This window comes from Phyllobates terribilis, unplaced genomic scaffold, assembly GCF_046119375.1.
Source record: "Phyllobates terribilis strain yellow unplaced genomic scaffold, ASM4611937v1 Scaffold_8__6_contigs__length_399053987, whole genome shotgun sequence".
NCBI classification, from domain to species: domain Eukaryota; kingdom Metazoa; phylum Chordata; class Amphibia; order Anura; family Dendrobatidae; genus Phyllobates; species Phyllobates terribilis.
Window position 1 is genome coordinate 189431808 of NW_027362768.1, and position 288358 is coordinate 189720165.

Below are 288358 nucleotides of genomic sequence, written 5' to 3' on the forward strand. Positions count from 1 at the left end.
CAGTGTTCTGGGCGTGCTCTGTCACCTCCAGTGTCCTGAGAGTGCTCTGTCACCTCCAGTGTCCTGGGAGTGCTCTGTCACCTGCAGTGTCCTGGGCGTGCTCTGTCACCTCCAGTGTCCCGGGCATGCTCTGTCACCTCCAGTGTCCCGGGCGTGCTCTGTCACCTCCAGTGTCCGGGGAGTGCTCTGTCACCTCCAGTCTCCGGGGCGTGCTCTGTCACCTCCAGTGTCCCGGGAGTGCTCTGTCACCTCCAGTGTCCCAGGCGTGCTCTGTCACCTCCAGTGTCCGGGGCGTGCTCTATCACCTCCAGTGTCCTGAGAGTGCTCTCTCACCTCCAGTGTCCGGGGCGTGCTCACTTACCTCCATTGTCCCGGACATGCTCTGTCACCTCCAGTGTCCCTGGTGTGCTCTGTCACCTCCAGGGTCCCGTGCGTGCTCTTTCACCTCCAGCGACCCGGGCGTGTTCTGTCACCTCCAGTGTCCCGGGCGTGCTCTGTCACCTCCAGCGTCCCGGGCGTGCTCTGTCACCTCCAGTGTCCCAGACGTGCTCTCTCACCTCCAGTGTCCAGAGTGTGCTCTGTCACCTCCAGTGTCCGGGGCGTGCTCTCTCACCTCCAGTGTCCGGGGCTTGCTCAGTCATCTCCAGTGTCCGGGGCGTGCTCTGTCACCTCCAGTGTCCTGAGAATGCTCTCTCACCTCCAGTGTCCGGGGCGTGCTCTCTTACCTCCAGTGTCCCGGACATGCTCTGTCCCCTCCAGTGTCCCGGTCGTGCTCTGTCACCTCCAGCGTACCGGGCGTGTTCTGTCACATCCAGTGTCCCGGGCATGCTCTGTCACCTCCAGCGTCCCAGGCGTGTTCTGTCACCTCCAGTGTCCGGGGCGTGCTCTGTCACCTCCAGTGTCCTGAGAGTGCTCTCTCACCTCCAGTGTTCGGGGCGTGCTCTCTTACCTCCAGTGTCCCGGACATGCTCTGTCACCTCCAGTGTCCCGGACGTGCTCTGTCACATCCAGTGTCCCGGTCGTGCTCTTTCACCTCCAGTGACCCGGGCCTGTTCTGTCACCTCCAGTGTCCCGGGCGTGCTCTGTCACCTCCAGCGTCCCGGGCGTGTTCTGTCACCTCCAGTGTCCCGGGAGTGCTCTGTCACCTCCACTGTCCCGGCGTGCTCTATCACCTCCAGTGTCCGGGGCGTGCTCTGTCACCTCCAGTGTCCTGAAAGTGCTCTCTCACCTCCAGTGTCCGGGGCGTGCTCTCTCACCTCCAGTGTCCAGGGCGTGCTCTGTCTCCTCCAGTGTCCAGGGTGTGCTTTGTCACCTCCAGTGTCCTGAGAGTGCTCTGTCACCTCCAGTGTCCTGGGAGTGCTCTGTCACCTGCAGTGTCCTGGGAGTGCTCTGTCACCTCCAGTGTCCCGGGCATGCTCTGTCACCTCCAGTGTCTCGGGCGTGCTCTGTCACCTCCAGTGTCCGGGGAGTGCTCTGTCACCTCCAGTGTCCGGGGAGTGCTCTGTCACCTCCAGTCTTCGGGGCGTGCTCTGTCACCTCCAGTGTCCCGGGCGTGCTCTGTCACCTCCGGTGTCCCGGGAGTGCTCTGTCACCTCCAGTGTCCCGGGCGTGCTCTGTCACCTCCAGTGTCCGGGGCATGCTCTGTCACCTCCAGTGTCCGGGGCGTGCTCCATCACCTCCATTGTCCTGAGAGTGCTCTCTCACCTCCAGTGTCCGGGGCGTGCTCTCTTACCTCCATTGTCCCGGACATGCTCTGTCACCTCCAGCGTCCCTGGTGTGCTCTGTCACCTCCAGGGTCCCGTGCGAGCTCTTTCACCTCCAGCGACCCGGGCGTGTTCTGTCACCTCCAGTGTCCCGGGCGTGCTCTGTCACCTCCAGCGTCCCGGGCGTGTTCTGTCACCTCCAGTGTCCCGGGAGTGCTCTGTCACCTCCAGTGTCCCGGGCGTGCTCTGTCACCTCCAGTGTCCGGGGCGTGCTCTGTCACCTCCAGTGTCCTGAGAGTGCTCTCTCACCTCCAGTGTCCGGGGCGTGCTCTCTCACCTCCAGTGTCCAGGGCGTGCTCTGTCACCTCCAGTGTCCAGGGTGTCACCTCCAGTGTCCCGGACATGCTCTGTCACCTCCAGTGTCCTGGGCGTGCTCTGTCACCTCCAGTGTCCTGAGAGTGCTCTGTCACCTCCAGTGTCCTGGGAGTGCTCTGTCACCTGCAGTGTCCTGGGCGTGCTCTGTCACCTCCAGTGTCCTGGGCATGCTCTGTCACCTCCAGTGTCCGGGGCGTGCTCTGTCACCTCCAGTGTCCGGGGCGTGCTCTGTCACCTCCAGTGTCCGGGGCGTGCTGTGTCACCTCCAGTGTCCGGGGCGTGCTCTGTCACTTCCAGTGTCCGGGGCATGCTCTGTCACCTCCAGTGTCCGGGGCGCGCTCTGTCTCCTCCAGTGTCCCGGACGTGCTCTCTCACCTCCAGTGTCCGGGACATGCTCTCTCACCTCCAGTGTCCCGGACTTTCTCTGTCACCACCAGTGTCCTGGGCGTGCTCTGTCACCTCCAGTGTCCCAGATGTGCTCTCTCACCTCCAGTGTCCAGGGTGTGCTCTGTCACCTCCAGTGTCCGGGGCGTGCTCTCTCACCTCCTGTGTCCAGGGCGTGCTCTGTCACCTCCAGTGTCCGGGGCGTGCTCTGTCACCTCCAGTGTCCTGAGAGTGCTCTCTCACCTCCAGTGTCCGGGGCGTGCTCTCTTACCTCCAGTGTCCCGGACATGCTCTGTCCCCTCCAGTGTCCCGGACATGCTCAGTCACATCCAGTGTCCCCGTCGTGCTCTGTCACCTCCAGCGTCCCGGGCGTATTCTGTCACCTCCAGTGTCCCGGGCGTGTTCTGTCACCTCCAGCGTCCCGGGCGTGTTCTGTCACCTCCAGTGTCCGGGGCGTGCTCTGTCACCTCCAGTATCCTGAGAGTGCTCTCTCACCTCCTGTGTCCGGGGCGTGCTCTGTCACCTGCAGTGTCCTGAGAGTGCTCTCTCACCTCCAGTGTCCGGGACGTGCTCTCTCACCTCCAGTGTCCAGGACGTGCTCTGTCACCTCCAGTGTCCAGGGCGTGCTTTGTCACCTCCAGTGTCCTGAGAGTCCTCTGTCACCTCACGTGTCCCAGGCGTGCTCTGTCACCTCCAGTGTCCCAGGCGTGCTCTGTCACCTCCAGTGTCTGGGGCGTGCTCTGTCACCTCCAGCGTCCCTGGCGTGTTCTGTCACCTCCAGCATCCCTGGCGTGCTCTGTCACCTCCAGTGTCCCAGGCGTGCTCTGTCACCTCCAGTGTCTGGGGCGTGCTCTGTCACCTCCAGCGTCCCGGGCGTGCTCTGTCACCTCCAGTGTCCGGGGCGTGCTCTGTCACCTCCAGTGTCTGGGGCGTGCTCTGTCACCTCCAGTGTCCCGGGCGTGCTCTGTCACCTCCAGTGTCCAGGGCGTGCTCTGTCACCTCCAGTGTCCTGAGAGTGCTCTCTCACCTCCAGTGTCCGGGGCGTGCTCTCTCACCTCCAGTGTCCAGGGCGTGCTCTGTCACCTCCAGTGTCCAGGGTGTCACCTCCAGTGTCCCGGACATGCTCTGTCACCTCCAGTGTCCTGGGCGTGCTCTGTCACCTCCAGTGTCCTGAGAGTGCTCTGTCACCTCCAGTGTCCTGGGAGTGCTCTGTCACCTGCAGTGTCCTGGGCGTGCTCTGTCACCTCCAGTGTCCTGGGCATGCTCTGTCACCTCCAGTGTCCGGGGCGTGCTCTGTCACCTCCAGTGTCCGGGGCGTGCTCTGTCACCTCCAGTGTCCGGGGCGTGCTGTGTCACCTCCAGTGTCCGGGGCGTGCTCTGTCACTTCCAGTGTCCGGGGCATGCTCTGTCACCTCCAGTGTCCGGGGCGCGCTCTGTCTCCTCCAGTGTCCCGGACGTGCTCTCTCACCTCCAGTGTCCGGGACATGCTCTCTCACCTCCAGTGTCCCGGACTTGCTCTGTCACCTCCAGTGTCCTGGGCGTGCTCTGTCACCTCCAGTGTCCCAGATGTGCTCTCTCACCTCCAGTGTCCAGGGTGTGCTCTGTCACCTCCAGTGTCCGGGGCGTGCTCTCTCACCTCCTGTGTCCAGGGCGTGCTCTGTCACCTCCAGTGTCCGGGGCGTGCTCTGTCACCTCCAGTGTCCTGAGAGTGCTCTCTCACCTCCAGTGTCCGGGGCGTGCTCTCTTACCTCCAGTGTCCCGGACATGCTCTGTCCCCTCCAGTGTCCCGGACATGCTCAGTCACATCCAGTGTCCCCGTCGTGCTCTGTCACCTCCAGCGTCCCGGGCGTATTCTGTCACCTCCAGTGTCCTGGGCGTGTTCTGTCACCTCCAGCGTCCCGGGCGTGTTCTGTCACCTCCAGCGTCCCGGGCGTGTTCTGTCACCTCCAGTGTCCGGGGCGTGCTCTGTCACCTCCAGTGTCCTGAGAGTGCTCTCTCACCTCCTGTGTCCGGGGCGTGCTCTGTCACCTGCAGTGTCCTGAGAGTGCTCTCTCACCTCCAGTGTCCGGGACGTGCTCTCTCACCTCCAGTGTCCAGGACGTGCTCTGTCACCTCCAGTGTCCAGGGCGTGCTTTGTCACCTCCAGTGCCCTGAGAGTGCTCTGTCACCTCACGTGTCCCAGGCGTGCTCTGTCACCTCCAGTGTCCCAGGCGTGCTCTGTCACCTCCAGTGTCTGGGGCGTGCTCTGTCACCTCCAGCGTCCCTGGCGTGTTCTGTCACCTCCAGCGTCCCTGGCGTGCTCTGTCACCTCCAGTGTCCCAGGCGTGCTCTGTCACCTCCAGTGTCTGGGGCGTGCTCTGTCACCTCCAGCGTCCCGGGCGTGCTCTGTCACCTCCAGCGTCCCGGGCGTGTTCTGTCACCTCCAGCATCCCGGGCATGCTCTGTCACCTCCAGTGTCCCGGCGTGCTCTGTCACCTCCAGTATCCCAGGCGTGATCTGTCACCTCCAGTGTCCGGGGCGTGCTCTGTCACCTCACGTGTCCCAGGCGTGCTCTGTAACCTCCAGTGTCCCAGGCTTGCTCTGTCACCTCCAGTGTCCTGAGAGTGCTCTGTCACCTCCAGTGTCTCGGGCGTGCTCTGTCACCTCCAGTATCCCAGGCGTGCTCTGTCACCTCCAGTGTCCCGGGCGTATTCTGTCACCTCCAGTGTCCCGGGCGTGCGCAGTCGTAAAATCCGGATCTGCTAATGACGACTAGAGATGAGCTAATAAATCTGGGTGGAAATTATTTCTACTTGAATTTTACAAAAATCTGCATTTGACAAAATTTTTTTGTAATTTGCTTCCGTGCAGATTCAGCAAAGTGGTGGCAGCTGGCTGACATTTTTCTACACCGTAAAAGGCAACACAAGCAGTCAACATGTTAATAGATAAAAAAATTTCCTCGTTCTCACCTCTCCGGCCCCTCTGTCACCAGTCCGGTCATCGCTGCATCTTCAGATTGCCACCTGCACTGAAATACTCATCAAAACTGGAAGTCCGTGCACAGCGTGAGGCCCGGGAAGATGCTGCGCTAGCCTGCGAAAGGCACAGCAACGACATAATTTGCAGAACCTTCTGCTGGGCTGGGACTTCTGGCCATTAAGAGGTCCGGGGATTTTAGTGCGAGCAGCAGCAATCTGAAGATGTGGTGAGGACTGGACGGGTGATGATCAGGAGCGGAGGGGCCGGTGAGGTGAGTATAAGTTTTTTTTTTACACCTTACGATTATTATGCTCTGAGATCTTGAGAGATCCAAGACATAAAACTTGCAGAGAATAACTTTTCCACAAATCAATTTTTTGGGGAAAATCCTGCACGAAAAGGAGAATTAGAATTTTGCCTGATCCGCTCCTCTCTAAGGATAAGCGTCCGTAATTGTTTATTTCACATAAACTTCAAGGCAAAAATAATAAAATAGATCCAGTTACTCTCTGGGTTTTTTTTTGTTTGGACAAAACTATTGTGCAGACTGTGAGTTTTTTTTCCATCTAAAAAATGGATAACAGATGGATCGGAGGCAAACGGACGGCATTTTATGACACTTCAGGTCCCATTTAGAAGAACGGATCCTGTATCAGATTATTTCCATTTTTTTGGATCTCAAAATGGATCCATAAATGGGAAGAAGTACTGAATATATAGACAGAGCTTTGGATTTCTTGGCACAGACAGGACGCATAGGTTTTAGAACAGCTGCTGAAAGCCGCGCACCTGTAAAAAGGGAGAACGTACGTTACAGGTCCCTGTGGGATAAGGGAATGGTGGGACATGAAGCTTCCCTCCTTCCAATATTTAAGTCTGAGGAGTCATGCAACCAAATGAACGGTGGAAAATGTTTGAATGATTGTGCAGAATCTTGGGAAAGCTGGATGACCCCCATCAGGTAAACCATATTGGGGTGATGGTGCACTCCCGGAAAGTGCTGCCTGTTTGCCATATGAGGGCAATGTGAGCGGTTATGTGTAGCAGTAATATTATATAGGGGCGCCATGCTCTGTGTACATCTGGGGAAGGTAGAAGGAAACCTGTGTACGCCGAGCCACAGTAGCTTAGATTGAACAATGGCGTCCTCTAGTGGTGGAATGATAAATTGTCTGTTCCCAGGGTTACATTTTCTTCTGGACATTGCGACTGATGATTGAGGAGCCATAGCGCTAAATTCGATTCAAGTTATGATTAATGTTATTACTGCAAATATGACAATGAAAATAAATATTAAAGAGAAAAGTAACCGACCCGGATTTATGTAGAAGTTTGCGCTGGGTTTTCTTGTGAACCGCACTGGTAAAATGCTGCAAACAATAGAAACAATAAATTATGGCGTTTTTTATTATTTTTATCTATAAAACTCTCAAAAATGTTGCAGGTCATAATTGTGCAAGAAACAGCTCTGGGGAGAAGAGTTTTATGTAAAGATTTTCCAAATTCATCAAACTTCATTTAATAAAGTGACTGCAAATAACGGCAATGTGCAGCGTCCAGGAAAATCGACTTCACAGGTTCACCCGTGACGTTCGCCTCTTTGGCCTCATGGGATGTTGTTCCCGGACTTGACAACTGGATCAGTATTTTCCTTAGGATTTGGCTGTAGGTGACGGTGACGTTCTAGTCAGAGGCTCGTGCTGCTTATAGAATACAATGTAGAATACAATGCATAATGTTAATTTCACACGAGCGTAGTAAAAAAAAGTACAATTTATATCCAGAAAAAATGGACACGTTTTCATCCGGGTTGTCATCTGCATACATCAGCAGCGAATAAAATTTACAAGACCAAATGCTGTTCTCCAGCTCAATAACTGCAATATATCCATAAAAATCAGATGCAAAACAGAGGATCCGATTTTTCTACGCACCCGTAGGCTTGAATAGGCGAGTCTCATCCAAAATACGGAAGAGTATAATGCACTCTGAGATTATTTTCATGCAGACACTTGGACCATGCAAAAATTTGTACAGCCCTATTGAATAACCTTGGACTGAGTGAGGTCAGTTTGTAAGAAGCCCCAATGCTGCATTATAAGAGATCCACCTGAAAACAATAGGAAAGAAGCCCCAATGCTGCACTTTAAGGGATACACCTGGAAACAATAGGAAAGAAGCCCCAATGCTGCACTATAAGGGATACACCTGGAAATAATAGGAAAGAAGCCCCTGTGCTGCACTATAAGGGATCCACCTGGAAACAATAGGAAAGAAGCCCCAATGCTGCACTATAAGGGATCCACCTGGAAATAATAGGAGAGAAGCCACAATGCTGCACTATAAGGGATCCACCTGGAAACATTAGGAGAGAAGCCCCAATGCTGCACTATAAGGGATCCACCTGGAAACAATAGGAAAGAAGCCCCAATGCTGCACTATAAGGGATCCACCTGGAAACAATAGGAAAGAAGCCCCAATGCTGCACTATAAGGGATCCACCTGGAAACAATAGGAAGGAAGCCCCTGTGCTGCACTATAAGGGTTACACCTGGAAACAATAGGAAAGAAGCCCCAATGTTGCACTATAAAGGATAAACCTGGAAACAATAGGAAAGAAGACCCAATGCTGCACTATAAGGGATACACCTGGAAACTGAAAACAATAGGAAAGAATCCCCAATGCTGCACTATAAGGGATACACCTGGAAACAATAGGAAAGAAGCCCCAATGCTGCACTATAAGGGATACACCTGGAAACAATAGGAAAGAAGCCCCAATGCTGCACTATAAGGGATCCACCTGGAATCAATAGGAAAGAAGCCCCTGTGCTGCACTATAAGGGTTACACCTGGAAACAATAGAAAAGAAGCCCCAATGTTGCACTATAAAGGATAAACCTGGAAACAATAGGAAAGAAGACCCAATGCTGCACTATAAGGGATCCACCTGGAAACAATAGGAAAGAAGCCCCAATGCTGCACTATAAGGGATACACCTGGAAAGTGGAAACAATAGGAAAGAAGACCCAATGCTGCACTATAAGGGATACACCTGGAAACAATAGGAAAGAAGCCCCAATGCTGCACTATAAGGGATACACCTGGAAAGTGGAAACAATAGGAAAGAAACCCCAATGCTGCACTAGAAGGGATCCACCTGGAAACAATAGGAAAGAAGACCCAATGCTGCACTATAAGGGATACACCTGGAAAGTGGAAACAATAGGAAAGAATCCCCAATGCTGCACTATAAGGGATCCAATTGGAAACAATAGGAAAGAAGCCCCAATGCTGCACTATAAGGGATACACCTGGAAAGTGGAAACAATAGGAAAGAAGCCCCAATGCTGCACTAAAAGGGATCCACCTGGAAACAATAGGAAAGAAGCCCCAATGCTGCACTATAAGGGATACACCTGGAAAGTGGAAACAATAGGAAAGAAGCCACAATGCTGCAAAATAAGGGATCCACCTGGAAACAATAGGAAAGAAGCACCAATGCTGCACTATAAGGGATCCACCTGGAAACAATAGGAAAGAAGCCCCAATGCTGCACTAAAAGGGATCCACTTGGAAACAATAGGAAAGAAGCCCCAATGCTGCACTATAAGGTATACACCTGGAAAGTGGAAACAATAGGAAAGAAGCCCCAATGCTGCACTATAAGGGATCCACCTGGAAACAATAGGAAAGAAGCCCCAATGCTGCACTATAAGGGATACACCTGGAAAGTGGAAACAATAGGAAAGAAGCCCCAATGCTGCACTAAAAGGGATCCACCTGGAAACAATAGGAAAGAAGCCCCATTGCTGCACTATAAGGGATCCACATGGAAACAATAGGAAAGAAGCCCCAATGCTGCACTATAAGGGATACACCTGGAAACAATAGGAAAGTAGCCCCAATGTTGCACGATAAGGGATCCACCTGGAAACAATAGGAAAGAAGTCCCAATTCTGCACTATAAGGGATCCACCTGGAAACAATAGGAAAGAAGCCCCAATGCGGAACCATAAGGGATCCACCTGGAAACAATAGGAAACGAGTCCCAATGGTGCACTATAAGAGATCCACCTGGAAACAATAGGAAAGAAGCCCCAATGCTGCACTATAAGGGATCCACCTGGAAACAATAGGAAAGAAGCCCCTGTGCTGCACTATAAGGGATCCACCTGGAAACAATAGGAAAGCAGCCCAAATGCTGCACTATAAGGGATCCACCTGGAAACAATAGGAAAGAAGCCCCAATGCTGCACTATAAGGGATACACCTGGAAAGTGGAAACAATAGGAAAGAAGCCCCAATGCTGCACTAAAAGGGATCCACCTGGAAACAATAGGAAAGAAGCCCCATTGCTGCACTATAAGGGATCCACCTGGAAACAATAGGAAAGTAGCCCCAATGTTGCACGATAAGGGATCCACCTGGAAACAATAGGAAAGAAACCCCAATGCTGCACTATAAGGGATCCACCTGGAAACAATAGGAAAGAAGCCCCAATGATGAACCATAAGGGATCCACCTGGAAACAATAGGAAACGAGTCCCAATGGTGCACTATAAGAGATCCAACTGTAAACAATAGGAAAGAAGCCCCAATGCTGCACTATAAGGGATCCACCTGGAAACAATAGGAAAGAAGCCCCTGTGCTGCACTATAAGGGATCCACCTGGAAGCAATAGGAAAGCAGCCCAAATGCTGCACTATAAGGGATCCACCTGGGAAAAATAGGAACGAATCCCAAATGCTGCACTATAAGGAATACACCTGGAAACAATAGGAAAGAAGCCACATTGCTGCACTATAAGGGATCCACCTGGAAACAATAGGAAAGAAGCCCCAATGCTGCACTATAAGGAATACACCTGGAAATAATAGGAAAGAACCCCAATGCTGCACTATAAGGAATACACCTGGAAATAATAGGAAAGAAGCCCCAATGATGCACTATAAGGGATCCACCTGGAAACAATAGGAAAGAAGCCCCAATGATGCACTATAAGGGATCCACCTGGAAACAATAGGAAAGAAGCCCCAATGCTGCACTATAAGGGATCCACCTGGAAACAATAGGAAAGAAGCCCCTGTGCTGCACTATAAGGGATCCACCTGGGAAAAATAGGAGAGAATCCCACATGCTGCACTATAAGGAATACACCTGGAAACAATAGGAAAGAAGCCGCATTGCTGCACTATAAGGGATCCACCTGGAAACAATAGGAAAGAGGCCCCAATGCTGCACTATAAGGAATACACCTGGAAATAATAGGAAAGAAGCCCCAATGCTGCACTATAAGGAATACACCTGGAAATAATAGGAAAGAAGCCCCAATGATGCACTATAAGGGATCCACCTGGAAACAATAGGAAAGAAGCCCCAATGATGCACTATAAGGGATAAACCTGGAAACAATAGGAAAGAAGCCCCAATGCTGCACTATAAGGGATCCACCTGGAAACAATAGGAGAGTAGCCCCAATGCTGCACTATAAGGGATCCACCTGGAAACAATAGGAGAGAAGCCCCAATGCTGCACTATAAGGGATCCACCTGGAAACAATAGGAGAGAAGCCCCAATGCTGCACTATAAGGGATCCACCTGGAAACAATAGGAGAGAAGCCCCAATGCTGCACTATAAGGGATCCACCTGGAAACAATAGGAAAGAAGCCCCTGTGCTGCACTATGAGGGATACACCTGGAAACAATAGGAAAGAAGCCCCTGTGCTGCACTATATGGGATTCACCTGGAAACAATAGAAAAGTAGCCCAAATGCTGCAATATAAGGGATCCACCTGGAAACAGTAGGAGAGAAGCCCCCATGCTGCACTATAAGGGATCCACCTGGAAACAATAGGAAAGAAGCCCCAATGCTGCACTACAAGGGATTCAACTGGAAACAATAGGAAAGAAGCCCCAATGCTGCACTATAAGGGATCCACCTGGAATCAATAGGAGAGAAGCCCCAATGCTGCACTATAAGGGATCCACCTGGAAACAATTGGAAAGAAGCTCCAATACTGCACTATAAGGGATCCACCTGGAAACAATAGGAGAGAAGCCCCAATGCTGCACTATAAGGGATCCACCTGGAAATAATAGGAAAGAAGCCCCTGTGCTGCACTATAAGGGATCCACTTGGAAACAATAGGAAATAAGCCCCAATGCTGCACTATAAGGGATCCACCTGGAAACAATAGGAGAGAAGCCCCAATGCTGCACTATAATGGATCCACCTGGAAACAGTAGGGAAGAAGCCCCAATGCTGCACTATAAGGGATCCACCTGGAAACAATAGGAAAGAAGCTCCTGTGTTGCACTATAAGAGATCCACCAGGAAACAATAGGAAAGAAGCCGCTGTGCTGCACTATAAGAGATACACCTGGAAATAGTAGGAAAGAAGCCCCAATGCTGCACTATAAGGGATCCACCTGGAAACAATAGGAAAGAAGCCCCTGTGCTGCACTATAAGGGATCCACCTGGAAACAATAGGAAAACAGCCCAAATGCTGCACTATAAGGGATCCACCTGGGAAAAATAGGAGCGAATCCCACATGCTGCACTATAAGGAATACACCTGGAAACAATAGGAAAGAAGCCGCATTGCTGCACTATAAGGGATCCACCTGGAAACAATAGGAAAGAAGCCCCAATGCTGCACTATAAGGAATACACCTGGAAATAATAGGAAAGAAGCCCCAATGCTGCACTATAAGGGATCCACCTGGAAACAATAGGAAAGAAGCCCCAATGATGCACTATAAGGGATAAACCTGGAAACAATAGGAAAGAAGCCCCAATGCTGCACTATAAGGGATCCACCTGGAAACAATAGGAGAGAAGCCCCAATGCTGCACTATAAGGGATCCACCTGGAAACAATAGGAGAGAAGCCCCAATGCTGCACTATAAGGGATCCACCTGGAAACAATAGGAGAGAAGCCCCAATGCTGCACTATAAGGGATCCACCTGGAAACAATAGGAGAGAAGCCCCAATGCTGCACTATAAGGGATCCACCTGGAAACAATAGGAAAGAAGCCCCTGTGCTGCACTATAAGGGATCCACCTGGAAACAATAGGAAAGAAGCCCCTGTGCTGCACTATAAGGGATCCACCTGGAAACAATAGGAAAGAAGCCCCTGTGCTGCACTATAAGGGATCCACCTGGAAACAATAGGAAAGAAGCCCTTGTGCTGCACTATAAAGTATACACCTGGAAACAATAGGAAAGAAGTCCCTGTGCTGCACTATAAGGGATCCACCTGGAAACAGTAGGGAAGAAGCCCCAATGCTGCACTATAAGGGATCCACCTAGAAACAATAGGAAAAAAGCCCCAATGCTGCAGTATAACGGATCCACCTGGAAACAATAGGAAAGAAGCCCCTGCGTTGCACTATAAGAGATACACCTGGAAATAGTAGGAAAGAAGCCCCAATGCTGCACTATAAGGGATCCACCTGGAAACAATAGGAAAGAAGCCCCTGTGCTGCACTATAAGAGATACACCTGGAAATAGTAGGAAAGAAGCCCCAATGCTGCACTATAAGGGATCCACCTGGAAACAATAGGAAAGAAGCCCCAAAGCTGCACTATAAGGGATCCACCTGGAAACAATAGGAAAGAAGCCCCAATGCTGCACTATAAGGGATCCACCTGGAAAAAATAGGAAAGAAGCCCCAATGCTGCACTATAGGGGATCCACCTGGAAACAATAGGAAAGAAGCCCCTGTGCTGCACTATATGGGATTCACCTGGAAACAGTAGGAAAAAAGCCCCAATGCTGCACTATAAGGGATCCACCTGGAAACAATAGGAAAGAAGCCCCTGTGCTGCACTATGAGAGATACACCTGGAAACAATAGGAAAGAAGCCCCTGTGCTGCACTATATGGGATTCACCTGGAAACAATAGAAAAGTAGTCCAAATGCTGCACTATAAGGGATCCACCTGGAAACAGTAGGAGAGAAGCCCCCATGCTGCACTATAAGGGATCCACCTGGAACCAATAGGAAAGAAGCCCCAATGCTGCACTATAAGGAATACACCTGGAAACAATAGGAAAGAAGCCCCAATGATGCACTACAAGGGATTCAACTGGAAACAATAGGAGAGAAGCCCCAATGCTGCACTATAAGGGATTCAACTGGAAACAATAGGAAAGAAGCCCCAATGCTGCACTATAAGGGATCCACCTGGAAACAATAGGAAAGAAGCCCCAATGCTGCACTATAAGGAATCCACCTGGAAACAATAGGAAAGAAGCCCCAATGCTGCACTATAAGGGATCCACCCGGAAACAGTAGGAAAGAAGCTCCAAATGCTGCACTATAAGGGATCCACCTAGAAACAATAGGAAAGAAGCCCCAATGCTGCACTATAAGGGATCCACCTGGAGAGAACAGGAAAGAAGTCCCAGTGCTGCATTATAAGGGATCCACCTGGAAGCAATAGGAAAGAAGCCCCAATGCTGCACTATAAGGGATCCACCTGGAAACAATAGGAAAGAAGTCCCAGTGCTGCACTATAAGTGAAACACCTGGAAACAGTAGGAAAGAAGCCCCAATGCTGCACTATAAGATATCCACCTGGAAACAATAGGAAAGAAGCCCCAATGCTGCACTATAACGGATACACCTGGAAACAGTAGGAAGGAAGTCAAAATGCTGCACTATAAGATATCCACCTGGAAACAATAGGAAAGAAGCCCCAATGCTGCACTATAAGGGATACACCTGGAAACAGTAGGAAAGAAGCCCCTGTGCTGCACTATAAGGGATCCACCTGGAAACAATAGGAAAGAAGCCCCTGTGCTGCACTATAAGGAATCCACCTGGAAACAACAGGAAAGAAGCCCCAATGCTGCACTATAACGGATACACCTGGAAACAATAGGAAAGAAGCCCCAATGCTGCACTATAAGGGATCCACCTGGAAACAATAGGAAAGTATCCCCAATGCTGAACTATAAGGGATCCACCTGGAAATAGTAGGAAATAAGCCCCATTGCTGCACTATAAGGGATCCACCAGGAAACAATAAGAAATTAGCCCCTGTGCTGCACTATAAGAGATCCACCTGGAAACAATAGGAAATAAGCCCCAATGCTGCACTATAAGGGATACACCTGGAAACAGTAGGAAAGAAGCCCCAAAGCTGCACTATAAGGGAGCCACCTGGAGAGAACAGGAAAGAAGTCCCAGTGCTGCATTATAAGGGATCCACCTGGAAGCAATAGGAAAGAAGCCCCAATGCTGCACTATAAGGGATCCACCTGGAAACAATAGGAGAGAAGCCCCAATGCTGCACTATAAGGGATCCACCTGGAAACAATAGGAAAGAAGTCCCAGTGCTGCACTATAAGTGAAACACCTGGAAACAATAGGAAAGAAGCCCCAATGCTGCACTATAAGATATCCACCTGGAAACAATAGGAAAGAAGTCCCAGTGCTGCACTATAAGGGATCCACCCGGAAACAATAGGAAAGAAGCCCCTGTGCCGCACTATAAGGGATCCACCTGGAAACAATAGGAAAGAAGCCCCAATGCTGCACTATAAGGGATCCACCTGGAAACAATAGGAAAGAAGCCCCTGTGCCGCACTATAAGGGATCCACCTGGAAACAATAGGAAAGAAGCCCCAATGCTGCACTATAAGGGATACACCTGGAAACAATAGGAAAGAACCCCCAATGCTGCATTATAAGGGATCCACCTGGAAACAATAGGAAAGAAGCCCCTGTGCTGCACTATAAGGGATCCACCTGGAAACAATAGGAAAGAAGCCCCAATGCTGCACTATAAGGGATACACCTGGAAACAATAGGAAAGAACCCCCAATGCTGCACTATAAGGGATCCACCTGGAAACAATAGGAAAGAAGCCCCTGTGCTGCACTATAAGGGATCCACCTGGAAACAATAGGAAAGAAGCCCCAATGCTGCACTATAAGGGATACACCTGGAAACAATAGGTAAGAACCCCCAATGCTGCACTATAAGGGATCCACCTGGAAACAATAGGAAAGAAGCCCCTGTGCTGCACTATAAGGGATCCACCTGGAAACAATAGGAAATAAGCCCCAGTGCTGCACTATAAGTGAAACACCTGGAAACAATAGGAAAGAAGCCCCTGTGCCGCACTATAAGGGATCCACCTGGAAACAATAGGAAAGAAGCCCCAATGCTGCACTATAAGGGATACACCTGGAAACAATAGGAAAGAACCCCCAATGCTGCACTATAAGGGATCCACCTGGAAACAATGGGAAAGAAGCCCCTGTGCTGCACTATAAGGGATCCACCTGGAAACAATAGGAAAGAAGCCCCAATGCTGCACTATAAGGGATCCACTTGGAAACAGTAGGAAAGAAGCCCCAATGCTGCACTATAAGGGATACACCTGGAAACATTAGGAAAGAAGCCCCAATGCTGCACTTTAAGGGATCCACCTGGAAACAATAGGAAAGAAGCCCCAATGTTGCACTATAAAGGGATACATCTGGAAACAGTAGGAAAGAAGCCCCAATGCTGCACTATATGGGATTCACCTCGAAACAATAGCAAAGAAGCCCCAATGCTGCATTAAAGAGATCCACCTGGAAACAGTAGGAAAGAAGCCCCAATGCTGCACTATAACGGATACACCTGGAAACAGTAGGAAAGAAGCCCCAATGCTGCACTATAAGATATCCACCTGGAAACAATAGGAAAGAAGCCCCAATGCTGCACTATAAGGGATACACCTGGAAACAGTAGGAAAGAAGCCCCTGTGCTGAACTATAAGGGATCCACCTGGAAACAATAGGAAAGAAGCCCCTGTGCTGCACTATAAGGAATCCACCTGGAAACAATAGGAAAGAAGCCCCAATGCTGCACTATAACGGATACACCTGGAAACAATAGGAAAGAAGCCCCAATGCTGCACTATAAGGGATCCACCTGGAAACAATAGGAAAGTATCCCCAATGCTGAACTATAAGGGATCCACCTGGAAATAGTAGGAAATAAGCCCCATTGCTGCACTATAAGGGATCCACCAGGAAACAATAAGAAATTAGCCCCTGTGCTGCACTATAAGAGATCCACCTGGAAACAATAGGAAATAAGCCCCAATGCTGCACTATAAGGGATACACCTGGAAACAGTAGGAAAGAAGCCCCAAAGCTGCACTATAAGGGAGCCACCTGGAGAGAACAGGAAAGAAGTCCCAGTGCTGCATTATAAGGGATCCACCTGGAAGCAATAGGAAAGAAGCCCCAATGCTGCACTATAAGGGATCCACCTGGAAACAATAGGAGAGAAGCCCCAATGCTGCACTATAAGGGATCCACCTGGAAACAATAGGAAAGAAGTCCCAGTGCTGCACTATAAGTGAAACACCTGGAAACAATAGGAAAGAAGCCCCAATGCTGCACTATAAGATATCCACCTGGAAACAATAGGAAAGAAGTCCCAGTGCTGCACTATAAGGGATCCACCCGGAAACAATAGGAAAGAAGCCCCTGTGCCGCACTATAAGGGATCCACCTGGAAACAATAGGAAAGAAGCCCCAATGCTGCACTATAAGGGATCCACCTGGAAACAATAGGAAAGAAGCCCCTGTGCCGCACTATAAGGGATCCACCTGGAAACAATAGGAAAGAAGCCCCAATGCTGCACTATAAGGGATACACCTGGAAACAATAGGAAAGAACCCCCAATGCTGCACTATAAGGGATCCACCTGGAAACAATAGGAAAGAAGCCCCTGTGCTGCACTATAAGGGATCCACCTGGAAACAATAGGAAAGAAGCCCCAATGCTGCACTATAAGGGATACACCTGGAAACAATAGGTAAGAACCCCCAATGCTGCACTATAAGGGATCCACCTGGAAACAATAGGAAAGAAGCCCCTGTGCTGCACTATAAGGGATCCACCTGGAAACAATAGGAAAGAAGCCCCAATGCTGCACTATAAGTGAAACACCTGGAAACAATAGGAAAGAAGCCCCTGTGCCGCACTATAAGGGATCCACCTGGAAACAATAGGAAAGAAGCCCCAATGCTGCACTATAAGGGATACACCTGGAAACAATAGGAAAGAACCCCCAATGCTGCACTATAAGGGATCCACCTGGAAACAATAGGAAAGAAGCCCCTGTGCTGCACTATAAGGGATCCACCTGGAAACAATAGGAAAGAAGCCCCTGTGCTGCACTATAAGGGATCCACTTGGAAACAGTAGGAAAGAAGCCCCAATGCTGCACTATAAGGGATACACCTGGAAACATTAGGAAAGAAGCCCCAATGCTGCACTTTATGGGATCCACCTGGAAACAATAGGAAAGAAGCCCCAATGTTGCACTATAAAGGGATACATCTGGAAACACTCGGAAAGAAGCCCCAATGCTGCACTATATGGGATTCACCTCGAAACAATAGGAAAGAAGCCCCAATGCTGCACTATAAGGGATCCACCAGGAAACAAGAGGAAAGAAGCCCCAATGCTGCACTAAAAGAGATCCACCTGGAAACAGTAGGAAAGAAGCCCCAATGCTGCACTATAACGGATACACCTGGAAACAGTAGGAAGGAAGTCAAAATGCTGCACTATAAGATATCCACCTGGAAACAATAGGAAAGAAGCCCCAATGCTGCACTATAAGGGATACACCTGGAAACAGTAGGAAAGAAGCCCCTGTGCTGCACTATAAGGGATCCACCTGGAAACAATAGGAAAGAAGCCCCTGTGCTGCACTATAAGGAATCCACCTGGAAACAATAGGAAAGAAGCCCCAATGCTGCACTATAACGGATACACCTGGAAACAATTGGAAAGAAGCCCCAATGCTGCACTATAAGGGATCCACCTGGAAACAATAGGAAAGTATCCCCAATGCTGAACTATAGGGGATCCACCTGGAAATAGTAGGAAATAAGCCCCATTGCTGCACTATAAGGGATCCACCAGGAAACAATAAGAAATTAGCCCCTGTGCTGCACTATAAGAGATCCACCTGGAAACAATATGAAATAAGCCCCAATGCTGCACTATAAGGGATACACCTGGAAACAGTAGGAAAGAAGCCCCAAAGCTGCACTATAAGGGAGCCACCTGGAGAGAACAGGAAAGAAGTCCCAGTGCTGCATTATAAGGGATCCACCTGGAAGCAATAGGAAAGAAGCCCCAATGCTGCACTATAAGGGATCCACCTGGAAACAATAGGAGAGAAGCCCCAATGCTGCACTATAAGGGATCCACCTGGAAACAATAGGAAAGAAGTCCCAGTGCTGCACTATAAGTGAAACACCTGGAAACAATAGGAAAGAAGCCCCAATGCTGCACTATAAGATATCCACCTGGAAACAATAGGAAAGAAGTCCCAGTGCTGCACTATAAGGGATCCACCCGGAAACAATAGGAAAGAAGCCCCTGTGCCGCACTATAAGGGATCCACCTGGAAACAATAGGAAAGAAGCCCCAATGCTGCACTATAAGGGATCCACCTCGAAACAATAGGAAAGAAGCCCCTGTGCCGCACTATAAGGGATCCACCTGGAAACAATAGGAAAGAAGCCCCAATGCTGCACTATAAGGGATACACCTTGAAACAATAGGAAAGAAGCCCCTGTGCTGCACTATAAGGGATCCACCTGGAAACAATAGGAAAGAAGCCCCAATGCTGCACTATAAGGGATACATCTGGAAACAATAGGAAAGAACCCCCAATGCTGCACTATAAGGGATCCACCTGGAAACAATAGGAAAGAAGCCCCTGTGCTGCACTATAAGGGATCCACCTGGAAACAATAGGAAAGAAGCCCCAATGCTGCACTATAAGTGAAACACCTGGAAACAATAGGAAAGAAGCCCCTGTGCCGCACTATAAGGGATCCACCTGGAAACAATAGGAAAGAAGCCCCAATGCTGCACTATAAGGGATACACCTGGAAACAATAGGAAAGAACCCCCAATGCTGCACTATAAGGGATCCACCTGGAAACAATAGGAAAGAAGCCCCTGTGCTGCACTATAAGGGATCCACCTGGAAACAATAGGAAAGAAGCCCCTGTGCTGCACTATAAGGGATCCACTTGGAAACAGTAGGAAAGAAGCCCCAATGCTGCACTATAAGGGATACACCTGGAAACATTAGGAAAGAAGCCCCAATGCTGCACTTTAAGGGATCCACCTGGAAACAATAGGAAAGAAGCCCCAATGTTGCACTATAAAGGGATACATCTGGAAACAGTAGGAAAGAAGCCCCAATGCTGCACTATATGGGATTCACCTCGAAACAATAGGAAAGAAGCCCCAATGCTGCACTATAAGGGATCCACCAGGAAACAAGAGGAAAGAAGCCCCAATGCTGCACTAAAAGAGATCCACCTGGAAACAGTAGGAAAGAAGCCCCAATGCTGCACTATAAGGGATACACCTGGAAACAATAGGAAAGAAACCCCTGTGCTGCACTATAAGGGATCCACCTGGAAACAATAGGAAAGAAGCCCCAATGCTGCACTATAAGGGATACACCTGGAAACAATAGGAAAGAAGCCCCAATGCTGCACTATAGGGATACACCTGGAAACAATAGGAAAGAAGCCCCAATGCTGCACTATAAGGGATCCACCTAGAAAAAGTAGGAAAGAAGCCCCAATGCTGCACTATAAGAGATCCACCTGGAAATAGTAGGAGAGAAGCCCTAATGCTGCACTATAAGGGATCCACCTGGAAGCAATATGAAAGAAGCCCCAATGCTGCACTATAAGAGATACACCTGGAAACAATAGGAAAGAAGCCCCAATGCTGCACAATAAGGGATCCACCTGGAAACAGTAGTAAAGAAGCCCCAATGCTGCACTAAAAGAGATCCACCTGGAAACAGTAGTAAAGAAGCCCCAATGCTGCACTATAAGGGATACACCGGGAAACAATAGGAAAGAAGCCCCTGTGCTGCTCTATAAGGGATACACCTGGAAACAATAGGAAAGAAGCCCCAATGCTGCACTATAAGGGATCCACCTGGAAACAATAGGAAAGAAGCCCCAATGCTGCACTATTAGGGATCCAACTGGAAACAGTAGGAAAGAAGCCCCAATGCTGCACTATAAGAGATCCACCTGGAAATAGTAGGAGAGAAGCCCTAATGCTGCACTATAAGGGATCCACCTGGAAACAATAGGAAAGAAGCCCCTGTGCTGCACTATAAGGGATCCACCTGGAAACAATAGGAAAGAAGCCCCAATGCTGCACTATAAGAGATCCACCTGGAAACAATAGGAAAGAAGCCCCAATGCTGCACTATAAGGGATCCACCTGGAAAGAACTGGAAAGAAGTCCCAATGCTGCACTATAAGGGATACACCTGGAAACAGTTGGTTAAGAAGCCCCAATGCTGCACTATAAGGGATCCACCTGGAAACAGTAGGAAAGAAGCCCCAATGCTGCACTATAAGGTATACACCTGGAAACAACAGGAAAGAAGCCGCAATGCTGCACTATAATGGACCCACCTGGAAACAATAGGAAAGAAGCCCCAATGCTGCACTATAAGGGATCCACCTGGAAACAATAGGAAAGAAGCCCCAATGCTGCACTATAAGGAATCCACCTGGAAACAGTAGGAAAGAAGCCCCAATGCTGCACTATAAGGTATACACCTGGAAACAACAGGAAAGAAGCCGCAATGCTGCACTATAATGGACCCACCTGGAAACAATAGGAAAGAAGCCCCTGTGCTGCACTATAAGGGATCCACCTGGAAACAATAGGAAAGAAGTCCCAATGCTGCACTATAATGGACCCACCTGGAAACAATAGGAAAGAAGCCCCAATGCTGCACTATAAGGGATACACCTGGAAACAATAGGAAAGAAGCCCCTGTGCTGCACTATAAGGGATACACCTGGAAACAATAGGAAACAAGCCCCAATGCTGCACTATAAGGGATCCACCTGGAAACAATAGGAAAGAAGCCCCAATGCTGCACTATAAGGAATCCACCTGGAAACAATAGGAAAGAAGCCCCAATGCTGCACTATAAGGGATCAACCCGGAAACAGTAGGAAAGAAGCCCCAATGCTGCACTATAAGGGATCCACCTAGAAACAATAGGAAAGAAGCCCCAATGCTGCACTATAAGGGAGCCACCTGGAGAGAATAGGAAAGAAGTCCCAGTGCTGCACTATAAGGGATCCACCTGGAAAAAATAGGAAAGAAGCCCCAATGCTGCACTATAAGGGATCCACCTGGAAACAATAGGAGAGAAGCCCCAATGCTGCACTATAAGGGATCCACCTGGAAACAATAGGAAAGAAGTCCCAGTGCTGCACTATAAGTGGAACACCTGGAAACAATAGGAAAGAAGCCCCTGTGCCGCACTATAAGGGATCCACCTGGAAACAATAGGAAAGAAGCCCCAATGCTGCACTATAAGGGATACACCTGGAAACAATAGGAAAGAACCCCCAATGTTGCACTATAAGGGATCCACCTGGAAACAACAGGAAAGAAGCCCTTGTGCTGCACTATAAGGGATCCACCTGGAAACAATAGGAAAGAAGCCCCAATGCTGCACTATAAGTGAAACACCTGGAAACAATAGGAAAGAAGCCCCTGTGCCGCACTATAAGGGATCCACCTGGAAACAATAGGAAAGAAGCCCCAATGCTGCACTATAAGGGATACACCTGGAAACAATAGGAAAGAACCCCCAATGCTGCACTATAAGGGATCCACCTGGAAACAATAGGAAAGAAGCCCGTGTGCTGCACTATAAGGGATCCACTTGGAAACAGTAGGTAAGAAGCCCCAATGCTGCACTATAAGGGATACACCTGGAAACATTAGGAAAGTAGCCCCAATGCTGCACTATATGGGATTCACCTCGAAACAATAGGAAAGGATCCCCAATGCTGCACTATAAGGGATCCACCTGGAAACAATAGGAAAGAAGCCCCAATGCTGCACTATAAGTGAAACACCTGGAAACAATAGGAAAGAAGCCCCTGTGCCGCACTATAAGGGATCCACCTGGAAACAATAGGAAAGAAGCCCCAATGCTGCACTATAAGGGATACACCTGGAAACAATAGGAAAGAACCCCCAATGCTGCACTATAAGGGATCCACCTGGAAACAATAGGAAAGAAGCCCCTGTGCTGCACTATAAGGGATCCACCTGGAAACAATAGGAAAGAAGCCCCTGTGCTGCACTATAAGGGATCCACTTGGAAACAGTAGGAAAGAAGCCCCAATGCTGCACTATAAGGGATACACTTGGAAACATAAGGAAAGAAGCCCCAATGCTGCACTATATGGGATTCACCTCGAAACAATAGGAAAGGATCCCCAATGCTGCACTATAAGGGATCCACCTGGAAGCAATAGGAAAGAAGCCCTTATCCTGCACTTTAAGGGATCCACCTGGAAACAATAGGAAAGAAGCCCCAATGTTGCACTATAAAGGGATACATCTGGAAACAGTAGGAAAGAAGCCCCAATGCTGCACTATATGGGATTCACCTCGAAACAATAGGAAAGAAGCCCCAATGCTGCACTATAAGGGATCCACCAGGAAACAAGAGGAAAGAAGCCCCAATGCTGCACTAAAAGAGATCCACCTGGAAACAGTAGGAAAGAAGCCCCAATGCTGCACTATAAGGGATACACCTGGAAACAATAGGAAAGAAACCCCTGTGCTGCACTATAAGGGATACACCTGGAAACAATAGGAAAGAAGCCCCTGTGCTGCACTATAAGGGATACACCTGGAAACAATAGGAAAGAAGCCCCAATGCTGCACTATAAGGGATCCACCTGGAAACAGTAGGAAAGAAGCCCCAATGCTGCACTATAAGAGATCCACCTGGAAATAGTAGGAGAGAAGCCCTAATGCTGCACTATAAGGGATCCACCTGGAAGCAATATGAAAGAAGCCCCAATGCTGCACTATAAGGGATACACCTGGAAACAATAGGAAAGAAGCCCCAATGCTGCACTATAAGGGATCCACTTGGAAACAGTAGTAAAGAAGCCCCAATGCTGCACTAAAAGAGATCCACCTGGAAACAGTAGTAAAGAAGCCCCAATGCTGCACTATAAGGGATACACCGGGAAACAATAGGAAAGAAGCCCCTGTGCTGCTCTATAAGGGATACACCTGGAAACAATAGGAAAGAAGCCCCAATGCTGCACTATAAGGGATCCACCTGGAAACAATAGGAAAGAAGCCCCAATGCTGCACTATTAGGGATCCAACTGGAAACAGTAGGAAAGAAGCCCCAATGCTGCACTATAAGAGATCCACCTGGAAATAGTAGGAGAGAAGCCCTAATGCTGCACTATAAGGGATCCACCTGGAAACAATAGGAAAGAAGCCCCTGTGCTGCACTATAAGGGATCCACCTGGAAACAATAGGAAAGAAGCCCCAATTCTGCACTATAAGAGATCCACCTGGAAACAATAAGAAAGAAGCCCCAATGCTGCACTATAAGGGATCCACCTGGAAAGAACTGGAAAGAAGTCCCAATGCTGCACTATAAGGGATACACCTGGAAACAGTTGGTTAAGAAGCCCCAATGCTGCACTATAAGGGATCCACCTGGAAACAGTAGGAAAGAAGCCCCAATGCTGCACTATAAGGTATACACCTGGAAACAACAGGAAAGAAGCCGCAATGCTGCACTATAAGGGATCCACCTGGAAACAGTAGGAAAGAAGCCCCAATGCTGCACTATAAGGTATACACCTGGAAACAGTAGGAAAGAAGCCCCAATGCTGCACTATAAGGTATACACCTGGAAACAACAGGAAAGAAGCCGCAATGCTGCACTATAATGGACCCACCTGGAAACAATAGGAAAGAAGCCCCAATGCTGCACTATAAGGGATCCACCTGGAAACAATAGGAAAGAAGCCCCAATGCTGCACTATAAGGAATCCACCTGGAAACAGTAGGAAAGAAGCCCCAATGCTGCACTATAAGGTATACACCTGGAAACAACAGGAAAGAAGCCGCAATGCTGCACTATAATGGACCCACCTGGAAACAATAGGAAAGAAGCCCCAATGCTGCACTATAAGGGATCCACCTGGAAACAATAGGAAAGAAGCCCCAATGCTGCACTATAAGGAATCCACCTGGAAACAGTAGGAAAGAAGCCCCAATGCTGCACTATAAGGTATACACCTGGAAACAACAGGAAAGAAGCCGCAATGCTGCACTATAATGGACCCACCTGGAAACAATAGGAAAGAAGCCCCTGTGCTGCACTATAAGGGATCCACCTGGAAACAATAGGAAAGAAGTCCCAATGCTGCACTATAATGGACCCACCTGGAAACAGTAGAAAAGAAGCCCCAATGCTGCACTATAAGGGATACACCTGGAAACAATAGGAAAGAAGCCCCTGTGCTGCACTATAAGGGATACACCTGGAAACAATAGGAAAGAAGCCCCAATGCTGCACTATAAGGGATCCACCTGGAAACAATAGGAAAGAAGCCCCAATGCTGCACTATAAGGGATCCACCTGGAAACAATAGGAAAGAAGCCCCAATGCTGCACTATAAGGAATCCACCTGGAAACAATAGGAAAGAAGCCCCAATGCTGCACTATAAGGGATCAACCCGGAAACAGTAGGAAAGAAGCCCCAATGCTGCACTATAAGGGATCCACCTAGAAACAATAGGAAAGAAGCCCCAATGCTGCACTATAAGGGAGCCACCTGGAGAGAATAGGAAAGAAGTCCCAGTGCTGCACTATAAGGGATCCACCTGGAAAAAATAGGAAAGAAGCCCCAATGCTGCACTATAAGGGATCCACCTGGAAACAATAGGAGAGAAGCCCCAATGCTGCACTATAAGGGATCCACCTGGAAACAATAGGAAAGAAGTCCCAGTGCTGCACTATAAGTGAAACACCTGGAAACAATAGGAAAGAAGCCCCTGTGCCGCACTATAAGGGATCCACCTGGAAACAATAGGAAAGAAGCCCCAATGCTGCACTATAAGGGATACACCTGGAAACAATAGGAAAGAACCCCCAATGCTGCACTATAAGGGATCCACCTGGAAACAATAGGAAAGAAGTCCCAGTGCTGCACTATAAGTGAAACACCTGGAAACAATAGGAAAGAAGCCCCTGTGCCGCACTATAAGGGATCCACCTGGAAACAATAGGAAAGAAGCCCCAATGCTGCACTATAACGGATACACCTGGAAACAATAGGAAAGAACCCCCAATGCTGCACTATAAGGGATCCACCTGGAAACAATAGGAAAGAAGCCCCAATGCTGCACTATAAGTGAAACACCTGGAAACAATAGGAAAGAAGCCCCTGTGCCGCACTATAAGGGATCCACCTGGAAACAATAGGAAAGAAGCCCCAATGCTGCACTATAAGGGATACACCTGGAAACAATAGGAAAGAACCCCCAATGCTGCACTATAAGGGATCCACCTGGAAACAATAGGAAAGAAGCCCCTGTGCTGCACTATAAGGGATCCACTTGGAAACAGTAGGTAAGAAGCCCCAATGCTGCACTATAAGGGATACACCTGGAAACATTAGGAAAGAAGCCCCAATGCTGCACTATATGGGATTCACCTCGAAACAATAGGAAAGGATCCCCAATGCTGCACTATAAGGGATCCACCTGGAAACAATAGGAAAGAAGCCCTTATGCTGCACTTTAAGGGATCCACCTGGAAACAATAGGAAAGAAGCCCCAATGCTGCACTATAAAGGGATACATCTGGAAACAGTAGGAAAGAAGCCCCAATGCTGCACTATATGGGATTCACCTCGAAACAATAGGAAAGAAGCCCCAATGCAGCACTATAAGGGATCCACCTGGAAATAATAGGAAAGAAGCCCCAATGCTGCACTATAAGGGATCCACCTGGAAACAATAGGAAAGAAGCCCCAATGCAGCACTATAAGGGATCCACCTGGAAACAATAGGAAAGAAGCCCCAATGCCGCACTATAAGGGATCCACCTGGAAACAATAGGAAAGAAGCCCTTATGCTGCACTTTAAGGGCTCATACCCATGTGTGAAAAATAACGTTCCAATATCTGGACCAAAAAATCAGACTAGTGTCATGTAATTTTCATGAGAGGACAATGCGTTTTTTTGCCTAGCATCTATATGACATTCGTGTGCAATGCGTTTTTTTTCTCTGCAACTATAATTCTGCAATCATTTACAGTGTTATATGTTACAAAATGGTAATGTATCCGTAAAAATCGGATGGCATATGGATGGTCCATGCGCCGTCCGTTTTTTTTTCTCTTACCCTTTGACTTGCATTGGTGAGGCTCTTCCGAGATACGCGGCAATAAGCAGCTTCCTGCGATTTTTTTCTCAGTCCAATTTCAGCTGAGCAAAAAATTGCAGATGAGCTGTAACTCATTTTTTATCGGATTGCACTTGTCCTTTTTTCTTGCAAATGAGTATGAGCCCTAAGGGATTCACCTGGAAACAATAAGCAAGAAGACCCAATGCTGCACTATAATGAATCCACCTGGAAACAGTAGGCAAGAAGCCCTAGTGCTGCACCAAAATGGTTCCATCTGGTAAGGAGCCTCTGTGCTGCACTAGAGACGTGGTCACACATGCTCACTACTGCTCCATTCACACAAGGAACTTTGGCACCCTGGATGTCAGATTGGTGCCTCTCCCAGTGGTCGGACCACCAGGGATCATACATATAGCACCTATACTGTGAAAATCTGATACATATTTATTTATTTACTGCTTCCCTGAAGGAGCGGTGTCCTGTCACTCAGTGAGCCTAAGCTCAGTGCAGGGCCCCACTCGCTGGAGCAGCTCATTCTCCCCGGCTCCTCTGCATCAGCGGTCAGAGGATTACAGCGGGGGACATCTCCGGACAGGTGAGTTTAAGGATTTTATTATTTTATTCTTATTTTTACACATGGACACAGTGGAAGTAGAATACTACTCCCAACATTGTCCCTTGCTCGTGCTGATCACTGCGCGAGCAAGGGACAATGATGAGGGCAGCATTCAGCATCCGGCGCTTGGAAACAGCGCTAACTGTACACTGATTCCCTGGCGCCGGTACATGTGCCACACACAGACATCTGCGGTATGGGTTTTCCGGTATCGGAAAAACAGGGACGTGTGAAACTGGCCTTAGGATCATTGGGAGTCCGACCGGTCAAATTCCCCAGTAGATAGTTGTTGTCTACTTGTCTACCTTTGGGGACACTTTTACTTAAATGCATGCATTTGGGGCTAAAAAGGATTATTGCAGTTGTGTTTTTACTAAACATTTTGCACCATTCGGCTTTTAAAGACTCTTCAACTTTGATGTGGTCATCAATCAACTAAGAGACGCTTCGAAAAAGACAGATAAAAGATCTACAAATGCTTAACAAGATCACTGACAGTTTCTTAGTTAGCTCATTCTGCAGCTAGCAATAGACTGAGCAACACAGAAGCTATAAAAGTGAAACGGTGCAAAATTTTAAATGCAACCAAATTATAAAAAAATTTTTTAGCCCCAAAATGTGGACAATCCCTTGAAGGAATCGGAGCAGCAGGATAGCATGACAGGTGATCAGCTCCTAGAGGGACAGTGAATTTGGAAAATGGACAGAAGGAAAAAGTGAGACTTTCCCATCCCCAACTGGCACTTTGGCTCGACGTTTCCTTCCATCCTATAATGGATAAACTGTGAAAACTACAAATTCTTCCATTTCCCTCCAGTATTTCGTCTTGTTCTGAAACTGAAGGAACAATAATGGCGCCGTCCCATACGTTATCCCCCCGCCGCTGTGTATTGTGACTTGTTTTGGAGGCGTTGGTGAGTGAAATGATGAAAGCGACTCGGCGACATGATGGCCGGATGAATATAATGTTACCGCGCTGACAAAATAGCAAAACTGCTTGACCTTTCTATAATGTATTCCGAGCTGGATATGGAGAGATCGGCATGAAATCCATTCACTGGGCGGCATTACACCCACTGTGCTGCTTTTCTGCTTTCTACTGATTATGTGCAAATAAATGGCCCCTGAGCTTTAAAAAGAAAAAAAAAAGTGAATATTTAGAAAATTAGAAAATTAGCCCGGCTATAGTTTGGCTTTCAGAAATGTTCCCTTTATAGAAATGGCAGCAGAAGAATATTTCCAATACACAAGAATGAAGGAAACGGACAAAATTGATTATACGCCTGTCACCATAAAGGGCAATAACATCTAATACACCGACGTCAGCAAATGACAGATTACCGGAGCCCTGATGGAGCGAGTGTGGGTGCAGGATGCAAGAGCAATCCTGGGGCCGGAGAGGTGTATGGTGTATACAGCGCCAATCCAGAGCAATCCTGGGGTCGGAGAGGTGTACGGTGTATACAGCGCCAATCCAGAGCAATCCTGGGGCCGGAGAGGTGTACAGTGTATACAGCACCAATCCAGAACATTCCTGGGGTCGGAGAGGTGTACGGTGTATACAGCACCAATCCAGAGCAATCATGGTGTCGGAGAGGTGTACAGTGTATACAGCACCAATCCAGAGCAATCCTGAAGCCGGAGAGGTGTACGGCGTATACAGCGCCAAGCCAGAGCAAACATGGGGCCGGGGAGGTGTACGGTGTAAACAGCGCGAATCCAGAGCAATCCTGGGGCCGGAGAGGTGTACGGTGTATACAGCGCTAATCCAGAGCAATCCTGGGGCCGGAGAGGTGTACGGTGTACACAGCGCCAAACCAGAGCAATCCTGGGGTCGGAGAGGTGTACGGTGTATACAGCGCCAAACCAGAGCAATCCTGGGGCCAGAGAGGTGTACGGTGTATACAGCGCCAATCCAGAGCAATCCTGGGGCCGGAGAGGTGTACGGTGTATACAGTGCCAAACCAGAGCAATCCTGGGGTCGGAGAGGTGTACGGTGTATACAGCGCCAATCCAGAGCAATCCTGGGGTCGGAGAGGTGTACGGTGTATACAGCGCCAATCCAGAGCAATCCTGGGGCCGGAGAGGTGTACGGTGTATACAGCGCCAATCCAGAGCAATCCTGGGGTCGGAGAGGTGTACGGTGTATACAGCGCCAATCCAGAACAATCCTGGGGCCGGAGAGGTGTACGGTGTATACAGCGCCAATCCAGAGCAATCCTGGGGCCAGAGAGGTGTACAGTGTATACAGAGCCAATCCAGAGCAATCCTGGGGCCGGAGAGGTGTACGGTGTATACAGCGCCAATCCAGAGTAATCTTGGGGCCAGAGAGGTGTACAGTGTATACAGCGCCAATCCAGAGCAATCCTGGGGCTGGAGAGGTGTACGGTGTATACAGCACCAATCCAGAGCAATCATGGGGTCGGAGAGGTGTACAGTGTATGGAGCATCAATCCTGAACATTCCTGGGGTCGGGGAGGTGTACGGTGTATACAGCACCAATCCAGAGCAATCATGGGCTCGGAGAGGTATAGAGTGTATACAGCACCAATCCAGAACATTCCTGGGGTCGGAGAGGCGTACGGTGTATACAGCACCAATCCAGAGCAATCATGGGGTCGGAGAGGTGTACAGTGTATACAGCACCAATCCAGAGCAATCCTGAAGCCGGAGAGGTGTACGGCGTATACAGCGCCAAGCCAGAGCAATCATGGGGCCGGGGAGGTGTACGGTGTATACAGCGCCAATCCAGAGCAATCATGGGGCTGGAGAGGTGTACGGCATATTTAGCGCCAATCCAGAGCAATCCAGGGGCTGGAGAGGTGTATGGTGTATACAGCGCCAATCCAGAGCAATCATGGGGCCGGAGAGGAGTACAGTGTATCAAGCACCAATCCAGAGCAATCCTGGGGCCGGAGAGGTGTATGGCATAAATAGCGCCAATCCCGGGTAATCCTGGGGTTGGAGAGGTGTACAGTGTATCCTGCGCCAATCCAGAGCAATTCTGGGGCCGGAGGGGCGTACAGTGTATTCAGCACCAATCCAGAGCAATCCTGAAGCCAGAGAGATGTACGGCATATACAGCGCCAATCCAGAGCAATCTTGATTCCTGAAGCCGGAGAGGTGTACGGCGTATACAGCGCCAAGCCAGAGCAATCACGGGGTCGGGGAGGTGTACGGTGTGTACAGCGCCTATCCAGAGCATTCATGGGGCTGGAGGGGCGTACAGTGTATTCAGCACCAATCCAGAGCAATCCTGAAGCCGGAGAGGTGTACGGCGTATACAGCGCCAAGCCAGAGCAATCATGGGGCCGGGGAGGTGTACGGTGTATACAGCGCCAATCCAGAGCATTCATGGGGCTGGAGGGGCGTACAGTGTATTCAGCACCAATCCAGAGCAATCCTGAAGCCGGAGAGGTGTATGGCGTATACAGCGCCAATCCAGAGCAATCTTGAAGCCGGAGAGGTGTACAGCGTATACAGCGCCAAGCCAGAGCAATCACGGGGCTGGGGAGGTGTACGGTGTATACAGCACCAATCCAGAGCATTCATGGGGCTGGAGAGGTGTACGGCATATTTAGCGCCAATCCAGAGCAATCCTGGGGCCGGAGAGGTGTACAGTGTATACAGCGCCAATCCAGAGCAATCCTGGGGCTGGAGAGGTGTACAGTGTATATTATGCGCCTCCTGGGCCGTGGGGTACTCGGCAGCCAGGCCTCTGTGGATGCCGGTGGGTGATATCACGGTGGCTGGCCCGGTCCATGACCCAGGGCGGTCAGTAAAAAGGGGGATATTTTTAGGGGATTTGGAAAGTTTGTGATGCCACCTGAGGAATGCGGCTAAAGGGAGCCGCCGCTGTGGAGCGGTCCTCTGGAGCTGGTGTTATGACAGCAGGGATGGGGTGGCTCTCCACAGGTAGAGCTAGCTCCAGGGCAGTGTAGGGGTAGATGGTGGATGCTGGGGAGAGACGGCAGGACGGTCCAGGAGGAAAGACGGACACTCACATGGGGTAAGCTTCAGTACCTTTACTGGTGATGCTACAGGCACGGTCCAGGGTACTCCGGACGAAGGGCGCACTTTTGGACTCTCCCCAGTGAGCGGGTATAGGGCCTCCTGATCCGTGGCTTTACTCGTTAAGCTTCTGGCCTGCCTGGAACTAGGCCTAGCTTGGTTACGGTCTCTCTCTCCCTTGCACCTGCTGACCTGGTTGTAGGGCCTTTTCTTGGAGATCACTCTCCCTGGACGCTGGGGCCTCTGTGACTCCTAGCCCTGGTACTGTAGACAGTGTTTGGTAAACCTGGGACCTATAGTCCTCCAGGGGTTCCGGTGGTCCCTACTGGGTGTAAATGACCCTGTAGGCGCGGACCCGGTGTCCGGTATATATCTCGGGGTGAGCCTGGTATGCTCCTCTGCCCCCTCGCTACTTCTTCCTTCTCCTCTCGCCTTGGGCCACACTCAGGGCCCTCACACGTGCTGTAGGTCTTGGCTCGCCTAAGCACAGCAGCCAGCGTGTCCGGTGTCCGGTATATATCTCGGGGTGAGCCTGGTATGCTCCTCTGCCCCCTCGCTACTTCTTCCTTCTCCTCTCGCCTTGGGCCACACTCAGGGCCCTCACACGTGCTGTAGGTCTTGGCTCGCCTAAGCACAGCAGCCAGCGTGCTGCCTCTTCGCTGCTCTCTGAGTGTCAGCACGCTCTTAGACTCTCTCTGTCTGACTCTCAACTCTAACTTCTGACTCACAACTGAACTAACTCTAAACTCTAACTGAGCTGCCTGGTTCCACCCTCCCTAAATATATCCCTAACAGGCTCCCTCTGCTGGTCTGAGGTGGTAGGGTGGAGGTGTGTGAATGTGTGAGGGCCTCTTGTGGAGAAGTCCATCCATGCACCCTTTTGGGTTCTGTGGCACCAATGTGCAGCAGGACGCCAAATATACAGCACCAATCCAGAGCAATCCTGGGGCTGGAGAGGTGTACGGTGTATACAGCGCCAATCCAGAGCAATCCTGGGGCCGGAGAGGTGTACGGTGTATACAGCTCCAATCGACATCCCCCCCACATTGTAGATTTGGTTTATTAATGACATTTCCAAACTTTCTGCTGATTGCAATAAACCAATGAAAAGAGAACAAAGTAAATAAATGAAAACAACTAATATAACCAGCAGCTTCTGCAAATTCAGCATAAAATGCCACTTTTACTGATCATTAACCCCTTCCTGACCATCCTTTTTAGTACTTAGTAGAGTCAATCTGGCTGTTATAACCTGTTGCAGCTGTCACTGGCAGCCACCAGATACGTAAAGAAGCAGGTGGTCCAAAAGGGGCTCTATTAAATGCTAAAGACGCTGGTCGTGAATGGATGAAAATTCAGTAAAAGTGGCGTTTTGTGCAGAGTTGAGTTGTGTTGGGGAGGATCAGCACAGTATGAGGGCGTTACTGATGTTACATGGGGCTGCGTTCCCTCCTGGACATTTTTAGTTACTGACGGCCTGTATGATATGCAAAGGACCTATGTAGTCAGCAAAGAGCCAAATTACTGAGTAGCCGAGCTGCGGACACATCTGGAAGTGTTTGCTGCACCAGGTTACAGAGGGGACATTGCCTCTGCGACTGACCTGGGTGTAAGGGACCAGCTGCCTGTAAATGGAGGTGACAGAGAGGCTCCCTGCGAGAGGAACTGGGAGCCAGGGAAGGAGCAGAGCTGACAGTAAGTGCATGATAGCTGACATTGTCCTAGCCACAGCCAGGTGAGCACTATCCAGTAACACGAGAGAGCACTGAGACCACTGCACCAGAGCAAGTAACGTCCAGTTTAAGAGGGAACACCCCACAACATCTGCCGTATACTGTGAACACCCCACAAGACTTGTCATATACCGGGAACACCCCACAAGACCTGTCATATACCGGGAACACCCCACAAGACCTGCCATATACCGGGAACACCCCACAAGACCTGCCGTATACCTGGAGCACCCTACAAGACCTGCTGTATACAGGGAACACCCGACAAGACCTGCTGTTTACCGGGAACACCCCACAAGACCTGCCTTATACCTCCACAAGTCCTGCCGTATGCCGTTTACCGGGAACACCCCACAAGACCTGCCGTTTACCGGGAACACTCCACAAGACCTGCCACATACTGAGAACACCCCACAAGACCTGTCGTATACAGGGAACACCCCACAAGACCCGCCGTATACTGGGAACACCCCACAAGACTTGGCATGTACCAGGAACACCCCACAAGACCAACCGTATACCTGGAACACGCCACAAGATCAGCCGTATACCTGGAACACGCCACAAGACCTGGCGTATACCAGGAACACCCCACAAGACTTGGCTTATGCCAGGAACACCCCACAAGACCTGCTGTATACCGAGAACACCCAACAAGATCCACCGTATACCTAGAACACCCAACAAGACCCGCCGTATACCGAGAACACCCCACAAGACCTGCCGTATACCGAGAACACCCCACAAGACCTGCCGTATACCGGGAACACCCCACAAGACCTGCCGTATACAGAAGATACCCAAAACCCGATGTTCTGTAGAAGTTCTGTCCTACTCATCTAGGCATCACTATTCGTCCCCTATCAGAGGCTTTGATTCTTTCATTTGCCCTTTTTTTTTTGCTTCCAGCACTTTAACTTCCATATTGTTTACTTGCTGCCTGATATTTCCCCCTGAGCGGCGCCAATGTCACCGGATAATCAGTGTTATTCACTTTATCAGTTTGTCATATACAGAGAACAAAAGCACAAGGAATGGACTCCACTCACATGTGAATTTCAGCTCTGCAGTAAAGTGACTACCAAAGACCTAAACTGGAAAAAGAAATAGAATGGGGCCGATGTATCAATGTGCGCACAATGTGGGAATGATCCAACACGTCCACGATTCTCCCATTTGATACATGATCAATCTTCCCTCTTGGACACGGATCCTTGCTCTTATTGTCACCGATACATTGTATCCAAGAATTTTTATTTTAAATTTGAAAATTGCATTCCACAACTAAAAAAAACCCCGACAATCTGTGAAGCCGCTTAATTATTTATCTGCCCTCTGGTACAAGAAAAACAAATATATACCGAAGCTCCGCACATTCTCCTATGCGGGAAAGTAAAAAGAAAAGAAATACACTTGATATCTCGTCAGCGAGGGGTAGAAATTGTCAAAACTGTGATCCGCATACAAAGAAAAAAAAATAACACATAATGCATATGGAGGCTCCAAGCTCTGCTAAGCCGGAGGACCCCTCCCCTCCCCCCCGTCCATGTAATGCATTTGTAATTCTGCATATTCTTGAGATATGACAGCGGTATAATCCGTGCCCCCCGCTGAGGAGAAGCAGCCGGGCTGCAATGTTCTGCCTCCGAGATATACAGACACATTACGCTTGTCACTGCTATGAGAATCATTTGCAAACTGCCAGTTGTAAGAATTGAACTGTAACCAAACTGTGAGCCCGCTGTGAGCTACAGATGTGTGAAAATAAAAGAAGTCTTGCATCGGAGGCGTTCTCCCGCTAACGCTAATGTTCCGTAACAAACTTGCTGTACCGGGTGACAGCGGGCGATGGATCGCGGCGCTCAAACTTGTAACATATTACATCATTTGAATTTTCCTCCTCTTGCAATGAGAGGCCGGTATTATGTTAAGTAATCACAGAGGCGCTACAAGATTTCAATTACCGACCTTCTGTCGGCTTACCTGATGTTTATTGTCCCTGTGATACAGAGAAATGCAGACACTGGCACAGACCTGATTTTTCCATCAATTGACTGGACTGGAATAGTTTTGAATGCAGCAGAGGTGAGTTTGCATCAGTGTAGAGGCGCAATTGTATGCCATTGGACTCATGTCTTTGTAATATCGTGATGGATGCCATCTGGCACATGAAACCCAGCTGAAGCCAAAAATGAAACAATGCTATGAACTGAGCGTTATTTCAAAGGGGCAAAAGTACAGTGTGCTACCCGTATCTAAATACCCACTGCTGCAATCTAGCAAGTGTTTTATCTCTGCACACTGAGATGGACTCACAGCTACACTGCTCAGTAGGCTGTCTAATGTCCTCAAAGCCGCATGTTCTAGTAGGTGTTTAATCTCACACCAGTTCTAAATTCACAGCTACAATGCTTGGTGGTGTTGTGCAATATCATTAATGTTGCTACATTCTAGTAAGTGTTTTATCTTACCCCACGGATGGATTATTATTATTATTATTATTATTTATTATTATAGCGCCATTTATTCCATGGCGCTTTACATGTGATAGTGATATACATAACAAAAGCATTTACATAATCTTAACAAAACGAGTCAGCGACTGGTACAGGAGGAGCGAGGACCCTGCCCGCGAGGGCTCACAGTCTACGAGGGATGGGTGAGGATACAGTAGGTGAGGGTAGAGCTGGTCGTGCAGTGGTGTTTACTGCAGGTTGTAGGCTTGTCGGAAGAGGTGGGTCTTCAGGTTCCTTTTGAAGGTTTCCACGGTCGGCGAGAGTCTGATATGTTGGGGTAGAGAGTTCCAGAGTAGGGGGGAAGCACGGGAGAAATCTTGTATACGAGTGTGGGAGGAGGAGATAAGAGGGGAGTAGAGCAGGAGATCTTGTGAGGATCGAAGGTTGCGTGCAGGTAAGTACCGGGAGACTAGGTCACAGATGTATGGGGGAGACAGGTTGTGGATGGCTTTGTATGCCATGGTTAGAGTTTTGAACTGAATTCTCTGGGCAATAGGGAGCCAGTGAAGGGATTGACAGAGAGGAGAGGCCGGGGAATAGCGGGGGGACAGGTGGATTAGTCGAGCAGCAGAGTTTAGGATAGATTGGAGAGGTGCAAGAGTGTTGGAAGGGAGGCCACAGAGCAGGAGGTTGCAGTAGTCGAGGCGGGAGATGATGAGGGCGTGCACTAGTGTTTTTGCAGAGTCTTTGCTGAGGAATGCACGGATCCGGGAGATGTTTTTGAGTTGGAGTCGGCAGGAGGTGGAAAGGGCTTGAATATGTGGCTTGAAGGAGAGATCAGAGTCCAGGGTTACCCCAAGGCAGCGAGCTTGTGGGACTGGGGAGAGTGAACAGCCATTGACGTTGATGGATAGGTCGGATGGGGGATGTGAATGAGAGGGTGGAAAGATGATGAACTCTGTTTTATCCATGTTGAGTTTTAGAAACCTGTCGGAGAAGAAGGATGAGATGGCGGACAGACATTGTGGGATTCTGGTTAGTAGGGAGGAGATATCGGATTCACAGCTATACTGCTTTATATTGCTGTATAATGTCCTCAAAGTGGCAGCGTTCCAGTAAGTATTTTATCTCACACAAGTGCTGAATTCACAGCTACAATGCTCAGTACTGCTGTGCAATATCCTTAATGTTGCTACATTCTAGTAAGTGTTTTATCTTACCCCAGATATAGATTCAAAGCTATACTGCTTAGTATTGCTGTATAATGTCCTCAGTATAGCAGCATTTTAGTAAGTGTTTAATCTCAAACCAGTGGATTTAGGCTGCGTGCCCACTATGCGTTTTTCAAGCGTTTTTGATGCGGAATTTCCGTAGCGGAAACGCTTTAAAAACGCTTGGTAATACGTGCCCCATTGACCCCAATGAAAATCCACATGTTCTGTGCACATGCTGCAGAATTTTCCGCAGCGGATTTTCTGTGCGGAAAAATCCACGGCATGTCCATTATTTCTGCGTTTCCGCATGCGGATTTGACTACTCAATGCATTTGAAAAACGCAAGTCAAATCCGCATGTAAAAACTATGCAAAAAAATAAAAAAACGCGTGTAAAATCCGCAAGCGTTTTTACTGCCAAGGACATGTGGAAATTTTCTGCTTCAATTCTGCATCGTGGGCACATAGCCTGACAGCTACAATTCTCAGTATTGCTGTGCAATATCCTAAATGTTGCTACATTCTAGTAAGTGTTTTATCTCACTCCAGGGATAGATTCACAGCTGAACTTTCTTAGTATTGCTGTATAATATCCTTCATGCTGCTGTGGTTATCTAGTAAGTGTTATAAGTATTGACAGCCACACTAATAATTTTTGCTGTATGCTGTCATTGATACTGCTGGTGTTTTTTTGTATTTTATCTCACCCCAAAGCTGGTTTGACATCCACACTCTCCAGTACTGCTATGTTTTATCTCACCCCAGAACTGAATTTATAGCAGCATTGCTCAGTACTGTTGTATAATGTCCTTCATACTTTTTCTGGTTTCTAGTAAATGTGTTATCTCTCTCCAGAGCAGGATTAACAGTTACATTACTTAGTACTGCTGTATAATGTCCTCCATACTGCTATTGCAATGTAATAAGTCTTTTATCTTACCCTAGAGCTGGAATCACCCTAGAACTGGATCTAAATTGCTTAATACTGTTGTATAATGCATTTCATGCTTTTGCTAGCAAGTGTAGTATCTCACCTCATAGCTGAATTCACAGCTACACTGCTCAGTAATTATTTATAAAGTCCTCCATGCTGCAGCTGTTTCTCAACATGTGTTATGTAAGGTCAAGAGTAGAGGAATCCCTTATGTCTGTGTGTGCTGTATATGGCAGTCATTATAACAGCTCATCCTCACCCACCAGCTCAGAGACAACTGAAAATCACAAATAAGTCTGCAGAGGTGAAACTGCAGGATACGAGTTATATAATGGCCAGAAATAGTGTTATTCCTCCTCTAAACACACATAGCATGTTATCCTGAACATGACAGGTATGCTGTAATTAATCACAGAGGCAGTGCCAGGTTTCAATTTCCAACCTTTTTATCAGGTTACTTGATGTTTATTGTTCTCCTATGTGATACAGAGAAATCTACAAACCTGGCGGCAGAGACTAGCAAACACCTGATTTTCCATGAATCAATTGGCTTATATTATTTATCTTCTGATAAGTATTTCCGGGGATAAATGACGAACTCGGCTCTGCTTCATCTGTGCAAGTTATATTGCAGCACAGTTTTCGGTGCATGCACAGCTGGTATGAGCCTCCACCTCTTTAACGAGGTCCTCAGATGACACTTTGGGGTTCGCTCGCCAGTCCTCCAGGCCCACCGCTGATTCTGCAAAAGAAAATACGGGTCACAATGTATCAGAAAAGTCGACTGTATCGAAATCACTTACTGTAAATTATATACAGAAATGGCCGTGCAGGTTATTACAGACGCTCAGGTGATGTCAGATCCGGGATAATGTTATAATCTACAAGTTCTGGAAAACTATATAGGCACCAAAGTAGAAACTCAAACCCCTCTAAAGGGCCATGGAGAAGGGACCACATCTTAGTTTGATGGATCCATCCATTCCTCCTTGGTGTGACCCAGTGGATGGGTGATATAAATGTCAGGAAGACCCACCATCTCAGTGATGGGCTAAGGGACTGGAGACCTATGAGAGGAGGGTACTGTGATGTCTTGACACAGATTTGTTTCCTCCTCTTTTCAGACTAAAGAAACTTCCAAAAGAATTCAGAATTTTGAATGAAAGTAAAGTTCAATTTTTCATTAGTTTATGGCCAATTTGTATCCCCCAAACAACCCCTTTAAAAAAGATCTGTCCCCTCCCCGGACATGTCTGCTTAAGTAAATAGTTGTATTAACATTTCTGGAGCATCTTTTTCTGAAAGTGCTGCTGTTCCTCTGTTATCCCTCCTGGAAATAATATAAAAAAAAGAAGCAGACATCTGGGTGTCTAAGCAGCCGGGGATGTGTCCGCACACCGTCACATTGTCCAGTCAGTGCTGACAGTGTTAGGGCTCATTCAGACCTCTGTGCAAATCAGTCCAAGATCGGACCACAATGCAAGGACTGGCGGTGGGTCCCTCGACCTGAGCGTGACAGTCTCATAGAAATATCTGAAGCCGGTGGAGATAGCAGCAGCCAGTCCGTGCATTGCTGTCTGATCTCAGACTGATTTGCACCAAGGTCTGAATGAGCTCTTAGACCTCCTGGGTACACACCCATTTCCAGGAGGAATAACAGAGGTACTACACTAAATAGATTTCTTAGAAAAATTGCTGCAGAATTATAATGTCATGGAGCACAGAAGTTTCCAGTGCAATAGAAATGACAGGACAGGGGAGGGATCCTCTCTATGTTGGGACTTTCCCTATCCAGTTTTATGAGTCCTTTGGTGACTTGTTCTTGGGGATCATATGTGCAGTTCTTCCAGTGCAATAGATATGACAGGACAGGGGAGGGATCCTCTCTATGTTGGGACTTTCCCTATCCAGTTTTATGAGTCCTTTGGTGACTTGTTCTTGGGGATCATATGTGCAGCTCTTCCAGTGCAATAGAAATGACAGGACAGGGGAGGGATCCTCTCTATGTTGGGACTTTCCCTATCCAGTTTTATGAGTCCCTTGGTGACTTGTTCTTGGGGATCATATGTGCAGCTCTTCCAGTGCAATAGAAATGACAGGACAGGGGAGGGATCCTCTCTATGTTGGGACTTTCCCTATCCAGTTTTATGAGTCCTTTGGTGACTTGTTCTTGGGGATCATATGTGCAGTTCTTCCAGTGCAATAGAAATGACAGGACAGGGGAGGGATCCTCTCTATGTTGGGACTTTCCCTATCCAGTTTTATGAGTCCCTTGGTGACTTGTTCTTGGGGATCATATGTGCAGCTCTTCCAGTGCAATAGAAATGACAGGACAGGGGAGGGATCCTCTCTATGTTGGGACTTTCCCTATGCAGTCCTTTGGTGACTTGTTCTTGGGGATCATATGTGCAGCTCGCAGCTGACAAGTCCTAGACACCAATTTAGGATTTTGTATTATACAATATTTTTGTGTTAGGAAAACCCCATTCTGTGATACAGAATAGCGTTTTTGAGATGTTTGTGATATAGATGATTACTTCTTGCCTTGTAGTTGTATCTTGTGCCATATAATAATATAATAATTTTTTGTGTCATTTTATTGTTTTTACTTATTTTTTCATCTTTATTTTTACAGCAGGCTCCACCTAATTCCCAGGGGGTTTACAGGCTGATATCGTCACAGAGACGCCCCCCTTCTACATGTCCGTGCACAAACTTTTCATCACAACCGTTCTATAGGGGGATTACATACAGGAGCGAGCGCATAAATCAGTCATGGCCAAAATAGCAGAAATATTAATAATCTACAGCCGGTGTGGAGCGACAGCAGGAGCTATCAGAGGGATCAATAATCCCCGGTGACAGATGACCTTATTCTCTTGGCTCACAAGAGGCTTAGAGAATATATTTAGTATATGAGGGTTAGTGAGACAAATCGCTGCTGGCACAGAGCACATTACCGGCTCCATTTCATCAGTAGTGCGAGCAGATCGGCTGCCGACTCCCATCACGGAGAATGTACGGGCAGCCATTACTAACTGGCGTTATTGCAATTTATTTGGAAATGCACTCAATTTTTTTATATATATTTTTTATTAATAAGCTTTTTATGCAACTTCCCTTCAAGATATGTAAATTTATACTCGCACCCCAGCACCGGGCTGCGGCCATGAATCACTGCAGACTCCGCGTTCAGTACTCGCGTCCCAGTTTTTACACTTGAACACCCCCGAACATACATTAAACTCCTCCGTCTCTGTTCCCTCGTATGGGAAAATAATAAAACCATTGACATATAGAGCCAGATCCCCACCGGTGGAGCGCCCCCCCAGGGGTACACACTAACAACAGGGGGCGCCGTGTATGTGTGTTATGGAGGAGTCGTGTATCTGTGTTATGGAGGAGCCGTGTATGTGTGTTATGGGGGAGTCGTGTATCTGTGTTATGGAGGAGTCGTGTATCTGTGTTATGGAGGAGCCGTGTATCTGTGTTATGGAGGAGTCGTGTATCTGTGTTATGGAGGAGTCGTGTATCTGTGTGTTATGGGGGAGTCGTGTATCTGTGTTATGGAGGAGCCGTGTATCTGTGTTATGGAGGAGTCGTGTATCTGTGTGTTATGGGGGAGTCGTGTATCTGTGTTATGGAGGAGCCGTGTATCTGTGTTATGGAGGAGTCGTGTATCTGTGTTATGGAGGAGTCGTGTATCTGTGTTATGGGGGAGCCGTGTATCTGTGTTATGGGGGAGTCGTGTATCTGTGTGTTATGGGGGAGTCGTGTATCTGTGTTATGGAGGAGTCGTGTATCTGTGTTATGGAGGAGTCGTGTATCTGTGTGTTATGGGGGAGTCGTGTATCTGTGTGTTATGGGGGAGTCGTGTATCTGTGTTATGGGGGAGTCGTGTATCTGTGTTATGGGGGAGTCGTGTATCTGTGTTATGGAGGAGTCGTGTATCTGTGTTATGGAGGAGTCGTGTATCTGTGTTATGGAGGAGTCGTGTATCTGTGTTATGGAGGAGTCGTGTATCTGTGTTATGGGGGAGTCGTGTATCTGTGTGTTATGGAGGAGTCGTGTATCTGTGTGTTATGGGGGAGTCGTGTATCTGTGTTATGGAGGAGTCGTGTATCTGTGTTATGGAGGAGTCGTGTATCTGTGTTATGGGGGAGTCGTGTATCTGTGTTATGGAGGAGTCGTGTATCTGTGTTATGGAGGAGTCGTGTATCTGTGTTATGGGGGAGTCGTGTATCTGTGTTATGGAGGAGTCGTGTATCTGTGTTATGGAGGAGTCGTGTATCTGTGTTATGGAGGAGTCGTGTATGTGTGTTATGGGGGAGTCGTGTATGTGTGTTATGGGGGAGTCGTGTATCTGTGTTATGGGGGAGTCGTGTATCTGTGTTATGGAGGAGTCGTGTATCTGTGTTATGGAGGAGTCGTGTATCTGTGTTATGGGGGAGTCGTGTATCTGTGTTATGGAGGAGTCGTGTATCTGTGTTATGGGGGAGTCGTGTATCTGTGTTATGGGGGAGTCGTGTATCTGTGTTATGGGGGAGTCGTGTATCTGTGTTATGGAGGAGTCGTGTATCTGTGTTATGGGGGAGTCGTGTATCTGTGTGTTATGGAGGAGTCGTGTATCTGTGTGTTATGGGGGAGTCGTGTATCTGTGTTATGGAGGAGTCGTGTATCTGTGTTATGGAGGAGTCGTGTATCTGTGTTATGGAGGAGTCGTGTATCTGTGTTATGGAGGAGTCGTGTATCTGTGTTATGGGGGAGTCGTGTATCTGTGTTATGGAGGAGTCGTGTATCTGTGTTATGGGGGAGTCGTGTATCTGTGTTATGGAGGAGTCGTGTATCTGTGTTATGGGGGAGTCGTGTATCTGTGTTATGGAGGAGTCGTGTATCTGTGTTATGGAGGAGTCGTGTATCTGTGTTATGGGGGAGTCGTGTATCTGTGTTATGGGGGAGTCGTGTATCTGTGTTATGGAGGAGCCGTGTATCTGTGTTATGGAGGAGTCGTGTATGTGTGTTATGGAGGAGTCGTGTATCTGTGTTATGGAGGAGTCGTGTATCTGTGTTATGGAGGAGTCGTGTATCTGTGTTATGGAGGAGTCGTGTATCTGTGTTATGGAGGAGTCGTGTATGTGTGTTATGGAGGAGTCGTGTATCTGTGTTATGGAGGAGTCGTGTATCTGTGTTATGGAGGAGCCGTGTATCTGTGTTATGGAGGAGTCGTGTATCTGTGTTATGGAGGAGCCGTGTATCTGTGTTATGGAGGAGTCGTGTATGTGTGTTATGGGGGAGTCGTGTATCTGTGTTATGGAGGAGCCGTGTATCTGTGTTATGGAGGAGCCGTGTATCTGTGTTATGGAGGAGTCGTGTATCTGTGTTATGGAGGAGTCGTGTATGTGTGTTATGGAGGAGTCGTGTATGTGTGTTATGGAGGAGTCGTGTATGTGTGTTATGGAGGAGTCGTGTATCTGTGTTATGGAGGAGCCGTGTATCTGTGTTATGGAGGAGCCGTGTATCTGTGTTATGGGGGAGTCGTGTATCTGTGTTATGGGGGAGTCGTGTATCTGTGTTATGGAGGAGTCGTGTATCTGTGTTATGGAGGAGCCGTGTATCTGTGTTATGGGGGAGTCGTGTATCTGTGTTATGGAGGAGTCGTGTATCTGTGTTATGGGGGAGTCGTGTATCTGTGTTATGGAGGAGTCGTGTATCTGTGTTATGGGGGAGTCGTGTATGTGTGTTATGGAGGAGTCGTGTATGTGTGTTATGGAGGAGTCGTGTATGTGTGTTATGGAGGAGTCGTGTATCTGTGTTATGGAGGAGCCGTGTATCTGTGTTATGGAGGAGTCGTGTATCTGTGTTATGGGGGAGTCGTGTATCTGTGTTATGGAGGAGTCGTGTATCTGTGTTATGGAGGAGCCGTGTATCTGTGTTATGGGGGAGTCGTGTATCTGTGTTATGGAGGAGTCGTGTATCTGTGTTATGGGGGAGTCGTGTATCTGTGTTATGGAGGAGTCGTGTATCTGTGTTATGGGGGAGTCGTGTATCTGTGTTATGGAGGAGTCGTGTATCTGTGTGTTATGGAGGAGCCGTGTATCTGTGTTATGGAGGAGTCGTGTATCTGTGTGTTATGGAGGAGTCGTGTATCTGTGTTATGGAGGAGTCGTGTATCTGTGTTATGGAGGAGTCGTGTATCTGTGTTATGGAGGAGTCGTGTATCTGTGTTATGGAGGAGTCGTGTATCTGTGTTATGGAGGAGTCGTGTATGTGTGTTATAGGGGAGCCGTGTATCTGTGTTATGGAGGAACCGTGTATCTGTGTTATGGAGGAGTCGTGTATCTGTGTTATGGAGGAGTCGTGTATCTGTGTTATGGGGGAGTCGTGTATCTGTGTTATGGAGGAGTCGTGTATCTGTGTTATGGGGGAGTCGTGTATCTGTGTTATGGAGGAGTCGTGTATCTGTGTTATGGAGGAGTCGTGTATCTGTGTTATGGAGGAACCGTGTATCTGTGTTATGGAGGAGTCGTGTATCTGTGTTATGGGGGAGTCGTGTATCTGTGTTATGGAGGAGTCGTGTATCTGTGTTATGGAGGAGCCGTGTATCTGTGTTATGGAGGAGTCGTGTATCTGTGTTATGGAGGAGTCGTGTATCTGTGTGTTATGGAGGAGTCGTGTATCTGTGTTATGGAGGAGTCGTGTATCTGTGTTATGGAGGAGTCGTGTATCTGTGTTATGGGGGAGTCGTGTATCTGTGTTATGGAGGAGTCGTGTATCTGTGTTATGGAGGAGCCGTGTATCTGTGTGTTATGGAGGAGTCGTGTATCTGTGTTATGGAGGAGTCGTGTATCTGTGTGTTATGGGGGAGTCGTGTATCTGTGTTATGGAGGAGTCGTGTATCTGTGTTATGGAGGAGTCGTGTATCTGTGTTATGGAGGAGTCGTGTATCTGTGTTATGGAGGAGCCGTGTATCTGTGTTATGGAGGAGTCGTGTATCTGTGTGTTATGGAGGAGTCGTGTATCTGTGTTATGGAGGAGTCGTGTATCTGTGTTATGGAGGAGCCGTGTATCTGTGTTATGGAGGAGTCGTGTATCTGTGTTATGGAGGAGTCGTGTATCTGTGTTATGGAGGAGTCGTGTATCTGTGTTATGGAGGAGTCGTGTATCTGTGTTATGGAGGAGTCGTGTATCTGTGTTATGGAGGAGTCGTGTATCTGTGTTATGGAGGAGTCGTGTATCTGTGTTATGGAGGAGTCGTGTATCTGTGTTATGGAGGAGTCGTGTATCTGTGTTATGGGGGAGTCGTGTATCTGTGTTATGGAGGAGTCGTGTATCTGTGTTATGGAGGAGTCGTGTATCTGTGTTATGGAGGAGTCGTGTATCTGTGTTATGGAGGAGTCGTGTATCTGTGTTATGGAGGAGTCGTGTATCTGTGTTATGGAGGAGCCGTGTATCTGTGTTATGGAGGAGTCGTGTATCTGTGTTATGGGGGAGTCGTGTATCTGTGTTATGGAGGAGTCGTGTATCTGTGTTATGGAGGAGTCGTGTATCTGTGTTATGGAGGAGTCGTGTATCTGTGTTATGGAGGAGTCGTGTATCTGTGTTATGGAGGAGCCGTGTATCTGTGTTATGGAGGAGTCGTGTATCTGTGTTATGGGGGAGTCGTGTATCTGTGTTATGGAGGAGTCGTGTATCTGTGTTATGGGGGAGTCGTGTATCTGTGTTATGGAGGAGTCGTGTATCTGTGTTATGGAGGAGTCGTGTATCTGTGTTATGGAGGAGTCGTGTATCTGTGTTATGGAGGAGTCGTGTATCTGTGTTATGGAGGAGTCGTGTATCTGTGTTATGGAGGAGCCGTGTATCTGTGTTATGGAGGAGCCGTGTATCTGTGTTATGGAGGAGTCGTGTATCTGTGTTATGGAGGAGCCGTGTATCTGTGTTATGGAGGAGCCGTGTATCTGTGTTATGGGGGAGTCGTGTATCTGTGTTATGGAGGAGTCGTGTATCTGTGTTATGGAGGAGTCGTGTATCTGTGTTATGGAGGAGTCGTGTATCTGTGTTATGGGGGAGTCGTGTATCTGTGTTATGGAGGAGTCGTGTATCTGTGTTATGGAGGAGTCGTGTATCTGTGTTATGGAGGAGTCGTGTATCTGTGTTATGGGGGAGTCGTGTATCTGTGTTATGGAGGAGTCGTGTATCTGTGTTATGGAGGAGTCGTGTATCTGTGTTATGGAGGAGTCGTGTATCTGTGTTATGGGGGAGTCGTGTATCTGTGTTATGGGGGAGTCGTGTATCTGTGTTATGGGGGAGTCGTGTATCTGTGTTATGGGGGAGTCGTGTATCTGTGTTATGGAGGAGTCGTGTATCTGTGCTATGGGGGAGTCGTGTATCTGTGTTATGGAGGAGTCGTGTATCTGTGTTATGGAGGAGTCGTGTATCTGTGTTATGGAGGAGTCGTGTATCTGTGTTATGGGGGAGTCGTGTATCTGTGTTATGGAGGAGTCGTGTATCTGTGTTATGGGGGAGTCGTGTGTCTGTGTTATGGAGGAGTCGTGTATCTGTGTTATGGAGGAGTCGTGTATCTGTGTTATGGAGGAGTCGTGTATCTGTGTTATGGGGGAGTCGTGTATCTGTGTTATGGAGGAGTCGTGTATCTGTGTTATGGAGGAGTCGTGTGTCTGTGTTATGGAGGAGTCGTGTATCTGTGTTAAGGGGGAGTCGTGTATCTGTGTTATGGGGGAGTCGTGTATCTGTGTTATGGAGGAGTCGTGTATCTGTGTTATGGGGGAGTCGTGTATCTGTGTTATGGAGGAGTCGTGTATGTGTGTTATGGAGGCACTGTGTATGTGTGTTATGGGGGAGTCGTGTATCTGTGTTATGGGGGAGTCGTGTATCTGTGTGTTATGGGGGAGTCGTGTATCTGTGTTATGGAGGAGCCGTGTATGTGTGTTATGGAGGAGTCGTGTATCTGTGTTATGGAGGAGTCGTGTATCTGTGTTATGGAGGAGTCGTGTATCTGTGTTATGGAGGAGTCGTGTATGTGTGTTATGGAGGCACTGTGTATGTGTGTTATGGGGGAGTCGTGTATCTGTGTTATGGGGGAGTCGTGTATCTGTGTGTTATGGGGGAGTCGTGTATCTGTGTTATGGAGGAGTCGTGTATCTGTGTTATGGAGGAGTCGTGTATCTGTGTTATGGAGGAGTCGTGTATCTGTGTTATGGAGGAGTCGTGTATCTGTGTTATGGAGGAGTCGTGTATCTGTGTTATGGAGGAGTCGTGTATCTGTGTTATGGAGGAGTCGTGTATCTGTGTTATGGAGGAGTCGTGTATCTGTGTTATGGAGGAGTCGTGTGTCTGTGTTATGGAGGAGTCGTGTATCTGTGTTATGGAGGAGTCGTGTATCTGTGTTATGGAGGAGTCGTGTATCTGTGTTATGGAGGAGTCGTGTATGTGTGTTATGGAGGAGTCGTGTATCTGTGTTATGGGGGAGTCGTGTATCTGTGTGTTATGGAGGAGTCGTGTGTCTGTGTTATGGAGGAGTCGTGTATCTGTGTTATGGAGGAATCGTGTATCTGTGTTATGGAGGAGTCGTGTGTCTGTGTTATGGAGGAGTCGTGTATCTGTGTTATGGAGGAGTCGTGTATCTGTGTTATGGAGGAATCGTGTATCTGTGTTATGGGGGAGTCGTGTATCTGTGTTATGGAGGAGTCGTGTATCTGTGTTATGGAGGAGTCGTGTGTCTGTGTTATGGAGGAGTCGTGTATCTGTGTTATGGAGGAGTCGTGTATCTGTGTTATGGAGGAGTCGTGTATCTGTGTTATGGGGGAGCCGTGTATCTGTGTTATGGAGGAATCGTGTATCTGTGTTATGGGGGAGTCGTGTATCTGTGTTATGGAGGAGTCGTGTGTCTGTGTTATGGAGGAGTCGTGTATGTGTGTTATGGGGGAGTCGTGTATCTGTGTTATGGAGGAGTCGTGTATCTGTGTTATGGGGGAGTCGTGTATCTGTGTTATGGAGGAGTCGTGTATCTGTGTTAAGGGGGAGTCGTGTATCTGTGTTATGGGGGAGTCGTGTATCTGTGTTATGGAGGAGTCGTGTATCTGTGTTATGGAGGAGTCGTGTATCTGTGTTATGGAGGAGTCGTGTATCTGTGTTATGGAGGAGCCGTGTATCTGTGTGTTATGGGGGAGTCGTGTATCTGTGTTATGGAGGAGTCGTGTATCTGTGTTATGGGGGAGTCGTGTATCTGTGTTATGGAGGAGTCGTGTATCTGTGTTAAGGGGGAGTCGTGTATCTGTGTTATGGGGGAGTCGTGTATCTGTGTTATGGAGGAGTCGTGTATCTGTGTTATGGAGGAGTCGTGTATCTGTGTTAAGGGGGAGTCGTGTATCTGTGTTATGGGGGAGTCGTGTATCTGTGTTATGGAGGAGTCGTGTATCTGTGTTATGGAGGAGTCGTGTATCTGTGTTATGGAGGAGTCGTGTATCTGTGTTATGGAGGAGTCGTGTATCTGTGTTATGGAGGAGCCGTGTATCTGTGTGTTATGGAGGAGTCGTGTATGTGTGTTATGGAGGAGTCGTGTATCTGTGTTATGGAGGAGTCGTGTATCTGTGTTAAGGGGGAGTCGTGTATCTGTGTTATGGGGGAGTCGTGTATCTGTGTTAAGGGGGAGTCGTGTATCTGTGTTATGGGGGAGTCGTGTATCTGTGTTATGGAGGAGTCGTGTATCTGTGTTATGGAGGAGTCGTGTATCTGTGTTATGGAGGAGTCGTGTATCTGTGTTATGGAGGAGCCGTGTATCTGTGTTATGGAGGAGTCGTGTATCTGTGTTATGGAGGAGTCGTGTATCTGTGTTATGGGGGAGTCGTGTATCTGTGTTATGGAGGAGTCGTGTGTCTGTGTTATGGAGGAGTCGTGTATCTGTGTTATGGAGGAGTCGTGTATCTGTGTTATGGAGGAGTCGTGTATCTGTGTTATGGAGGAGTCGTGTATCTGTGTTATGGAGGAGTCGTGTGTCTGTGTTATGGAGGAGTCGTGTATCTGTGTTAAGGGGGAGTCGTGTATCTGTGTTATGGGGGAGTCGTGTATCTGTGTTATGGAGGAGTCGTGTATCTGTGTTATGGAGGAGTCGTGTATCTGTGTTATGGGGGAGTCGTGTATCTGTGTTATGGGGGAGTCGTGTATCTGTGTTATGGAGAAGTCGTGTATCTGTGTTATGGAGGAGTCGTGTATCTGTGTTATGGAGGAGTCGTGTATCTGTGTTATGGGGGAGTCGTGTATCTGTGTTATGGGGGAGTCGTGTATCTGTGTTATGGGGGAGTCGTGTATCTGTGTTATGGGGGAGTCGTGTATCTGTGTTATGGAGAAGTCGTGTATCTGTGTTATGGAGGAGTCGTGTATCTGTGTTATGGAGGAGTCGTGTATCTGTGTTATGGAGGAGTCGTGTATCTGTGTTATGGAGGAGTCGTGTATCTGTGTTATGGAGGAGTCGTGTATCTGTGTTATGGAGGAGTCGTGTATCTGTGTTATGGAGGAGTCGTGTATCTGTGTTATGGAGGAGTCGTGTATCTGTGTTATGGGGGAGTCGTGTATCTGTGTTATGGAGGAGTCGTGTGTCTGTGTTATGGAGGAGTCGTGTATCTGTGTTATGGAGGAGTCGTGTATCTGTGTTATGGAGGAGTCGTGTATCTGTGTTATGTGGGAGCCGTGTATCTGTGTTATGGAGGAATCGTGTATCTGTGTTATGGGGGAGTCGTGTATCTGTGTTATGGTGGAGTCGTGTATCTGTGTTATGGGGGAGTCGTGTATCTGTGTTATGGGGGAGTCGTGTATCTGTGTTATGGGGGAGTCGTGTATCTGTGTTATGGGGGAGTCGTGTATCTGTGTTATGGAGAAGTCGTGTATCTGTGTTATGGAGGAGTCGTGTATCTGTGTTATGGAGGAGTCGTGTATCTGTGTTATGGAGGAGTCGTGTATCTGTGTTATGGAGGAGTCGTGTATCTGTGTTATGGAGGAGTCGTGTATCTGTGTTATGGAGGAGTCGTGTATCTGTGTTATGGAGGAGTCGTGTATCTGTGTTATGGAGGAGTCGTGTATCTGTGTTATGGGGGAGTCGTGTATCTGTGTTATGGAGGAGTCGTGTGTCTGTGTTATGGAGGAGTCGTGTATCTGTGTTATGGAGGAGTCGTGTATCTGTGTTATGGAGGAGTCGTGTGTCTGTGTTATGGAGGAGTCGTGTATCTGAGTTATGGAGGAGTCGTGTATCTGTGTTATGGAGGAGTCGTGTATCTGAGTTATGGAGGAGTCGTGTATCTGTGTTATGGAGGAGTCGTGTATCTGTGTTATGGAGGAGTCGTGTATCTGTGTTATGGAGGAGTCGTGTGTCTGTGTTATGGAGGAGTCGTGTGTCTGTGTTATGGGGGAGTCGTGTATCTGTGTTATGGGGGAGTCGTGTATCTGTGTTATGGTGGAGTCGTGTATCTGTGTTATGGAGGAGTCGTGTATCTGTGTTATGGAGGAGTCGTGTGTCTGTGTTATGGAGGAGTCGTGTATCTGTGTTATGGAGGAGTCGTGTATCTGTGTTATGGAGGAGTCGTGTATCTGTGTTATGGAGGAGTCGTGTATCTGTGTTATGGAGGAGTCGTGTATCTGTGTTATGGAGGAGTCGTGTATCTGTGTTATGGAGGAGTCGTGTATCTGTGTTATGGAGGAGTCGTGTATCTGTGTTATGGAGGAGTCGTGTATCTGTGTTATGGAGGAGTCGTGTATCTGTGTTATGGAGGAGTCGTGTATCTGTGTTATGGAGGAGTCGTGTATCTGTGTTATGGAGGAGTCGTGTATCTGTGTTATGGAGGAGTCGTGTATCTGTGTTATGGAGGAGTCGTGTATCTGTGTTATGGAGGAGTCGTGTATCTGTGTTATGGAGGAGCCGTGTATCTGTGTTATGGAGGAGTCGTGTATCTGTGTTATGGAGGAGCCGTGTATCTGTGTTATGGAGGAGCCGTGTATCTGTGTTATGGAGGAGTCGTGTATCTGTGTTATGGAGGAGCCGTGTATCTGTGTTATGGAGGAGCCGTGTATCTGTGTTATGGGGGAGTCGTGTATCTGTGTTATGGAGGAGCCGTGTATCTGTGTTATGGGGGAGTCGTGTATCTGTGTTATGGAGGAGCCGTGTATCTGTGTTATGGAGGAGTCGTGTATCTGTGTTATGGGGGAGTCGTGTATCTGTGTTATGGAGGAGCCGTGTATCTGTGTTATGGGGGAGTCGTGTATCTGTGTTATGGAGGAGCCGTGTATCTGTGTTATGGAGGAGTCGTGTATCTGTGTTATGGGGGAGTCGTGTATCTGTGTTATGGAGGAGTCGTGTATCTGTGTTATGGGGGAGTCGTGTATCTGTGTTATGGAGGAGCCGTGTATCTGTGTTATGGAGGAGTCGTGTATCTGTGTTATGGGGGAGTCGTGTATCTGTGTTATGGAGGAGTCGTGTGTCTGTGTTATGGGGGAGTCGTGTATCTGTGTTATGGGGGAGTCGTGTATCTGTGTTATGGAGGAGTCGTGTATCTGTGTTATGGAGGAGCCGTGTATCTGTGTTATGGGGGAGTCGTGTATCTGTGTTATGGAGGAGTCGTGTATCTGTGCTTTGGAGGAGTCGTGTATCTGTGTTATGGAGGCACTGTGTATGTGTGTTATGGAGGCACTGTGTATGTGTGTTATGGGGGAGTCGTGTATCTGTGTTATGGAGGAGTCGTGTATCTGTGTTATGGAGGCACTGTGTATGTGTGTTATGGAGGAGTCGTGTATCTGTGTTATGGAGGAGCCGTGTATCTGTGTTATGGAGGCACTGTGTATGTGTGTTATGGGGGAGTCGTGTATCTGTGTTATGGAGGAGTCGTGTATCTGTGTTATGGAGGAGCCGTGTATCTGTGTTATGGAGGAGTCGTGTATCTGTGTTATGGAGGAGTCGTGTATCTGTGTTATGGAGGAGTCGTGTATCTGTGTTATGGAGGAGTCGTGTATCTGTGTTATGGGGGAGTCGTGTATCTGTTTTATGGAGGAGCCGTGTATCTGTGTTATGGAGGAGTCGTGTATCTGTGTTATGGAGGAGTCGTGTATCTGTGTTATGGAGGAGTCGTGTATCTGTGTTATGGAGGAGTCGTGTATCTGTGTTATGGGGGAGTCGTGTATCTGTTTTATGGAGGAGCCGTGTATCTGTGTTATGGAGGCACTGTGTATGTGTGTTATGGGGGAGTCGTGTATCTGTGATATGGAGGAGCCGTGTATCTGTGTTATGGAGAAGCCGTGTATCTGTGTTATGGAGGCACTGTGTATCTGTGTTATGGAGGAGTCGTGTATCTGTGTTATGGAGGAGCCGTGTATCTGTGTTATGGAGGCACTGTGTATGTGTGTTATGGGGGAGTCGTGTATCTGTGATATGGAGGAGCCGTGTATCTGTGTTATGGAGGAGCCGTGTATCTGTGTTATGGAGGCACTGTGTATGTGTGTTATGGGGGAGTCGTGTATCTGTGATATGGAGGAGCCGTGTATCTGTGTTATGGAGAAGCCGTGTATCTGTGTTATGGAGGCACTGTGTATCTGTGTTATGGAGGAGTCGTGTATCTGTGTTATGGAGGAGCCGTGTATCTGTGTTATGGAGGCACTGTGTATGTGTGTTATGGAGGAGTCGTGTATCTGTGTTATGGGGGAGTCGTGTATCTGTGTTATGGAGGAGTCGTGTATCTGTGTTATGGAGGAGTCGTGTATCTGTGTTATGGAGGAGTCGTGTATCTGTGTTATGGAGGAGCCGTGTATCTGTGTTATGGGGGAGTCGTGTATGTGTGTTATGGAGGAGTCGTGTATCTGTGTGTTATGGGGGAGTCGTGTATCTGTGTTATGGAGGAGTCGTGTATCTGTGTTATGGGGGAGTCGTGTATGTGTGTTATGGAGGAGTCGTGTATCTGTGTTATGGAGGAGTCGTGTATCTGTGTGTTATGGAGGAGTCGTGTATCTGTGTTATGGAGGAGTCGTGTATCTGTGTTATGGAGGAGCCGTGTATCTGTGTTATGGAGGAGTCGTGTATCTGTGTTATGGAGGAGTCGTGTATGTGTGTTATGGAGGAGTCGTGTATCTGTGTTATGGGGGAGTCGTGTATCTGTGTTATGGAGGAGTCGTGTATCTGTGTTATGGAGGAGTCGTGTATCTGTGTTATGGAGGTGTCGTGTATCTGTGTTATGGAGGAGTCGTGTATCTGTGTTATGGGGGAGTCGTGTATCTGTGTGTTATGGAGGAGTCGTGTATCTGTGTTATGGAGGAGTCGTGTATCTGTGTTATGGAGGAGTCGTGTATCTGTGTTATGGAGGAGTCGTGTATCTGTGTTATGGGGGAGTCGTGTATCTGTGTGTTATGGAGGAGTCGTGTATCTGTGTTATGGAGGAGTCGTGTATCTGTGTTATGGAGGAGTCGTGTATCTGTGTTATGGAGGAGTCGTGTATCTGTGTTATGGAGGAGTCGTGTATCTGTGTTATGGAGGAGCCGTGTATCTGTGTTATGGAGGAGTCGTGTATCTGTGTTATGGAGGAGTCGTGTATCTGTGTTATGGAGGAGTCGTGTATCTGTGTTATGGAGGAGTCGTGTATCTGTGTTATGGAGGAGCCGTGTATCTGTGTTATGGGGGAGCCGTGTATCTGTGTTATGGAGGAGTCGTGTATCTGTGTTATGGAGGAGTCGTGTATCTGTGTTATGGAGGAGTCGTGTATCTGTGTTATGGAGGAGTCGTGTATCTGTGTTATGGAGGAGTCGTGTATCTGTGTGTTATGGGGGAGTCGTGTATGTGTGTGTTATGGGGGAGTCGTGTATCTGTGTTATGGGGGAGTCGTGTATCTGTGTTATGGAGGAGTCGTGTATGTGTGTTATGGAGGAGCCGTGTATCTGTGTTATGGAGGAGTCGTGTATCTGTGTTATGGAGGAGCCGTGTATCTGTGTTATGGAGGAGTCGTGTATCTGTGTTATGGAGGAGCCGTATATCTGTGTTATGGAGGAGCCGTGTATCTGTGTTATGGAGGAGTCGTGTATCTGTGTTATGGAGGAGCCGTGTATCTGTGTTATGGAGGAGCCGTGTATCTGTGTTATGGAGGAGTCGTGTATCTGTGTTATGGGGGAGTCGTGTATCTGTGTTATGGGGGAGTCGTGTATCTGTGTTATGGAGGAGTCGTGTATCTGTGTTATGGAGGAGCCGTGTATCTGTGTTATGGAGGAGCCGTGTATCTGTGTTATGGAGGAGCCGTGTATCTGTGTTATGGGGGAGTCGTGTATCTGTGTTATGGGGGAGTCGTGTATCTGTGTTATGGGGGAGTCGTGTATCTGTGTTATGGAGGAGTCGTGTATCTGTGTTATGGAGGAGTCGTGTATCTGTGTTATGGAGGAGTCGTGTATCTGTGTTATGGGGGAGTCGTGTATCTGTGTGTTATGGAGGAGCCGTGTATCTGTGTTATGGGGGAGTCGTGTATCTGTGTTATGGGGGAGCCGTGTATCTGTGTTATGGAGGAGCCGTGTATCTGTGTTATGAAGGAGTCGTGTATCTGTGTTATGGAGGAGTCGTGTATCTGTGTTATGGGGGAGTCGTGTATCTGTGTGTTATGGAGGAGCCGTGTATCTGTGTTATGGAGGAGTCGTGTATCTGTGTTATGGAGGAGTCGTGTATGTGTGTTATGGAGGAGTCGTGTATCTGTGTTATGGGGGAGTCGTGTATCTGTGTGTTATGGGGGAGTCGTGTATCTGTGTTATGGGGGAGCCGTGTATCTGTGTTATGGAGGAGCCGTGTATCTGTGTTATGAAGGAGTCGTGTATCTGTGTTATGGAGGAGTCGTGTATCTGTGTTATGGGGGAGTCGTGTATCTGTGTGTTATGGAGGAGCCGTGTATCTGTGTTATGGAGGAGTCGTGTATCTGTGTTATGGGGGAGTCGTGTATCTGTGTGTTATGGAGGAGCCGTGTATCTGTGTTATGGAGGAGTCGTGTATCTGTGTTATGGAGGAGTCGTGTATCTGTGTTATGGGGGAGTCGTGTATCTGTGTTATGGGGGAGTCGTGTATCTGTGTTATGGAGGAGTCGTGTATCTGTGTTATGGGGGAGTCGTGTATCTGTGTTATGGGGGAGTCGTGTATCTGTGTTATGGGGGAGTCGTGTATCTGTGTTATGGAGGAGCCGTGTATCTGTGTTATGGAGGAGTCGTGTATCTGTGTTATGGGGGAGTCGTGTATCTGTGTGTTATGGAGGAGCCGTGTATCTGTGTTATGGGGGAGTCGTGTATCTGTGTTATGGGGGAGCCGTGTATCTGTGTTATGGAGGAGCCGTGTATCTGTGTTATGAAGGAGTCGTGTATCTGTGTTATGGAGGAGTCGTGTATCTGTGTTATGGGGGAGTCGTGTATCTGTGTGTTATGGAGGAGCCGTGTATCTGTGTTATGGAGGAGTCGTGTATCTGTGTTATGGAGGAGTCGTGTATGTGTGTTATGGAGGAGTCGTGTATCTGTGTTATGGGGGAGTCGTGTATCTGTGTGTTATGGGGGAGTCGTGTATCTGTGTTATGGGGGAGCCGTGTATCTGTGTTATGGAGGAGCCGTGTATCTGTGTTATGAAGGAGTCGTGTATCTGTGTTATGGAGGAGTCGTGTATCTGTGTTATGGGGGAGTCGTGTATCTGTGTGTTATGGAGGAGCCGTGTATCTGTGTTATGGAGGAGTCGTGTATCTGTGTTATGGAGGAGTCGTGTATCTGTGTTATGGGGGAGTCGTGTATCTGTGATATGGAGGAGCCGTGTATCTGTGTTATGGAGGAGTCGTGTATCTGTGTTATGGAGGAGTCGTGTATGTGTGTTATGGAGGAGTCGTGTATCTGTGTTATGGAGGAGTCGTGTATCTGTGTTATGGAGGAGTCGTGTATCTGTGTGTTATGGAGGAGTCGTGTATCTGTGTTATGGGGGAGTCGTGTATGTGTGTTATGGAGGAGCCGTGTATCTGTGTTATGGAGGAGTCGTGTATCTGTGTTATGGGGGAGTCGTGTATCTGTGTTATGGGGGAGTCGTGTATCTGTGTTATGGAGGAGTCGTGTATCTGTGTTATGGAGAAGTCGTGTATCTGTGTTATGGAGGAGTCGTGTATCTGTGTGTTATGGGGGAGTCGTGTATCTGTGTTATGGAGGAGTCGTGTATCTGTGTTATGGAGGAGTCGTGTATCTGTGTTATGGGGGAGTCGTGTATCTGTGTTATGGAGGAGTCGTGTATCTGTGTTATGGAGGAGTCGTGTATCTGTGTTATGGAGGAGCCGTGTATCTGTGTTATGGAGGAGCCGTGTATCTGTGTTATGGAGGAGTCGTGTATCTGTGTTATGGGGGAGTCGTGTATCTGTGTTATGGAGGAGTCGTGTATCTGTGTTATGGGGGAGTCGTGTATCTGTGTTATGGAGGAGTCGTGTATCTGTGTTATGGAGGAGTCGTGTATCTGTGTTATGGAGGAGTCGTGTATGTGTGTTATGGAGGAGTCGTGTATCTGTGTTATGGAGGAGCCGTGTATCTGTGTTATGGAGGAGCCGTGTATCTGTGTTATGGAGGAGTCGTGTATCTGTGTTATGGGGGAGTCGTGTATCTGTGTTATGGGGGAGTCGTGTATCTGTGTTATGGGGGAGTCGTGTATCTGTGTTATGGGGGAGTCGTGTATCTGTGTTATGGGGGAGTCGTGTATCTGTGTTATGGGGGAGCCGTGTATCTGTGTTATGGAGGAGCCGTGTATCTGTGTTATGGAGGAGTCGTGTATCTGTGTTATGGAGGAGTCGTGTATCTGTGTTATGGAGGAGTCGTGTATCTGTGTTATGGAGGAGTCGTGTATCTGTGTTATGGAGGAGTCGTGCATCTGTGTTATGGGGGAGTCGTGTATCTGTGTGTTATGGAGGAGCCGTGTATCTGTGTTATGGAGGAGCCGTGTATCTGTGTTATGGAGGAGTCGTGTATCTGTGTTATGGAGGAGTCGTGTATGTGTGTTATGGAGGAGTCGTGTATGTGTGTTATGGAGGAGTCGTGTATCTGTGTTATGGAGGAGTCGTGTATCTGTGTTATGGAGGAGTCGTGTATCTGTGTTATGGGGGAGCCGTGTATCTGTGTTATGGAGGAGTCGTGTATCTGTGTTATGGGGGAGTCGTGTATCTGTGTGTTATGGAGGAGCCGTGTATCTGTGTTATGGAGGAGCCGTGTATCTGTGTTATGGAGGAGTCGTGTATCTGTGTTATGGAGGAGTCGTGTATCTGTGTTATGGAGGAGTCGTGTATGTGTGTTATGGAGGAGTCGTGTATCTGTGTTATGGGGGAGTCGTGTATCTGTGTTATGGAGGAGTCGTGTATGTGTGTTATGGAGGAGTCGTGTATCTGTGTTATGGAGGAGCCGTGTATCTGTGTTATGGAGGAGTCGTGTATCTGTGTTATGGAGGAGCCGTGTATCTGTGTTATGGAGGAGTCGTGTATCTGTGTTATGGAGGAGTCGTGTATCTGTGTGTTATGGAGGAGTCGTGTATCTGTGTTATGGAGGAGTCGTGTATGTGTGTTATGGAGGAGTCGTGTATCTGTGTTATGGGGGAGTCGTGTATCTGTGTTATGGAGGAGTCGTGTATCTGTGTTATGGAGGAGTCGTGTATCTGTGTTATGGAGGAGTCGTGTATCTGTGTTATGGAGGAGCCGTGTATCTGTGTTATGGAGGAGTCGTGTATCTGTGTTATGGAGGAGTCGTGTATATGTGTTATGGAGGAGTCGTGTATCTGTGTTATGGAGGAGTCGTGTATCTGTGTTATGGGGGAGTCGTGTATCTGTGTTATGGAGGAGTCGTGTATCTGTGTTATGGAGGAGCCGTGTATCTGTGTTATGGAGGAGTCGTGTATCTGTGTTATGGAGGAGTCGTGTATCTGTGTTATGGAGGAGCCGTGTATCTGTGTTATGGAGGAGTCGTGTATCTGTGTTATGGAGGAGTCGTGTATCTGTGTTATGGAGGAGTCGTGTATCTGTGTTATGGAGGAGTCGTGTATCTGTGTTATGGGGGAGTCGTGTATCTGTGTTATGGAGGAGCCGTGTATCTGTGTTATGGAGGAGCCGTGTATCTGTGTTATGGAGGAGCCGTGTATCTGTGTTATGGAGGAGCCGTGTATCTGTGTTATGGAGGAGTCGTGTATCTGTGTTATGGAGGAGTCGTGTATCTGTGTTATGGAGGAGTCGTGTATGTGTGTGTTATGGAGGAGCCGTGTATCTGTGTTATGGAGGAGTCGTGTATCTGTGTGTTATGGAGGAGTCGTGTATGTGTGTTATGGAGGAGTCGTGTATCTGTGTTATGGGGGAGTCGTGTATCTGTGTTATGGAGGAGTCGTGTATCTGTGTTATGGAGGAGCCGTGTATCTGTGTTATGGAGGAGCCGTGTATCTGTGTTATGGAGGAGCCGTGTATCTGTGTTATGGAGGAGTCGTGTATCTGTGTTATGGAGGAGTCGTGTATCTGTGTTATGGAGGAGTCGTGTATGTGTGTGTTATGGAGGAGCCGTGTATCTGTGTTATGGAGGAGTCGTGTATGTGTGTTATGGAGGAGTCGTGTATCTGTGTTATGGAGGAGTCGTGTATCTGTGTTATGGAGGAGTCGTGTATCTGTGTTATGGGGGAGTCGTGTATCTGTGTGTTATGGAGGAGTCGTGTATCTGTGTTATGGGGGAGTCGTGTATCTGTGTGTTATGGAGGAGTCGTGTATCTGTGTTATGGAGGAGTCGTGTATCTGTGTTATGGGGGAGTCGTGTATCTGTGTTATGGGGGAGTCGTGTATCTGTGTTATGGAGGAGTCGTGTATCTGTGTTATGGAGGAGTCGTGTATCTGTGTTATGGAGGAGTCGTGTATCTGTGTTATGGGGGAGTCGTGTATCTGTGTTATGGAGGAGTCGTGTATCTGTGTTATGGGGGAGTCGTGTATCTGTGTTATGGAGGAGTCGTGTATGTGTGTTATGGAGGAGTCGTGTATCTGTGTGTTATGGAGGAGTCGTGTATCTGTGTGTTATGGAGGAGTCGTGTATCTGTGTTATGGGGGAGTCGTGTATCTGTGTGTTATGGAGGAGTCGTGTATCTGTGTTATGGGGGAGTCGTGTATCTGTGTTATGGGGGAGTCGTGTATCTGTGTTATGGGGGAGTCGTGTATCTGTGTGTTATGGAGGAGTCGTGTATCTGTGTGTTATGGAGGAGTCGTGTATCTGTGTTATGGAGGAGTCGTGTATCTGTGTTATGGAGGAGTCGTGTATCTGTGTTATGGGGGAGTCGTGTATCTGTGTTATGGAGGAGTCGTGTATCTGTGTTATGGAGGAGCCGTGTATGTGTGTTATGGAGGAGTCGTGTATCTGTGTTATGGAGGAGTCGTGTATGTGTGTTATGGGGGAGTCGTGTATCTGTGTTATGGAGGAGTCGTGTATCTGTGTTATGGAGGAGTCGTGTATCTGTGTTATGGAGGAGCCGTGTATCTGTGTTATGGAGGAGTCGTGTATCTGTGTTATGGAGGAGCCGTGTATCTGTGTTATGGAGGAGTCGTGTATCTGTGTTATGGAGGAGTCGTGTATCTGTGTGTTATGGAGGAGTCGTGTATCTGTGTTATGGAGGAGTCGTGTATCTGTGTGTTATGGAGGAGTCGTGTATCTGTGTTATGGGGGAGTCGTGTATCTGTGTTATGGAGGAGTCGTGTATGTGTGTTATGGGGGAGTCGTGTATCTGTGTGTTATGGAGGAGTCGTGTATCTGTGTTATGGAGGAGTCGTGTATCTGTGTTATGGAGGAGTCGTGTATGTGTGTTATGGGGGAGTCGTGTATCTGTGTGTTATGGAGGAGTCGTGTATCTGTGTTATGGAGGAGTCGTGTATCTGTGTTATGGAGGAGTCGTGTATGTGTGTTATGGGGGAGTCGTGTATCTGTGTTATGGAGGAGTCGTGTATCTGTGTTATGGAGGAGCCGTGTATCTGTGTTATGGAGGAGTCGTGTATCTGTGTTATGGAGGAGTCGTGTATCTGTGTGTTATGGAGGAGTCGTGTATCTGTGTTATGGAGGAGTCGTGTATCTGTGTTATGGAGGAGTCGTGTATCTGTGTTATGGAGGAGTCGTGTATCTGTGTTATGGAGGAGTCGTGTATCTGTGTTATGGAGGAGTCGTGTATCTGTGTTATGGAGGAGTCGTGTATCTGTGTGTTATGGAGGAGTCGTGTATCTGTGTTATGGGGGAGCCGTGTATGTGTGTTATGGAGGAGTCGTGTATCTGTGTGTTATGGAGGAGTCGTGTATCTGTGTTATGGGGGAGTCGTGTATCTGTGTTATGGAGGAGTCGTGTATCTGTGTGTTATGGAGGAGTCGTGTATCTGTGTTATGGGGGAGTCGTGTATCTGTGTTATGGAGGAGTCGTGTATCTGTGTTATGGAGGAGTCGTGTATCTGTGTTATGGAGGAGTCGTGTATCTGTGTTATGGAGGAGTCGTGTATCTGTGTTATGGGGGAGTCCTGTATCTGTGTTATGGAGGAGTCGTGTATCTGTGTTATGGAGGAGTCGTGTATCTGTGTTATGGGGGAGTCGTGTATCTGTGTTATGGGGGAGCCGTGTATCTGTGTTATGGAGGAGCCGTGTATCTGTGTTATGGAGGAGTCGTGTATCTGTGTTATGGGGGAGTCGTGTATCTGTGTTATGGGGGAGCCGTGTATCTGTGTTATGGAGGAGCCGTGTATCTGTGTTATGGAGGAGCCGTGTATCTGTGTTATGGAGGAGTCGTGTATCTGTGTTATGGGGGAGTCGTGTATCTGTGTTATGGGGGAGCCGTGTATCTGTGTTATGGAGGAGCCGTGTATCTGTGTTATGGAGGAGTCGTGTATCTGTGTTATGGGGGAGTCGTGTATCTGTGTTATGGAGGAGCCGTGTATCTGTGTGTTATGGAGGAGTCGTGTATCTGTGTTATGGAGGAGTCGTGTATCTGTGTTATGGGGGAGTCGTGTATCTGTGTTATGGAGGAGCCGTGTATCTGTGTTATGGAGGAGCCGTGTATCTGTGTTATGGAGGAGTCGTGTATCTGTGTTATGGGGGAGTCGTGTATCTGTGTTATGGGGGAGTCGTGTATCTGTGTTATGGAGGAGTCGTGTATCTGTGTTATGGAGGAGTCGTGTATCTGTGTTATGGAGGAGTCGTGTATCTGTGTTATGGAGGAGTCGTGTATCTGTGTTATGGAGGAGTCGTGTATCTGTGTTATGGGGGAGTCGTGTATCTGTGTTATGGGGGAGTCGTGTATCTGTGTTATGGGGGAGTCGTGTATCTGTGTTATGGAGGAGTCGTGTATCTGTGTTATGGAGGAGTCGTGTATCTGTGTGTTATGGAGGAGCCGTGTATGTGTGTTATGGGGGAGTCGTGTATCTGTGTTATGGGGGAGTCGTGTATCTGTGTTATGGGGGAGTCGTGTATCTGTGTGTTATGGAGGAGTCGTGTATCTGTGTTATGGAGGAGTCGTGTATCTGTGTGTTATGGAGGAGCCGTGTATGTGTGTTATGGGGGAGTCGTGTATCTGTGTTATGGAGGAGTCGTGTATCTGTGTGTTATGGAGGAGCCGTGTATGTGTGTTATGGGGGAGTCGTGTATCTGTGTTATGGAGGAGTCGTGTATCTGTGTGTTATGGAGGAGCCGTGTATGTGTGTTATGGGGGAGTCGTGTATCTGTGTTATGGGGGAGTCGTGTATCTGTGTTATGGGGGAGTCGTGTATCTGTGTTATGGGGGAGTCGTGTATCTGTGTTATGGGGGAGTCGTGTATCTGTGTGTTATGGAGGAGTCGTGTATCTGTGTTATGGAGGAGTCGTGTATCTGTGTGTTATGGAGGAGCCGTGTATCTGTGTTATGGAGGAGTCGTGTATCTGTGTGTTATGGAGGAGCCGTGTATGTGTGTTATGGAGGAGTCGTGTATCTGTGTGTTATGGAGGAGTCGTGTATCTGTGTTATGGGGGAGTCGTGTATCTGTGTTATGGAGGAGTCGTGTATCTGTGTTATGGAGGAGTCGTGTATCTGTGTTATGGAGGCACTGTGTATGTGTGTTATGGAGGCACTGTGTATCTGTGTTATGGAGGCACTGTGTATGTGTGTTATGGGGGAGTCGTGTATCTGTGTTATGGAGGAGTCGTGTATCTGTGTTATGGAGGAGCCGTGTATCTGTGTTATGGAGGCACTGTGTATGTGTGTTATGGAGGCACTGTGTATCTGTGTTATGGAGGCACTGTGTATGTGTGTTATGGGGGAGTCGTGTATCTGTGTGTTATGGAGGAGTCGTGTATCTGTGTTATGGGGGAGTCGTGTATCTGTGTTATGGAGGCACTGTGTATCTGTGTTATGGAGGCACTGTGTATGTGTGTTATGGGGGAGCCGTGTATCTGTGTTATGGAGGCACTGTGTATGTGTGTTATGGAGGCACTGTGTATGTGTGTTATGGAGGCACTGTGTATCTGTGTTATGGAGGAGTCGTGTATCTGTGTTATGGAGGCACTGTGTATGTGTGTTATGGAGGCACTGTGGCTCTCAGTGACTCGGTGCAGTGCTTGGCTCTACCATGGGTTCATGGATGGCGCTGTTGTGAAGCTACTGGGACAATCTCTTTATGGGGCGCTGTGTTAGCTATAATGGGAGCAGCTCATTGAGATTCATACCCATCAGGATTGCTAAGAGATGTCAGCTCTGAAGCTAGCGGAGCTGTGAATGCAGCTACTACAGCCGTGCCATGTTATACAGTAATGGTGACATCGCGCGCTCTGTACCTCTGGGAAGGCAGTGAAACGCGACAGTAATTGGCATTGTTGTTTCTGGATGACATCCCTCCACACATTTTAATACCGGCTCCACCGAATAACAAGTTGACTGACGTTCCTCGATGCGCTCATTTTCCAACATGATGTATTGCCGGCCGAGTGCACAACCTACAAGACAAAAAAATATGAGCGCGGGGGATAAATATGAAATGTTATCCATGTTTTATGGATGGGATCAGGTTTGACATTTTTGTTATTTCCCCTCTTCACATAATTATTATTTCTCATGGATTTTACCTACTCGAGTCATTTATAAGGAGGTTTCGTGTACGTGGTCAGAGCAGGGGAATATTCTCACACGTGGGCTGCAGCGCTAGAAAATATTCCTAAATGAGAAATTGTAGTAACGGCTATGACAGGCGGCTCTATGATGCCAGAGCCCCAGAGCAGTAATCACACTGCGGCATTATGGCTGCAGGCGCTGGTGCCTAGGACAGAAGAGCCCGGTGTTAGTTTTTCGTTCCATGCCCATACCTGACCCTCGGGCCAACATTTCACTGCAGTTTTCTGGGAGTTGTTGCCGCCCCGCAACTTGGGAGCCACGTCTGTCATCTATCAGATTTCCATCAATGAGGCTCTATCAAAATATCTCCCTTTGCCACGTCTCAGCGATATGGTGTAGGTGATGTTATTCACCTGTCTTGGCTCCAGCACTGGGCTCTGTCAGGCTCAGGCTTCAGTGACAGAACCTCCTGACAAACCCAGCTTTACTACATCGCTGGGTATCTCTGCCACACCACTGCCCATCTTTGTCTTGGACTCTGTAACAAACCCAGCTCTCCTATTTCACTGAATATCTCTGCTACACTGACAGCTCGGTCTGCTTGGTCTCAGTGACAAAGCCAGCTCTGCTACATCGCTGGGGAACTTTGCCACAACATTGACCTGTTCTGCCTGGATTCTGCAACAAACCCAGCTCTGCTGTATCACTGAGTAACTCTGCCTAACCAATGTGGAAGCTCTGCCTTGGACTCTGTGACAAACCCAGCTCTGCTATATCACTGGATAACTCTGCTACACCGCCACTTGCTTCTGTCTGGTCTCAGCTACAAAGCCAGTTCTGTTACATTGCTGGGAAACTCTGCTACATCGCTGGCGAGTGCTGCCTGAATTCTGCAACATAGCCAGCTCTGCCATATCATTGAGTAACCGTGCCTATCCACTGCGCCAGCTCAGCTTTGGGTTCTGTAAAAAAACAACTAACTTCTGCTGCTTCATTGAGTTAACTCTTCTATACTGCTGGAACTGTTTTGTCTAAGAACCTCCTGTGTCATTCAGCTCTTCTTCCTCTCTGGTTCCTCTCTGCTGAGTCGACTCTGTTACAGCACCGTCCAACGTTGTTTCACTACATGCTATGATTTCTCCTCTGCTTCATTGGCTCCTATGGTTCCAGTTTTGCTTCTCCAGTTGTCGCTCTGCAGCATCTGCCTCTGCTGTTCCAATTGAATCATCCTGCTGCACCAACACAATGTATCCGTGCTGCATAATAATTAACCTCCGGACAAAGTGCTTCGAGGATCCACTGCACCACATGCGACATAACAAGAAGCCTCTGTGTAGTGCTCAAGGGGTTTGGGCTCTAAATAGTGCTTTAATTCTGGAAATCACTGGTGTCTTCTTAACTTTATCTGTGATGTGATGGGTTAATAATTTGCTTGGATTAAACTTTCACAATGGAAGAAAAAAAAAAATTGGGGCTATGCGCCTCTTTGGCATTAGAGAAATATGGAAGCAGTTGCTGCAGCGCTTCACATCTGACTGGTCTTACAGCCTGTGCACAAACCTTCACACGGCCCCCAAGCACCGCTTAGGATTTTGGTGACTTGCGTTACCGAGGGTCCTTTGGCACCAAACCCGAGTGTGAGTATTACTTCTGTATCCCATGTAACCACTTTCTGACTTTGCAGGTCTATAATATTGTTCTGAGCCTACCAAGAAACATTGACCCCACAGCAACTTTTAAAAGTTCAAGCCTCCTGGTTTAGGGTCCCAGTGCTCTGACATTGGCTAACACCCGCCTAATAGAGAACTGGGAAGTAAGTGTGATTTGCTCCATGAATCTGGATTTTTGTCTCATTGGAACAATCGCTTTTAACACTGCAGCCGATCAGCGATCGCTCTCACTACGCCGGACTTTGCAGGGCGACGCCGAGGCCAGTCTGGCATTTCCCTGCAGTGGTTGTAGCGTCACATGGCAGCCATTCAGGAGAATGCAGAGGTCCGCCAGAATAGGAGTCCGCAGATTGACAGGGGTTTGCTTTATGAGACACCCCTTATTACACGGTATTGCTCTATGTTATCAGCCATATTCCAGGCATAGACTATAGTGATATATCATGGGGTCCTATGTACAATATGTCTGTCCGATGGTCAGTCCTTACTTGATCCACATGTATTCCCTGGCACCGTCCATGAATGGACCAGACCGTTACAGCTCCGGGCCGTTTCACGGTTCGGCTTTTGGAAATCATTCATTTTACAGCGGTCGGCATTCCCACAAAGGCCACAAGTCCTGCCGTGCATCAGAGGCGAAATCTGCACCTAGAACAGGGTGGGAATACAAGGGACACGATCAGAGACATCCGGCGTCATTGTGGCGGATCTGTAATATTTTTCACTTTTGAGCCGAGTATAAGATTCTCTCCATTGCTGCAGAGAAACGGCCAACAAGCTGCTGTTGACTGATCTCATGCCCTTCACCTGCATCTCTGCTGATATTATAGAAGATCGGTTAGTAAAAAAGTAAAGTAACAAAGTAATAAAGAAAAGATAACGACCCGATACAACGATGCAAAGGCTGCAGTCTCTGGCTACAGAAGTCCAGGACACAAACACTTGGATTATTATTATTATTTATTATTATAGCGCCATTTATTCCATGGCGCTTCATGTGTCACAGTCCTAAACCTCACAGGCGGTATAATCTTTGGGATTTCGGTATTACTTACTTTGGCCGTTTGTCCATTGAATGACACCAGCTCCACACCATTCTTCGGCGCTTTTACTGTCACGGTTGTTGCGTTCTTGTGAATTCTGATACAATCTGAAACATGTACAATCTCTGTTATACTGAGGTTATTTCCAGTAGAAGCTAATGATTCCTAACCCTTTAGTTTCCACGGATCGGGGCGGAGACCACAGAAGAGATCACTCCGGTCACCAAATAACGTGTTGTGACCGTGACAGCGACGCGAAATAAGGAAATGGCCTTAGATTTATTGATTATACGATGTATTCACAGTTTCATTACGTGTGTCCCCCAATGATCCCAGGAACAGGGCTCTGAGACCCCCCGGTGATCGCTCAATATATTGTGAGAAAGGCAGAAGTGCTCAGCTCCTACATGAACGCGAGGACAGAGCGGAGGACAGAGCGGAGGGCACAGCGGAGGGCACAGTGGAGGACACAGCGGAGGACACAGCGGAGGGCACAGCGGAGGAAAGAGCGGAGGGCACAGCGGAGGAAAGAGCGGAGGGCACAGCGGAGGACAGAGCGGAGGACAGAGCGGAGGACAGAGCGGAGGACAGAGCGGAGGACAGAGAGGAGGACAGAGCGGAGGGCACAGCGGAGGGCACAGCGGAGGGCACAGCGGAGGAAAGAGCGGAGGGCACAGCGGAGGAAAGAGCGGAGGGCACAGCGGAGGACAGAGCGGAGGACAGAGCGGAGGACAGAGCGGAGGACAGAGCGGAGGACAGAGCGGAGGACAGAGCGGAGGGCACAGCGGAGGAAGGAGCGGAGGACAGAGAGGAGGACAGAGAGGAGGACAGAGAGGAGGACACAGCGGAGGACACAGCGGAGGACACAGCGGAGGGCACAGCGGAGGACACAGCGGAGGGCACAGCGGAGGGCACAGCGGAGGAAAGAGCGGAGGAAAGAGCGGAGGAAAGAGCGGAGGGCACAGCGGAGGGCACAGTGGAGGGCACAGCAGAGGAAAGAGCGGAGGAAAGAGCGGAGGACAGAGCGGAGGACAGAGCGGAGGACAGAGCAGAGGGCACAGCGGAGGAAAGAGCGGAGGACAGAGCGGAGGACAGAGCGGAGGACAGAGAGGAGGACAGAGAGGAGGACAGAGAGGAGGACAGAGAGGAGGACAGAGAGGAGGACACAGCGGAGGACACAGCGGAGGACACAGCGCAGCGCGGTGCCCAGAGCGGAGGGCACAGCGGAGGACAGAGCAGAGGGCACAGCGGAGGACAGAGCGGAGGGCAGAGTGGAGGACAGAGCGGAGGGCACAGTGGAGGACAGAGCGGAGGACAGTGCGGAGGACAGAGCGGAGGACAGAGCGGAGGACAGAGCGGAGGACAGAGCGGAGGACAGAGCGGAGGGCAGAGTGGAGGGCAGAGCGGAGGGCACAGTGGAGGACAGAGCGGAGGACAGTGCGGAGGACAGAGCGGAGGGCACAGTGGAGGACAGAGCGGAGGGCACAGTGGAGGACAGAGCGGAGGACAGAGCGCAGGGCACAGCGGAGCACAGAGCGCAGGGCACAGCGGAGCACAGAACGGAGGGCACAGCGGAGCACAGAACGGAGGGCACAGCGGAGCACAGAACGGAGGACACAGCGGAGCACAGAACGGAGGACACAGCGGAGCACACAGCAGTGCCCAGAGCGGAGGACAGAGTGGAGCACAGAGCGGAGCACAGATCAATGCACAGAGCGGAGCACCGGCTCATAGATTTTCACTTTTGTAAACCTCTGTGCACACTGATAGAACAACATTTCAAAAAGCATCACAGAAAAAAAGATGCAGTCTTACCAACACCAGGTCAGATTACCAATGCACTAGCAGCAGACCCCCATGATAAAGGCGGGGGCTGCACAGGTGCAAAATACTGATGCAGACAGCCACTCACTAATCCATGGAGGGGGCGGCTGTGTAGTATTATACATGCACACAGATGGAGCTGGCATAGAACGCCATTCACACAGATACGTGTGATGCACAGTGTCTGGCTTACAGACTATTAATGACGCCCATAGTTTTAGATCAGGCGGGCTGCCCAGCACTACATACGTGCACCCCACAAGACAGACGCCCCAATTCACCCAACCAACACTAAAGAGCCCGGCTGCATCCTACATAAAAATGGAAAAAAGTGAAATAAAAATGTCCTCATGTCTGCGAGTCCTAACACTAAAATTATTATTTTTTTTTTAAATGTTGTCCCATGTTAGCCATTTTTAATTTTAGTGTTAGGACTGGCAAACATGAGGACCCTTGATACGGGTTGCGAGCTTACCTATTTTGTCCAAAATAGCGAACCAATACCTCATTTAATGTTTTTATCTTATACATTTTTATTACACTTTTTTCCATTTTTCTGTGACTGGCGTCCTATGCAAGCTCTATCTGTGTGTATGTATAATACTACACAGCCGCCCCCTCCATGGATTGGGAGGTTAGTGAGTGGCTGTAGCATCAGCATTTTGCACCTGTGCTGCCCCCGCCTTTATCATGGGGGTCTGCTGCTAGTGCATTGGTAATCTAACCTGGTGTTGGTAAGGCTGCATCTTTTTTTCTGTGATATTTTTTTTTCTCGCTGTGCACACTCCTATGCAGGACTCGGAGCTCAGCATTTCTGCCTCCTGAGCCTTAGGACCTGTATCTGACTGGTCTGCAGGGTGATTCAGCCCCAACAACATATAGAAAAAGTAAATAAAAAGTTGGTCGGAACTGTGCATCATCAGGAGCGCAGCACCCCCGACAAGCAGGATGCCAGGAGGCAGGGGAGCGATACGCTCCTGAAGGAAGAAGATTAGACAACTCCTTTAAGTATTTAGAAAATTAGATGGAAACTTCATTTTCATATCAAAACCTAGAAATAATTTTAACATAAAGAGAAATAAAGAGGCTAAAAGCAACCAAGATGTCTTCTATCTGGCACAAAGGAATAACACATCTTGCCAATAGTGGCGGCAAAGTAACATTATAAGTTGTGCTATTCAGATTTAATGTCTGATTCCATAAAAAGCTTTTATCACTAGAGATGAGCAAATTGCTTTGGAGAACCCTGGTCCAATGGTCAAGTCAGAAGTTCATGGCTGCCGGACAGGAGCCCCGCGAACCACCTGCTAGAATCCCCGATGTTTTTTCTGATTTGTAAACCCTACGGGATGTCACTATTGCGGTGTGAGGCATGTATGATGTCACGCCAGGTGCCATAATCAGCAGAGGTGGTGGGGATGCCGATAGGTAAGAGGCGGTTGGCAGGACTTACATCCAGTGGCGGCTGGACCAGGCTACTATGAATTAACTGGTTCATCTCCATTCTCACCTATCCATTGGTTGTTGTGATCCACACCGATCCCGAGAAGAGCGGGCTCGAAGCCCCTGTGTGAGTGGAGAGGTAGTGAGCATGTGCGACCACTGCTCCATTCCCTATCTATAGTAGTACTGGTTGTACATGCTCACTGGCGCTCCACTCCATCGGGGGCTTAGGGTGGTCCACCCATGTCCCAAAGAGACAACTGGGGTTGGAGACATTTACAGCACACTCGATACAATTGTGCGACAGCCCTGTCCGGTGTCCATACTCTCAGAAGCTGGCAGAATGACGGGTAATGTAAGTCCGCGTCCTCAGGATTCAGCCACTATTCCATTTCGAAGAACTCACAGAAAGTTAACACTGAGAGATACAATGAATGTTTCATGAGATAAAATAGTCATGTCAATGTGATGGTCCTCCATTCGTCTCACTTTTATCCCAATGTTACTGCTCAGTGATTCAATCTGCCGCCTTTTATGTGCAGCGCCGTCGGAGCTAAGCTTGGAGTTCTGTTATCGTGACCCCGACATTAATGTACCTTTTTCATTTGTATACGTGTCATTCTTTAATAGCAGCCACATTCCGTTCAGCAAAACGCGGAATTCTTCTGGAGGGTCGGAATAGATTATAATATCACTAAGAAAAGATACAAAACCAGAGCATTAGCTGCAGAGAAAAGCAGGTTCATCCACTGATATAAAGGGAACTACTCTTTATTCTCGGGGGTCTATGGGAAAAGAACAAACCCTCAGCAACGAAGAACCCGACGAGGAGCGATAGATTCTCTGCAGTAATTGGAGTGAGTGAAGCTTTTGAAGTTTAACCACGTTAGCCTTGATGATTTTTCCCAAGAAATTAGATTCGCAGATAATAAAAAATGCTCCAAAGCCTCCATTTGCTCTGAAAAAACATGTACGACACTATTCTCTATTCCTTACCCACTGATCTTCTTCCCAGCTGTGCTGTCACACACTATCTGTACAGTTTTTCAGTGTTTTATGACTTTCTCTGTCTCTAATAGCCATGAGCTGTGACGTCCTCACACTATCCAGATTCACCATACATTGGCTGCTGCATTCCCTATCTCAGCTTTTATAGTGGCTATTTTATTCCTTTCTGATTAGCTGTTGGCCACAACATGTGATGTGATAGCTGCAAGGATTAATGGGGAAACCCGTTCGGACATGTCAGAGGATACGAGAACCTTCCCTGGCTGATACAAAATGGTGGCAGCCAATTTAGGTGATTCGTGTAAAGAAAGTCGCAAATTGTTCAAATTTGTTAGGACTAGTGAATTTCTAAAAATTAAGCACAAATTAGCATCAAATGGATTTGATTTTCTCTAACAATAATGGAAGTGAATCTTCAAGGTATGTGGGCTTGTAGTCTTCAGTCGGCCATAGACAGGAGAATATGGGCCAACGGTCGAGACATTGGACATTAGAGGACCATACAGTCTAAAATATCTCGGAAAGGTGGGCTCTGAATATTTCCTGTTGTACGTTCTCCTCAAGCCCAATATATTTTACAACCCGTGGATCACCGTGGTCTCCTATGGTCAGCACTTACTTCTGTAGGCGTCTGTTTCTCATTGGGTGTTTCCAAGGTAAAGTACGATAAAACATGTTTTCCCAACGTCTAATTGAAAGTATAAGTGCTACTTGATAACACTTCTAATGAAATATCCATTTGTGTAAACAACGGCCTCATATGGTCCGGTCTGAAGGAGTTCCTATCACCTGTGTATGACTATGGCTGCCCCTTATATTTAGTGTTTGGCTTTATTTTATGAACTCCTATAGAAGTGTATGGAGAGCAGGACATGCTCAGAGGGGCACAAGGGACCCTCATCCTAATATCAGGTGCAGAATCTAATGGTGAGACCTGTGACTATCAGACATTTATGTAATTTTTTTTTAAAGTGAATCTGTCAACAGGATTTCACACTCCAACATAGTTATATGTACATATAGCCTCTTAAAAGACAAGTCCAGCAATATCTTTACATGGCCAGTCCGATCCTCGATTACTGAGAAATCAGTGTTTTAATTGATATGCAAATGATGCTGAAGAGCTATGGTAGATCTGAAGCCCCTGTCACTCCAGCTCTATTCCCCGCCCAGTGCTCTGTCCTCCTGTTTGATTGACAGCCTCAGTGCTGTGTGATGTTATGGAAAGGAGCAGGAGGAGACGGCTCTGAGTACAGAATAGAGCTGGGCTGACAGAGGTTTCAGATCTACCATAGCTCTTCAGCATCATTTGCATATCAATTCAAATGCTGATTTCTCAGTACCAGAGGAAAGGACTGGTTATGTAAATGTATTGCTGGACTTGTCTGTGAAAGAGCTACATGTACATGAACATAGTTTGGGGGGGTGAAATCCTGCTGTTAACTCCTTTTAATTCACATTCATGCTTCTATATTTTATTTTTCTCTGTCAATGTAGTTGTGTCAGAGCTTATTTTGAAGGAACACTTGTATTTTTGAATGTCACCATTTTGATGTACATGTACTTTACCATTGAACTTTTTATACTTGAAGACATGAAAAAAATAGCAGTTCCAGTTTTGTTTTAGAATATTTTGTTTTGTGTTTTTTTCTTTACTGTTTTTTTTTTTATAGTTTGCGTTGTACTTTTATTAGCATTATTTAGAAGTACATATAATTTAATGGTTATTTTTTTTTTTTACATCTTTTTAGCATGGAGAAAAGTGTAAAAAAAACAAAAAACAGACAGCAAATCTCCCTTTGTGCTTTTAATTTATTTATTTGTATACCATAAATAATTTAAGATTAATCCAAGGGTTAACGTTTACATGACCAGTCCTTTCCTCTGGTACTGGGAATGACTGTGGTGGGGAACAATTGTTTATGGTGAACCAAAATAGTTTTTTTTTTTATGTAAAGGGAAATTTTTTGCTACCTCAACTGAGAGCAGCATGATAGAGGGGCAGAGACCGCGATTCCAGCGATGTGTCACCTAGTTTACTGGGTACAGCAGTTGTGACATAAGCAGAGTTTTTAGATGTAGCATGTAGCAGAGCTGAGAAAGCCGACCCCACCCACATCACAGGTGACCACACCCACCAGGCTTTGTGTTTACATTGTCTATTGACAGTGAGCTGCTTATTACAGGAGGGACCGTGATCGGACTAGGGCTCACGTGCCCTATAGTCCTGGCAGTGATAATCTACTGCTGCTAAAACCTTCATTGTAAGTAAACAACAGCACACAGCCTAATAAGCGACACATCCCTGAAATCTGTGTCTCAGTTCTTACCTCTTGGTGTCCTCAGATAAAATTGAAAAACCCACTGACCGATTTCCTTTATAATGTGTATTATATAGCTCAGCTTCTATGGAGGCGAATGTGATCTGAGCTGCAGTACCAAGAGCAACCACTAGACGGTGGATGGAGTTGTGCGGTTATGCTCAAAGGGTTAGAACAGCTTTGAAGCGTCTGCTAATATCTACACAATGTATCTATGACAATGACAGACCCCTGATAATGAAGGGGGCAGCGCATGTTACAAAGTGTCGTTCTGCAGCGCGGATGGTCAGAATAACCTTTTCCGGCCGCCCTGGTCATCAGGAGAACTTACTAGGAGCCCAGCTTGATATTCATTTCAAAGTTGGAAAATCCTTGACCCGTTTTTTTCATGGCGATCAGGAATCTTAATTGATCGGTGCAGTCCTGCGCGATCACCGTGTAGCAATGTGACGGGGACACCGAGCAGCCCAGGGTTCTCCCATCAAAGGTTACAATTTCCTTCAGATCCACTTCACATTCAGCTGCAAAAATGGCATAAAGAGGAACATAAAATGCTGAAAACAGACAAGATGGCGAAAGTATAAGGACGCAAAACATGGCCGCGTCTGAACAAGGCTATACTTCTCTTATGGAGTGAAATGCCTTCACTTTATGATCGATGGTGGGTGGTCTAACGTCTGCAACCTTCACCCATCCTGAGAATGAAGCGGCGGCGGCAGCACCGGGGAACAGCGGAGGGTTTATTTTTCCACATCCTGCTTGCCCTCTCACCGATCAATAGTGAGGTTTGAATTCACTTTGGCTCAGTTCAGACCAGTCAAGTTCTTGTCCAACAAAGTCAGCAAGTAATTCATTAATCTGTCAGCCCCAGGTTACTGTCACAAAGATGGACGCACAAAAAGATTTCACCGAGTGAAGAACCTCAACGCAAGAGAACATACAGGAATGGCATCTGCAGACGGGGGAGATATCTGCAGACGGGGCGATATCTACAGACGGGGCAATATCTACAGACGGGGCGATATCTGCAGACTGGGGCGATATCTACAGACGGGGCGATATCTGCAAGCGGGGGTGGGCAGCGATATCTGCAGATGGGGGGTGGGAGATATCCGCAGGGGGTGGCGATATACGCAGACGGGAAAGATATCCACAGACACGGGGCGATATCTACAGACGGGGCGATATCTACAGACTGGGGCGATATCTGCAGACGGGGTAATATCTACAGACGGGGCGATATCTACAGACGGGGGCGATATCTACAGACGGGGCAATATCTACAGATGGGGGCGATATCTACAGACGGGAGCGATATCTACAGACGGGAGCGATATCTACAGGCAGGGCGATATCTACAGATGGGAGCGATATCTGCAGACAGGGCAATATCTGCAAGCGAGGGTGGGGAGCGATATCCGCAGATGGGGGGGGAGATATCCGCAGACGGGGGCGATATGCGCAGACGGGAGAGATATCCACAGACAGGGGGCGATATCTACAGACGGGGGTCATATCTACAGACGGGAGCGATATCTACAGACGGGGCGATATCTACAGACGGGGCTATATCTACAGACGGGGCTATATCTACAGACGGGAGCGATATCTACAGACGGGGCGATATCTACAGACGGGAGCGATATCTACAGACGGGAGCGATATCTACAGACGGGGCGATATCTACAGATGGGAGCGATATCTACAGACGGGAGCGATATCTACAGACAGGGCGATACCTACAGACGGGAGCGATATCTACAGACCGGGCGATATCTACAGACCGGGCGATATCTACAGACGGGGCGATATCTGCAGACGGGGCGATATCTGCAGACTGGGGCGATATCTACAGACGGGGCGATATCTGCAAGCGGGGGTGGGCAGCGATATCTGCAGATGGGGGGGTGGGAGATATCCGCAGGGGGTGGCGATATACGCAGACGGGAGAGATATCCACAGACAGGGGGCGATATCTACAGGCGGGGGTCATATCTACAGACGTGGCGATATCTACAGACGGGGCGATATCTACAGACGGGGCGATATCTGCAGATGGGGCGATATCTGCAGACTGGGGCGATATCTACAGACGGGGTAATATCTACAGACGGGGCGATATCTACAGACGGGGGCGATATCTACAGACGGGGCAATATCTACAGATGGGGGCGATATCTACAGACGGGAGCGATATCTACAGGCAGGGCGATATCTACAGATGGGAGCGATATCTGCAGACAGGGCAATATCTGCAAGCGAGGGTGGGGAGCGATATCCGCAGATGGGGGGGGAGATATCCGCAGACGGGGGCGATATGCGCAGACGGGAGAGATATCCACAGACAGGGGGCGATATCTACAGACGGGGGTCATATCTACAGACCGGGTGATATCTACAGACGGGAGCGATATCTACAGACGGGAGCGATATCTACAGACGGGAGCGATATCTACAGACGGGGCGATATCTACAGACGGGAGCGATATCTACAGACGGGGCGATATCTACAGACGGGAGCGATATCTACAGACAGGGCGATATCTACAGATGGGAGCGATATCTGCAGACAGGGCAATATCTGCAAGCGAGGGTGGGGAGCGATATCCGCAGATGGGGGGGAGATATCCGCAGACGGGGGCGATATGCGCAGACGGGAGAGATATCCACAGACAGGGGGCGATATCTACAGACGGGGGTCATATCTACAGACCGGGCGATATCTACAGACGGGGCGATATCTACAGACGGGAGCGATATCTACAGACGGGGCGATATCTACAGACGGGAGCGATATCTACAGACAGGGCGATATCTACAGACGGGAGCGATATCTACAGACCGGGCGATATCTACAGACCGGGCGATATCTACAGACGGGGCGATATCTGCAGACGGGGCGATATCTGCAGACTGGGGCGATATCTACAGACGGGGCGATATCTGCAAGCGGGGGTGGGCAGCGATATCTGCAGATGGGGGGGTGGGAGATATCCGCAGGGGGTGGCGATATACGCAGACGGGAGAGATATCCACAGACAGGGGGCGATATCTACAGGCGGGGGTCATATCTACAGACGTGGCGATATCTACAGACGGGGCGATATCTACAGACGGGGCGATATCTGCAGATGGGGCGATATCTGCAGACTGGGGCGATATCTACAGACGGGGTAATATCTACAGACGGGGCGATATCTACAGACGGGGGCGATATCTACAGACGGGGCAATATCTACAGATGGGGGCGATATCTACAGACGGGAGCGATATCTACAGGCAGGGCGATATCTACAGGCAGGGTGATATCTACAGATGGGAGCGATATCTGCAGACAGGGCAATATCTGCAAGCGAGGGTGGGGAGCGATATCCGCAGATGGGGGGGGAGATATCCGCAGACGGGGGCGATATGCGCAGACGGGAGAGATATCCACAGACAGGGGGCGATATCTACAGACGGGGGTCATATCTACAGACCGGGTGATATCTACAGACGGGAGCGATATCTACAGACGGGAGCGATATCTACAGACGGGAGCGATATCTACAGACGGGGCGATATCTACAGACGGGAGCGATATCTACAGACGGGGCGATATCTACAGACGGGAGCGATATCTACAGACAGGGCGATATCTACAGATGGGAGCGATATCTGCAGACAGGGCAATATCTGCAAGCGAGGGTGGGGAGCGATATCCGCAGATGGGGGGGAGATATCCGCAGACGGGGGCGATATGCGCAGACGGGAGAGATATCCACAGACAGGGGGCGATATCTACAGACCGGGCGATATCTACAGACGGGGCGATATCTACAGACGGGAGCGATATCTACAGACGGGGCGATATCTACAGACGGGAGCGATATCTACAGACAGGGCGATATCTACAGACGGGAGCGATATCTACAGACCGGGCGATATCTACAGACCGGGCGATATCTACAGACGGGGCGATATCTGCAGACGGGGCGATATCTGCAGACTGGGGCGATATCTACAGACTGGGGCGATATCTACAGGCGGGGTAATATCTACAGACGGGAGCGATATCTACAGACGGGGGCGATATCTACAGACGGGGCAATATCTACAGACGGGAGCGATATCTACAGACCGGGCGATATCTACAGACCGGGCGATATCTACAGACCCGGCGATATCTACAGACCCGGCGATATCTACAGACCCGGCGATATCTACAGACGGGAGCGATATCTACAGACGGGAGCGATATCTACAGACGTGGCGATATCTACAGATGGGGCGATATCTACAGACGGGGCGATATCTACAGACGGGGCGATATCTGCAGATGGGGCGATATCTGCAGATGGGGCGATATCTGCAGACTGGGGCGATATCTACAGACGGGGTAATATCTACAGACGGGGCGATATCTACAGACGGGGGCGATATCTACAGACGGGGCGATATCTACAGATGGGGGCGATATCTACAGACGGGAGCGATATCTACAGACGGGAGCGATATCTACAGGCAGGGCGATATCTACAGATGGGAGCGATATCTGCAGACAGGGCAATATCTGCAAGCGAGGGTGGGGAGCGATATCCGCAGATGGGGGGGGGGATATCCGCAGACGGGGGCGATATGCGCAGACGGGAGAGATATCCACAGACAGGGGGCGATATCTACAGACGGGGGTCATATCTACAGACTGGGTGATATCTACAGACGGGAGCGATATCTACAGACGGGGCGATATCTACAGACGGGGCTATATCTACAGACGGGGCTATATCTACAGACGGGAGCGATATCTACAGACGGGAGCGATATCTACAGACGGGAGCGATATCTACAGACGGGGCGATATCTACAGACGGGAGCGATATCTACAGACGGGAGCGATATCTACAGACAGGGCGATATCTACAGACGGGAGCGATATCTACAGACCGAGCGATATCTACAGACCGGGCGATATCTACAGACGGGGCGATATCTACAGACTGGGGCGATATCTACAGGCGGGGTAATATCTACAGACGGGGCGATATCTACAGACGGGGGCGATATCTACAGACGGGGGCGATATCTACAGACGGGGGCGATATCTACAGACGGGAGCGATATCTACAGACCGGGCGATATCTACAGACGGGGCGATATCTGCAGACGGGGCGATATCTGCAGACTGGGGCGATATCTACAGACGGGGTAATTAGAGATGAGCGTTGTTCTACTCGAACTGTTCGCCAATCTCAAATTCGAGCTGTTTTGGGCGGTGTTCGAGCCGTTCGGCGAACACGAACAATTTGAGAAAAATTCGGCTGTTCGAGGTTATGTTCGATAACTGTTCGTGCACCAAAATCATAACTGGATTTTTTCTCAGTAATGATGAAAATTAATGTTAATACGCAGTTTGAGTGTACAGCGGGGTGGGGGGAGGGGCAGGGGATGGATCTCTGCAGGAATAATGAAGATCTCCATTTTTTTTTCTCTTTCCCACATTTACAGTGGGGAGGTGCAATCTGTCAGCCTATCAGCAGTGCACACACGGAGCGAAGTGCTTTTTTTCACACAAGCAAGGGCATGTGTCATTGGCAGTGTATGTCACATGTCCTTGCCCTATAAGACCCAGCCATTTTCCCCGTCGCCACCATTTTCTCACTGCTGCAGCTGCGTGTTAGACGGCACCGCTGTTGCTGTGTGCGCTATTGTGACACCCCAGGGGTCTGGTTGCCACAGTGACAGAGATGTTATGTCTGAGAGCAGGTGGGAGGTCCTTTGGTCAGGGATCCTGTGCATGCCACACCTCCTGCCCAGTCTTGGGAGGGGAAGAACTTCCCCTATATAAACCCGGGGCTGAAGCAGGGTTAGGAGTCCAGGAGAGTAGAGACAAGAGACAGTCATAGGAAGAAACAGCTGGAGCTCAGTGGGAGCAATACTACTACGAGTCAGGGGCTGGCAGCTGCAGAGCTCGCCCTGACTGAGAAGCTTTCTTACCGGACCCGGCGTCCGAGGCTGTGGGGACTAACTCTTACCCAGCAGCAGAAGCCGACCGGCAGGGGATTTCAGGTCCTCAGGCCCAGAAACCCGAAGGCACGGTCACACGTGTGGGACCAGCACCGCCATCGTGGAGCGGAAGCCAATAGAAGGCCCCGAGTCACCGGCCATACGGGTGAGCACCACACGGCACACTCAGGGACGTGGGCTACTTATATCCGCTTCTAGCAAGGTAGCCAGAAGAGTACAGTCAGTTTAGGAGGCCTACAACTCCGCCTGGCCAGGGGAGATCCCATCTGCTCAAGGACTGACCAGGCCCCGTTCGCTAGCAAGTACTCCGGGAGGGTCTATCGTTGTTACCAGTAAAGACCCTGAATTACACCGCACCGTCTCTGAGTGGTTCCTGCTACCCCCATCTTCCACGTCGGCTGCCCTGAGGCCATACCCCTCCCGTTGGGAGTTATACTATCACGCTGCACAATTCTACACCGGCCTCAGCGGTCTGCCCTGCAGCGGCAGCTCCATAGCTGCAAATCAACGGGTGGCGTAGTCGACACTCAAATAACATCTATCAAGACTGCCACACACTGAGTCTGACCCCCTGGGCATGGACCGGGTCCCCGCCACTCGGAGACTACAACCCTCATCTGATCCGGTTCCGGGTAAGCCCCCGTGCGCGAGACGCTGCGCGACACAGCAGGCCCAGGGGCGCGTCAACTTTGGCGTAGTCGGCAGGATTTCGTGCCCGCAACCACCGGGTACTGCGTGCCTGAAAAGCAAAGACTGTTCAAACTTACCAGTGGTGAGGTTTCCCGCCATCCGGCGCCATCTTCTGCCTTCTTCCCGCCATCCGCGAAGTTTTCCCGCCATCCGGCGCCATCTTCGGCCTTCTTCCCGCCATCCGTGGAGTTTTCCCGCCATTGGACGCCATCTTGAGGACGCCGCGCGGGAAGAAGAGGGGCGTGGACTTCGAAAGCGCGCGAGAACTGAAGCCCCGCCTCACGTCCGGACGTTGCGTAAGGTCCTGGAAGGAGCCCAGCAGACGCCGACGTCACCGGAGCGCGACGGAAGGTCCTCAACCCTGACGATCTACTGCGGAGCCGCGGCCTACGGAACAGGATCATCGCAAGGTAGGCCACGGTCCACTAGGGGGGAGGAAGATGTCGGATACGGAGGAGAGCTTCACTGCCTCAACCCCCGCCAGCGCCACCGCTGCTGCAGTTATGCCCTTCACCATGCCCTATATCCCGGGAGCAGCTTGGCTACCCCAGTACTCAGGGGAGTCGTATACCCTGCATGACTTTAGAGAAAAGCTGGATAGCCTCTTCCAGGTGTACCCCCTCACAGAAGAGCAAAAAGTGAGCATCCTGGTGGCCCAACTAACCGGGGCAGCTAAAAGGGAAGTAAAATCCTGGCCACCTGGGAGGAAGACTGTCGCAGGGATACTAACCCTGCTGAAGGATACCTTTGATACCCGCACCTCAGCCGAGATTAAGCTTAGATTCTACGGGTGCAAGCAGCGAGCGCATGAGAGTATAAGGGACTATGCACTAAACCTACAAGAGGCCCTGAGGGCCATTAAGCAGACCGACCCTGATGGAGTGGGAAACGAGGACAGGCTGTTGACTGAACAATTTATAGAGGGACTGTATTGTAATGCCCACCGAACCCAGTTGCAGGCGATGGCCTTACAGGATCCCCATCTGGGCTTTGCACAGTTCAAGGACAGAGCCATCCGGGTGCTCCGAGAACCGGCACCGGGTGGCGTTATGACCCACAGGCGCCCAGCTATTACTTACCACCAGGAGGCGGCGCCCTTGTCGGCAGGGCCTGTGGGAGCTGATGCGCAGGCTTTGGACAATGACCTGGCTCCAGACCTACACCATCAGGTCCAAGAGCTAGCTAAGAGCGTTGCTGCGCTAACCCGAACTGTGCAGTCTTTACAGGTTTCCACCTCAGGGAAGATCCAGCTGGCATCCGGACCGGAGGACATCCCGTGGCGTCGACCAAGGAGGACCCCACCGGCCAGAGGAAGACCCAGTGACCGATACAGCGAGGACGGACGACCCATCTGCCGCCGCTGCAATCAACCCGGACATATGGCAAGGTACTGTTCTTTAAACGGGCACAACCTGGGGTAGAGGGCCAACCCCCAGGAAAAAGATCACCAGGCCCATCGAACTGGCGCGACAGATATGTGGGAGGACGTCCAGTCTTGCCTGTGGTACTGGATGGCATTCCCATGAGTGCCCTACTGGACACCGGGTCACAGGTCACCACCATCCCGTACGTGCTCTTTAAGCAGTACTGGAATGACTCGGATATTACCCGCTACCCTGACAACGACTTGAGTATCATCGCCAGCAATGGCCAGCCCGTGCCACAGATCGGATTTAAAGAGGTGACCATCAAAATCGATAGAGTCGAACTGGCAGCACAGGGACTGATCATTGTAGATATTGACAAACATGAGAGTCACCCAAAAATAACTCTAGGAACTAATGTAATTGAAAATTGTCTTGCAGAGGTGATTTTCCTTTTACAGCAGGTTGCCAAGAACGCCAGCTCCGGCGAGCAGCGGGTGCTCCAGAAAGAGATCCGGGCACTGATGCGACGGCAACAGGTGGAACTCTCCGGCGGTGAGATTGGTAGCGTAAGAATGTGTGACCCTTTTCCTATTGCCATGCCCCCAAAAAGTGAAATGATGATTTGGTGCCGGGCAGCTATTGGTCTGAGAGGTAGGGATTACCAGGCAATGGTAGAACCAGTTTACTCGGACAGTAGGCCCACCATTTTGACAGCACGGGGGGTGGTTGATGTACGCCATGGGAGGGTGCCCGTTCGCATAATAAATATCGGGGAGAGGGAAGTGTACCTGCCCCGGTATGCCACGCTAGCCAAATTATATACCATTAACCAAAATTCTATACAATCTGTGGAACCCTTGCCTCCATCTCACCCGGAGGAAGGTAACGGCTCTAAGAAAAACATGGAGGACTGGTGTCAGCAACTACATCTGGGTACTGACTCCACTCCCTCACACCAGAAACAAGGAGTCTATCGGGTGGTTCAGGAGTACGAGAGAGTGTTCAGTAAACACCCGTTAGACTTCGGGCGAGTCAAGGGGGTAGAACACCACATCCCCACGGGAGACCATCCTCCTATAAAAGAGAGGTATCGACCCGTACCCCCTGCCCACTACCAACACGCCAAGGGGATGCTTAGAGACATGAAGGAGGCTGGGGTGATCAGGGATAGCTGTAGCCCCTGGGCAGCTCCACTAGTCTTAGTCAGAAAAAAAGACAACACCATGAGGATGTGTGTAGATTACCGGAAAATCAACCGTATCACACACAAGGATGCGTACCCCTTACCAAGGATAGAGGAGTCATTGGCTGCTTTAAGATCTGCTAACTTCTTCTCTACCTTGGATCTCACTAGCGGGTACTGGCAGGTTCCTGTAGCAGAGGCGGACCGGGAGAAGACCGCATTCACCACCCCGATGGGACTTAGCGAGTTCACCTGCATGCCGTTCGGACTCTGCAACGCACCAGGAACCTTCCAACGACTAATGGAGTGTTGTCTGGGCCACAGAAACTTCGAGACGGTCTTGTTGTACCTGGACGATGTCATCGTATATTCCAAGACGTATGAGGACCACCTGAAACACCTGGCGGAAGTGTTCGAAGCTCTGGCGAGTTACGGCCTAAAGGTGAAACCCTCCAAGTGTCACCTCCTGAAACCAAAGGTGCAGTACCTGGGACACGTGGTGAGCGCTGACGGAGTGGCTCCCGACCCTGATAAGATCACCGCAATTAAGGAATGGCCAAGCCCCTCCAGCGTAAAAGAAGTGCGGCAGTTCCTCGGGTTGGTAGGCTACTACCGAAGGTTTATTCCCGGTTTCACCAAAAAGGCAGCACCTATGCAGGACCTCCTGATAGGCCAGTCCCGGAAGGCCAAGAACCAGAAGCCGCCCTTCAAATGGGAGGAGCTGGAAGAAGAGTCCTTCCGCCAGCTGAAGATGGCCCTCACGGGGGACGAAATCCTGGCGTACCCGGATTATAGCCAGCCCTTTATCCTCTACACCGACGCCAGTAACATCGGGCTAGGAGCCGTACTGTCCCAGATCCAGCAGGGGAAGGAACGAGTAATCGCCTACGCCAGCCGAAAACTGCGACCCACCGAAAGGAACCCCGAGAATTACAGCTCATTTAAGCTAGAGTTCCTGGCCGTAGTATGGGCAGTCACCGAGCGCTTTAAGCATTACCTCGCTTCTTCCCGGTTCACCGTGTACACGGATAACAACCCGTTGACACACCTGGACACGGCAAGACTCGGTGCCCTGGAGCAGAGGTGGATGGCCCGTCTGTCCAACTACGAGTTCACAATCAAATACCGGGCCGGACGCTCCAATACCAATGCGGATGCCCTGTCCAGGATGCCCAACCTGCCGGACGAAGGAGAAGATCCGGAGGGACTGGAAGAAGTTGAACTCCCTGCGTTCCACCGTCATGGGACTATCCAGTATTCCCACCGGGTAAGGAGTAAGCAGGCTGCTACGTTGAACCCCTTACCTCACTACAACTGGGCGGAAACGCAAGACAGCGACCCTGCCGTCCGACTGGTGAAGGAGATGCTGACTCGCCCGGAGGCTTGCCTTGAACCAGACGCTCCGGAGGAAGCCAAACAACTATGGGCAGAGAAGAGTCGACTGTTCCTTTACAAGGGGAAGTTGTGCCGCAGAATGGTTAACTCCCGGACGCATGAACTACTCTGGCAAGTAGTGGTGCCACGAAGAGACGCAGCCATGGTGATGGAGGCATACCACGACGGAGCTGGACACTTCGGGTGGAAGAAGCTGGAGTTCCTGCTGCGCGAGCGATTCCACTGGGTAGGCATGAGGGGAACCATTGAGAAGTGGTGCAGAGACTGTGGCCCGTGCAACCTGAGAAGGAAGGACCGTGCCAGCCAGAAGACTCCCCTGCAGTCCATCGTCACCCGGCAACCGTTGGAACTGGTAGCCTTGGATCATGTAAAACTGACCCCAAGCAGAAGTGGCTACGTCTACGCGTTAACCATCGTGGATCATTACTCCCGGTTCTTGGTTGTCGTCCCCGTCAAGGACTTAACGGCTCAAACAGCAGCTAGAGCCTTCCAGCAGCACTTTTGCCGTCCACACGGGTACCCGGACCAAGTGCTGACGGACCAGGGACCTGCCTTTGAAGCGGAGGTCTTCCAGGAATTCTGCAATCTGTATGGCTGCCGGAAGATAAGGACGACACCCTACCATCCGCAAACTAATGGACTTTGTGAGAAAATGAACCAGGTGGTAATGGATCTTTTAAAAACGTTGCCCCTGGAAGAACGCAGTCTGTGGCCTGAGAAGTTGCCCGATCTGGTGGACCTATACAACCACATCCCGGTAGGTTCCACCAACTGTACCCCGGCTTACCTAATGAGGGCAAGACCTGGTAAGTTACCTGTTGACCTGGAAATGGGAGTCCTGACACCCGAGGACACTTCACCAGAAACAGACTGGGACACAGAGAGGCAGCAGCAGTACCGGAGAGTACAGGAGAGTGTGGAGCGAAGTCTCTGTCAGGCTAGGGAAAGACAAGAGAAAACTTACAACCAGTATGCTCCCGCTGTTCCCCTGGTACCCGGAGAGCAGGTCTTGAAGAGGAAGAGACGGCTCCACAAGTTGGACGACCAGTGGGAAAAGGACCCGTACACCGTACTGCCCTCAAGCCACGAGAACCCGAAGGTTTGTACCATCAGTAAAGACGGAGGGGAAACCACAGCCATAGTATCCCGGGACCACCTGAAGAAGTGTCCCGAACAACTGAGGAACCCTGAAGAGGAACAAGAAGACCATCGACCCGTAGAGGAAAGGGAAGATATGGTTAGTACTGTGCTCGGGGACTTCCCTCGGTCTTGGACTCAAGTCAGTGGTGCAGTTGTGGTACCCGTACTCACCTTCCTCCAACCAGCATCCCAAGCACCTACGGAGCAACAGGTAGAGCTGGAAGAACAGCCTGTCCAGGAGGCAGAAGACCCCACACCCGCAGACCAGGAGGATCAACCCTCTGCTTGCAGTGAGCCTGCCATATCCCTAGTGAGCCAAAGAGCCGGTAGACAGCTGCCCAGTTTACCCTTGACAGCTCCTACACCCTGTAGTTCAGGGCTAGGCAGTCAGCTCCGTAGGTCCACTAGGGCCACTAGAGGCCAGTTACCCGCACGGTGGAGGATTTGAAGTGTATAAATGGTTTTATTTATGTTTACCTGTGTATTGTTGCTTGTGTATAATTTTGTGTTTCTAGTTATTTGTAGGAGTCCTTGGTGGATTTACCGGGAATCCTTGTACATAGTTGGAGCGTAACCCAGGACGGACTAAAGACTGTTAAGGACTCGGGGTAGGACAAACCCCTACCTGGTTACGTCTCCCTGTTTTGGTGAAATGGACACCTTGCTTTTCTTCAAAGACTGCACCTGGTTACGGACATGCCGTAACCATTTTTATATGTTTTTCTTATTGTATTATTATTGTTTTTATCTTGTTATGTTTTTCTAAAATATGTTTAGTCCCGGAGTACTAAATTTCACTAGGGGGGAATGTGACACCCCAGGGGTCTGGTTGCCACAGTGACAGAGATGTTATGTCTGAGAGCAGGTGGGAGGTCCTTTGGTCAGGGATCCTGTGCATGCCACACCTCCTGCCCAGTCTTGGGAGGGGAAGAACTTCCCCTATATAAACCCGGGGCTGAAGCAGGGTTAGGAGTCCAGGAGAGTAGAGACAAGAGACAGTCATAGGAAGAAACAGCTGGAGCTCAGTGGGAGCAATACTACTACGAGTCAGGGGCTGGCAGCTGCAGAGCTCGCCCTGACTGAGAAGCTTTCTTACCGGACCCGGCGTCCGAGGCTGTGGGGACTAACTCTTACCCAGCAGCAGAAGCCGACCGGCAGGGGATTTCAGGTCCTCAGGCCCAGAAACCCGAAGGCACGGTCACACGTGTGGGACCAGCACCGCCATCGTGGAGCGGAAGCCAATAGAAGGCCCCGAGTCACCGGCCATACGGGTGAGCACCACACGGCACACTCAGGGACGTGGGCTACTTATATCCGCTTCTAGCAAGGTAGCCAGAAGAGTACAGTCAGTTTAGGAGGCCTACAACTCCGCCTGGCCAGGGGAGATCCCATCTGCTCAAGGACTGACCAGGCCCCGTTCGCTAGCAAGTACTCCGGGAGGGTCTATCGTTGTTACCAGTAAAGACCCTGAATTACACCGCACCGTCTCTGAGTGGTTCCTGCTACCCCCATCTTCCACGTCGGCTGCCCTGAGGCCATACCCCTCCCGTTGGGGGTTATACTATCACGCTGCACAATTCTACACCGGCCTCAGCGGTCTGCCCTGCAGCGGCAGCTCCATAGCTGCAAATCAACGGGTGGCGTAGTCGACACTCAAATAACATCTATCAAGACTGCCACACACTGAGTCTGACCCCCTGGGCACGGACCGGGTCCCCGCCACTCGGAGACTACAACCCTCATCTGATCCGGTTCCGGGTAAGCCCCCGTGCGCGAGACGCTGCGCGACACAGCAGGCCCAGGGGCGCGTCACTATACCTTGTTAATTTCAAGCCAATTTTCGCACAAATATACAGATAGCTTGGGAGTAGGGAATAGTTGTGATTGCAGTCCTTTTAAGGACTAGGTTACAGCATTTCCTACGACTTTTATCAGGGAGGTCTGTGCTCTTAAATAGATCGGTTGTGGGAGTAAAGACTAATTGTAATTGCAGTCCTTTTCAGGACTAGGTTACATGAGTTCCTATCAGTTTTTGCCAGGCAGGTCTGTGCCAGTGCTGTGCAAGTTTTTTTCATAGCATTTGGCTGAATCTAGCAAAGCTAATCCTTTTTGGCCTATTGCAGAGTGTGTTAGTCAGTGGAGTAGCCTATCTGTGTTGCAAGATATACCACCTGTGTATAGAATACCAATTTTTTTACTGCACCTAGTGAAGTAAAATCTTTTGGGCATAGCATCATTCTATTAGTCCATCTATACTGACCTCCATCAGGTTGCAAATTAAAACTAATTTTTATCTGCATCTACAGTACCTCTGAAAAAATATTTGGGCTTCTAGCTGTGTGTGGGACTTGTTCTATTAGTCCATCTATACTGACCTCCATCAGGTTGCAAACTGAATATAATTTTTTCTGCATCTACCTCTGAAAAAATATTGGGCTTCTAGCTGTGTGTGGGTCTTGTTCTATTAATCCATCTATACTGACCTCCATCAGGTTGCAAACTGAATATATTTTTTTCTGCATCTACCTCTGAAAAAATATTTGGCCTTCTAGTAGTGTGTCGGACTTTCTCTATTAGTCAATCTATACTGACCTCCATCAGGTTGCAAATTAAAACTAATTTTTATCTGCATCTACAGTACCTCTGAAAAAATATTTGGGCTTCTAGCAGTGTGTGGGACTTGTTCTATTAGTCCATCTATACTGACCTCCATCAGGTTGCAAACTGAATATAGTTTTTTCTGCATCTACCTCTGAAAAAATATTGGGCTTCTAGCTGTGTGTGGGTCTTGTTCTATTAATCCATCTATACTGACCTCCATCAGGTTGCAAACTGAATATATTTTTTTCTGCATCTACCTCTGAAAAAATATTTGGCCTTCTAGTAGTGTGTCGGACTTTCTCTATTAGTCCATCTATACTGACCTCCATCAGGTTGCAAATTAAAACTAATTTTTATCTGCATCTACAGTACCTCTGAAAAAATATTTGGGCTTCTAGCAGTGTGTGGGACTTGTTCTATTAGTCCATCTATACTGACCTCCATCAGGTTGCAAACTGAATATATTTTTTTCTGCATCTACCTCTGAAAAAATATTGGGCTTCTAGCTGTGTGTGGGTCTTGTTCTATTAATCCATCTATACTGACCTCCATCAGGTTGCAAACTGAATATATTTTTTTCTGCATCTACCTCTGAAAAAATATTTGGCCTTCTAGTAGTGTGTCGGACTTTCTCTATTAGTCCATCTATACTGACCTCCATCAGGTTGCAAACTGAATATAATTTTTTTCTGCATCTAGCTCTGAAAAAATATTTGGCCTTCTAGTAGTGTGTCGGACTTTCTCTATTAGTCCATCTATACTGACCTCCATCAGGTTGCAAATTAAAACTAATTTTTATCTGCATCTACAGTACCTCTGAAAAAATATTTGAGCTTCTAGCAGTGTGTGGGACTTGTTCTATTAGTCCATCTATACTGACCTCCATCAGGTTGCAAACTGAATATATTTTTTTCTGCATCTACCTCTGAAAAAATATTTGGCCTTCTAGTAGTGTGTCGGACTTTCTCTATTAGTCCATCTATACTGACCTCCATCAGGTTGCAAATTCAAAATAATTTTTTTCTGCATCTAACCCAGCCAATAGTTTTGGCCTAATACCACAGTTTGGCCACTCAGCTCTGCTCGGTTACCATCCATTGTTTTTTTGTGCAAACAACTCCAGAGTTGTGAATTAGTTAACCACCAAAATGAGTGGAAAAAGGCCTGCTGCTGGTGGAAAGGGGAATAGGCGTGTTGGGAAGGGGAAAAAATGTTGTGTCCGTGGGGTAGGTGTTAAAGCAACAATAACATCTGCAGAAGAAAGACCATCTTCCAGCCAAACTAAAATGTCTACTTCTTTTAGCGGACAATGTGATAAGATCCCTTTCTTACGGCCACGCCAATCGCTACAAATTCCAGATGAGGCACAAAAACAGCAGGTGCTTCAACGGATATCAAGTGCTCCTTTAAGTGGGCTCTCCTCCACATCAACTTCAACATCACAAATACTCCAGTCCTCAAAGGTGTCACCCAAATCGCACTTGCTTCCTCACAGCTCCCAAATCTCCAGCTGCCCGTCTGAGTATGAGGTAGAACAGATGGTTGAGTCTGCAGAGCTGTTTACTCATACTATAGCCTGGGAATCAGAGGTCGACTCCAGCGCTTCTGTGAATCCAGACGAGGAAATGATCTGCACTGATGCCCAGAATCTTTATGAGTCGGATCCAGGACCAGACGCAGAAGGTTCTGACCATAATGTAGACCCTCATTCCCAAACTGTAACTCCTGTTGGTGGAGACAATGAGGAAGACGATGATAAGACTCAAATACCTGATTGGAGCGACAACTTTAGTTTTTTGTCAGGGCAGGAACAGGTTGGCTCTGAGGACGACGGGTGTGATAACGCACAGGGTGATGATGAGGAGGTCGGAGATCCCACTTACTGTCAACCCACAGTCAGCCAAGAGATGAGGTCAGCAGAGGAGGTGGAGGAAGATGCTAGTGACGACGAGGTCAGGTTGCGCCTTCCTGGACAGAGACGTAGTACTGGAAGCACGTCAACAACTGCATCCTCAAACACAACTCTGCCTCTCACCACAAGTCGTGGTGGCTCTTCAGGTCGCATGGGTGCTAAGCCTTGCATAGCCTGGGCATTTTTTCAGATCGATAAAGATGACCCAACTCGTGTTATCTGTAACATTTGTCAGCAAAAGCTAAGTAGAGGCCAAAAAATACATAGTTTGAGTACTTCATGCATGAACCGGCACATGGACATGAAGCATAAGTTGCAGTGGGAAGCTCAGTGTGCTACAATGCGGCCTAGCCGGCCGGGCCAACCACCGTCTGCCATATCTTGTGCATCCGCGGCCTCTTCATCCTCTGTGACTGGGGGGACAGCAGTCACACCTGTTTTGGGGCGCAGACCTGCCACCTCTTTACCCGCAACAGCCAGCGTGATTGGCAGGTCATCATTTTCTTTGGAGGTGGTAACAGCAGCTGGTGTTGAGCGCTGTCCGACATCGATAGCACCACCTTTGGATCAAGGCAACCTAACATGTCCGCCTGCATCTTCCTCACAGACCGGCAGTTTGCCGGGGACACCCTTATCAACCCCGTCTAAGCACAATAGCCAGCCCTCGGTCCCTCAGATGTGGACAAGTAAAAGACCATTTCCTCCTAGCCATGAGAAAGCTAAGAGGTTGAATTTCACCATCTGCAAGCTCTTGGCTACAGAAATGCTGCCTTTCCGCCTGGTGGACACAGAGGATTTTCGAGACCTTATGTCCGTCGCAGTGCCCCAGTACCAGATGCCCAGTCGGCACTACTTCTCAAAGAAAGGTGTGCCTGCGCTCCACCAGCATGTCGCACACAACATCACCGCTTCTTTGAGAAACTCTGTGTGTGACAGGGTGCATTTCACAACAGACACTTGGACGAGTAGGCATGGACAGGGGCGTTACATGTCGCTGACTGGGCACTGGGTAACTATGGTGACAGCAGGACAAGGGGCTGCTGTCCAAGTCTTGCCGTCCCCACGAGTTGTGCGTCAATCCTCTTTATGTCAAAGTTCCTCCACTGCTTCTGCCTCCTCAACCTCCTCTCGGTCTTCCACCTGCCTGTCTGGTCATGCCACAAGCTTTCTAACTGCGCAGAAGGGATCCTGCACACCTCCTTACTATGCTGGCAGTAGGGCTCAACGTCATCAGGCGGTTTTTACATTGAAATGTCTGGGAAATGTGAGTCACACAGCTGAGGAGTTGTGGTCAGCTCTGGAGAACCAATTTCATGAATGGTTGTCTCCACTGGACCTGAAACCAGGGAAGGCCGTGTGCGACAATGCTGCAAACCTGGGTGCGGCCCTTCGCCGGGGCAATGTCACACACGTGCCTTGTATGGCTCACGTGTTGAACCTGGTTGTCCAGCAATTTTTAGCCCACTATCCCAGACTAGATGGCCTTCTGCAGAGGGCACGGTCGCTGTGTGCTCACTTCCGCCGTTCGCATCCCGCAGCTCAGCGACTTACATCTCTACAGAAGTCGTTGGGCCTGCCACTTCACCGGCTAAAATGCGATGTGCCTACCCGGTGGAATTCAACTCTGCACATGTTGCAGCGACTGTGGCAGCACCGACAAGCCCTGGTGCAATACGTTCTGACGTATAGCCTGGGCCAACGAGATTCAGAGGTGGGGCAAATCACGCTGGAGGAGTGGTCTCAGATCAGGGACCTATGCACCCTTCTGCACAGTTTTGAAATGGCGACGAAGATGTTTAGTGCTGACGATGCCATTATCAGCATGACTATTCCGGTGATTTACATGCTGGAGCACATGTTAAACAGAATTCGGAGTCAGGTGGTGGCACAAGAGGAGGTGGAGGAAGTAGAGGAGGAGGAGTTGTATGCGGAAGGGCTAACATCTGCAAGGTCCAGAAGGTCGGCAGCACCAAGGCGGCAGGCATGTGAGGGTGGGGGAGATGGTTTTACCAGGGCGCATGGTAGCAGCCAAACTAGTGAGGAAGGTGCAGGAGCCCAGGAAGAAGTGGAGGACGAACTGATGGAAGACTCATCAGATGAGGGAGACCTTGATCACATTTCTGTTGTGCAAGGTTGGGGGGAGAGGACAGAGGAAGGAAGTATGATTGTTACCTCGCCACCAACACAACAGGGACTTGGTGCTCCTGGATGCGCAACACACATGAGTGCCTTCTTGCTGCACTACCTGCAACATGACCCTCGAATTGTGAGAATTAGAAATAATCCTGACTACTGGGTTGCCACACTGTTAGATCCCCGGTACAAAAGTAAATTTGCAGAAATTATTCCTGCCATAGAAAGGGATGCACGCATGCAGGAGTATCAGCAGAGACTGTTGCAGAATCTTACATGTGCTTTTCCACAAAATACCAGTGGTGCACGTAGTGAATCTCACAGTTCCAACTTGCCAACCGTGGGACCGTCAAGTGTTCAGCACTCAAACCGTAACAGAACCACAGTATCTGCTGGTAACATCAATTTTGCGGAATCATTTCACCACTTTTTTAGCCCATCCTTTGCAAGGCGACAGGAGACAAGAAGTCTGACAAATAGTCAACGCCTAGAGACGATGGTACAGGAGTATCTCCAAGTAAACATTGAAGCCACGACTGTGTCACTGGACCCTTGCTCTTTTTGGGCTTCCAATCTGGATAAATGGCCGGAGCTAGCCACTTACGCCTTGGAGATCTTGTCATGCCCCGCAGCCAGCGTTCTCTCTGAACGTGTGTTCAGCGCTGCTGGTGGTGTGCTGACAGATAAGCGCACGCGGCTCTCCACTGATAATGTAGACAGACTCACGTTCATAAAGATGAACAAATCATGGATCCGAAACGACTTTTCTACCCCTGTGTCATCCTGGGGAGAGTAAAAGCTTGATGATTGGTTAAAATCACCCTACCAACCGTTTTAAGCTTTCAAATTACTAATCATGTTTATCTGTATCTTGACTGGAAAATAATTTGGGCTTTGTAGCAGTGTGCAGCACTGATCCTATTAGGCCATCTATACTAAAGCTTCACCAGATTTAAAATTAAAAATAATTTTTAGCTGCATCTAGCCCGGAAAATAATTTTGGGGCTCCGAGATGCGCAAGACACATAAGTGCCTTCTTGCTGCACTACCTGCAGCATGACCCTCATATTGTCAGAATTCGAAGTAATCATGACTACTGGGTTGCCACACTCTTAGATCCCCCAAACTTTTCGATCAACCTTTTCATTTTAATAAAGACCAAAAAAATGGTCATTTTTGAAATTATAAGCATTAGCAGGTTGTTAGAAACTGAAATCAAACAGTTTTCAACTCAAAACTTTATTCTAGGTGATGTTACATTTTCACATAGGACCCCTTGTTCGAAAGGAGCTTCTGAACTCTCTCGTCCATTGAATTTGTCAGGTTTTGGATGGTTTCTGCTTCAATTGTTTTGCATGAGGACAGAATACCCTCCCAGAGCTGTTGCTTAGATGTGAACTGCCTCCCGCCATCATAGACACTCCTTTTGATGATGCTCCAGAGGTTCTGAATGGGGTAGAGGTCAGGGGAGCATGGGGGTCACACCATAAGTTTGTCCCCTTTTATGCCCATATCAGCCAGAGATGCAGATGTTTTATGTGCAGCATGAGATGGTGCATTATCATGCAGAAAAATGATCTTGCTGTGAAATACACGGTTCTTCTTCTTGAACCATGGCAGGAAGTGCTGTTTGAGAAAATCCACATACATTATGGAGTTCATCTTTAGCGCCTTCAGGGATCCTAAAGGGGCCGACAATCTCTCTCCCCATGATTCCAGCCCAAAACATTACTCCACCTCCTCCTTGTTGGCGCTGTAGCCGTGTTTGCGTGGGGTGTCCATCAACCAGCCATCCTCCACTCCATCCATCTGGACCATCGAGCGCTGCACGGCACTCATTCGTGAACAAAACAGTTTTGAAATCAGTCTTCATGTAATGTTTGGCCCACTGGAGCCGTTTCTGCTTGTGTGAAGTGGATAGAGGAGGTCGACAGGATGGCGTATGCACAGCTGCAAACCTCTGAAGGACCCTGCATCTTGTTGTTCGGGGGACGTTGGAGGCACAAGCAGCTTCAAAAACTTGTCTGCTGCTATGACAAGGCATTTTTGCCGCTGCTCTTTCAACCTGACGTAATTGCCTGTAGGAAAGAGTCCTCAATTTGCCCTTATCAGCACGCACACGTGTGTACTGTGAATCAGCTACATACTTCTTGATTGCCAAGACACTTCATCCTGATCATCGCACAATGTTGATTGTAGTCATGCCTTGACCTAAACACTCCACAATTTGTTGCTTCTCAGCAGCCGACACATCCTTTTTCTTTCCCATTTTGGCAGAAAATGTAGGCTGCTTAATAATGTGAGAGAGCCTTCTTAAGTAGTCTTGCCTTTCATTGGACACACCTGCCAAACTAATTAGCACAGGTGTCTGCAATTGCTTACAGTGATATAAAGAGCCCTGACACACATCACCATCAATGAGTTTAACTGACAAACAAACAAATTCTTCCCTTATCACTCCTAAACACTTTTTGTATAATAATTTGGAACGCAGTGTACATGTGCTTTTCCACAAAACACCAGTGGTTCACGTAGTGAATCTTACAGTTCTAACTTGCCAACCGTGGTCTGTATGGAGTTGTTCAATAAAGGGCCCAAAATTAAGATAACATAGATGGGAGAGGTCTCTATGAATAGGAATTCCTAAGTATTTGATACCCTGTGAGGGCCAGGCAAAGGGAAAGTTGGACTGGATGGAATCCTATATGGATTTGGGGAGGGAGACATCAAGGGCCTCAGACTTCGCTGCATTGATTTTAAAATTTTACCATGTAACAAAGTGATCTATTTCAGCCATAACAGCAGGGATGGATATATGTGATTGAGTGATATATACTAGGACATCATCAGCAAATAGAGAGCACTTGTACTCGGTGCCTCCCACCTCAATCCACCTAATATTGGGGTTATGGCGAATTGATGAGAGCAGGTGCTCCGTCACTAGGATGTATAAGAGAGGGGACAGAGGACATCCCTGCCTTGTCCCATTGGTGATTGTGAAAGGTGATGAAAATGTTCTGACGCACCCCCTGGGCCTTGGGACACCCGGAGCCGGACCCTTTTTGGTGGATGCTGGTGGTTGTAGTCTTCGTGGCGGCGACCCGGTTCCGTGGCTCAGGGCGGTCAAACCAGTGGCGGAACTATTTATGTGGTTTTGATGTTTAAATGTCCGACTACGCCACCCGTGGATTGCGGTCAGAGTGAACCGCCGCTCCAGGGCAGACCGCTGAGGCTGGTGTTGTGGGTGCAGCAGAGCGTAGCATAACTCCCCACGGGAGGAGTATAGCCTCAGGGCAGTGTATGCGGAGGATGGGGGTGATGGTGCAGGGCAGCAGCAGTAACGACACGGAGTTAGTGATGCAGTCCAGGGCCTTTACTCACAGTTCTTATTATCCAGACCACGTCTGCAGGTAACGGCTGCCCACGTCGTACTGTGCTCACCAGGTGAGGGGCTCAGACAACTCCCAGATAACTTTGGAGCACTTCACAGGACCCCCTTTGTGTGTCCTTTGTCTGGCCTTTCTTACCAACACTTCTGTCCAGCTGCCTCGGGCCTCCTCTTGGTAAACTTGGCGCCAGTTTCCCTGACCCTATGTGGTGCCTTCCTAGCGGGTGTAGCGAGGGGCTGCGCCACATAAAATGTCAGAGCCTCCGGTTTCTAGCTGAGGGTCGTTTCCTGCCTCCACTAGTTCGGGGACCGGTCTCCCCCTTTGGCCTGACCCCTCCACGCAGGTGGATTCGGGCGTGCGGTGGCGACTCGCCCGTCCGCACCCCTGGGATCCCTTCATTCCTCGTTCCTGGAGCCTTCTCCGCTCCTCTTCCTTCCTTCTCCCTCTTCCAGGCTTGGGCCTCTGTTACTAGGCCCGCCTCCGGAGCAGAGCTCATGCAGAGCCCCTGCTCCCTGCCACTTCTGCTCAGACTTCTCTGCACTGAACTAAGATGGTGCCCACCTTTTATACTCCCTTCTCAATGCACCCTGGAACTGCTTCCTCCCTGCTCCTGCACTACAGGGTTCCCCTTCCTCAGTGTTCCCTCCCCCCACTCCAGCCAGGGACAGGGACTGTCGTGCCCATCTCAGGGGCATATTGGTCGCCCTGCCCCACGGCAATGTGGTGTAATGCATGCAGGTGTCGGGTCCTGATCCACACTCCATCCTTACCTGAGAGTGAGATATCACACCTCTGGGTGAGGTGCAATACGTCTGTAGCAACCGAGCCCTCAGGGTGCTACAGTTCCATTTATCTTCAGCCTAGGTGACGTATTGCGATACAGGGCCGTGATTTTGGCTATAAAAGGGTCCCCTAGACCCCTACCCCAAGCTTTTTAAGAGAATCATATATGGCGTGCCAGGAGACTCTATTGAATGCTTTCTCAGCATCCAACGAGAGTATCTAATTACAAATTTTTAACTGCATCTAGCCCAGGAAATACTTTGTGCCTAGTAGCAGTGTCTGCTAGTCAGCGGATTATCCCGGCTGTTAAGCAAGCTACACCACCTGTAGTTTAGACACTTAATTTTTTCAAAGGAAATGCTTCGGGACCATGGGATACTCAGTGAAGAGCATCAGGAGGCACCCCAAGGCATAGGGGCTGGGACTGGCAGTAGGATGCCTTGCGGTGGACAGCCAAGCTCGATCCTTATAAAAGCTTTTTAACTGCAGCAGCTTTAGTGGACGCTACTGGAGCTGGAATTACGCGGCTGCTGGCATGAGACTTGCCCTCCAATAGATCCTTGTAAATGGATTTAAAGTGTATTCATTCAAATTAGAGAGACAATTTAAATTAAAAAGCTTAGAGCTGCCTCCACCACAGGGGGGCTCGCTCGACCCACCAGCGGACAGGCACCAGTATTGGGAGAGGGGGGCTGGCCGTCAGGGTTCACCGCGGCTCTGGCACAAACCCGGCGACACGGAGGTGGCACGGGCAGGAGCGGACTGGCCGTGTCGGCTTCTCACTTTTTGGATTTTAGAAGGGCATGACATGCCTATATCTGTGTCTCCCCCTCCTTTTACTCCTCCACCTCTTTTCTTTTCGCATGACTATATGTACTTGTCACTTTTCCATGTGTTAGTTGTGTCTTCTGAGCAGTTTGTCAGCTTTTGGACACCTTTGAAGGTGTTTTCTATGTGTTTCTATGTGTTTTTGTTTGCCTGCCATTGGTTTTAACGGTGTTCGAAGGTGTTCGACGAACAGTTCGACGAACAGTTCGGCGAACACACGGGTGTTCGACGAACCGAACCGAACTCGAACACTACGGGGGTGGCTCAACACTAGGGGTAATATCTACAGACGGGGCGATATCTACAGACGGGGGCGATATCTACAGACGGGGCAATATCTACAGACGGGGGCGATATCTACAGACGGGAGCGATATCTACAGACGGGAGCGATATCTGCAGACAGGGCAATATCTGCAAGCGAGGGTGGGGAGGGAGATATCCGCAGACGGGGGCGATATGCGCAGATGGGAGAGATATCCACAGACAGGGGGCGATATCTACAGACAGGGGTCATATCTACAGACAGGGGTCATATCTACAGACCGGGCGATATCTACAGATGGGAGCGATATCTACAGACGGGAGCGATATCTACAGACGGGAGCGATATCTACAGACGGGGCGATATCTACAGACGGGAGCGATATCTACAGACGGGAGCGATATCTACAGACCCGGCGATATCTACAGACCCGGCGATATCTACAGACGGGAGCGATATCTACAGACGGGAGCGATATCTACAGACAGGGGTCATATCTACAGACAGGGGTCATATCTACAGACCGGGCGATATCTACAGATGGGAGCGATATCTACAGACGGGAGCGATATCTACAGACGGGGCGATATCTACAGACGGGAGCGATATCTACAGACGGGAGCGATATCTACAGACGGGAGCGATATCTACAGACGGGAGCGATATCTACAGACCCGGCGATATCTACAGACGGGAGCGATATCTACAGACGGGAGCGATATCTACAGACCGGGGCGATATCTACAGACGGGGGCGATATCTACAGACGGGGGCGATATCTACAGACGGGAGCGATATCTACAGACGGGGGCAGTATCCGCAGATGGGGGCGATATCCACAGACGGGGGCGATATCTAAAGATGGGGTTGATATCTACAGACCGGGGCGATATCTGCAGATGGAGGCGATATCTACAGACGGGGCGATATCTACAGATGGGGGTGATATCTGCAGACGGGGGCGATATCTACAGATGGGAGTGATATCTGCAGACGGGGGCGATATATGCAGACGGGAGCGATATCCGCAGACAGGGGGCAATATCTACAGATGGGGGCGATATCTTCAGACGGTGATGATATCCGCAGATGGGGACAATATCCGAAGGCGGGGAGGGCGATATAAGCAAACGGGGGTGGGGGGGGCGATATCCGCAGATGGGGTGGAGATATCTACAGACTGGGGCCATATCTACAGACGGGAACCATATCTACAGATGGGGGCGATATCTACAAACGGGGGTCGATATCTACAGATGGGGGCGATATCTACAGACGGGGGCAATATCTGCAGATGGAGGCGATATCTACAGACGGGAGCGATATCCACAGACGGAGGCAGTATCCGCAGATGGGGGTGATATTCGCAGATGGGGGCGATATCTAAAGATGGGGGTGATATCTGTAGATGGGGGCGATATCCGCAGACGGGAGCGATATCCGCAGACAGGGGACAATATCTACAGACGGGGGTGGTATCTACAGATGGTTACGATATCTACAGATGGGGGCAGTATCTACAGATGGGGGAGATATCTGCAGACGATGGCGGTATCTGCAGACAGGGGCGGTATCAGCAATCAGAGACGTAGCTGCAGACGGGGGCAATATCCGCAGACGGGAACGTTATCTACAGAAGGAGGCGATATCTACAGACGGGGCCAATATCTACAGATGGGGCGATATCCACAGATGGGGGCTGTATCCGCAGATGGGGGCGATATCTAAAAAATGGAGGTGATATCTGCAGACGGGGGCGATATGCGCAGACGGGAGCGATATCCGCAGACAGGGGCGATATCTACAGACAGGGGCGATATCTACAGACAGGGGCGATATCTACAGACAGGGGCGATATTCGCAGACGGGAGCGATATCTACCGACAGGGGCGACTCCAATGAAGGAGTAGAACCATCTCAAGGAGGATCACAAGGAAATGGACAGCATGCGACTTAAATATGAGTGTCTGAGCAAAGGGTCTGAATACTTATGACCATGTGATATTTCAGTTTTTCTTTTTTAATAAATTTGCAAAAAATTTCTACATTTCTGTTTTTTTCAGTCCAGATGGGGTGCAGAGTGTACTTTAATGAGAAAAAAAATGAACTTTTTAAAATTTACCAAATGGCTGCAATGAAACAAAGAGTGAAAAATGTAAAGGAGTCTGAATACTTTCTGTACCCACTGTATATCTTACATGTATCTCATATATATCTTACATGTATCTCGCATATATCTTACATGTATCTCGTATATGTCTTACATGTATCTCATATATATCTTACATTTATCTCATATATGTCTTACATGTATCTCGTATATATCTCATATATATCTTACATGTATCTCATATATGTCTTACATGTATCTCATATATATCTTACATGTATCTCATATATTTATCTTACATGTATCTCATATATTTATCTTACATGTATCTCATATATATCTTACATGTATCTCATATATGTCTTACATGTATCTCATATATGTCTTACATGTATCTCATATATGTCTTACATGTATCTCATATATATCTTACATGTATCTCGTATATATCTTACATGTATCTCATATATGTCTTACATGTATCTCATATATATCTTACATGTATCTCATATATATCTTACGTGTATCTCGTATATGTCTTACATGTATCTCATATATGTCTTACATGTATCACGTATATATCTTACATGTATCTCGTATATATCTTACATGTATCTCGTATATATCTTACATGTATCTCATATATGTCTTACATGTATCTCATATATATCTTACATGTATCTCGTATATGTCTTACATGTATCTCATATATCTTACATGTATCTCGTATATATCTTACATGTATCTCATATATGTCTTACATGTATCTCATATATCTTACATGTATGTCGTATATATCTTACATGTATCTCGTATATATCTTACATGTATCTCATATATGTCTTACATGTATCTCATATATCTTACATGTATGTCGTATATATCTTACATGTATCTCGTATATATCTTACATGTATCTCGTATATGTCTCACATGTATCTCATATATCTTACATGTATCTCATATATCTTACATGTATCTCATATATATCTTACATGTATCTCGTATATATCTTACATGTATCTCATATATGTCTCACATGTATCTCATATATGTCTTACATGTATCTCATATATCTTACATGTATGTCGTATATATCTTACATGTATCTCATATATATCTTACATGTATCTCATATATGTCTCACATGTATCTCATATATCTTACATGTATCTCATATATCTTACATGTATCTCATATATATCTTACATGTATCTCATATATATCTTACATGTATCTCATATATGTCTCACATGTATCTCATATATGTCTCACATGTATCTCGTATATATCTTACATGTATCTCATATATGTCTTACATGTATCTCGTATATGTCTTACATGTATCTCATATGTATCTTACATGTATCTCATATATATCTTACATGTATCTCATATATGTCTTACATGTATCTCATAGATCTTACATGTATCTCGTATATATCTTACATGTATCTCGTATATATCTTACATGTATCTCATATATGTCTTACATGTATCTCATATATATCTTACATGTATCTCATATATATCTGACGTGTATCTCGTATATGTCTTACATGTATCTCATATATGTCTTACATGTATCTCATATATCTTACATGTATCTCATATATCTTACATGTATCTCGTATATATCTTACATGTATCTCGTATATATCTTACATGTATCTCGTATATATCTTACATGTATCTCGTATATGTCTTACATGTATCTCGTATATGTCTTACATGTATCTCATATATATCTTACATGTATCTCGTATATGTCTTACATATATCTCATATATATCTTACATGTATCTCGTATATATCTTACATGTATCTCATATATATCTTACATGTATCTCATATATGTCTCACATGTATCTCATATATCTTACATGTATCTCATATATCTTACATGTATCTCATATATATCTTACATGTATCTCATATATGTCTCACATGTATCTCATATACAGTGCCTACAAGTAGCATTCAACCCCCTGCAGATTTAGCTGGTTTGATAAGATGCAAATAAGTTAGAGCCTTCAAACTGCAAACGAGAGTAGGTTTTATGAACAGAAGCATAAATCTTACAAACCAAAAAGTTATGTTGCTCAGTTGAATTTTATTAAATTTTAAACATAAAAGTGTGGGTCAATTATTATTCAACCCCTATGTTTAATATTTTGTGGAATAACCCTTGTTTGCAATTACAGCTAATAATCGTCTTTTATAAGACCTGATCAGGCCGGCACAGGTCTGTGGAGTTATCTTGGCCCACTCCTCCATGCAGATCTTCTCCAAGTTATCTAGGTTCTTTGGGTGTCTCATGTGGACTTTATTCTTGAGCTCCTTCCACAAGTTTTCAATTGGGTTAAGGTCAGGATACTGATTAGGCCACTCCAACACCTTGACTTTTTCCCTCTTGAACCAGGCCTTGGTTTTCTTGGCTGTGTGCTTTGGGTCGTTGTCTTGTTGGAAGATGAAATTACGACCCATCTTAAGATCCTTGATGGAGGAGCGGATGTTCTTGGCCAAAATCTCCAGGTAGGCCGTGCTATCCATCTTCCCATGGATGCGGACCAGATGGCCAGGCCCCTTGGCTGAGAAACAGCCCCACAGCATGATGCTGCCACCACCATGCTTGACTGTAGGGATGGTATTCTTGGGGTCGTATGCAGTGCCATCCAGTCTCCAAACGTCACGTGTGTGGTTGGCACCAAAGATCTCGATCTTGGTCTCATCAGACCATAGAACCTTGAACCAGTCTGTCTCAGAGTCCTCCAAGTGATCATGAGCAAACTGTAGACGAGCCTTGACATGACGCTTTGAAAGTAAAGGTACCTTACGGGCTCGTCTGGAGCGGAGAACATTGCAGTGGAGTACGTTACTTATGGTATTGTCTGAAACCAATGTCCCCACTGCCATGAGATCTTCCCGGAGCTCCTTCCTTGTTGTCCTTGGGTTAGCCTTGACTCTTCGGACAAGCCTGGCCTCGGCACACGAGGACACTTTCAAAGGCTGTCCTGGCCGTGGAAGGCTAACAGTAGTTCCATAAGCCTTCCACTTACAGATGATGCTCCCAACAGTGGAGACAGGTAGGCCCAACTCCTTGGAAAGGGTTTTGTACCCCTTGCCAGCCTTGTGACCCTCCACGATCTTGTCTCTGATGGCCTTGGAATGCTCCTTTGTCTTTCCCATGTTGACCATGTCTGAGTGCTGTTCACAAGTTTGGGGAGGGTCTTAAATAGTCAGAAAAGGTTGGCAAAAGAGATCTTTAATCCACACATGTGAAGCTCATTATTCTTGGTGCCTGAACTACTTCTTAATACTTTAGGGGGACCAAACAGAATTCTTGTGGTTTGAGGGGTTGAATAATAAATGACACTCTGAATTAACTTTTAACGCTTTAAAAAAAACAAACAAAAAAAAACAAAAACAATATTTGCTGCAGTGCATTTCCCACTTCCAGGCTGATCTACAGTACAAATGTCACAATGCCAAGTTAATTCCGCATGTGTCAACCAGCTAAATCTGCAGGGGGTTGAATACTACTTGTAGGCACTGTATGTCTTACATGTATCTCATAGATCTTACATGTATCTCATATATATCTTACATGTATCTCATATATGTCTTACATGTATCTCGTATATGTCTTACATGTATCTCATATATATCTTACATGTATCTCATATATGTCTCACATGTATCTCATATATGTCTTACATGTATCTCATATATGTCTTACATGTATCTCATATATATCTTACATGTATCTCATATATATCTTACATGTATCTCATATATGTCTTACATGTATCTCATATATCTTACATGTATCTCATATATCTTACATGTATCTCGTATATATCTTACATGTATCTCGTATATGTCTTACATGTATCTCGTATATGTCTTACATGTATCTCGTATATATCTTACATGTATCTCGTATATATCTTACATGTATCTCATATATGTCTTACATGTATCTCATATATCTTACATGTATGTCGTATATATCTTACATGTATCTCATATATATCTTACATGTATCTCATATATGTCTCACATGTATCTCATATATCTTACATGTATCTCATATATATCTTACATGTATCTCATATATGTCTCACATGTATCTCATATATGTCTTACATGTATCTCGTATATATCTTACATGTATCTCATATATGTCTTACATGTATCTCGTATATGTCTTACATGTATCTCATATGTATCTTACATGTATCTCATATATATCTGACGTGTATCTCGTATATGTCTTACATGTATCTCATATATCTTACATGTATCTCATATATGTCTTACATGTATCTCATATATCTTACATGTATCTCGTATATATCTTACATGTATCTCGTATATATCTTACATGTATCTCGTATATATCTTACATGTATCTCGTATATGTCTTACATGTATCTCGTATATGTCTTACATGTATCTCATATATATCTTACATGTATCTCGTATATGTCTTACATATATCTCATATATATCTTACATGTATCTCGTATATATCTTACATGTATCTCATATATATCTTACATGTATCTCATATATGTCTCACATGTATCTCATATATCTTACATGTATCTCATATATCTTACATGTATCTCATATATGTCTCACATGTATCTCATATATGTCTCACATGTATCTCATAGATCTTACATGTATCTCATATATATCTTACATGTATCTCATATATGTCTTACATGTATCTCGTATATGTCTCACATGTATCTCATATATATCTTACATGTATCTCATATATCTTACATGTATCTCATATATATCTTACATGTATCTCATATATGTCTTACATGTATCTCATATATATCTTACATGTATCTCATGTATGTCTCACATGTATCTCATATATATCTTACATGTATCTCATATATCTTACATGTATCTCATATATCTTACATGTATCTCATATATGTCTTATATGTATCTCGTATATGTCTTACATGTATCTCGTATATGTCTTACATGTATCTCATATATATCTTACATGTATCTCATATATGTCTCACATGTATCTCATATATGTCTCACATGTATCTCATATATGTCTGTCTCACATGTATCTCATATATGTCTTACATGTATCTCATATATCTTACATGTATCTCGTATATATCTTACATGTATCTCGTATATATCTTACATGTATCTCATATATGTCTTACATGTATCTCATATATATCTTACATGTATCTCATATATATCTTACATGTATCTCATATATGTCTTACATGTATCTCATATATCTTACATGTATCTCGTATATATCTTACATGTATCTCGTATATGTCTTACATGTATCTCGTATATGTCTTACATGTATCTCGTATATGTCCTACATGTATCTCGTATATATCTTACATGTATCTCGTATATATCTTACATGTATCTCGTATATATCTTACATGTATCTCATATATGTCTTACATGTATCTCATATATGTCTTACATGTATCTCATATATATCTTACATGTATCTCATATATGTCTTACATGTATCTCATATATCTTACATGTATCTCATATATCTTACATGTATCTCGTATATATCTTACATGTATCTCGTATATGTCTTACATGTATCTCGTATATGTCTTACATGTATCTCGTATATATCTTACATGTATCTCGTATATATCTTACATGTATCTCGTATATATCTTACATGTATCTCATATATGTCTTACATGTATCTCGTATATGTCTTACATGTATCTCATATGTATCTTACATGCATCTCATATATATCTTACATGTATCTCATATATATCTTACATGTATCTCGTATATATCTTACATGTATCTCATATATGTCTTACATGTATCTCATATATATCTTACATGTATCTCATATATGTCTTACATGTATCTCATATATCTTACATGTATCTCATATATCTTACATGTATCTCGTATATATCTTACATGTATCTCGTATATGTCTTACATGTATCTCGTATATGTCTTACATGTATCTCGTATATATCTTACATGTATCTCGTATATATCTTACATGTATCTCGTATATATCTTACATGTATCTCATATATGTCTTACATGTATCTCGTATATGTCTTACATGTATCTCATATGTATCTTACATGCATCTCATATATATCTTACATGTATCTCATATATATCTTACATGTATCTCGTATATATCTTACATGTATCTCATATATGTCTTACATGTATCTCATATATATCTTACATGTATCTCATATATATCTGACGTGTATCTCGTATATGTCTTACATGTATCTCATATATCTTACATGTATCTCATATATGTCTTACATGTATCTCATATATCTTACATGTATCTCGTATATATCTTACATGTATCTCGTATATATCTTACATGTATCTCGTATATATCTTACATGTATCTCATATATGTCTTACATGTATCTCGTATATGTCTCACATGTATCTCATATATATCTTACATGTATCTCATATATCTTACATGTATCTCATATATATCTTACATGTATCTCATATATGTCTTACATGTATCTCATATATATCTTACATGTATCTCATGTATGTCTCACATGTATCTCATATATATCTTACATGTATCTCATATATCTTACATGTATCTCATATATCTTACATGTATCTCATATATGTCTTATATGTATCTCGTATATGTCTTACATGTATCTCGTATATGTCTTACATGTATCTCATATATATCTTACATGTATCTCATATATGTCTCACATGTATCTCATATATGTCTCACATGTATCTCATATATGTCTGTCTCACATGTATCTCATATATGTCTTACATGTATCTCATATATCTTACATGTATCTCGTATATATCTTACATGTATCTCGTATATATCTTACATGTATCTCATATATGTCTTACATGTATCTCATATATATCTTACATGTATCTCATATATATCTTACATGTATCTCATATATGTCTTACATGTATCTCATATATCTTACATGTATCTCGTATATATCTTACATGTATCTCGTATATGTCTTACATGTATCTCGTATATGTCTTACATGTATCTCGTATATGTCCTACATGTATCTCGTATATATCTTACATGTATCTCGTATATATCTTACATGTATCTCGTATATATCTTACATGTATCTCATATATGTCTTACATGTATCTCATATATGTCTTACATGTATCTCATATATATCTTACATGTATCTCATATATGTCTTACATGTATCTCATATATCTTACATGTATCTCATATATCTTACATGTATCTCGTATATATCTTACATGTATCTCGTATATGTCTTACATGTATCTCGTATATGTCTTACATGTATCTCGTATATATCTTACATGTATCTCGTATATATCTTACATGTATCTCGTATATATCTTACATGCATCTCATATATGTCTTACATAGTCCTAACATCTTCTTTCTTGCTAAGAAACCTAACCTGATCTCCTTTCACGTCATTAGGTGGCAGTAGAAGCAAATGGTGAAAATCCCTCCGATTTTACCTTTTATAAAAATTCTGTTTTCATCATTCGCTCGCTGCTCGGTATCTAACGATACAATGCTGCAGTTCTCAGCGAGACGACGTACAGGACAGACTCTTATTTAACCCAACATTTAACCATTCGGTGGCGTCTGGCCGAGCCTCGGGCTCTGTGCGGGCGTAGTGCGCGGTCGGGCGGTGTCATAGGCAGCCTGATGCGCTTGGCTATTATCCTCTGCTGCGACTTTGCATTTCCCTTTACTTCACATTTCCCCTAAAGTGTTGAAGGATTCTCTAATAGAATATTAAAATAATGACTCAATACAAGAGGTAGAGAGAGGGGCCAATAAGGAGCATTCGTGCAAGATGCAACAACTATCATGTCGTGTCCACCACGGTGATACATTTACCGCTACGTCTCATGGTCGTGTCTTTCTTTATTTAGATGGGACAAGTAAATGTATTCCTTATGTTGTATCGGAGCTCTATATTGGCATTGTATGGCGCTGTTACCTATGGCAATATTATAACCAAACAATAGTGCCATACAATATATGGGCTCTGCATCCATTATTTTTATTCACACCAAACTTATTAAAGTGTCGCACAATGTTGGATGGATTTGGTTCACCTTTAGATAGAACGCTTCGGTCTGGAGCTGATTTTCCACCACCGACCCCTGGAGTGAGTTTCTAAAATTTTGTGCAATTTTTTAAAAAAAAGTTGCAATTCATAAATCTGGCACAAACCTTATTTGCGTAACTAACAAGTCTCTTGATTATTCTTACTTCTTAAAAGTGTGAGAGCCGCCGTGTAAAATAGCAAAAAAAAAAAAAATTGGGGGGAAGGGGAAAACAACATGTAACAAAATTTGAAGCTTTTTGACTCCAAGAAACTGATGCAAAATCTTGATACGTTTTCTTTGAATGTTTTTTACTGGGGCAGCATGACAGAAGTTATGGCTTCGGTAAAATAATATTAATCTACAAATAAAGTAAAGTTATTCATTTCTTTGTATCTTTCAACATCTCTGCTTGCTGACATCCAGTAGAAACCTTCCTAATTGACTTCCAGTAGATAAATTATGTCCTGTCGCGTGACGGACACATGGCTCTGATATCAGTAATTGTATTGAGCAGTGTATCTGTGCGTCCATCACTCAGACCAAATCGTATCCACTTAAAGTAAAACAATAAAGTTTATTTTAAATTACAGCAAGTAGAGACCTTGAACTTGCATTTTAATTATGCCTTTCAAAATAGGCTGTGGGTCACCATGGGTCCTGCTTTATTTTTTTTCTTAAAAAATTGGAGAAAATAAAAAAAAGTGCACATCACTTCTGTGAAACGGATCCTGGTGGAATCTGAAACTAGGTGCAATCAAAAGAGTGCAAAAAAAAAAACCACTTCTGGAAAATAAAAAAAAAAAGTTCTTCCAAACTCTACTAAAACTTTTCCAAAAAAGAAAAAAATTGTGACCTTATTATGTTTCAATAGTATTGATGCTCGGATCAGCTTTGTATCATGGGTGCCGTATCCCGTTGGTGAAAAAGTTTGTGAAAAGTGAGAAAAATAGGCAAAATAATAAATCTTTATTTTGGATACATTAATAAATTTAGTATTCCTAAACTGACTCATTTCAGGTCAGCGCCAGAAATGTTAGTTTTTTCTACCGTATGGGAATACTTATTTATTAATGTATCCAAAATAAAGATTCATTACTTTACCAGTGAAAGTGCCGATTTTTCTCACGTTTCTTCATAAATTTCTTACAAATCAAACCCCTCATAAAGAGTTTCTTGAAGTGTTTCCTACTTCAAAAATGTGTGGGTTATGAACATCTCATAAAGCTTGATGCGCTCACAGCCCAGGGCGGATTCGGGATCTGCCTGGTTTCGTCTGCAGTTTTTCTCTTACAGGGGTCCCAGAAGAAGGAAATATTCCCTTGTTTTTTTGAGTGTTACTTTTTTGTTATTATTTGGATTCTCTAGTTCTAAAGTCCTCACATTAAACAACATATTTCACCTTTATGGCTCATATCTGGAGTCTCACTTTTACGATTCTGTCCTTTTATTTGAGTAGTTTTCGTCATTTGACAATAATTCCTGGTGCACAGCCGTTTTCGGACCCCCTGACTGCTCGTCACCGTCCCCGCGTTTACACCAGATTTTATGATTTTATATTATAAGGATAAGCGCGTTCTACCTTCATGGGTGCCGCCAACCACAGATGATACTTTGGGAAGATTTGTGAGTTCAATTAGACGAAGGTGTCCGAGCCAGCGAGTGCCAAGTGAGAGGTCCCACGGGACGGGCACGGCCTGCTTATAAAATGTCCACTGAAATAACGGGAGAACATCGGTTATTAGGTTATAATTCATAAAAAATATCTTTGTTTCAGAAATTCTGGTCACGCGATTGGTCCGGTGACTGAGAGCTCTCCGCATCTCATAGAAAACGGGCAAAAAGGCAAGAAGAAGACTAGAACACTCTATTATCTATCTATTATAAATAAGTGTGTGAATCAATTTGATGCAAATTTTAGGAAATTCGCTAGACCCGGCAAATTCATACAAATTGCATTTTGATTTGCACGAATTGTTCCACAAAAAATGCCCTCCTCCATTTTATACATTGCAGAAACTTGTAACGGCCAGAGAAGGCTCACAAGACCTCACAGGCGGCCATGTGGGCTTCCCCACATCACATGGTATAGCACAGCTAATCAGGAGGAACTACTACAGCCTGTATAAAAGCCGCAGCAGGAAATCAAGCAGCCTTTTTAAGGTGAATTTAGATAGTGATAGGATGTCACAGCTTAGCCATAGAGAAAAGAGAGAGAAAGCCATAAAACACTGAATAAACATTACTGATAGTGTATGACAACACAGCAATGAAGAACAATTACCATCATTTTTACCCACAACCAGATATGTGGAGGTCACTCGGACATTATTAAGGCTAGGCTTGTGTTAAGTAGCTTGAAAGGGGTTGGATACAGTCCTGGGAGACCTCAGAGTGTGACATATGTTTTTGGGGCAATTGGAGGCTTTACAGGACTTGAGATTTACAGAGAACTGAATGGCTACGAATCAGAATTTTTTGGAAAAATTTGATGAACCTGGCAAATGCAAATTTTGAAAGATTCGCTCATCTCTATAATCTATATATCTATCTATTATCTATCTATTATCTATCTATTATCTATCATCTATCTATTATCTATCGATCATATATCTATCATCTATCTATTATCTATCATCTATCTATCATCTATCATCTATCATATATCTATTATCTATTATCTATCTATCATATATCTATTATCTATCATCTATCTATTATCTTTCATCTATCTATGTATTATCCATTATCTATCTATTAGAGTGGTCCATCTCCCACTGTGCAAGAGCGCGCACTTGATCTGCAATCCAGAATGTCTCTCTGGCTTTCCTCCATGCTGTCTGTTTGCTTCTGCTTCTGCTGCTTAAGGGCGGTGCCCGATCACTTCCTGCTTTTTGTACCTGCTGCAGGCACACCCCTTGTGCGTCCTCAGCCTATTGCTGTCTGTCACCTGGTATTTAACCCAGCTGCTCCAATAAACCCATGCCTGAGCATTGTGTTTCATTCAGTGTGGTCTTTCACTCTGAATGTGCCAGGTCCCCTTCTGTGTTCTCTTGTCTGCCTATCCTGGAGGCTGTATTTCCAGGCCTGTCTGAACACGCTCCTTGCCTGTTCGTTTCGCCTTCTAGGGGCCGCATACCTAGACCCGCTCCTGTATCTTGTCTGTCCTGTCTGAACACGCTCCTGGCCTGTTCCTGCCGCCTTCTAGGGGCTGCATTCCTAGACCCGCTCCTGTGTCTAGTCTGTCCTGTCTGAACACGCTCCTGGCCTGTTCCTCCCGCCTTCTAGGGGCTGCATTCCTAGACCCGCTCCTGTATCTTGCTACTGTGTCTGTTCTTGTCTGTATACTCTTCTAGCCTGTTTTCCCGTGTTTCTCTATGTCCGTACCTTTCCTTTTTCTGCAGAGTCTGAACTCGTACCTAACTCCTGCTCGTTGTCACTGTACTCCCGTTTGTGAGTTTGTGGTCCACTCGCTACTTCACTGCAAGTACCCTGTGGGTATCTGGTTCTGCCTTTCCCTTCCTGTCTGTTCCGTGTGAACAGAGACCTGTCCCCCCTGCTCTGCCTTGCTCACCGCTCCGGCGGTTCTAGCCTGCTCTGCCTTTGCTCACTGCTCCGGCGGTTCTAGCCTGCTCTGCCTTTGCTCACCGCTCCGGCGGTTCTAGCCTGCTCTGCCTTTGCTCACCGCTCCGGCGGTTCTAGCCTGCTCTGCCTTTGCTCACCGCTCCGGCGGTTCTAGCCTGCTCTGCCTTTGCTCACCGCTCCGGCGGTTCTAGCCTGCTTTGCCTTTGCTCACCGCTCCGGCGGTTCTAGCCTGCTCTGCCTTTGCTCACCGCTCCGGCGGTTCTAGCCTGCTCTGCCTTTGCTCACCGCTCCGGCGGTTCTAGCCTGCTCTGCCTTTGCTCACCGCTCCGGCGGCCTCGTCCTGCTCTACTCTTGCTCACCACTCCTGGTGGCCTCGTCCTGCTCTACTCTTGCTCACCGCTCCTGGCGGCCTCGTCCTGCTCTACTCTTCCTCACCGCTCCTGGCGGCCTCGTCCTGCTCTACTCTTACTCACCGCTCCTGGCGGCCTCGTCCTGCTCTACTCTTCCTCACCGCTCCTGGCGGCCTCGTCCTGCTCTACTCTTCCTCACCGCTCCTGGCGGCCTCGTCCTGCTCTACTCTTCCTCACCGCTCCTGGTGGCCTCGTCCTGCTCTACTCTTGCTCACCGCTCCTGGCGGCCTCGTCCTGCTCTACTCTTCCTCACCGCTCCTGGCGGCCTCGTCCTGCTCTACTCTTCCTCACCGCTCCTGGCGGCCTCGTCCTGCTCTACTCTTCCTCACCGCTCCTGGCGGCCTCGTCCTGCTCTACTCTTCCTCACCTCTCCAGGCGTCCTCGTCCTGTTCTACTCTTACTCACCGCTCCTGGCGGCCCCGTCCTGTTCTACTCTTGCTCACCGCTCCTGGCGGCCTCGTCCTGCTCTACTCTTGCTCACCGCTCCAGGCGGCCTCGTCCTGCTCTACTCTTGCTCACCGCTCCTGGCGACCTCGTCCTGCTCTACTCTTGCTCACCGCTGCTGGCGGCCTCGTCCTGCTCTACTCTCGCTCACCACTCTAGGCGGTCTCGTCTTGCCCTGCTCTCGCTCACCACTCTGGGCGGCCTTACTCTGCTGTGTTTGTCCGCCACATCTGTGGTTCTGTTCCTGAGTCCCAGTGTGTACTGGGTCCTATCCCGCCTGTGTTCCTACCTGCTAGTGCCTTCCTGTCTGCACTCTAGCCGTGCTTGCCTGTACCCCCCTGCCTGCATACCCGCCTGCCTGCATACCAGTCGTGCCTGCCTATACACACCAGTCTGTGTGCCAGCCTAACCTGTCTGTTCCTGTATTCCCCTGTGTGGGTCAACAGCCGTGTCCGGGGTCTGTCCTGGAGTAGCACCTGGTCCCTCTGCTCGGTTCCTCCTTGGTGCACTGGCGTCGTATGCCGTCGTGCGACCCTGGTCGGATCGGGTGAATACCTAGTTACGCCCCTCCAGGCATTCACTCTCTGGCACAGTCCAGTGGAATCACACGCACACGCCGCTCAGCCCGGGCGTGTGCATTACAGCATGCTCAGGCCATGGTTCCCGTTGAGCCCCACGGCCTTCGCTCTCTGAGACGTTTTCCAGCGAATACGTGCATTAAAAATAAATAAAAAATATATGTATATTTTTTTTTCTTTAGCTGAGTTCCAGGTGAATTACGCACCCGTCCAGATGGATCTTTCTGCACTTGTTCCTGCGGATCCGCCACGGTACTATGGGGATCCAAGACAGAGTCGTGCATTTGTGGAGCAATGCTTGCTACACTTCAAGTTCTACCCTCTTTGTTTTCCCACAGATCGGGTTAAGGTGGGATTCATTATGTCTAACCTAGCGGGTGATGCCTTGGAATGGATCAACCCCCTATGGGAAACACAGGATCCTATCGTCCTGGACATAATGGCCTTCCTGGTGGCCTTTCTAATGGTCTTTGATGATCCTAACCCGGAGGCTCCTGCTGAAGCTTCACTTCCCAATATCCCGGAGCAGCCCCGATGGGTAATGTGTGTGGGTAGAGCAATAGTCCTCCAGCCCAATGAGACTACTGCCCACCCAGAATCCTCACAAGGTGACTACGCTCTCCGGAATACTTCTCCCAACCTCAAGAGGCAGTCCAGACGTGCTAGACGTAGAGGCAAGCTGTCACGCCAGGGTCTGTCCTCCCTGAGACCTCCTGACCCCAACCTTGAAGTCCCTACTGAAGCTTCATCTCCCTGTATCCCGGAGAAGCCCCAACGGGTAATGTGCATGTGTAGTGCACCAGTTCTCCTGCCCGAAGAGACTACTGCCCATCCAGACTCCACACAGGAGAACTTCCTGCACTTGGCATCAGATACTTCACCCACTTTAACCAGTGTGCATGTCCAAGGATGCTCCAAAGCTGTGATTACCTCCGAGTCTGTGCACCTCTACTACCTGGCGTAGGACCCCCTGTTGCCTCCTGAATCCTCCGGGATACCACTCGATGACAAATGGAGAGAGACTTCTCTACACCCGGTACTCGATACTTTGTCCGCTCCGTCCTGTGAGCCTGACAATGGGTACCCCAAAGTGGTAGTTACCCCCGAGTCTCTACACCCCTCCGACCAGGCAGAGGACCTCCAGTTGTCTCCTGAACCCTTCGGGGTGCTACCTGATAGCGAATGGACAGAGACTCTCCTATTCTCGGTACCTGATACCTCACCCGCTTCTTCCAGTGAGTCCGACCTAGTGTACTCCGAAGCAGAGGTTACCCCCGAGTCTCTGCACCCCTCCGACCAGGCAGAGGACCTCCAGTGGTCTCCTGAACCCTCTGGGGTGCTACCTGATAATAAGTGGAGAGAGACTTCCTTGTGTGCTGTTCCTGGTACTCCACCCATTTCGTCTGTTGCCGAGGATGGCGGGATAGGAGGTAGCATCCTAACTACTCAGATGAGACCAGTTTTTCCTGTGGACAGTGGAAGTGATCTCCTTGAAGTGAAGGATTGGCCCTCGAATTCCCTGCGGAACATTCTGGCAGGCCTGAAGAAGAGGGGGCGTAAGGGGGGAGGTACTGTAACATACCTGGCGGCATCCTTGCAGATTGGTCCATCTCCCACTGTGCAAGAGCGTGCACTTGATCTCCAATCCAGAATGTCTCTCTGGCTTCCCTCCATGCTGTCTGTTTGCTTCTGCTGCTTAAGGGCGGCGCCCGATCACTTCCTGCTTTTTGTACCTGCTGCAGGCACACCCCTTGTGCGTCCTCAGCCTATTGCTGTCTGTCACCTGGTATTTAAACCAGCTGCTCCAATTAACCCATGCCTGAGCATTGTGTTTCATTCAGTGTGGTCTTTCACTCTGAATGTGCCAGGTTCCCTTCTGTGTTCTCTTGTCTGCCTATCCTGGAGGCTGTATTTCCAGGCCTGTCTGAACACGCTCCTTGCCTGTTCGTTTCGCCTTCTAGGGGCCGCATACCTAGACCCGCTCCTGTATCTTGTCTGTCCTGTCTGAACACGCTCCAGGCCTGTTCCTCCCGCCTTCTAGGGGCTGCATTCCTAGACCCGCTCCTGTATCTAGTCTGTCCTGTCTGAACACGCTCCTGGCCTGTTCCTCCCGCCTTCTATGGGCTGCATTCCTAGACCCGCTCCTGTATCTTGCTACGGTGTCTGTTCTTGTCTGTATACTCTTCTAGCCTGTTTTCCCGTGTTTCTCTATGTCCGAACCTTTCCTTTTTCTGCAGAGTCTGAACTCGTACCTAACTCCTGCTCGTTGTCACTGTACTCCCGTTTGTGAGTTTGTGGTCCACTCGCTACTTCACTGCAAGTACCCTGTGAGTATCTGGTTCTGCCTTTCCCTTCCTGTCTGTTCCGTGTGAACAGAACCCTGTCCCCCCTGCTCTGCCTGCTCACCGCTCCGGCGGTTCTAGCCTGCTCTGCATTTGCTCACCGCTCCGGCGGTTCTAGCCTGCTCTGCCTTTGCTCACCGCTCCGGCGGTTCTAGCCTGCTCTGCCTTTGCTCACCGCTCCGGCGGTTCTAGCCTGCTCTGCCTTTGCTCACCGCTCCGGCGGCCTCATCCTTCTCTACTCTTGCTCACCGCTCCTGGCGGCCTCGTCCTGCTCTACTCTTGCTCACCGCTCCTGGCGGCCTCGTCCTGCTTTACTCTTGCTCACCGCTCCTGGCGGCCTCGTCCTGCTCTACTCTTGCTCACCGCTCCTGGCGGCCTCGTCCTGCTCTACTCTTGCTCACCGCTCCTGGCGGCCTCGTCCTGCTCTACTCTTGCTCACCGCTCCTGGCGGCCTCGTCCTGCTCTACTCTTGCTCACCGCTCCTGGCGGCCTCGTCCTGCTCTACTCTTGCTCACCGCTCCTGGCGGCCTCGTCCTGCTCTACTCTTGCTCACCGCTCCTGGCGGCCTCGTCCTGCTCTACTCTTGCTCACCGCTCCAGGCAGCCTCGTCCTGCTCTACTCTTGCTCACCGCTCCAGGCGGCCTCGTCCTGCTCTGCTCTTGCTCACCGCTCCTGGCGGCCTCGTCCTGCTCTACTCTCGCCCACCACTCTAGGCGGTCTCGTCTTGCCCTGTTCTCGCTCACCACTCTGGGCGGCCTTACTCTGCTGTGTTTGTCCGCCACATCTGTGGTTCTGTTCCTGAGTCCCAGTGTGTACTGGGTCCTATCCCGCCTGTGTTCCTACCTGCTAGTGCCTCCCTGTCTGCACTCTAGCCGTGCTTGCCTGTACCCCCCTGCCTGCATACCCGCCTGCCTGCATACCAGTCGTGCCTGCCTATACCCACCAGTCTGTGTGCCAGCCTAACCTGTCTGTTCCTGTATTCCCCTGTGTGGGTCAACAGCCGTGTCCGGGGTCTGTCCTGGAGTAGCACCTGGTCCCTCTGCTCGGTTCCTCCTTGGTGCACTGACGTCGTATGCCATCGTGCGACCCTGGTCGGATTGGGTGAATACCTAGTTACGCCCCTCCAGGCATTCACTCTCCGGCACGGTCCAGTGGAATCACACGCACACGCCGCTCAGCCCGGGCGTGTGCATTACATCTATTATCTATCATCTATCTATCATCTATCTATGAACTATCTATTATCTATCTATCTATGGTCAGGACTCCAGACAATCACCAAATGTCCATGAGATATAATCCAAAAAGAAACAAAAAGTCTGTATATTCCTTGTACAAGCGTATCGGACACTGCCTCATCATTCAGGTATATATGGACATCAAGGCACAGATGTGAACAGAGACGTGCAGTTTCTTACCTGTGGTGTCTTCAGGATGGTATCATACGTGTCCGAAGAGCTGGCGGCCACCCGCACAGTGACCTGGTGAGAAGGGTTAGACTGGCGCATTTCTGAGAATCCCATAGTGTACGCTACACCCGGTGCAAATGCCATGAGACTGCGTGAATGCAAAAATGACTGGAATTAGGTCTATGGCCCCGTAGATACCTGTGTAACACCAGAGGCAGAGGAATGATACCGTTACCTCTTGGCTGTGCTTTTCAGCCAGGTGGGCAGCCGCTTCAACTGCCACGAGAGCTGCACCGCCGGAGAGCCGGACAGTGTCCCTGTGGAGACTTTGCCTTTGACTTTATAGTCGTGGCAATTTTCACCCCATCTCAGCATTGCCTGGAAGACATCATAATAAAGACATTTATTATGTCTAATCTTATAAAGATAATATTTAGGATTGTCCAATGTGCGTCTCTTTAAATAAGGCCATTATGTGTCCATTCACCATGAGTGTCCCTTCCATACAGCACGGTGATGTGAGATCGGCAATACATCCAGCCAGAATACAGAGCCCGTAGTCTGCTAATGACCCATGTAGGTGTCGCTCTTCTCTTATACAGGGTCCATGAAAATGGCATTACATGTGCATGGGCCCTAAGAGACAGGTGCTTCACGAGGTGGTCGGCCGTCCATAGAAGACTGCTTGATATCTGCTAGAATCAGAGCTGATGCTGCAGTAATTATAGGACTTCATTAGTAGTGTTGAGCCACCCCCGTAGTGTTCGGGTTCGGTTCGTCGAACACCGGGATGTTCGAGGAACTGTTCGTCGAACTGTTCGTCGAACACCTTAGAACACCGTCGAACACCGTTAAAACCAATGGCAGGCAAACAAAAACACATAGAAACACATAAAAAACACCTTCAAAAGGTGTCCAAAAGCTGACAAACTGCTCAGAAGACGCTTTCTTTAAAAAAGCCGGCCGGCAATTCAGCAGCGGCATACACCGGTACCCGACAATTTAGACAAGAAGGAATAGAGCATCACACATAGATTAGATAGATAGAAACATGTCAGTCACATATATATGAAGTACAGTGACAGTGTTGCTTACTGTACTTGTCATTTAGTGTAAAGGATTTATTAAAAAATATAATAGTGTTTTCATGCACCGTCTCTTTAAAAAAGCCGGCCGGCAATTCAGCATCTGTACCCGACAATTTAGAATAGAAGGAATAGAGAATCATACATAGATTAGATAGACAGAAACATGTCAGTCACATATATGAAGTACAGTGACAGTGTTGATTACTGTACTTGTCATTTAGTGTTAAAATAAAGGATTTATTATTAAAAAAAATTGGCGTGGGGGTCCCCGTAATTTTAGTCTCTAGCGGAGGTTAAGCAGACGGCTGGGGCAGATGTTTGAAGCCTGGGAATGGGGTAATACCCACAGAGCTTCCCAGGCTGCTAATATCAGCCCCCAGCTGAATACCTAGCCTTTACTAGCTATTAAAATGGGGGACCCCCCCAAAAAAAATGGCGTGGGGTCCCCCCTATTTTAATAGCTAGCAAAGGCTTAGCAGACAGCTGGGGGCTGATATTAATAGCCCAGGAAGGGTGCCATGAATATTAGCCCCCTCCCAGGCTAGAAACACCAGCCGTCAGCCGCCCCAGAAATGGTGCATCCATAGGATGCGCCAATTCTGGCACTTAGCCTCGCTCTTCCCACTGCCCTGTAGCGGTGGCAGTGGGGTAATAGGGCTGGGGTTGATGTCAGCTTATAATGCCAGCTGACATCAAGCCCAGGTTAGTAATGGAGAGGCGTCTATAAGACACCCCCATTACTAGCCCCATAGTCAAAGTTAAAAAAAAAACACAAACACCCAGAATAAAGTCCTTTAATTGAAATAAAGACACAATTCTTTATTGTTCTAAATTAAACCATACTTACCGTCACGCCCATTCCAGCTGAAGCCAACGATCTCCTGGAATAAAAGTAAAATAATAAAGCAACATCATCCTTACCTTTCCATGGTTCCCACGACGGCTCCAGCTCTGCTACATCGAGATGACAGGCTGGACCGCAGCAGAACGCTGCCATCCAGCCTGTCATCCCGCAGACACTGAGAAGCGCAGGCATGCTTGCGCTCCTCAGTGTCTGGCTGTGACGGCATCCAGATGAGCCGACAATGAACTCAGCTCACCTCATGCACGTCACTGACAGCGTGGGAGAATTCTCACGCTGAAGCGCTGAGTGCAGGAGAATTTTCCCACGCTGTCAGTGACGTGCATGAGGCTGATATTTAAATTTGGCGCACAAATCGGTGATTGGTCGCGGGCAGCGTCCGCGACCAATCAGCACAGTAGTGTTTAACTTTGGCGGCAAGATCAGTGATTGGTCGCGCGCCAAGACCGCGACCAATCACCGATTTGGGCGCCACATTTAAATATCGGCCGCGACCAATCAGCACAGCGTTGTTTAAATGTGGATCCAAGATCGGTGATTGGTCGCGGCCGATATTTAAATTTGGCGCACAAATCTGTGATTGGTCGCGGGCAGCGTCCGCGACCAATCAGCACAGTAGTGTTTAACTTTGGCGCCAAGATCAGTGATTGGTCGCCGTCTTGACCGCGACCAATCACCGATTTGTGCGGCACATTTAAATAGCGGCCGCGACCAATTGGATGTCAGCGCCGCTTCCCGGTCCTCCCTTCACACCCTAGCCGCATGGATGTCAGCGGCGCTGCCTGTGCGGATACTTCCGCTGCGAGAACCCGGGACATGAGCGGGCGCTCGCAGCAGAAGTATCCCGACCCGCAGCGCCGCTCCCCGGTCCTCCCTTCACACCCTAGCCGCTGATGTCCCCACAGTATCCGCATGGTGTTACAAAGATTCGGACATTTGTGTTAAAAATCGCTGATTGGTCGCTGGCGCTGCCCGCGACCAATCACCGGTTTGGGCGCCAAATTTAAATATCGGCCGCGACCAATCACGATCTTGGCTCCACATTTAAACACCGCTGTACTGATTGGTCGCGGACGCTATTTAAATGTGGCGCCAAAATCGGTGATTGGTCGCGCCCAGCGTCGGCGACCAATCAGCACAGCGGTGTTTAAATGTGGAGTCAAGATCGGTGATTGGTTGCGGCCGATATTTAAATTTGGCGCCCAAATCGGTGATTGGTCGTGGGCAGCGCCGGCGACCAATCAGCGATTTTTAACACAAATGTCCGAATCTTTGTAACACCATGCGGATACTGTGGGGACATCAGCGGCTAGGGTGTCAAGGGAGGACCGGGGAGCGGCGCTGCGGGTCGGGATACTTCTGCTGCGAGCAGTCGCTCATCTCCCGGCTTCTCGCAGCGGAAGTATCCGACCAGGCAGCGGCGCTCCCCGGTCCTCACCACTACGATTTGCTGTTGGTCGCGCTCTCCGCACGCGACCAATCAGTGATCTTGGCGCTAAAGTTAAACACCGCTCTGCTGATTGGTCGCGGACGCTGCCCGCGACCAATCACCGATTTGGGCGCCACATTTAAATAGCGGCCGCGACCAATCAGCGAGCTTGGCGCCAAATTTAAACAACGCTCTGCTAATTGGTCGCGGATGCCGGCCGCGACTAATCAGCATTATTGGCGCCAAATTTAAACACCGCTCTGCTGATTGATCGCGGTCGCCGTCCGCGACCAATCAGCAGTATTGGCGCCAAATTTAAACCCTGCTCGGCTGATTGGTCACGGTTGCCGTCCGTGACCAATCAGCAGTATTGGCGCCAAATTTAAACCCTGCTCGGCTGATTGGTCACGGTTGCCGGCCGCGACCAATCACCATTATTGGCGCCAAATTGAAACACCGCTTTGCTGATTGGTCGCGACCGCGACCAATCAGCATTATTGGCGCAAAATTTAAACCCCGCTCTGCTGATTAGTCGCGACCGCCGGCCGTGACCAATCAGCGATATAGTCGCCAAATTTCAACACCGCTTTGCTGATTGGTCGCGGTTGCTGGCCGCGACCAGTCAGCGATTTTGGCGCCAAATTTAAACACCGCTCTGCTGATTGCGCCGGGTCGGCCGCATACATATTCTAGAATACCCGATGCGTTAGAATCGGGCCACCATCTAGTTTCATGAAATAATTAAAAAAAAAATTGACGTGGGGCTTCGCACTATATTTGTGTCCAGCCAGGTACAGCAGGCAGGAACGGGCTGCCCCCAACCACCAGCTGCCTATTTGTACCTGGCCAGACACAACAATATAGGAAAGCCCTTTTTTTCTTAATTATTTCATGAATTTCATGAAATAATTAAAAAAAAAAATACGTGGGGCTTCGCCCTATTTTTGTGTCCAGCCAGGTACAACTAGGCAGCTGGGGGCTGGAATCTGCAGCGCAGGGAGACCCAAGCTTTCTGGGTCCCCCCCGCTGCAAAATGCAGTCCGCAGCCACCCCGGAAAATGGAGCATTCATAGAAGCGCCATCTTCTGGCGCTGTACCCAACTCATCCAGGGCCCTGGTGCGGTGGCTCACTGGGTAATAAAGGGGTTAGGGCCAGCTTGGCATTATCAGCTGGCCCTAAGCCCGAAATTCATGGGGTCACGCCAATATTAGACATGACCGCCATGAATTTCTAGTAAAGTATTTAAAAAAAACACAACACCCAGAAAAAAGTCCTTTAATTGAAATAAAGACACAATTCTTTATTGTTCTAAATTAAACCATACTTACCGTCACGCCCATTCCAGCTGAAGCCAATGTCTTCTGCAATAAAAGTAAAATATTTAAGCAACCTCATCCTTACCTTTCCATGGTTCCCACGACAGCTTCAGCTCTGCTACATCGAGATGACAGGCTGGACCGCAGCAGAACGCTGCCATCCAGCCTGTCATCCCGCGGACACTGAGAAGCGCAGGCATGCTTGCGCTCTTCAGTGTCTCGCTGTGACGGCATAAAGATGAGACGAGTTCATGTCCAATGAACTCGGCTCACCTCATGCACGTCACTGACAGCGTGGGAGAATTCTCCTGCACTCAGCACTTCAGCGTGAGAATTCTCCCACGCTGTCAGTGATGTACATGAGGTCAGCTGAGTTCATTGGACATGAATGAGCTCACCTCATGCACGTCACTGACAGCGTGGGAAAATTCTCACGCTGAAGCGCTGAGTGCAGGAGAATTTTCCCACGCTGTCAGTGACATGCATGAGGTGAGCTCATTTATGTCCAATGATCTCAGCTCACCTCATGCACGTCACTGACAGCGTGGGAAAATTCTCCTGCACTCAGCGCTACAGCGTGAGAATTCTCCCACGCTGTCAGTAACGTGCATGAGGTGAGCTCATTCATGTCCAATGAACTCAGCTGACCTCATGTACGTCACTGACAGCGTGGGAGAATTCTCACGCTGAAGTGCTGAGTGCAGGAGAATTCTCCCACGCTGTCAGTGACGTGTATGAGGTGAGCCGAGTTCATTGGACATGAACTCGTCTCATTTTTATGCCGTCACAGCCAGACACTGCAGAGCGCAAGCATGCCTGCGCTTCTCAGTGTCTGCGGGATGACAAGCTGGATGGCAGCGTTCTGCTGCGGTCCAGCCTGTCATCTCAATGTAGCAGAGCTGAAGCTGTCGTGGGAACCATGGAAAGGTAAGGATGAGGTTGCTTTATTATTTTTATTTTATTGCAGGAGATCGTTGGCTTCAGCTGGAATGGGCGTGGTGGTAAGTATGGTTTAATTTAGAACAATAAAGGATTGTGTCTTTTTTTCAATTAAAGGACTTTACTCTGGGTGTTTGTGTTTTCTTTTAACTTTGACTATGGGGTTAGTAATGGGGGTGTCTTATAGACGCCTCTCCATTACTAACCTGGGCTTGATGTCAGCTGGCATTATAAGCTGACATCAACCCCAACCCTATTACCCCCTGCCACCGCACCAGGGCAGTGGGAAGAGCGAGGCTAAGTGCCAGAATTGGCGCATCCTAAGGATGCGCCATTTCTGGGGTGGCTGACGGCTGGTGTTTCTAGCCTGGGAGGGGGCTAATATTCATGGCACCCTTCCTGGGCTATTAATATCAGCCCCCAGCTGTCTGCCTAGCCTTTGCTAGCTATTAAATTAGGGGGGACCCCACGTCATTTTTTTGGGTCCCCCATTTTAATAGCTAGTAAAGGCTAGGTATTCAGCTGGGGGCTGATATTAGCAGCCTGGGAAGCTCCGTGGGTATTACCCCCTTCCCAGGCTTCAAACATCTGCCCCAGCTGTCTGCTTAACCTCCGCTAGAGCCTAAAATTATGGGGACCCCCACGCCAATTTTTTTTTAAATAAATCCTTTATTTTAACACTAAATGACAAGTACAGTAATCAACACTGTCACTGTACTTCATATATGTGACTGACATGTTTCTATCTATCTAATCTATGTGTGATTCTCTATTCCTTGTATTCTAAATTGTCGGGTACAGATGCTGAATTGCCGGCCGGCTTTTTTAAAGAGACGGTGCATGAAAACACTATTATTTTTTTTGATAAATCCTTTACACTAAATGACAAGTACAGTAAGCAACACTGTCACAGTACTTCATATATATGTGACTGACATGTTTCTATCTATCTAATCTATGTGTGATGCTCTATTCTTTCGGTTCTAAATTGTCGGGTACAGGTGTATGCTGCTGCTGAATTGCCGGCTTTTCATGTTTCACTGTTGGCACTGTTCCCATCGATTTGGGCAACCACTGTAATGCCACAACCACCATGGCTGTGGCATTACAGTGAGTGGCAGACAATCCCTGCATGATTGGTGCTCAAAATAGCGCCAGACATGCAGGACACGCTTTTGGTGCACGAACAGTTATAGAACAACCTCGAACAGCCGAATTTTTTGCAAATCGTTCGGGTTCGTCGAACAACTCGAACACCGCCCAAAACAGCTCGAATTTGAGATTGGCGAACAGTTCTAGTTGAACACTGCTCATCTCTATTCATTAGCTAATAAGTTCTCCTTAAGAAAGAGTCAGACGGCCATATAACTCGGACAAGGATTGCAACGTAATGCTCAGACTGGCTGCCGACCCGAGCGTAACAGCTGCATAGACATACAAGGCTGTCACGCTCAAGACGGGAGAGCTGCCGGCCAGTCTGAGCATTACGTTGCATCCCTTGTCCGAGTTATACGGCCGTCTGACTCTTCTCTTAATGTCTCAGAATCATCTTCTAATTCGTTTACACTTAGAGTAGATTAAATATCTATCTATCTTTCTTCCTATCTTCCTTCTCCTATCTTTCTCAGCAGGGAAGAAGTACAGGACCGCAGTAATTTACATCTTCTCCTTTGCTCTGTATTGTAATGAATGGAGTGCGCAGCCTGCACGTGATTCTAGATGAGAAGTTAGAAGAGAGGAACTTTGGAGAAAACAAAGTTTCCATTATAGTCTTCCCATGCAACTTTCTTACCGAGGCTTTGTGGAATCCAGAAACAGAGGCATCTAGACAAGTCTTCCATGAACTTTTGTGATTCAGAGGAACTGCGACGACCTGCGCTTTGAACCTTATTGGATCTATGTAAGCTGTGGTTTGGAGTCCTTGGTGCTGGGCATCACTCAAGATAGATTTCACCAGAAAAACAAAGTTGGGGGACATTGCACCAGATAAGTTCTGCAAAAAAAGATACAGATAATAAAAAAATCAGTTTCTAAAAATGAGTTACAGATAAAAGTTTTGATTGTTTTAATTTTTCCAATCCTGAGGAAAGTTTTATAATTGTGTGTTGGATGCGAGTTATTAGTCGATAACACCCAGGACCTAACGCAAGGTGACATGACTTAGTCCATTAATAAGGTCCATGGGTTTATAAGATGTTTCCCCTGCTCTGTCCCTCCTTCATGCTTAACCCCCAAGGCTACACAGCGATGCTGAAATCGAAGTGTCTCATTGTGACATCACATCTAATACTTTTGTGGAGCCCTGCTGCGCATTGGTGCCACAGAACCCAGAGGGGTGCATGGATGGACTTCTCCACAAGAGGCCCTCACACATTCACACACCTCCACCCTACCACCTCAGACCAGCAGAGGGAGCCCGTTAGGGATATATATAGGGAGGGTGGAGCCAGGCAGCTGAGATTAGTTCCTGCTTAGAGACAGAGAGGGACAGAGCTCAGAGTTGAGCAGAGAGTGTGCTGACGCTCAGAGAGCAGCGAAGAGGCAGCGAGCTGGCTGATGTGCTTAGGTGAGCCAAGGCCTACAGCACATGTGAAAGCCTAGTGAGGGCCTTGAGTGGGCCGAAGGCGAGAGGAGAAGGAAGAAGTAGTGAGGGGGCAGAGGAGCATACCAGGCTCACCCAGATATATATACCGGACACCGGGTCCGCGCCTACAGGGACCCCTTTACACCCAGTAGGAACCACCGGAACCCCTGGAGGACTACAGTTCCCAGGTTCACCAAACGCTGACTACAGTACCAGGGCTAGGAGTCACGAAGGCCCCAGCAACCAGGGAGAGTGATCTCCAAGAGAAGGCCCTACCACCAGGTCAGCAGGTGCAAAGAGAGACAGTAACCAAGCTAGGCCTAGCGCCAGGCAGGTCAGAAGCTTAGAGGATAAAGCAACGAATCAGGAAGCCCTATACCCGCTCACTGGGGAGAGTCCAAAAGTGCGCCCTTCACCTGGAGTACCCTGGACCGTGCCTGCAACATCACCAGTAAAGGTACTGAAGCTTACCCCCGTGTGAGTGTCTGTCTTTCCTCCGGGACCGTCCTGCCGCCTCTCCCCTGCACCACCATCCATTACACCCCACGCTGCCCTGGAGCTAGCTCTACCTGTGGAGAGCCACACCATCCCTGCTGCCGTAACACCAGCTCCAGAGGACTGCTCCGCAGCGGCGGCTCCCTTAACCGCATTCCACAGGTGGCGTCACGAACACTTAAATCCCCTATAACTATTCCCCTTTTACTGACCGCCCTGGGTCACGGACCTGGCCAGCTACTGTGATATCCCCCAGCAACCAGAGGCCCGGCTGCCGAGTACCCCATAGCCCAGGGGGCGCGTCACTTTCCTATGGTGTCACAATGTGACCTGTAATATCTTGCGACTGACACAGAATTGCAAATGTTTCCAAATGAGTTGGATTTTCTGTTGCAAGTTGCAAGTGACTCACTTGAAAAGACCTTGATGCAAATCACTTGTAACTTGGCTATTTTATTTTACAGCAAAATCACGGCTCTAAAATAGTCGCATGACAACAAGTCGCAAACAAGTTGCACAGATATTTTTTTATCGCAACTCTTCTGAGAGTTGCCATCGCCCGACGAATGTCACCAAGTAGCCCCAGACTTGTGCCGCAGCTCAGTTTTTTAGTTTAGCTTCTCTTGACAAGAAAAGTTCACCATGAAACCGGTGCTGACGATCATTCTAGCAATGATGGTGAAGATGAGCAAATTCATCTACTTATAAGTCTTCTGAAGGCTATAATGTACCAATGCTGCAAGTGCAACAAGTATAGGAAGAAGGCAAAGAGAGCCAAGGGCACCATGATCAGGACTATCCAGAAAAAGGTTCTTGATGGTAGTCTGCTTATGATCTGAGATGGTTAGCCAACCAGTATTGTGGGTGGCCCCCAACTGACGTATCATGGAGCCCGCCGAGGTTTTTGTCGACCAGAATATTGAGCATGGACTGAAACTCTGATTGATGCCTAATGGCAATGCAGACGTAGAAAAAGGCAACATCCTACCCAAGAAAATAATGTCAGGGTATTAAAATGAAAGCAAACCTCATATGGTAAAGGATTCCTTCCACTTATGTTGCTGCTGCTGCTACTGCTGCTGCTACTGCTTTGTCCATAACTGCTGCTTCCTTCGCTGCTGTTTGTCTGTGACTTCTACAAAACAACAGATACAAATACAGTGTTAGAAACATCAACATTTTAAAATGATTTTTTCCAGATAAAAAGGTGAAGAACAGCTGAGCAAGACGTAGAGCAGCCTAACTGGAGGCCACATATTGTCCTGATTGGTGGGTTCCCGTGGATGTAACATAAGATGACAACTTCAGTTTAATAAAATTTTCAATGTTCTAATACAATAATGCTCACATCAACTTGTTCCTATGTGTAATAGACACAATTGGAGAATTTGTTTATTGCTGCACCCCAGTGTTCTGGCATAAAAAAAGTTGTAAGGTGCACAAAAATGTTTAGAACCGTTGCTCTGGCTGATTCAAGTTTCTAAAAAATGGCCGGCGCCGGTAAACGTTTTGCCTGTGACCTCCACCAACCATGATCCAGCTGAACGTGCACCTGATCTATCATTTACCAGTCATGTTCATCCCATCTCTAAGCAAATTACATCATAACATGTAAATGTTCTACAAATATCCATTATTATTAATTACTTACCAGAAGAGTAGATGTCGACAAAAACTTAGCAGAGTGAATTTGAGGAGCGAAAAGTTCCTGAAAAATTAGGAGTAAAATATAAAAAATAATACAATGAAGTAAGAATAAAAATAATGATTATAAGAATATAAACAAAAAATAAAAATAAAACGAAGTATAATACAGAAGGATAATTGTTACCATGTAGTGCGATGACTCTTTTGGCGAGGAGTCGTATTGGATTTCCATGCGATGTTTCCTACCACAGTCCATACAATTCGTGACATCTGCAGACTTAGTTTTGCTACTTTTTCTCATAGTTTTCCTGTGAATTTTATTGGAATGTTTTGGGTCATTTTTATGTTTTTGTTGTCCACTAGGGTTCTCTCTGCTGTTTTCTATGGGTTTCTTTGGGCTTTTTACATGTTTCTTGTCGTGTGTCCTTTGACTTGAGCTACTACTTTCACTACTACTTTGCTGTTTTCTCCGATCCTTTCTTGGGTTGGCCTCTTGAATACTTTGACTGCTGCTCTCACTACTACTACTACTGCTCTTATTTGCCTGCTTTCCTTTGCTCTTCTTGGTCCTTTGGACACTATCACTACTTTGAAATTGGCATTTTTCCTCATCACCTTTGCCATGTTCTTGAGAATGATGACATTTGGAGTTATGGTGGCCTTTGTGAGGGCTTTGGTCTTGTTCATCAAGTTGCCCTTTGTGCTGGTCTTCCTTAGGTGTTTTCCAGCAAGTACAATGCTTTTTCCCACCGGTTGATTCATGATCAGCACCTGCTTGATGAGGGTGTTTTTCGGGGTCATGATGTTCTTCCTGCCAGTTGTCCTCTTCTGTTTCACTTCGAGCTTTATGTTGATGTTTTACATTTTTTCTCTCATGCTTATCTTCCTGATGATGGCCCTCATGATCTTCTTTTCCTCCTTGGGGCTTGTGTTGAGGTTTTTGGTCTTCATCCTCATCTCTTTGACCTTCTTTCTGGTTTCTATGTTGATTCTTATGTTCGTCTCCTTCCTGCCCTTTCTTGCTTTTGGGTCCCTGGTGACCTGCATGATGAGGTTCTTCATCTTGGGCGTCTTTATGAGGATTCTTGTTTTTACCAGTTTCGTGTTGGCTTTTGGGGCTACTCTCATGGACTCCTGCATTATGCTCTTTATGTTTATGGCTTTTGTGTTGATGTTTTTGGTCTTCTCTTTCATCTCTTTGGCCTTCTTTCTGGTTTTCAGGTTGATGCTTATGTTCTTCTCCTTCCTGCAAACTCTTCTTTTCATGTCCATCGTGGTGACCTGCATGACGATGACCCTTGTCCTGTGGGTCCTTATGAGGATTCTTTTTTTCTCCATGTTTTTGATCTTTTTTGTGGTTTATCTCATATACTTCTGCTTCATCTTCATCATGTTCATGGCTCTTATGATGCTTCTCATCTTCCACTTGTCCATGTTGCTTCTTGGCATGCTTTTGTTGCTCTTCTGTCTGACACTTGCAATGGACTTCCATTTCCCGTTCTTTTTTCTGATGGCCTTTATGGTCAGGAACTTTGTCTGCTTCGTGATGCCGCTTTGGATTGTGGCGTGGTTTTTGTGATTTATGCTGGTCTTTATGATGGTGTTTGCTTTGATGCTTCTTATGTTGTTTATGCTTTGTATGGCGCTTATGCGTCTTTTCTTGGTTGAGTTCATGACCAGATTTGGCAGATGATGAAGAATCCAATGAAGGTGCGGTAGTATTTCCAGAATTAGGTGTAGGCGAACTATCACTTGTGCTGTTCCACGATTCACTCTGGTAGAAAAAAATTAGACAATGTGAGATTAGCCATTGCCACCATTTTACTTCACTGCTCTTATAATAAACACAGTAATATTTTTTAATTTAGCATTTATAAGACCCAACAAATTATAAATTAAGAAAAAAGAGCAGACAATCAGAAGAAAACGCTGTCTCACAGGGAAGGCACGTTCTCCCAACTAATCGAAGAAGAGAGAAGAGCCCTGGTTCTCGCCGCAGGGACTAAACCTTAATTTGAAGATTTCCTCTCTTGTACTCGCGCCTTGACCCTGAGCCTCCACTCCAGGACACAGGGCCTCCACTCCAGGACACAGGGCCTCCACTCCAGGACACAGGGCCTCCACTCCAGGACACAGGGCCTCCACTCCAGGACACAGGGCCTCCACTCCAGGACACAGGGCCTCCACTCCAGGACACAGGGCCTCCACTCCAGGACACAGAGCCTCCACTCCAGGACACAGAGCCTCCACTCCAGGACACAGAGCCTCCACTCCAGGACACAGAGCCTTCACTCCAGGACACAGAGCCTTCACTCCAGGACACAGAGCCTTCACTCCAGGACACAGAGCCTTCACTCCAGGACACAGAGCCTTCACTCCAGGACACAGAGCCTTCACTCCAGGACACAGAGCCTTCACTCCAGGACACAGAGCCTTCACTCCAGGACACAGGGCCTTCACCCCAGGACACAGGGCCTTCACTCCAGGACACCAAGCCTTCACTCCAGGACACCAAGCCTTCACTCCAGGACACCAGCTCAAGGGCTGGAGTGAACCTCCAAACTGAGGAGGTGCTAGACTGGGGTACAGTTGGTTGAGACCTTCGGTGATAGCTCATTCACCAGCAGTGGCAACTTTTTGATAAATTGTGGCTGTGGACAATGGGTCGGATACTGATACATTTTGGACACTACGCTGAAATAAGATGCGCCAAATCTTTAAGAAATGTGCACCTCTAAATGAGTTTGCCCCAACTTTCAGCTGTCGTTCGCCATCGTTAAAAAAGTTACTCCGGTCAGTGGCTGAGGCCAATAAAGGAGTGAAAATATTGTGCAACTACAAATATTGGAGTACTCTACTTAATGAATGTGTCAAATAGTCTTGGTAAAATAAAAACCAAAATTCATCAAGGCTGGTGTTCTTTGTGCCAGTCTTGATGAAGAGTGCACTGGAGTAAGATGCACCGAATTCTTTAGGAGACTGGAGGACATCTCTCTTACAGTTTCTGACATTCTTGTGGTGGAAATGATGATGCAGACATGCTTTGCTTGGCCACTCCACCTCTCATCTAAGCTCCGTTCATTTACCAAAAAGTTGGCAGAGCTGTCCGGGACAGTTGCAATATCGAAAAAAGTTGCAAAAGTTTTGAGAACTTCTGAGTTGCACAAATGGTTTTTGAACGTTCATATGGTTTTACACCAGAATTTTGGCAAAAATTGTTTGATCTATTGTCCTCGTTGTGTCTCTGATTATCGGCTACTCCCCTAGACTGACAGGTTTCCCTTGATGTGGTTCCCTTTAATCAGGTAATATCCAGTCTCTGTCACATTATTTGGTTCTTGCCTCGTAGTTTTATTTACTTCCTATACTCTTATTATTTTCTTGTACATTATTTCTTTTTCAGGATTTTTTTACCCCTCTGTGCTCGCACATCACATCCACTCTTTCTTACCTCCGTCCATGTTCCTTCGTTGCTGCTGAGAATCTTCTTCAGCTTTGATAGAGCCACGTGGTCCATTGGGTTTTCCAGCTCGCGCGTTTCCCCATCAGTTCTCCGTACATTTACTGAACGCACCATTTTCACAGCCGCCCCGGGCCCTGCTTGAAATTCTATTTGTATTTTCTCGACCGAGGCATCAGCGTGCGCTAAAAAAAAAAAAAAGAGGAGCACTTACCAGTTTAATTATTGAAGAGCATGAAATTCAATACACCTTTGTACGGGTCTGTTCGGCATAAAAGCAAATCTCTTGAAAATAAGGCCGTTCGGTTCTACGCCGCTGCTCGGCATTGTGTACTTTGTTACTCGCTAAACTTTGCTGTAATTACTTTGTGACTCGTTATCTTGCATTCAATTGCAGTGTATTAAGCAAATGGATTTATTACTAATTTTGCAGGAGAAGTCTTTTACCGTCAGCGCCTCTTGTTCATAATGGTTTATATGTAACGATAGGACTGAAGGTAAATCCAGCGCGATGTCAATAATATAAGCTCTGCTACATCGTTGCAAACATTTTCTTCACACTGACCAAATGCTCATGTTGTTGCCCTTAATCTGCTATTTAAAGATCAAAGGAGGCATAAATGGTTTTCTGGTTCCTCCTGGCACTTAATGCCGTATTTCCACTCCCCTAGTCACACCCCTGCTTAATTATTGCTGCTCATGGGTGGAGCATGACACAAGGATTCTCTCTTTTTTATGCCTTGTTAAATAATGAGCCATGCACCGTCATTAGACCCTGCACTGGGCATTACATAAAGGTCCAGTTTTGATTAAGGTGCTCATTTTAAAGACTTTTGCACAGAACTGTAATGTCACTTATTGTGAAGCCCTCGGGATATGTGCTGTCACCTCACCAGACGTAACTGATCAGGGAGGATTACTCTGATAGAAGTTACTTTGAGACCTCACTGAACTGAGGAGTTGCTAAATACTTTGTAACACCGTCGTCAACTCTCTGCAATCTATTCCACTTGTAAGAGCCATTCATCTTGTTTTCTAAAATGCTGCAATATAGGAAACAGGAAAAGAATGTCCGCAAACCTGCCCGAAAGAGGAGGACCCCAAAAACGCTGCGCAGCTGTGCAGACGCTGGCTTCCTCCACTGCAGCGTCTCAGCGTACAAGATTCATTTCTCTTGCAAGTGCAATACAATAAAGCCGATTCCATGTAAATGTATGCTAGGGCAATATGTCATTTTTTTAAAGAAGAAAATAAACGTATGTTTATCTTTCTTTATAATGCAAATGAGAATAGTGAGATCATTTACAGACACGCATATCGAGCTGCATTTGTTGAACTCTCTGTATTGGGCCCTTCCTTCCTCATCTTTCCTCTGAAGGTGAGTGGAACAGAGAGGCCATCTTAAAAAAAACTAAATTTTTGTATGACTCTGTTGGTTGTTTTTTATGCTGTATGTGTCTGTGAGAATTTATCAAATTGCATCATAATTGGAGTCTTTAGTAGAGTTGAGAACAAAGATTGACAGGAGGCTGGTCCAGCGAGCCCGGCCATTAATCCTATAAACTTCCCTCTGCCCCCTCGTCATCCTCGGCACCTCCTCTGATTAGTATACCCGGTGTGATGTCATGTGCGCGGCGATGATGTATCATCATGAGCATATTAATCAGAAGAGGCACCGGGATGCCGGCAGGTAGGAAAAGTCCGATGGCCATGAACTACCAACGTGGCTGCCGGATAAGGGTCTAACGAGTTTTTTTTGCTCAACTCTAGTTTTTAAGAAAATACAAAGACAGGTAAAGGTTGTGGACACTTCTGTAAGTCTTCTCTGTAATATATCTTCAAAGTTGAGCTATCGGATTCCTTAAAATGTTTGTTTTAGTAAATACTTGCATTCCACATTAACTAACAATTCCGGAGCATCAATTTAGAACTACAGTGCTGTCCCTCTGTTATTCCTCCTGGACGTGTTTTAAATAAACTGGATACTGTGTATTTCTATCCTCTCTTGTGAATAGGATGTGTCGCTATACACTGTGATGTTAGTGCAATGAATGCTGACAGTGCGTACAGGCACACTCACACTTCCAGGAGGAGTAACAGAGGAACGACATGTTGCAAAAAATTCTAAGAAAAGATGTTCTAGACAGATCCAAATAATATTCATTCTAACAGATTACCTGGTTTAAATATCAGCTTGACAGAATGCTCCCCGATGACATGATAAAGGGGGCAGTTTCGGGCATAGGCAGCTGTCGAGCTATCCTTCTCCAAGCAAACCTGGAAGCCAAAATGACTTGTCCGAGCGCACATGGAAAAATCCCGGGAGTCGGCCCGTCCGTGCGGCTGATCGGACCAGTAAACACTCTCTTTGCCCAGAACTTCTGCAGAAAACTTTCCCTGTGAGTTGATGGAAGAGATGTCATTATCTGCAGGTATCAATATGGCATTAAATATGTTTTGAATGAAACCTGCTACTTTTTAAATGAAATCCTTCTTAAAATCCAGGCGGGATCCCCAGCCGATACTTTGTGTTTCTGTGTTAGTGAGATCTTTTTTTTTTTTTCTTTTTGCTAAGTGCTTTTCAGTCTCTGGTTCCTCACAAGTCTATTATTATTCCCAGGAGAAAAGTGAAGGTTTTTGTTCATGGAGATTGATTGAAAATATGTTCAGGGAGGGGAAAAAAAAAACTTTTAAGAAAAACAAACCTTTGTCGGGGCCACACGCGGCCCAAGCCCGTATTAAATCACCACCTACTGCTTCCTTACTGAGTTCTCAAAGTCTGTGATACATTTCCCCAAACATTCTCCCAAAACACATATCATTTACCAGAAAGTGAAGTGCAGATATTGCCTCTAAATAAATCAGCGGCGCTCAGAGAGATTTGCAAATCCAAGCAAGTTATTATTCAATAGGTTTTCAATCTTATTTTTAATTTTTCTTAATTTTTCTTTTCATTTTCCAACCTTTTATTTTTACCTTTTTACATTTTATTTACTGTTTCTTCACTTAATCCTTTTTTCTTTGCTATTAATTTACTCTTTGTTCCATAAGCTGAATATTTATTGATTGAACAGATCTTTCCTTAGGCAGAAGGTCAGTTTGCCATTGATCTTTGCGTCTTCTCAGGACTGTAGATTGTCACTTAAGTATTGATGATACAGAAGGCGAGAAATGGTGGATGGTCGGGGGGGGGGGTTTGACCAATAGGCGCGAGAAGTGAGCGTTCATGGGACTTCTGGGGTATACTGGTTCTACACTGGTTTTACTTGTGTAGTACGCCAGATGGTAGGTCATGCAATGCCCCCCTGGGAAAAAGTATGCAAATTAGCTCTCCTCCAGAAAGAAGAGAAGTGTCTCTAGTGCCCCCTAGTTTGCAGATTGGTGTCTCTCCCTTTTGGAAGAGGCTTTGGTTTGGCTAATACTTCCGGGTTGGAAGGCTAATTGACGGGTACCACACTTACTTACAGAGTAGCCATATTTACCCATAGATAGCACCAGAGATATTTTTCTACCTTCTGGTGGAGAGCTAGTTTGAATGCCGTATTATAAGTGTCAACACCAACAGCTTTATATGCAACTTCCATAGAGTTGTATGGATGATCTGTGTCATTGCTTCACCTCCTCCAATGTAAATCCACCTCACTGGGAAAATACTGGTCAGTTGGGGTCCGGCGGAGGTATACTGACCAGTAAAGATGGGTTACCTATCCTACAGTTGTCAATGCCTGGAATGTGACATTATATGGGTTGCCCTATCCGGGCTTCTGACAATATTGCCTGTAATGCCAGCTTACTAGAAAGAACAAGTTCCTTTCTTTGAGTGAATATGGGATAACCCCCCTATTATTCCTATTATTACTGTCTTTGCCCAGATCAGACACATTGTATCAAAGCCTCTAAATTTAAATCATTGAATTTCCATTGACTGACAGCAGGGAGAAATCTTAAAAATGGTGCAGAATTGGAATGCAAAGTTTGTATGGGGGGGAGGGGACCTGAATAAAAGCCCCCTAGAGAGAGCTTCCATCACATTTATTAGTTTGCACATACTTATTAATACATTTCTGGAGGAGATTATAGTAAGTCTATCAGGTGTTAATTGGCCACGCCCACTGTGTCTAAGCCACACCTCCCAAAAAAGAGCAAAATTAAAAGTCATCTTCACAAAGTATTAAAAGCGACATTAATGTTACAATAATTACAATTCTGTTTCTTTTTCTAGATCGATTATTCTATTTTATTATTTTTGGAGAATTTTTTTTTTTTCCATTCACCCTTTATTCATCTTGTAGAGAAATATAACTATATAATACATTGAATTTATTGAACTTTTTGTCCTTTTTTTAGTTTGCTATGGAAATCTGTATTACCTTGGAAAGATCTGGATTTCACAGGTGATTTATTTAGATGAAAAGGTAAAATTAAATAAAGAGAGCTAAAGATAAGATATAGAAAGACGTATACAGAGATCCCTATGGATAGGAGAAATATACGTCTTTTGATATCTTGTCTTTATTCTTTTTTAATCGTAACTTTTATTATAAAAATATTTCCTTGTTTTGCAAATCACCTGTGAAGACTGGATCTTTGCAAGGAAATACAGATTTCCACATCAAGTGGTGGAGAATGCGGGCACATAGCACGTAATAGTATAAATGTTATAAGTCATAGTTTATAATAGCCGGTGGATTGTTCTCTTATAAAGTATCTACGAGGGTCCCTGAGAAGGTTTCGAATATTTAATTATTACATTATAATAAAGTGTGCTTATCACATAAACTTTGCACAGCAGAAAGTTCCCTCAACAATCAGCCAATCACAGGCAGCCCCAGCGATAAGCTGTAACTAAACTGTTCAATTCCGTTGCAGCGCCACCACTGGAGAAATAAAGCATTACACATTTTCCATTAAAATCAATGGGCTGAGTAAGTAATGCTGAGACCTCCAGAGCAAGACATTCTCTTTGTAGATGCTCTCCATTATTCTTAAAAAAAAAAAATAAGTGTCCTCAACAGGGGCCCCCTATTATAGCCCAGAATTCCCAATTGCTTTTATTACAGTATTGTAGTTTATAGAAACAAGTGAAACAAACATCAAACTAATTACATGTTCAGTTCACCTATGGGGACGTAAAACAAAATAACAAAATAAAAAAAAATAAAAAGTTTTTAAAAATATTAAAGAATTAAAAACACCAAACATAAAGTCAATCAACTTGTCAATCCTTTTCCCAGTACAAAAGTAAAGAATTAAAAAAAAAAATAAAATAAAATAAGCATAAGTCCGATCTATCAAAATATAAAATACCGTTGTGATAAATACCGTTGTGATAAATACCGTTGTTTTTTGATTGCCAAATGTCTCGCCCCTCTCACCCCCCCAAAAAAATGTAAACATGGAAAACACAAAACGTGCAAAAAATGGATTCTGCTCAAAGGGGTTAAAGGGCTATTTCCATTCCCAGGCGTTCCTGTAAATAGATGTGGAAACCACACACCTCTGACATGGGGGGGTCCCCAGTAATGGAGAGGTGACTGTCAATGCAAACTCTCGCCATTCACTTCAATAGCACAATATCACCAAAAGTCATGTTTCAGACTCCCATAGGAGTGGATGGAGCGACCTGCGCAGATACGTCTCCATTCACAGCAGCTCGATGGGGTCCGGTTCTTGATCCCAGAGTTGGGACGCACACCTATACCTATGCCACCGATGCCTGACGTGGTGGGAATACTCCTTTACGGCTGCAGCAAGAAGTTTTATGGAGAGAAGTTATGGGTAAAACCAAGTGCAAAATTAAATAAATAGAAGTCCCCCCGAGTTGATGGCACCATTGCAAATCATGAGCAATTGCTCACGGCTGCACTCCATCAGCGCTCGCTTCATCCCCAGTGTTGGCGTGTTCTCAATCTCGCAGATAGGTAGAAACACAACGTAAAAATGTTTGCTTTGCTGTTCATCGCCCCGGCCGCCTTCAGCCCAGTCTAAGCAATATACATACGATTAACTGCAGGCGAGAGTGAGGGAAGCGGGAGGCTATATTTTACTATGAGATGGAGCGAACCCCAGCGGTGAAAAGTACATTTCTGGGATGATAGTGAATTCTCTTTACCTCGGTCCTTGGCGTGTCCCCCGCTGACAAGTCTCTTGGATTAAAGGTCTGTTTCAGCACATTTGGTTCTGTTCCAGCAGATACTATTGGAGTCATTTTAGCAGCAGCTAAATCCTCCGCATTTCTTGTTACAGCGAACGCCTTTGACCTGAACATAAAATATTGCATCGCTGATCTTAAATATCTGGAAGACTTGTAGCAAACGAGAGTTCTGCTGTTTATTCGCTTCATGGAGTTTTTGAACTTTTTTAAAGTTGGCTGCACTTTTATTCGTATTAATTTTTAGAGATGAGCGAATCAATTAGATGCGAAACAAATATGTATCAAAATTTTAGGAAATTTGCTGAATTCAGAAAAGTCAAGCAAATTTGAGATGAACTGCCCCAAAAAATGCCCACTGCCATTTTATACAAAGCAGAAGATTTCATCAGCCAGTACAGGCTCTTATAACTTTGGGGGCGTCCAGGCGGGCTTTCCTATAATGCCTTGCAGCTATCACATTACATGGTATATTGGAGCCCTATCATAGCCTGTATAAAGCTGAGGCAGGGAATGCAGGAGCGATATTAGTATGAATCTGGATAGTGAGGGGATGTCACATCTCACAGCTATGAAGATAGAGAGAGAGAGAAAGTCATAAAATGCTGAACAAACATTATAGAAAGTGTGTGAAAGTATGGCAGTAAAGAACAGTTACCATAACCATTTATCTTTAAGTTACATATTACTAACGCTGTGTTTTTTTATTTTTTAGAAAGAGCTTGAATTGGTTTGGTTACAGTCCTAGGAGACCTCAGAGTGTTACACATGTGTTTTATTTGCTTCATTTGCAAATTTTTTTTAATAAATTCGACAATACAAATTTGAATTTCTAAAGATTTTCTCATCTCTAGTATTAAATGTCTTGACTTTGGACTTTTTTTTTAATGTAAAACAGCATAAAAAAAATAACCAAAGTGGAAATCATCGCAAAAGTAAAAGTATGTGAACCCTCAAACATTCCGAAATAATGGACATTTATATGAAGTTGGTCCATTCCCCACGCCCCTCTCTAGTCTCAGCTGCTGTAAACGCCTTCCCTCCTCTCTGAAGATTTTCTATGGGACTTTAGAGGATACAATAAGGAATTTATGACAATTAACCCATAGAAGCAAAGGGGCTCTGTGCAAGCCAGGATGGTTTTGTAGCATATCGCTATCCACGGTTGGTCATTAAACTTTGTAGATAATGTATTAATTTCATAAACATTAAAATCCCTGTTGGTACAAGGAAGCTTAAGACCTAGCTACAAATCGCCTATAAACTCCCTTAAAACTTTTGAGAAAGGCCCATGTTGGAGACGTTTGCACAAGCACTTCTTCCTTTGAGGTCTGTTTGGCCAAGCAATCCATGAAAAAAAAAAAATTGGATAGTTTGCGGGTGTATCGCCCTTGTATCCATAGACTTGCTAAATGAATCTACTCCTAGAGACACCTATACAGAATGATCCAAATTAATGGGGAAAGTCGATTGGAAAGTTTTAGAGTTTTCCATCCATGTTGAGTGGATCTTCTTGTGACCCCCTTCTTTCATTACCAAAATGCAACTAAAAAAAAAGAAACAATGTTGCAAACAGTCTAGATTGAAATTCTACTACCGTTTTATGTGCACAGCTCCAATGCAGACCTACCTGTGTGTGTCGATGGTGACACTCTGACCCCTCTTCTTGCTCAACGACAGACTTATTTTAGTTCGGAGGCTTCGATATAATGGTTACTAACCTTATGGACAGAACTTCGTTGACTTGTTGAATTGGAATATATTCTACTTTGAAATGATTTTGGTTAACATTAATGTCGGCTTCCACGTTTCCTGGAAGAATGATGTTGAGTTGTGTCCGGAGCTCCATTCCCGCCTGGATGAGATCGGTGTTCACTCCAAACGTAAATACAATGTCCTTGATCATGCTAAAAGATTGAGGGGGGAAAGGAAAGGTAGAATTCTAATTTTATTTCCATTTGTTAGTTTTGGATCTCCCCAAGTCCCTGTTACTCGTACCACTGCCCTTTAATGTCCTTCTAAGGAAGCCCCAGATCTGGGACCACCAGGAGTTATGACCTGAGCCTCTCTGATTGGCCTACAAGTTCTGTAGCCTGCACATGTTCGGCCTGGCATCTCAGCCGACCCTCCAGCCGTTGCTCAAGACCCCAATAATATGGATTTGCCAGTATCATACCTTAGAGAAAATTTGGATTTCAGGTTCATGTTGGATTGAAGTAGTTGGATGAAACTTGGGTCTTTTGGTTCAGGAATGATCTGGGCTTGAACTGTCAATTAGAAGAAACCTTTAATTAAAGGTTATGGAAAAGAACTATTCAGTCTTCATTCCGTCATTCATTTTCAGACCCCTTGATAGGCAGTTTGCAGTGTGCTCCTGATTTCAGACTTGGCTCCACAAGGAGTGACCCTCTTAGTAATACATGCTGGATTTGTGGTCTAAGTGTCCAGAATTCTGCTGTGTTTACTAGCTCTCATGTATCAGTAAAGCTTCATTCCTGGAGTGATTTCCCCTTCTAATACATTCCTGTTTGGTTATATCTCATCTCACTGCTCTGATCCTGCCTCTGACCTCCTCTACCCCTGCAGACTCTGCCTCCGCACCGATGTTGCCTTTATAATCTCTCTTTGTCTCCTTGAAGATTCTGCCTTGGTTTCTCACCTCTCTGTCTACACAGTCTACAATAATTCAGACCCTGGGCCTTCCTTTTCCTTTGTAATGGAGAAAATTCACCTTCAGTAGCGATTGAATGAACGCACGCACGTCTGATAACTATTCCTCCTTTTGCCCTACACATGTGTTTTCATTAGAGAGAATGAAGTAAATTGCTGCCAGACCTCTGAGGACAAAAGGATCATGAGATGAAATTCAGCAACCCATACTTTCTTCCCCTCCGACATCAGAGATCTGTGGAAAGTCAGGAGACCCCCAAACACATAAGATAGTCAGCTGATCCCACTCACTGGTATCTTTATCACAGAGAGAAGTAAGTAGGAGTAGAGAATGTCCAATGTCAGATCAATTGTCAACAGCAGCAGCACAGCCGGTTATGTAAAGGAGTTGCACAGATTCTACAGCAGCAGCCTAGCTGGCTATGTAAAGGAGTTGCACAGATTCTACAGCAGCAGCATAGCTGGCTATGTAAAGGAGTTGCACAGACTCTACAGCAGCAGCATAGCTGGCTATGTAAAGGAGTTGCACAGATTCTACAGCAGCAGCATAGCCGGCTATGTAATGGAGTTGCACAGATTCTACAGCAGCAGCATAGCCGGCTATGTAAAGGAGTTGCACAGATTCTACAGCAGCAGCATAGCCGGCTATGTAAAGGAGTTGCAAAGATTCTACATCAGCAAAACAGCCGCCTATGCAAAGGCGTTGCACAGATTCTACATCAGCTAATCAATACATAATTTGTATTAAGACTTTCCAGAAAAATTACTAATTTTGTATTTAGAGTAAAAAATGAGAAAGACTCATCTGTATATATACTCCAATATAAGCTCGTTGATTTCCCTGCTTTATTTCTCCTGTCATTGCAGGACATATAAACAGTGGCAAACCTCTACCCATGAAAATAACAGCTGTTGGGGGTCCCGTCATCATCGCTGCCATAGTGACTGCTCTTACCTTGCAGTTGAGCCCTTGTCACAGATGAGTAGTGCAAGCTGGTTTCCAGTGGGAGGCCGATGCAGGTTGGTACGACAAGACGATTCTCACTTGATAGTAAGGGTTTTGACCAATTTATATCCACCCCATCCCGCAGAGCGCTCACTGCCGATCTTAGGACAGAGTATTTATTACTGGGAAGAAACTACACAACAGAAACAAATGAATCCATATTAATTACATGCACAATATGCAGAAATTACCTTCATCCCATTGAAGTTAATCAGGTAACCATTACCAAGAATGGTGGGTGACCTTACCCAGATGTATCAGGGAAATCACTATGGAGGCAGCTGATGCATCTGTCATGGATTAATGGGACCTGACCTGTTGGCTGCATTCCTTATATTATTGGGTGAGGAAATCTCTTCTCTTCAGGCTCTATGATATCAAGTGAGTGGGGAATTGAAGGTTTTGTTTCCAGGACTTAAGCTGTTTGCAGCTCCGGCAGCTTCCCGATGTAGACAGTGTACAGAGCTATATCACAGCCTCGTACTTGGGTTCTGCAGCTCAGCTCCCACTTACTTCAACGGGAGCTGATCTGCAGTACTGAGATTGACCACTACAAAGGTTACGGAGCTGTACTGGTCGGGATCTGTACACCATTTATATCCGCAGCTGATTTGTGGGGGTGCTGGGTGTTGTACCCCATTGATCTGATATCGATGTTCTATGCTACTAATAGGCCATCAATATCAAAGCCATGGAAAATCCCTTAACTTTAAGAATCATTGAAAGGAGATGATTGTCAAGCGCCTTTTAGCAAAGCTTCTACTTTTCTTTTCTAAAATTTTACTTCGGCAGATACTGCCTGTGTGTAATCTCTCCACAACCCCTCTGCAAATTCTGCCATGGTTTCTCACCTTTCTCCCTACACATCCTGTGTTATCACTCCTCCTCCAGAATCTGGGTCGTCCCCTCTCTCATCAATACAGCTACCTCTCCTGAATACACCCCGTTCCCCTCTTCACCGTTATCTTTTACAATGAGAGAATAGAGAGAAAGAATCAGCCAGAAGTTGCCTGCTGTCACATCTACCGTATATTCCGGCGTATAAGACGACTTTTGAAGACTGAAAAATCTTCTGTCTAGTCTGGGGTCGTCTTATACGCCGGTAATGTTTTTGAACTTTCAGAAATTGACATGCGGGGATACTCTGGGGGTGTTAATAAGCTGCCGTGGCCGTATCCCTGCCATGTGGGAGTTAATATAAGGTGGAGGGAGTTAAAATACGGCGGCGGTAGGTCCAGACAGTCAGCGCTTCTGTGCTGAAACTGACACATCGCTGCGCTGTGTCTTCTCAGGCCTGGGACACAGCGCAGCGTATTCCCAGCAGCGGAGACAGACAGAACCTAGCGAACTTTTCTGACACATCGCAGTGTCTTCCCAGCTCCGGACACAGCGCAGGGCTTCTGTGCCGACAGCTTTCACTTGTCACAGAAGCGCTGCGCTGTGTCCGGAGCTGGGAAGTTCGCATCGCTTCGGTGACAAGTAGTGTTGAGCATTCCGATACTGTAATATCACTTTGTAAATGTTTTTTTCCCAGCAATATGCGCTCCTGAAGGATGATGATGGAACTTGATATTCGGATTCAAAGAATTTTTATTTCAAACTAAAATACAACCGGTTTCGACTTCTTTGAGTCTTCCTCAGGTATAACATCATGCATATAAACAGATCTATCTACACACTTTTTATAGCAGATATCCTTGCTTGTCATTTTGGGTGGAGACTGAAAGATCTGTTTTTCAGACACACCCAGATACTCAGATATGCAGGATTTTGCACTCTGAGGAATCTAACAAAACCCATATACTAAATGACTTTCATACAGTTTTAAAAAAAAAAAAAAAATTTTTACACACAATTTTTTTTTTTTTTTTTTTTTTTTTTTTTCCTCCTTGGATTTACATGCTTTACCTCAAGATACCAAATAGGTGAGTGGATTTATACTGAGTATATACCCTTGGAATCTAACTACTACACTTAGAAGCCTGCGCTTCCTATTTTCTCTCCCTACAATCCCCTCTTGTTTCATAGATACTGTAATATCGGGTATCGGCCGATATTCGCGGTATCGGAATTCCGATACTTAATTCCGATACTTTTACAATATCGAATACCGGAATCGGAAGTTCCCATAATGCCTGCGCTCTGCAGTGTCTCTGAAGGATGACAAGCTGGATGGCAGAGCTCAGCTGAGATCCAGCCTGTCATCAGAATGCCATCCCAGCGTGGGAGAATTCTCCTGATTGTTTAAAAGCCGGCGGGCGGTAAAAAGTCGCCGGCTTTTAAACAATCACACAGCCCCATACTGCTTCCCCGCAGCCTCCCACCCCGATCCTCCGCTCCCCTCGCCACCTCCCATCCCGATCGTAAGTTAGGACCGGGCGGGGAGTGCAGCACAAAGGAGCGGGGAGCGAAGGACCCGGACGGGGAAGCCGGCAGTGAAAAGACTTCACCGCCGGCTTTCCCGTTCTGTGCTGCGCTTTCCCGCCGGTTATTTCAAATGAACAGCTGAGGTATCAGGTGATGCCGATCAGCTGTTCATTTGAAGTCGCCGCGGTGCCCTCAGAGGGTTCACGTGAGTTCATGCTTGACTGCATTGCATGAACTCACATGAACTTTCCCACGGTCTCACAGGTCAGCCTCACCTCCCAGACCCGTCATGATTGGTGTGTGCGGGTGTCTGTGCGTGTGTCTGCGAGTGTGTGTGGGGTGTCTGTGCAATGTCTGCGGGTGTGTGCGGTGTCTGTGAGATGTCTGCGAGTGTGTGCGGGTGTGCGCGATGTGTCTGTGCGATGTCTGCGAGTGTGTGCGGGTGTGCGCGGTGTCTGTGCGATGTCTGGGGGTGTGTGCGGTGTCTGTGCGATGTGTGCGGTGTCTGTGCGATGTCTGCGGGTGTGCGCGGTGTCTGTGCGATGTGTGCGGGTGTGTGCGTGCAGGCAGACATAGGCCGATGTGACACTACTACTCCCATCGGCCTATGTCTGTCCCCCGTCCACTCCTGCCAGCAGGATCAGCTCGATGGGAGCAGTAGTTCCCATCAGCCTGATCCTGCTATATAAATTGCCCTACTGTGTCCCCAATAAATGTTAAATACATGTCATTGGTGGCCAGTGGTTGCCTACAATAAATTAGATCATACATTACCTGTCCCCGCCGATCGCCACCTAAAATAAAGTAAAAAATAAAAAACTACACCTATACTCACCTAGACACCTAATTCCCCGAAGCCATCGATCTCCTGTAATAAAATATAAAATAATAAACCACAACCTTATCCTTACCCCTCCGTAGTAGTCCACGAGTGTCCCACGATGATCTCCAGTTTAGAGCAGCCACATAGAATGTGACCGCTCTGAACCGCTGCCGCCGCTAGAATGACGGGGCCGTAAAGCAGCCCCGTCACTGCATAAGCGGGTTCGCCGGAGTTCAGGCAGCGCTGCTCCGGTTAGCTCCTTTACGGCCCTGCTCTATCGTGAGAAATTCCCACGGTACAGCAGTGCCGTAAAGGAGGTCTCCGGAGCTGCGCTGACTGAATGCATTCCGGTGACCTCAGTCAGTGGCTCCCGCTGCCGGGAGCGGACGTGTTCCCGGCAGCGTGAGCTTACAGCAGCCATGCACAGCTGTCACCATCTCCAGATGTGACAGCTGTGCATGGGAGATCAGCGCAGGAACGTGGACAGGTAACTATTATTTTTAGTAAACTAAGAATTAAATAAAATGGTGTGTTTTATTTCAAATAAATTATTTTTTTCTTGGTGTAGTGTGTGTTTTTTCTTTTTAACACTTTGTAGGTTAGTAATGGGGGTGTCTTATAGACGCCCATCATTACTAACCTGGGCTTCATGGCAGCTGGCGCTGACATGAACCCCAGCCCTATTACCCCCTGCCACCGCACCAGGGCAGTGTGGAAGAGCGAGGCTAAGTGCCAGAATTGGCGCATCCTATGGATGCGCCATTTCTGGGGCGGCTGACGGCTTGTGTTTCTAGCCTGGGAGGGGGCCAATATTCATGGCACCCTTCCTGGGCTATTAATATCAGCCCCCAGCTGTCTGCCTAGCCTTTGCTAGCTATTAAAATAGGGGGGACCCCACGTCATTTTTTTTGGGGGGTCCCCCATTTTAATAGCTAGTAAAGGCTAGGTATTCAGCTAGGGGCTGATATTAGTAGTCTGGGAAGCTCCGTGGGTATTACCCCCTTCCCAGGCTTCAAACATCTGCCCCAGCCGTCTGCTTAACCTCCGCTAGAGACTAAAATGAAGGGGAACCCCACGCCAATTTTTTTTTAAAATAAATCCTTTATTTTAACACTAAATGACAAGTACAGTAATCAACACTGTCACTGTACTTCATATATATGTGACTGACATGTTTCTATCTATCTAATCTATGTGTGATTCTCTATTCCTTCTATTCTAAATTGTCGGGTACAGATGCTGAATTGCCGGCCGGCTTTTTTAAAGAGACGGTGCACGAAAACACTATTATATTTTTTAATAAATCCTTTACACTAAATGACAAGTACAGTAAGCAACAATGTCACTGTACTTCTTTTATATGTGACTGACATGTTTCTATCTATCTAATCTATGTGTGAAGCTCTATTCTTTCTGTTGTAAATTGTCGGGTACCGGCGTATGCCGCTGATGAAAATGGATGATAGTAATGTTGTTGTTGTATGCCTTATGTTTATGAGTGACAGTTTTCCTGCTATATACCTGCATGTCATAAGAATTTAAATTAAAAAAGGACCATGTTAAATTCAAATCTGTTTTTTTAAAATTTTTACCGGTGTTTGGTATGCGTTGGAAAAGGGGTAGTCTTATACGGTGAATATATCCTAAACTCTATATTTTAACAGGAAAGTAGGGGGGTCATCTTATACACCAGGTCGTCTTATATGCCGGAATATACGGTATGTCAGAAGCAGCAGGACAGCCGGCTATGTATTAGAGTTGCACAGTCTCTACCATAGTAAAACTGGGGGATTTTTTTTTTTTTAATAAAGAGTATTAATGAAGTTGCCTAATTTTGCCTTAATAGTACCAGGAAGGGCCAATTATAATTTTGCATTTATCCCTATGTGCTCCCATGATTGAATGCCATTCACTGAGTTTTTTGTCTTCAAAAGTGTTTTATGACATGAAACTAGAAAACAAAGTTATTTGTGAAGACTATAGGCCAAGTAAGATTTATTGTCAGGATCAAATGGATGAAGCTCTCAGCTGCAGTTTTTACGCTTCTGATATGGGCCGCACATTATGAAGCTTACCTGGAATATGTTCTCTATTGAGTTCTTGTTTATTACATGGTAGAAAATCTCTTGTCCAAACAACCTCAGGTAAAATGTTGCGAGCAGCTCGCTGGAAGAAAGTGGTTTCCAGTTGTGTAACTGTAATAAAACAAATTTTCCTTTTGTTGAACTTTTTTACTAAAAATAAAGCTTGAAAAACATATAAATAAAAATTGTATCGCATGTACACGTAAACTGCCCCAAATCAATATATGACCTGATAGCGCGGTGCTCCCCTTTGCAGTTAGGTAACTTTTACAGTTGAGATTGCAAAATAATTTCCACCTGCCCAAAAATTCTTGACATGGCGGCAAAAAATGATGGCTCCATTGTTCCATCCACCAGAATAGAGCAGGAGTGCGCATGCTCAGCTTCCTCTCCATCCATCCTTTATGGGGCTTCATGAGGGCATGCTCAGCTTCCTCTCCATCCATCCTTTATGGGGCTTCATGAGCGCATGCTCAGCTTCCTCTCCATACATCCTCTACAGGGCGGCATGAGCGCATGCTCAGCTTCCTCTCCATGCATCCTTTATGGGGCTTCATGAGCGCATGCTCAGCTTCCTCTCCATGCATCCTCTACAGGGCTGCATGAGCGCATGCTCAGCTTCCTCTCCATTCATCCTCTACGGGGCTGCATGAGCACATGCTCAGCTTCCTCTCCATCCATCCTTTGTGGGGCTTCATGAGCACATGCTCAGCTTCCTCTCCATCCATCCTTTATGGGGCTTCATGAGCACATGCTCAGCTTCCTCTCCATCCATCCTCTACGGGGCTGCATGAGCGAATGCTCAGCTTCCTCTCTATCCATCCTCTACGGGGCTGCATGAGCGCATGCTCAGCTTCCTCTCTATCCATCCTCTATGGGGCTGCATAAGCGCATGCTCAGCTTCCTCTCCATCCATCCTATATGGGGCTGCATGAGCGCATGCTCAGCTTCCTCTCCATCCATCCTCTACGGGGATTTATGAGCGCATGCTCAGATTCCTCTTCATCCATCCTCTACGGGGCTGCATGAGCGCATGCTCAGCTTCCTCTCCATCCATCCTTTATGGGGCTTCATGAGCACATGCTCAGCTTCCTCTCTATCCATCCTCTACGGGCCTGCATGAGCGCATGCTCAGCTTCCTCTCTATCCATCCTTTATGGGTCTGCATGAGCACATGCTCAGCTTCCTCTCCATCCACCCTCTATGGGGCTGCATGAGAGCATGCTCAGCTTCCTCTCCATCCATCCTCTATGGGGCTGCATGAGAGCATGCTCAGCTTCCTCTCCATCCATCCTCTATGGGGCTGCATGAGAGCATGCTCAGCTTCCTCTCCATCCATCCTCTATGGGGCTGCAGAAGCAAAATGAATGGAGCGCCGGTCTCTCGTGGGCAATGCTGATCCATTTTGATGGGTGGGTCCTGTTCTGGCGTTCACCAATCTATAACTTCTCGTAGCTGTCGGAGGGGGCCCTTCAACTCCTTATTCATTGATGGCCAGCAATGCAATATTAAACCCTAGAATAGTGAAGATGGACCTGATGGTGCACATGTCCTTCTTATGAGAACTGGTGGAGATATTGGGAGGAATAAGGTTAAAAAGTTTAAGGTTCTCATATTCCAGTTTGCAGCTGCATACTAAGAGCGAGAGGTTAGAAAATCCCATAATACACAGTGAATTTCTACAAGATGCAAATGATATTATTATTACATCAGGTATACACTTCAATTATTTAATTTTTGACAAAGAGTTTTATTTTGAGACCTGTAATGAATTGATGCCGGTATGTTTTTTTTTTTCTTTTTGACAGCTTCTTCTGACTCCCTGTAAATTATAGTAGCAAAGTGATATCTGAACAGGAAAATAGTTCTTAAAGTAAAAGCAGAATAATTCCGGTGGCGTTTGTACAGAGAGGTGGACTGTGGTGCAATCTGGAAAGCGGGAAATGACTAATGCAGGATCGCAGCTCAGAAATACGACGCTCGCATTATGTTTAGCGTGGGATTTGGTAAAGATTGTTATTTGTCAGAACGATAAGTTTGTAGGAACGTGCGGTCACTGGGAGGCGCGAGCGCTGCTGAAGGGTTTCATGAGGACGCTGTCAGAGTCGGTGTTTTCTCCTATCAAATAGGATACAGAGATTTCATCAGCCTGTTGCATAAAAACTAAATCTTTTTTTATTGTGTCCCTTCTACAGTGGAAATTGCTCAGACTGTGCTTTCCTATACAGTTAAAAAAGGGGTATGCCAATGGCAGCATATGCCATAAAGGGCACTCTCGGGGGTCTATGGACACATTAGACATGTGCACTGGGAGTTGGGCATGTGTCCTTCATTACCAGCCTTGAAAAAAAAATACATGATTTCATGATACTCTGTCGGGAGATGTTTATACCATGTGTGTCTATATGTGGCCATACAATGTGCAAGTTCTAAAAAGTTGCAGGTGTTAGACATGAAACAAGGGTCTGATCTCTTAGGGACAAAAGTCACCTGTCAGAGTCTTTTGTAGCATGTCGCTGTGCTGTTGTCACGGGTGTGTCAGGTGTGACAGACAGTCATTCTGGATCCAGCTGTAGAAGGTCATTGCGCTTGGCTCTGCAGGCACCTTCTTGACCTTTTCATCTCTGTAGTGTAATGATATCCTTCTCCCTCTAGGACCTAGCAGTGACCTCCACCTTCTGCTACTAATTGACACACCCTTGCTGGATGTTTAAATACCTTCAGTCTCTCCAGAGAGTCACTGGTAATAGTTCTAAATTCATCTGTCCAAGCTTGAAGTACTAGTAGGTGGCTAGTGTCTTCTTGGAGTTACTTTGGAGGATAGTTGGCATGATCTCTCTGGTGTCTTCTCAAGCTAAGTGTTTCCCTTGTCTGTTTGCCCGTTTGTCTTTAATTGCAGTGAGGGCTGACTAGTGCTCACCCCGTCCCCTTCCTACCTAGGGCCTATTGCTTGGGGCAGTCAGGGATTTGGTTTCCTGCTCGGTGATAGGTGCAGAACCTAGTTAGGGACGTTAGGGGAGTCAGGGTGTTGTCAGATCTGCCTAGGGGTCTCCACTCCCCCTTTCCCTCGTGTTTGGGCTTCCTCCCCCTCTTCCTGTCGTTGCGCACTTAGTCTTTCCCTTACTTTGCGTGACAGCTGTCTGATCTGCATCCTTGAGGTCATGGGGCCGTTACCAAACACCGTGTTAAGACTGCTCTAAGTTTGGGTTCATGGGATTTTGGATGTCACTGATTCTCCACATTGAGATCCAGTTAGTAGCAAGAATTTTAATTTAAGCTCATTGGGAAAAAAACTTTGAGAATCAATTCATGGGAGGCAACCCAGGTCCAGCAGCCACATCAGTATCCTACAGCCGGTAGATGGGAGTCCTGTGACCGCCTCCTACCTGCCAACATCCCCCGCTCCCCTTGGATTCGCCCATCTGGCATGAAATCATTGGTGCAGTGAGACACACACACGATTTGGAACCAGGAAGATCCAGCTGTACAAATCTTCTAAAATCCATATTTTATTGGGTCATGCAAAAAATATTAAAAGTCCACCTTGGAGAGGAACAGCAAACGCGTTTCGAACTATAAGTTCTTAATCACTGCAATGTTGTTTGCTGTTCCTCTCCAAGGTGGACTATTAATATTTTTTGCATGACCCAATAAAATATGGATTTTAGAAGATTTGTTCAGCTGGATCTTCCTGGTTCCTCATTGTTCGTCTGGTAGCACTCCTGGCTCCGTGCTGTTGATCTTCTAGGTGGGTGAGCTGATTTTTCCCTTTCGTTTTCTGACACACACGATTTGGTGCCAGACTGGATGATCGAAAGAGGAACCATGAAAGCTGATGGGTAGGAGGTGAATCGGTGGGTCACAGGTCGCCCATCTGGATATTGACCATGATGCTGGACCAAGGCCTTGAACATTATTCACTCTCTCAGTTAATGCTTCACCCTTTGTAGACCCTCAAGTTACCAGCAAAACCAGAAACTCATCTAAAGGAACATCTGCCGATGGTTCTGTGGGAAAATTGGGTTATTTAAAGGAATTTCAGGTACGCTTATCACTTTTGTAACATCCCTGGTGGCGTGCTGGCATGGCTTAGCATCTCCCACCATGCAAGACCACCAACTTACCTACCAGGCCAGGCTGCGCACTATGCTCCTCTACTTGCTGTTTCATGTCTCTTGTCTGCTGGCTTAGGGCGGTGGCACTGGAACTTCCTAATTCTTAAAGTTATAGTGTGCGCAGTACTAATGTGTTCCCAGCCTATTGCTGTGAGTCACTGGATATTTAAGGCACCCCCGCCCAGTGGGAGGTGCCTGAGCAACACTTTCTTACAGTGTGTTCTGTGCAACTGTGAGTTGCCAGATCCTGTCTCGTATTTTGCCTGTCTCTGCCACCCTGGGGGCTGAGTACCCAGGCCTGTACCTATGTCCTGCATCTATACTGTTCAGCCACCCTGGGGGCTGCACACCCAGTCCTGTTTCCTGTACCTGAGACTTCTAGTCTGTTTCCGCCACCCTGAGGGCTGAGTACCCAGGCCCGTACCTGTATCTTGTTCCTGTACCTCGTTCCTGTCTGATCTGTGTCCTAGCCCATTACCTGTTACCCTCTTTGTCCGTTCCTTCTCATATCCTGCAGTGTCTGAACCAGTATCTAACGCCAACTCGTTGTCTCTGTACTTCTATTTGTGAGTTCTGCGTCCACTCGCTACTTCATAGCAAGTACCTTGTGTGTATCTGGCTCTGCTTTCCCGTTTCCCTGCCTCTGTATCTATCTCCTGTGTTCTTGCTATTTTCCTGCGTTTTCCTGACTGTCTGTTCCTTGTGAATATAGCCCTGTCCCACCTAGCCGCGCTCTGCAGCATTCCCGCCTAGCTGCACTCTGCGGCACTCACACCTGGCCGCGCTCTACAGCATTCCCGCCCAGCTCTGCTCTGCCCCGCTCTGCACCTGCGGCTCTGCTCTGCTTCCCGTCCGCACCTGCGGCTCCGGTCTGCCCTGCTTTGCTCCGCTTCCCGTCTGCACCTGCGGCTCCGCTCTGCCCTGCCCTGCTCCACTTCCCATCCGCACCTGCGGCTCTGCTCCTGTATCCCAGTCTATACTGGTCCCTATCCAGCCTGTCTACCCGCCTGTCTGTATACCAGCCGTACCCGCCAGTACCTGCCCGCCTGTATATCAGCCGTGCCCGCTAGTACTTGTCTGCCTATTTACACACCAGACGAACCTGCCCGTTCCTGCATACCCCGCTGTGGGTCAACAGCTGTGTGACCGAGGTCTGCCCTGGAGTAGCACCTGCGCCACCTCCCACTACGCTCCTCGGACCACATATTCGATTAAGCCGCCGTGCGTCCGTGGTTGGATCTGGCAAGGGCCCTAGTCAAGCCCCTCACACCCGGACTTTCATTTCTTTTTCCTTTTTGTGGTCCCTTAAGGCTAAAAATTGCTGTAAGAGAGTTATTCGACGAAAATATGATAATGACTTATTGATCATTGAAGACCAAGCACTGAAACCCCCGGCAATCACAAGAACAGGACACTTTTATCGCATTAGAATGGACCAGTACTACGGATGCTCGACCGCCGCTCCATACATTCCCTGCGGAGCTGCCGAGTGCCGCGCTTGGCTTTTTCTGGTGGTCCGATAGAGAGCAAATAGAGAGGCTGTAAAGCATACGCACTGCTGCCCCATTTTGTGGGCATAAAAGTGCCCCGTTCTGCCAATCGAGGTGGTTCCCACCAGTCAGACCCAGATATCGCCTATCCATAGGATACATATTTTTGTAAGACAACCCCTTTAATGACCTAAGGGTAAGGGTTTTTGATCATGAGCTCCAAGCAGTTGCCTGTAGCATCCTAATATTCTATGATGACCCGTCTCCTAAAATGTCCTCAATTAATTCTCTTCTCTTTCTTCCAACTTACTGAAGTGCAGAAAACTGAGGCTTCTGACGTCAGTTGTTTTTCAGGTTATAAAGGGGGAAGTGTTTAAAGTTTTTGCCCCAAAAAAATCTTTTATGACAGATATGAATGGAAAAAAATCTCCCAAGACCAATAATTATTCAGAAAAAAGAGACAAAAAGTCTTTTTAACCCCTCAGATCCCACTTCAATGTCTATGGAGCATCTCCGAGGATCCAACAATTAAATAATTCCAATGAAATAATTTATGCTAGATCAGCTTAATGTATAAGAGACCATGAGGACGTCATCACATGAGCAAAGGTGACCCCGGTGCCAGGTGAGAGTGGACCACTCACTGGAGTCACACTGAGCCCCTTGTCTACACCACCTCTTATGGTCAAACATAAAGCACTTTTCCCTAGTTTCCAGTGCTCTTCAACCTCCGTGGACCTTGTCAACTTCCAAACTGTGACCAGCGCAGGAAATTGCAACTAAAAATTGAATACTATTACTCAAGAAACACCTTTTGGACATTGCCTAACTCTTAGAATCAGTATCCTTTGGATGTCTCTTTAAAGGGTATTTTGGGCTGAACATATCCATCACCGGGAGACCCAACAATTCCCAGCAAGGGGGCCATTGTTTCTTGTCCCTCTCATAGTGGGGAGGCTGATTATGCATGCGCTCTGCCTCTCCTTAAGTCAATAGTATGGATAGACAGGTGCCTGTGACGCGCCCCCTGGGCCGCATGTGTGTGTGGATACCCGGATCCGGACCCGTTGTGGATGCTGGGGGTTGTAGTCCTTGCGTGGCGGGGACCCGGTCCCGTGGCTCAGGGTGGTCAACCCAAATGGTGGTCTATTTATAGGGTTTTGTGATTAAATGTCCGACTACGCCACCCGTGGATTGCGGTCAGAATGAACCGTCGCTGCAGGCAGACCGCTGAGGCTGGTGTTGTGGGTGCAGCAGAGCGTAGCATAACTCCCCACGGGAGGAGTATAGCCTCAGGGCAGCAAGTGTGGAAGTTGGGGGTGATGGTGTGCGGGAGCAGCAGTAACGACACAGAGTCCTGTAATGCAGTCCAGGGTATTTACTCACAGTTCTTTATCCACGTTACTCCAGCTGGTCATAACGTCCCACGGCGCACTGTGCTCACCAGGTGAGGGGCTCGGCCTACTCCCAGATAACTTTGGAGTGTTTCACAGGACCCCATTTGTGTGTCCTTTCTCTGGCCTGTCATACCCCACCAGTGACCACGTTTCTGTCCGGCTGCCTCGGGCCTTCTCTGGTAAACCTTGGCACCGTTTCCCTGACCCTATGTGGTGCCTTCCTAGCGGGTGTAGCGAGGGGCTGCGCCACATGAAATGTCACAGCCTCCGGTTTCTAGCTGAGGGTAGTTCCCCGCCTCCACTAGTTTCGGGGACCGGTCTCCCCCTTTGGCCTGACCCCCCTACGCAGGAAGATTCGGGCGTGCGGTGGCGACTCGCCGGTCCACACCCCTGGGATCCCTTCGTTCCTTGTTCCTGGAGCCTTCTCCGCTCCTCTTTCTTCCTTCTCCTTCCTCCAGGCCCCGGCTGCTCTCTCCGGCATGCCTGCGGAGCAGAGCCCATGCTCCCAGCCTCCTTCTCTCCTAACTACTGAACTCACTTCTTCTCTCAGAACTAAGATGGTACCCACCTTTTATACCTACCTCTAAGTGCACCCAGGAACTGCCCTCTCCCTCCTATGCACTACAGGGTCCCCCCTTCCTCGGTGTTCCCTCCCCCCACTCCAGCCAGGGACAGGGACTGTCGTGCTCTACTTGGAGCATATCGGTCGCCCTGTCCCCCGGAAATGTGGTGTAATTCATGCAGGTGTCGGGGTCCTAATACACACTCCATCTTTACCTGGAAGTGAGTTATCGCACATCTGGATGAGATACAATACCTCTGTAGCGGCCGAACACTTGCATAATACAGGCGCATGCACGACTTCTCGTGACATTCTTGGGTAAGTGTCACGGGTGTGTTGGGTGTGACGGACAGTCATTCTGGATCCGGCTGTAGAAGGTCCCTGAGCTTGGCTTTGCAGACACCTTCTTGATCTTTTTACCATCCTTCCCTGTCAAGGACCCCACTTTCTGTTGCTAATTAACACACCCTTGCTGGACCTTTAAATAACACCCAGTGTCTCCAGAGAATCGCTGGTGATAGAAGTAAATTTCTCTGTTCATGCCTGGAGTTCTAGCAGTCGGCTAGTTTCTTCTTGGAGTTCCTTTGTGATCGTTGTGATCGCTCTGGTGTCTTCTCAAAGCTAAATGTAGCCCCTTGTCTGTTTCCCTTGTTTGTCTTTAGTTGCAGTGGGGGCTGGCTAGTGCTCACCCCGTCCCCTCCCTACCTAGGGACTTGCTCTAGGGTCAGTAGGGATTAGGTATCCTGCTCGGCAATAGGTGAGTAACCTATTTAGGGACGGTAGGGGAGTCAGAGTGTTGGAAGATTTGCTTAGGGGGTCTCCACTACCTCTTTTCCTAGTTGCTGGGCTTCCCCCACTTTTCCCCTTGTCGTATGCTGGGTCCTTCCCACACCTAACATGACAGTAAGATCCAGCTGCCAGGCGAGAATGATGGAAGAACAGGGGACACAAATCCCGTATTCTGGTAATCAGAGGGGTTGGAGTGGTGGTCCCCACACTGCTCCAACGTGATCTGGTGAATAAACCATAAGTTGCTTAAGTCTGAACACTCCGTTACATTTCACCTTCTTTCCATCATTTTGATACATTTTGCACGCTCGTTCTTTGTCCACATTGTTTGAGTTATGAGAAAAGTTCTTACCTTTCTAAGTATTTCCATAATTTTCTTTAGATTTTGGACTTCGCTTTGCGAGGAGAACAAATGCCTGTTCATTAATAATTCCTGAAGTCCTTCGGCGTGATAGCCAATCTATATGTCACAATGAAATGCAAACATTCAATCACAAAATAATGTGTTTTTCTCTTGGTAGAGGAACAAAGACGATTCTTACCTCAAACAGATCGGTGAAGCCCCCCATGAAGTAGGTTTTGAGTCTTCCGAGAGCAGCTACGGGGAGAACGTCGGCAGGATTGTGCATTATATTGAATGTGCTTTCAATCCCAGACATGAGGGAATCTGAGGTCAAAAAGTAAAAAAATAAATAAATAAGGAAAAGTTACTGAAACAAAAACAGTCAATAAATCTAAATAAAATAAAACGCCGTCAGTTCTGCACTTAAGAGTTCACCGTATAGCAAATTACAGAACAAAATGGTTTCATTCACATAGATAGAAATCAGCAGCAAAAGTCCAATTGTAATGGATCCCTATATAAAAAGGTGACGTAGAAACCCAACTAGCAAGAATACATAGCGGCCAAAATGTTTATTTCTACTAAGTTAACCTATGGTAACTTTATTTGCTAACTTTCATCCAAAAACAGCGCCACCCTTGTCTACAGGTCACGTGAGGTATTGCAAGTGACCCCCATTCACTTCGATGGAGCAAAGTTTCAATATCAGATCCCTTTCTTTCAGAACTCTGTTTTTCTTGTAAAAGTGAAATATTAGACACAACCTGTAGACAGGGGTGGCATTTTTTTTGGAAGCCAGCAGCCAGGTGGATGCCCCAGTTATTGTAAATTCAGCATAATAAAATAAACAAAATAATGTTCCTTAACAATTTTTTTATGGCCTCTTAGGAGACATATTATATATCAAATCTAAAAATATATAAAATATAGGTAAAAAGTGCAAAAAAAATACAATATATCACCAAAGTATCTTTACATTTTAGATACACTCATGATCATAACACCATGTGCTATTTCAACAGGCTATGAAAAAAAAAAAAAATTATATATATATATAAAATAATTTTCAATATTTACGCATAACAAAACAAAATGTAAAAAATTACATAGTGACTTATATGTACCTCCTATAAGTGCCCAAAAATCATTCCGGTTTTTCCCTTATAAAACAAGGCCTCACAGCTACAATGGTGAAAAATAATAGTAAAGTTATGGCTGTTGAAATGCAGAGAGACAAAAACAAAAATAAAAATGTGTCTGCTGATTGAAATAGTTTATAGGGAAGCAATTGTCAGAAAATGACCTGTTATTTAAATCTGGCTTTTGTGTGACGTGTATTTTTTTAATGTTGGTAATGGTTTTTTTCATATCACAATCTTTATTTAAAAACAAAACTAGCCATCTTGCAATTTTCACACCAGCCACTGGGGCTATTTTAGACTCAAGCCCCCATCTCACCTAGCGAGATCGCTGCTGTGTCACGGTTTTGGTGACGCAACAGCAACCTCACCAGCGATGTCGCTATGTGTGACACTTTGCAGCGATCAGGCCCCTGCTGTGAGGTCGCTGATCGCTGCAAAGTGTCCTGGACCATTTTTTGGTCTTTGCCCTCCCGCTGGTCAGCACACATCGCTGTGTGTGACCAGCGGGACCAGCGATTAGGCTGGTAACCATGATAAACAGCGCACGCGCTCTTAGTAACCCGATGTTTATCATGGTTACCAGCCTGCTCCTGCTTCAGCAGACTGGTAACCAGGAGCAGGACATCGTGGAAAGATTCTTTCCACAATGTCGCTGCTCCCCTGATCGCCTGTTTGACATCTCACCAGCGATCACATAGCGATGCAGCAACGATCCCTGACAGGTCGTATCGTTGTCGGGATCGCTGTAGCGACACTAAGTGTGACGGGGCATTCAGACTTCCTGTAATTTTTGGAAAAGTTTCCAGCAGTTTCCTTATGATCAGAGGCAGCAGAACAATGACTGATAACACCTCTATATACAGTAGATAACACAGGATCCACCATTCACAATAGGTGATATCACAGCTCACCTCCTTCTCCTCCTGTACAATGACTGATAACACCTCTATATACAGTAGATAACACAGGATCCACCATTCACAATAGGTGATATCACAGCTCACCTCCTCCTCCTCCTGTACAATGACTGATATCACCTCTATATACAGTAGATAACACAGGATCCATCATTCACAATAGGTGATGTCACAGCTCACCTCCTCCTCCTCCTGTACAATGACTGATATCACCTCTATATACAGTAGATAACACAGGATCCATCATTCACAATAGGTGATGTCACAGCTCACCTCCTCCTCCTGTACAATGACTGATAACACCTCTATATACAGTAGATAACACAGGATTCACCATTCACAATAGGTGATGTCACAGCTCACCTCCTCCTCCTGTACAATGACTGATCACACCTCTATATACAGTAGATAACACCGGATTCACCATTCACAATAGGTGATGTCACAGCTCACCTCCTCCTCCTCTTGTACAATGACTGATAATACCTCTGTATACAATAGTTAACACAGGATTCAACATTCACAATCGCTGATGTCCCAGCTCACCTCCTCCCCCTCCCTTCACAATGACCTTTACTCATTAGATGCTTTAATATAATATATAGGGTCAGAGTTTGTTCATTGTGATTAATGTAAATGTGGATTTCCTGAAACAACAAGAAATTTAAAGTCTAAAAAAAAAAACCCTCCATTGTCCGGTGTGAAAATTGCCATAGATTGTGATAGGGAAAAAATATTGTCAACAATTTTTGGAAAATACATTTAACACAAAAAAAGTTGATTTAAAGGGAATCTGTCAGTGGGGTAATCCCATGCCTACGTAGACGGCTGAGGAGGACGGATCCTACTGACAAAGTCCCTATAAGCACAGATCGTTCCAGTTTCCCTTGCTATCTTCCCCTTTTTGAAGCTCATTATGGAGTTTTCCTATTGATTTTTTTTTCCTTACCTGAAAACGCGTCATAACGAAACTGACCGAGAAATTCATTTCTCGTGACTTCATATTTGGACTTCAGGATGACGACTGCCATGTTGCAGACTGCGGCCCTGTTAAGACAAGACGTGTCTTATCGGTATAGAGCTATAGAGGAAGATTGTAAACCCGGCTCAACTTCATGCAGATTTGAAGTTGTGATTGGATGATATTAAATAACACGAGACTTATTATGTATTATCTGAAAACTTTAAATAATCTTGGGGAAAGAATAAATTACAACTTTGTCCTTCATTATCTTTTATCTTGGCTTAACATAAACCCAAGATGGGTGGGATGCCTGAGCAGCTTAGAATAAATCATTTTTTTGTGATACTCTGTCGGGAGATGTTCATTCTATCCGTGTCTATATGTGGCCACCCAGTGGTTGTGATCTTGAACTGCAGCCTGTTGAGAGTTTTGCGAGCACAGAAATGAATGGGAAGTGTTGAGCTGCTCCATTAATGTCTAAAAGTTTGCGGAAACTATAAGTAGAAAACCCAAATGAGTTCAACTCTGCACGGCCAAAATGATCCCCTTCTACAACATCATCTATTCTTTTTTTTGGAGTTTTCAAAAATATTAAAAATTTTTTATCAAGTTTTTTTCAAATGTATCTAAACACACCTGATGCTGCAAGTTTATTTTGACTTTTTACTTTCTGAAAATCGACTTTTATTTTGCCGTAGTCACATGTGATGACAGCTCCCCCCCACTGTAAGCGTAGCATCCAGTATAAGACCCGCTGAGCCCCCCCCCAGGACCGACTTACACATCTTGAAGATCGGGTGTGACACTTTCACTCAGCCGCTTCATTAAATAATACACAAAGCTGCCCACATGCATGTCACTCTCCTTCATCAGAGACTTGGCCACGGTCATCACCACAGTAGCCGTCGGCTTGTTGCTCATAACGAGCCCCGCGGCTATCATTCGGATCGCTGGGTGTTGCTGCGAGTCCAAATACAACTGAAGGCAAATATCCGAAACCTAAATGGAAGAATTGGAAAAATAAACAGGATTTCTTCTTTCAAACGCGTTGGATACATTTCACCAAGTATATGTATGGAAACAAGTTAATTTGTTTGTGAGATGCGCTGGGCTGGATTTATAACGGTTGCACAGTAGGACGGTGGCCACAGGTGGCGCCGGATCAGAGGCTGCTCGTTTCCAGCACAGCGGGAGTTCAGAACTTATTTTCTTTCACTGGTAAAGGAAAATGAGTTGAGAGAATGAGAAGATGAACTGATTCCAGGCTAAACTCTGCAGGAATGAATTGTATCGGACAGTCGCACTATATTCTGTTCTTTACAGAGATTAAAAAAAGTCTAAAAAAAAAAAAAATTCTCCAAATTGGGAAAAGGATCTGCATGGAGCGGGGATTACATTACCAAACATTGTGAACCTACTTGCACCAATCACTTAGTGGGGTTGCTGGCCCTAGATACAGCCATCTTTAGAGCAGCACATGCAAGCTCCAGAGCAAAGAGCTTGTAAGCATTGCTCTCCTTGCCTAGGAGTATGGCCACTTCTGGTAGTCTGCAGCAGTGGCCGGTAACATGGACAACAAGCAGCTAACTATAGAGCTATTAATCCTTCTGTTTTTCAGAGCGGAAGTAAATGGCAAAGTTGTTTGTTTTTACAGCACTTTTCAATTTTATCTATTTAAGATTAGAAAACCTCTTTATAACTGGTTCTGAGTGGGGAAGAAAGTCAACAAAGTGTTAATAAAGAAGGTTCCAATAAAATTCAACTCTACAATAAAGGTCTACCTTTTTTAGTCAGTGATCTACAGATGTGTCCAGCCATTAATATATTATTGTGGTGCGTTCGCAAAATTCTTAGCCGGCTGCAACTCACATCACAACCACTAGGTGGCTAAAGTATCTCAAAAACAGTTTTCTTTCAAAGCTGGTTTTATCGTGACACTCATCTTCTGATATGCAGAGGCAAAAAAGAAAGGTAAGGAAGGACACATCTGTGCACCAAGTATAATTGTGTCAGATTTCCTGTTGTCCTTCTACAGTTTGACCCACTAGTGGCTGCTATTGCTCACCTTAATGATTGTGCTGCAATCCCACTCATTACCACTGGAGGCTGCTGTTGTGTTCTGCAATTGCCCTTTACCAAGATGGCAGATTCTGAACCTGTGCAATCCATCTTGTTTCCTGTTTGGGTCTACTTAAAGCTGCATAGATCTCTCGCTCATTGCTTGAGTATTGTGTCTAGCTGTTAGCCTAGTTCCAGTTTCCAGCTCCTGAACATTCTTACCGAGACGGTTCTCACTTATCTACGGATTGTTTCCTACAACTCCTTTTCTAAACTCCAAGAACTGCTACTACCGCTTGCTGTTCCTGCTAATGCTCCTTCAGCCACTGGTTTCCAGCAGTACTACGCCAGTATCATAACAAATGGGAGCTATATTAGGATTTTTATGCCAATTCACGTATGCAGGAGAGAAATCTAAAACTCTGGTGTCTTCCTGTAAAATCTATTACTGGTCCCCCCTACTATGTGGAATTTATAAAACTGGTTTCTTTATAAGAGATATAGAGATATTTCCTCCCCCTCGAGTATCTGAACTCTGTAACTACACCCTTGTACATATGGGCATGCATGGAGGGCATGGTGGCTCAGTGGTTAGCACTGGTGTCTTGCGGCACGGGATCTAACATGGAGTTGTATGTTCGCCAAATAGTCTCCTGAGTTTCCTGAGATTTACTGATTTCTTAGCCTCCTGTTAAAAAAATTACCCTCTTGTGGGTCTAGAATAAGGAGATTAGACTTGGAGCCCCAATAGGAAAAGAGCAGAGTTAAATTAAGTTTTTTCAAACTTATTGTAGACGGCCCATGATGTGAGCAGTGATGGGACTCGTAGCTGGTGTGTAATGGCCAGGGATGTGGCTCTTCAGCTAGTGGCTAGTGATATAGTTCTTAACTGGTAGCCAGTGGCCAGATATATAGGGTTGACTGGTTTTATACCATTTTTTGTCCCCGGTGTTATTTCGGAAAAAATAATATCGTTAGCTTTCAGTGTCTGATGTCCCTCATGCAGAGGACAAGAGGCCACCGGGGCTCCTGGGCCGTTGGTGGAGGAACGCGTCTCTACAACAATCCGTGGCTCGTTTTCCGTGACCCATGGATGGGCGTTTAGGTACCTTGGTGGGATGTTTCTTTGCTATGTTTCTCAAGGACGTTACAGCAACCGCCTGGACTGGCAGTGATAGGGTGGATGCCAAGGAGGAGAATCTGGGAATATACTTCATGATCCGCTTCATAGAGACCACTTGTCCGGCATTTCCAAGAGACTTCAGGGCCAGGACGAGGTCCTCGTTATGTACAGACTCCGTCGCTTCAGACAGAAGATCATAAAGAGGCTAAAAAAGAAGAAAACACGGAAAGTTCTAGATTCCAGGTGTGAATGATCGGACGTCTCACAGTAAAATGCAACGAATACGGAAGAAAGTGTCATCAGCAAATGCTTCACTCTAGTTTTTATGTTAATTATATTTCACAGCTTTTTTATTAATTTCATTTTCATTTTCTAGATGAATATTTACATAACAATATCCTAAAATCTTCCAGATTTCCCTCTGACCACAGACAATAATATAACACTGACACTGTTCTGTAGAAATCACTTTTCAGCAGTCATCTCATTATCAGCACAGGCAGGATAACAATCACAAGTAATATCAGGATCCATCATTCACAATAGGTGATGTCACAGCTCACCTCCTCCTCCTCACTACACAATGACCTCAGTGCAGGATAGAGAGCAGGCACACAAGATTCTCAGAGAAGAGAACAGATGATGTCACAGCTCACCTCCTCCACCTCACTACACAATGACCTCAGTGCAGGATAGAGAGCAGGCACAAAAGACTCTCCCAGAGAAGAAAACAGATGATGCTACAGCTCACCTCCTCCACCTCACTGCACAATGACCTCAGCACAGGATAGAGAGCATGGCCACAACATTCTTTCATAGAAGCCAGTAGGTTATGTCACAGCTCACCTCCTCCACCTCACTACATAATGACCTCAGTGCAGGATACAGAGCATGCCCACAAGACTCTCATAAAGAAGACAATAGATGATGTCACAGCTCACCTTCCCTCCCTCACTACACAATGACCTCAGCACAAGATAGAGAGCATGCCCACAAGACTCTCATAAAGAAGATAATAGATGATGTCACAGCTCACCTTCCCTCCCTCACTACACAATGACCTCAGCACAAGATAGAGAGCATGCCCACAAGACTCTCATAAAGAAGATAATAGATGATGTCACAGCTCACCTTCCCTCCCTCACTACACAATGACCTCAGCACAAGATAGAGAGCCTGCCTACAAGACTCTCATAAAGAAGATAATAGATGATGTCACAGCTCACCTTCCCTCCCTCACTACACAATGACCTCAGCACAAGATAGAGAGCATGCCCACAAGACTCTCATAAAGAAAATAACAGATGATGTCACAGCTCACCTCCTCCACCTCACTGCACAATGACCTCAGCACAGGATACAGAGCATGCCCACAACATTCTTTCATAGAAGCCAATACGTTATGTCACAGCCCACCTACTCCCCCTTCCTGTACATAGACTTCTGTGCAGATTATAGAACATGCCCCCAACACTCCTTTTGAAGTCAATGGTTCTATTACTGCTTATGGCTGACGTAAAGCACGTCTACTCATGTTTAACGTTCGTTCAGGCACGATGGCGGCCCCCATAGTTATGCGCAGTCTAATAAGAAACAACAATCACAGAAAGACCCCCAACAGACTAGAAGAAAATAAAATGCAACATTATTTATTCTAAAATAATAAATGTGATACATTCCCTCTAAAGGGGGCTAGAAAGTGATATGCCATGACTTTATAGAGGGGTCTGACCTCTGGGATCATCCCCGATCCTATGACTGAAGAGCTGCAGTGCTGATCTAACGTTGTGCACAGCGCCCTTCCTAGTCATCTGGCCGTGCAGGGTACTACATCCAGACCACACAATGACCCCCACAGCTCCTGGAGGAATGGATTGCACAATGGCCGGGTCCTGACATTCTATATTCCTTCATCTCTCCGGGACGAAGCAATTTGAATATAGAATTCGGCAGCTTTGTAGTCACCGGAAATCTATGACCTAGCAGAAATGAAATAATACATTTTTTTTCTGCTGATAGTGAATTAAAGCTGACATTCTCATTGCTAGCAGCATTATGCCGTCTAATCGTGCGGCGCTCTCCTCTGTAAGCGCATTAGCTTCAATGAGACATGATATGATTACATTGTGGGCGGGAAGTCGCGCTCACTTTGGCAGCGGCGTTCGGCCGACTCCATGAATTCAGAGATACAACACATTTACTTCCAGATAAAGCTGATGTTTTGTTTCCCGTCTGGGCAATTGAGAAGACGTCTTCTCTGCTATTCACGTGTTCAGAATTAATTTCATTTTCAATGTTAACGTTTTTTTTTTTTTTATGGCAGCGGAAACTGACAAATATTTCAGATAGAGGAAATCAAATGGAAAGCTCGATTCAGCCTTATTTTTTTTTTTACCGTAACTGTACCAAATTGCATAGAAAGGTATATTTTTTAACCTATTACATTTGATAATAAAAATATATATTTTAATCCCTTCATGACTGAGTGATTTTCTTTTATGTGCTTTTTTTTTTTTTTCCTACATCTATTTTAATTTTCCGTCTCCAAACCATATGAGGGCTTGTTTTGTTTGTGGGACGTGTTATAATTTTAAATTATACCACTTATTTTACCATAATATGTACTTGAAAAACAGGAAAAAAAAATTACAAGTGCAGTGAAATGGTGAAAAAAAAAAAAAATTAACAGCAGCATCTAAATGGTTAACAGCAGCATCTAAATGGTTAACAGCAGCAATCAGAGCTCAGTTCCGGCAGCTGCTGTTAGAGACAGAGGCCAGCATCGCCTGTGTGTGGAGGAAGCTCAGCTGTTAAGCCCCTTCCACACTCAGTGACCCCAGCGCTGATCTAGATATACATTACTTTGCATAAAGGAGCTAATTTTTATTTTTTTCAACATAATGCACCTATTTTTGCACTTGAACACATATTAAAGGGGTTCACCACATTGGGAAAATTCTTGTTAGAAGGGTCACTTGACAATTAGCAGATCACAAAGTGTCCTTTTCATGGACTCCCCAGTGATTTGATGTTAGAATCCTGGCAGTAAGTACTCGCTTTATCTGCAGTGCCCCCGCAAGTATTACACAGCCTCCATTCATATCAATGGATGGCTGTGTGACCTCTCTAGCCCCCAAAGTCACCATCTAGCCCCATCCTAAGGGTCCCCAGAAGAAGAGCTAATTTACTGAGGTCAGTTCTGGTCAACAATGGTCAGTAATGTTACATATGTATGATTAGACGTTGTGGTAATTACCTGCAGAGCTTGTTCTGGGCATAAATCCTCTGTGCTGCAGAACTTATATACCAATGATCCATAGGCGAGATAAGCTACTTTCCGGAGTAGAGGACGATGTCCGGACTTCACAGCCTCCAGTAAAGACTGGAATAGATAATAAAATCTGCATTATGTGATATTTACCGAAAAAAGTCATGAGAAATGAGAGCACGAGAAAAATATTACCGTAAAATCATCCTTACAGGCAGAGGAACGCAATTCATAAGATATTTAAAACTGTTGTAAATATTCATTGTCACAAATCAAGAAGACCCATCAAATGAGGAGGATAGCCCAAATTGTGGCTACTTAGATTGGAAAGTGGCTAGTTAATGGATGACCTGACTCCTGGGTGCAAATATATTAGTAGACAATGTAGAGACCTTATTCAGTAGCCGAAACAAGGGGGAATCCTCTATGAAGAAAGGAGAGAAGGTTTCGCCATCATCATAGAAGGGGTTCTTTACTGTAAGAGCAGTGACACATTGAAATTCCTGCCACAAGACATAGCGATGGCCGACTCCAGATTAATGGGGGCTTGGATGTATTTTTATTACATAAGCTTCTTACATTGCTTATGATTGGTCAGCATCATACAGGGAGAAGAAGTCCACGCCTCTAGTGAAATCTGTGCGATAACGCCCACTTAGACTTCACAAAAGAAAGCCGAAATAAAAAAAAAATAAATAAAAAAAAAAGGTTTTATTCCACTCTGTAGCCACTACTACATTGTGTGTCCAGTGATGTCTGCCTGTACGGCATGTGACCACTGAGGGCAGTAATTTGCTGAATCTTAGGGCATCATCATTGCAGAACCGGCAGGGACCACCAGAGCGGCGCCACTAGTGACTCAATGGATAAGTAATTTCTTAGTTTTTGTTCTATTATGTTTTAACGCTTTCTCTTCTTGGACAATTCTCAGATATCCCTTTAATTCATTCTGCAAGTAAAATCTACTGCGTCAGGCCAGGAGCAGTCACGTACCCTGCCTCTATGCCTTTAAACTGAATTATGCTGGAAGGACCACGATGTTCGGAATCGGGTAAAACACGTAATTCTTCATCTTTAGCTTGAAGACTTGACAACTGCTCCAACCTCATTTTTTGGATCAGAGCGACGCAGTTGTCACTTCCGCAGTTACCCCCGGGGCATCTGCATTGCAGCTTATTGCAGCCGTGTTTATTCTGCTAAGGAGAAGCAATTTTTTATCATTTAATTGACCCCGTTCCATCATTTTATCTTCTGTCAGTGACGCTATAATTCAGCCGCAGGAAGGAAGCGGAGAGAACTGCAAAGTGTGACTTTCAAGTGTTCCATTTAGATGAACTATGACATGATGTTCAGTACCTTCGCTTCTGCCATTGCCTCCCGATCCGCTTTAATTAAATGTAAAGCCAGCGGTACAGACTGTGCGGCTTCAAACTCGCTCAGTTCTCGGAGCTTCACCTTTAAAAACCTTAGTGACAAATGATTACCGATGGAAGGAACGGCGTCTAAAAACCAGCGCCTGGAAACAAAAGGCAAAAAAACAGAAAAGTGAGAAAAATAAACAGTAAAGTTCCTCAAAGTCCACCTATAACCTGATTATCAGATATTCCGGATTATTGCGAACCTTGATAATAAATACAATCTAAGGAAGCCTGAGTTATCTCCTCGGTGGATCTCTGCTCAGGATTTTGCTTTTGCTTTTGGGAAATTCCACATTTCATTTCAGCTGAAGGGATTGTGTTTGTGTCAAAGTCTTAAATGGTAAAAAAATTGCAAAGTGTCTGTAAAAAACAATACATTTTTGCTAATTACTTCTTATTATAAATTCTCAGAATGGATCGGTTTTTTACCTTTATAATTTATGGCTCTTTGTCAAGATTACCGGCCACCTCTGCAGTCTCCGGCCACCTCTGCAGTCTGCAATCACAGGTGTCCCGAGGTAAGCTGCTTTTTTTTTGTAATTAATAAGATTTGTATTGAATGTAACTCTTGTTAGTCACAACAATTTAACTGAATCGTGTGTAATTAAGTGGCCAGATACCTCTGGTGGTGGCTTATTTCCCATTAGAAAAAGGGATCACGCATGTAAAAATCCAATATACCCAATCCTTCTTTACTCCGACATCCACTGTAGAGGAAGAGGTTGAGGGAAGTCTGTCAGTAGGCTTTTCCTATGCAATCAGAGATCGGCATGTTGTTGGGGCAGAGACCCTGACTCCAGCATTGTGTCACTTACTAGGCTGTGTTTAACTGTTTCAATACAATCAGTGTTTTATCAGCAGGAGATTATCTCTACAGGACTTGGTATCTTGTGCTTCCTAGTGGTATCCTACTCCCAGCACTAATTAGTAGCATTCTGTAAATATACAATGTGCACAAAAATGCTGCCAATCAGTGGTGTGGGCGGGGCTGTACACAGAAAGCTGCCAATCAGTGGTGTGGGCAGGGCTGTAGACAAAAAGCTGCCAATCAGTGGTGTGGGCAGGGCTACACACAGAAAGCTGCCAATCAGTGGTGTGGGCGGGGCTATACACAGAAAGCTGCCACTCAGTGGTGTGGGCAGGGCTAGACACAGAAAGCTGCCACTCAGTGGTGTGGGCAGGGCTAGACACAGAAAGCTGCCACTCAGTGGTGTGGGCGGGGCTATACAAAGAAAGCTGACAATCAGTGGTGTGGGCAGGGCTACACACAGAAAGCTGCCAATCAGTGGTCTGGGCGGGGCTATATACAGAAAGCTGCCAATCAGTGGTGTGGGCAGGGCTATACACGGAAATCTGCCAGTCAGTGATGTGGGCGGGGCTATAGACAGAAAGCTGCCAATAAGTGGTGTGGGCGGGGCTATATACAGAAAGCTGCCAATCAGTGGTGTGGGCGGTGCTATAGACAGAAAGCTGCAAATCAGTGATGTGGGCGGGGCTATAGACAGAAAGCTTCAAATCAGTGATGTGGGCGGGGCTATAGACAGCTCAACATTCCAAGCTGTTACATCTGTAACAAAGAAAACAGTGATGTATCACAACTATTGCACCCAGTAAACTGACACCTTGCTGGAATCAGGCTCTCGGCCCCTACATCATCCTGCTGTAAGATTACAAATCAGAAACTATCTGACAGATTCGCTTTAAGCACAGCCGTACATATTAGACAGGCGATCCTGACATTTTTAGTTTAACTTCACTTCGAGTTTGGTAAAAACTTATGTGATTCTTCCAGAGCAGAGTGAAAAAAGATTTGGTAGTTGGAAAATGCACGAACAATATGGAGAGCATTGGTGCACAGACATGGCAGAAGAAGGTATCCAGCAAAATAGAGAACATAAAGCTGACAATTAGAGATGAGCGAATTTTTTGTTTTTTCAGTGTTTTATAGCTTTCTACCCCCTATCTCTATTGCTGATCAGTAAGATGTGACGTCCTCTCACTATCCAGATTCACTCTAAATTGGCTGCTACATTCCTTGCCTTGGCTTTTATACAGGCTATAATAATCCTTCCTGATTGGCTGTGCTAGACAACATGATATGATAACTGCAAAGCATTATGGGGAAGCCTGCGTGGCTGCACCCAAGGTCATGTGACTGACTGATGCAATATTCTGCAACGTGTAAATGGTCAATTTTTACAATTCGCATAAAGTAAATCACAAATTGTTCAAAATCACTGGACCCTGCAAATTCTTAAAAATGTGACACAGATTTGATCTCTACTGCCAATAGATCTGTCCACACATGAAACAATAGAAGAAAAATGCTCCCATTGTCTAAGTAAGGTTTTCCCCCGAAACAAGAAAAGATCAAAGGTCAAGGTCATTCGAATGATTCTAATTGGTTCTAATTTATGCAATTTTAGTCATCTAAAAACGGAAAAAAATACAGATTTAATCCAAACATAATCAAGTTTTTACATCTCTTTTTTCTAAAAGTAAATGTGTTATAATAAGATCTTGCTTTATTCCCCAGAAACGGCGCCACTTTAGTCAACAGGATGAGCCCGGTATTGCAGCTTATATGGTTGCAATCTGAGACATAGCTCATATGTAAAAGTAGCAACTCTTCTATATTCAAAAGAAAAACCGTCTATTCTGAGATCGGATAGCTGGACACATGACCAGGACAGTGCAAGTTTAGGGAGAGACCGGCACCTTTGTACCAGCTCTAGTCTGCGCTGCATTGTCTTTGGAGACTTGGGACTTGCACAGGAAAAGTTGGGTCCAAACTAAATTATGGCTTCACTTTCTATAGGTGTAGAGGAAATCTTTATGGGATAGAAGATCTTCTTTTCTAAGTAACATCACAAAAAAGGAAAGTTTCTTCAAATCTCCAAGTCAAAGTAGACGATCAACCCAAGTCTGATCTCCAAGTCTTCATGGCCAATAGGACAACAAAGACGTTTATCTCTGGAACGACGGCAGTTTTCCCATCCATTTTACCCCACGGATACAAACATTCCTCCTTACCTGTAATGAGTCCTTCCTGAAAACTGTTTCCATAAGTTCACAATATTTTCATAGTTTAACAATCGCAAAAGTTTCACCAACTCCACAAACTTCTCTGGCGACATCTTAGATAATGGTCCTACGTCGTGCTGTACCAGATGGTGCAGAAGATCGTTAATCTGTCAGGGAGAAGGAAAACTAGTATAATATATCCTAAAGTCATACATACAGGCAGTACGATGGCGGCCGCTGATGGATGTAATCTTCATGACCGTGGGTGACCAATAGTAGGCGCAACTGATACAAATATATGCACATAGCCTAGGAGATAAGCGGCCACAGAGGATTCCCCTAAAAACGCATGTAATGGGCAAAACCAAAGCATCATCGAAAAATAATAAAATATCTAGTCTTTAATTAATAAATTCTAAAATGTTAAAATGTGACGCACAGAAAAAATGGCAACAACGCAGCAGAAGGGGATTCCTGTGGTCAGTATAAAGGGGGCTCCCCGCTGGGATGCCAGCACTGCAGCAGAAGGGGATTCCTGTGGTCAGTATAAAGGGGGCTCCCCGCTGGGATGCCAGCACTGCAGCAGAAGGGGATCCCTGTGGTCAGTATAAAGGGGGCTCCCCGCTGGGATGCCGGCACTGCAGCAGAAGGAGATTCCTGTGGTCAATATAAAGGGGGCTCCCCGCTGGGATGCCAGCACTGCAGCAGAAGGGGATCCCTGTGGTCAGTATAAAGGGGGCTCCCCGCTGGAATGCCGGTACTGCAGCAGAAGGGGATACCTGTGGTCAGTGTAAAGGGGGCTCACCGCTGGGATGCCGGCACTGCAGCAGAAGGGGATTCCTGTGGTCAGTGTAAAGGGGGCTCCCCGCTGGGATGCCAGCACTGCAGCAGAAGGGGATTCCTGTGGTAAGTATAAAGGGGGCTCCCCGCTGGGATGCCGGCACTGCAGCAGAAGGGGATTCCTGTGGTCAGTGTAAAGGGGGCTCCCCGCTGGGATGCCAGCACTGCAGCAGAAGGGGATTCCTGTGGTCAGTGTAAAGGGGGCTCACCACTGGGATGCCGGCACTGCAGCAGAAGGGGATTCCTGTGGTCAATATAAAGGGGGCTCCCCGCTGGGATGCCGGCACTGCAGCAGAAGGGGATTCCTGTGGTCAGTATAAAGGGGGCTCACCGCTGGGATGCCGGCACTGCAGCAGAAGGGGATTCCTGTGGTCAGTATAAAGGGGGCTCACCGCTGGGATGCTGGCTCCGCGGCAGAAGGGGATCCCTGTGGTCAGTATAAAGGGGGCTCACCGCTGGGATGCCGGCACTGCAGCAGAAGGGGATTCCTGTGGTCAGTGTAAAGGGGGCTCACCGCTGGGATGCCGGCACTGCAGCAGAAGGGGATTCCTGTGGTCAGTGTAAAGGGGGCTCACCGCTGGGATGCCGGCACTGCAGCAGAAGGGGATTCCTGTGGTCAATATAAAGGGGGCTCCCCGCTGGGATGCCAGCACTGCAGCAGAAGGGGATCCCTGTGGTCAGTATAAAGGGGGCTCCCCGCTGGAATGCCGGTACTGCAGCAGAAGGGGATACCTGTGGTCAGTGTAAAGGGGGCTCACCGCTGGGATGCCGGCACTGCAGCAGAAGGGGATTCCTGTGGTCAGTGTAAAGGGGGCTCCCCGCTGGGATGCCAGCACTGCAGCAGAAGGGGATTCCTGTGGTAAGTATAAAGGGGGCTCCCCGCTGGGATGCCGGCACTGCAGCAGAAGGGGATTCCTGTGGTCAGTGTAAAGGGGGCTCCCCGCTGGGATGCCAGCACTGCAGCAGAAGGGGATTCCTGTGGTCAGTGTAAAGGGGGCTCACCGCTGGGATGCCGGCACTGCAGCAGAAGGGGATTCCTGTGGTTAATATAAAGGGGGCTCCCCGCTGGGATGCCAGCACTGCAGCAGAAGGGGATTCCTGTGGTCAGTATAAAGGGGGCTCACCACTGGGATGCCGGCACTGCAGCAGAAGGGGATTCCTGTGGTCAGTATAAAGGGGGCTCACCGCTGGGATGCTGGCTCCGCGGCAGAAGGGGATCCCTGTGGTCAGTATAAAGGGGGCTCACCGCTGGGATGCCGGCACTGCAGCAGAAGGGGATTCCTGTGGTCAGTGTAAAGGGGGCTCACCGCTGGGATGCCGGCACTGCAGCAGAAGGGGATTCCTGTGGTCAGTGTAAAGGGGGCTCACCGCTGGGATGCCGGCACTGCAGCAGAAGGGGATTCCTGTGGTCAGTGTAAAGGGGGCTCACCGCTGGGATGCCAGCACTGCAGCAGAAGGGGATTCCTGTGGTCAGTGTAAAGGGGGCTCCCCGCTGGGATGCCAGCACTGCAGCAGAAGGGGATTCCTGTGGTAAGTATAAAGGGGGCTCCCCGCTGGGATGCCGGCACTGCAGCAGAAGGGGATTCCTGTGGTCAGTGTAAAGGGGGCTCACCGCTGGGATGCCGGCACTGCAGCAGAAGGGGATTCCTGTGGTCAATATAAAGGGGGCTCCCCGATGGGATGCCGGCACTGCAGCAGAAGGGGATTCCTGTGGTCAGTATAAAGGGGGCTCACAGCTGGGATGCCGGCACTGCAGCAGAAGGGGATTCCTGTGATCAGTATAAAGGGGGCTCACCGCTGGGATGCTGGCTCCGCGGCAGAAGGGGATCCCTGTGGTCAGTATAAAGGGGGCTCACCGCTGGGATGCCGGCACTGCAGCAGAAGGGGATTCCTGTGGTCAGTATAAAGGGGGCTCACCGCTGGGGTGTCGGCACTGCAGCAGAAGGGGATTCCTGTGGTCAGTATAAAGGGGGCTCCATGCTGGGATGCCGTCACTGCAGCAGAAGTGGATTTCTGCGGTCAGTATAAAGGGGGCTCCCTGCTGGGATGCTGGCAGGGCAGCAGAAGGGGATCCCTGTGGTCAGTATAAAGGGGGCTCCTTGCTGGGATGCCGGCAGGGCAGCAGAAGGGGATCCCTGTGGTCAGTATAAAGGGGCTCCCCGCTGGGATGCCGGCACTGCAGCATGGCTGGTGACACCTCGGACTTTTTATGAATAGGATTTGGCCATCAGAGATTGGTATTTATTACCCGTGTACCAAGAATACATGTAACTCTCTTGGGTTTTCCCAGTTCGCTGGATCATTAGTGTTACTGTGGATTCAGGTTGATAGATTTGTGGGCGATATGTTTCCAGTATTTGATCATTATTGTATTAATCATTTTTTGCACATAAATGACCATAATGTTGGGGCTACACAGCGACTTTGGCTGTGATCTCTGTCGTGTGACCAAAGTCCGCCAGGTGTCGCTTCTACATCGCAGAGTAATACAAGTGAACGTGACCCCGAGGGAACGCGACCGCAACCAGCTTGGTGCAAAAAATCTGACGCAGTTGGACTTTTTGGGACTTGTTTGCTTTAGTCACAGCGTCCTCAGGGTCGTATTCACTTGTATTGCATTGTGATATAGCAGCGACACCTGGCGGACTTTTGGGTCAATGTGGCCGTGTAGCCGCAGCCTAAATGTCTGTATCATAATAAATGATTCTTGCATACGGCACTTTATAAAGTTCTCACCTTATTTGCATTTCTTTGCCCTGTATATACAGTACACCCCCTCTGCTTTATGTTCTTTTTTAGATTTAATTAACAAAACATGTAATATTTTTTATTTTCGGATGGTTCTTTGTCTTTGTTTGCAGGGTCTATTCTTGATTTATCTGCCAGGACTTCTATAGGTTCTGATACCTTATATTTGTGCACAGTTTTATTATTTGTACATTATTTATTTACATCCTCAACGATCAGCGACACAATTGAGATCGGTCGGGCTCCTGTGCACGATGGGGCCCCTCTTGTTTTTTTTAAAAAGAAGCAAAATCATTAGTTCAGTTGTACTTTTCATAATACTTCAAAATAATAGAACATTTAATGCCAGAAGCAATGCAACAAACACAGTGCCCACATAATAGCGCCACACAGTAACAAAGTAATAATACTAATATAACACCTGGATGTAAATGAAAGATCGTCGACCCTTTTTGGGTGGAGATGGAAATTCCTAAATGGTTGAAGTCTCAGCATTTGCCCCGATGGCCGGTGAAGCCATTTAGTAAGAGTTAATCATTACCTTGATATAATTACATTGCGGTGCATTTACTGATTATTCTTCACAATTATAACAGCCACATCTCAGAACCCAGTGGAGCCGCAAGGACACTTTACACGGACGCCAATTATATCTATTTTATATGGAAGGAATCGCTTTCTAAAATGCTTAGTACGCGGCGATACAAAGCGGCGTCGGGATCTTGCGGTGGGCACGTACCTGGATCTCTGGGTTTTTTGTTCTTAACAAGTGAATAGGAGTTTGAATCAGTTTCCTCTCAAAGTGATAGCGCAGTGACTCTTTGGTAATATAGTCATTATTCTCCGGGGTCGAATGAATCTGCTCTTGAACTGCTTGTAACACAAGTCTCTGCCTGCGAACGGTAACAATGATATGAATCATGTACGGTATTATATGGGAATTTGTACACCTTGAATAAAACGAGCTGCTCGGCTGCACAGTGGTGGATTTGCTTCTTTGTCAGAGACTCTGTATTTTCCATTTAAGTATAGGTGTGCACTTTATTCTTCAGAGCTATCTGGGGCAGGATTTATCCAAAGAGAGATTTACGCAGAATTAATCTTCGATTTTGTTAAACTGGGTTAAAGTAAAGAATGGCCGCTTGGAGATTTCTTGCTTGAATTTATACTTTGCGGTTGGTCTACTCATCTTCTATTGATTTATGTTCAGCAAACTGCATAGTATTAAAGGGGTATTCCGATGTCAATGGCCAGAGGTGGACGGCGGCAGGTGCTTCCATAATCTGGTCCATTTCTGGTCACTGCATAGAGAAATGATAGCCTGCACACTAGAGATCTGCAGGACCCGTTGGTAGACCATGGCCACCGGATTGGAGCCCTGAGATCCTCCTCCTACCTGTGGCCATTCTATCGCCTCTGATATGATGTGGGCATGATGTAATCGTTGCGGTGTGACACGCGCATGACGTCGCGTTGGACCTTCTAATCAGCTATGGAGATGGGATTGCTGGAAGGTAGGAGAAGGTTGTTTGCAGCTATGGACTACCGACGTGGCCACTGGACCAGGATCCGGCACAATATTTTGCTTTGTACGTGGCATGGACACAGATCATATTGCTAAAATGGGGTCTCTGGAGAGAACCTGGGTTGATCCCATCTGCTTCATTTTTTGGTATCCATTTTCCACCTTCCCTATATTATCTGCACCAGGGGTGGACAACGACAGATGTGGTCCTCTGTGCCAGAACGATATATGGGCCCTTTGGAGTCCAATAGCTCCTCATATCACCTGCTTTAGAGGTAGAAATGGGCCCCCTTAACTGTAGGACCCCTGTGCGGCCGCAGAGGTTGCACAATGCTATGTCCACCCCTGATCTGCTCTGTAAGGGGCTCGGGGTAGGAAAACACCAAGCCCTTCTGTCCGACATGGACCGCACCATAATGGGCACCCGGTTTACTCAGTGGGTAACTCATAGTGATCTCCGTGGGGGAAATAAAGGTCCAAGCGCTGCTTCGACCGGTGACGACAGCAGATCCTTGGGGCTTGGAGCATCCAGACCGATGATGGTCAGATGACACCACAATGGCAGGCTCTTACCCTACACCTTGGGGTTGCAAAATGTCCCCCAAAAGCTGCAGATCTGGGGATCATCATTACCAGGTGTAGCAGACTACAGACCATACCTCGCTTCCAGCACCAAGGAGCCCTCGATTTCGTTAAATGGTGTGAACTGGTGGACTTCTCGCACCTCAGCCTCCAGTAAACGGCCTCCCATCTCCGTCCCCTTCACCTTATAATTATAGGTGGCTGCCGCTCGGGAATTTTTGTTTCTCTTAAGGAAAAAGGTGAAAACACAAATGTCAAAAAAAAAAAAATAACCAAAAGCAGAAAACAAAACATGAAAAATGTTACATGGAAGTAGCTGGATCCTACCTGCGTACAGCCGGGACAAGGGCGGAAATAAGCGTCGCCGACCACCATCCGCTCCCGCTGCTCGCAGTCGTTCAGGTCGCAGGATTTGGTAATGAGCAGCTGGTTCGCTCTTTCGTCTTCTTGGATCAAGTAGTTGTTATAACAAAAGCCTCCGATGCCGTTCTGCCAGAGGAAAGAATAAATGACATCAAGTTCACAGCGATACTAGAAAAGTCCTGCAAAGATGTCATCTGTATGGCGTCCCCTCAACCATCAACATGCGGGGGCCGGAGGAATCAGCGTCCAGATATTACAGCAAGATTCATTGGTTAATTAGAGATTGACACATTGTATGAATTCATAAAATATCCCATTGTTCAAATCAAGTTTTGGTGTTCAACGTATTTTTACGTTTTTTTTTTGGTTTTCATTATTTTCCTTATCAGTATGTATATTGTAAAAAATGCTGAAATATTGCAGTTTTCACCCCGACAACTAAGTCTCATAATAAACTAACAGGTCTTGTTCCGTAGAGATCACTTCTTATCACAGATTTCATTATCATCACAGGCAAGATAACAATCGCAGGTAATAAGGTCCATTATTCACAATAGGTGATGTCACAGCTCACCTCCTCCCCCTCCTGTACAATGACTGATAACACCTCTATATACAGTAGATAACAGAGGATCCACCATTCACAATAGGTGATGTCACAGCTCACCTCCTCCTCCTGTACAATGACTGATAACACCTCTATATACAGCTGATAACACAGGATCCACCATTCACAATAGGTGATGTCACAGCTCACCTCCTCCTCCTGTACAATGACTGATAACACCTCTATATACAGTAGATAACACAGGATCCACCATTCACAATAGGTGATGTTACAGCTCACCTCCTCCTCCTGTACAATGACTGATAACACCTCTATATACAGTAGATAACAGAGGATTCACCATTCACAATAGGTGATGTCACAGCTCACCTCCTCCTCCTGTACAATGACTGATGACTCCTCTATATACAGTAGATAATTCAGGATCCATCATTCACAATAAGTGATGTCACAGCTCACCTCCTCCTCCTGTGCAATGACTGAAAACACCTCTATATACAGTAGATAACACAGGATCCACCATTCACAATAGGTGATATTATGGCGCCCCTGCGGCTCCAGTTGCCACAGAGGTACTTCATCTCAGCCAGAGGTGTGGTGCCCCACTCTCAGGTAAGGAGGGAGCACTACCCGGGACCCACACACTCACATCCAACACTACACCACTTCATAACGGAAGGTCCAGATAGCTCCTAAGGGAGAGCACAGGACTGGTCCCTGTTAGGAAGGTGGAACTAAGTAGAGGAGGTGGGTGGAGGAAGTAGTTTAGTGGAGTACTGAACGAACAGTATAAAAGTAAGGGTGGACACATCTAGAAGGGGTCTGAGGAGTGAGTTCAGTGAGTGAGGACCGTGTGTAGTACGATCCTGATGGTGAGGGGCCCAGGAAGAGAGTAGGAGAGTGAGGAGAAGACCGGAGCAGTGAGAGGCTCCAGATATAGAGGGGATCCTAGGGGCACGGCGAGTGCGGGATGCCACCCGTGCGCCCGAGTTCACGCTGACATGGAGGGATCAAGGCCGCAGGAGGGGACCGGCCCCAGACTAGTGGAGTACTTTAAGGCTCAGCTAGCAAACTGGGTCCCGGTCGAGTGCTTCTAGTTATCTGAGAGTTGGCTGGATCACTTCCCCGGAGGACACAGGACAACGTGGGCAGTTATAATCTGGCAGTTGTAACCTGGAGCAACTTAATAACTGTGAGTAAATATTTGAAGACTGCACCCCGCTGTGTCCTTGACTTAATTGCTGCGTCACCTGCCTTGCACAACACCAACAACATCTACCTCATCAATCTCTTTATTCTGCCCTGGAGCTAAGCTCTGCCCGTGGAGAGCTGCACTATCTCTGCTGCGTCACCATCAGCTCCAGTGGATCTGCACCGCAGCGGCGGCCCCATATAGCCGTGCAAGGAGGAAGACCGGGGTGTAAGTACTTTCAGAGCAAGGGATCCGGAACTGCCGGGGCCGTGCCTCTGGTTGCAGGGGGAAGACAGACTGCGAGCTCAGGAGTCAGGTGACTGGGAAGCTGGGGGCGTGTCCAGAGAGAGAGCTGGGAGGTCAGGTGACCGAGAGACTGGTGGCGTGGGTAGAGAGAGGAAGAGACGAGGACGTTTGCGCGGGAAAGCGGAGCTGGGTCCTGCTCAGCAGAGCAGTGTGGGAGCAAGATCCGAGTGCAGTGGACCGGAGGAGTCAAGCCGACTAGAAAAGAGACGCAGGGTCTGTGGAGCCGAGCACGTGAGGTGCCGTGTTATGGACTAGGGGCTCAGCGGGTAAAACCGGAGACCACCCACTGCCGCCAGAAGACGGAGCATTGTTTGGGCGGGGAAGCCTGAAGAAATCTACACCGGCATCAGCTGGCAACTGCCTTGTGGAGGAAAAGAGTCAGCCAAGTTTAAAAACGGTCGTTTACAACCGGTTCGACTCTGCTATACAGTATCTAGTTAAACTGTGAACTGTCAGTAATAGACTTTTACCGGTTATTTCCCTTGTTTTTCCCCTGATACTCCCTGCGTGGAGATTTACCCTGTTATTATAAACTCCCCCTGTTTATTAACCCTGTATTGGCTGCTCTGTGTTTCTGTGTCACTGCATCTAAAGTACCTGTGTTACAGCCGCATATCACGGGTGGCGTCACAAACTTTATCCCCAAACACTTTATTTCCCCAATTGACTTTTCTTTATTGACCGCCCTGGGCCACGGACTGGGTCACTGCCACCGTGACTACCCCAAAAAGAACCGGCCTGGCTACCGAGTGCCCCACGGTCCCAGGGGGCGCATCAATATCACAGCTCACCTCCTCCCCCCTCCTGTACAATGACTGATAACACCTCTGTATACAGCAGATAACACAGGATCCATCATTCACAATAGGTGATGTCACAGCTCACCTCCTCCTCCTGTACAATGACTGATAACACCTCTATATACAGTAGATAACACAGGATCCATCATTCACAATAGGTGATGTCACAGCTCACCTCCTCCTCCTGTACAATGACTGTTAACACCTCTATATACAGTAGATATTATTACTATTCACAATAGGTGATGCTACAGCGCCCCCTACCCGGCTCATTGACCCCTGCACAGGTTGTATAGTATTCCCACAACCCTCTCCCATGCAAGTCAATGAGTCAGAGTTAGAGATGAGCCATGTAATTCGTGTGCGGGTCGGAGTCGTTACCTGGATTCACAAGTAGCGAGTTCTTCATGAAGAAGCAGCACCTTGTGTGTTAGAATAATACCAAATGTTACATACATTGTGACCACTGGGGAGGATTATAGTGGGCTCCGGTGTGCTGGAATCTGGGGGACCAATAGATCCCTCGGCCTATGAGAAATCACCGAATCACATCCAAATCCCAGCTGTAAAATAGTCACGTGACGGACAATGGAGCTGGTCGCACAACTCGTCGGAGATTTACTGTTAGAGAATAGTTGTGTATCCTTAGAATAACAATAAATGATACTTGTATTACACAATAAAGTCATTTAACCTTGATATAAACGTGAAGGTCATAGTTAAAAAAAAAACTACAATAAGAAAAAACAGATCAGAAATAGTAATAATAAACCCTAATAATGTCTGGAAAAGTGGGCGATTCAGTTTGGAAAGAGTTAAGAAACTTTCCAGCCAAGGTTATCAGTCTGATCTGACCCCCTGTGTCCCCGCAGAATACCGAATTCTTTATTGTTCATGAAAAATCAGCTCCAGCGGATCATCAGTGTGGACGGGATTGGAGAGTTTCGCCTAAGGCCTAGAAGCCAGAGCCCCTGGCAAGTGCAATTTCAATGGGGCAGTCATAACTGGGCCTCCCCCCGGGAATAAAGCACAGGATATCCTTGAACATTGGATAGAATATTGAGTCCCTTTTGTCTGAATTTCGAGACAACGTCAAGCTGTGGGCTGTTTGCTAATAAACTATTGATACAAAAAGTTCCAGTATCCGTAACTACATGCCCTGGTGTTACGGTACCAGATGGACCGGATCAGCACTGGACCCCTGGATATGCATTGAAAGAGCTGATCGTCTAAAAAGTGAGGATAAGGAGCTCCCCGAATGGACTCAGATTTGTTTCTGTTCCAATAAAGTCCTTTCACCTTCAATGAAACGTGAAAGTCAGTTAAAAAAAAAAAAAGCAAAGCAAAAAAAAACTGAAAAAAAAAAAAATGGAAACAAACGCTAATAATGTATAACAATTAATGCAGTTTAGAAATTCAAAAGTTAAAAAAACTTTAATTTTGTAAGTTCAAAAAAAAAAAAAAAATCAAACTTTGGACAAATGGTGAAACATCACAACTTTGGTCTGTGGATTTCTTCATCTGGGGAGATGGGACCACGGCGTGGAGAGGCAGGGAGCGGACGGGAAGGGATGTGGCTTCAGTAAAGAGATGTGACTACTATCAAAAATTGTTGGTGGATGTACAAGGAGTTCTGCAGGTGGTTCCTTCTCCCAAATGCTTGACTTGAAAAGTTGGATAATTTGCCCTTTTCAGTTTTACTCAGTCCTCCATGGAGAGCAGAGTGATTGGTGTACGGATGATCCGGTCCACTGGTCCATAGCAGAGCCGATCAGGAAAGGAGGAAACGCACTACAGAGCGGCACCCATGGGTGTGGGGTAGCACTGGGCAACCAAACGAATGATTGTCCACCAATTGTCCATACCTCCAACATCAATGGCCAAGTGTGAACACTTGTCTCCAGCACCTAGAAAATACTATGCATTCCCCTTAAAGTAGAGGTACAGATGGGTGACATGGCGCCTGTCGGAATCAGTCATGTCCTGCTGTTGAAGGCTACAGTCACTTGGCCTCTACTGGGAATGGTCTGGATGTGACATAATGGAGAGTAACGTTGGTTAGTGCCAAAGCAGGGGGCTTGGTGTGTAAGTCAACATAAGGAGTGGCATTTTGGAATAATGTCACCCCTTTAGTTTTGTGAGTTTCCCTCCTATAAGTAGAGACTGTGTCAAAGTTTCCCCAAAATTTATCTAACCTTAACTATAATGTCAGAAAAATTGGAGAAGAGCAGATGTGGAGCTGGAGGCTCCACCGGGTCGTCCAGTGCAGGTGAAGAGGCCACGCGGGCGGAGAGCGGCGCCTCCCCAAAATGTAGACAGTGAAGTCTGAGAGACGTTTACCGTAACGATTACTCCAATAAGCTGGAGCGTAGCTGCCTGATCTGGTCATCCTGCAGAAGCGCAGTGCTAGGTGCTAATACACACGGGTAAGATTTACATTCACATGAACTTATATTACAGGTTAAGTGCAGAAAAAAAAGAACCGAGGTATTTTTATATAGACCACTATATGTATATAATATGTTCACTATGCTGCACGGATTGTTACGATTATGGGAAAACCAGTTATGTCTTAGCTATTACCAATTTGTGACAAGTATTTAAAAAAGTTTATTCCAAAAATCCATTTATCGTAATTGGTTTTGTGCCGTTACATTTTAGTCAATATTTCAGCTTTACCGGCATATAGAAAAGTATCTGCATAGACACCAAAACATTATACCTGTAACTAAGTGAATACTGATCAAGTTTGTAGTAGAGAATATTCTCTCATACACAAAAGCGAAGCCTGTGGCTCACTGTTAATGTTTCTGCCTCCCATGCCATACGTCATGAATATGAATCGTAGCAGTAACTAACTACAAGAAGAAGATGAGCATTACATGATGGGAAGGAATCCTTCCTTAATGATGAGAATGTTCCCTCCCTTAATAATAGGAAGAAACCCTCCCTTAATAATGGGAAGGAACTCTTCCTTAATGATTAGAAGAAACCCTCCCTTAATAATAGGAAGAAACCCTCCCTTAATGATTAGAAGAAACCCTCCCTTAATGAGGGTAAGGAGCCCTCCCTTAATGAGGGTAAGGAGCCCTCCCTTAATGAGGGTAAGGAGCCCTCCCTTAATGATTAGAAGAAACCCTCCCTTAATGATGGGAAGGAACCCTCCCTTAATGATGGGAAGGAACCCTCCCTTAATGATTAGAAGGAACCTTCCCTTAATAATGGGAAGAAACCCTCCCTTAATAATGGGAAGAAACCCTCCCTTAATGATTAGAAGGAACCCTCCCTTAATAATGGGAAGAAACCCTCCCTTAATGATTAGAAGGAACCTTCCCTTAATAATGGGAAGAAACCCTCCCTTAATAATGGGAAGAAACCCTCCCTTAATGATTAGAAGAAACCCTCCCTTAATGATTAGAAGAAACCCTCTCTTAATGATGGGAAGGAACCCTCCCTTAATGATTAGAAGGAACCCTCCCTTAATAATGGGAAGGAGCCCTCCCTTAATGTGCTTTATCATTGGAGGAAAATCTTCTTGGAAGATGAGAAAACACGACAGCGTCATTTGTGATAAAGAACACAGGACCCCAACTCAGCGGAGAGCAGCAAACCTCGTTCAGATCATCGCCCGTGACTCTCCGAACTGCGCCCCCTCCACCATGTCTGGACAGGTGATGTGTCTCATCCCCTATTCCCTTGGACCATGCAACACATTTGCCCAGTAAGCTGCCTGCATGTTACAATGATCGGCCTTGTGGGCAAGACACAAGTTTCTTTCTTCCAAGCTCCCAGTTGTCCATGACTACGAACACAATGTGGTTGCACAAATGAGTGTCCTCCCGTCCGCCATTCATCACACCGGATCAACGTTTCCGCTTTGATATCTGTCACCTGCATTTGTGCTACAATCTCTTTCTAATGGCACGGCGTCTTTGTAGCTTTTTGATTTCATTTGTTCACGTATTATATACTTCATTTACAATATCCCAACTCTATTCTGTTACTTTTAAGGACGAGAACACACGACGCTCCATTCAGCCGTCTCCGGCATATCTCATCGAGGCGTCCTTGTGAACTTTTCCATGCTTTTCTCCATCTTTTATTAGTGAGGGAACACAATGTTAGTGAGATCTGCACTTTGAGCCGAACACAAAGCCGTCTGTAAATGTAATTATGAAGAGGAGAGATTCACGCAGAATCTCAGTTTATACCTCTCTGCATAATGATATGTTGCTTGGATAATCGTTACTTGTTTCTGTCAACTCTTCAGACATAATCATCCAAATATTAGATTCATACACAAAAAGTTTTTTTTTCTGGCACACAAAGACCTCCCAAAATAAAGCAGCCTCCCATCACCATGGAAGTGTGGTTTACGTATGAGCATGATCCCCGTGGAGAGGTACAACCTGCTGGCAACTGTTGTAACCAATGGTGTCACCATCTCATTGCTAACAAGGTTTTCAGTTGCGTGAGAACGAACCTTTAGACAACATGGAAAGAAGTCGGAGTCTTATGAATCTGAAAGAGACTTTGTAGCATTTGGGAGCCATGTAGTAAATTTCTGTAAGCCGAGAAGAAGCAGATCTTGCCTAAAAGTGCAGGATCAAAGCGTCTGTACTGGAGATGGAAGGACAAGGAAAGTGTTTAACCATAAATCACTAGGTTAAGGCAAAGTGGCTTATTCCAACCTTCCCTGGCACCCAACAAAACGGGCATATGCCACAAGCCATTGCTAGCCAGTCACTAACAAAATGTCAGTATGTGTTCATTCTCAAGCCTATTTTCCAACCCTTTAACACCAACTACAAATGTATCCTTCTCCTTCCTCACCTTTCTTCTTGGCTTGACATATCCTGTAATAAATGGCCCGAAATGACCAACTTTGAAAAAAAAACAACAACATGATTTTGTGATACTCTATCAGGAGATACCTATGCTATAAGTGTCTATATGTGGCCATCCAGGGTTGTGATGTGAATTGCAGTGGGCTGAAAGTTTTGGTATCGTGTTGAAATAATGTATCCAAAATGTAGCATGAGAAATTAGCGTCCTTAATGAAATTTGGATGGAAACAACTAATCTATCTCATTGATCACTTTCCACCATATCTCTACATTGACTATGGAAGTTCATACATGGTCTGAGGACCAAGCGAGGTTCCAACAAAAGTTTTGGATACATATCTACCATGTGTGCCGCCATGTGCATTGGTAGATTGGTGTTTATCAGGTTTGAATAGACTATGATGTTTGTGTAGCACCCCGAGGACTTGGTCGCTACAGAGGTATTGCACCTCATCCAGAGGTGTGATATCCCACTCCCGCGTAAGGATGGAGTATGGATCAAGGCTCAGTAGGCTGCATACAGCACACACACACCCCATTTCCGGGGGACAGCTCAACGGTGCTCCCACTAGAAAGAAGTGCAGGCACGACCGACTATGTCCCTGGCTGGAGTGGGGAGGGGGGGTGGAACACCCAGTGCTGTAGGGGCAGATAGGGGTTGTTTCCTGAGCATAGGTAGGAGCCCATTGGTTGCTGGTCACCTGGGCTCATGGTCAGAATGAGGTATAAAAGGTGGGCACCATCTTAGAACAGTGTTCAGTCTGTGAGGAGGAGTTGAGAAGAGAGCTGACAGGGAGCAGCAGCTCAGGCTGAGTGCTGCTCCAGGGGCAGGCCTAGAGAAGAGGCCAGGGCCAGAGAGAGAGAGAGGAGAAGGGACAGTGGAAAGGAAAGGGAACAAGACCTGAACAGAAGTTGGTCACTGGTGGGGCACGAGCCGGAGGAAGGACGGAAAGGAGCTTTGAGACATACTCCAGAAAGACCTGGGAGTTGACCGAGTCCCCAGCCTGGTGGACGCAGCATGGCTCGGGTGGTCACTGCTTCGCGAGAGTGACCTGGAGAATACAAACTGTGAGTAAAGGACATTGGATTCCAACACGTTGTCTGTGACTTCTTGCTCCTCCGGCACTATTGGTATTGGGACTATCTGCACCATCACCCCCACCATCCACACTAACTGCCCTGGGGCTGCACTCTTCCCGTGGGGAGTCACACTACCTAAGCTGCTTACACCATCAGCCCCAGCAGTCTGCCTTGCAGCGGCGGTCCGCACTGACCGCAATCCACGGGTGGCGTAGTCGGACCACTATCATACTAATAAGACTGCCACTGATTTGACCACCCTGGGCACGGACCGGGTCAATGCCACGGAGACTACAACCCCCAGCGATCCGGCTCCGGGTATTCCCCCGCACACATGTGCACGCACGACACAGGCCCAGGGGGCGCGTCAACTTTGGCGTAGTCGTCAGGATTCAATTCAACCCATCACCAGCGGGTATTGCGTGCCTGAGAAGAAAAAGACGGTATTATTGAGGATTGACTGTATTGAAAATGGCGCCCGCCCCGGAAGAACGGCCGCCATAATGTGCGCGCCAAAAGACAACAGGGGGCCACCTCCCATCGTGGGCCAGGTCCCAGAATGGCGCCAAAGAAGGAGCCCGCCCCCACCAGCCATGAATGCGGCTGTGGAAATGTCCATCAGCGTGGGAGGGCTGCCCCTGAAACTGACTGTCACCAAGTTGCCCCAGGACCACCCCCAATGGGGGCGGGAAGTGAAGAAAACTGTGGAGTAGGGCGCGGTCTGGATGAGTCTAGACAGACTGCACCCGGAAATGGAGGAAGCGCCCAGCAGTACCAACACCTTGGTCCGGTGCCTGCTGCAGGCCGCACCGCCATACAGCCTGGTGGAGATCCTGGCGCAGCTCCCCAGAGACCCGGAGCGTGCGCAGGCTGCGCTGGAGGACTTGGACCGGAGGATGGTCCGGGCGCAGCAGAATGCGCTGGCCGAGTGGAGAAGAGAGATGGCCCGGCAGGCTGGAACCCGCCAGCAGGAGGCGCTACCCGCAACCTGGAGCACGCCTGCCTCCGAGGATGGTGCAGGAGGTACGAAGGCCGGAGACGCCGCCGCGGAGGGAGCCGCGAGGACTGAGGCAGGTAATGGGGACGTCACCACCCCAAGCCCAGCAGCTGCAAGCCTGCCCCAGCCTCCCGTCGCAGAGCCCGAAGCCCTACTCACCGCACCCGTTGCCGCGCCGCCACTGCTCCCAACTAGGCCTCAAGCGGCAGGAGCCGCGGCCACGCCCCGTTCCACGCCACGCCCCTCGACCCCGGGCGCAGAAAAAGAGGAAGTACCACCGGCCTGGTCGCAAGGCCTGGTGAACCCGGGCGCCGCTGCCCCTCCAGCGCCCTCTTCCTCAACAGTGGCCACCCCCAGGCCCGACCGGAAATTCCCCGGCCTGGTCGCAAGGCCGAGAGCCCCCGGGCGCTGCTCCCCGACCGAGGCCTGTGGTGCCACCCCTGGGCGCAGACCTCTTTGCGCAACATACCAGCCCGGACGGGCTGCCCTTCGTGTGGCCACTGGAGTACGTCAACCCCCGTCTCCGGAGAGAGCAACCCCTGCGTGAGCCTCTGATCCCGGCTCCGGAGCCCGCCAAAATCTCTCCGCCCCCGCTGGAGGACGCTCAATTTGCATGGGATCCCACCGGTGAGAATCTCATGGGGTTCACCCAGGAGACCGGGGCGGACGCAGCCCGGTGTGAGGAGAGCTGCCGTCAGCAGCTGGAGGTATTTGAGAGGGAACGGCGGGGGAGTCGGATCCGAGAGGAGCAGCTGCAAGCCCGGAGCGCGGAGCAGAAGCGCAGGGCCCGACAAGACCCCCGAGCCGCCCGCGGTCCCCGACTCACCGGGACAATAATAAAGTTCCAGCTGGAGCATGGCTGGGGCTTCGTCAGAGACCAGAGAACCCCCGGCGACGTCTTTGTCACCTGCAGGGACGTCGAGAGCCACCTGCCCGAGGGACACCGCGGATGCGATCTCTACCCGGGTGATGTGGTCACCTTCACCCGGCACAAGGGTGCCAAGGGACCGTACGCCCTCCATGTTCACCGGCTCACGGAGGAGGAGCTGCAGTACCACCAGTACGAGGAAAGCCAAGAGGACCCGGACGGGTCTGAAGACTACCCTCAGGAGGGAGCGCAAGGAGGACGTAGCTATTAAAAGAAAGCAGCGTGAGTAAAGAACTGTACATAGTTACCCGTTAGGGTACAAGGACTGTTTTTCTTTTGAACTGTTCCCGTTAATAAGTGTGGTCCCCGTTGGGATAGCTAAAAGACTGTTACCAGTTTCCAAGTTACCCCCTTCTTTACCAGGCTGAGGACTGTGAACAGCCATTCCCCTTTCCTACCGGCCGAGGACTGGGAACGGCCAATCCCTTGTAAATAGTTGCGCTTCTAAAAGCGCCCCCTACTGGTTTTATAAAAAGACTGCAACATCTACCTCAGAGCAAATTAAATGGACTGTTGCATCTTTGAGAGAAAGTGAACACCTGGTTGCCAGTTGTACAGCAGCCAGAAGTCAAGAATGTGTTTTCGAAGAATGTTTTACTTGCAAAAGTTTTATAATGTGTTTTATGGTAAAAGAGTTCCGGAAGTAATAACCAAAAGTGTTTCATCAGAGTGTTTCCCATCAAGGGAATTGTACTAGTGTGTCTGTTTCCTGATGTAAGCAGTTATTGAAAAAGTTTTTGCATACCCTGTGAATTGTTTTTGCTCTGTTCCAGCCCGAGGACGTGCTGTGCTTTACCAGGGGGGAATGTAGCGCCCCAAGTACTTGGTCGCTACAGAGGTATTGCACCTCAGCCAGAGGTGTGATATCCCACTCCCGGGTAAGGATGGAGTATGGATCAAGGCTCAGTAGGCTGCATACAGCACACACACCCCATTTCCGAGGGACAGCTCAACGGTGCTCCCACTAGAAAGAAGTGCAGGCACGACCGACTATGTCCCTGGCTGGAGTGGGGAGTGGGGTGGAATACCCAGTGCTGTAGGGGCAGATAGGGGTTGGTTCCTGAGCATAGGTAGGAGCCCATTGGTTGCTAGTCACCTTGGCTCATGGTCAGAATGAGGTATAAAAGGTGGGCACCATCTTAGAACAGTGTTCAGTCTGTGAGGAGGAGTTGAGAGGAGAGCTGACAGGGAGCAGCAGCTCAGGCTGAGTGCTGCTCCAGGGGCAGGCCTAGAGAAGAGGCCGGGGCCAGAGAGAGAGAGAGAGAGGAGAAGGAACAGTGGAAAGGAAAGGGAACAAGACCAGAACAGAAGTAACAAGTGAAACAGAAAGGCTCAGGAACGAGAAGGAAGAGAGAACCCTAAGGACCCAGGAGACTGCGGGTGACGGGTTGGCAGAACAGGGTACAGGATCCCAAATTGGTGGAAGCAAATCATCTTCAGCCAAGAACCGGAGGTCGTGGCCAGCCCTTGGTGCGACCCCTTGCTACACCTTGCTAGGAAGGCATACCATATAGGGTCAGGGACATGGGCACGTAGCCCTCCCAAGAGAAGGCCCGCTGGAGCTGGACATAAGCTTGGTCACTGGTGGGGCACGAGCCGGAGGAAGGACGGAAAGGAGCTTTGAGACATACTCCAGAAAGACCTGGGAGTTGACCGAGTCCCCTGCCTGGTGGACGCAGCATGGCTCGGGTGGTCACTGCTTCGCGAGAGTGACCTGGAGAATACAAACTGTGAGTAAAGGACATTGGATTGCAACACGTTGTCTGTGACTTCTTGCTCCTCCGGCACTATTAGTATTGGGACTATCTGCACCATCACCCCCACCATCCACACTAACTGCCCTGGGGCTGCACTCTTCCCGTGGGGAGTCACACTACCTAAGCTGCTTACACCATCAGCCCCAGCGGTCTGCCTTGCAGTGGCGGTCCGCACTGACCACAATCCACGGGTGGCGTAGTCGGACCATATCATACTAATAAGACTGCCACTGATTTGACCACCCTGGGCACGGACCGGGTCAACGCCACGGAGACTACAACCCCCAGCGATCTGGCTCCGGGTATTCCCCCGCACACACGTGCACGCACGACACAGGCCCAGGGGGCGCGTCATTTGGTTTACACGAGTTCTGATAAGAGATGAATGTGTAAGAGTTTGATTTGCAACATTTGCTCGAATGTGGCTGGTAAATTGCTTGTAAAAGCTGTTACTTCTTCTCTGAGTTTTCTCCAAAGTCCAGAGCATAAAAAAAATGGAAGGGTCAAAAAATAAAACTATACACGCACCTCGCCCCTCACTTGTCCTGGGGCCACAGTTCCCCGCCCGGTCCTCCACTGCTCGCTTCCTCCTTCCGTCTCCAGTCTTCTCTTATGTCTTCAGTCTTCTTTAGTCTTTGGTTCCTCCAGAGCTCACAAGGCCTTATGTGATGTGATGTTGTGGCGCCTCTGCGGGTCCAGTCGCCACAGAGGTACTGCATCTCAGCCAGAGGTGTGGTACCCCACTCTCGGGTAAGGAAGGAGCACTACCTGGGACCCATACACCCACATCCAACACCACAGCACTCCAGTAGGGAAGGGCGAGATTGCTCCTGGGGGGAGAGCACAGTCCCTGTCCCTGTCTGGAGGGGCGAACTAGGTAGAGGAGGTGGGTGGAGGAAGTAGTTTAGGGGAGCACTGAAGGAAGGACTGAAGGTAGAGGGGACCACGTAGAGTGACAGTTAGTGACGTGGGTCACATGACAGATAGTATAAAAGGAAAGGTAGAAAGATCTAGAAAGGGAGTTAGTCAGTCAGAGCAGTTGGTGACAGGAGTCTGTCACAGGGAGTGAAGAGAGAAGACCGGAGCAGTGAGAGGGGCTCCAGAGACAGAGAAGGGATCTTAGGGGCACGGGAAGTGCGGAGTCCACCCGAGCACCCGAGTTCACGCCGACCGTGAAGGGATCAGGCCGCAGTAGGGGGATCGGCTCCAGAGACAGAGAAAGACTGCAAGACTCAGCTTGGAAACCGGAGGCTGCGGTAACTCTAAGTGCCGTAGCCAAAACCACACACATTCGCTGAAAAGGTGGCCATACAGGACCAAGGGGACAGAGAGGACATCGCCTGACAAGGCCTGGGGCCACTGGCTCGGGGCACTGTGTGTGAGGCGCAGGGCAGGAGGGCGAGAGCCAGCGCAGAGAGACAACCCGGGAAGATACACAAGAAGGGGGTCCCGATCAAGTGCACCCAAGTTATCTGAGAGTTGCTGGATCACTTCCCCGGAGGTCACAGGGCTCGTTGGGCTGTTATAACCTGGCTAGCCATTGTAATCTGGAACACCATAAAAACTGTGAGTAAACACTTGAAGACTGCACCCCGCTGTGCCCTAGACTTAATTGCTTAATTATCCCCAAAAAGTTATTCCTTTTTTTTTAAAAAAATTTATTGATCACCCTGGGCCACCCATGGACCGGGTCACTGCCGCCGTGACTACCCCAAAAAGAATCGACCGGCCCGACTACCGAGTACCCCACGGCCCCAGGGGGCGCGTCATCGTGTATTGCCCTAAAATGCCATAATGCCACTTGAGTCTGAGAAAGGGGCGCTGAAGAATCAGGACGGTAGAGAAGACCGGAGCTGGAGAGGGAAAGCAAACGACCCGAAGACCGAGCCGACAAACGTGACACCAGAACAGGTGAGGGGTGACGTGATTATGATGTTATTTCTTTTTTTTTTAACGCCTTTTTTTGGCCCCAAAGAAAACCAAGCAAAAAGGCTGCAATTTTGCTTGATTCTACTTTAAATTGAATCACAAAAAAATATGGTTTGGGGGGAATCCATTTTTTGTGTGAAATTGTGACCGGTTTTGCTGATTTCCAGCCCTTGTTTTCTCAGCACATCACGCCACCTTCTCAATGTCCCTTTATTCCGATATGTCGCCTGTCATTATGTGTCAGTGATTGTCTTTAGTCTACAGAAACATGTTCCTGTGGCAAAGAATGGAATCTTGTGCCTCGTATTTTATCACCTTGCTCTCTCTGTAGTCATGAAAGGAAACACGATCAGGACCTGTGCCGGCGATGGCGTCTCCAAGGAATAACAATGGTCTCTTCATGAGCATCTGAACATATACATATTGCACCGAGCACAATGAATGAACCTCGCCTTTTCTATTCCTCGCCTTCCATTCATCTTCTCTCCAGGTTTCTCTGCCCTACGATGACCCCATTCTTACAAATAAGACTTTCTTGTGCTGCAGATGAAAGCTCCTTGCCCGGAATCTCAAGGATGGACCTCTGCACTCGCCATAGAGTCATCCATCTCAAAGGCGTTCCTCTCCCCGTCTTACGCTGATGTAAAGATCATACCCCGATTTACAAGACCGATTCTCATTAACATATTTCAGTCTCTCAGGACGAAGCATTTTTTTTTTTTCCCGCCAATCATTCACATTCCGCTGATAACATCTGTCTCGGAGCAGTCACAAATCCTTCTTTATGGAGAACTGTCTCGCTTATGTGTCAATGTTTTCTTGCGGCAAAGGTTCATATATTCACAGCGGCATATTCTCACCCTCATTAACCAGCATGTGTCCCCCCCCGCTTCTCATAATGACCCCATATGGTGCACCACAACTGTTTCCCAAGGGGCTCAATCAGCTTCGCTGTTCCACAAATGAGTTAAGTTCCAAAGATGGCCGCTATCTTCCCCGGGTGATTTATGACTTGATATTTAAAGGGATTGTCCCCTTTAGATGGATTATTCATAGAAAATAAACCCTTTAAGGTCTGGTTCTTAAAACGATCCCTCAAAAATAAGTTAACCGCAGCATGTCCTGCTGCTGCTGAGACCCCCTAGTGATTAGCTGCAAATCTGTGGTCAATCTCTCTGCAGCGCCTCCACAGGAGAAATGAAGAATGACACAACAGCTACAGAAAACAGCAGGCTGTCCATATAATACCTGGACGTGGCGGGTCCTCCAGAGGGAGACACACACTATACCGCTGACCTGTGCTGCGGCACCACGATGAGGGTCCTGCATGGGGGTCCTGAGCGATTCATATAGAATTCCTTTACAAGGTATTTAATGAAACAAACCTTCTGTGATTAAGGATAGATACAATTGTTAGAAGACACCCATAATTGTGCTGGCGTGTAATGTACTGGTGTATAATCATCAACTCTAGAAAATTTTGTTGTCGGAGCGTTTGCCATGTTCCTCGATGCGTCGTGCCATTTCCCATGAATCAGGAGGTGGTTTTTGCTTTAAAAACTTTTTTTTTAAAACTTGGACATATTTTATTACATAAAAAGCTACAATCACAAGCAAAGTACGGTTAAATAGGAAAAAAGGCAAAAAATCTGCTTCATGAGGAACACCCACTGAGCCCCGAACTTGCAGCTGATGTCAATGAGACGTCAACTATTCTTATAACTATTGTTCAATGCAGAAGCCAGCATTTTTAATAACTCAGGATAGGTGGAGGTCTGGGGCACATATTGTATTGAGGTCCAGAATCTTCAAGTTAAAGAAATGTCTAATCAGAAAAAAAAAAATGATATTCTACATATTATTTTTATTTTGCCATTTTTTGTTTTTTTTCCATATTACAATCTGTGTTAAAAGCAACCTTGCAATTTTCACACCGGCCACTGGGGCTGTTTTAGACTATAACTTCCTGTTGTTTCAGGAAATTCACATGTACATTAGCAGCAATAGACTGACGTAGAGCCTAGCTTTGCATTGAAGCATCCAATGAGCATGTGCAAAGGTCATTGTGAAGGAAGGGGGAGGAGGAGAGCTGTGAGATCACCTATTGTGAATGGTGGATCCTGGGTTATCTACGGTATATAGAGGTGTTATCAGTCATTGTACAGGAGGAGGAGGTGAGCTGTGACATCACCTATTGTGAATGGTGGATCCTGTGTTATCTATTGTATATAGAGGTGTTATCAGTCATTATACAGGAGGAGGAGGAGGTGAGCTGTGATATCACCTATTATGAATGGTGGATCTTGTGTTATCTACTGTATAAATAGGTGTTATCAGTCATACAGGAGGAGGAGGTGAGCTGTGACATGACATATTGTGAATGGTGGATCCTGTGTTATCTACTGTATATAGAGGTGTTATCAGTCATTGTACAGGAGGAGGAGGTGAGCTGTGACATCACCTATTGTGAATGGTTGATCCTGTGTTATCAGCTGTATATAGAGGTGTTATCAGTCATTGAACAGGAGGAGGAGGTGAGCTGTGACATGACATATTGTGAATGGTGGATCCTGTGTTATCTACTGTATATAGAGGTGTTATCAGTCATTGTACAGGAGGAGGAGGTGAGCTGTGACATCACCTATTGTGAATGGTTGATCCTGTGTTATCAGCTGTATATAGAGGTGTTATCAGTCATTGAACAGGAGGAGGAGGTGAGCTGTGACATCACTTATTGTGAATGGTGGATCCTGTGTTATCTACTGTATATAGAGGTGTTATCAGTCATTGTACAGGAGGAGGAGGTGAGCTGTGACATCACCTATTGTGAATGGTTGATCCTGTGTTATCAGCTGTATATAGAGGTGTTATCAGTCATTGTACAGGAGGAGGAGGTGAGCTGTGACATCACCTATTGTGAATGATGGATCCTGTGTTATCTACTGTACATAGAGGTGTTATCAGTCATTGTACAGGAGGAGGTGAGCTGCGACATCACCTATTGTGAATGGTGGATCCTGTGTTATCTATTGTATATAGAGGTGTTATCAGTCATTGTACAGGAGGAGGAGGTGAGCTGTGACATCACCTATTATGATCTTATGTTATCAGCTGTGTATATCGGTGTTATCTGTTTTTAAAATCCTGCCTCTGATGATAATGTCTTGCTGAAAACTCTTCCTGAAAGGATAGGAGTTCTTAGTATAAAATGTCCCTGGTCGCCATTGTGAACATTGCAAGATTTCTATTTTATTTTTATTAATACAGATTGTGATATTAAAAAAAAAAATTGCCATTTTTTTTCATGAAAAGTACATATAACACGAAAGCCTTATTTAGACAATAAGTTATTTTCTGGTGATACATTTCCCTTAAATATCTAGCCTGCCATTTAAAATAATTAATTACGTTTTCCCTTTACTCCAGCCTGTAATTATTAGCTCTGCCTGTTCCCTCCCAAAAATAAAAACTTAAAAAAAAAAAAGAAAACAACAGTTAAATGTATCAATGTCCTTCTGAACTCACCTCTTGCAATATGTAGGTGTTCTGGGTCTTCCTGATGGTAAGCTGCAGAATGTTCACAATACCCCTCATAATATTAACGGTGGTCTCCGATAATCCGTCCGGTAGGAGCAGATCGCCCACCTGACCGCGGTTGTACTCAAACTTAATTGGTTTCGCCAGCTGTTTTTCCAATAATCTACTGAGTTTACTGGAACTCGTGAACTTATCTGTCGGCCAGATTCCGTTATATTCCTGGATTTCAATTTTATGAATCTAAAATAAATAAATAAAAGTGTAAAATAAAAATAAAAAAAAAAAGCGCATTTAAAAACAAAAATTTTTTTTTAAATTATTTAGATCCGATGTTATGCAAAAAAAGAAAAAAAAATTGCTTGAAATCCGACATTGGGTTAAAGTGAATTCCCAATGTAGGAATTATTTTCTCGAAGTCTGGAAGTATTTTCCATCTAGTAAATGTTGATAGACAGCGCCATATATCAAGCCGTACCCCTGGGCACTAGGAAAACCTGCTCTGCTCAATAACTAGAGAGCGCATGTTGCATAGGCAGAGAACAGCCGTGCGCTGGGACTTTTACTAATAAAACTGCCTGCCAGGTAACATGAAGTCATTCAACCTTAATACTTTACACATTTTTATTCTGCGAAGTTCCTGGCAGAACAGAACATTGCCTTTGTATTTCTATTATGTGCTTTCAATTCTTACTAATGCTATGCACAAGTTTACCAGAGGGACAAGGAATAGAAAAAGTGGTAAGTTATTTTTGCCAAAACCAGCGCCACACCTGTCCACTGGTTGTGTGTGGTATTGCAGCTCGGCCTCATTAAAGGGGCTCTCCAAGACATTGATATTGCCGACCTATTATTAGGATTTGTCATCAATATCAGATCAGTGGGGGTCCATCATCAGGGTCCCATCTATCAGTTGTTTGCAGCCCCTGCTGCTGCTAAATGTAAGCAATGTACAAAGTTAGAGCAGGACAGCTCCGTGTATTGTGTAGTGGCCATTCTTGGTACTTCAGCTCAGCTTCTACAGATCTGAATATGATCTGAGCTGCAGTACCCCAGAATGGCCACTACACGGTGTATGGAGCTCTTCTGTTCCAGCTCTGTACACTGTGTACTATTGGCTGCAGTGGGAGCAGCAAATAAGTGATCATGGGTGGTCGGATTTTGTACCCCTACTGATCTAAGTTTGATCACCTATCTTAAGGATAGGTCATCAATGTACTGACGAAGTCCTGAGGACCACTTTACTTTCAATGGAGCTGAGCTACAATAACAGGCACATCCTGTGGACAGGTGTGGTGCTGTTTTTAGACGGAAGCAGCTATGCTTTTACTAATTTTGTACAAAATCTTACAAAACAGACATATATGTTTTTCAGACTAATTAAGAGTGAATAATGTTAACTATACCTTTATAACGGTCAGAGATTTATTTTTCTGATAAAAAGTAGCAAATCCTTTCTAAAGCAATAAAGTTAAATGATAAAATTCTGTATTCTTGCATCCACCACTAGGGGGAGCTTTGGAGCCTACTGCATACAGTGTACAGATAGGACTGGAATAAAACAACTTTCAGTAAATTCCTAAACTCCCCCTAGTGGTGACTGCCTCTAGAATTATATATGGGGGGGAAATGTACCAAGTCTGATGATTTATATGTCAGCATTTATCTGTAGCGCGCTGGAGGACAGTGAGGAAAATTTATACAAATGTGTTGTTCTTCCACCAACCTTTGACAAGTTCGCCCGCTATGAGTATATTTTGTATAGGACACGGGTAGTTGCTCCAGAGCAACCCTTAAAGATCAAGCTGCACCTAAAGGCTATGTTCACAAAATCCGTTTTTTTTTTATGCTGTGCAATTTAAAAAAAATGAAATTTACCTATTTTACTTAATGGATGCAGAAAATCTGCAACATGAAAAGCTCATTGTGGAATCGTAACCTAAAAATACCAAATATGCAGCATTGAAGGAAAGGAAAATGTGTGGAAACGCACACATGCACATACATATATGCATACATTCAAACATACATATATACACACACATATACAGAATGCACACTTACATACACTGCTGCTCACCATTATTGGCATCCCTTCATTTTTTTTCATAGACTGTACAATATCTTCAGAAATAAATGGAAATGTACCAAAGTTATATCCTCAGGATTTTTTAATTAGTGGCCCAAAGTAATACAACAATAAAACATTGGTTTTCAACTTCCATGTTTCAATTTCAAAGAAGAAACAGAATAAACAGCATGTGCAGCAATAAAAGCCCCCCTAATTAACACTTGGTTGCCCCCCTAATTAATACTTGGTTGCCCACCCTTTGGCATTGCTGACAGCCTCCACACGTTTCTTGTAGCCATCTATAAGCTTCTTGCACTACTCAGCTGGAGTTTTCCTCCCTCTCTTCCTTCGCAGTTTGTTCGAGCTCTTGATTGTTTGCAGGTTCTTTTTCCCAATGGCTGACTTCCGCTCACCCCAAAGATTTTCACTGGGATTGAGGTCAGACTCATTGCTGGCCATTTTAAAACAGTCCATTTTTTATTTTTCAACCATTCCTGTGTACTTTTGGATGTGTGCTTTGGGTCATTGTCTTGCTGGAGGACCCATGACCTTCGACTCAAGCCAAGTTTTCTTACACTGTGTAGGGCATTTCGCTCTAAAATCTCTTCATAATTCTCAGATTTTATGATTCCTGTGATACGGTCAAGGCCTCCAGAACTAGACGCAGGAAAGCAACCACACAGCATTATGGATCCTCCACCATGCTGAACTGTTGGTAAGGTGTTATTTTTCTTGTGAGCTTCATTGCGCTATCTGTAAACAAACTGTTGCTTTGCATTGCCAAAAAGCTCTATCTTTGTTTCATCTGTCCATAGAACATTTTCCCAGAAGGACTGTGGTTTGTCAAGGTACTCTTTGGCAAAGATCGGTCGTTCATTTTTATGTCTTTTCTTCAGCAATGGTTTCTTCCTTGGCCTTTACCCATAAAGCTCTGGTACTTGTTGAAACCATGACCCCAGACTGTTCCATGTTGACCTTCAGCTCTTTGGATGTTTGACGTGGTGTGTTTTTCCACCATTCGCACCAACCTTTGAAGACATCTTTTGTCAATCTTCCTCTTTCCCCCATGTCCAGAGAGGTCCTTGACAGGTCCATACTTAGCAAACTTATTAACATTGCGCACTGTTGAAACTGGGATACCAAGGTCTTTAGAGATGGCCTTATACCCTTTGGAAGTCTTGTGCCTGCTAATAATAGCAGTTCTGATGTCCTCAGACAGCTCCTTTGTCTTCACCATTGTGACAAAGGAACAGGGCCTACCATGTGGCTTTTTAAAACATTGAAGTCATCATTCATTGGCTAATTCATGTCACATGGGCACCGACAATCACAGGAGAATCTCTTTTGTGATTTACCACAGGCGAGTCAAAATGTCTTTCCATACTAAATTAATGTAAAGGTGCTGTATCACATAAATACACATAAACACGGATATATAGATTATGCACACACAAACACATAGGTATATATACACACATATACATAGAGTATACACACATACATGAGCACACACATAAACACATAGATACATATATACACATATACATAGATTACACACACATACATGCACACACACATAAACACAGATACATAAAGTAAATGTAGCACCCTGAGGATTCGGCTGCTACAGGGGTATTGCACCTCAACCCAGAGGTGTGATATTCCACTCCCGGGTAAGGATGGAGTGTGGAACTGAGCTCGGTAGGCTGCATGCACTACACACATCCCATTTCCGAGGAGCAGACCGACGGTACTCCCACTTAGAAATGTGCAGGTACGACCGAGTCTGTTCCTGGCTGGAGTGGGAGGGGGGTGGTACATCCCAAGTAGTGTAGGGGCAGATAGGGGGAGCAGCCTGGGTAAAGATAGGAGCTCATTGGGTGCTGGTCACCTGAGCTCACACATAGAGGGTGTATATAAGGTGGGCACCAACTAAGAACAGGGTCAGTTGCAGAGAGAAAGTCAGCGAGCGGAGGAGAAGAGAGACCCAGAGTGAGAGAGGAGAAAGAGAGACCCAGAGGGGGAAACAGAAGAAAAGGACTCCAAGAACCCAACTTAAATCCCCGGGTGAAGAGTCGGCACAGGGTACCGGAACCCAAGCTGGTGGGGGCAAAAACACTCCCCAGCCAGAGACCGGAGACCGTGGGCAGCGTTTGTCACGGTCACCCACCACATCCACCACGAAGGCATACCACGAGGAGGGTCAGGGAGCCCAAGGCCAAGGGTCTCCCAACAGAAGGCCCGAGGGAGCTGGACCTGGGTGGATCAATAGTGGGGACGGCCAGAGAAAGGACAGAAGGAGAGCTCAGGGTCACGCTCCGGACTTATTTGGGGGTTGGCTGGATCCAGAACCTGGTGGACGCAGCACGGCTCGGGAGGTCACTCGAAGCTGGAGTGACCAGAACATCAGCAGTGAGTAAACATCCTAAACTGCACCACCCGACTCTGTCTCTGATTGCCGTCTACACTGCTTCACCACAACTCCCATCCTCTGCACCTGATCCCCCTGAGGCTATACCCCACCCGTTGGGGGTTATACCATCAATAGCTGCACCTACACCATCAGCCTCAGCGGACCCTGCTGCAGCGGCGGCCATAGTGACCGCAATACAACGGGTGGCGTAGTCGACATTAAGAACTTAGTAACATCTGTAGGACTGCCACATACAACTGAGTTTGACACCCTGGGCACGGACCGGGTCACAGCCACTCGGAAGACTACAACCCCCATCTGATCCGGCTCCGGATATTCCCCCTAAAGAATATGGCCCAGGGGGCGCGTCATAAACATACATATACATGTGCACAGACATATATACGCACATATATAAATATACACGCACACTTTTTGCTCTATGTGCATAAGTTCAGATTTCAGCATTGCAATTACGGTTTAAAGCCGTGACAGCGGATGATTGAATAATAAATGATGAAATTATAGTCTGCTGTTCAGTTTCTCAGCGATTGCATTGATCCAATAAAGGTTTGTTGTTCAGTTCAAATTATTTTCCTTTGTGTTGCCGAGCAGAAAGCAGAACAAATCCTTTAAGTCCATGACTGGTTGATAACTATCTGGCATATGTTTGAAATTGCATCAAGAGCACTTCCTAAAATAATAGATGTAATTGCATCCTGCTCAGGCAAGCAAAGCAGAAAATTAAAGTTTTCTCTTCTCGCATAGTTGAACAAAATGAGAAACTTGTGTTTTTCTTTTTTCTTTACCTTAAGGAATCGGAGTCTGGGGGTCGCCCCGCTGATCTCCGCTCTGCAGTTTAACTTCACTCCTGACTTTACAAAGCCTTGTTCTTGGAGACCACTCAAGACCAGACCCTCGTAGTCATAAATATACGTCTTAGTGCTGGCGAACTCCAACTCTGAAAAAGAAGAAAAATGATAGTTTTCTTGGGATCCATCACCAGTCAATTTTTCTAGCTAAGATCTCTGCAAAATCTCACCTGACGCCCCCCTTTATTATACGGTTATTGTGTCACATTTAAAGGGGATTTTATGCTTTATTCGATTAAAGCTCATTCGTTGCTTGATAAAGTGTTCTGAAACTTTTTTTTTTGTTGCATCTCTATTCCTCACCTCTATTAAGATGTCCGCTTAATCTGAGTGAATTGGACATTTTTTCGTTACGTTCACAGATAGAAAACCTGGACAGACCTAATTTTTCTCACAATTTGCTACAATTGTATCTAAACTTGAATTCTAGCCTGATACATTCCATCCGGAAACTGGCAAAATGACAACCTGAGATCAGTACAATTAAAGTGACACCAAACTTAGAGAGATTTTTTTTTATTATTTACATTTTAGTGGTTCAAAAAAATTCACTACTTTGAAAAAAGTTTGATTAGTGTCACCTTTTTCCACAACCCATACATTTTCTACTTTTCCTTGCTGAGCTAAAGCTTTTATTGCTACCAATTTCATGTGGGATGTTTTCTTTTTATTACACATTTTTTTTGGGGGGGGGGCATTTTTGACCAAAAAACAACAATTCAGATTTTTTTTATTTTTTTTTTAACATTACTGCATTTGCCAAAAAGGTTAAATAATTTCACATTTTGATAAATTGGGCTCTTTTTTTTTTTTTTTTTTATATCTTTTCATTATTGTTTAAAGGGGTATTCCCATCGCCAAGATCCTATCCCAATATGTAGTAGGTGTAATAATAATAATATTAGCAAATATCTCCGATTAGAAACGTAGTATAGTTTTTCTGATTAGCTATGTTTCTTTCCTCGTGTGCAGGCATTGCAGGAACTTAGGTATCCATGCTTACGCCCACTAGCAATTAGCTATCACTATATCAGTGGACATAACCATGGATACCCAAGGTCCTGCAATGCCTACACATGAGGAAAGAGACAAAGTGAATCAGAAGAACTATACTACATTTCTAATTGGAGGTATTTGCTAATATTGCTATGATTACACCTACTACATATTGGGATAGGATTTTGGAGATGGGAATATCCCTTTAAAACTTTTTTTTTTTTTTTTAAAGGAGACTTGAACGTGTGATAGTTTGCCTTCGTTATTGCAGTATATGGACATTCTCCTATGAGGTCCAGCCGTGGACTAGATACCATACGAGCAGATGGGCACCTTTAGTAGGTCACTTAACTGCCTCTGTCAGTGATTGTCAGCAGCTTTTAAAGGGTAAAATGGCCGTGTTCAGCGCTAGCTCTGGTGTCAGCTGTGTTACACAGCTCCTTAATGCGCTCCATACTGTTGCCCCCGGCATGCGCCCTACATGTACAGACAGTGGATGTCCCGAAGGGTTTAAAAAGTGACGAGAAAGTCGTGCTGGGTTTAGGGGCAGCGAACATTCTGGGACATGTAGTGCACCACTGACGCGTGCTTTTTTTCAGACGCCTTCCTGATGTTGTGGGACAGTTATAAAGTACACATGGCGTAAAGCATTGATGTCCCATGTGGCTTTTCTTTTTTTTGTAGAGTTTTTCATACCTACTGGTGTTCAAGGCTGAAAATTCTCTTTTTTTTTCTCTCCAGATTTCCAGATGCAATTTCCTATAAATATCTCCGATCAATGAAGCTTTATGGAGGAATTTCTGGTCATCAAGATAAATAAGCAAATTGTCTCTTCAGAGAAGAAGAGGACTTGAACTCTAGCGCCACCTATAGGAAGTAGCAGTCCTAAAAGTCAATATCGACTCTCTAACGAGCCTTGTCACATGACTTAGGATCTCAATTTGCAGACGTCGTGTTTCGGGGTATTGCCGCTCATCAGTGCAAAGCAGGAGATCTGATTTTGCTAGGTGAGAGGCTTAAGACTGGGGTTTAAAGAGTTTAGAATCGCTGCTTCCAATAGGTGGCGCTAGAGTTCTAATCCTCTTTCTCTCTGATTTGATTTCCCAGAGGAGCATTGCATGACTTGTAAGTCTCCTCACTCTGACATGCCAGGCTTGGCTTATCCCTTTCCACAAGGAAAAACATTACCCCTTATACCCTGGTCGCCAAGAGAGAAAGTCCAGAAGTATCATAGACCATAGACACTCCAGGGTTGGAGAATTTTCATTAATTTGGCTTAAGTGACATAAAGTAAAGAAAGCAAATCCATCAAAGAAATAAATAAAATAAAACATAATATGAAAATAATTAAAATAATCTAAAAAATAAACATAAATAATATTAATAATAATGATAGCAAGATATATATATAAAAAGCAACATAAATTAATGATAATAATATTTTTTAAATATAATATAAAAATATATGAAAAAAAAAAGTATTTAACATGAATAACATCTGAAAAAACAATAATGCTTAGTAATAATAAAAGAATGAACAAATGAGAAATAATATATAGAAAACATAATGTATTATATTTTATGATTATTAATAATGACTACGAGATCCTGACTGTCACACTTTGTCCAGTATCCAGGCTGAAGGGAGGCCGGATATCCTCAGACATCGCTCGGGTTGGATTTTGTACTGTATCATAGGCCTGATTAGTCTGAAGGATGAGGACCGGCGTGAACCCTGTGACCTCTATCAATAGTCTATATCTATATATATTTATTATTTATTTAAGGATTATGGAGGCCACTGTGCTCTTATGAACCTTGAGTAATGCAGATATTCTTTTGTAACCTTGGCCAGATCTGTGCCTTGCCACAATTCTGTCTCTGAGCTCCTTGGGCAGTTCCTTTGAGCTCATGATTCTCATTTGGTCTGACATACACTGTGAGCTGTGAGGTCTTATATAGACAGGTGTGTGCCTTTCCAAATCAAGTCCTATCAGTTTAATTAAACACAGCTGGACTCCAATGAAGGAGCAGAACCATCTCAAGGAGGATCACAAGGAAATGGACAGCATGTGACTTATATATGAGTGTCTGAGCAAAGGGTCTGAATACTTATGACTGTGATATTTCAGTTTTTCTTTTTTAATAAATTTTCAAAAATTTCCACATTTCTGTTTTTTTTCAGTCAAGATGGGGTGCAGAATGGACTTTAATGAGAAAAAAAAGAACTTTTTAAAATTTACCAAATGGCTGCAATGAAACAAAGAGTGAAAAATTTAAAGGGGTCTGAATACTTTCCGTACCCACTGTATATCTATATCTATTTATCAATAGTTTATTATATCTATATCTAGCTATCAATAGTCTATATCTATATCTATCAATAGTTTATCTCTAATAAGAGATTCTAGAATGAACTCGATATTACGGTGTTACATGTTGTCACCTTATAGGGCATCTCTCAGCCTAATTTTACCCCCCCCCCGCCTCCTGATTGACAGCGCTGGCCTGAGCTTTCTCTGCAGACAGTTCCAGGCTGTCAATCACCAGTGGGAGGGGCCGTGCACTGAATACCTAATTAGCATACCTGCGATGTTTCTTATGCTGATATCACCTACAAGTTGCTGTGCTTCATACTGTCAGTTTTGGCCGCCACAGGATCAATGGAGACTTCCCTTTCGATTGGGTCACTCTAAAGCCTCATTCAGATGTCCGTGTGTCCGGTACATGTGGTGACAGTTTTCTCATGTATGGGAGACACTTACACACAGACACATTCAAATAATTGGGTCTGTGCACGTGTCAGCGTGTTTCCACGGACCGTGTGTCCATGGGCAAAACATGGTCGGTGACATGTCCGTTTTTTACCTGCAGCAAAACGTCTCACACATGTGCACACTGATGACACATGGATGACATCCGTGTGACATGTACCAGCCCCTGGGAATCAGCGGTATAGATAGCGCAGTTCCCAAGTGCCAGGTGTTGATGGCAAGTCTCATCATTGTCCCCTGCTGGAGCTGCGATGAGCACTAGCAAGGGACAATGTTGACAGCTGTATTCCTCCACCACTGAATATATCAAGTGTAAAAATAAGAATAAAATAAAAAACATCAATAACCCTCACCTGTCCGCAGTTGCAAGAATCTAGAGTGTCCCATGTTGTCATCCATCTGTGTGACATTTGCTCATCACTGTGAGGCGACCGCACACGTTGAGGAGCAGAGGAGAATGACTCGCTGCAGCAAGAGCGGTGAGTGAGTTCACCGCAGGTCAGGGGTCGCTCTCGCTGCATCGAGTCATTCTCCTCTGCTCCTCAGCGTGTACGGTCATCATAATACTGACCATTTTATATCCATATAAGTGAGTTCTATTTACCGTTTATGAACATCTTAAAATAAAAAATGTCTGATAATCCGACACCTATCAGGATCCATAGGTTCTGGGATTAAATATATTTTATGGTATATGATTTCTAAGTTATCCAGAAAAGTCTCCAAACCGTGGAGTGGTTACAAAACTACAACTCCCAACATGTATACGATAAGTGACAGGACATGCTGGGGGTTGTAATGGGTGACAGGATGAGTGAATCTGGAGCTTACTCTTAATTCTGGTATTATTTACAGTCATGTTGCCAGATGCAGCTATGGTGCCCTCCTGCTTTTACATGACCTTGTAATTCCCTCTTACAGCCAGGTGGTGGCGCTGCAGCAATATAGTTCAATGCAGTTTCACCCTCCAGAAAGTTTACATAACGGCTACAATATAGCAGGATTTACTGACAATCATAATAGACACATGATCAGACTTGTGCTATTTGTATCATATGATTATAAAGACATTACAACCACCTGATGATTCTGCGGTACTCTGCCCAGAGAGTTTTACGCTCATGGTCTGATTCATTATTTTAAAAAGTTGCACAATTTTTATGGAAACGTTCTCCAGTCCCCTCCTCCCTTCCATGCATTCATTTTTTTTGCACAACAGATATTTTTGCACAAATGTTAGAAATGAGTGCAACATTTTAACAGATTTTGTGACTTTTTGCCCTAAAAAGGTGAAAAAAGGTTAAAAATAAAAAAACATTTTTAATTTTGCTCAAAATTCTTAAACCTGCGAGGGTCATTTAGAAGATTATGGCGCTAAAAAAAGGACAATAAATACCACAAAAACTCCAGTGATGAATCCGGACCATTATTGCATTGGCCTTCTTCTGTCCAGTGTTTGCTGCTTTTCATTTCTTCCCTTTTTCTTATTTTAATTTGTACATTTTTAAAATCTATTTTTTTGTATCCTCCTATTTCTTTTTATGTTCGCCATTGTGGGCCCCGGTTTGGGGTTTCCAAATGTTTTTGTTTTGATTTATCAATTGTGACTTTTTAAAAAAGTGACAAAATTTTTGCAAAAATGTACTCCAGCCACCCCTGGCTTGATTTTATGTGTGCTTAAATACACCCCTCCCTCCCACAAATTTTTGCAACATTTTAGCAGAATAGACTTTTTGAACTAAAAAGTCGCAAAAGAAAAAAGGTAAAGACATAAAATTAAGGGCACTTTTGATTTGCACCCTTTTGAGGAATTTGGTGCACAAAATATCAACAAATGTCACAAGACAAAAAAAAGAAAAGTGACTCATTGTCTATATGTGGCCATCTAGTGGTTATGTCTAGTATGTCACCATAAAATAGTACATTTGTATTGTCAGAAAGTTGAGTGGAAAAAGTAGAATATTTACTCAAACCCATCACTTTATTGTATCCATTTTAATTTAACTGAAACTTTTTAACTTTTTTTTTAACTTTTTTTTAAACTTTTTTTAAACTTTTTTTAACTTTTGCTATTGGCAACCTCTGTATAGTTAATGTTTAAGATTTATTAACCCTTCCTTCATTGTTCCCACCTTCATCATTGTTTATGACCAAATTTATACTCTACCACTTACACCTCCACATAATCCCTTTAATCGGAACCCAGTCGGAGCCAGATTATCAAATATTCTGGATAATTACAAAGTATTTATATTATACTAAGTATTTATTTATACAAAGACATTTTTAAGGCTAGAAAATGTTCACGAAAGCGAGACAGCGCCAAAATAAAATGGTTTAGAAAATGTTCTATTTTTTTTTTTTATTTTCTAAAGTTTGAAATCATATTCCAGTTTTCCAGATTATCAGGATTTTTTTCCGAATTGCAAGCTGAAAACACTGTAAAAATATAGAATCAACTTTTGAAACAAAGTAGCGCGACGCTTACCGTAGTGTAGCTGGCGGCTTCCTGTAAAACAAACACAAGGCAATGAATTGTTGCCCATTTTCTTTTGACTATTGATATATTCTAGAACTACATGAGATTACACAGGACAATCCACGGTAAATTGGATTTTCTAGATTTATTCTAGATTATATTAATAAAAGCAAACAATTCTCCACCTACCAGCCGCAGCCAAAGCCACACTCAGGGCCAGTACGATGCCCAACATGGTGCCGAGTGACTGGGGTCAGTCCGGAGCCTCGTCTTTTATATGACCGGTCATCTGGGTCATGTGACTGGTTTTGGACTTTTAAACTGATGAACAAGCAAAATCTTGTACCTGCCGGAATGTGAGCAAATAGCTGAGGAACATCCACTGCTTGGACTGTTACATTTTTTTTCCCCTAGCAAAACTCACATTTACATCAGTTTTGTAATCAAACGTATTCTCAGTGCCCCTGATTGTAAATTTGGTTCATTACTAAAATGTACAAACTTTCTGCTGTTTGCAATAAACCAATGAAACAAGAAGATCACAGAAACTGCTGATCCACAGGCTGCAAAAGTTCCAGGTTTGTTTTCACTGCTCCATAGAACGGAATCCCAGAACTTCTGTGGATATTTCGATGGTTTTCAGCGTATTGGAGGCAACTTGTCTTGTGTTTTTGGGTCAGTAGAGGGGACATCTTGGAGTTCGGACATGGAGACCTTCTGCATTTAGTATACGCCTAAGGCTATGTTCACACATCATTTTTTGTTTTTTTTTTGCTTTGCAAATCTGCAGAAAAACCTGATCTCTCATGGGAGGTTTGCTACAGATTTTTCTTGCAGTTTTGGTGCTTTTTTTTTATGCGTTTTTTTAACCACCCATTAGGCTATGTTGGGTTATTCGGCATCACAAATCTGCAGCAAAACCTAATCTCCGGTAGGAAATCAGCTGCGTCAAAAACGCAGGTTTTGCTGCGTTTTTTGATGCGTTTTTTTGTCCGTTTTTTCAGCGTTTTTCTCACTGACCTTCTGCTCTATTTATTCATGTACATATAGTTCTGTGAAAAAAAAAGAACCCCATTCTATTTTGCCATCAAAAACGTTGGAAAAAACGCTGATGCAAATTTTGGTGCATTTTTTATGCATTTTATCAGCGTTTTTTTGACCATCCATTACTTCCTATGGGTGAAAAAATGCTGAAATCAGTGACATGCTCTATTTTCCAAAAACCCAAACAAGGCACAAAATACGTGACAAAAAAAACCCCATGATGTGTGAACAGAGAAATCTGGTTTCTCATAGACTTAGAAAATTTGCATAAAAATCTGCAGAAAAAACCATGATGTGTGAACAAAGCCTTATTGTGCAAATGGAAAGCTCAACTCCTGCTGCCACCAGATCTCACTGCTGGTCCTCAGCAGTCACTGGAGGGTTTTTGACCACCTGCTTCCTCAGGAATTTGGTGGCATTCGGTGACAGCCTCCTCTTTCTGCCACATACATGTAATGTAGCTGGGGTTATGATGTGATCTCTGCTTCCAGCTGTATCTATCAGTGATCTCTTCTCTCATCTTTGCAAATTATTCAAGCTAAGATTGCTGAGGAATGCTGCTAGAAACTGGTGTCTGGCAATGGTTTATGTCTGCAGCAGGTTATAACAGTCAGAGGGGCAGCAGGTCATAACAGTCGGAGGAGCAGCACGTCATAACAACCAGAGGGGCAGCAGGTTATAACAGCCAGAGGGTCAGCAGGTTATAACAGTCAGAGGGGCAGCAAGTTATAACAGTCAGAGGGCCAGCAGGTTATAACAGCCAGAGAGGCAGCAGGTTATAACAGTCAGAGTGGCAGCAAGTTATAACAGTCAGAGGGGCAGCAGGTTATAACAGTCAGAGGGGTAGCAGGTTATAACAGTCAGAGGGGCAGCAAGTTATAACAGCCAGAGGGGCAGCAGGTTATAACATCCAGAGGGGCAGCAGGTTATAACAGTCAGAGTGGCAGCAAGTTATAACAGTCAGAGGGGCAGCAGGTTATAACAGCCAGAGGGGCAGCAGGTTATAACACCCAGAAGGGCAGCAGGTTATAACAGCCAGAGGGGCAGCAGGTTATAACAGCCAGAGGGGCAGCAGGTTATAACAGCCAGAGGGGCAGCAGGTCATAACAGCCAGAGGGGCAGCAGGTCATAACAGCCAGAGGGGCAGCAGGTTATAACACCCAGACAGCCTCTATTAAGTACTGTTCATGAAGGCACTGAATAATCCTGAGACTGCAGTAGTCAGTAAAAGTGGCATTTTATGCTGTATATGAAGAGACCAATTGTTATATTAGTTGCACTCTGCTATTTACATTGTTCTTGTTTAATTTTTTTTTTTTTTTTTTTTGCAAACAGCAGAAAAATTGTAAACTTTGCTAACAAACCAAATCTACAATGAGGGTTGTATAATTATGATACCAATTGTATTATAACATTATTGCAAAAGCAAACATAAAAATGGGTAAATGCCTCTTTAAGAAATCTTAAAGGGATTGCATAGAATCTAAAAGAAACACCCGTGCCGCATTTATAATACTGGCATGTAGTAATGTAAGCTTCCCGATATCCCTATTCGTAAGGAAATTTGTTCTTCTGTAGCGAAGTCCTGGAAGTAAAATATTTTCTAGTTCTTTTTATATAATGAAGATATTTCAGACTTGGAGTAGAGTTGTGGTTCCAGCACCCTGGGCAGGCGTCTCCCCCACAATCAATCACTGCCCTAAGGCTGAAAACAGATCATTATGGTAATTACTCGCAGATCCATATGTTCTGAGCGCACCGTGACCCGTGAGCACTGGAGTCCCTGAAAGCTTTACACTACAAGCAGCTCTGTATATATGGATTACAGCCTCCTGGTCACGGACGATGCGCATGGACCTCCCTACGGTTCTTCTGTGCTGGACTCAGATCACCATAAAGCCCTCTGGCTCTCCATGTTGGGTTTAGTAGAACGCCTCCCGGTCCGAGGTTCACTCTGTTATAGATTGGACCTTCTGAAACAGTTTTTAATCCCTTCTCCCAAAAGGAGGTAAATATACAGCAGGTGGGCACTGGGGTCCGCATCTGTGGAGGGGGCTCAGGAGCTGAGTCCGCTCTATACCGGGCACTGGGGTCCGCATCTGTGGAGGGGGCTCAGGAGCTAAGTCCGCTCTATACCGGGCACTGGGGTCCGCATCTGTGGAGGGGGCTCAGGAGCTAAGTCCGCTCTATACCGGGCACTGGGGTCCGCATCTGTGGAGGGGGCTCAGGAGCTGAGTCCGCTCTATACTGGGCACTGGGGTCCGCATCTGTGGAGGGGACTCAGGAGCTAAGTCCGCTCTATACCGGGCACTGGGGTCCGCATCTGTGGAGGGGGCTCAGGAGCGGAGTCCGCTCTATACTGGGCACTGGGGTCCACATCTGTGGAGGGGGCTCAGGAGCTAAGTCCGCTCTATACCGGGCACTGGGGTCCGCATCTGTGGAGGGGGCTCAGGAGCGGAGTCCGCTCTATACTGGGCACTGGGGTCCGCATCTGTGGAGGGGGCTCAGGAGCTAAGTCCGCTCTATACCGGGCACTGGGGTCCGCATCTGTGGAGGGGACTCAGGAGCTAAGTCCGCTCTATACTGGGCACTGGAGTCATCTGTGGAGGGGGCTCAGGAGCTGAGTCCACTCTATACCGGGCACTGGGGTCCGCATCTGTGGAGGGGACTCAGGAGCTGTGTCCGCTCTATACTGGGCACTGGGGTCCGCATCTGTGGAGGGGGCTCAGGAGCGGAGTCCGCTCTATATTGGGCACTGGGGTCCGCATCTGTGGAGGGGGCTCAGGAGCTAAGTCCGCTCTATACTGGGCACTGGGGTCCGCATCTGTGGAGGGGGCTCAGGAGCGGAGTCCGCTCTATACTGGGCACTGGGGTCCACATCTGTGGAGGGGGCTCAGGAGCTAAGTCCGCTCTATACCGGGCACTGGGGTCCGCATCTGTGGAGGGGGCTCAGGAGCGGAGTCCGCTCTATACTGGGCACTGGGGTCCGCATCTGTGGAGGGGGCTCAGGAGCTAAGTCCGCTCTATACCGGGCACTGGGGTCCGCATCTGTGGAGGGGACTCAGGAGCTGAGTCCGCTCTATACTGGGCACTGGGGTCCGCATCTGTGGAGGGGGCTCAGGAGCTAAGTCCGCTCTTTACCGGGCACTGGGGTCCGCATCTGTGGAGGGGACTCAGGAGCTGAGTCCGCTCTATACTGGGCACTGGGGTCCGCATCTGTGGAGGGGGCTCAGGAGCTAAGTCCGCTCTATACCGGGCACTGGGGTCCACATCTGTGGAGGGGACTCAGGAGCTAAGTCCGCTCTATACTGGGCACTGGGGTCCGCATCTGTGGAGGGGGCTCAGGAGCTGTGTCCGCTCTATACTGGGCACTGGGGTCCGCATCTGTGGAGGGGGCTCAGGAGCGGAGTCCGCTCTATACTGGGCACTGGAGTCATCTGTGGAGGGGGCTCAGGAGCTAAGTCCGTTCTATACTGGGCACTGGGGTCCGCATCTGTGGAGGGGGCTCAGGAGCGGAGTCCGCTCTATACTGGGCACTGGGGTCCGCATCTGTGGAGGGGGCTCAGGAGCTGTGTCCGCTCTATACTGGGCACTGGGGTCCGCATCTGTGGAGGGGGCTCAGGAGCGGAGTCCGCTCTATACTGGGCACTGGGGTCCGCATCTGTGGAGGGGGCTCAGGAGCTGTGTCCGCTCTACACTGGGCACTGGGGTCCGCATCTGTGGAGGGGACTCAGGAGCTAAGTCCGCTCTATACTGGGCACTGGGGTCCGCATCTGTGGAGGGGGCTCAGGAGCTGTGTCCGCTCTATACTGGGCACTGGGGTCCGCATCTGTGGAGGGGGCTCAGGAGCTAAGTCCGCTCTATACTGGGCACTGGGGTCCGCATCTGTGGAGGGGGCTCAGGAGCTGTGTCCGCTCTATACTGGGCACTGGGGTCCGCATCTGTGGAGGGGGCTCAGGAGCTGTGTCCGCTCTATACTGGGCACTGGGGTCCGCATCTGTGGAGGGGGCTCAGGAGCGGAGTCCGCTCTATACTGGGCACTGGGGTCCGCATCTGTGGAGGGGGCTCAGGAGCGGAGTCCGCTCTATACTGGGCACTGGAGTCATCTGTGGAGGGGGCTCAGGAGCTAAGTCCACTCTATACCGGGCACTGGGGTCCGCATCTGTGGAGGGGGCTCAGGAGCTGTGTCCGCTCTATACTGGGCACTGGGGTCCGCATCTGTGGAGGGGGCTCAGGAGCGGAGTCCGCTCTATACTGGGCACTGGGGTCCGCATCTGTGGAGGGGGCTCAGGAGCGGAGTCCGCTCTATACTGGGCACTGGGGTCCGCATCTGTGGAGGGGGCTCAGGAGCGGAGTCCGCTCTATACTGGGCACTGGGGTCCGCATCTGTGGAGGGGGCTCAGGAGCTGTGTCCGCTCTATACTGGGCACTGGGGTCCGCATCTGTGGAGGGGGCTCAGGAGCTAAGTCCGCTCTATACTGGGCACTGGGGTCCGCATCTGTGGAGGGGGCTCAGGAGCGGAGTCCGCTCTATACTGGGCACTGGGCTCTGCATCTGTGGAGGGGGCTCAGGAGCTGTGTCCCCTCTATACTGGGCACTGGGGTCCGCATCTGTGGAGGGGGCTCAGGAGCTGTGTCCGCTCTATACTGGGCACTGGGGTCCCCATCTCTGGAGGGGGCTCAGGAGCGGAGTCCACTCTATACTGGGCACTGGGGTCCGCATCTGTGGAGGGGGCTCAGGAGCTGTGTCCGCTCTATACTGGGCACTGGGGTCCGGATCTGTGGAGGGGGCTCAGGAGCGGAGTCCACTCTATACTGGGGTCCGCATCTGTGGAGGGGGCTCAGGAGCTGTGTCCGCTGTATACTGGGCACTGGGGTCCGCATGTGTGGAGGGGGCTCAGGAGCTGTGTCCGCTCTATACTGGGCACTGGGGTCCGCATCTGTGGAGGGGGCTCAGGAGCTGTGTCCGCTCTATACTGGGCACTGGGGTCTGCATCTGTGGAGGGGGCTCAGGAGCTAAGTCCGCTCTATACTGGGCACTGGGGTCCTCATCTGTGGAGGGGGCTCAGGAGCTGTGTCCGCTCTATACTGGGCACTGGGGTCCGCATCTGTGGAGGGGGCTCAGGAGCGGAGTCCGCTCTATACTGGGCACTGGGGTCTGCATCTGTGGAGGGGGCTCAGGAGCTGAGTCTGCTCTATACAAGGTATATACACTGCTCAAAAAAATAAAGGGAACACTCTAATATCACATCCTAGATCTGAATGAATGAAATCTTCTCATTGAATACTTTGTTCTGTACAAAGCTGAATGTGCTGACAACAAAATCACACAAAAATCATCAATGGAAATCACATTTATTAACCAATGGAGGCCTGAATGTGCAGTCACCCCCAAAATTAAAGTGGAAAAACCCACTACAGGCTGATCCAACTTTGATGTAATGTCCTGAAAACAAGTCACAATGAGGCTGAGTATTGTGTGTGGCCTCCACGTGCCTGTATGACCTCCCTACAACGCCTGGGCATGCTCCTGATGAGGCTCAGTATTGTGTGTGGCCTCCACATGCCTGTATGACCTCCCTACAACGCCTGGGCATGCTCCTGATGAGGCTGAGTATTGTGTGTGGCCTCCACGTGCCTGTATGACCTCCCTACAACGCCTGGGCATGCTCCTGATGAGGCTCAGTATTGTGTGTGGCCTCCACATGCCTGTATGACCTCCCTACAACGCCTGGGCATGCTCCTGATGAGGCTCAGTATTGTGTGTGGCCTCCACGTGCCTGTATGACCTCCCTACAACGCCTGGGCATGCTCCTGATCAGGCTGAGTATTGTGTGTGGCCTCCACGTGCCTGTATGACCTCCCTACAATGCCTGGGCATGCTCCTGATGAGGCTGAGTATTGTGTGTGGCCTCCACGTGGCTGTATGACCTCCCTGCAATGCCTGGGCATGCTCCTGATGAGGCTGAATATTGTGTGTGGCCTCCACGTACCTGTATGACCTCCCTGCCTGGGCATGCTCCTGATGAGGCTGCGGATGGTCTCCGGTGGGATCTCCTCCAAGACCTGGACTAAAGCATCCGCCAACTCCTGGACAGTCTGTGGTGCAACGTGACGTTGGTGGATGGAGCGAGACATGATGTCCCAGATGTGCTCAATTGGATTCAGGTCTGGGGAACGGGCGGCCAGTCTATAGCTTCCATGCCTTCATCTTGCAGGGACTGCTGACACACTCCAGCCACATGAGGTCTGGCATTGTCCTGCATTAGGAGGAACCCAGGGCCAACCGCACCAGCATATGGTCTCACAAGGGGTCTGAGGATCTCATCTCGGTACCTAATGGCAGTCAGGCTACCTCTAGCGAGCACATGGAGGGCTGTGCGGCCCTCCAAAAAAAATGCCACCCCACACCATTACTGACCCACTGACAAACCGATCATGCTGAAGGATGTTGCAGGCAGCAGATCGCTCTCCACGGCGTCTCCAGACTCTTTCACGTCTGTCACATGTGCTCAGTGTGAACCTGCTTTCATCTGTGAAGAGCACAGGGCGCCAGTGGCGACTTTGCCAATCCTGGTGTTCTGTGACAAATGCCAAGCGTCCTGCACGGTGTTGGGCTGTGAGCACAACCCCCATCTGTGGACGTCGGGCCCTCATACCACCCTCATGGAGTCGGTTTCTAACCGTTTGTGCAGACACATGCACATTTGTGGCCTGCTGGAGGTCATTTTGCCGGGCTCTAGCAGTGCTTCTCCTGTTCCTCCTTGCACAAAGGCGGAGGTAGCGGTCCTGCTGCTGGGTTGTTGCCCTCCTACAGTCCCCTCCACATCTCATGGTGTACTGGCCTGTCTCCTGGTAGCGTCTCCAGCCTCTGGACACTACGCTGACAGACACAGCAAACCTTCTTGCCACAGCTCGCATTGATGTGCCATCCTGGATGAGCTGCACTACCTGAGCAACTTCTGCGGGTTGTAGAGTCCGTCTCATGCTACCACGAGTGTGAAAGCACAACCAACATTCAAAAGTGACCAAAACATCAGCCAGAAAGCATTGGTACTGAGATGTGGTCTGTGGTCCCCACCTGCAGAACCACTCCTTTATTGAGGGTGTCTTGATAATTGCCAATAATTTCCATCTATTGTCTATTCCATTTGCACAACAGCATGTGAAATTGATTGTCAATCAGTGTTGCTTCCTAACTGGACAGTTTGATTTCACAGAAGTTTGATCAACTTGGAGTTATATTCTGTTGTTTAAGTGTTCCCTTTATTTTTTTGAGCAGTGTATATACATGGCTGACATAAGTTTCCAGCAGATCTACAGATGTCCCCTCGCTGGTGCATGGAGGCTCCTGTGACTGCCATCTTGGTGCTCCTGTAAAGCTCAGCCACAGCCTTAGAAGAGGCAGGAAGAAAACGAAAGTGCAAAAATGGAAAATTGTGTGGTCGGAAGGGTTTAAGGGGGCTGTCTCGTGTTCCTCAGTCTCCAGGGTTCTGCAGACCCTAGTCCCAGGGTAATGTACATTTTATCACTTGGGTTCCAGCCATGAAACTCCATGTTTGAGAATGAGATGAGAATGAGATGTAAATCAAACTGGAGCTGATTTTTTATGAATTGGCTGAAGCCGTAGAAGGTATAAATTTGTAATTCAATTTGCCCAAATTGCCTAATATGACTACCACAATTTCACACATTGCATGAGCCAGCAAAGTCTCACAGGGCCTCAGGCTGGTCGGAGGAGCTTCCCCATAATGCCTTGCAGCTATTACATCACAATGTAGAACACAGCCAATCAGGAGGGACTATCATAGACTCCATTAAAGCCAAGGCAGAGAATGCGGCAGCCATTTTCTAGTGAATCTGGATAGTGAGAAAATGTCACAGCTCAGCCATAGAGATCAGGAAAGTAAGCCATAAATGGCTGAATAAACTGAACACATAGTGTGTGACAGCTCAGCAGTAAAGAACAATTACTATGTTTACCTATGCTGAGGACATTAGGCTGTGCTTGTAGTAAAGAGCTTGAAAAGGGTTGGATTCAGTCCTAGGAGACCTCAGAGTGTTTCACACGTCTTTCAGGACAATTGGAAACTTTGCTGGACTTGAGATTTTCAACTAATCAAATTTCTTGAAAAGGCCGGCAAATACAAATTTCAAAAGATTTGTTCATCTTTATTCCTTGGGGGCAGATGAGATTCAATATTCCTCAGGGGTGGGGTGATTTTTTTCGGAGCAGATCCTCTTAAAGCGTTTGCACAAAATGTCTTCTTCAGCAGATTCCTGCACAAAGCGCCACACAAAATGGACATAGTGCACAGCAAGTTCCATCTTATTTCACTTTTTTAACAACTTCAGGGTTTGCAAACCCTAAAACAGTTAACAGAAGTGACGTGTTTGTTCTTCAGGCGTCTTCTGCTGGGAAACTGCCTGCTCCCTATACATAACAGCCACCACCGGCAGAGCCACCCCAAGAACGACAGCAAAGCCACAAGATATCTACTGCGGGTGATTTCATGTAGCGGTTTCGCCTGGAAAAACTCGTTGGGCTCTAAATGATGCCATGTGCATATGTAGCACCCTGAGGATTCGGCTGCTACAGGGGTATTGCACCTCAGCCAGAGGTGTGATATTCCACTCCCGGGTAAGGATGGAGTATGGAACTGAGCTCAGTTAGCTGCATGCACTACACACATCCCATTTCCGAGGAACAGACCGACGGTACTCCCACTAGAGAAATGTGCAGGTACGACAGTGTCTGTTCCTGGCTGGAGTGGGAGGGGGGTGGAACATCCCAGTAGTGTAGGGGCAGATAGGGGGAGCAGTCTGGGTAAAGTTAGGAGCTCATTGGGTACTGGTCACCTGAGCTCACACATAGAGGGAGTATATAAGGTGGGAACCATCTTAGATCAGGGTCAGTCTGTCAGTCTTTTGTCAGAGCAGAGCAGAGGAAGAGAGCAGAGGAGAAGAGCAGCTCCAAGGCCCAGAGAGAGAGAGAGGAGAGAGAAAGACCCAGAGGGGGAGAAAGAAGGAACTCCAAGAGCCCAAATTAGACCAGAGGGTGAAGAGTTGGCAACAGGGTACCGGATCCCAAGCTGGCAGAGGCTACAGCACACCTTAGCCAGGAACCGGAGGTCGTGGGCAGGATCTGCCACGATCACCCACTAAATCCACCCGGAAGGCAGACCAGGAATAGGGTCAGGGAACCCAGAGACAAGGGTTTACCACCAAGAGGCCCGAGGGAGCCGGACATAGGTGGATCCCTGGTGGGGAAGGCCAGAGAAGAGGACAGGACAGAAAGGGAGCTCAGGACCACGCTCCAGAATCACCTGGGGGTTGGCCGAGTCCGGGACCTGGTGGACGCAGCACGGCTCGGGTGGTCACTTAAGGCCAGAGTGACCAGAACAACTGCAGTAAGTAAACAAACCCTGAACTGCACAGCCCGACTCTGAGTCTCATTTCCATCCCCGCTGCACCACCGCAACCCCCATCCTCTGCAACTGACCCCCTGAGGCTATACCCCTCCCGTTGGGGGTTATACTACCTGAGCTGCACATACATCACCAGCCTCAGCGGACCCTGCTGCAGCGGCGGCCGTACTGACCGCAATTCAACGGGTGGCGTAGTCGACACAAAAGAACATCTAGTAACATCATAAGGACTGCCACACACTGAGCTTGACACCCTGGGCACGGACCGGGTCACAGCCACTCGGAGACTACAACCCCCATCTGATCCGGCTCCGGGTATTCCCTAACAGCACTGGCCCAGGGGGCGCGTCAACTTTGGCGTAGTCGGCAGGATCACGTGCCCGCAACAACCGGGTACTGCGTGCCTGAAGAAAAGTTCACCGTTACCTCAAAAAGAAGTCTCCCGCCGGTTCCGGAGGGTCCCCGCCATCGGGCCTCATCACAGGTCGTTTCCCGCCGGTTGTCCGCCATTTGCAGCTTTTTCCCGCCATCCATGGAGTTTCCCGCCACTGGGGGACGATTCCCGCCATTTCCAAAGATTTCCCGCCTTGGAAGAGCGGACGCCATTATGGGCGTGCCAGAGGGTGGCAAGAGGTCACCTCCCATCGTGGGCCAGGTCGAAGAATGGCACCAAAAGCGGAAACCGTGCCCACCAACAGAGACTGTGATGCTGGAAGTGTCCATCAGCGTGAGAGAACTGCCCCTGGAACCGACAATCACAAAGTTGCCCCGGGACCACCCTCGATGTGGGCGGAGACAGAAGAAGAGAACAAAGATGGGTGTCGCCTGGAGCAGTCTGGAGAGAGCGCACCCGGAGACAAGACGTCTGGAAGAGAGTCCAGAGAGAGCCTACCCGGAGATGGAGGGAGAGCCAGGCAGCACCGACCCAGCGGTCAGGAGCCTGATGCGGGCCGCCACTCCAGGCAGCACCGACCCAGTGGTCAGGAGCCTGTTGCAGGTCGCCACTCCAGAAGGCCTGCTGGAGATCCTAACACAGCTCCCCCGAGACCGGGAGTGTGCACAGACCGCGCTGGAGGGCCTCGCACAGAGGTTGGCCCGGGTGCAACGAGAGACATTGGCGGAGTGGAGCCGAGAGATGGCCCAGCAGACCGAGACTCGTCAGCGGAGCACGCCACCCGAGACGAGGAGACAGACCGCCTCTGAGGATGGCGCAGGAGGACTGAAGGCCGGAGACGGCGCCGAGAAGGGAGCCGAACGAATGGAGGCAGGTAAAGGGGACGTCACTACCCCAAGCCGGGAAACCGCGTGCCTTCCCCAGCTCCCCGTCGCAGAGCCCGAAGTACCCCCTGCCGTGCCCGTCGCTGCAACGTCACCGCCGCAGACTAGGCCTCAAACGGAAGCCGCGACCCCTGTGACGTCACACGCCTCGACCCCGAGCGTGGCCAAGCAGGAAGTACCATCGGCCTGGTCGCAAGGCCTAGTACCCCCGGGCGCCGCAATACCAACAGCGCCCCCTACCTCCGCGGAGCCCCCGGCCTGGTCGCAGGGCCAAGTAACACAGGGCGCCGCCGTTCTTACGGTGCCCTTTACTTTCAAGGTGCCCCAGGCCTGGTCGCAAGGCCTGGTTAACCCGGGCGCCGCTACCACCACGGCGCCCATAACACCTAAAGTACCGCACCTGGGTGAGGACCTGTTCGCCCAGCATACGTGCCCGGATGGGCAGCCCTTCGTATGGCCTCAGGAATACATCCAGCTGGAGCTGCAAAAAGCAAGGGCCATGTGCGAACCCCTGATCCCGGCTCCAAAGCCCATAAAGAGGATCTCGCCCCCGCTAGAAGAGACCCAGTTTGAGTGGGATCCCACCGGAGAAGACCTCATGGGGTTCACTCAGGAGACTCGGGCAGCCGCAGCGGAGCGTGCAGAGTGCTGCCGCCAGCAGCTCGAGGTCTTTGAGAGGGAGCGGAGAGAGAGGCGGGTCCGGGAACAACAAGCCCAAATAAGGAGCGCGGAGCAGAAGAGCCGGACCAGGAGAAACCCCCGTGCAGCGCATGGTCCCCGTACCATCGGGACTGTGATAAAGTTCAATCTGCAGCATGGGTGGGGTTTCATCAGGGATCACCGCACCCCAGGCGACGTCTTCGTGACCAGGAGAGACGTTGAGTCCCACCTACCGGAGGGACACAGAGGTCGTGACCTGTACGTAGGGGACGAGGTCACCTTCACCCGGCACAAGTGTGCCAAAGGACCCTACGCCCTCCATGTGCATCGCCTGACGGAGGAGGAGCTGCGGTGTGAGGAGGAGCAAGAGGATCCGGACGGGTCTGAAGAATCTAAAGAAGGAGCAGGAGGACGCCGTCGTTGAAGTACGGTAGAGAGAGACTGTACATAGTTACCCGTCAGGGTATAAGAACTGTTCTAGTTAAAATATAGTCCCCGTTGGGACAAAAGTGTGAACTGTTAACCCCGTGTGTCCCTATTCCCACTGACCGAGGACTGAGAGCGGTCATTCCTTTCCTAATACCTGGCCGAGGACTGAGAGCGGCCATATCCCCTTGTATATAGTTGCGCTTCCTAAAGCGCCCCCTACCGGTTTTATAGAGAACTGTTTTATTCCAAGAGAGACTGTTGCACTTTATCCGGTCACAAGTTGCACCGTGACCGGAGGAACCAGAAACAAGAATGTTATATATGAAAAGTTTATTGCTGCTGATGATGTTTTATATGTTTATGTTTATGAAAAAAATTGTATGTTTTGGATGTTTTTATATCTTACAGCCCGAGGACGTGCTGTGATTTACCAGGGGGGAATGTAGCACCCTGAGGATTCGGCTGCTACAGGGGTATTGCACCTCAGCCAGAGGTGTGATATTCCACTCCCGGGTAAGGATGGAGTATGGAACTGAGCTCAGTTAGCTGCATGCACTACACACATCCCATTTCCGAGGAACAGACCGACGGTACTCCCACTAGAGAAATGTGCAGGTACGACAGTGTCTGTTCCTGGCTGGAGTGGGAGGGGGGTGGAACATCCCAGTAGTGTAGGGGCAGATAGGGGGAGCAGTCTGGGTAAAGTTAGGAGCTCATTGGGTGCTGGTCACCTGAGCTCACACATAGAGGGAGTATATAAGGTGGGAACCATCTTAGATCAGGGTCAGTCTGTCAGTCTTTTGTCAGAGCAGAGCAGAGGAAGAGAGCAGAGGAGAAGAGCAGCTCCAAGGCCCAGAGAGAGAGAGAGGAGAGAGAAAGACCCAGAGGGGGAGAAAGAAGGAACTCCAAGAGCCCAAATTAGACCAGAGGGTGAAGAGTTGGCAACAGGGTACCGGATCCCAAGCTGGCAGAGGCTACAGCACACCTTAGCCAGGAACCGGAGGTCGTGGGCAGGATCTGCCACGATCACCCACTAAATCCACCCGGAAGGCAGACCAGGAATAGGGTCAGGGAACCCAGAGACAAGGGTTTACCACCAAGAGGCCCGAGGGAGCCGGACATAGGTGGATCCCTGGTGGGGAAGGCCAGAGAAGAGGACAGGACAGAAAGGGAGCTCAGGACCACGCTCCAGAATCACCTGGGGGTTGGCCGAGTCCGGGACCTGGTGGACGCAGCACGGCTCGGGTGGTCACTTAAGGCCGGAGTGACCAGAACAACTGCAGTAAGTAAACAAACCCTGAACTGCACAGCCCGACTCTGAGTCTCATTTCCATCCCCGCTGCACCACCGCAACCCCCATCCTCTGCAACTGACCCCCTGAGGCTATACCCCTCCCGTTGGGGGTTATACTACCTGAGCTGCACATACATCACCAGCCTCAGCGGACCCTGCTGCAGCGGCGGCCGTACTGACCGCAATTCAACGGGTGGCGTAGTCGACACAAAAGAACATCTAGTAACATCATAAGGACTGCCACACACTGAGCTTGACACCCTGGGCACGGACCGGGTCACAGCCACTCGGAGACTACAACCCCCATCTGATCCGGCTCCGGGTATTCCCTAACAGCACTGGCCCAGGGGGCGCGTCACATATATATTCCAAAGTACAGAAAGAAAGTTACTTCCCATGGGAAGTTTCTAAAAGAAGTGATATAACTCGGACAGTGTGCACAGCAAGTCGTTTTGACATTACTGTGCACCATGATCATTTTATGGCGCCTTCACGGAGTTTTTCCAGGTAGTAAAAGACGCTGTGTGCACATACCCTTGGAGAGTTTCTGCGCCACAAACTGAGCAAAAAAACTGATTGTGAACGCGCCCTTAGAAGCAATATTAGGAAATCAGACTGCAAATAGCCGGCATTCCCAGACATCTTATCTTACAAGAGCTCATCAGCGCATGATTGGATCCAGCGCCGTCTCCTGCCCAACATCGCACCTATTAGAATTATTATAAGGTGGCGTAAGAGCCCTCTGCTATAAATATCGGAGGAGAGATCCTTGTCGCAGAAGGTTTTCACAGCCGGTAGATTGATGACAAATAATACGACTGCCGTCCGTCGTACTGCAGCACCGCCGCCGCTTCTAATGGGCTGTTGTACCTTAGGCAGAGCAGAAAGCCGGGCTAATAAATAGCGCTGACTATATACAGCAAACTATGAAGTTATGGTAAAGAGGCCTTTTCACAGGCAGATAATAATGCATTATTTCCAAGAAGCAGTCGCTGTAATACAATGGAAAGAATGACAGCGGGCCAGATTAAGCCTGACTTCAATGAGGAGGATGTTTTGATTGCATCGGCTGCTTTTAGCATAAATGGAGCATAGAAGCAGCCTGATTAACATGATTAGGACAACTGCGTCTCTGGCTTGATTTTTATAGTTCAAGCACAAGGCTTCGCTGATGATTTTGAAATGCTATATGGCTGGAATCGTTTGCTTTCTGCTCTCAAGTTATTTAATTCTGCTGATGTGACTCTTTATCTGGTGAAATCTCTCGGCTTTGATACGTAATGTTCTGTCTTATTCAGAAGGACTTCTATGTGCGACGTGTGCGGGACCAGAGCGGAGATCAAAACCTCGTGTGCACGTATTTTATCAATCGCAGAATTATTGCAAGTAATGAGAGAATAGGAAGAAAGTGCATTGAGCTGTAGGGTGCATTGCTGGAAAAGGGGAAAAAAACAAAAAAAAAAACCTCTTTAAATCTCTTAGTTTGCGATTGTGAACGAGCTGAGTGTGACCGGAGCGTAAGTGTGAACGAAAGTAAGTGTGTGACTTGTTTTTCAGTGACTTTGGATTCAGGGAGTTTGGAAGGGAGGACTTTGGACTGAATTGCTGACTGTATTTTATTAATTCTTTACTTTTCTTTTTATTTAACATTCTGTTTATTGCAATCCCCATTAGGAAATGAGCTCCATTATTGACAATGCTATCCAGTGTACATCTTGCCACATGTATGCATTCCTTGAACAGCCGGTCGGGGTTGCTTACTGCTGCGCTAGATGTGTGCACGTTGTGCGTTTGGAAGCCCAGATACTGGATCTAAATGAGCAGCTGGCAACACTGAGATCCATTGACAATATGGAAAGGAGTCTGCTGCTCACTGAGCAGCAGCTCACTGGGGTAGATGTGAGGGAGGGTGGTAGTCGGGAGCTGCAGGACAGTGAGGTCGCTAGTTGGGTGACAGCTAGAAGGGGTGGTAGAGGGAAGAGTGCCAGGGAGGCTAGTCCTGATCTGGCACACCCCAATAAGTTTGCAAAGTTGGCAGATGAAGGGAGTGATGGTACAGGGGTAGCACTACTGCAGCAAGGCATGTCCCCTGAAAGCCGGAGGAGTGTCAGCTCCAGTAAAGAGGGAAATAGGAGTGTAGGGCAGGCCAGGCAGGTGCTGGTAGTGGGGAACTCAATTATTAGGGGAACAGATAGGGCAATCTGTCACAAAGACAGGGATCGTCGAACAGTGTGCTGCCTACCTGGCGCTCGAGTCTGGCACATCGCTGATCGGGTTGACAGATTACTGGGAGGGGCTGGTGAGGACCCAGCGGTCATGGTGCACATTGGCACAAATGACAAAGTTAGAGGTAGTTGGAAGGTCCTTAAAGATGATTTCAGGGAATTAGGCTGCAAGCTGAAAGCAAGGACCTCCAAGGTGGTATTCTCTGAAATACTACCGGTACCACGTGCCACGCCAGAGAGGCAACGGGAGATTAGGGAAATAAATTAGTGGCTCAAGAACTGGTGTAGGAAGGAGAGATTTGGGTTCCTGGAGAACTGGGCCGACTTCTCAGTTGGCTACAGACTCTACGCTAGGGACCGGCTGCACCTCAATGGGGAGGGTGCAGCTGTGCTGGGGGAGAAAATGGGTAGAAGGTTGGAGGAGTGTTTAAACTAGGGATTGGGGGGGAGGGTATTCATTTTATAGGTGGGGAAGATAGTGCAGATAGTGACCTGGGCACAAATAAAGAAATTGGGGGTGGGATTAGAACAGTCAATAAAGTAAGAAGGAATAGAGGTACAGAAAGATACATAAAATGCATGTACACTAATGCCAGAAGCCTCACCAACAAAATGGAGGAATTAGAATTAATTTTCTTGGAAAATAATTATGACATGGTAGGGATATCTGAGACGTGGCTGGACGAGAGCCATGACTGGGCAGTTAATTTACAGGGCTACAGTCTGTTCAGAAATGACCGTACAAACAAGCGAGGGGGGGTTTATATGTAAAATCATCCTTAAAACCCGTCTTGCGGGAGGATATATGTGAATTTAATGAAAATGTAGAGTCCCTGTGGGTGGAGATAAGGGGAGGGGGAAAAAATAATAAATTACTGATAGGGATTTGTTATAAGTCTCCAAAAATAATGGAAGTAGCGGAGAATATCCTCGTAAAGCAAATAGATGAAGCAGCGACTCAAGGTGTTACTACCGATGTATGCATGTGTGGTGCTATTAATATACACCCTTAATTGTCGTCTACATTGGGTTATTGTGGGGGCCTTTTGGTGTCCTTGGTTTTTTAACTACATATGTGGCACTCTGTGCCTTTAAGCTCTTTAATGTATTATTTTTTGACTTGTGTATTTAATAAAAATTATATTTCTTCTATGCTTATTTGGGGCTTTGTTGTCGCCTTTTTTTTCTCTCATTTTTTCACTTTAATAAGATGTGTAGTAGAGGGGTTACAAGGACACTAAACTTCAGGAAGGCAAATTTCCAAGGTTGAGAGATGATCTTAGTGCAATAAACTGGGACGATATCCTGAGACATAAAGCTACGCAAAGCAAATGGGAGACATTTATTAACATCCTGAATAGGACCTGTGCACAATATATACCCTTTGGGAATAAACATGCTAGAAATAGGAGGAAACCACTATGGCTAAATAGAGCTGTAAGGGTCGCAATAAGTGACAAAAAGAAAGCATTTAGAGAACTAAAGCAAGTAGGTAGTGATGAGGCATTACATAAATATAGAAAATTAAATAAATTATGTAAAAACCAAATCAAGGCAGCAAAGATTGAGGCAGAGAGAATCATTGCCAGAGAAAGTAAAAATAACCCCAAAATATTCTTTAACTACATAAATAGTAAAAAACTAAAAAATGATAGTGTTGGCCCCCTTAAAAATAGTCTGGGTGAAATGGTGGATGAGGATGAGGAAAAAGCTAATATGCTAAATGATTTTTTTTCAACCGTATTTACACAAGAAAATCGCATGACAGAAAACACGATCAGTGATAACGAAAATTCTCCATTAAATGTCACTCGCTTAACCCAGCAGGAAGTACGGCGGCATCTAAAAATCACTAAAGTTGACAAATCCCCGGGCCCGGATGGGATACACCAGCGAGTACTGCAGGAATTAAGTAACGTCATAGATAGACCATTATTTTTAATCTTTAAAGATTCCATAATAACAGGGTCTGTAACACAGGACTGGCGTATAGCAAATGTGGTGCCAATATTCAAAAAGGGGACAAAAACTGAACCTGGAAACTATAGGCCGGTAAGCTTAACCTCTACTGTGGGTAAAATCCTGGAGGGTTTCCTAAGAGATGCTATACTAGAGTATCTGAAGAAGAATAACCTCATGACCCAATATCAACATGGGTTTACGAGGGACCGTTCCTGTCAAACTAATCTGATCAGTTTTTATGAGGAGGCAAGTTCTGGACTGGACCAAGGAAATGCAGTGGATGTTGTGTATATGGACTTTTCAAAAGCTTTTGATACGGTTCCACACAAAAGGTTGATACATAAAATGAGAACAATGGGGATAGGGGAAAATATATGTATGTGGGTTAAGAACTGGCTCAGTGATAGGAAACAAAGGGTTGTTATTAATGGAAAACACTCAGACTGGGTCTCAGTTAACAGTGGGGTACCACAAGGGTCAGTATTGGGCCCCCTTCTTTTTAACATATTTATTAATGACCTTGTAGGGGGCATACAGAGTAATATTTCAATATTTGCAGATGACACTAAACTCTGCAGGGTAATCAATACAGAGGAGGACAACTTTATATTACAGGAGGATCTATGTAAACTAGAAGCTTGGGCTGATAAATGGCAAATGAGCTTTAATGGGGATAAATGTAAGGTAATGCACTTGGGCAGAGGAAACGAAATGTATAATTATATGCTTAATTGTAAATCACTGTGCAAAACTGTCACTGAAAAAGACCTGGGTGTATTGGTGGACGACAAGCTCACGTTTCGTGGCCAGTGTCAGGCAGCTGCTGCAAAGGCAAATAAAATAATTGGTTGCATTAAAAGAGACATAGATGCTCATGAGGAGAAGATAATTTTACCTCTATACAAGTCACTAGTGCGACCACACTTAGAGTACTGTGTACAGTTCTGGTCTCCGGTGTATAAGAAAAACATAGCTGAACTAGAGCGGGTGCAGAGAAGAGCGACCAAGGTTATTAGAGGACTGGGGGGTCTGCAATACCAAGACAGGTTATTAGAGGACTGGGGGGTCTGCAATACCAAGACAGGTTATTAGAGGACTGGGGGGTCTGCAATACCAAGACAGGTTATTAGAGGACTGGGGGGTCTGCAATACCAAGACAGGTTATTACACTTGGGGTTATTTACTGTGGAAAAAAGAAGGCTTAGGGGTGATCTTATTACTATGTACAAGTATATGAGGGGACAGTACAAAGACCTTTCTACTGATCTTTTGACTCTGAGGCCTGAGACGGGGACAAGGGGGCATCTTCTACGTCTGGAGGAAAGAAGGTTTAATCATAATCACAGACGGGGATTCTTTACTGTAAGAGCAGTAAGACTATGAACTCTCTGCCGCATGATGTTGTAATGAGGGATTCATTACTAACATTTAGGAAGGGCATGGATGCCTTTCTTGAAAAGTATAATATTACAGGTTATATATACTAGATTCCTTGACAGGGCGTTGATCCAGGGAACTAGTCTGATTGTCGTATGGAGTCAGGAAGGAATTTTTTTCCCCAATGTGGAGCTTAGTGTTTGCCACATGTTTTTTTTTTGCCTTCCTCTGGATCAACATGTTAGACTATGGGTTGAACTAGATGGACTTAGTCTTCCTTCAACCTTAAAAACTATGTTACTATGTAAAATCGGATTCCGTAATTCTCTTGAAATCGGCGGGGAAATTAGATTTGCCGTGAGCTTATTCAAACCATTCAAGTATTCTCATCATATCTTATCATTCTGACGTCTCTCCAGACCCTGGAGCATAAGCAGTGTCAGACTGAAGAACATTGGGCCCCCCAGAGGATTTGATTCTGGGGGCCCACCTTTCTCCCCCACTCAAGAGCCCCATAGCAGCTGCAAAGTTTGCACTATGAACTCTCCTGAATGAGAAGTCAGGGCCCACAGGAGGATTCTCCGGTTCTCTGGTGGGCCAGTCCATCCCTGAGCATAAGAAAGATTTGGTGAAAAAAGAGATACCCACCTTGTGACTCGCCTATCTCCCGCTGCAGCCCCGTGACCGAATCCTCCATGAGTCCCTGAATGTCACAAAGTGTCACCCAAAGCCTAGTAAATGCCTCCAGGTGAAGGGCAACATGGAGTCTGAGGGCCACTGCGTCACATAAAGATGGTGGAAGAGAATACACGGAATATAAAAGCGCTGGAGAGGTGAGCGGCGAGGTGAGTGATTTTTATTTCACGGTCCTCTACTCTTTAGGAAGGCGACTGCCATTTTTGAATTTACATTGTCACTTCCAGGTCCTGGTGCCTTAATCCCTTCACCCCTCAAGTTTTTTCACCTTCCTGACCAGACGACCGGGCCAAATTTTACAATTCTGACAGGTTCACTTTATAAGGTAATAACTGTGGAACGCTTCAACGAATCCCACTGATTCTGAGATTTTTTTTTCGTGACATATTGTACTTCATAGAATCATAGAATGGTAGAGTTGGAAGGGACCTCCTGGGTCATCTGGTCCAACCCCCTGCTCAAAGCAGGATTCACTAGATCATCTCAGACAGATGTCTGTCCAGCCTCTGTTTGAAGACGTCCATTGAAGGGGAACTCACCACCTCTCGTGGCAGCCTGTTCCACTCATTAATCACCCTAACTGTCAAAAAGTTTTTTCTAATATCTAATCTGTGTCTCCTCCCATTTAGTTTCATCCCATTGCTTCTAGTCTTTCCTTGTGAAAATGAGAATAAAGATGATCCTTCTACAATGTGACAGCCCTTGACATATTTGTAGACAGCTATTAAGTCTCCTCTCAGTCTTCTTTTTTGCAAGCTAAACATTCCCAAATCCTGCAACCGTTCCTCATAGGACATAGTTTGCAGACCAGTCACCATTCTGGTCGCTCTTCTCTGAACTTGCTCCAGTTTGTCTATGTCTTTTTTAAAATGTGGTGTCCAAAACTGTACACAGTATTCCAGATGAGGTCTGACCAAAGAGGAGTAAAGACCGATAATGACTTCACGTGATCTAGACTGTATGCTTCTGTTAATACATCCCAGAATTGTATTTGCCATTTTTGCTGCTGCATCACACTGTTGACTCATGTTCAGTCTATGATCTATTAGTATACCTAAGTCTTTTTCACATGTACTGTTGCTTAGCTCTATTCCTCCCATTCTGTATATGCTTTTTTCATTTTTATTGCCCAGATGTAGTACTTTGCATTTTTCCCTGTTAAAAACCATTCTGTTGGTTGCTGCTCACTGCTCCAGTTTATTTAGGTCTTTTTGAATCCTCTCTCTCTCTTCTCTAGTATTAGCTATCCCTCCTAGCTTTGTGTCATCAGCAAATTTAATCAGTTTACCCTCAATTCCTTCATCTAAATCATTGATAAAGATGTTGAACAATACAGGTCCCAGGACGGAGCCCTGTGGTACCCCACTTGAGACATTCATCCAGCTGGATGTGAAGCCATTTACAACCACCCTTTGAGTCCGATCACTAAGCCAGTTATGAATCCACCTAACAGTTGCCTGGTCCATTGCATACTTGGTCATTTTTTCAATAAGGATGGTGTGAGATACTTTGTCAAATGCTTTGCTGAAGTCAAGATATACTATATCTACAGCATTTCCCTGATCCACCCAGTCAGTGATTCTGTCATAGAAGGAAATTAAGTTAGTCTGACATGACTTGTTAGTTACAAACCCATGCTGACTCTGGTTAATCACTTCATTCTTATCCATGTACAGTACAGACCAAAAGTTTGGACACACCTTCTCATTTAAAGATTTTTCTGTATTTTCATGACTATGAAAATTGTACATTCACACTGAAGGCATCAAAACTATGAATTAACACATGTGGAATTATATACTTAACAAAAAAGTGTGAAACAACTGAAAATATGTCTTATATTCTAGGTTCTTCAAAGTAGCCACCTTTTGCTTTGATGACTGCTTTGCACACTCTTGGCATTCTCTTGATGAGCTTCAAGAGGTAGTCACTGGAAATGGTCTTCCAACAATCTTGAAGGAGTTCCCAGAGATGCTTAGCACTTGTTGGCCCTTTTGCCTTCACTCTGCGGTCCAGCTCACCCCAAACCATCTCGATTGGGTTCAGGTCTGGTGACTGTGGAGGCCAGGTCATCTGGTGTAGCACCCCATCACTCTCCTTCTTGGTCAAATAGCCCTTACACAGCCTGGAGGTGTGTTTGGGGTCATTGCCCTGTTGAAAAATAAATGATTTTCCAGCTAAACGCAAACCGGATGGAATATCATGCTGCTGCAAGATGCTGTGGTAGCCATGCTGGATCAGTATGCCTTCAATTTTGAATAAATCCCCAACAGTGTCACCAGCAAAGCCCCCCCACACCATCACACCTCCTCCTCCAAGCTTCACGGTAAGAACCAGGCATGTAGAGTCCATCCGTTCACCTTTTCTGCGTCGCACAAAGACACTGTGGTTGGAACTAAAGATCTCAAATTTGGACTCATCAGACCAAAGCACAGATTTCCACTGGTCTAATGTCCATTCCTTGTGTTCTTTAGCCCAAACAAGTCTCTTCTGCTTGTTGCCTGTCCTTAGCAGTGGTTTCCTAGCAGCTATTTTACCATGAAGGCCTGCTGCACAAAATCTCCTCACAGTTGTTGAAGAGATGTGTCTGCTGCTAGAACTCTGTGTGGCATTGACCTGGTCTCTAATCTGAGCTGCTGTTAACCTGCGACTTCTGAGGCTGGTGACTCGGATAAACTTATCCTCAGAAGCAGAGGTGACTCTTGGTCTTCCTTTCCTGGAGCGGTCCTCATGTGAGCCAGTTTCTTTGTAGCTCTTGATGGTTTTCGCAACTGCACTTGGGGACACTTTCAACGTTTGCCCAATTTTTCAGACTGACTAACCTTCATTTCTTAAAGTAATGATGGCCACTTGTTTTTATTTACTTAGCTGCTTTTTTCTTGCTATAATGCAAATTCTAACAGTCTATTCAGTAGGACTATCAGCTGTGTATCCACCTGACTTCTGCACAACACAACTGATGGTCCCAACCCCATTTATAAGGCAAGAAATCCCATTTATTACACCTCACAGGGCACACCTGTGAAGTTAAAACCATTTCCGGTGACTACCTCTTGAAGCTCATCAAGAGAATGCCAAGAGTGTGCAAAGCAGTCATCAAAGCAAAAGGTGGCTACTTTGAAGAACCTAGAATATAAGACATATTTTCAGTTGTTTCACACTTTTTTGTTAAGTATATAATTCCACATGTGTTAATTCATAGTTTTGATGCCTTCAGTGTGAATGTATAATTTTCAAAGTTATGAAAATACAGAAAAATCTTTAAATGAGAAGGAGTGTCCAAACTTTTGGTCTGTACTGTACTTACATACATGTTGTTTAATAATTTGTTCAAAGATCTTTCCTGGTATAGAAGTCAGACTCACCGGCCTATAGTTCGCTGGGTCCACCTTCTTCCCCTTTTTGAAGATAGTAACAACATTTGCTCTTCTCCAGTCTTCTGGGACTTCTCCTGTTCTCCAAGAATTTTCAAAGATTATGGAGAGTGGTTCTAAAATTTCTTCTACGATCTCCTTCAGTACTCTGGGGTGTAATTCATCTGGACCTGGAGACTTGAACTCATTTATGTTAGCTAAATATTCCCTCACAATCTTTCTGTTTACAGATAACTTGGATTCCTCTATTCCTTTAAAAGGACAGTGAAGATCAGTTGATGTTACATTTTCTTTCTAAGAGAAAACAGATGCAAAATAGGAATTAAAAAGTTCGGCCTTCTCAACAACCTCTCTTACCATTTCTCCATTTTCATCCTGTAAAAATCCTATAGCATCTTTGACTTTTCTTTTACTTTTGACATACCCCCAAAATCCTTTTTTATTGCTTTTGACATCTCTTGCAAGCCTTAATTCATTGTCAGCTTTAGCTAACCTGATACGTGCCCTGCAGGATCTGCAGACTGCATTATAATCTTCTTTAGATATGCCTCCCTCTTTCCATTTAATAAACATTTCTTTCTTTCTTTTTAGCATGTGTTTAAGTTCTGTGTTCATCCATCCTGGTTTCCTTAAATGCTTCCCATTCTTCCTACTTTTCGGGATTGTTAACGATTGTGCTTTGAGAATCTCATTTTTAAAAATTTCCCATCCTTCCTGGACATTTTTGTCCTTAAGGACATCCAGCCATTGGATCCCTCCTATTCTCTTTCTGAGTCTCTTAAAATCTGCCTTTCTAAAATCTAACCTTGAAGTTTGAGTCTTCACATGTCTTCCTCCTCTAGTTATCCAAAATTCTATAATAGCATGATCGCTGCCTCCTAGGGTCCCAGCCACCTTTACCTCCTCAACCATTTCCTCCCTGTTTATAAGGATTAGATCCAAAGTAGCAGATCCCCTTGTTTTCTCCCCTACCTTTTGGAAGATAAAGTTGTCAGCAAGAGAGGATAAGAATTTGCTTGACCTGTTAGTTTTACTTGAGAGAGATTCCCAACAAATGTCTGGATAGTTGAAATCTCCCATGACCACTACGTCATATTTTTTGGAGAACTTGGTCATTTGATACATAAAGAGTTCATCCATATCTTCAGCTTGCCCAGGTGGCCTGTAGTAAATGCCTACAATGGTGTCCTTTCCGTTGTTCTCTCCTTGTATTCTTACCCAAACAGTTTCCACAGAACTCCCAGTCTCTGAAGCTTCAATCTCTGTGCAGATATACGCTTTTCTAACATACAATGCAACACCTCCTCCTCGTTTATCAAGTCTGTTTCTTGCAAATAAGTTGTATCCTTTTAGCCTTTTATTCCAATTATGTGTATCGTCCCACCAAGTTTCAGTGATTCCAATGACATCATATTCCTTTTCCTGCATTAGTAGTTCCAATTCTCCTTGTTTGTTGCCCATGCTTTGTGCATTTGTATAAAAACATTTTAGTTTGTGATTGGTTTCTCTTCCTCCCATATTTTTATTATTTAAATTGTTTTGTCTTTGTTCTTCCTTTCCACTTCCAGTAGCAGAGATCTCAGTAGTATTTGTCAGCTGTATGGCTTTTTCTGGCCTTTTGCTTCCCTTCCCACATTGTTCTAGTTTAAAGCTCTTCTGATGAGTGTAGCAAGGCGACTTCCAAATACATGTTTCCCAGTCTTCGTAAGGTGCACCCCATCTCTAGCAAGTAATCCATCGTATAGGTAATTCATTCCGTGATCCAGAAATCCAAATCCTTGTTGACGGCACCATCGACGTAGCCAGTTGTTCACCTGTAGAATCTTATTCCACCTCATTGTTCCATGACCGTCCACTGGGAGGATGGATGAGAAGACCACCTGCGCTCTCAATTCATTCACTTTCTTGCCTAAGTCGTCAAAGTCACTGCAGATGGTTTCCAGGTCCTTTCTTGCGGTGTCATTTGTCCCCACATGTGTTAGCAGGAATGGGTAGTGATCTGTAGGTCTGAAGAGTCTTGATATCCTGTCAGACACATCTTTAATTTTTGCTCCTGGAAGACAGCACATTTCTCTTGAGGTTATGTCTGGTCTGCAGATAGCGGCCTCTGTTCCTCTTAACAGGGAATCCCCCATGACCACCACTCTCCGTTTTTTCTTCACAACATTCTTCTTTTTCCATCCAGGAGGATTCTGAGGACTTACAAGGTTATTCATTGCTGGCAAAGTCTTATTTTGCTGTATTTCTTCATGGTTCTCCTGCGTGAGAGCCTGGTACTGGTTCCTGAGCAGTATGGGTGCTGACTGCCTCTCGATCCTCCTGCTTCTGTGGGTCACATGCTTCCATTCCTCTGTTTCGTCAGGTGCAGTTACCATGATAGTGGTAAAATTTCTTCCATCTGACTTTTGGCAAAAATTCCAAAAACGTCGCAATTTTCAAACTTTTAAATTTTTATGCCCTTAAATCAGAGAGTTAGGTTACACAAAATAGTTAATAAATAACATTTCCCACATGTCTACTTTACATCAGAACAATTTTTGAAACATAATTTTTTTTTAGTTAAGAAGTTAGAAGGGTTAAATTTGACCAACGATTTCTCATTTTTCCAACAAATTTACAAAACCATTTTTTTAGGGACCACATCACATTTGAAGTCACTTTGAGGGGTCTATATGACAGAAAATACCCAAAAGTGACACCATTCTAAAAACTGCACCCCTCAAAGTCCTCAAAACCACATTCAAGAAGTTTATTAACCCTTCAGATGCTTCACAGGAATTAATGGAATGTGGAAGGAAAAAATAAACATTTCACTTTTTTTCACAAACATTGTTCTTTAGACCCATTTTTTTTTATTTTACAAAGGTAACAGAAGAAAGTAGACCCCAAAGTTTGTTGTGCAGTTTCTCCTGAGCATGCCGATACTCCATATGTGAGAGAAAACCACTGTTTGGGCGCACGGCAAGGCTCAGAAGGGAAGGAGCGCCATTTGACTTTTTGAATGTAAAATTTGCTCGAATAATTAGTGGACACCATGTCGCGTTTGAAGAGCCCCTGATGTGCCTAAACAGTGGAACCCCCCCCACAAGTGACACCATTTTGGAAACTAGATGTGTAGTGAGCACCTTGAATCCCCAGGTGCTTCACAGAAGTTTATAATGTAGAGCTGTGAAAATAAAAAAAAATCATATTTTTCCCACAAAAATGTTTTCAGCCCCAGATTTTGCATTTTCATAAGGTTAACAGGAAAAATTGCACCATACAATTTGCTATGCAATTTCTCCTGAGTACGCCAATATCCAACATGTGGAGAAAAACTACTGTTTGTATACACAGCAGGGCTTGCAAGGGAAAGAGCGCCATTTGACTTTTTGAATGCAAAATTTGCTGGAATAATTAGCGGAAGCCATGTCGCGCCTGCAGAGCCCCTGAAGTGCCTAAACAGTGGAAACCCCCCACAAGTGACACCATTTTGGAAACTAGACCCCCCAATGAACTTATGTAGATGTGTGGTGAGCACCTTGAACTCCCAGGTGCTTCACAGAAGTTAATAGCAGTTTATTTTTTTTCCCACAAAAATGTTTTTAGCCCCAAATTTTTTATTTTTACAAGGGTAACAGGAGAAAATGGGCCTCAATTTTTTTGTGTGCAATTTCTCCTGAGTAAGAAGATACCCCAAATGTAGGGGAAAACTACTGTTTGGGTGCACGGCAGGGCTCAGAAAGGAAGGAGTGATGTTTTGGAAAGCAGACTTTGATGGAATGGTCTGAGGGTGTCATGTTGTGTTTGGAGAACCCCTGTTGTGCCTAAATAGTGGAAAACCCACACAAGTAACCCCATTTTGGAAACTAGACCCCTAAGGAATTTATCTAGATGTAAGGTAAGCACCTTAAACCCACAGATGCTTCACAGAATTTTACAACGTTGATCTGTGAAAATGAAAAAAATATATTTTTCTCACAAAAATATTGTTCTAGCCCCAATTTTTTTCATTTTCATGAGGATAGCAGGAGAAAAGGGACCCAACAATTTGTTATGCAATTTCTTCTGAGTACGATGATACCCCCTTATGTGGTTGAAAAATACTTTTGAGGCAAAGTGCAAAGCTCAGAAGAGAAGAAGTGCCATATTGGAGTTCAGATTTTGCTGGACTGGTTTGAGGGTGCCATGCTACATTGGCAGAGACCCTGAGGTGAGAGAACAGCAAAACCCCACTTAAGAGACCCCATTTTACAAACTACACCTCTCAATGAATTCACTAGGGGTGCAGTGATCATATTGACACCACAGGTGGGTTCCAGAATTTTATACCATTGGGCAGTGAAGAAAAAAATAATTACTTTTTTTACCACCAAAATTTTCCTTTAACCCCAGATTTTACATTTTCACACGGGAAATGGGTAAAAATGGCACCAAAATGTGTCCCAAAATTTCTGCTGAATGTAGAAATACCCCATATATGGCTGTACAGTACTGCTTAGCCATACGGTGAGACTTGGGAGGGACAGAGCGCTATTTGCCTCCTGGAGCACAGATTTTTCTAGAATAGTTTGAAAACTCCATATGCAGAGCCCCTAAGTACTAGAAGAGCAGAATCCCCCCTCAAGTGACCCCATTTTGGAAATTATACTTATTTGGGAACTTATGTACAGGTGTAGTGACGATTTTGACCCCATGGGTGTTTTCCAGAAACAAACAGCAGTGGATGTTGTCGAGTGAAAATTGCAAATTGCCATTGTAGTGCCCATACATTGTAGTTCCGAGTATGTTGTAGTGGCCAGTATGTTGTAGTGACCAATACGTTATGGCCAGCTCGTGCTTCTGGAGACCTCGTAAATTAGGCGGGCTCTTATCGCTACACAAATGCCAAACATATGGACGCTAACTGCCGTTTAGGCACACTGGGGCTCAGAAGGGAGGGGTGGCCTTTGGATTTGGGAGCGCAGAATTCGCTGGATTTCTTTTGTAGGATGAGGAGCCATAGCACTTTTTCAGAGCCTTTGTGCTCTGGTGATCTAATGATGTCAGGGGGCGCCGATCCAAGGGCAGTGGGGGCTTCCTCCCTCTGCCTGCTTTCAAAATGCTATGATCAATTTTCATCACAGCATTTAGGGTGTTAAAGTGCCGGGAGGGATGAGGGACCATTCCTGGCACTGAGTGCCGGGTGTCAGCTGTCAGAATCAGCTGACATCCAGTGGTAATCGCATGTGCACAGCCTCTTTGCGTGCAAAATTGACTGGACGTATCCATACGTCCAAAGTCGTGAAGGGGTTAAAGGGAATGTGTCATCAGAAAATGACACTGTTTAAAGAGGTTATCTGATCAAAAGTGATAAGTCTGCAGTCACTCTGTGTGACTGCAGACTTATGAATCCCCCCAGCGCAGGGACTGTGTGCTATGGGGATTCGCCAGTATGAGACCCAGTATTAGACTCTGATTTCCTGTAATTTCAGGAAATTAACACGTACCTTAGCAGCAGTGACCAGACGTACACCATATATATTTTGCATTGAAGCATCTAATGAGCATGTACAAAGGTAATTGTACAGGAGGGGGAGGAGGTGAGCTGTGACATCACCTATTGTGAATGGTGGATCCTGTGTTATCTACTGTATATAGAGATGTTATCACTTATCAGTTATTGTACAGGAGGAGGAGGAGGTTAGCTGTGATATCACCTGTTGTGAATGGTGGATCCTGTGTTATCTACTGCATATAGAGGTGTTATCAGTCATTGTACAGAGGAGGGAGAAGAGGAAGAAGTGAGCTGTGATATCTATAGTGAATAGTGGATCTTGAGTTATCTACTTTATATATCAGTCATTGTACAGGAGGAGGAGGTGAACGGTGACATCACCTATTGTGAATGGTGGATCCTGTGTTATCTACGATATATAGAGGTGATATCAGTCATTGTACAGGAGGAGGAGGAGGTGAGCTGTGATATCACCTATTGTGAATGATGGATCCTGTGTTATCCTCTGTGTATAGAGGTTTTATCAGTCATTGTACAGGAGTGGAAGGAGGTGAGCTGTGACATCACCTATTGTGAATGTTTCGAGTCACTTGTGAGAGCGGGGACAGGTGAGCAGGGCCACACTGAGGGACATTATTAGAGTTTAGGGGATTACAATGGTGGATATTACAATTGTATTCGGGCATAAGAAATAGAAGCTATTAATGTATTGGGGCAGAAGAGGTTTATGTTACTCCTATTTGGGTGCCATGGGTGAGAGGAGGCATTGATAATGTATTTATGAACAAAAACAGACGTTATTATTGTATGGGACAAAAAGGGGAATTTTACTATAGTATGGGGGCCAAAAAGGAGATATAAGCATTCACACTTTATGGGGGCCACAGAGGGTAAAATTTCCACTCTGATGGGGTTAATAAGGCGTATATCACTCCGGTAATATTATTTTTATGGGTACGTTTACCGTGGGAGGAATAAAGGCAAGGCACCGTTTCCGTGTTGGGCAGCACTGCGGGGTTTGTGTGGAAGTGGGGGGTACGGTAGGGAGGTCATCGAGAAGTGATCAGCCATAGATGTAAGGGTGCTACATTTAGCAGAGATAAGTTTTGGCTGGAAGAAGTCATTATAGCGGTCTGTGCCGGCTGGAGAAGAAAAGAGAAAATGAATGACTTCAACTGGAGACGTCACCGGTGATCACGAGATTTACCTGCACTGTATACACTATATACTATCTACAGAGCTCCTGTGTGTAACTCTGATCTTACATAGGAAGGTCACTGTATGGGGGAAATATTAGTGTTAATGCAGTGATTTTTGCTAATGATCCATATGGTGATATTATTCAGTTACTATGCTGGTCATATGTGATTATGGTGTGTCGGTATTATTTATGCAGCGGTACTATATGGTCATGGTTTGGTGGCATTATTTTGCCCATGTATACTCTTATTAATGGTATATTGGTCTGGGTATAGTGGACTCTACTCAGTAATAATATAGTGTGGAACATGTCACAGCCTCCCGGAGCTTTCCCTGGCATACAAAATAATGAAAAATGTGTTGAGACTGGCCCTTTAAGGGTTATTCCTATCTTGATAAATGGATGTAGTCAGATAATGCCTGTAAAAACAAGTGTAACGACCGGAACGCCGGTCGAATGTGTATGAGGGATACGGCGCTGCTATGAATGACTCCGACCTCGAATAGCGGCAAATAACTTTCTTTATACTGGTCACACAAGTGACAGGGTTAAACGATTCTACAAAATATGGGCCACAACAGCCACTAACACAAATTATAAGTTATGCAGCCTGAGAGAGCCCAAGTGCCAATCTCGCTGGAATGAGCCAAACTACCCCTGGGCTATGCCGCTCCCACCCTTATTCAGTACAGGGTCTATCCAGGATGTTACCGCGGACGTGGCACGTGGTCCTCCCAGGAATATAACCTTACACCCCCCTCCCACACTAATACAATGGGATCTGGGTACCCTTGTTTTCCCCTTAGAGAACACTCATATATATATTTAGCCAACTCGTTACCTATACAGTGTACAGTTTCTCTTCTTACAAGAGCAAAGAGAAATCTCTCAGACTTAATACATATACAAACAGTTAACAAACTAAACCCTTTATTAGACCCTGATCTCCAGCCACAGGGTTTGATCAGCTTCTCCTTCTCACCAAGCTCTTCAGCACATCCAGGTGTCAGCAGGAATTAGAATCAATCTTAGTCTCAAAGTGTAGTTCACAACAAGTCTCCTTTGTAGTTTCCACGTACACTGAGTCTTAGTATACCAGATCCTTCACAATCTCTGGATCAAGCCTGATCAGTCCATCAGCAGTGATCTACACCAGACAGTTCTCAGCACTACTAAAATCACTAACTAGCTTTCCCTAACTGACTACAAAGTTGGCGACCCATCACATATCTCAGTTACTCACAAGGCACAGCTTCTTCTTGGACACACAGTCTGGCTGCAGTCTGTACAAGCTCCCAAACGTCACTGGGCATCAGACACGTCTCATCTCCTCGGAGGACTTCCTGGTTCTGTGTTTCCCAGGCTTTTTTACAGATCCCCAGGCTTTTTCTTTACTTGTTTCTTGCTGGCCCCTAATGGCTGGACTAAGTCATTGCAGGAGAAATTTATACTGTCAGTAATATGAGCTCATTACTAAAAAGACATGTCAACATGTTACACAAGCACTGATGCAATTTACTGCTTCATATAATTTGCAGAAATTAACATTTTTATTTACAGCTCATTGCCTAGGTGACTGACCACTTCTGCTGCCTATCTGGTAAGAACTGCTCTGAAGCCACATTCAAAAACATTGCTCACAAGGTGGTCGGTCTCCAAGGCAACAAGCTGTGAACAAGAGAAAAGTGTTAATATCTTGAGAACAACTGAAAATTTTAATAAGCAGTAAAATGCAAAAGTGCTTGTATCTACATGTACTATCCAACAATACCATCTATGAAGATGGCAATAACCCTTTAATTGCCGCAGGAGGCTTCAGAGACTGGAGAGATTGATCAATGTGCTGCACCCTATGAATGCTGCATTGCACAATAGAGAGCAGGTCCTGGTAAAGAAGCTGTTAGGAGTCCTCCAACATTGCCACGTCAGACCTGTTACTGTTTAACCCAGTTTTCTAGATAGTAAAGTGTTATAATTTTTTTTTTTTTAATTTTTATTGGATGACCCCATACACATGAGTTTTTAACTCTTCCTTTCGTGGATCTTTTGTAAGGAGCACAGGCCAGATGGTGACTGGTGGAGGTTTTGGCCATTTTTTTGTGCCAGACTATTTACTTAATATCTTTGCAAAGAGAATTTAAATGAAAGAGGAACAACACATCGCTCTCATATATCTGCCCAATGTCTGCATTCTGCCTGGTGCGTTCCACATAAGCTCCCCGGCGAAGCTCATGGGGCCACCAGCGGCTTCTAAAGGAGACGTGACATGGCCGTCACAGACATGGTTATGTGGCATGTGTGACATGCAGAAGTAGTGTTGTTGCTTCAAAAGCATCCAGCAAATAACAAAAGCACAGGAGACAGGAAGTGTTGTGCTTCAGAAGCATCCAGCAACTAGAGGGGTTAACATAGTCACAGGAGACAGGAAGTGTTGTGCTTTAGAAGCATCCAGCAACTAGAGGGGTTAACATAGTCACAGGAGACAGGAAGTGTTTTACCAGAGCCCCAGGGGGATTGTGGGGAACTTGTTTACTATTCTGGCTGCAGCCAAAGGAAGACGTGGTGTGTGTGATCTGTATCTCACAGAACTGTTAGTTCAGGAAGTCTATCATCAGTCAGGAGGATGGGGACTGGAAGGATCATCTCCCTCATCAGGCCCCCCGAAACCCATGCAGGATAACGGATGCTCTCTACAATTGAGTCCTTGTGAAGGAAAAGTCTGTGGTTGTGTATGTGACGCGCCCCCTGGGCCATATTCTTTAGGGGGAATATCCGGAGCCGGATCAGATGGGAGTTGTAGTCTTCCGAGTGGCTGTGACCCGGTCCGTGCCCAGGGTGTCAAACTCAGTTGTATGTGGCAGTCCTACAGATGTTATTAAGTTCTTTATTGTCGACTACGCCACCCGTTGTATTGCGGTCACTATGGCCGCCGCTGCAGCAGGGTCCGCTGAGGCTGATGGTGTAGGTGCAGCTTTTGGTGGTATAACCCCCAACGGATGGGGTATAGCCTCAGGGGGTCAGGTGCAGAGGATGGGGGTTGTGGTGGTGCAGCGTAGATGTAAAAGGAAGACAGAGTCGGGTTGTGCAGTTTTAGGGTATTTACTCACTGCTGATGTTCCGGTCACTCCAGCTTCAAGTGACCTCCCGAGCCGTGCTGCGTCCACCAGGTCCTGGATCCAGCCAACCCCCAAGCGAGTCCGGAGCGTGACCCTGAGCTCTCCTTCTGTCCTTTCTCTGGCCGTCCCCACTATTGATCCACCCAGGTCCAGCTCCCTCGGGCCTTCTGTTGGGAGACCCTTGGCCTTGGGTTCCCTGACCCTCCACGTGGTATGCCTTCGTGGTGGATGTGGTGGGTGGCCGTGGCAGACGCTGCCCACGGCCTCCGGTCTCTGGCTGGGGTGTGTTTTTGCCCCCACCAGCTTGGGTTCCGGTACCCTGATGCCGACTCTTCACCCGTAGCTTGAATTTGGGTTCTCAGAGTCCTCTCTTTGTCCCCTCTCTGGGTCTTTCCTTCTTTCTCCTCTCTCTCTCTGGGACTGCTCTGCTCCTCTTACTCCTCTGACTTCTCTCTGCAAAAGGCTGACAGACTGACCGTTCTGCAAAGACTGACCCTGTTCTCTGATGGTGCCCACCTTATATACACCCTCTATGTGTGAGCTCAGGTGACCAGCACCCAATGAGCTCCTATCTTTACCCAGGCTGCTCCCCCTATCTGCCCCTACACTACTTGGGATGTTCCACCCCCCTCCCACTCCAGCCAGGAACAGACTCGGTCGTACCTGCACATTTCTAAGTGGGAGTACCGTCGGCCTGTTCCTCGGAAATGGGATGTATGTAGTGCATGCAGCCTACCGAGCTCAGTTCCACACTCCATCCTTACCCGGGAGTGGAATATCACACCTCTGGATTGAGGTGCAATACCCCTGTAGCAGCCGAATCCTCAGGGTGCTACATATGCATTAAAACTGTGCTGTACTGTGCTACCGGATAATAGACTGTGTACTGTTGTGCTGCAAAGAAGATTGTACTGTTATTACTGGAGCCTGTTGTTCAAAGAGACATTTACATTGCACTAGCCGTGCCTCATTAAATGTTACTGTTCTACCGTTTGTGAAGACTCTTGTCAGATGTGTCTAGTCAGCGATTGGGTCTGTCCTGTGCCTGAGAGAAGCTGCAGCCTATGGTCGCCCGTAATAATGGTTCTCCAATGGATTCCAACGAATTCATGTAATCGGTCTCGCCCCTATCTGAACTTAGGCGGCGTGCGTGTAACATTGGTGGCCTGTACGGGGAATCCTGAGCGGGAATTAGCGTGTAGAGTGAGAAGAGGAAAAGTCTCTGGAAAAACACAGCAGCATAGCACCTCGATTCAACTCAGCTACACTAGTTAAAGGGGACCAGCCCTAAAGAAAACTCACTGGCAGCTGTATACAGGGCCTGAGAGGAGTGATATACTGCAGGATGGAGCTGTATACAGGGGCTCAGGAGTGTGTACTGCAGGAAGGGGCTGTACACAGGGGATCAGAGGAGTGTGTACTGCAGGAAGGGGCTGTACACAGGGGATCAGAGGAGTGATGTACTGCAGGATGTGGCTGTATACAGGGGATTAGAGGAGTGATGTACTGCAGGACGGGGGCTATGTACAGGGGATCAGAGGACTGATGTACTGCAGGATGGGGCTGTATACAGGGGCTGAGAGAAATGATGTACTGCAGGATCGTGCTGTATACAGGGGATCAGAGGAGTGATGTACTGCAGGATGGGGCTGTGTACAGGGGCTCAGAGGAGTGATGTACTGCAGGATGGGGCTGTATACAGGGGCTGAGAGAAGTGATGTACTGCAGGATGGAACTGTATACAGGGGATCAGAGGAGTGATGTACTGCAGGATGGGGCTGTATACAGAGGCTCAGAGGAGTGATGTACTACAGAATGAGACTATTACAGGGGATCAAAGGCGTAATGTACTACAGGATGGGGCTGTAGACAGGGGATCAGTGGAGTGATATACTGCAGGATGTGGCTGTATACAGGGGATCAGAGGAGTGATGTACTACAGGATGGGGCTGTATACAAGGGCTCAGAGAAGCGATGTACTACAGGATGAGGCTATATACAGGTGATCAGAGGAGTAATGTACTGCAAGATGAGGCCGTGTACAGGGGCTGAGAGGAGTGATGTACTGCAGGATTGGGCTTTATACAGGGGATCAGAGGAGTGATGTACTGCAGGATGGAGCTGTATACAGGGGCTCAGAGGAGTGATGTACTACAGGATGAGTCCATATACAGGGGATCAGTGGAGTAATGTACTGCAGGATGGGGCTGTATACAGGGGATCAGAGGAGGGATGTACTGCAGGATACGGTTGTGTACAGGGGCTGAGAGGAGTGATGTACTGCAGGATGGAGCAGTATACAGGGGATCAGAAGAGTGATATACTACAGGAGGAGCTGTATACAGGGGATCAGAGGAGTGATGTACTGCAGGATGGGCTGTATACAGGGGCTCAGAGAAGTAATGTACTACAGGATGGGGCTGTATACAGGGGCTCAGAGGAGTGATGTACTAAAGGATGAGGCTATATACAGGGGATCAAAGGAGTAATGTTCTGCTGAATGGGGCTGTGTACAGGGGCTGAGAGGAGTGATGTACTGCAGGATGGGGCTGTATACAGGTGCTGAGAGGAGTGATATGCTGCAGGATGGAGCTGTATACAGGTGCTGAAAGGAGTGATGTACTGCAGGATGGGGCTGTGTACAGGGGTTGAGAGGAGTGATGTACTGCAGGATGGGGCAGTATACAGGGGTTCAGAGGAGTGATGTACTACAGAATGAGGCTGTATACAGGGGCTCAGAGGAGTGATGTACTGCAGGATGGGGCTGTATACAGGGGCTCAGAAAAGAGATGTACTACAGAATGGGGCTGTATACAGGGAATCAGAGGAGTGATGTACTGCAGGATGGAGCTGTATACAGGGGCACAGAGGAGTGATGTACTACAGGATGGGGGCTGTGTACAGGGGCTCAGAGGAGTGATCTACTACAGGATGGGGGCTGTGTACAGGGGATTAGAGGAGTGATGTACTGCAGGATGGGGCTGTATACAGGGGCTGAAAGGAGTAATGTACTGCAGGATGGAGCTGTATATAGTGGCTCAGAGAAGTGATATACTACAGGATGGGGGTTGTGTACAGGGGATCAGAGGAGTGATGTACTGCAGGATGGGGCTGTATACAGGGGCTGAGAGGAGTGATGTACTGCAGGATGGAGCTGTATACAGGGGCTCAGGAGTGTGTACTGCAGGAAGGGGCTGTACACAGGGGATCAGAGGAGTGATGTACTGCAGGATGTGGCTGTATACAGGGGATTAGAGGAGTGATGTACTGCAGGACGGGGGCTGTGTACAGGGGATCAGAGGACTGATGTACTGCAGGATGGGGCTGTATACAGGGGCTGAGAGGAATGATGTACTGCAGGATCGTGCTGTATATAGGGGATCAGAGGAGTGATGTACTGCAGGATGAGGCTGTGTACAGGGGCTGAGAGGAATGATGTACTGCAGGATGGGGCTGTGTACAGGGGATCAGAGGAGTGATGTACTGAAGGTTGTGGCTGTATACAGGGGATAAGAGAAGTGATATACTGCAGGATGGTGGCTGTATATGTGGCGCCCCTGAGGGTTCGACTGCCACAGGGATGCTGCACCTCTTTAATGGGGTGTAGTGTTCCTCCTTTGAGGTAAGAACAGTGCGATGGTCAGGACCCTACCTCCACATCCAACACCACACTTCTCCCACCAGAGGGGGCTAGTAAGCACTAGGTGCTGCCCCTACTGGAAGTTGGGAGACTGGGGTGAGGGTGGAGGATTCACATTTTAGTGACACTTTAAAATTTGATATTTACTACACAGCCATCTTAGTTCTGGGTTCTTTGATCGTGATCTTCCTCTCTGAGCGTGGATCCTGTGTGGACCTGCAGCGGATGGAGACACGGCCCTCGTACCCCGGCCTTGGGTCGAGGGGCAGGTTGCAGATAATGTATGTCTCAGCCCGGTCAAGGACCATGACCAAGAAGGCCCGGAGCTTAGGAGTGTAGCTCCACCACAAATGGGTCCCAGGGGGATGCAGACGGAGCGGTATACGCCACCTGTCCTCGCTAACCTGATCTATTCAGAGGGATTCCGGCTGCAAGATGGGTACCGGCCCCCGACACCTGACCTTGGTACTCTAAGTCCTGATCAGGGAAGCCCGGTAGGCCCTGAGGATCCCACCGGGTAACGGAAGGAGCGGAGCTGCCACCCGTACCCTTTTTCTGAGTGAAGTTCAGAGGGAGACCTGGCCTATCTACACACACACAGACAGGAAAGGACCCGGTCTGAAGTCTAGGAACACTCTGTTGCGGGGTCCTGATTGAACACTGGACTTACTCGGAGGTTGTCGGACCCCCCCGTCTCTGGTGACCGCAGAACTCCGCGAGGAGCAGGGAGAAGCCTTTCAACTGCAATCTCCACCGTGAGTAAAAACCCTGGAAATTAACTCCTATGGCCTCCGGACTCTTTATTCTGCATTACACCGCACTACACAGCACCAGACCTCCTATACTACAACCCCCCTCCATCCTGTCTCTCTGCCCTGAGGCTCTGCTCCGCCTGTGGGGAGTAGTAACAACGACGGCTGCCATAACATCCTGCCTCAGCGGACTGCAGCAGCGCTGGTGGCCTTCACCAGGTGCCACAGGTGGCGTAGTCGAGATCAGCCACTCAACCCGGATAAGCCCGTACCACCCTTTTTAATGTGACAGCACTGGGCACGGAGAGGGTCCGGGCCACGGCTGCACCCCATTGACAACATAGGACCCGGCTCCGAGTCCCCCATCTCCCAGGGTGGGGCTTCCAGCGCCACACAACTGGCGTAGTCGGCAGGATCGCGTGCCCGCGGCAAAGGAAGGAATTACCCATTGCTACCGGTTACTGTGTGCCTTACACCTTAGACTGTCGTTTCCACTTAAAATGGCGCCCGCCCAAGAAGAACAGATGCCATAGTGTATCAGAAAGGCGGTCTCCTAACACCTCCTATCGTGGGCCAGGCTCCTACATAGCGCCAAAAGTGTGGACCGCCCCTTCCATCAGAGACTGTCCGCGGGGTAATGCCCGTCAAAATGGATGGGCTGAACGAAGGCGTGCCTGTCAGCATACCGCCCTGGAGCCGCCCCGAAAGAGGAGGAAAAAGAAAAACAAGAAGGTGTGGCCATAGCAGTTGGAGTTTGGCGACCTTCAGGAGCGGACATGGACGCTGCTGGAGCGCAGCAAACGGAACCTTCCGAACCCGGCCCGGGTTCTTCTTCCGGCAGGGAGCGAAGCGACACAATCCTTACAGTGGGAGATATTGAATTTCTCCACCAGGAAGCCCCGGGTCTTGCACGGAGACTGGATGAGGCCCAGAAAGCGGCGTCTGCTGCGTGGCGGGAAGAAATGCTGCTGCGCATACGGACCCGCCACCAAGGAGCCGAAGCTGAGGGAGAAGCGGTGACAGAGGTCGTGAGCGGCCCAGAGGTGGGTGAGTGTGCTTCCCCTGCCCCGGCTGCTGAACCTACCGAGCCCGTACTGGACCTCATGACTGAGTATCTCCTGCCCGGCGCGGTCACCTGGGAGCAGGTCTTTGCCCCGGAGCTGCAAGCTTCAGCTATAGGCGGAGACCTGCACTGCCGCCCAACTCCTGACTCAGAAGGACCGGAGTCTGCTGGGGTATCCACCGACCCCAACCCAGACTGGTCCGCACTTGCAGAGGACCCGCAGCAACCCCTGCTGACACCGCTGCCTGCACTGACAGTCACCTGGCCGGCGGCTGAGGAGTGGGCCTGGGACAACCAGGGGGGGGACCTGATGAGCTTCCCCCGGGAGACCCAGGCTGAAGCGCACAGGAGGAGCGAGCTGTGCCATCAGCAGATCCTCCAACTCGGCCGGGAGCAACGCCAGAGGGAGATCAGCTGCGAGTGCCTCGAGGTGCGTGGCAAGGCTGCAAAGTCCCGGGCCCACCAGGAGGAGGCGACCCGTCCAAGCTCCCGTGTGGAAGGGCAAGTTGTCCGCTTCCACCACGAGGCAGGGTGGGGATTCATTCGGAGTTCCCAGCATGAGCACGACGTCTTCGTCAGCCGGCGGGACGTCGAGCCACGGCTAAAAAAGGGACACCCTGGCCGGAACCTCTTCCCGGGTGACATAGTCACGTACACCCGCCACCACGGGGTTCGGGGGTGGTACGCCCTGGATGTCCACAAGGTGTCCGGGAGCGGCGCCCCCTCGCGCTCGGCCTTAGAGGACCGGTCAGCCTCCGTCGGGAGGAATGAGCCTTTTCCCCGGAGGGGACCCGAGAATTAAGCAGCCCCGGCGGCTGAAACTTGTTTAAAGTTATCGTGTTTATGTTTATGTTTTAATTTGCTCTCCCAGTTTCTAGAGACATTTGTCCCTGCGGACTTGCAGCAGACAGACTCCTAATCTGTAAATAGTTTGCATCTCTTTAGGTGCTCCTTATTGGTTTTATGTAAAACCGCGGCTATTTCTACCTCAGACCTCAGAAGAAAAACCTGTCTGGAGTGGCTCTCCTGGAGGACCAACTTGGGATCTTCATGCCCTGCAGCCACCCCAGGACCTACGTTGGGGGTTTGGGACGGGTCCCTCGTGCTTCTGAACTGCCTTTTAGTCCTTGCACTTTAACCTGTCTGTCTATGCATAAATGTCTCTGGATGATTATTACATTTTTATATCTTTGTACTTTTATATTATATGCTGTCTGAAATGTTAAAGAAGAAGTGCCTCCCATAAAGGGAAGATTGTTTACTGTTATATATATAAAAAAAAACAACAACAAAAAAACCTGTACCAGGTATTGCTCTTTTGCAGCCCGTGGACGTGCTGTGTTTCACCAGGGGGGAATGTGGCGCCCCACAGGGATGCTGCACCTCTTTAATGGGGTGTAGTGTTCCTCCTTTGAGGTAAGAACAGTGTGATGGTCAGGATCCCACCTCCACATCCAACATCACACTTCTCCCACCAGAGGGGGCTAGTAAGCACTAGGTGCTGCCCCTACTGGAAGTTGGGAGACTGGGGAACCAAGAGATAGGGGAACCAACTAGTGGGTGAGGGTGGAGGATTCACATTTTAGTGACACTTTAAAATTTGATATTTAATACACAGCCATCTTGGTTCTGGGTTCTTTGATTATGATCTCCCTCCCTGAGCGTGGATCCTGTGTGGACCTGCAGAGGATGGAGACACGGCCCTCGTACCCTGGCCTTGGGTCGAGGGGCAGGTTGCAGATAATGTATGTCTCAGCCCAGTCAAGGACCATGACCAAGAAGGCCCGGAGATTAAGAGTGTAGCTCCACCGCAAATGGGTCCCAGGGGGATGCAGACGGAGCGGTATACGCCACCTGTCCTCGCTAATCTGATCTATTCAGAGGGATTCTGGCTGCAAGATGGGTACCGGCCCCCGACACCTGACCTTGCTACTCTAAGTCCTGATCAGGGAAGCACGGTAGGCCCTGAGGATCCCACCGGGTAACGGAAGGAGCGGAGCTGTCACCCGTACCCTTTTTCTGAGTGAAGTTCAGAGGGAGACCCGGCCTATCTACACACACACAGACAGGAAAGGACCCGGTCTGAAGTCTAGGAACACTCTGTTGCGGGGTCCTGATAGAACACTGGACTTACTCGGAGGTTGTCGGACCCCCCCGTCTCTGGTGACCGCAGAACTCCGCGAGGAGCAGGGAGAAGCCTTTCAATTGCAATCTCCACCGTGAGTAAAAAACCCTGGAAGTTAACCCCTATGGCCTCCGGACTCTTTATTCTGCATTACACCGCACTACGCAGCACCAGACCTCCTATACTACAACCCCCTCCATCCTGTCTCTCTGCCCTGAGGCCCTGCTCCGCCTGTGGGGAGTAGTAACAACGACGGCTGCCATAACATCCTGCCTCAGCGGACTGCAGCAGCGCTGGTGGCCTTCACCATGTACCACAGGTGGCGTAGTCGAGATCAGCCACTCAACCCGGATAAGCCCGTACCACCCTTTTTAATGTGACGGCCCTAGGCACGGAGCGGGTCCGGGCCACAGCTGCACCCCATCGACAACATAGGACCCGGCTCCGAGTCCCCCATCTCCCAGGGTAGAGCTTCCAGCGTCACACATATACAGGGGATCAGAGGAGTGATGCACTGCAGGATGGGGCTGTATACAGGGGATCAAAGGAGTAATGTATTGCAGAATCAGGCTGTATACAGGGGATAAGAGAAGTGATATACTGCAGGAAGGGGGCTGTATACAGGGGATCAGAGGAGTGATGCACTGCAGGATGGAGCTGTGTACAGGGGCTGAGAGGAATGATGTACTGCAGTATGGGGCTGTATACAGGGGATCAGAGGAGTGATGTACTGCAGGATGGGGCTGTATACGTGGGATCAAAGGAGTGATGTACTGCATTATATGGCTGTGTATAGGGGCTGAGAGGAGTGATGTACTGAAGGATGTGGCTGTATATAGGGGATAAGAGAAGTGATATACTGCAGGATGGTGCTGTATATAGGGGCTCAGAAGAGTGATGTGCTACAGAATGAGGCTAAATACAGGGTATCAGAGGAGTGATGCACTGCAGGTCGGGGGCTGCATACAGGGGATCGGAGGAGTGATGTACTGCAGGATGGGGCTGTATACAGGGTATCAAAGGAGTGATGTATTGTAGGATGGGGCTGTATTCAGGGGTTCAGAAGAGTGATGTACTTCAGGATGGGGACTGTGTACAGGGGATCAGAGGAGTGATGTACTACAGGATGGGGCTGTATACAGGGGCTGAGAGAAGTGATGTACTGCAGGATGGAGCTGTATGCAGGGGCTCAGGAGTGTGTACTGCAGGATGGGGCTGTACACAGGGGATCAGAGGAGTGATATACAGCAGGATGTTGCTGTATACATGGGATCAGAGGAGTGATGTACTGCAGGATGGGGCTGTATACAGGGGATCAGAGGAGTGATGTACTGCAGGATGGTGCTGTATACAGAGGCTCAGAGGAGAGATGTACTACAGAATGAGGCTATTACAGGGGATCAAATGAGTAATGTACTACAGGATGGGGCTGTATACAGGGGATCAGAGGAGGGATGTACTGCAGGATACAGCTGTGTACAGGGGCTGAGAGGAGTGATGTACTGCAGGATGGAGCTGTATACAGGGGATCAGAGGAGTGATGTACTGCAGGACGGGCTGTATACAGGGGCACAGAGAAGTGATGTACTACAGGATGGGGCTGTATACAGGGGCTCAGATGAGTGATGTACTACAGGATGAGGCTATATACAGGGGATCAAAGGAGTAATGTACTGCAGAATGGGGCTGTGTACAGGGGCTGAGAGGAGTGATGTACTGCAGGATGGGGCTGTATACCGGTGCTGAGAGGAGTGATATGCTGCAGGATGGAGCTGTATACAGGTGCTGAAAGGAGTGATGTACTGCAGGATGGGTCTGTATACAGGGGCTGAGAGGAGTGATGTACTGCAGGATAGGGCTGTGTACAGGTGCTGAGGGGAGTGATGTCCTGCAGGATAGAGCTGTATACAGGTGCTGAGGGGACTGATGTCCTGCAGGATGGGTCTGTGTACAGGGGCTGAGAGGAGTGATGTACTGCAGGATAGGGCTGTATACAGGTGCTGAGGGGAGTGATGTCCTGCAGGATGGGGCTGTATACGGCGGCTGAGAGGAGTGATGTACTGCAGGATGGGGCTGTATACAGGTGCTTAGGGGAGTGATGTCCTGCAGGATGGGTTTATATACAGGTGCTGAGGGGAGTGATGTCCTGCAGGATGGGGCTGTGTACAGGGGCTGAGAGGAGTGATGTACTGCAGGATAGGGCTCTATACAGGTGCTGAGGGGAGTGATGTGCTGCAGGATGGGTCTGTGTGCAGGGGCTGAGAGGAGTGATATGCTGCAGGATGGGTCTTTTGTACAGGGGCTGAGAGGAGTGATGTACTGCAGGATAGGGCTGTATACAGGTGCTGAGGAGAATGATGTCCTGCAGGATGGGGCTGTATACAGGGGCTGAGATGAGTGATGTACTGCAGGATGGGGCTGTATACAGGGGCTGAGAGGAGTGATGTACTGCAGGATAGGGCTGTATACAGGTGCTGAGGGGAGTGATGTCCTGCAGGATGGGCCTGTTTACAGGGGCTGAGAGGAGTGATATTCTGCAGGATAGGGCTGTATACAGGGGCTGAGAGGAGTGATGTCCTGCAGGATGGGGCTATATATAAAAACCATTAGCCATTAACAGTGCCCAGTGTAACATATCCGGCAGCCAATAACAGCTCGCAGTTTAGAATATCCTGCAGCAAAACATTCTGGTGTACCAAAAAAAAAATCACATCAAGAAAGAGGAGAGGGGGTCTGGAGAACATTTGTAGGGACTTCTTAAAAAAAATCACAACTGATGAAACGGCCACAAACATCTGGAAAAAAAACACAATCGTGCAAAAAAACAAAACTGCACGTTTAAAATTGATTAAAAAAAAGCAAAACTTAAAAGATTGTAGTGTAAAACGAAAACAGGCTTAATGCACCTAAATCAAAGCAAAAAAGTCACAAATGCAATAATGGATCTGGCTCTTTGTCTTGTGAACTGCCTGCTGCATTTAAAGGTACAGTGCCACTAAAGCACCAGGTGAGTAGGTGGCCATAATCAGCAGCTAGAGAACCGGCCTGGGTGTCACATGCCCCTCTGCTCCCCCGGCCCAACCCGCCATTGTAAGGAAGCTTCTGCTCGTTTCTCTGTGATTGACACTGACGAGCTGAGGCTGTAGGGCTGGAGGTTCATTTATTTTCACGTGGTGCCGTTTATTAGGTCCAGATGTGCAGTAAGATTCACGTACTGAAACTCATATAAAACGGATCCCACAAAAGCCGGCAGGATCTATGGACAAGTGGCGGAGAAGGCTGCACCGCGCGGAGGTGGCTCTACAATCGCCGGCGATGCACAATATTCCAATTTCTTTAAGGCGTCTCCTCGGATGTGTGACATTATGTAAAGCCAATTTTCTGAAAGATCAGAATCGTTTAGAGAGAACGCGTGAATGTTTAAGGAAGATATCAGAGGATTATTGTAGGAGTGTTTAGGGGGTTTGTGTCGTTCTTATACATGAGATATTAATATAGAGTGGACGAAGTGCTCAGAAAACGGCACCAACATTGCAGCGAAGAGCGCGGCGCACCGAAAACAAGAACAATGGAGCACACGGTGCTCGCCAAATTTATTATATAAAGAGGGGTTCTCCGGGACTAGGAAATGTATGGCCTTTGCTAAAAACAGACTATATAAAGAGCAAAGAGGGCTCCAATTGGATGAACAAATTGGGGTCTGTCCTCTACTGACACGACCTCATAGGAATTGGTGCCTATTTGCCCTAAATCTGCTTTCAATGTTCCTCGGGTTTATTCTCTTCTGGGTCCCCTCTCCGGGGCCGTTATCTCCATTGCTGACCTCGGTGGTGTCCTGAATGCTCAGACATTAGTCTTGTTGGCTCCCGTTGACCTTTTCTACTCTATCGTGAATGGGTTTTTTTTTGCAAATGGTCACATGCACCAAAATGTTGCATTTTTTTTTGCATTTGATAAAATATGGGCCAGTTTTATAGCAAGTTCATAAATAATTGTAGAACTTTGTCTTTATATTTCTGCTTTTCAATGTGTGCACGATTAATTCCAGCATATATTAACACCTTTCATTAATCCGACCCTATCACGACTCACAATAATGAAACAGAAGAACATTGGGGCTCATAGAAATCGACACGAAGCGAAAAGACTGATAAAAGGGATTGTTTTCTGCAGAGTAAATTACAGCCGCTCAGATGTTATAATATTCATTTAGGGCACAATGACATTAGGTCACTGGACAAATAAGATAAGGGACCGGTAAGTCCCATAAGCTGTAAATAGCGGGATAGCGGGTATTGTGACTGCCAACATAAGCAATACTCCCCTAATAATTAACTTCACCTTTATCGCTGCCAGTTCTTCCTTGTGACGATTGGAACGCTTTCATTTCTGCTCCAGAGAGGAAAAAAAACCTAAATCATACGGGTAAATTAGTGCCGCTCTTGTGTGCATTCATTGCACCCCTGATGCACGTTTATTGCACCCCTGATGTGCGTTCACTGTACCCCTGAAGTGCACGAGTGACTCACGACTATGTGTTCAGTCTTGGGTGCAGTTAGTTTGATGTTATGAGAATCTACACATAATTATTAGCCAATCAGATCACAGGTATGATGACGGCAGCGGAGGACGAGTGTGCTGCTTTTGTTAGAGAAAGTGACCTATGCATTTATGTCATTAGATTAGTGAGTGAAGCAGGTGTTGGGACCATGCCCACAGGCACAGGACTAGAGGAGAGGCCCGTGCCACCTAATTTAGTTACCACCCTCCTGTGAGTATCACTCTCACTTCTTTCATCCTTCCGATGCAGAGACTTCCGTATCACGTCTGAAGAATCACTGCATGGGTCCTATTAATAATAATAATCTTTATTCATATAGCGCCAACATATTCCGCAGCGCCTTACAATTCAGAACGAATTGTTTTGAGGCAAATCCTCTTATTACACAAAAAAAAAATCAGATTTGCAAGAATCTGAACTTTGTTGCATTTTAATTGCATGAATCCAACGGCCGGACGATATTTTGCTCAAATCAAAAGGGCTGGAAAAGGGTTCAACAATTTAGGAAAAAAGTAATCCAGGTCTGGTGACAGGTGGCGTCTCCTGCGCGGAGCAGGCTGCGATCTCATGACTTTGCTCAATTCCTCCTCCTGCCTCGTAAAGGTCAGACCCCCATCGCTCCCCAATTCCCGGCAGTTCTTTGCCCACTCCACACCCCGTTTCCTGTCTAAGATGTTGGGACACCAGAAATTGCTTTCTTTCCAAACTTCCAGGATTCTGAGATGCCTCAGAGAGGCCCTGGAGACTTGCAGACTTTTCCGAGAGAAGGTCTTTCCTTTTTACGGAAGCGTCACGGTTATTTTTTGGAGATTCGGCAAAGCCGCCTGTAATCATCAGGAGATGCTTCTAAAAAAAAAAAAAAAAAAAACTCTGCTAAAAACTCAGAAGTGATCACCACCGGTCCCCCCCTGTGGGGCTTTAATTCTAAAAATTTGTGATGGTAGACGATCCCTTTAAGGCTCTAAACAAGTAATAAAATCTCATTCAAAGTATCAGCCGGAGAATGAGCCGATCTGACGGCAGAAAACGTCTTCATAAGCCTTGAAGATTTTCCCTTTTCCTCCCCTGATATTGTGATTGACAACCTCAGCGGCGTCTGTCGCCCCATAAATCACAGCGCTAATGCTCGGCCCAACGTGGCTTTTGTTTGGATGAAATTGCCTATACCAGGATTTTCTTCTTCATCAATGTCAGGAGCGCGGTGATTAATAACTTCTCCTGAAATGCAAAGTGGTTTTCACGCACAATTATAATAATTCATTTCTGGAAGGATCGTGTGTCGCCATCAAAATAATTTATATCCCTTGTTTACTTGAGGTTCCCCGGTTGTCAGAGCCGTAGTGCCGGCCTCAGCTATTTTTCTTGTGCCAACAAGGTCTTGTCTTACCTCTGCAGTCGCCCCCCCGGAGCAGCGCTCCCTGGATCTGCTGTTTCCAGTTAAAAATAAGGAATCACCGGTAAATATAAGACTTTGCTTTGTCGTCTTGTGCCAAAATGTTTTCGGTGATTTTTTTTTAAGTTCTATTTTTCTCTGGCTGACAACTTGCCATTGTCGCTCCCGCTTTGGTTGTCATCGGCTTCTGAGCGGTAAACTAGTTGTGTCCGGTGTAAGAGGTCGCCTTGCACAATATGGGACCAGTACAATACATTTTGGGGCCGGTTATAGGGTCAAGAGTAAAAAAAAATTTGCAAAAAAATGAAGTTAATGGTTGTTTCAGACAGTGGAAAAACAAAGAATCAACAAACTTTCTTCTCTAACATTTTTCCAACTCCAATGAAATTTGAGCCTTTATGTGTGCAGTAATATGAGCTTTTATTGGGACTTTTTATTCCACTTTCGTAACAATTTTTCCAACTCTTTTTTTTTTTTTTTCTTTTTTACTGTGTTGCAATTACTTAAACCAGAAATTCACCTGTAGCCGCCATCTGATAGGAGGCCGCCTGAGGATAAGGCCTGCAGGAACAACCCAAATTTAGCCTCCAGCATTTTGTAGTTCTAGACCATCAGGAATTATAAAATCAACCTTGTGACTCTAGACCACCAGGGACTTTAAAATTGCAAGAAAAGTGACAATCAGGGGCCTACTTTGCTCTGTCCCGTGCCTCATTTTCTATAAAACCCTCCCTGTACTTATTCCCCAGGCCTTGGCACTGTATACTGTCATGTAGTGACATACCCTCTTTTTTTATGTATTTTTTGCTTATTTTTTAAATGAAGAGGAAACGTAAGGGCCTAAAATGCGTATTTACTGCTGAGCAATCCTAATATCACAGATCTCTGAGTGATTGAAGGAATCCGCCGGCTAAATGAGATGTTTTATCCCATAAGCCAGCTAATAATCTCTATCAGAAGTGATGATTTGTATATTGCAGCCGCTCCTTCCTTAGATGTATAATGTTAGTGCTGACTTCACAAACGCACATCTCCTCCATATTGGAGAGAAGGACGCAGGACGGGCGGGTAATGACTGGAACAGATTGTAATGGACCCATCTAACCAAGGCTGAGATCAAAATTACAGAGACAGCAAAAACTACTTATGCTGAAAAACAGAAGCATCTTTTCTTTTCTTTTCCGTCATACATTTAATTGTACTAAATAGCAAGTCTGTATTGTGTGTGTTCTGTGTGCGGCAGGCAGGTGGCGCTGTCGTCCTGTGCAATCTCCTGTCTGTTATTAACTATCACTTTATATTCTGTCTTTGCTTAATGTTTCATATTATAAAATGTGCGGAATACTCTATTATCTATCTATCATCTATCTATTATCTATCTATTATCTATTATCTATCATTTATCTATCATCTATCTATCTATCTATCTATTATCTATCTATCTATTATCTATCTATTATCTATTATCTATCATCTATCTATTATCTATCTATCATTTATCTATTATCTATCTATCATCTATCTATTATCTATCTATCATCTATCTATTATCTATCATCTATCTATCATCTATCTATCATTTATCTATTATCTATCATCTATCTATTATCTATCATCTATCTATTATCTATCTATCATCTATCTATTATCTATCATCTATCTATTATCTATCTATTATCTATCATCTATTATCTATCTATTATCTATCTAGTATCTATTATCTATCTATTATCTATCATCTATCTATTATCTATTATCTATCTATTATCTATCATCTATTTATTATCTATCTATCTATTATCTATCTATTATCTATCTATTATCTATCATCTATCTATTATCTATCTATCTATTATCTATCTATTATCTATCTATCATCTATCTATTATCTATCATCTATCTATCATCTATCTATCATCTATCTATTATCTATCATCTATCTATTATCTATCTATCATCTATCTATCATCTATTATCTATCTATCTATCTATTATCTATCATCTATCTATCATCTATTATCTATCATCTATCTATCATCTATCTATTATCTATCATCTATCTATTATCTATCTATCATCTATCTATCATCTATCTATTATCTATCATCTATCTATCATCTATCTATTATCTATCATCTATCTATTATCTATCTATCATCTATCTATTATCTATCATCTATCTATTATCTATCTATTATCTATCTATCATCTATCTATTATCTATCTATTATCTATCATCTATTATCTATCTATTATCTATCTAGTATCTATTATCTATCTTTTATCTATCATCTATCTATTATCTATTATCTATCTATTATCTATCATCTATTTATTATCTATCTATCTATTATCTATCTATTATCTATCTATTATCTATCATCTATCTATTATCTATCTATCATCTATCTATTATCTAGAATTACACCCCAGAGTACTGAAGGAGATCGTAGAAGAAATTTTAGAACCACTCTCCATAATCTTTGAAAATTCTTGGAGAACAGGAGAAGTCCCAGAAGACTGGAGAAGAGCAAATGTTGTTCCTATCTTCAAAAAGGGGAAGAAGGTGGACCCAGGGAACTATAGGCCGGTGAGTCTGACTTCTATACCAGGAAAGATCTTTGAACAAATTATTAAACAACATGTATGTAAGTACATGGATAAGAATGAAGTGATTAACCAGAGTCAGCATGGGTTTGTAACTAACAAGTCATGTCAGACTAACTTAATTTCCTTCTATGACAGAATCACTGACTGGGTGGATCAGGGAAATGCTGTAGATATAGTATATCTTGACTTCAGCAAAGCATTTGACAAAGTATCTCACACCATCCTTATTGAAAAAATGACCAAGTATGGAATGGACCAGGCAACTGTTAGGTGGATTCATAACTGGCTTAGTGATCGGACTCAAAGGGTGGTTGTAAATGGCTTCACATCCAGCTGGATGAATGTCTCAAGTGGGGTACCACAGGGCTCCGTCCTGGGACCTGTATTGTTCAACATCTTTATCAATGATTTAGATGAAGGAATTGAGGGTAAACTGATTAAATTTGCTGATGACACAAAGCTAGGAGGGATAGCTAATACTAGAGAAGAGAGAGAGAGGATTCAAAAAGACCTAAATAAACTGGAGCAGTGGGCAGCAACCAACAGAATGGTTTTTAACAGGGAAAAATGCAAAGTACTACATCTGGGCAATAAAAATGAAAAAAGCATATACAAAATGGGAGGAATAGAGCTAAGCAACAGTACATGTGAAAAAGACTTAGGTATACTAATAGATCATAGACTGAACATGAGTCAACAGTGTGATGCAGCAGCAAAAAAGGCAAATACAATTCTGGGATGTATTAACAGAAGCATACAGTCTAGATCACGTGAAGTCATTATCGGTCTTTACTCCTCTTTGGTCAGACCTCATCTGGAATACTGTGTACAGTTTTGGGCACCACATTTTAAAAAAGACATAGACAAACTGGAGCAAGTTCAGAGAAGAGCGACCAGAATGGTGACTGGTCTGCAAACCATGTCCTATGAGGAACGGTTGCAGGATTTGGGAATGTTTAGCTTGCAAAAAAGAAGACTGAGAGGAGACTTAATAGCTGTCTACAAATATGTCAAGGGCTGTCACATTGTAGAAGGATCATCTTTATTCTCATTTGCACAAGGAAAGACTAGAAGCAATGGGATGAAACTAAATGGGAGGAGACACAGATTAGATATTAGAAAAAACTTTTTGACAGTTAGGGTGATTAATGAGTGGAACAGGCTGCCACGAGAGGTGGTGAGTTCCCCTTCAATGGACGTCTTCAAACAGAGGCTGGACAGACATCTGTCTGAGATGATCTAGTGAATCCTGCTTTGAGCAGGGGGTTGGACCAGATGACCCAGGAGGTCCCTTCCAACTCTACCATTCTATGATTCTATGATTCTATCTATCATCTATCTAATATCTATCTATCATCTATCTATCATATATCTATTATCTATCTATCATCTATCTATTATCTATCTATTATCTAGCTATCATCTATCTATTATCTATCATCAATCTATCATCTATCTATTATCTATCTATCATCTATCTATTATCTAGCTATCATCTATCTATTATCTATCATCTATCTATTATCTATCTATTATCTATCATCTATCTATTATCAATCTATCATCTATCTATTATCTAGCTATCATCTATCTATTATCTATCATCTATCTATTATCTATCTATTATCTATTATCTATCTATCTATTATCTATTATCTATCATCTATCTATCATATATCTATCTATTATCTATTATCTATCCATTATCTATCATCTATCTATCATCTATCTATTATCTATCTATCATCTATTTATCATCTATCTATCTATTATCTATCTATCTATTATCTATCATCTATTATCTATCTATCTATTACCTATCATCTATCTATTATCTACATCTATCTATCTATTATCTATCATCTATCATCTATCTATCATCTATCCATTATCTATCATCTATCTATCATCTATTATCAATCTATCTATCTATTACCTATCTATTATCTATTATCTTTCTATTATCTATCTATCATCTATCTATTATCTATCTATCATCTATCTATTATCTATCTATCATCTATCTATTATCTATTATCTATCTATTATCTATCTATTATCTATCTATTATCTATTATCTATCATCTATCTATCTATCATCTATCTATCTATCATATATTATCTATTATCAATCATCTATCTATTATCAATCATCTATCTATTATCTATCATCTATCTATTATCTATTATCTATCTATTATCTATCTATTATCTATCTATTATCTATCTATTATCTATTATCTATCTATTATCTATCTATTATCTATCTATCATCTATCTATTATCTATCTATCTATTATCTATCTATCTATCTATTATCTATCTATCATCTATCTATCTATTATCTATCTATCTATTATCTATCTATTAACTATCTATTATCTATCTATTATCTATCTATCATCTATTATCTATCTATTATCTATCTATCATCTATTATCTATCTATCATCTATCTATTATCTATCTATCATCTATCTATCATCTATTTATTATCGATCTATTATCTATCTATCATCTATCTATTATCTATCTATTATCTATCTATCATCTATCTATTGTCTATCTATCATCTATCTATCTATTATCTATCTACTATCTATCTATTATCTAAAATCTATCTATGTATCTATCTATTATCTATCATCTATTATCTATCTATTATCTATCATCTATTATCTATCTATTATCTATCTATCATCTATCTATCTATTACCTATTATCTATCTATTATATATTATCTATCTATTATATATTATCTATCTATCTATTATCTATTATCTATTATCTATCTATCTATTATCTATCTATCATCTATCTATCTATTATCTATCTATTATCTATCTATTATCTATCATCTATCTAGATATACAGTCTAGATCACGTGAAGTCATTATCGGTCTTTACTCCTCTTTGGTCAGACCTCATCTGGAATACTGTGTACAGTTTTGGGCACCACATTTTAAAAAAGACATAGACAAACTGGAGCAAGTTCAGAGAAGAGCGACCAGAATGGTGACCGGTCTGCAAACCATGTCCTATGAGGAACGGTTGCAGGATTTGGGAATGTTTAGCCTGCAAAAAAGAAGACTGAGAGGAGACTTAATAGCTGTCTACAAATATGTCAAGGGCTGTCACATTGTAGAAGGATCATCTTTATTCTCATTTGCACAAGGAAAGACTAGAAGCAATGGGATGAAACTAAATGGGAGGAGACACAGATTAGATATTAGAAAAAACTTTTTGACAGTTAGGGTGATTAATGAGTGGAACAGGCGGCCACGAGAGGTGGTGAGTTCCCCTTCAATGGACGTCTTCAAACAGAGGCTGGACAGACATCTGTCTGAGATGATCTAGTGAATCCTGCTTTGAGCAGGGGGTTGGACCAGATGACCCAGGAGGTCCCTTCCAACTCTACCATTCTATGATTCTATCTATTATCTATCTATCATCTATCTATTATCTATCTATCTATTATCTATCTATTATCTATCTATCATCTATCTATTACATATTTATCATCTATCTATCTATTATCTATCTATCATCTATCTATTATCTATCATCTAACTATTATCTATCTATCATTTATCTATTATCTATCTATTATCTATCTATCATCTATCTATTATCTATCATCTATCTATTATCTATCTATTATCTATCTATCTATTATCTATCTATCTATCTATTATCTATCTATCATCTACTATCTATCATCTATCATCTATCTATTATCTATCAACTATCATCTATCTATTATCTATCTATTATCTATCTATTATCTATCATCTATCTATTATCTATCTATCTATTATCTATCTATCATCTATCTATTATCTATCTATCTATTATCTATTTACTATCTATATATTATCTATCTATCTATTATTTATCTATTATCTATTATCTATCATCTATCTATTATCTATCTATTATTTATCTATCATCTATCTATTATCTATCTATTATCGACAGGTGCTTCTCATAAAATTATAATATCATCAAAAAGTTAATTTATTTCAGTTCTTCAATAAAAAAAGTGAAACTCCTCTAATATATAGAGTCATTACACGCAGAGGGATCTATTATATAGAGTCATTACACACAGAGGGATCTATTATATAGAGTCATTACACGCAGAGGAATCTATTATATAGAGTCATTACACACAGAGGGATCTATTATATAGAGTCATTACACACAGAGGGATCTATTATATAGAGTCATTACACACAGAGTGACCTATTATATAGAGTCATTACACACAGAGGAATCTTATATAGAGTCATTACACACAGAGGGATCTATTATATAGAGTCATTACACACAGAGCGATCTATTATATAGAGTCATTACACACAGAGTGATCTATTATATAGAGTCATTACACACAGAGGGATCTATTATATAGAGTCATTACACACAGAGGGATCTATTCTATAGAGTCATTACACACAGGGATCTACTATATAGAGTCATTACACACAGAGGGATCTATTATATAGTCATCACACACAGAGGGATCTATTATATAGAGTCATTACACACCGAGGGATCTATTATATAGAGTCATTACACACAGAGGAATCTTATATAGAGTCATTACACACAGAGCGATCTATTATATAGATTCATTACACACAGAGGGATCTATTAGATAGAGTCATTACACACAGAGCGATCTATTATATAGAGTCATTACACACAGAGTGACCTATTATATAGAGTCATTACACACAGAGGAATCTTATATAGAGTCATTACACACAGAGGGATCTATTATATAGAGTCATTACACACAGAGCGATCTATTATATAGAGTCATTACACACAGAGTGATCTATTATATAGAGTCATTACACACAGAGGGATCTATTATATAGAGTCATTACACACAGAGGGATCTATTCTATAGAGTCATTACACACAGGGATCTACTATATAGAGTCATTACACACAGAGGGATCTATTATATAGTCATCACACACAGAGGGATCTATTATATAGAGTCATTACACACCAAGGGATCTATTATATAGAGTCATTACACACAGAGGGATCTATTATATAGAGTCATTGCACACAGAGGGATCTATTATATAGAGTCATTACACACAGAGGGATCTATTATATAGAGTCATTGAACACAGAGGGATCTATTATATATATCTCTATATCATAGATCCCTCTGTGTGTAATGACTCTATATAATAGATCCCTCTGTGTGTAATGACTCTATATCATAGATCCCTCTGTGTGTAATGACTCTATATAATAGATCCCTCTGTGTGTAATGACTCTATATAATAGATCCCTCTGTGTGTAATGACTCTATATAATAGATCCCTCTGTGTGCAATGACTCTATATAATAGATCCCTCTGTGTGTAATGACTCTATATAATAGATCACTCTGTGTGTAATGACTCTATATAATAGATCCCTCTGCATGTAATGACTCTATATAATAGATCCCTCTGCGTTTAATGACTCTATATAATAGATCCCTCTGCGTGTAATGACTCTATATAATAGATCACTCTGCGTGCAATGACTGTATATAATAGATCCCTCTGCGTGTAATGACTCTATATAATAGATCCCTCTTCGTGTAATGACTCTATATAATAGATCACTCTGCGTGTAATGACTCTATATAATAGATCCCTCTGCGTGTAATGACTCTATATAACAGTTCCCTTTGTGTGTAATGACTCTATATAATAGATCCCTCTGTGTGTAATGACTCTATATAATAGATCCCTCTGTGTGTAATGACTATATAATAGATCCCTCTGTGTGTAATGACTCTATATAATAGATCCCTCTGTGTGTAATGACTCCATATAATAGATCATTATGTGTGTAATGACTCTATATAATAGATCCCTCCATGTGTAATGACTCTATATAATAGATCCCTCTGTGTCTAATGACTCTATATAATAGATCCCTCTGTGTGTAATGACTCTATACAATAGATCCCTCTGTGTGTAATGACTCTATATAATAGATCCCTCTGTGTGCAATGACTCTATATAATAGATCCCTCTGTGTGTAATGACTCTATATCATAGATCCCTCTGTGTGTAATGACTCTATATAATAGATCCCTCTGTGTGTAATGACTCTATATAATAGATCCCTCTGTGTGTAATGACTCTATATAATAGATCCCTCTGTGTGCAATGACTCTATATAATAGATCCCTCTGTGTGTAATGACTCTATATAATAGATCACTCTGTGTGTAATGACTCTATATAATAGATCCCTCTGCGTGTAATGACTCTATATAATAGATCCCTCTGCGTGTAATGACTCTATATAATAGATCACTCTGCGTGCAATGACTGTATATAATAGATCCCTCTGCGTGTAATGACTCTATATAATAGATCCCTCTGCGTGTAATGACTCTATATAATAGATCGCTCTGCGTGCAATGACTCTATATAATAGATTCCTCTGTGTGTAATGACTCTATATAACAGTTCCCTTTGTGTGTAATGACTCTATATAATAGATCACTGTGTGTAATAATTCTATATAATAGATCCCTCTGTGTGTAATGACTCTATATAATAGATCCCTCTGTGTGTAATGACTCTATATAATAGATCGCTCTGTGTGCAATGACTCTATATAATAGATCCCTCTGTGTGTAATGACTCTATATAATAGATCCCTCTGCGTGTAAAGACTCTATATAATAGATCCCTCTGTGTGTAATGACTCTATATAATAGATCCCTCTGCGTGTAATGACTCTATATAATAGATCCCTCTGTGTGTAATGACTTTATATAATAGATCCCTCTGTGTGTAATGACTCTATATAATAGATCCCTCTGTGTGTAATGACTCTATATAATAGGTCCCTCTGTGTGTAATGACTCTATAAAATAGATCACTGTGTGTAATGACTCTATATAATAGATCCCTCTGTGTGCAATGACTCTATATAATAGATCCCTCTGTGTGTAATGACTCTATATAATAGATCCCTCTGTGTGTAATGACTCTATATAATAGATCCCTCTGTGTGTAATGACTCTATATAATAGATCCCTCTGTGTGTAATGACTCTATATAATAGATCCCTCTGTGTGTAATGACTCTATATAATAGATCCCTCTGTGTGTAATGACTCTATATAATAGATCCCTCTGTGTGTAATGACTCTATATAATAGATCCCTCTGTGTGTAATGACTCTATATAATAGATCCCTCTGTGTGTAATGACTCTATATCATAGATCCCTCTGTGTGTAATGACTCTATATAATAGATCCCTCTGTGTGTAATGACTCTATATTATAGATCCCTCTGTGTGTAATGACTCTATATAATAGATCCCTCTGTGTGTAATGACTCTATATAATAGATCCCTCTGTGTGTAATGACTCTATATAATAGATCCCTCTGTGTGCAATGACTCTATATAATAGATCCCTCTGTGTGTAATGACTCTATATAATAGATCACTCTGTGTGTAATGACTCTATATAATAGATCCCTCTGCGTGTAATGACTCTATATAATAGATCCCTCTGCGTGTAATGACTCTATATAATAGATCCCTCTGCGTGTAATGACTCTATATAATAGATCACTCTGCGTGCAATGACTGTATATAATAGATCCCTCTGCGTGTAATGACTATATATAATAGATCCCTCTGCGTGTAATGACTCTATATAACAGTTCCCTTTGTGTGTAATGACTCTATATAATAGATCCCTCTGCGTGTAATGACTCTATATAATAGATCCCTCTGTGTTTAATGACTATATAATAGATCCCTCTGTGTGTAATGACTCCATATAATAGATCATTATGTGTGTAATGACTCTATATAATAGATCCCTCCGTGTGTAATGACTCTATATAATAGATCCCTCTGTGTGTAATGACTCTATATAATAGATCCCTCTGTGTGTAATGACTCTATACAATAGATCCCTCTGCGTGTAATGACTCTATATAATAGATCCCTCTGTGTGTAATGACTCTATATAATAGATCCCTCTGTGCGTAATGACTCTATATAATAGATCACTCTGTGTGTAATGACTCTATATAATAGATCCCTCTGTGTGTAATGACTCTATATAATAGTTCCCTCTGTGTGTAATGACTCTATATAATAGATCCCTCTGTTTGTAATTACTCTATATAATAGATCCCTCTGTGTGCAATGACTCTATATAATAGATCCCTCTGTGTGTAATGACTCTATATAATAGATCCCTCTGTGTGCAATGACTCTATATAATAGATCCCTCTGTGTGTAATGACTCTATATAATAGATCCCTCTGTGTGCAATGACTCTATATAATAGATCCCTCTGTGTGTAATGACTCTATATAATAGATCCCTCTGTGTGTAATGACTCTATATAATAGATCCCTCTGTGTGTAATGACTCTATATAATAGATCCCTCTGTGTGTAATGACTCTATATAATAGATCGCTCTGTGTGTAATGACTCTATATAATAGATACCTCTGTGTGTAATGACTCTATATAATTGATCCCTCTGTGTGTAATGACTCTATATAATAGATCCCTCTGTGTGTAATGACTCTATATAATAGATCACTGTGTGTAATGATTCTATATAATAGATCCCTCTGTGTATAATGATTCTATATAATTGATCCCTCTGTGTGTAATGACTCTATATAATAAATCGCTCTGTGTTCAATGACTCTATATAATAGATCCCTCTGTGTGTAATGACTCTATATAATAGATCCCTCTGCGTGTAATGACTCTATATAATAGATCCCTCTGTGTGTAATGACTCTATATAATAGATCCCTCTGTGTATAATGACTCTATATAATAGATCCCTCTGTGTGTAATGACTCTATATAATAGATCCCTCTTTGTGTAATGACTCTATATAATAGATCCCTCTGTGTGTAATGACTCTATATAATAGATCCCTCTGTGTGTAATGACTCTATATAATAGATCACTGTGTGTAATGACTCTATATAATAGATCCCTCTGTGTGTAATGACTCTATATAATAGATCCCTCTGTGTGTAATGACTCTATATAATAGATCCCTCTGTGTGTAATGACTCTATATAATAGATCCCTCTGTGTGTAATGACTCTATATAATAGATCCCTCTGTGTGTAATGACTCTATATAATAGATCCCTCTGTGTGTAATGACTCTATATAATAGATCCCTCTGTGTGTAATGACTCTATATAATAGATCCCTCTGTGTGTAATGACTCTATATAATAGATCCCTCTGTGTGTAATGACTCTATATAATAGATCCCTCTGTGTGTAATGACTCTATATAATAGATCCCTCTGTGTGTAATGACTCTATATAATAGATCCCTCTGTGTGTAATGACTCTATATAATAGATCCCTCTGTGTGTAATGACTAGTGTTGAGCGATACCTTCCGATATCGGGAAATATCGAATCGGATTGGATCGGACCGATACCGAAAAAGTATCGGATATCGCCGATTCCGATACCGGAAACCAATGCAAGTCAATGGGACAGAAATATCGGAATGAAAATAAACCCTTTCTTTCCTTGTAGGTTAATTCTACATGAAGGAAAACAACTAAGAATAATGTAGAATGTATTGGGGGAGGTGGGGGAGACAATAAAGGCATAGAGGTTTAGCCCAATCAAATGGAATAGCAGGAATTAATATTTTTTTTAAGACGTTCTGAGTTACGGAAATATTGACTATGTTAAGTATTTTTATATTTTGTCAGATATTTATGTTTCACTACTTCCATGCTCTTCACCTTCTTTTTTACTTCTCCCACACTTTCTCCTTCATCATCCTCAGCATCTTTTTCATCCTCTTCTTCTTCACCTTCTTCATCTTCTTCTTCTTCACCTTCTTCGTATTATTCTTTTTTTTTACATTCTTCATATTCTACTTCTTCATCTTCTTCATATTCTTCTTCTTCATCATATTCTTATTTGTGAGAGGCATTCCTGTAGTTGTTATCTATAAAAGGTTGGACATTACACCTTTCGTTCTGCCCGTCACAAAAGATTTACAACAGGATTTGTCCGCGTTCAGTTTGGCCTGCAGCAGCAGGTCTTTTCCAGGGGCACCACGAGGAGGAACGGACTCACCCCCATACACTGCTTAGTCATCTTCTGCTTATAATTTAGATATTATCTTTTGTCTGATTTTTAGTCTTATGCTTAATGTTCTTCCGCTTTTTGTTCTGCAGCTTCATGTATTTCTGCTTCTTGGTTTTCTGTCTCTTGTTCTTCTGTATCTTGGTGCTTGTCTTCTCTTCTTTGTCCTCTTGGTCAACTTCTTCAGGGTCATCTTCTTGGTCTTCTTCGGGGTGGTCTTCAGGGTCGTCATCTTCGGGGGTCCTCGTCTTCGGGGTCCTCGTCTTCTTCGGGTTGGTCTTCTGGGTCCTCGTCTTCGGGGTCCTCGTCTTCTTCGGGGTGGTCTTCAGGGTCCTCGTCTTCTTCGGGGTGGTCTTCAGGGTCCTCTTCTTCAGGGTCGTTGTCTTCGGGGTCCTCGTCTTCTTAGGGTTGGTCTTCAGGGTCCTCGTCTTCAGGGTCCTCGTCAGGGAGATCCAGAGTGATTACCAAGAACCATTTCAAAAAGCTTGAACTTGGAAATGTAGCAGAAGGTACAAGAAAGCTGAGGAACTACCGAGAACCAGCTGACGGTACTGGAACCCGGATGGGTAGCAGAAGGTACAAGAGCCAATGGAACTGCCGAAGACCAGCAACACGACAGGACAACGCATTGGAGGCAAAGTGACGTTGACACTACCCGGAAACAGCTGGCGTGCTGGAACCAGGCTGGGCAGGAGGGAGTACCTGTGCCAAAGTCACTGCGGAGAACCAGCTGACGGTACTGGAACCCGGATGGGTAGTAGAAGGTACAAGAGCAAATGGAACTACCGAGGACCAGCTGATGGTACTGGAACCCGGATGGGTAGCAGAAGGTACAAGAGCCAATGGAACTGCCGAAGACCAGCTGACGGTACTGGAACTCGGTTACTAAGCAGGAGGTACCTGTGCCAGAAAGCACTACCAAGGACCAGCAGACGTTGGTGGAACTTGGATACCGAGAAGGAGGCACCTAATCCAAAGGCACTGCCGAGAACCAGGTGACGGTACTGGAACCCGGATGGGTAGCAGAAGGTACCCATGTAAAAAAAAGTTCAAGGCCTCGAGCCGGCCGCAGTTACCAAAACCCACAGTCCTACAGGGGGTGCTTGTCCTATAGGCACTATGGAACCAGCCTTCATTGCCAGATCCCGCAGCCCACATAGGAGTCACCTAAACTGCAGGCACCATAGAGTCGGCTAACCCGACCGCAACACGACAGGACAACGCATTGGAGGCAAAGTGATGTTGACACTACCCGGAAACAGCTGGCGTGCTGGAACCAGGCTGGGCAGGAGGGAGTACCCATGCCAAAGACACTGCCGAGAACCAGCTGACGGTACTGGAACCCGGATGGGTAGTAGAAGGTACAAGAGCCAATGGAACTGCCGAAGACCAGCTGACGGTACTGGAACTCGGTTACTAAGCAGGAGGTACCTGTGCCAGAAAGCACTACCAAGGACCAGCAGACGTTGGTGGAACTTGGATACCGAGAAGGAGGCACCTAATCCAAAGGCACTGCCGAGAACCAGCTGACGGTACTGGAACCCGGATGGGTAGCAGAAGGTACAAGAGCCAATGGAACTGCCGAAGACCAGCTGACGGTACTGGAACTCGGTTACTAAGCAGGAAGTACCTGTGCCAGAAAGCACTACCAAGGACCAGCAGACGTTGGTGGAACTTGGATACCGAGAAGGAGGCACCTAATCCAAAGGCACTGCCGAGAACCAGCTGACGGTACTGGAACCCGGATGGGTAGCAGAAGGTACCCATGTAAAAAAAAGTTCAAGGCCGCGAGCCGGCCGCAGTTACCAAAACCCACAGTCCTACAGGGGGTGCTTGTCCTATTGGCACTATGGAACCAGCCTTCATTGCCAGATCCCGCAGCCCACATAGGAGTCACCTAAACTGCAGGCACCATAGAGTCGGCTAACCCGACCGCAACACGACAGGACAACGCATTGGAGGCAAAGTGACGTTGACACTACCCGGAAACAGCTGGCGTGCTAGAACCAGGTTGGGCAGGAGGGAGTACCCGTGCCAAAGTCACTGCCGAGAACCAGCTGACGGTACTGGAACCCGGATGGGTAGTAGAAGGTACAAGAGCAAATTGAACTACCGAGGACCAGCTGACGGTACTGGAACCCGGATGGGTAGCAGAAGGTACAAGAGCCAATGGAACTGCCGAAGACCAGCTGACGGTACTGGAACTCGGTTACTAAGCAGGAGGTACCTGTGCCAGAAAGCACTACCAAGAACCAGCAGACGTTGGTGGAACTTGGATACCGAGAAGGAGGCACCTAATCCAAAGGCACTGCCGAGAACCAGCTGACGGTACTGGAACCCGGATGGGTAGTAGAAGGTACAAGAGCAAATGGAACTACCGAGAACCAGCTGGCGGTGCTGGAACCCAGGGTAAATACTAAAAACAGAGTGGAGCCAGAGGTGTAATTGGAGCAAGTTTTAAATCAGTAGTACAGTGGATGTGGACAAAGCAGGAGAATTTGCCGGACACACAGCAGGGGAACAGCTGACGTTACTGAACCCCAATAACACTGGAGCAAGCGTTGACTGTGCAGACGGCACTTCTGAGCAGCAACTAGCGGTATTGGAGCCCAGGGTAAATACTAAAAACAGAGGAGCCAGAGGTGTATTTGGAGGAGGTTTTAAATCAGTAGTACAGTGGATGTGGACAGAGCAGGAGAAATTGCCGTCCGCACAGCAGGGGAACAGCTGACGTTACTGAACCCCAATAACACGGCAGCAAGTGTTGACTGTGCAGACGGCACTTCCAAGCGCCAACTGGCGGTGTTGGAGCTCAGGGATAATACTGAAAACAGAGGAGCCAGAGGTGTAATTGGAGCAACTTTAAAATCTGTAGTAGTGAGAATGTGGACAGAGCAGGAGAAATTGCCGTCCGCACAGCAGGGGAACAGCTGACGTTACCGAACCCCAATAACATGGCAGCAAGTGTTGACTGTGCAGACGGCACTTCCGAGCGCCAACTGGCGGTGTTGGAGCTCAGGGATTACAGTTCAGGTGGTAGAAACATGAACAGAACAGGAGACCTGGATACTTTTGCCAACAATTATTTATTCTGGAAGAGGACTGGCAAATTCATGAGAGATCCAGGCCTTGTTCATTTTGAGAAAAGTAAGCCGGTCAACGTTATCGGAGGATAGTCGCATGCGACGGTCTGTTAGTACACCACCTGCGGCACTAAAGACGCATTCCGATAATACACTAGCAGCAGGGCAAGCTAGCACCTCCAATGCATACTGACTTAGCTCTGGCCATGTATCTAGCTTACAGACCCAAAACTTGAAGGGAGAAGAGCCGTCTGGGAGTACACTAAGAGGGCAAGACATGTAGTCTGTCACCATCTGACGGAAACGTTGCCTCCTGCTGACTGGAGCCGTCTGTGATGGTGTAGACATTTGTGGCGGCGGGGACACAAAACTTTGCCACATTTTGGCCATACTGGTCTTGCCTAGTGCTTAGGCGCTGCTTCTGCTCCCTCTTTGTGCAGAGCTTCCTCCACTGCCTCGACGCACTGAGCTGCTTTGTAAAGCACTAGCAGCACTGCTCTCGGTTGGAATGGAGAACATGATGGAATGCACCAGTGCGTCTTGGTACTCCCGCATTTTACGCTCCCGGTTCAACGGTGTTATGAGGCTTTGTAAGTTGTCCCGGTAGCGAGGATCTAGGAGGGTGGACACCCAATAATCAGCCGTGTTGAGAATGTGGGCGATGCGGCGGTCGTTTCTCAGGCACTGCAGCATGAAATCACCCATGTGCTGCAGACTGCCAACTGGCCAAGAAACGCTGTCCCCTGCTTGAGGCGTGATCTCTGCCTGCTCTGCATCACCCCACCCTCGCTCTAGATACTGACTACTAGAGCATTGTGTACCTCCCTCCTCTGGACAGATGTCTTCCTCATCCATTGACTCCTCCTCATCCTCCTCACAAAGTGTCCCCTGCCTAGGCCTTTGTGAGGAACCACGTTGCGCAGACTGTAGAGAAGCAGATGGCATTTGTGACTCCTCATCCTCCACCTCTTCCAAAACCTCGTCCCTTAGTGCTTGCAGTGTTTTTTCAAGCAGGCAGATAAGGGGGATAGTCATGCTTACTAGTGCATCATCTGCACTCGCCATCCGCGTGGAATAATCGAAGGCACGCAAAACGTGGCAAATGTCCTTCATAGAGGCCCACTCAGTGGTGGTGAAGTGTGAACGGCGCGCACTGCGACTTGTTTGCGCCTGCTGCAGCTGGTACTCCATTACTGCTGCCTGCTGCTCATACAACCTCTCCAACATATGTAACGTTGAATTCCACCTGGTGGGTAGGTCACATATGATGCGATGTTCCGGAAGACGTAATCGGCGCTGCAGAGCTGCAATGCGTGATCTTGCATTGCTGGAACGCCGCAAGTGAGCGCACTCTATGCGGACCTTGTGAAGCAGTGCATCAAGATCCGGATAGTCCCTCAAAAAACTCTGCACGACCAAGTTGAGCACATGTGCCAGACATGGGATGTGAGTGAGGTTGCCTAGGCCCAGAGCTGCCACCAGATTTCGGCCATTGTCACACACTACCATGCCTGGCTGGAGATTCGCTGGCACAAACCACACGTCGCTCTGCTGCTTGATGGCATTCCAGAGCTCCTGCGCTGTGTGGCTTCGATTCCCCAAAGAAATTAATTTTAATACGGCCTGTTGACGTTTGGCCACGGCTGTGCTCATATTGGTCACCATAACAGGTAACCGTTCACGGGTCGATGTGGAGGTAGACCGTGACGGCTCCTGCAGCGCTGATTCAGAGGAACTGGAGTATGAGGAGGAGTCAATGTGTACAGACTGGATTCCTGCAATCCTTGGAGTTGGCAGAACACGTACAGCGCCACTCTCAAGATCTGTACCCGGCTCCACAACATTTATCCAATGGGCAGTGAGGGAAAGGTATCGTCCCTGTCCATGCTTACTGGTCCACGCATCGGTGGTCAGGTGGACCTTGCTACTGACGGCGTTTTGTAGCGCATGTTTAATTTTTCCCTCCACATGATGTTGCAGGGCAGGGACGGCTTGCCTGCTGAAATAAAATCAGCTGGGCACGTTGTATTGTGGGAGTGCCAATGCCATAAAGTTACGGAATGTGTCAGTCTCCACCAGACTGAATGATAGCATTTCAAGGGCCAGTAGTTTAGCAATGCCAGCATTCAGAGCCTGTGCTCGGGGGTGGTTTGCCGAGTATGGGCGCCTTTTCTCCCATGCCTGTGCTAACGATGGCTGTAGACTGGCCTGGGAGTGTGAGGATGACTGGGAAAGTGGTGCTGTGGGTGGAATTACACTGTGTCTCTGTACAACAGTGCCAGAGATTCTTCCATGGCGATCCTGTGAGGAAGCCGAACCAGCTGTGTGTGAGCTGGAGGAAGAGGCTACAACACGAGCTGAAGAGGTGGTAGGTGGCGCTGTAGGTTGGCCTAGGTCTTCAGTGTGTTTTTGTAACTCCACCACGTGCTTGGTCCGCACATGTTTCCACATATTTGTGGTATTGAGGTTGCTGACACTTTTCCCTCTTTTCACCTTCTGATTACACAGCTTGCATTTGACAAAGCAAATGTCATCTGCAACTGTGTCAAAAAAGGACCAGGCACTGCAAGTCTTGGGAGCGCCCGCTTTGGATTTTGGAAGAGCCATGCTCCTAATGGGTGCCGAAGTGGAGGCTACAGGCAACCAAGTCTGCCCCCTCCCTCTCCCTCCTTTTTGGGCTGTTCGGGGAATCTCTTCCTCAGAGCTGCTCCCACCACCTTCCTGTCCCTCACGCCATGATGGGTCAAGGACCTCATCATCTACACCACCCTCTTCAAACAATTGCTTCTCCTGGGTAGTCTCGACAGCACAGTACGCACCAGAAAGTGGCACCTGAGTCTCATCATCAGATGCGTACTGAGGTGTGCTGCTGACCATAGGCACTGGCCCACCCGCCTCTTCAGATTCAGAGAGACAAAACGGTTGCGCATCACTGCATACTACCTCTTCTTCAAATTCTCGAATTCTGCTTGGCTGGCCCCCTCTTTCCAAGCCAAGAGATTCAGAGAACAGAAGTAGAGATGGCTCCTGTCCTGGGCTCTCTGACAGCCTGGGCAATTTGGCAGGTGGTGAAGAGACAGATGGGTGCTCTTCAGTGCTCAGGACCTGAGAGGATCTAGAACTAATTGAAGTCGATGCGTTAGCTGCCATCCATCCGACAACGGCTTCAATTTGGTCCTCCCGCAGCAGTGGGGTACGGCTAGCTCCTACAAAGCTGCGCATAAAGGACTGTTCCCTGGTAAAACTGGGGGATGCTGAGTCACTGGTGCCCGCAGCAGGCACAGAATCCCCACGTCCTCTCCCTGCAGGCACAGAATCCTCACGTCCTCTCCCTGCAGAAACTCCACGCCCACGCCCACGCCCACGACCACATGCCTTACTCCCTGCCTTCTTCATCTTGGTAGACTGATAAAGATAGGCAGAAAAGTACTAAGGGCTTAGTGTGCTTATTCCTGAACAGCTGCTAACAGGTATAAGAAACACTAATTTTATAAAGTGTGGACTAGACTTTAATATGAGCTAATGTGGCCTACACAACTGTAAAGTGGAGTGTTTGGTGAACTTTATTTAGGTTTTTTTTTGTCACAAAAAGACACTGGATGTGCCTAAAGATGTAATAACGATAGTATCACAAACTTTTTGTAGCTATTACAATGTAGGAAGGTAACCTACAATGCAATAGATGAGGCTGCAAAAAATAGGCTAATACTAATCTGGCTGGGGCTGCAGGGCCCAATGCTGCAGAAAGGCTCCTCTAACTACTCCTATATAGTGTGTTTGGAACCAATTTAGCTGAATACGGATGGAACCACCACACTAATAGGAGAAATCAGGAAAAATTATGAATTGGCAAAAAAGGACAATGTATGAGGCAGTGACACACACTGAGTGCACTACAACCAGACGGGGTTGAAGCACACACTACAGGGTGAGCTGCACTCACACACACAGACCTTGCAGACAGCGGTGAACAGCACAGAGAACTGTGCACTAGCACTGCAAGGCACAGCGATTTATAAAGTAGCTTGGGTAAAGCAGAATAGACCAAATAGGTAGCTAAAACTGTCCCTCAGAACAACAGCGTCCTATCCCTAACTGAATTCACAGCAGAGTGAGCTCAAAATGGCGGCGGCGCCTTTTATAGTGCATCATGACATCATTTCAGCAGCCAATCACAGCCATGCCATTAGTTAAGATGCCTACATGCCAAACAGGATGTGCCCACACTTCTTAGGATCCTCATTGGCTGAATAAAATGAAAATGGCTCATTGCATTATGGGAACTTCCGATTCCGGTATACGATATTGCAAAAGTATCGGAATTAAGTATTGGAATTCCGATACCGCGAATATCGGCCGATACCCGATATTTCAGTATCGGAATGCTCAACACTAGTAATGACTCTATATAATAGATCCCTCTTTGTGTAATGACTCTATATAATAGATCCCTCTGTGTGTAATGACTCTATATAATAGATCCCTCTTTGTGTAATGACTCTATATAATAGATCCCTCTGTGTGTAATGACTCTATATAATAGATCCCTCTGTGTGTAATGACTCTATATAATAGATCCCTCTGTGTGTATTGACTCTATATAATAGATCCCTCTGTGTGTAATGACTCTATATAATAGATCCCTCTTTGTGTAATGACTCTATATAATAGATCCCTCTGTGTGTAATGACTCTATATAATAGATCCCTCTGTGTGTAATGACTCTATATAATAGATCACTCTGTGTGTAATGACTCTATATAATAGATCCCTCTGTGTGTAATGACTCTATATAATAGATCCCTCTGTGTGTAATGACTCTATATAATAGATCACTCTGTGTGTAATGACTCTATATAATAGATCCCTCTGTGTGTAATGACTCTATATAATAGATCCCTCTGCGTGTAATGACTGTATATAATAGATCCCTCTGTGTGTAATGACTCTATATAATAGATCCCTCTGCGTGTAATAACTCTATATAATAGATCCCTCTGCGTGTAATGACTCTATATAATAGATCACTCTGTGTGTAATGACTCTATATAATAGATCCCTCTGTGTGTAATGACTCTATATAATAGATCCCTCTGTGTGTAATGACTCTATATAATAGATCCCTCTGTGTGTAATGACTCTATATAATAGATCCCTCTGTCTGTAATGACTCTATATAATAGATCCCTCTGTGTGTAATGACTCTATATAATAGATCCCTCTGTGTGTAATGACTCTATATAATAGATCATTGTGTGTAATGACTCTATATAATAGATCCCTCTGTGTGTAATGACTCTATATAATAGATCCCTCTGTGTATAATGACTCTATATAATAGATCCCTCTGTGTGTAATGACTCTATATAATAGATCACTCTGTGTGTAATGACTGTATATAATAGATCCCTCTGTGTGTAATGACTCTATATAATAGATCCCTCTGCGTGTAATGACTCTATATATTAGATCCCTCTGCGTGTAATGACTCTATATAATAGATCACTCTGTGTGTAATGACTCTATATAATAGATCCCTCTGTGTGTAATGACTCTATATAATAGATCCCTCTGTGTGTAATGACTCTATATAATAGATCCCTCTGTGTGTAATGACTCTATATAATAGATCCCTCTGTGTGTAATGACTCTATATAATAGATCCCTCTGTGTGTAATGACTCTATATAATAGATCCCTCTGTGTGTAATGACTCTATATAATAGATCCCTCTGTGTGTAATGACTCTATATAATAGATCATTGTGTGTAATGACTCTATATAATAGATCCCTCTGTGTGTAATGACTCTATATAATAGATCCCTCTGTGTATAATGACTCTATATAATAGATCCCTCTGTGTGTAATGACTCTATATAATAGATCACTCTGTGTGTAATGACTCTATATAACAGATCCCTCTGTGTGTAATGACTCTATATAATAGATCCCTCTGTGTGTAATGACTCTATATAATAGATCCCTCTGTGTGTAATGACTCTATATAATAGATCCCTCTGTGTGTAATGACTCTATATAATAGATCCCTCTGTGTGTAATGACTCTATATAATAGATCGCTCTGTGTGTAATGACTCTATATAATAGATACCTCTGTGTGTAATGACTATATAATAGATCCCTGTGTGTAATGACTCTATATAATAGATCCCTCTGTGTGTAATGACTCTATATAATAGATCCCTCTGTGTGTAATGACTCTATATAATAGATCCCTCTGTGTGTAATGACTCTATATAATAGATCCCTCTGTGTAATGACTCTATATAATAGATCCGTCTGTGTGTAATGACTCTATATAATAGATCCCTCTGTGTGTAATGACTCTATATAATAGATCCCTCTGTGTGTAATGACTCTATATAATAGATCCCTCTGTGTAATGACTCTATATAATAGATCCCTCTGTGTGTAATGACTCTATATAATAGATCCCTCTGTGTATAATGACTCTATATAATAGATCCCTCTGTGTGTAATGACTCTATATAATAGATCACTCTGTGTGTAATGACTCTATATAATAGATCCCTCTGTGTGTAATGACTCTATATAATAGATCCCTCTGTGTGTAATGACTCTATATAATAGATCCCTCTGTGTGTAATGACTCTATATAATAGATCCCTCTGTGTGTAATGACTCTATATAATAGATCCCTCTGTGTGTAATGACTCTATATAATAGATCCCTCTGTGTGTAATGACTCTATATAATATAGGAGTTTCACTTTTTGGATTGAAGAACTGAAATAAATTAACTTTCTGATGATATTCTAATTTAGTGAGAAGCGCTTGTATGTGGCTGTTGAGTTTGGGGCAGAATACCCCGCGCGATCGGTGCTCAGACCTCGATACAGTGATATGTGATTCCAGCTCTATAGGGATTTTTCTGACCATTTAAATGTATTAAGAAATTAATGATCACAGAATTTTGTCTGTATTTATATAAAGTGTTGCTGGACATTCACTGACGATTTTCTGTGACCCAATAGTGGGTGAACACTTCTCTCTCTTTACATCGTGGCACATGATAGCAGATGATTCACGCGGGAGGAGCGGGCTCAATAACGCTTCTTTCTACATTTTTTCCTACACGTAAGATCAAGCTTTTTCTTTTCTAGCAAAGAGGGAAAACTCAGTTCAGAGCCTTCACCTAATGGGGCTGATAGTCAGAGACCACCACACTTACCGTCAACTGAGTCCTGATTATTTTGTGCTCACAATGAAGCAGACTTGTGTGATGTGCTCCGACTCTACCCAGACCTTTATACTGCCGATGCCGTCAACTCAGCTCTAACATAAGCGCCTTTATTCCGTAGGCTGAAGAGACGGCGAGGACAATGCACGGCATAGAAATCTCACATGCGGCAGGGATGGCTAAAAAAAAGGACGTATCTGAATGATAGTTTGTGGATTCATCAAAAGCTTCCATGACTTGCAGTGAAATCAATTAGATGCAGTATCTATCGCCACGCAGCATTGAGACGGCAAAATCAGCCCTATGCCGAGTCATATGCAGCAGTTTTCACTGCGTGGGGTAACGCAATTCTACCAGTCCCCACCTAACCGCAAGGTTGGACAGATGTGTCCTTTCTTAGCTTTTCTCCCGGCTCTAAATATGTGACTCTGAGTGGCCGGACATGACCAGCTACTTGAAATTAATAATAAAAAAAAACATAATTTTATGATACTCAGTCAGGAGATGTTTCTGCTTTATGTGTAAAGGCTTTTGTTAGCCGGGATGTAATGTATTCAGTTGATACCGTGAGAATTTGGAGACCTTAGCAAAATTCATAGAAACTTAAGAGTGACACATCTACATAGACTGGATGAACGTAACATCTAAATGGTGCCTGAACTTTCAGTGGGGGCTTTTCTTTCTCTGTATAGGAAGCGAGGGTGGGTCTTCATCTCTACCGGAAATGAGGTCAGGCCTTGGTCTCTTTACAGGAAGTGAGGTCAGGCCTTTGTCTCTACAGGAAGTGAGATCAGGACTTTGTCTCTACAGGAAGTGAGGTCAGGCCTTTGTCTCTCTACAGGAAGTGAGGTCAGGCCTTTGTCTCTCTACAGGAAGTGAGGTCAGGCCTTTGACTCTACAGGAAATGAGTTCAGGCCTTTGTCTCTACAGGAAGTAAGGTCAGACTTTTGTCTCTCTACAGGAAGTGAGGTCAGGCCTTTGTCTCTCTGCAGGAAGTGAGGTCAGGCCTTTGTCTCTACAGGAAGTGAGGTCAGGCCTTTGTCTCTACAGGAAGAGAGATCAGGCCTTTGTCTCTCTGAAGGAAGTGAGGTCAGGCCTTTGTCTCTCTGCAGGAAGTGAGGTCAGGTTTTTGTCTCTCTACAGGAAGTGAGGTCAGGCCTTTGTCTCTCTACAGGAAGTGAGGTCAGGCCTTTGTCTCTCTACAGGATGTGAGATCAAGCCTTTGTCTCTCTACAGGAAGTGAGGTCAGGCCTTTGTCTCTACAGGAAGTGAGGTCAGGCCTTTTGTCTCTACAGGAAGTGAGGTCAGGCCTTTGTCTCTCTACAGGAAGTGAGGTCAGGCCTTTGTCTCTCTACAAGAAGTGAGGTCAGGCCTTTGTCTATCTACAGGAAGTGAGGTCAGGCCTTTGTCTCTCTACAGGAAATTAGGTCAGGCCTTTGTCTCTACAGGAAGAGAGGTCAGGCCTTTCTCTCTACAGGAAGTGAGGTCAGGCCTTTGTCTCTCTACAGGAAGAGAGGTCAGGCCTTTGTCTCTCTACAGGAAATGAGTTCAGGCCTTTGTCTCTACAGGAAGTAAGGTCAGACTTTTGTCTCTCCACAGGAAGTGAGGTCAGGCCTTTGTCTCTCTGCAGGAAGTGAGGTCAGGCCTTTGTCTCTACAGGAAGTGAGGTCAGGCCTTTGTCTCTACAGGAAGAGAGATCAGGCCTTTGTCTCTCTGAAGGAAGTGAGGTCAGGCCTTTGTCTCTCTGCAGGAAGTGAGGTCAGGTTTTTGTCTCTCTACAGGAAGTGAGGTCAGGCCTTTGTCTCTCTACAGGAAGTGAGGTCAGGCCTTTGTCTCTCTACAGGAAGTGATATCAAACCTTTGTCTCTCTACAGGAAGTGAGGTCAGACCTTTGTCTCTACAGGAAGTGAGGTCAGGCCTTTTGTCTCTACAGGAAGTGAGGTCAGGCCTTTTGTCTCTACAGGAAGTGAGGTCAGGCCTTTGTCTCTCTACAGGAAGTGAGGTCAGGCCTTTGTCTCTCTACAGGAAATTAGGTCAGGCATTTGTCTCTACAGGAAGAGAGGTCAGGCCTTTGTCTCTACAGGAAGTGACATCAGGACTTTGTTTCTACAGGAAGTGAGGTCAGGCCTTTGTCTCTCTACAGGAAGAGATGTCAGGCCTTTGTCTCTCTACAGGAAATGAGTTCAGGCCTTTGTCTCTACAGGAAGTAAGGTCAGACTTTTGTCTCTCTACAGGAAGTGAGGTCAGGCCTTTGTCTCTCTGCAGGAAGTGAGGTCAGGTTTTTTTCACTACAGGAAGAGAGATCAGGCCTTTGTCGCTACAGGAAGAGAGATCAGACCTTTGCCTCTACAGGAAGTGAGATCAGGCCTTTGTCTCTACAGGAAGAGAGATCAGGCCTTTGTCTCTACAGGAAGTGAGGTCAGGCCTTTGTCTCTACAGGAAGTGAGATCAGGCCTTTGTCTCTACAGGAAGTGAGATCAGGCCTTTGTCTCTACAGGAAGTGAGGTCAGGCCTTTGTCTCTCTACAGGAAGAGAGGTCAGGCCTTTGTCTCTCTACAGGAAATGAGTTCAGGCCTTTGTCTCTCTACAGGAAGTGAGGTCAGGCCTTTGTCTCTCTACAGGAAGTGAGGTCAGGCCTTTGTCTCTACAGGAAGTGAGGTCAGGCCTTTGTCTCTACAGGAAGAGAGATCAGGCCTTTGTCTCTCTGCAGGAAGTGAGGTCAGGCCTTTGTCTCTCTGCAGGAAGTGAGGTCAGGTTTTTGTCTCTCTACAGGATGTGAGGTCAGTCCTTTGTCTCTCTACAGGAAGTGAGGTCAGGCCTTTGTCTCTCTTCAGGAAGTGAGGTCAGGCCTTTGTCTCTCTACAGGATGTGAGATCAGGCCTTTGTCTCTCTACAGGAAGTGAGGTCAGGCCTTTGTCTCTACAGGAAGTAAGGTCAGACTTTTGTCTCTCTACAGGAATTGAGGTCAGGCCTTTGTCTCTCTGCAGGAAGTGAGGTCAGGTTTTTTTCACTACAGGAAGAGAGATCAGGCCTTTGTCTCTACAGGAAGTGAGATCAGACCTTTGTCTCTACAGGAAGTGAGATCAGGCCTTTGTCTCTACAGGAAGAGAGATCAAGCCTTTGTCTCTACAGGAAGTGAGGTCAGGCCTTTGTCTCTACAGGAAGTGAGATCAGGCCTTTGTCTCTACAGGAAGTGAGGTCAGGCCTTTGTCTCTCTACAGGAAGTGAGGTCAGGCCTTTGTCTCTACAGGAAATGAGATCAGGCCTTTGTCTCTACAGGAAGTGAGGTCAGGCCTTTGTCTCTCTACAGGAAGAGAGGTCAGGGCTTTGTCTCTCTACAGGAAATGAGTTCAGGCCTTTGCCTCTACAGGAAGTAAGGTCAGGCCTTTGTCTCTCTACAGGAAGTGAGGTCAGGCCTTTGTCTCTCTACAGGAAGTGAAGTCAGGCCTTTGTCTCTACAGGAAGTGAGGTCAGGCCTTTGTCTCTACAGGAAGAGAGATCAGGCCTTTGTTTCTCTGCAGGAAGTGAGGTCAGGCCTTTGTGTCTCTGCAGGAAGTGAGGTCAGGTTTTTGTCTCTCTACAGGATGTGAGGTCAGTCCTTTGTCTCTCTACAGGAAGTGAGGTCAGGCCTTTGTCTCTCTGCAGGAAGTGAGGTCAGGCCTTTGTCTCTCTACAGGATGTGAGATCAGGCCTTTGTCTCTCTACAGGAAGTGAGGTCAGGCCTTTGTCTCTACAGGAAGTGAGGTCAGGCCTTTTGTCTCTACAGGAAGTGAGGTCAGGCCTTTGTCTCTCTACAGGAAGTGAGGTCAGGCCTTTGTCTCTCTACAAGAAGTGAGGTCAGGCCTTTGTCTATCTACAGGAAGTGAGGTCAGGCCTTTGTCTCTCTACAGGAAATTGGGTCAGGCATTTGTCTCTACAGGAAGAGAGGTCAGGCCTTTGTCTCTACAGGAAGTAAAGTCTGGCCTTTGTCTCTACAGGAAGTAAAGTCTGGCCTTTGTCTCTACAGGAAGTGAAGTCAGACCTTTGTCTCTCTACATGAAGTGAGATCAGGCCTTTGTCTCTACAGGAAGTGAGGTCAGGCCTTTGTCTCTCTACAGGAAGTGAGGTCAGGCCTTTGTATTTCTACAGGAAGTGAGGTCAAGCCTTTGTCTCTCTACAGGAAGTGAGGTCAGGCCTTTGTATTGCTGCAGGAAATGGGGGTGGGGCTTTATCTTTCTACAGAATGTGAGGGAAGCACTGTATATCTGTACAGGAAGTGGAAGCATGTCTTACTCTTTACATGTCTACAAGAAGTGGCGGAGAGTATTTGTTTTTCTCCAAAATGTAGAGGTGGGTCTTTATCTCTCTACAGGAAGTGGGGTGGGTCTTTATCTCTATAAGAAGTAGGGGAGTGTATTTGTCTCTCTATAGGAAAAGGGAGGGTATTAATCTCTCTCTAAGAAGTGGGGGAGGGTCTATGTCTCTTTATAGGAAGTGAGGCAGGTCTTTATTAATCTACAGAAAGTGGGAGAAGGTCTTTACTTCTCTACAGGAAGTGGAGGCGAGTCTTTATCTCTATGGGAAGAGGGGGCGGGTCTTTATCTCTATAGGAAGTGGGGGAGGGTCTTTTTCTCTATAGGAAGAGGGGGCGGGTCTTTGTCTCTATAGGAACTCTGGGATCTTAGTCTCTCTACAGACAGTGAAGGTGGGTCTTTTTTCTCTCTACAGAAAGTGGAGGCGGGTCTTTATTTCTAAAGTATAATATAAAAAACTGCAGTAGCGCTGCTGCTATAGCAAGATCAGATAGACAAAGAGCCGCAATCTCAAAGCACTGTGTGCCCTGGTGCAAATAATAATGAAATGATTAAAAGAAAAGTGATGCTCTGCAAACCCCTCATAAAATACAAAATGAGTGATTCCTACCTGTCTTAGAGAAAATGGTAGTCCAAATGAAGATATACACATGCAGCTTCCAGGGGTCCTTTGAAGAAGTCACAACTGCAACTAGAGGTGATGGACAAGTGCCGGAGTCTGTAGAACAAGCCGTGAGTATTGCAGAAAATGGGTTCAGACGGCATGTTAACGCCGGAGATAGAGGGCTGCAGAGACTCATCAGCTGTCCTGTAGATGTGACCGGCCGGTCACACCTATCAGGCTGTCTGCAGTCCTTCTCACCCATGATCTTCATCCCTGTATCCACCTAGTGCAACGGCTGCATGTACCTTAAAGCCCAGGTCTTTATTTCTCTATAGGAAGTGGGGGAGGGTCTTTTTCTCTATAGAAAGAGGGGGCGGGTCTTTGTCTCTTTATAGGAACTCTGGGGTCTTCGTCTCTCTACAGACAGTGAAGGTTGGTCTTTTTTCTCTCTACAGAAAATGGAGATGGGTATTTATCTCTATAGGAAGTAGGGGAGGGTCTTTTTCTCTATTAGAAGTGGGAGGTCTTTGTCTCTGTATACGAAGTAGGGAGGGTCTTTATTTCTCTACAGGAAGTGGAGGTGGGTCTTTATTTCTCTACAGGAAGTGGAGGAGGGTCTTTATCTCTATAGGAAGTGGAGGCGGGTCTTTATTTCTCTACAGGAAGTGGAGGCAGGTCTTTATTTCTCTACAGGAAGTGGATGCGGGTCTTTAGTTATCTACAGGAAGTGGAGGAGGGTCTTTATCTCTCTATAGGAAGTGGAGGCGGGTCTTTATTTCTCTACAGGAAGTGGAGGTGGGTCTTCATTTCTCTACAGGAAGTGGAGGAGGGTCTTTAACTCTCTATAGGAAGTGGAGGCGGGTCTTTGTCTCTTTAGGAAGTAGGGGAGGGTCTTTGTCTCTATTAGAAGTGGGAGGTCTTTGTCTCTGTATACTAAGTGGGGAGGGTCTTTATTTCTCTACAGGAAGTGGAGGCGGGTCTTTATTTCTCTACAGGAAGTGGAGGAGAGTCTTTATCTCTCTATAGGAAGTGGAGGCGGGTCTTTATTTCTCTACAGGAAGTGGTGGCGGGTCTTTATTTCTCTACAGGAAGTGGAGGAGGGTCTTTATCTCTCTATAGGAAGTGGAGGCGGGTCTTTATTTCTCTACAGGAAGTGGAGGCGGGTCTTTATTTCTCTACAGGAAGTGGAGGAGGGTCTTTATCTCTCTATAGGAAGTGGAGGCGGGTCTTTGTGTCTTTAGGAAGTAGGAGAGGGTCTTTGTCTCTATTGGAAGTCGGGGGTCTTTGTCTCTGTATAGGAAGTGGGGGAGGGTCTTTATTTCTTTACAGGAAGTGGAGGCGAGTCTTTAGCTCTATAGGAAGCGAGGGAGTCTCTGTTTCTCTGTAGGAAGTGGGGGGTCTTTAAATCTCCACAGGAAGTGGGGACAGGACTTTTTCTTTCTGTTCCTGCTTTCAGTTCTCTCAAACTGCAGTCAGTCAGATCAGAGATGAGAGTTTTCAGATGATGGCAAGCCATTGGACAATGGCAGGAGCAAAGACATTCTGAGAATTAGGGGAAAGGAAGCTCCAGCACCTATAGTCCTGGCTGAATTCAGGTAAAAAGAAACCACCTGCTCAAAAAAAGAGTGAATGTTGAATTACAGAGAGTGAGGACAGTTCTTGGACACTATAGACTGATGTGTGTTCTAAAATCATATTTAACTTATCATGGGGGGGGGGCCCTGTTTTTCTAGAGGCTTTGTGCAAAAGTCTGGTTGGAAAATTTTAAGGCATTGATGGTGATTTTTTGGGGGGAATTTGTGTGCGGTAGGTGCCCTTTAAATACTCAGCGTATTCCCGCCGACCATTGACCAGCAATATTAGGTTAATGTCAGGTATTTACTGGCCTACATGCGGCACTAATGTAAGTAATAGCGCAGTAAAAGGTCGAGGCGTATGTGACTCGTGCCTCCGAGATCCCGACGTAAATCTAAATGTGCACCACGTCGTTAGTGCTTCTCTCCGGTTTCCATCCCAGTCAGTTATTAAGCAAAGGATTTCTATAATTAGTGGTATAAAAGCCCTGATGGACAAGATGCGGAGGGTTTATGTAGGGAGACAGCTGATGTATGAGTAAGTACATTATATTTAGAGTCAATGGCCAGCAGAGAATGCATTATGTTTTCCAGGCTAATGAACTGCTTCATTAAGAACGTGTCCCTAATTCTCTTGGCTAGACCGCGCAGTTCTTCTTAATAGCAACATGGCTCAGTGCCCTGCTTTGAATTAAAGACGCCACTTCTTATAGAAATCAGGCTTACTAAGGAAAAAAAACCAACATCCTTTATTTTCCCCTATATCCTATCCAATCTATCTTTGGGAATTTAAAAAAAAATAATCAAAAATCAGTTTTTTTTTTTTTTCCAGAAATAGCGCCCCCCTCCCGTTCACAGGCTGTGTCCAGTATTGCAGCCCAGTTCCAGAATATTCCTTTTGTGGCTTTTTTTTCCAAACTGATATCTTATGTCGTCTCCATTTTTCTGTATGTTCTTTATACCCCCTGCGATTGCATTTAACACGCACAATTTCAGTCTCAATTCTGCTAAATCTGTTTTTTTTCTACGCAAAATTTTCATCTTTGCGAAAAAATAATTTTCATCTTTGCAAAAAAAATTAATTGTTTTCCATACAGATATCTGCAAGGAGTGTAATTAGGAGCGCTACTACAATTGCTCTCTTTTTAGAGGAAAATACTTTTATCTTCTAAAAGTAAAACCTTAAAGGAGTTTTCCAGACTTATCATGTTGATGACCTATATCAGACCGATGAGGGTGCAATACCCGGCACCCTCACCAATCAACTGTTTGTCTGAACGCAGACCTATAGATATAAGGGAGGGATCCCTAAAAGTACTAAGGACTGGGACAAAATTGGACACCTCCTAGCAGAAGTTGTAGTGGAGCAAAAAGACAAACAGACAAAAATACTTAGAGGTCCAAGGACCAAGCAAACTATAGAGATAGGTACAAAGCACCTGGCTAGATTAAGAGTCAAAGTAACACTGAAGTCCAGCAAAGCCAGAAGGGCGGAGCTGGAATAAATAGGCAGCAGGTCATGTGACCACAAAATAGAAAAAACTAACAGGAGGGTTCTAACAGTACCCCCTCTTCTATGAGGATCCTCCGGATCCTCCAGGCCCAGGCCTCTCAGGAAACCTCCTGTGAAACGCTCTGATAAGTCTAGGAGCAGAGACATCATCCGCCTTTACCCAGGAGTTATCCTCGAGACCGAAACCTTTCCAAGCGAAGAGATACTGCAATCTCCCTCTATGCCTTCGGGAATTCAGGATACGAGAAATTTCATATTCGCCGTCTTCCACCACAGGAGGAACTGTGACAGTGGCGTCCCTATCGGATACATCAGCCTTTTTCAACAAGGAAACATGAAACACTGGATTAATCTTCCAGGAAGTAGGGACATCCAACCTAACTGCAGACTGGTTCACCACCTGAAGCACCTTAAATGGACCCACAAACTTCGGACCCAATTTCTTAGAAGGAATCCTCAACCGCAGATTCTTTGAGGACAACCAAACCATGTCACCAACCATAAACAAAACCTCTTGACGTTTCCTGTTAAAATACTTCTTGGACTTTTTGTTAGCCTCTTGAAGGTTACAACGTACATCAGTCCAAACTCCCTCCAAATCACCGAAAAAATTCTCCTCCTCCGGCACAGCCGACACCAATTTGGAGAACGAACCAAACGACGGATGTCTCCCAGTACAACAAAAAAAACGGAGAACACCAAGCAGAAGAGGATGTATGGTTGTTAAGAGCAAATTCAGCAAGTGGCAGAAACTCAGACCACCCGTCTTGATTGTCTGCCACAAAACAACACAAAAACTGCTCAACATCCTGGTTCTTTCTTTCTGTCTGTCCATTAGACTCAGGATGATACCCAGACGAAAATGACAAATGGACTCCCAACCTGTCACAAAAGGCGCGCCAAAAACAAGCCACAAACTGAGGTCCCCTATCAGAAACAATGTCGGTGGGAACGCCATGGAGTCTGACAATTTCCTTGACAAAAGCCTTAGCGAGTGTCTTGGTGCAGGGCAGTTTAATGAAAGGAACCAAGTGACACATCTTGCTAATACGGTCCACGACCACCCAGATGACAGTAAAACCCTCAGAGGGAGGAAGATCAGTAATAAAATCCATTGCAAGATGCGTCCAAGGTGCACTAGGAACCTCCAGAGGGCAAAGCGACCCCGCAGCAGGAGTATGTGAAGCCTTTGATCTAGCACACACCGTACATTGACGCACCCATTTAATGATTTCCTTCTGCCACCCAGGCCACCAAAAACTGCGACCTACCAGTCTCTTCGTCTCAGAAATTCCTGGATGACCTGCCAACCGAGACTCATGATACTCCACAAACAACTCTCTCCTAAAAGTTCTAGGTACAAACAACCTCCCATTGGGAGTGTTAGATGGGGCATCCTCCTGGGCTTTCAGAATCCCATCTTCCAAAACGGAGTCCAATGCCGCCACCACAACTCCTTCCTGTAAAATGCTCTCCTCCTCCTCGGTACCAACCATGGGAGAAAAACTGCGAGATAAAGCATCGGCTTTAACATTCTTAGTACCCGGGATGTAAGTAACAGAAAAATTAAACCGCAAAAAAAAAAGAGCCCACCTAGCCTGACGGGCATTCAAGCGCTTGGCAGCATCAAGATAGATCAGATTCTTATGATCAGTGAAAACCTGAATGGGAAATTCAGCACCTTCCAAGAAATGACGCCAATGTTCAAATGCGAGTTTGATAGCCAGAAATTCCCGATTACCAACATCGTAATTAATTTCGGTTTCAGAAATTTTTTTCAAAAAAAAATCACAGGGATGAACCCCATCCTTGTTCTCTTGAGACAAAAGCGCAACGACCCCCACAGAAGAAGCATCAACCTCAACCAAAAAAGGCTTGGTCTCATCAGGCTGCATAAGGATGGGGGCAGAGCTGAACCTCTCCTTGAGATACACAAAAGCTTCAATGGCCTCAGTAGTCCACTGGACCGTATTCGCACCTTTCCTGGTGAGATCGGTCAGCGGCTTAACAATTATAGAAAAATTCTTAATGAATTTTCTGTAATAATTGGCGAAACCCAAAAATCTCTGTATCGATTTGAAACCAATAGGCCTAGGCCATTCCTGCACCGCCTGAACCTTCACAGGGTCCATCTCAAAGCCCTCGCTGGAGACAATGTAACCCAAAAAACTAATTCTCTGCACAGCGAACTCGCATTTCTCCAGCTTAGCAAAAAGTGAATTGTCACTTAATAACTGCAATACCTCACGTACGCTCCACCAATGAGACTTCAGATCCGGCGAATAAATCAAAATGTCATCCAAATACACCACCACATTCTTACCAATCAAAGGTCTCAGGATGTCATTAATAAGGTTCTGAAAAAACTGTGGTGCATTGGTAAGACCAAAAAGCATAACCAGATTCTCAAAATGACCCACCGGGGTGTTAAAAGCAGTTTTCCATTCATCACCCTCCTTCATTCGCAACAAATTGTATGCCCCCCGGAGATCAATTTTAGAGAACTACTTGGCCCCCACTAACTGGTTAAACAAATCAGGATTTAATGGCAGTGGGTAGGAATTGCGTACGGTAATTTTATTAATTTTGCGAAAGTCCAGACATGGACGTAAACCCCCGTCCTTTTTTTTTACAAAAAAAAATCCAACAGCCACAGGTGACTTAGAAGGTCTAATGTGACCAGCAGCCAGGCTAGTTTGTATGTATTCCTCCAAGGCCTTTCTTTCAGGGATAGTCAGATTAAACAAGCGACTCTTCGGAAGAGTAGCTCCAGGAACAAACTCAATGGTGCAATCATAGTCCCTATGAGGAGGTAGAATTTGCGACTCCTCCTCTGAAAAAAACTTCCAAAAATCCTGAATAGGTACAGGTAATTCCCCTCTTTCCACAGCAGCAATGCGACCGTTACAACATTTATCATAGCACTTAGGACTCCAAGATTTAATCTCATTAGTAGACCCGTCCACTAAAGGATTGTGCAGTTTTAACCAAGGCAAACCTAAACCTACTTGAGAAGGTAAATTATTTAATACCACTAAATCCAAATTCTCTTGGTGAATACCATTAATAGTGAGGGGAAATTCAAAAACCTTGTGAGTAACACATTTCAAAGGAGTGTTATCAACAGCAACCACAGAAATAGGAGTTGACAAAGGTTTGGGTTCCAATTTAAGTTTTTCCAAAAATCCCTTATCAATCACATTCAGTGTAGAACCACAATCCACAAATACCTGAAATTCAATCAACTCCTCCTGCAATAAGGTGCTTCCAGAAAGAAATACTCCCTTAGAGTTTAAACAAGCAATACGGGCGTAACGGACCTTTTTTTTTTCTTTGTTTAACAGAAGCTCACAGTTCTTAACAAAATGGTCAGATTTACCACAATAAAAACACAATCCCTAGGAAAACCTGCGGTCTTTTTCCTGAGAGCGGAGTGACATCGCCCCCACCTCCATCGGTTCTCCGTCATCCGAGCAGACCCTCTGATGACTAGGAGCTGCCATAGCAGGAGTTTTCTCCTCATTAACCCTGGCACGCAGTCTCCTGTCCACCCGTATAGCTAATTGCATGGCTTCTTGCAAGTTTCCAGGTGCAGGGAAAGCAATCAGCAGATCCTTAACCCTTTCACTTAAACCAGCAAGAAACAAACATTTTAACACCGAATCATTCCATCTCACTTCAGAAGACCAGCTTCTGAAGTGTGTACAATAATTTTCAACATCACCTGACCCCTGCTTTAAACGTCTCAGTTGTGTCTCAGCAGAAGAGACTCGATCAGGATCGTCATACAACAACCCCATAGCAGAAAAAAAATCCTCCACTGATCTAAAACACGGATCATCAGGTTGGAGAGAAAAGGCCCATCCCTGTGGTTCCTTGCGCAAAAGTGACATGATAAACCCAATGCGCTGTGATTCATTCCCAGAGGACCTGGGTCTCAAACGAAAATATAATAAACAAGCATTTTTAAAGGAAAAAAAATCTTGTTGTTTACCATAAAAAAAATCATACAGTCCTACCTTCGGTTCAACAAAATGCGCTCCAGGACAGCTACTCACGTGTTGCTGGAGCTCGGCCACCTCAAGAGACAATCCCTGCAGGCGTTGAGCCAATTCCTGAACAGACACCATGCTGATCTCCGGATCTCTTTCCTTAGGATTATTATTATTTATTTTTTTATTTTTTTTATTTTGGGCTTGACTTACTGTTATGATCTGCTACAAGAACTAAGGAAAGATAGGAAAACTGTCCCTACAATAGGACTAAGCTGATTTCCTACGATGCAGCGGGCATCCTGTTCCTTGTGAACAGACCCGCCTTCGTCCTCAGCTAGTCTGAAAGCAGACTTATAGATATAAGGGAGGGGTCCCTAAAAGTACTAAGGACTGGGACAAAATTGGACACCTCCTAGCAGAAGTTGTAGTGGAGCAAAAAGACAGACAAAAATACTTAGAGGTCAAAAGACCAAGCAAACAATAGAGATAGGTACAAAGCACCTGGCTAGATAGATAGTCAAATAACACTGAAGTCCAGCAAAGCCAGAAGGGCGGAGCTGGAATAAATAGGCAGCAGGTCACGTGACAGAAAAAAACTAACAGGAGAGTTCTAACATAAACACTTGAAATAGATCACTCTGTGTGTAATGACTCTATATAATAGATCCCTCTGTGTGTAATGACTCTATATAATAGATCGCTCTGTGTGTAATGACTCTATATAATAGATCCCTCTGTGTGTAATGACTCTATATAATAGATCCCTCTGTGTGTAATGACTCTATATAATAGATCCCTCTGTGTGTAATGACTCTATATAATAGATCCCTCTGTGTGTAATGTCTCTATATAATAGATCCCTCTGTGTGTAATGACTCTATATAATAGATCCCTCTGTGTGTAATGACTCTATATAATAGATCCCTCTGTGTGTAATGACTCTATATAATAGATCCCTCTGTGTGTAATGACTCTATATAATAGATCCCTCTGTGTGTAATGACTCTATATAATAGATCCCTCTGTGTGTAATGACTCTATATAATAGATTGCTCTGTGTGTAATGACTCTATATAATAGATCACTCTGTGTGTAATGACTCTATATAATAGATTACTGTGTGTAATGACTCTATATAATAGATCCCTCTGTGTGTAATGACTCTATATAATAGATCACTCTGTGTGTAATGACTCTATATAATAGATCCCTCTGCGTGTAATGACTCTATATAATAGATCACTCTGCGTGTAATGACTCTATATAATAGATCCCTCTGCGTGTAATGACTCTATATAATAGATCCCTCTGCGTGTAATGACTCTATATAATAGATCCCTCTGCATGTAATGACTCTATATAATAGATCCCTCTGTGTGTAATGACTCTATATAATAGATTCCTCTGTGTGTAATGACTCTATATAATAGATCCCTCTGTGTGTAATGACTCTATATAATAGATCCCTCTGTGTGTAATGACTCTATATAATAGATCCCTCTGTGTGTAATGACTCTATATATTAGATCACTCTGTGTGTAATGACTCTATATAATAGATCCCTCTGCGTGTAATGACTCTATATAATGGATCCCTCTGTGTGTAATAACTCTATATAATAGATCCCTCTGTGTGTAATGACTCTATATAATGGATCCCTCTGTGTGTAATGACTCTATATAATAGATCCCTCTGTGTGTAATGACTCTATATAATAGATCCCTCTGCGTGTAATGACTCTATATAATAGATCCCTCTGTGTGTAATGACTCTATAGAATAGATCCCTCTGTGTGTAATGACTCTATATAATTGATCACTCTGTGTGTAATGACTCTATATAATAGATCCCTCTGTGTGTAATGACTCTATACAATAGATCCCTCTGTGTGTAATGACTCTATATAATAGATCCCTCTGTGTGTAATGACTCTATATAATATATCCCTCTGTGTGTAATGACTCTATATAATAGATCCCTCTGTGTGTAATGACTCTATAGAATATAGGAGTTTTTTTATATTGATGAACTGAAATAAAATAACTTTTTGATGATATTCTAATTTTGTGAGAAGCGCCTGTATGTGTGTGTATGTTATATATACATACAGTAAATGTATATATAGTGTGTGCGGCCACTACCGCCTTAAGGATTGTGGACTTTCCTTATATTCAGGGCTCTTTGTAACGAGTTTTGCTTCTTTGCTGGTTGTAGAGAACTTTCACATAAGAAGAGGCGTCGATTATAACTGGTCTGTTGACATCTATATAATTTCCATTACCTGCTTAACAGGGTGAGAAATTGTCCTCTGCTTAAAGTGAAACTATTACAGTTTTTTAATCAAAGTCTCTTTTTTTTTCCTAGAATGAGATTTTGAAAACATTTTCTTCCTTGTTATATCGCGGCTCTCTCTTCCATGGCGCCTTCTACTTCGCGTAAATTACCTCCACAATGTCCTCTTGAATTGTTCTGCCGCTCTCCGTCAGGCCTCCACAAGGGCGAGATAACAGCTGTCAGTCGATCCGCACACTGGGAATTTATATAAACAGGTCCAGAAATATATTCATGTATTATTATTATTATTTGGGAACAGGTTTTTGCTGACATCCAAGTAGACAAATGATGTCCATAGGGGTCGAGTCTGTGAAAGAGGAGCAAATGGAGATTTTGCTTTACATTTGACTTAATATAGATAGGGTCGATATTTTTACTATCTGTCTTTGGGTGACAAATCAGACATCTTTGTTCAATTCCTCATTATACATAAAATTTAAATTAATTTTCCACAATTATTCATAGTCTGTGTTTTCTTTTGGAAACAGCGCCACTCTTGTCCATAGATTGTTTATGGTGTAAAGGACATATTGATATTCATGCTATGGCAACTCCATTTTGTCTGCTTGCTTTAAAATCATGTTATTATACTCCTTGCATAACATACATTCTTTCCTTCTTTTCTCATGCAACTTTCCCACACTAACCTTTTCTCACAAGAACATTCTGTGAGACACCCTGCTCCTGTTATCTAACTAGTCTGAGCCGGGATGTGTATAACCTTGTAAATTTCCACCATGCACCGAACTAACGATAATATGACCATATGTGTATTTCCGTAATAATTGTACTAACATTGGTTCAAGCCTGTAGTATGGCTGTAGGTGATTGGCTATTGATAAACTCAAAACAATATAAAATGCTAAGTAGAGATAAACGGGGTTAGAGATTCTCTGAATCCTCCCATACAGAGCACTGCCTCCGTCTGGTTTTCTGTTGGATTGCGCAATCAACATAATAATTTGACACTCACTTGGTCAAACGTGAAGGGACGTTGGTGCCCTCCCTCAACAATGGTGTTGAAGGTCAAACCCATCAATTTGAATAGGATGGGCTGCAGTACCACACACAGCCCAGGTAAGAGAATGGCGCTATTCCTGAGAATTAATCTGGGGCCTGCTAGTCCCACACCCATAGATGAGCAGAAACAAGGATTTATGGCTGTTGCAGAGCCTATGCACTCTATGCTGGTGCATCTTTGAAACTGAAGATTTTGGCGCAAAAAACAGATATTTAGAATAAACCATAATTCACACTGTAAATTCTTATGATTTAAGACGCCCTGCAATTTCTTATAGGTATTGGAGTTAATACCCTGAACAGAACACCCTGGATTCCTACATATCCGAGAATGTGACTCACCCCCTGGGCCTTGGGGCACTCGGGACCGGGCAACAGGGCAACGCTGGGAGTAGTAGTGGCGGCCCGGTTCTGTGGCCCAGGGTGGTCAGACCGGTGGTAGGCTCCTATGTGCTTTAGGTAATGTCCGACTACGCCACCCGTGGATTGCGGTTATTATGAACCGCCGCTGCAAGGCAGTTCACTGAGGCTGATGGTGTGTGCAGCTGAGGTAGTGTAACTCCCCACGGGAGGAGTGTAGCCTCAGGGCAATGTAGTAGATGGTGGGGGTGATGGTGCAGGGCGTGTCAGTACCGTTAGTGCTGGCGAAGTAAGAAGCACAAAGACAACATATTGCAGTCCAGGGTCTTTTACTCACAGTTCGTATACTCCAAGTCACTTCTGTACAGGTAATGACCGCCCGAGCCGTGCCGTGTCCACCAGGTGAGGGGCTCAGTCAACCCCCAGGCAATTCCGGAGTATGGCACAGGACCCCCTTCTATCCTTCCTCTGGCTCGTGCCCCACTAGTGACCAAGCTTTTGTCCAGCTGCCGCGGATCTATGTGGGTAAACGTGGGCCCCGTTTCCCACTATCCTATATGGTGCCTTCCTAGCAAGGTTTAGT

General features: G+C 46.3%; 1 protein-coding gene across 1 annotated transcript; it reads right to left on the bottom strand.

Annotated features, from left to right (window-relative positions):
* Positions 1–38132: 38132 nt before the first annotated feature.
* On the bottom strand, positions 38133–202340 carry LOC141157104 (vitellogenin-1-like). Its single transcript, XM_073643952.1, has 35 exons — positions 202126–202340; positions 201946–201966; positions 195625–195776; positions 190323–190574; positions 172358–172519; positions 172108–172256; positions 170663–170816; positions 166345–166502; positions 163250–163409; positions 161882–162007; positions 158612–158830; positions 156226–156443; positions 155430–155527; positions 152621–152745; positions 152431–152538; positions 143717–143836; positions 138401–138584; positions 136952–137042; positions 136497–136682; positions 134737–134884; positions 130802–131021; positions 128616–128809; positions 125349–126938; positions 125169–125225; positions 124545–124652; positions 122231–122431; positions 115039–115181; positions 114813–114951; positions 107618–107750; positions 72409–72598; positions 69345–69442; positions 65494–65588; positions 64927–65086; positions 62495–62653; positions 38133–38424 (listed from the first exon to the last, which is right to left on the bottom strand). The coding sequence occupies exons 1-35, from the start codon at positions 202169–202171 to the stop codon at positions 38306–38308; spliced, it is 6483 nt and encodes a 2160-aa protein (XP_073500053.1). The 5' UTR covers positions 202172–202340; the 3' UTR covers positions 38133–38305.
* Positions 202341–288358: the final 86018 nt, after the last annotated feature.

Bases quoted from the DNA above. Each gene is read 5' to 3' on its own strand.
- LOC141157104 (XM_073643952.1), bottom strand. From the start codon at position 202,171: ATGTTGGGCATCGTACTGGCCCTGAGTGTGGCTTTGGCTGCGGCTG. The intron at 172,520-190,322 runs GTGAGTTCAGAA...TTCCTCTGGCAG, and splicing joins ACACCTACATATTGCAAGAG to AACGGCATCGGAGGCTTTTG. The intron at 114,952-115,038 runs GTAACGGTATCA...GCATTCACGCAG, and splicing joins CTGAAAAGCACAGCCAAGAG to TCTCATGGCATTTGCACCGG.